Source organism: Balaenoptera ricei, chromosome X (genome assembly GCF_028023285.1).
Source record: "Balaenoptera ricei isolate mBalRic1 chromosome X, mBalRic1.hap2, whole genome shotgun sequence".
NCBI lineage: Eukaryota > Metazoa > Chordata > Mammalia > Artiodactyla > Balaenopteridae > Balaenoptera > Balaenoptera ricei.
In genome coordinates, this window is record NC_082660.1 from 45,284,486 (window position 1) to 45,572,843 (window position 288,358).

Consider the following 288,358-nt stretch of genomic DNA (forward strand, 5'->3'; position numbering starts at 1 on the left):
TCTCTCACATCCCAACCCTCAGGCAATCATGCAGTGGCAGCAACAGTGGCAGCAGTGAGAGCCTTCAGGAACCAATACTCTTGGAGAGGGGAACCCTTAGTCTCTGATGGAGCTCTGGCCACAAGAGAGCTGAGCCACACACTGTTGCTTTTTTATCTCTCTTTTCCCACTGCTCGTTTCCAGATGTGGCACTGCTGCAGAAGTGAACAATTTCCAACTGGAGGACTGAAAGGGAAGTCCCAGGAATTGAGTAGCACTGGGGAGACTGTGGAGAGGTAGGAGTTCAGGAAAGTGACCCCATAATGTTTTTTTGTTAATGAGCTCCTAGATACCCACCACTAACCTGTGCCTATGTTGATCAGATCCCAATGAGCATACCAAAGAACTGAGATAACAGGCATCCATCTAGATTCCAGACTGACCACTTAGTCACACACACACCAGACAGATCTGAATAACACTGCAAAAGCTTTGAAAACTGAACTGACATTGAACCATCAGCCCATGGAAGGCTGGTGGGAACGTGTGGCCTGAACCTAATCAGATTGACTGCTAAAGCAAAAACATAAATGTTTTCCATACAATTTAAGCAAGACTTAGAATTTTATAATGTCATATTCAAAATGTCCAGGATATACTCCAGTTTTACCAGGCATACAAAGAACCACGATCATCTCAAGTTGCATGGCAAAAGGCAATCAACAGATATTAACAAGAGGATGCAGATGTTGCACTTATCTGACAAAGACTTTAAATCAGCTACTATTAAAAACTCAAATGAACAGCACAAACACTCTTGGAACAAATGTTAAAATACAGATTCTAATTAGATAAATAGAAGATATAAACAAGTAGAAACCAAGTGGAAACTCAGAATTGAAAAATACAATAACTGAAATAAAAAAAAATACTCACTGGATGGGCTTAATAGCAGAAGTGAGATGTCAGGAAAGAGTCAATAAACTTGAAAGTAGATGAATAGAAATTATGTAATGTGAACAACAGAGAAAAAAAGATTAGAAAAAAAATAAACAGCACCTTAGGGACACATGAGGCAATGATAAAAGGTCTATCAGTCATGCCATTGGAGATCCAGAAGGAAAGGAGAAAGAAGCAGTGCTGAAAAAAAAAAAAACTTTGAAGAAACAATGGCTTGAAAAATTCCCAATTTTGGTGAAAGACACCAACCTACAGATTCAAGAAAGTGAGTAAATCCCTACCAGGATAAGCCAAAAGAAACCCATAGATAGATACATCATAAGAAAACCACTGAAAACTAAAGACAAAAAAATCTTGTAAGCATTCAGAGAGAAATGATGCATTATGTATAGGGGAACAATGATTTGAATGACTGCAGATTTCTCATCAGAAACTCTAGATCAGAAAGAAGCAACAAACAATTTTTCAGATGTTGAAAGATTTATCAATCCAGAGAATCCAGCAAAAAATACCCTTCAGGAATGAAGGTAAAATTTAAAACACAATTTTAGAAAAAGGAAAACTAAGAAAATTCATAGCAAGCAGACCTGCTGAAAAAGAATTGCTAAAGAAATTTCTTCATACAGAAGTGAAATGATACCAGAAGGGAGAGTGGAACATTACAAATGATGGAAGAACAGAGAAATGGTAAAAATCTGCGTAAATATAATAGAGTATTTTTCTTCTCCTGAGTTTTGATTGAAAGCGAATTACAGCATTTTCTGATGGGATTTTCAGTGTATGTAGATGTAATACATAAGGCAATGATAGCATAAAGTGGAGAGGGTAAAGGGCCCAAAATGCTGGAAAGGGTTTTACATTGCAATTAAAGTGGTAAAATATTGATTCTAAATAGACTGTGAAAAGTATGTGTTTTGTAATCCCTAGAGCAACTACTAAAAAAATTAGACAAAGAGATGTCAAAGTCACAATAAATAAATTAAAATTGGATACTAAAAAATGTTTAAATAATTCAAAAGAAGGCAGGAGAAGGGAAACAGGAATAATAATTCAGAGGAACCAAACAGAATATAAATAGTAAAATGGCAAACCTAAATCCAGTCATATCAATAATTTTATTAAATGGTCTAAACGCCAATGAAAAGACAAAAATTAAAATGGATTAAAAACACAACCCAACTGTATGTCACCTACAGAAACTCACTTCAAATATAATAGGTTGAGAGCAAAAGGACAAAAATAGATACCATTCAAAAATGAATGAGGAGGAGCTTCAAGATGGCGGAAGAGTAAGACGCGGAGATCACCTTCCTCCCCACAAATACATCAGAAATACATCTACATGTGGAACAACTACTACAGAACACCTACCTGAATGCTGGCAGAAGACCTCACACATGAAAAAGGCAAGAAACTCCTCACGTACCTGGGTAGGGCAACAGAAAAAAGAAAAAACAGACAAAAGAATAGGGACGGGACCTGCACCAGCGGGAGGGAGCTGTGAAGGAGGAAAGGTTTCCACACACTAGGAAGCCCCTTTGTGGGCGGAGACTGTGGGTGGCGGAGGGGGGAAGCCTCGGAGCCATGGAGGAGACCGCAGCAACAGGGGTGCGGAGGGCAAAGCAGAGAGATTCCCACAGAGAGGACCAGTGCCGACCAGCACTCACCAGCCCGAGAGGCTTGTCTGCTCACCCGCCGGGGTGGGCGGAGACTGGGAGCTGAGCCTCGGGCTTCGGATCGCAGGGAGAGGACTGGTGTTGGTGGCGTGAACACAGCCTGAAGGGGGATAGTGTGCCACAGCTAGCCAGGAGGGAGTCCGCGAAAAAGTCTGGACCTGTAGAAGAGACAAGAGACTTTTTCTTGCCTCTTTTCTTCCTGGTGCGTGAGGAGAGGGGATTCAGAGCGCCACTTAAAGGAGCTCCAGAGACTGGCGTGAGCCGCGGCTATCAGCACGGACCACAGAGATGGGCATGAGATGCTAAGGCTGCTGCTGCAGCCACCAAGAAGCCTGTGTGCAAGCACAGGTCACTATCCACACCTCCCCTCCCGGAGCCTGTGCAGCCCACCACTGCCAGGGTCCCGTGATCCAGGGACAACTTCCCCGGGAGAACGCATGGCACGCCTCAGGCTGGTGCAACATCATGGCGGCCTCTGACGCCACAGGCTCGCCCCGCATCCGTACCCCTTCCTCCCCCCGCCTGAGTGAGCCAGAGTCCCCGAATCAGCTGCTCACTTAACCCCATCCTGTCTGAGCAAAGAACAGATGCCCTCAGGCGACCTACATGCAGAGGTGGGTCCAAATCCAAAGCTGAACCCCGGGAGCTGTGCGAACAAAGAAGAGAAAGGGAAATCTCTCCCAGCAGCCTCAGGAGCAGCGGATTAAATCTCCACCATGAACTTGATGTACCCTGCCTCTGTGGAATACCTGAATACACAATGAATCATCCCAAATTGAGGAGGTGGACTTTGGGAGCAAAGATATATATATATATTTTCCCTTTTTCTCTTTTTGTGAGTGTGTATGTGTATGCTTCTGTGTGTGATTTTGTCTGTATAGCTTTGCTGTTACCATTTGTCCATTTTTTTTTTACTTAAAAATTTTTTTCTTAATAATTACTTTTTATTTCAATAACTTTATTTTATTTTATTTTACTTTATTTTATTTTAGCTTCTTCTTTCTTTTCCTCTCCCTTTTATTCTGAGCCATGTTGAGGGCAGGCTCTTGGTGCTCAAGCCAGGCGTCAGGGCTGTGCCACTGAGGTGGGAGAGCCAAGTTCAGGACACTGGTCCACAAGAGACCTCCCAGCTCCATGTAAAATCAAACGGTGAAAATCTCCCAGAGATCTCCATCTCAACACCAAGACCCAGCTCCACTCAACGACCAGCAAGCTACAGTGTTGGACACCCTATGCCAAACAACTAGCAAGACAGGATCACAACCCCATCCATTAGCAGAGATGCTGCCTAAAATCATAATAAGGTCAAAGACACTCCAAAACACACCAGCAAATGTGGACCTGCCCACCAGAAAGACAAGATCCAGCCTCATACACCAGAACACAGGCACTAGTCCCCTCCACCAGGAAGCCTACACAAGCCACTGAACCAACCTTAGCCACTGGGGACAGACACCAAAAACAACGGGTACTACAAACCTGCAGCCTGCGAAAAGGAGACCCCAAACACAGTAAGTTAAGTAAAATGAGAAGACAGAGAAACACACAGCAGATGAAGGAGCAAGGCAAAAACCCACCAGACCTAAAAAATGAAGAGGAAATAGGCAGTCAACCTGAAAAAGAATTCAGAATAATTATAGTAAAGATGATCCAAAATCTTGGAAATAGAATGGAGAAAATACAAGAAACGTTTAACAAGGACCTAGAGGAACTAAAGAGCAAACAAACAGTGATGAACAACAGAATAAATGAAATTAAAAATTCTCTAGAAGGGAACAAGAGCAGAATAACTGAGGCAGAAGAACGGATAAGTGACCTGGAAGATAAATTATTGGAAATAACTACTGTGGAGCAGGATAAAGAAAAAAGAATGAAAAGAATTGAGGACAGTCTCAGAGACCTCTGGGACAACATTAAATGCACCAACACTCGAATTATAGGGGTCCCAGAAGAAGAAGAGAAGAAGAAAGGGACTGAGAAAATGTTTGAAGAGATTATAGTTGAAAACTTCCCTAATATGGGAAAGGAAATAGTTTATCAAGTCCAGGAAGCACAGAGTCCCATACAGGATAAATCCAAGGAGAAACATGCCACGACACATATTAATCAAAATATCAAAAATTAAATACAAAGAAAATATTAAAAGCAGCAAGGGAAAAACAACAAGTAACACATAAGGGAATCCCCATAAGGTTAACAGCTGATCTCTCAGCAGAAACTCTGCAAGCCAGAAGGGAGTGGCAGGACATATTTAAAGTGATGAAGGAGAAAAACCTACATCCAAGATTACTCTACCCAGTAAGGATCTCATTCAGATTTGACGGAGAAATTAAAAGCTTTACAGACAAGCAAAAGCTAAGAGAATTCAGCACCACCAAATCAGCCTTACAACAAATGCTAAAGGAACTTCTCTAGGCAGTAAACACAAGAGAAGGAAAAGACCTACAATAATAAACCCAAAACAATTAAGAAAATGGTAATAGGAACATACATATTGATAATTACCTTAAATGTAAATGGATTAAATGCTCCAACCAAAAGACATAGACTGGCTGAATGGATACAAAAAGAAGATCCGTATATATGTTGTCTACAGGAGACCCACTTCAGACCTAGCGTCACATACAGACTGAAAGTTAGGGGATGGAAAAAGATAGTCCATGCAAATGGAAATCAAAAGAAAGCTGGAGTAGCAATTCTCATATCAGACAAAATAGACTTTAAAACAAAGACTATTACAAGAGATGAAGAAGGACACTACATTATGATCAAGGGATCAATCCAAGAAAAAGATATAAAAATTGTAAATATTTATGCACCCAACATAGGAGCACCTCAATACATAAGGCAAATACTAACAGCCATAAAAGGGGAAATTGATGGTAACACAATCATAGTAGGGGAATTTAACACCCCACTTTCACCAATGGAGAGATCACCCAAAATGAAAATAAAGAAGGAAACACAAGCTTTAAGTGATACATTAAACAAGATGGAATTAACTGATATTTATAGGACATTCCATCCAAAAACAACAGAATACACATTCTTCTCAAGTGCTCAGGGAACATTCTCCAGGATAGATCATATCTTGGGTCACAAATCAAGCCTTGGTAAATTTAAGAAAATTGAAATCGTATCAACTATCTTTTCTGACCACAATGCTATGAGACTAGATATCAATTAGAGGAAAAAATCTGTAAGAAATACAAACACATGGAGGCTAAACAATGCACTACTTAATAACCAAGAGATCACTGAAGAAATCAAAGAGGAGATCAAAAAATACCTAGAAACAAATGCCAATGAAAACACAATGAACCAAAACCTATGGGATGCAGCAAAAGCAGTTCTAAGAGGGAAGTTTATAGCAATACAATCCAACCTTAAGAAACAAGAAACATCTCAAATAAACAACCTAACCTTACACCTAAAGCAATTCAAGAAAGAAGAACAAAAAAATCCCAGTTAGCAGAAGGAAAGAAATCATAAATATCAGATCAGAAATATATGAAAAAGAAATGAAGGAAACGATAGCAAAGATCAATAAAAGTAAAAACTGGTTCTTTGAGAAGATAAACAAAATTGATAAACCATTAGCCAAACTCATCAAGAAAAAAAGGGAAGAGACTCAAATGAATAGAATTAGAAATGAAAAAGGGGAAGTAACAACTGACACTGCAGAAATACAAAGGATCATGAGAGATTACTACAAGCAACTCTATGCCAATAAAATGGACAACCTGGAAGAAATGGACAAATTCTTAGAAATGCACAACCTTCCGAGACCTAACCATGAAGAAATAGAAAATATGAACAGACCAATCACAAGCACTGAAATTGAAACTGTGATTAAAAATCTTCCAACAAACAAAAGCCCAGGACCAGATGGCTTCACAGGTGACTTCTATCATACATTTAGAGAAGAGCTAACACCTATCCTCCTCAAACTCTTCCAAAATATAGCAGAGGGAGGAACACTGCCAAACTCATTCTATGAGGCCACCATCATTCTGATACCAAAAACAGACAAAGAAGTCACAAAGAAAGAAAACTACAGGCCAATATCACTGATGAACATAGATGCAAAAATCCTCAACAAAATACTAGCAAACAGAATCCAACAGCACATTAAAAGGATCATACTCTATGATCAAGTGGAGTTTATCCCAGGAATGCAAAGATTCTTCAATATAGGCAAAATAATCAACGTGATGCACCGTATTAACAAACTGAAGGAGAAAAACCATATGATCATCTCAATAGATGCAGAGAAAGCTTTCAACAAAATTCAACACCCATTTATGATAAAAACCCCGCAGAAAGTAGGCATAGAGGGAACTTTCCTCAACATAATAAAGGCCATATATGACAAACCCACAGCCAACCTCGTCCTCAATGGTGAAAAACTGAAACCATTTCCACTAAGATCAGCAACAAGACAATGTTGCCCACTCTCACCACTATTATTCAACATAGTTTGGGAAGTTTTAGCCACAGCAATCAGAGAAGAAAAAGAAATAAAAGGAATCGAAACTGGAAAAGAAGAAGTAAAGCTGTCACTGTTTGCAGATGACATGACACTATACAGAGAGAATCCTAAAAATGCTACCAGAAAACTAGTAGAGCTAATCAATGAATTTGGTAAAGCAGCAGGATACAAAATTAATGCACAGCAATCTCTTGTATTCCTATACACTAATGATGAAAAATCTGAAAGTGAAATTAAGAAAACACTCCCATTTACCATTGCAACAAAAAGAATAAAATAATTAGGAATAAAACCTTCCTAAGGAGACAAAAGACGTTTATGCCGAAAATTATAAGACTCTGATGAAAGAAATTTAAGGTGTTACTAATAGATGGATATACCATGTTCTTGGATTGGAAGAATCAACATTGTGAAAATGACTCTACTACCCAAAGCAATCTACAGATTCAATGCAATCCCTATCAAACTACCACTGGCATTTTTCACAGAACTAGAACCAAAAATTTCACAATTTGTATGGAAACACAGAAGACCCCGAATAGCCAAAGCAATCTTGAGAAAGAAAAGCGGAGCTGGAGGAATCAGGCTCCCTGACTTCAGACTCTACTACAAAGCTACAGTAATCAAGACAGTATGGTACTGGCACAAAAACAGAAATATAGATCAATGGAACAGGATAGAAAGCCCAGAGATAAACCCACGCACATATGGACACCTTATCTTTGACAGAGGTGGCAAGAATATACAATGGAGAAAAGACAGCCTCCTCAATAAGTGGTGCTGGGAAAACTGGACAGCTACATGTAAAAGACTGAAATTAGAACACTCCCTAACACCATACACAATAATAAACTCAAATGGATTAAAGACCTAAATGTAAGGCCAGACACCATCAAACTCTTAGAGGAAAACATAGCAGAACACTCTATGACATAAATCACAGCAAGATTCTGTTTGACCCATCTCCTAGAGAAATGGAAACAAAAACAAAAATAAACAAATGGGACCTAATGAATCTTAAAAGCTTTGCACAGCAAAGGAAACCATAAACAAGATGAAAAGACAACTCTCAGAATGGGAGAAAATATTTTCAAATGAAGCAACTGACAAAGGATTAATCTCCAAAATTTACAAGCAGCTCATGCAGCTTAATATCAAATAAACAAACAACTCAATCCAAAAATGGGCAGAAGACCTAAATAAACATTTCTCCAAAGAAGATATACAGATCGCCAACAGACACATGAAAGGATACTCAACACCACTAATCATTAGAGAAATGCAAATCAAAACTACAATGAGTTATCACCTCACACTGTTTAGAATGGCCATCATCAAAAAATCTACAAACAATAAATGCTGGAGAGGGTGTGGCAAAAAGGGAACCCTCTTGCACTGTTGGTGGGAATGTAAATTGATACAGCCACTATGGAGAACAGTATGGAGGTTCCTTAGAAAACTTAAAATAGAACTACCATATGACCCAGCAATCCCACTAACTGGGCATATTCCCAGAGAAAACCATAATTCAAAAAGAGATGTACCACAATGTTCATTGCAGCTCTATTTACAATAGCCAGGATATGGAAGCAACCTAAGTGTCCATCAACAGATGAATGGATAAAGAAGATGTGGCACATATATACAATGGGATATTACTCAGCCATAAAAAGAGACGAAATTGAGTTATTTGTAGTGAGGTGGATGGACCTAGGGTCTGTCATACAGAGTGAAGTACGTCAGAAAGAGAAAAACAAATACCGTATGCTAACCCATATATATGGAATCTAAGAAGAAGAAAAAAAAATTGGCCATGAAGACCCAGGGGCAAGATGGGAATAAAAACGCAGACCTACTAGAGAATGGACTTGAGCATACGGGGAGGGGGAATGGCAAGCTGGGACAAAGTGAGAGAGTGGCATGGACATATATACACTACCTAACGTAAAATAGGTAGCTAGTGGGAAGCAGCCGCATAGCACAGGGAGATCAGCTCGGTGCTTTGTGACCACCTAGAAGGGTGGGATAGGGAGGGTGGGAGGGAGGGAGATGCAATAGGGAAGAGAGATGGGGACATATGTATATGTATAACTGATTCACTTTGTTAAAAAGCAGAAACTAACACACCATTGTAAAGCAATTATACTACAATAAAGATATTAAAAAGAAAAAAAAATGAATGAAAAGCCTTAAAAAAGAATGAAATGTTGCCATTTGCAACAACATGTATAGACCTGGAGGGTATTATGCTTAATGAAATAAGTCAGACAGAGAAAGACAAATACTGGATGTTATCACTTATATGTTGGAATCTAAAAAAATTAATGAATATAACAAAACAGAAACAGACTCACAGATATAGAGAAGAAACTAGTGTTTACCAGTGGGGAGATGGAAGAGGGGAGGGCAACATAAAGGTAAGGGGTTAAGAGGTACAAACTACTTTGTATAAAATAAGTAAGCTCCAAGGATATATTGTACAGCACAGGGAATATAGGTAATATTTTATAATAACTTTATTGAAGTATAACCTATAAAAATATTGCATCACTATGTTGTACACCTGAAACTAATATAATATTGTAAATCAACTATACTTCAATTAAAAAAAAACCAGAAAAAAACTAATGTAAAAAAATTGAAATGGCTATATTAACATCAGACAAAATGGACTTCAGAGGAAAGAAATTGCCAGGGGTAAAGAGCAACATTATATATTGATAAAAGGGTCAATTCACCAAGAAGACCTAATAATTCTAAATGTATTTGCTCCTAATAACAGAAGTTCAAAATTCAAGAAGCAAACCTTGACAGAGCAGAGAGAAGTGGAAAAAATCTATAATTATAGTTTTAGTAATTGATGGAAATAAGCAGACAGAATAAGAAAGTATATTGAAGAAATGAACAACAACATCAATCAACTGAATCCAACTGATATTTTACTCCACCCAACGACAGCAGGAATACACATTCTCTTAAGTGCATGTGGAACATTCACCAAGATAGACCATATCCTAGGTCATAAAGCAAGCCTTAACCAATTAAGAATAATTGAACTCATACAGAATGTGTTCTCTAGTCACAATGGAATTAAACTAGAAATCAGTAACAGAAAAATAATAGTAAAATTTCCAGACACTTGGAAATTAAATAATATACTTCTAAATAATCTATGTGTCAAAGAAATGTCCGAAGAGTGATTAGAAATATTTTGAACAGAATGAAAATGAATCAAAATTAGTTGAATACAGCAAAAGCAGTGATTTGAGGGCACTGTATAGCATTAAAAGCTCATATTAGAAAACAAGAAAGATCTGAAATCAATAACTTAAGCTTCCACCTTAAACTAGAAAAAGAACTAAATAAATCAAGCAGAAGGAAAGAAACAGCAACAATCAATGAAATAGGAAACAAGAAAAAATAGAGAAAAACCAATGAAACCCAAAACCGCTTCTTTGCAAAGATCAGTAAAATTTGTAAATTTCTAGCCAGGCTAAACAAAGAAAAATGAGAGAAGATTCAAATCATCAATATCAGGAATGAAAGAGGGGAAATCACTACAGACTTCATATTCATTAAAAGGCTATTAAGGGAATACTAAGAAAAACTCTATGCACATAAATTTGCCAACTTAGATGAAATGGACCAATTCCCTGAGAACTACAAACTCCCAAATGTCATCCAGATAAAATAGATAACCTGAGTAGTCCTATAACTAATATAGAAATTGAATTCATAGTTGAAAACCTCCCCCCAGAGAAGTCTCCATTATCAGGTGGTTTCACTGGTGAATTCTACCAAACATTTAAAGAAGAATTAACACCAATTCTACACTACCTCTCCAGAAAACAGAAAAGGGAACACTTCAACCCATTTTTCAAGGCTAGCTTTATCCATATAACCAAAACCAGACAAAGACAGTATAAAAAAAGAAAATTACAGATCGGTATCTCTCATAAACAGAGACTCAAGATCCTTAACAAATCCAATCCAGAAATAGTATGACTCAAACAAATGAAGTTCATCCTGGGAATGCAAACCTGGTTCAATATTTGAAAATCAGTCAATGTAATCAATCATATTAGCAGTTTAAAGAAGAAAAATCACATATCAATTGATATGAAAAAAGCATTTGACAAAATTCAGCATTCATCCATGATAAAAATTATCAACAAACTAAGAATAGATAGAAACTTTCTCAACCTGATAAAGGTTGTTTCCAAAGATCTACATGTAACATCATGTTTAATGGTGAAAGACTGAATACTTTCCCCTTGCCTTAGAAACAAGGCAAGGATGTCTAATCTCACCAGTCCTATTCAATATTATACTAGAAGTTTTATCCAGTTCAATGAGACAAGAAAAAGAAGTAAAAAGAATACAGATTTGAAAAGAATAAGTAAAATTGACTTCCTTTGGGCAAATGACATAACCATATGTGTAGAAAATATCAAGGGATCTACAATAAAAAAGAGAGAGAAAAACTCCTAGAACTAACATGTTTGCTTAACAAAGTAACAGAACACAAAATCAACACATAAAAATCAATCCCATTTCTGTATCCTGACAATGTACAAGGAAATTAAAACTTTAAATACCGTTTATAGTAGGTCCCCAAAGTGAAATGCTTAGGTATAAATCTGATAAAACATCTACAAAATCTATGTGGCGGAAACTACAAAATGCTGATAAAAGAAATCATGCAAATTGAGAAACAAGGTATTCATGGAATGGAAGTGTCAACTGAGTAAAGATGTCACTTCTGAATTGGTCTGTAGATTGAACTCAATACCAGTCAAAATCCCAGCAGGATTTTTTTTTGTAGATACAGACAAACTGATTCTCAAATTTTATGGGCAAATGAACTAGAATAGCTAAGACAATTTTGAAAAAGAATAAAGTTGAAAGAATCACACCATCCAATTTGAAAATTTGTTATAAAGCTTACAAAGTAATGAATATGGTGTGGTTATTGGGGAAGAGAGAGACAGAACAATGTAACAGAGTAGAGAGTTCAGAATTAGACCCACACAATTATGGCTGTTTGATTTTTGAGAAAGGTGCAAAAAATTCAGTGATAAAAGCAGTCTTTTTGCTATAATACATGATGTTGGAACAGTTGGATATCCATATGCTAAAGAATGAACCTTCACCTAAATCTTATTCATTATACAAAAATTAACTCAAAATGAGTCATAGATCTAAAATTAAAACATAAAACTATAAAACCTTTAGAAATCAATGTAAAAGAAAATCTTTGTGACATAGGGTTAAATCGGGGTCTCTGAGCAACAGCACCATTGACATTTTGGGCCTGATAATTCTTTGTCATGGAAACTTTGCTGTGCATTGTAGGATATATAGTAGTATCCCCAGCCTTTACCCATGAGAGACCAGTAACACCATGCCCTGCAAGTCATGACAACCAAAAATGTATCCAGACATTGCCCAATGTTCCTGGGGACAGAGTCCCCCCTGGTTAAGAACCACTGAGTTGGAGAAAGAATTTTTAGATATAATGCATAAAAGCACAGTCCATAGAAGAAAAAAAATGATGGATTGTTCTTTTTATAAAAATGTAAAACTAGGGACTTCCCTGGCAGTCCAGTGGTTAAGACTCCACACTCCCAGTACAGGGGGCATGGGTTCGATCCCTGGTTGGGGAACTAAGATCCTGCATGCTGCATGGTGTGGCCTAAAAAATAAATAAATAAAATGGAAAACTTTTCCTCTGAAAGATATTGTTGAGAGAATGAAAAGACAAACTATGGACTGGCAGAAGATATTTGTAAATCATATATCTGACAAAGAACTTGGATCCAGGATATTTAAAGAATTCTGAAAACTCAACAATAAGTAAATGAAAAACACAATTACAAAAGAGAGAAAAGAATTTGCAACCATTTTACCAAAGAGGATTTAAGTATGACAAATAAGCACATATAAAGGTGTTCAACATCACTAGCTATTAGGGAAAAACTATGATGAGGTATCACTAAACACCTATTAGAATGGCTAAAATGAAAATTACTGAATTCCAAGAGCTGGTGAAGATGTGGAGCAAATGGAACTTTCAAGCATTGCTGGTTTGGATGCAAAGTGGTACAGCCACTATGGAAAATAATTTGGAAGTTTCTTATCAAGTTAAACATGATTCTACCATATAATCCAGCAATAACACTCTTGGGTATTTATCCTAGAGAAGTGGATACAATAACCTGGATATGAATGTTTATAACAGCTTTATTCATAACTGCCAAAAACTGGAAACAACTTAAAGGTCCTTCAATGGCTAAATGGACAAACAAACTGGTAGATCAATACAATGGAATGCTATTCAGCAATAAAACGGAACAAACTGTTGATCACCAAACAAAAGAAGAATCTGAAAGGCATTATGCTGAGTTAAAGAAGCTTGCCTCAAAAGGTTACATATTGTATGACATTCATTCCTTAAACTATAAGGATGGAAAAATAGATCAGTGATTAGAGATAGGGTTAAGGTGTAGCTATATAGGAATGATATAAAGGAGATTAATGGGGTAGTGGAAACTTCTGTATCCTGGTAGTGGTGGTGGTTACATGAATATCTACATGTGTTAAAATTCATTGAATTACACACCAAAAGGAAAAAAAAGCAATTTTATCGTATGGTAATTTAAAAAACAGACAAATTCAATTCTGATGGTACTTTACTAGCTTTATAGGATGTAGTCTAAACTTCTTAGCAGGAATTACAGGGCCCACCCTGGTGATAGCTCCTCAGCAATAGGGCTGTTTCTCTCATAAAGCATAAGAATGTTGTTTTTATGGAGGTAGACTGTGGTCCTGAAGGTCACAACTGTTTTGTCTCTAAGTAAGAGACAGTTTTTCGTATTGGAAAGTCAAGGATTTAGAGTATCTGAGTTCTCACACTGGTGTAGCATTTTGGGGAATCCTGGTCTAGTACAGCCTCAGTTGCCTCCCTATTAAATGTGACAAATAACTGGTTCCCCCAAGGTCACTGTTAGTAGGGCAGAAATTGAACCACTTTCGATCCCAGGCCTAGCCAATTTTGCATCTGAACAGAACACTCCTTCCCACTTCAACCTTTATGGAGGGGAGAGGAGTATGTGATGTATGGTTTAGGGGAGCAGATTGTATTGTCGAAAGTTTTTCGAGGTACTTTTTGCATTTATGCATCTAGTTAGCAATCTGGGCTGTACTCTACCTCAGTTCACCTCCCCTGTAACTAGTTCATTTCATTGGAATCTGGATCCTGCAGAGAGTTGGCTTCTAAAACAAATACAGTGGCAGGTATTCCCCCATAGGATTGTCCTGAGTTGTTTTAGGTTTTAGAACTTTTTGTGGCAGCCCTTTTAGTGTTATGATCACCCTGATGGAGAGTCTTGGTTTGTGCTGCTGCTGTTCCCCACCCCTCGCCACCTGCCATCCCTACATGCATGTGGCTTGTTTAGAGCTTGGATGACAACCCAAGCCCACTCCCCATTTCCACCACCATTCAACTCCTCCCATGCTGAGGTAAATGATGAGACACTGGTGTTGATTATATTTATCCATTTATTAAAATACTTTAAGAAGCAAAACTTTATTAACTTTGAAGACTGGTGTTCCATTTTGTGGGGAGGAGGAATAGGCACACTTTGTGGACCTTTTCTTTCTGCTTTTTTCTGTTACCCCATAACTACCCCAGTTTCCTCCCCCAATCAGCCCCTGGCCCTGCTGCTTACTTGCAGGGGCCTCTGAGGAAACAAAACAAATAAACAAAAAAACATAGATTAAAGATTAGCAGACAGGTAGACAAATGCAATTCCACAAACCATAAAGCCGATCAAGGTCCTTTACAGGATGGAATGGTGCTAATGGGTTTGGTTGCTTTGGTATTAGTTTCTACTTCTTATGAAACTAAAATTCTTCTACTTGTGTCCTGAGGGAAGATGACATTAACCCCAACTGTTTCTTCTGATCAACTTTAACCTAATTTATTAAATTGAAGATGTCTTCCTTATTCTTCCCTTGCCCCTTTGGACACAACACAGGCCCTTTTCCGGTGAGGTGACTGATAGCTGCTGACGTCCTGTAGTATTGACACCAAAAGCAGTTGATGGCAGTCCAACTCCACTGGCATTCTCCTTCCCCACTGTTCTTCTTGCTAGGAATTGCCCATTCAATCAGTCCCTCAGAAAGTGCTCCAAAGATGCAACCAAACTCCAGAACTTTGGCTCTTGATGTCAACTTTGAACATAATCGAGATGGATATTTGGTGTCTGGTCCCACCACCTGAACAATTATATTACTGCAAGTAGTTAACCATGAAGTCCTGAAAGGAGCTTATGCTTCCAGAGGATGGGCCATCTCCCTTGAGAAAGAGATCACCACTTCTTGCTTTGTTTTCAAGCTAGTATGTGCAAGAACAGGTGCTCAGCAAAGCTGTCTTCCTTGTTTTGGGAAACAACTGGTAACTAAGCAGTTTAGGAGGTAACCAAGGGATTTAGCAAGCCACACCTGCTCCTGGGCCTCATCCCCTATCAATTCTGCTCCAGGAGTTGACTCCAGCCTCCAATCTTAGTGGTTTCATTCAATATCATTCTGATTCAGGGTGGGAGGATAGGGTGGGTGAAAGGGAATCCAGATGGTACAACAGAGCAACAGTAGCATTACAACATACAAAGACGGATAGTAAGTCAGCAAAGTAAACACAAGAGATGGAGTACTATTACAGTTTACTGTCATTGGTGATAAAAATAATTACAAGACACAGCCCTGCTTAGGCACTGCCAAGTAAAAGCTACCCTCTCCCAGGACTTCCCTTTGTTTCCTTAAATTTGCTCATTTGGAAATTTTTCATTTTGAAAAAGGCTCTTCTGAAAAAAATGCAACTTGGTTCCCAACTCTGTGAGTGAGCGTGTGTGCAGCTGTTAATGTGTGCAGCCACGGAGGAGCCAAGTTGGGCTGCAACGGTGACCTTATTGATTTGATCTAATACCTCCTCCTGGGAAGAAAGAGTAATGCGGAGAAAGCCAAAGACACAGCAACAGCACATTCCCCACTTAAATACACACAGTAAGTTAACATATTCTGATGCTTAAATAAGTTTTAAATGTTTTCCCATTAACTTTCTTCCCTAGTTGTAGAGCTAGGACTTTTTTGTTTGTTTGGCACAGCAATCAGACGTCTGGGGACTATCCCCTTGTTAGTATTTTTCTCCTCACCCCTGCAGAGGTGGAACACAGGTGGCTGGTTTAAGTGGGCTAGGCTGGTGGAGTTCCAGAGTTGAGAACCAGTGCTTAGAGTTGGATTGTGCACCTCGATAAACCAGCGATTGGACTGAGTCAGGTAATTGAGCACGCTAAGTTTGTCTGAGAAGTGGGGAGAGGCCAGTTTCCCGGCTTTCTCTTGATAAGTGGGAAGGGACACTTACTCAAAGGTATGAGTTGAGGGTGGGTGGGGATACAAGGCGGACATGAGAGAACCACTGGAGAAATACTGGAGTTTGATTAGATTTGCCTGACTGGGCGCAGGCATTCAAAAAAATGCTAATTGGGATCTGGAGCAATTTTGGCCTGGTTTGTTTTCATGAGAAATTTGGAAGAAGAACCATGGGAGAAGCAGAAGCTTTTAGCCTCCATTTTCCCAGGCCCATGTATTTTCTGGTCACTTTGAATGTCCCTCTGTACTCAAGGGAAAGGAGCAAGAAGGGAGATTCAAAAGTGATTTGGGGACTTAACCAACAGCCTGCCCAGAAGATGCAGGCCAAGGTGGAGCTTGTGGGGAAGGGCCTAGGCTGTGACTTGATTGTCAGGCAGTCCCTAGCTCAGACATCTGAGTCACAGAGCTCAAGGCCTGGTTGCTCCATATAGTGTTTATTGGGGAAGGGGACAGCACAGGTTGGGGCAGTTGCTGATGTAGAGTCCAGGACAGATAGAGCGAAAAAGGCAGCATGCCAGCTTAGCCCCCTTCTCTAGGGCATTGGTGTTTTTGTTCCCCTTTCTGTGGCCTGGCTCAGAATTTTAAGGGGGCGTCAGAATCAGCTGGGCCATAGGTAGATCCCAGCCACTTCTAAGACACTGAAAATGCACCAAAAGATTAGAAGCTCCACCAAGAACTAGGGCAGTTGGTAGAGGCATATGTGTGTGTAGGGTAATGGGGGTGGAGGATGGGATCAGGGTGGGGAGGGATTCCTGGGTTAGCACAATAAATTATAGGGTCATTTAGAGGTCGAGTTGTATTTTCAGTTCTTAAAAATATATATATATATATTTATATATATACATCTTTATATGTCTCTATACATAACTATACTGCAGCACAGCAGCAAAACATTTAGTTAAAAAATCCAGCAAGAATGCAGGCAAACACTCCATGGAGGCATGCAGGCTAGGATCAAGGCAGTAGGAGGGGAGCCTGTATGGTTGCCATAGGGGTGAGTTCCAACCAATGGGCCCACCCAGCCACCAGAGCACCACCTGGACATGTGCAAAGACATACATGCGCACATGGAAAAACAGAAAGGGTTTGCAGAGAGAGCAGTCACCACAAGAAAAGATTTCACATGGTCACTGTAAGAGGCAAGTGGACAAGCCCCCAGGACCTAGTTCTCATCTTAATAAGCCTACTAGGAGAGACCGCCTGAAGTCACAAGTTGCAATTGGCAGGGATTGGGGGAGAAACACCACCAAGCCTGGCTGTCCTGACCCCTCTCCTCATCTCCCTGAGAGTATTGCTTTCATTCATTCCCTAGCATCAACAGTTTCTCTGCCAGTCAGAGAAAAACATTCCCCAACTCCCTGAAAAGGTGAACTCCCTTGAATCCTTTGTAGATCCCAGGCCATTCACAAAAAGCTTAGTTCAATTAAATACTGTAGTTGCTCAAGATGCACGAAGAGAAGGAGAACTGAACAAGACAACTCGGAACAAGAATCTTTGGCCAATGAGAAAATGTAAACCTCTAAGGAGACCTGATTGAGTCCAGGAAAAAAATGTATTAGTGTAAAGAATTGGAGGATCTTTCTTGGTGGTGCTCATGTTTGTTCTGAAATAATTTAGTCTAGCCTGTATTGAGGTTTCAAGAGTTTTTAGTAGAATCCTAAATGTTGTGAGTTCTCCTTCCAGCTTTCAAGGGTTATAGTTGAGATCCTGATGGTGTTGGAGGATCATCATTGTTTGCTTCATCTTCACGATGTCTGCGGTGCCACAAATTTCCTTTATAGAAAAAAAAGCAAGTATAGAAATAATGAGGTTAGCACATTGCCAGATGCCTAAATGTATGGACGCTAAAGAGAGCAAACAAAGAGTCCTTTAGGAGACAGACTGGTTTGTTCCTATTGTAGCAACCATTTTTAAACCATCTTAGAAAACCAGCTGATGCCATGCAAGCCAAACACAAATGGGATGAGTTCTCAGAACCTGATAATCCATGAAGCTGCTATTGACCCTTTCAGAGTCTTCAGAAAGACTCTCAAACACCGTGGGTCTCCCAACTGGCAGATTCTTAGGGACTCAAACCAGTTGGACCAAACACAACTTGGTCCAGGAGATTCTCTCTTGGCATCTGTATGAAGTCTCAGTTCCTCAAAAAAACAAAACAAACCGTCACCCTCCATCCCTTCCCCCCCCCCCATGTCCACTATGGTCATCTCTCTCAAGCTTCCAGGTCATCTAGGCTCAGAATTTAGGAGAGACAAATGACATCAGAATTGGCATAACCGACAATTCTAAGGGAACCTTCTTTTGAGCCCCACTGACATATCAAGAACATTTAAGTCCAATTCTGAAGAAGGGGTGGAACCAAAATTCAAATAATGAAACAAATTTTGCATTTCCAGGGATTTACTATAACAAAGAATAAGAGTGTTTAGATAGGTCGTGGAACCTGTTCCTGACCCTGTAGGTGCCCAGCACTGACACCCCCAACCCATCTCAAATAATACTGCACATATATACAATGGAATATTACTCAGCCATAAAAAGAAACGAAATGGAGTTATTTGTAGTGAGGTGGATGGAGTTAGAGTCTGTCATACAGAGTGAAGTAAGTCAGAAAGAGAAAAACAAATACAGTATGCTAATACATGTATACGGAATCTAAGGAAAAAAAAAAAAAGGTCATGTAGAACCTAGTGGCAAGATGGGAATAAAGACACAGATCTACTAGAGAATGGACTTGAGGATATGGGGAGGGGGAAGGGTAAGATGTGACAAAGTGAGAGAGTGGCATGGACATATATACACTACCAAACGTAAAATAGATAGCTAGTGGGAAGCAACCGCATAGCACAGGGAGATCAGCTCTGTGCTCTGTGACCACCTAGAGGGGTGGGATAGGGAGGGTGGGAGGTAGGGAGATGCAAGAGGGAAGAGATATGGGAACATATGTATATGTATAACTGATTCACTTTGTTATAAAGCAGAAACTAACACACCATTGTAAAGCAATTATACTCCAATAAAGATGTTAAAAAAAATAATAATGCAAAAAAAAATACTGCTTTCTGGAGCAGGACCAAAAGCTTGTAGTTGTGTTTGACTGGGAAAGAGATCGAAATATGACTGTTTTGCCATACTTTATCCACCGAGGAAAGGAATGGGTCAAGCAGAAAGGTAACTGGCTGTTCTCATTTTTCTCTTCAGCTGTTTATAACACAGAGATCACAAAGCAAGGTTGCCTCTCAGGTTCTCTCCCTGTCAGTGTCCATATCACTTTCTTTTTTTTTTAAGGAGCTTTTTTTTTTTTTTTTTTTTTTTTTTGGCTGTACCGCACGGCATGCGGGATCTTAGTTCCCCAACCAGTGATCGAACCCGTGACCCCTGCAGTGGAAGCGTGGAGTCCTAACCACTGGACAGCCAGGGAATTCCCTCCATATCACTTTCTAACTCACACCTTGTCCAAGAGACTGCTTGGCATCCCCTAAGGTTGGCTCCCAACTGGCCACCTCCTCCATCACCACCGTACCCATGTACATTTCTAAGGTGAGCTTCAGGTCTTTGGGAAGTACCCAGGCTGCTGGGGAATTCTTTATGACCTCGATGCCTGTGGGAGAAACTTACCAATAAAACCCTGGATGCCTTGGCCTGATTTAGGTTTGTCTTCCTCTTCTGGCTTCTTCTTCCCCAATTTGGGGAACTTAACTTTCAATCTGAGGCTTCTACTGTCAGTGTCTGAAGACTTTTCCTGGCAAACCACAACAAGAGCAAGGTCAAAATGTTAGTTGCCTAATAGTCAGAAACAATTCCTAGAGGCCTGGCAAGGTGGTGAACAAGGATGGCTGCAAGAAGCAGGCAGATCTGCTGTCTGTCCAGGTATGGGAGATACCCCTACTCACTAGTCCTGTGCCCTAGAAGGCATCTGATCTTTACCAAGATCCTACTCTGTGCCAGGTACTTTGCTAAATGCTTTAATAAATGATCTCATATTAATAAATGCTCTTCTGAATTGCCTTTCAGAAGAAACCTAAAGGAAGGGCACAGGACCTTCCCTCGGAACCAAAGCTTTGGAAAGTCCAATGAATAATTGACTCTCCTTCTGCTTTTCCCCACCAAAGTGGATCTGCGTCTTCTGTGGCCTTAAGGTGAGCAAGTTTGGTATCAAGTGAATGAGCAACATCTTCCTGTCTTTCTTTCAATCTACTCTGCCCTTCTTTAGAGCCTCACTTCTTCATCTTTATGGAAATGCTGAAGTCCAGAAAAGAGATTATGCCCAGGCCAGGCAGACTCCCATATTGAGACCTCAGAGCATGGACTGTTTGTTTCATTTCTCTCAATATCCAGTCTGTTTGCCTAGGTCAGGAGCTTGGTGCAAGATAGCTGAACTGAGTAGGAAGGGGGTGCTACAAGAGTTTGCTTCCTTTTCTGCATAACAGCATGTTTTTCTTCCCCAGGGGGCTACTGGTTAAGAGCAGCAAAGGCATATGAGAAAGTTATTAAATCCTTTAAGACCTGAATTTGCCTATGGCTTTTTCTCTTAAATGGTAGGCCAATTGCTGCACTAGTCCAAACATGCTTGTATGGCTTGCTCACATGCATATAACTGGTGTATGAAGCCAGAAAACAGGTATAATGAATAGGAGAACCAAGGATTCCTACAGGTTGAAATGAGCAGTTCCATGGTGGAGAAATTTAAAGCAAAACCCTGTCAGACCATAAAAAGTGTAATTTACCTGGTGATAGGTGGACAGCTTTGAGTCATTTGATTTATGAAATGGGACTATTTTTCAATCTCAGGAGAGCACTCAGAATTGTCAAAAAATGATGACATCCCCACAGCTATATTATAGTCACAGCTGCCACGCTTGATTTTCTTTTAAGCCACACACCTGCTAGGGGAAAGCATTGAGATAGCCTACTTTCCTCCCAGAGTGGGAGGGACAGAAAGCAGCAAGGAGAGGTGATATTTGGTAGATTTAACCACAAGTATGGCCTGGGCACCAACCATTTAGAACAGATGTTGGCTGTAAACACGTGGTATTGGCCATAATGGTATGTACCAGACGAAATTCAGTCCCAGCAGCAGGTACTGAGCAGGGGAGGGGAATTGCAGCCAGGAGAACAGCACAGAAAAAGACCATTCTTGCTTATTCTTTCCCAATCTTCTGCTACAGAGTGATTCTTCTTTCTGGTTATGTTCTCATGGTCATCTAGTTTTTCAGTGTGCCTTCTGCCTTGTCCTGTATACTTATGGTGAGGAGATGGGAGGAGGAGTCTCCATTAAACTCAAGCTGAAAGCCACTACTGGCCTCCCTATGCTACATCAGTCACTGTGTCCTGGCCCACACTGGAAGGCAAAGCACCAAGGAAGAATTCCTCTTCCCCTTTATTTCCCAATCCACAGGTCACATACCTCTGGAGAAAGGATTGAATTCATCCAGTCAATCTCAGATAGCTTTTCAAACTCCTTATTCATGGCATCCAGGGAAGTTTGCAGTGTGGCCTCATACTCAGCATTTCTCAGCTGGTGAAGACAGGAAAAAGAGTGAGTATCCAATGCCTAGCACCCTACCTTCATAGACTCTTGCCTTCTCCCCAACTCCCAGTCCCTGCTAGTGGCCATGAGACCACAGGGTGCCAACTTATATCTCCTTTGGCCCATGGTGTCGGTGGAAAGTATAGCCAGCTCTTTACTTTCCCAATAGGGAGATCCAGGAGACAACCAGACAGTGATGCTTTCCTTAGGGCTTGGCATGATCACAGTTTGGCAAGCAGAGAGGCCCTTTGACCAGTATCAATTAACACTGAGTTGTACCCCTACAGCTTAGGGTCCAGGATAAGGGTCCTACCCTTGACCCTCAAGCCCCTGGAGACACCTAAGTGTCCCCCTAATAATAGCTACCAATTTTTGAGCAAATACTATATGCCAGGCACTGTGCATACAGTTTCATTCCATCTTCCCAATAGCTTGATAATACCTTACAAAGTACTACTGTTCTTATTTTATAGGTGGGAAAACAGACTCAAAGAAGTTTAGTGCTCAAGATCACATGACTAGACAGAAACCCAGATCTATTCAACTCTGTAGCCTACCCTCTATACCACACCATCCCAGAAAGGGTATGTGGGGTGGCCAGATGCTGGGGTGGGGGGAATCTTTATTACACAGTTACCATAATTTAAAGGCTGCTTTGTGAAGCAAGGGGAGGGCTAGTGAGAGATTGGCTCAAATTTTCCCTTCCTGGCAAAGAGGGTCTGCCTCCCCAGGCTGTGCTTTTAGCCTCTAGCTATTCACTCTTAGTGAATGATGGCTTGTCCCATGGGTTTAGGAAACAAAGCTCAAGCATTCCCTAGTAACCCCCAGCACCCACAGGATGAACTCTGTATGCTCCATGGGAGAGTTAAAATAGATTATTCTGGGACCATTTCCAACTCAGAAGAACCAAGTTCTAAACCAATAACATAAGTGAGATAGTTCATGTTCCATTAAATAGTGAGCTGGGAGAACAGATGCATGCTGATATCATCAGCTCTGACATGCTTTCCAGCCCACCTAATTTGGCTTCATCTCTCCTCTCTGGCATGTGCTTTACTTTCAATCTGGCACTTATGTGGCTTCTTGCTGTGCATGGGCCAGCCTTAAGTGGAACCCTGCCGACTGTCACAAATGGGTGGCAGGTGAATGAGCGAGGGATGGGATTGGAGGTTATGACCAATCAGGATGGGATATGAGAGGGGAACAAATCATGTTGACAAATAATCTCTTGCTTTTGCTTTACAACGAATGATTTAGGACAGTACGGAGTAGCCCAGATGCACAGGACACGTGTGTGCACATGGTGGTGGGATGGGGAACAGTGGTGTCAAGAAGAAATGGCCATCACTTCAAGGTAAGGGGGAAAGGGGCAGGGATTCTTAGGGGCATACTTACCAGCAGTGCTCAAAAGGGATTTGATAGTCAAACCCAAAGCCACAGAGAAGAAAGAGGAATTGGGGTCTTAGAAAATGATTCCTAATCATAATAGGAGAGGAATAAAATGGCTTCCTAATGACTTCCTATTTGGCACCTAGAGACTCGGGCTCTGAAAAATAGCATACGGTTGGGCCTGAATCTTATGCTCTGTTCTCTTGTCCTTCTGGCTTCAATAGAGACCTTGTTCAGGACTCTTCTCTGAGATAAATGTGCAAACTGACTCAGGGGACTTCGTTGATCACTTCCTGGTTTCTGTTCTAACATATCACTAAGCCAGTTTGCCACATAAGGGAAGTGGGAGTTACTCGGTGGGATTTTCTTCATCAAAAGGCTACATCCCTCTCCCAACACTGACTGTTCTCCTCCTTCAAGGGGAGGAATAACAACATTCAAATGAAATAAGCCTGGACTTCCCCGGTGGCGCAGTGGTTAAGAATCCGCCTGCCAATGCAGGGGACACGGGTTTGAGCCCTGGTCCGGGAAGATCCCACAAGCCGCGGAGCAACTAAGCCTGTGTGCCACAACTACTGAGGCTGCATGCTGCAACTACTGAAGCCTGCATGCCTAGAGCCCGTGCTCCACAAGAAGAGAAGCCACCGCAATGAGAAGCCTGTGCACCGTAATGAAGAGTAGCCCCCACTCACCACAACTAGAGAAAGCCCGCATGCAGCAATGAAGACCCAATGCAGCCAAAATAAATAAATAAAATAAAAATAAATTTTAAAAAATGAAATAAGCCTTACATCCATGCCACCTCTATGATATGGCCTTTCTGGAGATACATGGTCATTCTTAGCGGCCGTTTGCACCCAGGTCTCATTTGGATGTGTGTATGTGTGGGGGTGTCCTTACCAGGTTCTATATTAAGTGTGATATGTGCTCAATTTGGGTTGTTGGCTGGCACAAACCAATTTTCATGAGCCCATGAGCCTCAAGAAAGCCTGAGTGGCAATAAGAGGCCAAGCTCCCATATTTCCTGCTGCCAAAATTGGCAATTCCATTGAGCTCTGCCTATATATAGAAGGTACTTCTGGTGCTGTCGCTGAAGGCTGAAAGACTCTAGCCTGGGGCTCAGATGCTGGGACAGCCTGGCCTGACTGCCTTAACCACTCTTCCACCTGTGCAGTGTGCCAATTAGATGTGCAAATGGAAAAGGGGAAGTGGCTGCACTTCTTGCAAAAATCAACTCAGAGGCCCCTCTTCAAATAAATCTTAATTAGATGAGAGGCAAGAACAGTACCTTCCTAGGGGCCTTAGCAGCAGACCTCAAAGTGGAGTGGTCATGATCAGTTGACTCATTAAAGCACACTCACCAGGTGTGCCTATGGGCTTTGCATTATGAGAAACAGCAACTCTTCCTGTAGCTCAAAAACTGAGCCTCAGTCCATTTTCCCTAACACTAATAAAATCTACCATCTGTCAAGCTGCTAGGAAGAGCTAGGCACATAATATACAGTAGTTTGTTTAATCCTCACAACAACCTGGACAGGTAGAGATTTTAATTCCTATTTTGTAGGTAGGGAAACTGAGACCCAGAGAGGTGAAGTTACCTCACATACCTACTGTTATGGATTCATTTGTGTCCCCTCCAAAAAGATATCTTGAAATCCTAATCCTCAGTACCTCAATTATTTGGAAATAGGGTCATTGCACATGTAATTATTAAGATGAGATCATTGGTCTGGTCTGGACTCTGGAGTAGGGTGGGCCCTGATCCGGTAAGACTGGTATCCTTTAAGGAGATGGCCATGGGAAGACAGAGAGACACAGGGAGAGCACCATGTGAATATGGAGGATTGGAGTAATGCATCTACAAGCCAAGGAACACAGCAAAGATTGCCAGCAAGTCACCGGAAGCTAGGAAGAGGCAAGGAAGGATTTCCCAACAGGTTTCAGAAGGAACATGGCCCTGCTGACACCTTGATTTCAGGCTTCTAGCCTACAGAACTGTGAGACAATAAAGTTCTGTTGTCCTAAGTCACCCAGGTTTTAGTACTTTGTTACAGCAGCCTTAGAAAACTAATATAGCTAGTAATTGGCAGATTTGGGATTTGAACTCAGAGACCCCCAACTTTTCCCACTATTCCTTACTGTCTTTCCACATGGTGAGAGACGTATGTGGAAACTTGGGAGATGCAGAGCAGCTCAAAAGAGCTCACCCTTTTCTACTGAAACTATATTAGGTATGATGAGAAAACGTTGCTTTTGTTTGGCCTGGTCTGGACCCAGGAGACATTTGCCAAAGGAGACAGGCTTTTCTTCAAGGATATTGTAGTCCCTATGGATTCGCATAACTTATAAAGTGACACGATCAATGACAACTCTGGGTGAAGATGACACAGCAGGGACTGCCAGGTAAGCACCTGGCCAAAATGCTCCTACATGTCTTCCAATGCCCTAGAACCAAGCACAGGCTGTGACCAAATTCAGATGGGGTACTTTGCCCTCCCTGTTCCAACCCCATCCACTCACCAAGTTTTCATCCAGGAAAGCTTTGGTGTCATCGTAGAGCCCTTTAAGACTAAATGTAACATCTACTGCGTCATTTCTGGTTAGAGTCTGAGAGGAGAAGAAAGGAAAAGAAAGGAAGGGAAAGGACAAAGACAGAGGAGTTGTTGGTTAGTAAGCATGCAGCTGGCTTCTCTGTGGGAAGGTAGGAGCAGGCTAGTAGGATGTGGCTATAAGTGAAAAAGTAATATTCACAATATAGCACAACTAGTAGTTCAGCATGGGCACCAACCAGTCAAAACTGATGCCAGCTATCAACTACCAGTACAGCTGTATTGGTGTGTTGTATGCTGTGGCACAGCACAACTTGGCATTTGGCATCACTGATTGAGTGCTATGGGTATAGGGAAACAGGGAATATGCAAACCAGATAGTAAGTTTGAGGCCACTTGTTGCCATTAGGCTGAAGCCACCTTTCCCATGGTACACGAAGTTAGGCCTAACCATCTGTCTTCTTGAAACGCCAGGCCTGGAGCTCCAGGCCTCTCCCAACTAAGATCCGGCCCCGAATAAACAGGTAACCTACATTTTAGGAGGCCCTGACCCTGTATGTGGCCCTTTTGTATTGTTTGCCTAGCACTAAAGTTACTTTTTAAAAGCATCACTTAAAAATCTTCTGCCAGTGGGTAAAGTCACAGGATGGCACATTTAACATCAAGAATCTAGACCTTCCCTTCAAGAGGAAAACCAAGGCAGCCTGGAGCACAAGTTTCAATGACAAATGTCACCTTAACAGGTCATATAGGGATCCAGTTGGAATGAGGAAGGGCCTAAGCCAAGTTCCTCTCCATTCTCAGGCTATTTCTCCTTGAGGCCAGTGTGGTAGATAGCTATCAGGCTGATGAAATCTGCTATGGGATTCTCCCAGTAACCACTCTGGACCTGTAACAAGTCAAGCAATATCTGCCTCCCTCACTACTCTATCCATCAGTTTCCTGCCATGTCATTTGCCCAGTTTCTCTACCCAGCCTCCAGGTCCCCTTCCTTCCCTTTCTTATTTGGTTTGACTCCTTTCCTTCATCTGCCCCTTCCCCACTTACCTCAATGGGAATGCAGGAAGCTGCACCTGCATCATTGCTACCGTCTTTGTTGTAAAATATATCATTCAGGATGTTAGCACTGGCATTCACAGAATCCATGAGGACAGACACATGCTGGTGGACCTTGCTCAGGCCAGTAAGTCTGTAATAAGGCAAGGACAGATAAATGAGTCTAGAGTTCTGAAGGATGTCTGGCCTGAGGAGCTGGTGAGGGTTGGGATTAAGGGTAAATTGTATTCTTTACTCTCTCCTGTTATTTCTTCTCATTTCTAGGGAGCCACCTATGCCAGAAAATGTTTCTACTCTTCTCTAGGTATTCACTTTTGTCCATCCTTGTCTCGCCAGAATTAGATACTGGGTGCTTTGGGAGAGTGGGAGGCTAGAATAGAGGAAGGAGCTGACTCCAGAAACTCTAAGGCCCTCCTGATATTTAAGGGCAAGGATAAACGTTTTTAGTCCTGTTGGGTCTGGGGCAGCAAGAGGAGATCAAAACTTATCTCTGGGCCTAATGAGAGAGGTCCAAGCTGGCTTACTGCTGACCACAAAGGCTATTTCCTACGTAGAATGTCAGGGTCCCTGTCAATCTTCAGAGCTCTGAGCAAGACTCCTTTCTGAGGCCAGGCTCTCCAGTAGCCAATAGATACAAGTTGGCTTCTTCTCCCTATCTCTTCTTGGGATTCCCAGCCCTGTATCTGGGCCAGTCCACTTACCTGCTGATGAGGTTTTCTGCAAGCTGAGCTAAGTGCTGCATCTGGGCATACTCCTCATCAGAGAGGCTATCTTGAGATTCCTGGGAGTCCAGCTGGGGTTGAGAGGCAGCCTGGATTTCAGAATGCTTGCACTCCCACATTTTCATTGAGTTCTCAAAGTCCTGGCGATAAAGACAGTGGCAGAGCCTAAAGATTGCTGTAGCTAAGACGGCATGTGACAGATCTGTCTGTGAGTCTGATATTTGTGGGTACTGTGGGGAAAGGGGAAAGAGGGCCTCATCCATTCCCCCATACACCCAATCTCCACACCCATACATCTGTCCAACATTCTATTCAATGTCTCTTTCATACTAAGCAGTTTTAGTTTTTGTTGTTTTTGTTGTTGTCGTTGTTGCTGTTACCATGCCAAGTCTTGGAACAACATACTTGAATCAGACAGATGTCTGCCTTCCAGAAGCTCCTATAGGTAGGTATCATGATCAATAAGAAAGTGGAGCCCTTTTCAGCTCCCTTCTTTGCCAAATCTAGGCAATATATTCTGATGGATCTTAGAGCTAGACATATCTCGTTTAATTTTGAATTGTGCTTCTGTCATTGACTAGTTGTGTCAGTTTAGCAAAGTATTTAACCTCTATGGTCCTCATTTTCCTCACCTATAAAATGGGAATAAGTGTATCTACCTCACAGGATTGTTGAGAGGACCTACTTGAGAGAATATATGTAAAGTGCCCAACACAAAGTAGGTAGTTTATAAACTAGACATCCCATCCCTTCTCTATTGCTGTGTCTATGGACTGTCCACAGGCCAGAGTGGAAGAAAGCCTCTAAGCATTGAGCATCTGATTAATAATGGCTCCTTTCTAGCTTTAGGTGGTGTAGCTGAGGTGAGTGATATTTGTGAATGCAGTATTTTAAGACGCCTTAGAGGAACCTAAAGACCATATTCAATGAAGAATCTCTTGTTGAGGGAGCAGATTTCTCCGTAACCACCTGAGGCCTTTAACTCTGTGCAGTGGAGGGAGGAGTACAACTTTTTTGAAAACTACAGAAGGGAGCTTCTTGTCTCACTCTCTTGGACAGTGCTTTGCAAGTGTCTATGTATATCAGAGTGTCTCAGGGAGCTTGTCTGCAAATGCAAGTTCCCAGGAAATACCCGTCTCCATTCTGATGCAGTGGGCCTGTGTGGGGCCCAGGAATGTGCATTTCTAACAAGCACCCAAGGTGACTCTGAGATAAGTATCATGCAGACCTCCCTTTAAGGAATTCTGCCTGACTGGAAGTATTCAGTACTCAAGTGATAGCTGTAGATGAGACAACATAGGAGCCCCAGATGAGCCTTTCCCTTCTTACCCGATCTCTTGTCAGCATCTGGGCAGTGTTCTTGTATCTAATCTTGATAAGGCCTGGCCTCTGAACCCAGGCCTCCCCATCCACCTGCACTGGGATACCTTCTTCACCATCGATGGTTATCATCACCTCACGGCACTGCCAGAGAAGAGGAGGAGGGAGAATGGGGGAGAAAAATGAGGTAACGACTGTAGACCAATCTGATAATCTCACAGTCATAGCCTAAATGTGTATCTGAACAGGACTGGCAAAAATGTGAATCCGATTGTCCCAGGGAGGAAACACATGTTTGCTATGGGCTTTTTGCTCCTTTGGTCCCTACCACCTCTGTTTCCAACTTCAGCCAGCACCTTGCTTCCCACCAGATAACCTGCTCTCTCCACCCTGTCATTCTTATACCTGGTTAATTCCTGAGACTACCTCACATCCTGGATTGAAGCCACAGAGCTCAAACCCTTTCTGGTGCCCACCAGGCCCGTGCCTACCTGGGCGATGCGATGATGATGCAGGTTGATGATACGGGACATTGCCATCTGTACAGAACCAAAGATTGCCACTACCTCTAGCTTCCCATCATCTATCGCAGGAGCCTCATATTCCTGAGGAGGAAGAACTGTGTCACACATCTCACCCTTGAGAAACCACACCTTGCCTATCACAAGCAGGTATGCTTTGAAAGCTCCTGGTGAGAATTTTTCTAGCTCATGAAGAGTGGAGAAACTACTACATTATTAAAAGGAGAAGAATGAGGTCAGGAAGCCAACTTGGGAAAAGGGCACTGAGATAAAAACTCAGTCCCTTTTGAGATCACAACTCTTAACTGGTTCTCTCCCTGTCCAATCTAGCATCATAAATCCCCAAGGCCAGTCCCACTGGTCTCATGGCCTTCTTGGGTGAGCTCAGATGAAAGGATTCATGGCCAATTTCTCAGGAGATTTTATTGACAGACCTCCTTAGAGAAAAGGGCATGGCCTAGGTAACCTTTCAAGGATCTTTCAAATGTGAGGAATGGAAAATTCAAAGTCCAAGCAACACCGAAGAATTTATCTGATCCTGAGGTTTTTGGTTGATTCTTGTGCTCTGGGGTGGTAATTGCCTTAAAAAAAAAAAAAAAAACAAAAAAACCTCATCATACAGCTGCTGCCAATAAAGGTCCCCAGCCCATCTCCTCTTCCCCTACACTCCAGTCAATTCAACTCTCCTTTCTGATAGACTTTAGAGGGGTCAAGCCTTTCTTCCTCCCTGTTCCTTGTTCCATACTCACTGTGGTAGCTGTGCTGCTTCCCCAAAAGTTGACGCCTCCAGCATAGCTGGTAATGTTGAGCACTACAATGCCTTGCAGGTTTGGCAAGGAGATGGCTTCTCCGTCACACTGAAAGAAAAGAGTAGCCCTTATTGGCTGGCTCTTCAGATACCAATGTGAAGGGCCATTTACAGAGATGGGGGAAGGGCTCTGTCTTCTCTTCATGCTATTATTTTCTTATCCATAAAATGGAAATCTATCTTCATGCTTTCCTCCCATGAGCAATGAGTGAGGATCAGAGTTAAAGCTTGGGAAGAACTAAGGATATAGTGGAAAGTTGATTCCCAAGGTCATGATATTTCCTTTCTTCATGCCCAGGAAGGATCACCCTCTTTTCCACTAACCTCCAGGTGCACTCGTTCTTCCAGTTTCCTGTAAGAGCGCTGAAAAAGTTCCTTGCTTCCCAGAAGGCCATACCACATCTTGTTCTTAAGGCGGCTACTACAGGGAGATAAGGGTAGAGAAAGGTAGTCAGAGGGTGAATAATATAAAGATAAGTGGATGAAGAAAAGTAAGAGGAGACACCATCTTATTCGTCAAGTGCCTTCTTATAGAGAGGAGTCATGTTTAATGGTAACTGGACACAAGAGGGAATGCTAGGATAGTGTAACTGGTATCCTTATGTGAACACCAGCTGAAATGGGTTCCTGGGTCTCCTTGAGGCATCAGCATCCCATTGATTTGTCACTTTTACTTGCTTCTGATATTGGTTCAGGCTTGGAAGAGACAGGCTATATTTAGAAAGTAAGGCTCATAAAAAGCTGTGAGCATAACTGGCTAGTACACATCAGCTACCCTGGCAAGTGCCACTCTGGGAGCTCAAGGTTTCAGCCACTTGGAATCAATTTCATTTGAAACATGTGACTCTTAGATTGCAGTTTCTTTGAAGCATAACTTTTCTGGCAAAGTGGAGAGATTTCCAAGACCTGTATATCAAACACTTAACTCAGTGCTACAGAATAGAAATAAGCTTACTAGGAAGACTGTAGAGTAGGAACCAGTGGAGAGAATATGGGACGGGCAAGGATATCCGGAGACTTGTGGTGGAGGTGGGAAGGACAAGGTCCTGTTGACTGTAGAGTCTCTGATAAAAACAGGCAGGATACTTAACAATCACTAGAAAGACTGGATAGAGTTTACTGTGAGCTTTTAAAGTAGAGCCACAGGGCTTCCCTGGTGGCGCAGTGGTTGAGAATCTGCCTGCCAATGCAGGGGACACGGGTTCGAGCCCTGGTCTGGGAGGATCCCGCATGCTGCGGAGCGACTAGGCCCGTGAGCCACAGCTACTGAGCCTGCGCGTCTGGAGCCTGTGCTCAGCAACAAGAGAGGCCGCGATGGTGAGAGGCCCGCGCACTGCGATGAAGAGTGGCCCCCACTTGCCGCAGCTAGGGAGAGCCCTCGCACGGAAACGAAGACCCAACACAGCCATTAAAAAAAAAAAAAAAAAAAAAGTAGAGCCACAGAAATGAGCCACCACAGGGCATGGGTTTTGAAATGTAAGAAGGCTAGCACATAGCACAAAATTATTTGCACTCTGTTTTAAACCATAAGTTCTCTGGGCACTTCAGTTTCCTTATCTATTAAAAATTGGAGTTTGGTTATATGGAAATGCAAAATACCTAGAACAACCAAAACAATTCTGAAAAAAGAACAAAGTTGGAGGACTTTCATCTCCCAATTTCAAAACTTACTATAAAGCTACAGTTATCAAGACAGCGCGGTGCTTGCACAGGATAGACACATAGATCAATGGAATGTAGGTGAGAGTCTAGGAAAAAAACCCTTACATTTAGGGTCAATTGATTTTCAACAAAGGTGCCAACACAATTCATTGGGGGAAAGGATAGTTTTAAAAAGTGGTGCTGTGGTAAATGGATATCCATGTGCAAAAAGATGAACTCAGATTCTTACCTAATACCATACATAAAAAGTAACTCAAAACAGATCATAGACTTAAATGTAAGAGCAAAACCAAAAATTTTGGAAGAAAACAGCAAATTTTTAAGATCTTGGGTTAGGCAAAGATTTCTCAAACATGGCATCAAAAGCATGGTCCGTAAAAAAAAAAAAAACAAAAAAGAAACAAAAAAAAAACTTGATCAATTGGAACTCATCAAAATTCAAAATTTTGTATTTCAAAAGGGACCATTACAAATGAAAAGACAAGCAATAATAACAAAAAAGACAAGCAACTGGGAAGCAATATTTTCAAGACACATCTGATAAAGTACTTGTTCCTCAGCCCAGGCCTGCTCTGAGAAAGAAGTTCTGGTGGCAGGTGGGCAGGGATGGTGATGATGGGTGGAGGGTGTGCTTCTTTTTACTCATAATTTCAATTTACCACAAGAACTCTGAGGCTGCCTTAGGGTATGTCTGTAGTACAAAAGTACCAGAAGGTGCCAAGCAGACCAACCAAGATGGGGTAAAATCAGTAGGTCCTGGGGAACCCGGTTAGGAACACTAAGAACCAGTAGGGCGATCTTTGATACTTTGCAGCCTTGCCAAGCAAGAACAGACCTAAAACCACTACTAGGACCTCATCAAGTTCTTGGAGACAGAACAAAGATAGGCAATTGGCTGAATTGAATCAATGTAATCTGTTTTCAGTAACAGTAACACAGTTAGCTGTCCACAGGTCAAGACTATGAAAGCAGCTCCAAGTTCAGGATGCCAGTGCAGCGTCATCACAGATCTGGTCAATATTTGGGGCAAGCTATCCCACTAGTCTAACCTTGGGACTAATGTGTTTTACTTACAAAGGACAGACTCTTTCTGTTTCTTGTCTGTGAGGTAGGGGATGTGGGAATACATGTGTATATTGTGATTGTGTGTTTGTATGTAGGGAGGGGAGTTTCTTTTCCTTACTTGTATTGTCCTGGGTGTTCATCTCTTCTGGTGTTGAATTCCAGAGAAATTTTAGCATCTAGTCCAATTCCAAAATAGTTGTTCATGACACACCTTTCTTTGAAGCGTCTGAAATTAGCCAAAGGGAAGAAGAAAATAGACACTGGTGCAGGAAAGAAGTGCTGTTATCATTGGGCTGCAGACTTTATCTGCGTGATCAACAGCCACTGAGGGAAGGCCCCCTCTACACTGGGCACAAGGCTTAATGTTCTTGAGAGGCACATGTAGATGTCCTATTGTGTTAACAACTAACTTGTTAGCTGTAAGAGAGGACACCCAGCCAGTTGGGTGGATTCAGTGGAACTGGGATTCATAATAAAGAAGCCATCTTTGGAGGCTGTCAGATATGAGTGGTCATTATTTTCTCCACATAAAATAAAGGGAAATAAGAGTCATTGACTTATTCCCATAAAGAAAGAACATTTAAGTATCTCAGATAAAAATATATGATGAAAGTAAAGTCTGTATTACTGTTTCCAGAGATGTCTGAACTCCTTTGTAGCACTTTCACATCAAAGGGCAAAGTGACCACATATTTGAAGGAAAAAAACTGATAAAAGAGGGTAGATATATATACACAACAACAACAACAAAACCAAGTAGTTTGTTTTATTCTTCTGCATCCATCCATTAAAACCAGTGGTGTGCTGGAGCCAATTCATACCAGTTTAGGTAAGCTGATTATGCCTATAATTCCCAACTCTGCATTCAATGACATTATATCAGTAGCTTGAAATAGGCCATGATGAAAGGGTTTACACCAGGAATAAATCAGGGCTTTCATCCCCCCAGAGAGCTGGTTGTTAAACATTTTCCAGCACACCATTGATCAAAACTCATTAGGTAGGTCCATTGAGGCCTCATATATGAGCTTAAGCCAATGGTAAAGCGGAGGGGAATGGGAGTTGAATATAGGAATAAATGGGAAGCTGCAGAAAACTTAAATAATTGCTAGCTGCGTCTTTCTTTTGAGAAACTGAAAATAGTTACAATTTAGCTACTTAATCACAGATTTTTTTTATTCATTACTAAACTGACCCTACATCTCTCACATGAGATTTGTCTTCCTTGACCACAGTCCAGAAATTGGGGATTCTCTAACTGATGTAACTGATTTTCTTAATGGAACTCAAAATGAGTGAATGTGATGGAACTTGGCTACTGGGAATATTCTAAAGAGGTAGGGCTATTGAGACAGATGTCTTTAGATTTGCTAGCTAGCCCTCTAAATGTCCACTTACTTCTTAGCAACTCCAATCATTTACTGTTAAAGGCAACAGTGAAAAACAGGTCCTTTGAAATGAAATGAAGTTGTTTTAATAAAAAAAAAAAATAATAACAACTGTAACACATATAGCACCTAACTATGGGTGCCAAACACTGCCCAATGCAAGTACTTTGGATATATAAACTCAATAAATACAGCAAACCTATCTGGCAAGTTCTACAATTATCTCCATTTTATACATGAGGAAACTGAGGTTTGGTTGAATTACTTAAGTTCACACAACTAGTAAGTAGAGTCAGCATTTGACTCTGGGTATCCTTAGACTATTCTCTTAACCAGAGAAAGGGAGAAGCCATAGGAAGGTGATAGGCTTAAATACTTACATAGTTTCAGGTGTAAAATATAAGTGCTCCAAATTGAGGTTATCTAGGTCTTCACTTTTGAGAGAAGATATAGAAGACAGAGTACCAAGACGAGAACCTAGACACAAAAGACGTCACCTTGGTGTCAGATACAAACAAGAAAGCCCTTCCCCCCACTTGTATTTCACCCCACTTTCTCTGTTGGAGCAGAGTCAAGCTCAATGACTTTCTCCTTGATAATATTCAGGGTTCTCATTCCAAAGAGGGATCATCTTGGATGGACAGGGACTTCCACTGACAGAATAGTAAGGTTGGGCTGCTTGCTTGCTGGCAGTGAAACAGCTTCAAATCTTGGGTTTCATCAGGCCAGCCTTTTCAAAGTATCTAATGGGGTCATTACTTCTGGACATAGGCATGGGGTCTTATAGTGTGAGGTTTCTCGAGAAGAGGGAGGGATATGTACTGCAGAGTAGGATTATGGCTAAAGGAAGATGCATGAAAATACATCTTTATTCTCTGGGAACTAGAAGACAGAGATGAAGCTTAGAGTAAAGGAAGGAGAAGAGAAAGATCATTACGGTGTCTTGGGCTCATCTGGTTAATATCTTCTGAGTCATCTTCCAGGAAGAAAGTTGAACTAAAGTTCTTGACTGATATTGTCTGTCGGCTTTGCTCATCAAGAACTACAGAGAAAAAGTGGAAGGAAGGAGGGAAGGAAGGAAGGAGAGGAAGGAAAGGAAGGAAGAAAAGGAGGAAAGGAGGGAGGGAGGATTGGTCACATTTCTTGAGCATCTCTTTTGTTTAGTTAATACCAGTCAGTGTGTGGGGAGACAATGGAGACTCCCATTTGATCATCACATCTCCTCCATGATGCTGTTTGTGGTTTCAGCTTTCTTACAGTATTGCCATGTCTCTTCACATCCGTGCCTGAGCTTTCTCTGTTTTACTTGTTACTCTTTTCCTATCGTCCAGTAAATGTGGTTGTGAGTAGAAGCTTGGGGCCAGAGGTAGGGGGAGCAGGGTGGGAAACTCTGTTCTTCTACCGCCATTCTCGCCTCTTTGTTAATTCATTTACTCACATGACCTTTGTTCTAAACTTAAGCCTCTAGGACCATGCCGTTCTTTCAACCAAATGTCTCACCAATACCCAGAATATTTGAGAAGTCTCCTTTCTTTTACCAGCCTATATACTGTATAGCTCAGGTGCTCAGCCTATGCCAAAGCTCATAGGTTCAATCCCTGTGCTGCCAGGGGAGCCTTTCTCTGTCCCATGGCCACAAGTTGCACTTCTAAATCTGACTTATGTATTGATGGAGCAGGCTGAGGATTAGTTGTGACAGGGTTATGGCTACATCAGATTGATCTGATCCCTGCTACTTGGAAACTACCTACAGAAATAGAGGCAAACTGGCTGTTTAATGATTTCATAGTGCAGAAGGGTTATTTCCTTTCTTTCTTAGAAACTTGGCTGAGGTTGTACCTAAAGGTACCCAGGCAGGAGAAGGTACTGTAGCTAAAGGTCAAAGGCCAGCCAAAAGGACTTCCTTGCTACATGGACTTCTGTTCAATTCCAATAGCTCAGGTAGAACACACTTGGTGTTATATTTTCTGATCTGTTTTTCAAAGAAGCATTGTGGAGAAGAAGTGGGAACCAAAATGTTAAATTAAGAAGTTGGAGGAGTTGAAAGAGTTTTCATACTGAGTTGGAAGCTTGCAGATTGTCATGAGTTATGGGAAATGGCAATCAATGCTAGAGCTGCCAGGACCACTCTCAGAGCCCTTGTTCCTGATTAATACTGTGTAAGACATGCAGAGATGAACACTATTTTCTTTCTAAAATCGTCATAGGCTCAGTGGTTGGAAGGGGACAGGAGCAGGTGGAAAAAGATTCCATGGCTGGAGGTTGAAGCTGACAGACCTTTGAGCCAAGCCACTTAGCAGCTGTAATTGTTTAGGATGATTGTTAGTTCCAAAAATAAATAAGTAGAAAGAGTTGAGTGCCTGGGAGGTAGGAGGAGCAAAAGGGGCAGCTTATCAGGACTGAGGCTTTTCAAATCAGTGGAGACTAGGACAGACTTTGGATGCTTTATGAATGCAGAATCTAGTCAAGTTTTGGTAGTGATGTCAAATAGTAGACCCAGAGCGAGGGAGACCAGTAAACTACCCACAGGAACCTTCTCTTTCCCCTACCTCAATCACCACAACCCTGGGGCCTTTACCTTGTTCAACTTGGAATATGATGAGTTTCAAGGACTTTTGGAGATTCTGGGCCTTTGTGGCCAGCTCCAACTTGCACTTGGCTATGTGGTCTATTTGAGGGATGAAGGGCTTTCCATCTGCCTTGGCACTGTCTGCATGTGCTGTGGTACTCTTCTCAACTGCTGCATCCTCAGCAAGGATATCAATCAGGACACTGAGCTTGTCATACATTAAGTCGCTCTATATGGGGAAGGAGACAGGGCATTGTTATGAGGGATTTGTGCCTGAAAGCACAGACTGAGGAGTCAGATGGTATGGGGAGAGGTAGGGAGGGGTACTAGTTGGCCAGGAACACTGAGCATAGAAAGCTACATGTGCGGAGATGAAAGTTTAGGGAAAGAACTGCTTGGGTAGATGTGATAAGATAACCAAAAGGTGTTAGGGGGTCAAAGAGACACTGTTTGTTTCAGAGCAGCTGCAGGCATCAATATATGTTGCCTAGTCTTTCTCATGTCAGAGTGGCCTGTAAAATGATGTGTAATATGGCAAAACTGAGGAAAGATAAACATTTCTGGATTGGTGTTTTCATGGGCATGCTCCTATGAATGTGGATGTGGCTCTGCATGGTTGCCTGGTGTCTGCCTTTGTCTGTGTGTATGTTTGGGGGTGTACTACATGATTATAGCTTGATTCCCAGCTCCATCACTTAATAGTTTGTAAACTTAGGTAAGTCACTTAATCTATTTGTGTTTTTATATTCTAGGGCAGTTGTGAAGATTAAATAAGTTAATACATTATAAGTGCTTAGAACAGTTCCTGGCACACAGTAAGTGCTATATAAGTGTTAGCTGTTATTGTTACTGTGGTTGTTATAGAGGTGAATGTGGGTGTATTTCTAGCATGTATTTGTATGTATTTTCAAGAATGTTCTGGTATACAACCATGTGCATACATGTTGGTGTACGCTTGTGTCTAGGTGTGGACAGATGCTTGGCATATGCTTAGGGACATGGTACATGGATAAGCATGTATAGTGCCACTCTTCATTTGGTGAAAGGTGGAAGTTTGATGAGGATTTTCCCCATCAGGGAGGCTTACCAGCTGCTCCACCTTGCTCTTTTACAATTCCCAGTGAGAGGCACATTTGCTTTTATTAAAAAAGGATGGAAACTTACTTTCAAAATCACAGACTCTATTGCTGTATTGTTCTGTTTTATCCGGCTCCAGGCCTTTACAATATCAACTACAAAATCTTCCACTGCTGAGCACAGGAATCTGGAAATATAAGATAGATGACACAATGTGACATGGACCATGAGGTCCAGAGACCTTCTCTCTTATAATATTAGTTTCCATCTTCCTCCTCTTCCTTCTCCCTCTCTCTTTCCTGATCTCTCCTCCCTCCCTCTCCTTGTCCCTCTCCCCCAACTCCCTCTCCCCTCTTTGTTTATTCTGATTCTTCATGTGCATATGGTGAAATATGCCAGTACCTAAGAGAGTTTAACTAGCACTTCTTAGCCCAAATTCCAAATTTCCAGGAAACAGAATTCAGTCAGTCCAACTTGGGTCAGGATTTCACCCTGGGTCAAATCAGCTATGGTTCAAGGGCCTGGCTAATTTAGTACAAACATAATGACTTTGGGACGACGGTCCCTGTAGGGACTGTTTCTCAAAAGAGAATGTGGTAGACTTGGAAGGAACCCACCAGAGTCCCGAGAGGAATGAATGACCCACGTATTTAGAAGGGGAGAATGTGTTGCTCAGCTATGCGAAAGCAGCTGTAGCAGGTACCACAGAGAGTTTTCCAGGTATTAAATGGAAAACAAGGTCTCCCTACTGTAGGGAGCTATGCTATGCTCTTGAATGGTATGGAATGTTGTGTTTCCCTTCTGTAACCCTTCTTCCAAATCTGTGGCTTACAATTTTGTCTTTTTGGAGTAACAAGAGCCCTCACCCCAATCTCATCTTTTTTTTTTCCCCCCCGTAAACTTTCTATTCAGGAGGTTTGAGTTGGAAGAAATTTGATTTGGGAAGGTAAACATAAGCTTTCCTTGGCCTCAACCCCCCAAGCTATTAAAATGAGCCCCATCTCTGACTGAGGAACAGCCCATGAGGGGCAAAAACATCCCAAAGTTTGAGAGCCAAAGGAAGACTGACCTGGTTGCAATGATCATCTCTGTCGGGTACTTGGCCTTCAGGATTTTGTTCAACTCAGTGGTTGCAGATTCTAAGTGTTGGATGGCAGCAGCCTAGGGGCAAAAGGAGTGTTGAGCCCTGGAATCTTAGCACTGTGACATAGTGTGCTACCCATCCTCACCCATCTCATTACTTCCTACTGATGCTTTACCAGCATCCCAACTCTCTCTCTGAAAATAATCACAATTAGAGAATTCTTGTGGAAGATCTCCACAGATAATCTTAGATCTGTGGTCATTCTAAAAATAAGAGATGTATATTGTTTCCTCTCATTTAAATTAATACTCAAAAACTCATATGAAGGAGTTACTGTTTGTTCCATGTTTCAAATGAAAAAAGAATCTCATATTACATAGCTAGTAAATAATAGATCTGGGATTTGAACCCACATCTTTCCAACCAGAGTGTCACCTCTTATATATAATATTAAATATAATAATAGCATCCACTTATATAGAATTTACTATGTGCTAGGTTCTGTTCTAAGATACATCTATATTTTTTTCAGGTAACCCTTATAACAATCTTATGAAATAAGGATTATTATCCCCATTTCACAAAACAGAAAACTGAGGCATAGGGAAGGGACAGCTGATAGGTGGCACAGACAGGATTCGATTCCAGGTAGTCTGGCTCTTGAGTCTGTACTCCTAACTACAACTTATACTCATCCCTCTCCATCAACCCCACATTCAAACATCTATCAAGTCCTGATGATTCTATCTCTTCAATATGTTTTAACTACGTCCACTTCTTCTTATTCCTATTACCACTTCACCAGTCCAAATCACCATCATCTTTTGCCTAGACAATTACAGCGCTGCCTATCTTTTTTCCTTGCCTCTAGTCTTTATTCCTTCAATTTTTTCTCCACATAACATGTAAATATTCTGTTTTAAACCTTTCTATTAGATAGCAGAATAGATAGATGGATAGATATGTGATAAAGAAAGTATAGTGAAATATTAATGGTAGAAACTACCATTTAAAATTTCCTATATATTTGAAAATTTCATAATAAGAAAAATCTTTATATAATTCTTATTGCTTTTAGATAGAAGTTCAAACTTCCTGGGGGAAGATATCAAGATGGCAGATTAGGAGGACATGGAACTCAATTCCCCCCATGAACACATCAAAAATACATCTAAATGTGGAGAAATTATCACTGAAAACTAACTGGAGACTGGCAGAAAGACTCCTGTACAACCAAGGCTGTAATAAAGATCCACACAAAATTGGATAAGAAGGGAAGAGAAGTGATCAGGTTGTGACCTGTGCCTCTGGGAGAGGACACAGAAGAGGGAGAGAATTACAAAGACAGAGAGCCTCCCTGGGGAGTGAGCAGTTCGAGCCACATATTGGGCACCACAGCCCTGGAATCTGACACCAGGAACACAAGTCCCCTTAGCTGGTTAGAAAACCAGTGGGACTAACAGGAGGGCTGTAAGAAACTTAGACTCGGAGGGACTCAAGATGGCGGAATAGGAGGAAGTGGAACTCACCTTCCCCCATGAATACATCAAAAATACATCTACATGTGGAACAATTCTCACTGAAAACTAACAGGAGACTGGCAGAAAGACTCCTATATACCCAAGGCTGTAAGAAAGATCCACATAGAATCAGACAGTAAGGGAAGAGAAGTGATCAGGTTGGGACCTGTGCCCCTAGGAGGGGACTCAGAAGAGAAAGGGGATTACACAGGTAGAGATCCTCCCTGGAGAGTGGTGGTTTGAGCCACAGATTGGGTGCCTTAGCCCTTGGGTCCAACAAAGGGAAGATGAGCCCCCTTGGCTGGTTGAAGGGCCAGTGGGACTAATAGGACGGCTGTGGGATGCCTGGACTCTGCTTGGGAGGAGGCCGTGAAAACTTGCTAGCTCCCAAAACAGGGCAGAAATGGTGGATTGAAACCACCCAGCTGGCTGACTGGTTTCCTGTGACCACTATGGCATGCATCCTAGCCTGAGCCAAGCAAATGCTCCAGCACAGTTTGCCTCATATGGCAGCTCCACATGGGACTAAGGGCTGCCACAATAAGGAAAAAGCTTGGCTGTAAGATACTATGGTGTACCAACTTATAATGGAAAAGAATCTGAAAAAGAACATATATATATATGCGTGTGTGTGTGTGTGTGTGTGTGTGTATATATATATATATATATATATATATATATATATATATATTACACCTGAAACATTGTAAATCAACTATACGTCAATAAAAAAAAGATGCTATGGTGGCTCAAACCCTAAGTGGCATCTGAGCAAGCAGGGGGCAGCTGTTACTGGCAGTTGCACAGGTGGAGCATCAGGGGCAGACGAGATCTCTGATGGCAGTCAGACCACCACAGCCCATGCCCCCACCACTGTTGAATACCCACACCAGCCCCTCTTTCTCCAGCATTGCTCCACTCGGGTGAGGGTGCCAGTGCTGGGAGGGAAAAGAGCACACATTTAAAGGGAACTGAGCCAGCTCGGACCCAACCCTCAGGGCTTTTGCTCCAGCACCTTGGGACCTGACCCTGCTCTCAGTAAGGCGGTGATGACCACTGAACAGAGGGGAAGCCCTGACTCACACATTGCTCTGGCCCTAGCACCTCCATCTCTAGCCCCACCTCCTACCAAGGTGACAGCTACCAGCACACCCTGAGGAAGGGTGTGACTTGTGCTCACATCAAATCCAGTTCTGCCACCAAAGCCACTGGGGCCTTGTAGACTGTATAGGGATACTCCCACATAAGGACATCCCTCTAAGACCACCATAGGTAATTGTTTCACCTAATTTCATAGAGACAGAGAAAGATAAGCAAAATGAGAAGACAGAATAATTTGTCTCAATTGAAAGAGAAAGAGAAAGCCCTGAAAAAACAACTAATGGAACATAAATAACTTACTAGATAAAAAATTCAAAGCATTAGTAATAAGAAAGCTAACTGAATTAGGGAGAAGAATAGGTGAACACAGTGAGAATTTTAACAAGGAATTAGAAAATATAAGAAAAGAACTAGTCAGAACTGAAGAATACAATAACTGAAATGAAAGACACACTGGAAGGAATTAACAGCAGACTAGGTGATACAGAAAAACACATAAGGGATCTGGAAGATAGAAAATGGAAATCACAATCAGAACAGCAAAAAGCATATATATGTGTGTGTGGGGGGGAATTTTTCACATTATAGGGGTCCCAAAATGAGAAGAGAGAGAGAAGATGGTTGAAAATTATGGTTGAAAACTTCCCAAGCCTGAAGAAAGAAACAGATATCCAGGTATAAGAAGCACAGAGGGTCTCAAATAAGACGAACCCAAACAGAACCACACCACACCGAGACACCTAATTAAAATGTCAAAAGTGAAAGAGGATTCTAAAGGCAGCAAGAGAAAAATAGTCAGTTACCAGGGACCCCCTCATAAGGCTATCAGCTGATTTCTTCACAGAAACATTGCTGGCCAGAAGGTAATGACAAAATATATTCAAAGTCCTGAAAGGGAAAAACCTGCAACCTATAGGACACTCTACCCAGCAAGGTTATAATTTAGACTAGAAGGAGAGATAAAGAACTTCTCACACAAGCAAAAACTAAACGAAAAATGAGCAATAGCCTACTCTAAAAGAAATGTTGAAGGGTCTTCTCTAAATAAAAAAGAAGTAAGAATCTATAGGAAAGGGAAATCCCCAAATAAGAAAGGCAAATATATAGTAAGGATTTAAGATCAATTAAATAAGCAAGCATGTAGATTAAAAGAAGAAAAAATGTAAAATCAAGTATAAAGACAATTAACAGTAAAGGGATAAGCATGAAGATGTAAAATATGATTAAAAAAACACAAAATGTTGGGGAGGGGAGTAAAAAATGTAGATCTTTTAGAATGTGTTTAAACTTAAATGACTATCAGTTTAAGTCACATAGATATAATTATGGGTCAGTATACTTGAACCCCATGGTAACCACAAATCATGGTAACCATGGTAAAGACACACAAAAACCAAAAAGAAAGGAACCCAAGCATAGTACTAAAGAAAATGATTAGATCACAATGGGAGAAACAAAAAGAAGAAGTGAACAGAGAAGAACTACAAAAACAACTGGAAAACAAGTAATAAAATGGCAATAAGTACATACCTATCAATAATTACTTTCAATGTCAAGAGACTAAGTGTTCCAATCAAAAGACATAGGGTGGCTGATTGGATTAAAAAACAAGACCCTTCAATATGCTGCCTATAAGGGAATCTCTTCAGGCCAAATACACACAGAACAAAAGAGAGGGGATGGAAAACGATATTTCATGAAATCATTAATGACAAGAAAGTGGTGATATCAATATTCATATAGGACAAAAAGACTTTAAAATGAAGACTATAACAAAAGAAAAGGGCATTGTATAATGATAAAGGGATCAATACAAGAAGATATTACACTTGTTAACATATATGCACCTACACAGGAGCACCTAAACATATAAAGCAAATACTAGCAGACGTAAAGGGAGAATTTGACAACAATATAATAATAGTAGAGGACTTTAACATTCCACTGACATCAATGGACATATCCAGACAGATAATAAGACAACAGTGGATTTAAATGACACAATAGACTAGTTGGACTTAATAGATATCTACAGGACATTCCATCCAAAAACAGCAGATTACATATTCTTTTCAAATGCACATGGAATGTTCTCCAGGACAGATCACATGCTAGGCCACAAAAGAAGTCTCAATAAATTTAAGATAGAAATTATATCAAGTATTTCTTATGACCAAAACAGTATGAAACTAGAAATCAAATACAGAAAGAAAAATGGGAAAAGAACAAACACATGGAGACTACACAACATGCTACTAAAAAACCAATGAGACATGATGAAATCAAAGAGGAAATCAGAAAATACCTCAAGACAAATGAAAACGGAAACACAACTTTCTAAGATCTATGAGATGCAGCAAAAGCAGTTCTAAGGGGGAAGTTAGAACCAATACAGGCCTTCCTCAAGAAACAAGAAAAATCTTGAGCAAACATCTTACCACCTAAAAGCATTAGAAAAAGAAGAACAAACAAAGCCCAAAGTCAGCAGAAATAAGGAAATAATAATAATAATATATAAATAATAATAATAATAAAAATAATAATCAGAGGGGAAATAAATAAAATAGAGATCCAAAAAACAATAGAAAAGATCAATAAAACCAAGAGCTGGTTCCTTAAAAAGATAAATAAAATTCATAAACCTTTAGCCAGGGTCACCAAGAAGAAAAGAGAGAGGATCCAAATAAACAAAATAAGAAATGAAAGAGGAGACATAACAACCAATACCACAGAAATGTAAAAAATCATAAGAGAATACTATGAACAGTTATATGCCAACAAATTGGGCAACCTAGAAGAAATGAACAAATTTCTAGAAAAATACAGCCTGCCAAGACTGCTTCAAGAAGAAACAGACAATTTGAACAGACTAATCACTACAAGTAAAATTGAATCTGTAATAAAAAAAAACTTCCAGCAAACAACAGTCCAGGACCAGATGGCCTCAGAGGGGAATTCTAACAAACATATAGAGAAGAGCTAATACTTATCCCTCTCAAACTATTCCAAAAACTTGAAGAGGAAGGAACACTCACAGATTTATTCTACAAGGCCACCATTACTCTGATACCAAAACCAGACAAGGAAACTACACACACAAAAAAAGAAATTATAGGCCAATATCTTTGATGAATATAGATGCAAAAATCCTCAACGAAATATTAGCAAACTGAATACAACAATATATAAAAGGGATCAAACACCATGATCAAGTTGGATTTATTCCAGGGTCAAGAGGGTGAATCAACATTCACAAATCAATCAATGTGATGCACATTAACAAAAGGAAGGATAAAAATCACAAGATCACCTCAATAGATGCAGGAAAAGCATTTGAAAAATTTCAACATCCACTCATGATAAAAATTCTTATCAAAGTGGGTATAGAGGGAACATATCTCAGCATAATTAAGGCCATTATGATAAACCCATAGCCAACATCATACTCAATGGTGAAAAGCTGAAAGACTTCCCACTAAGTTTTGGAACAAGACAAGGATGCCCACTCTTACCACTTCTGTTTAACATAGTAATGGAAGCTCTAGCCACAGCAATCAGAGAAGTAAAAGAAAGAAAAGGCATCCAAATTGGAAGGGAAGAAGTAAAACTGTCACTATTTGCAGATGACATAATACTTTATATTGGGAACTCTAAAGTCTCCACCCCCAAATATTAGGACTAATAAATGAATTCAGCAAGGTTGAAGGATACAAGATTACCATATACAGAAATCTGTTGCATTTATATACACTAATAATGAAATTTCAGAAACAGAAAGTAAAAAATCATCCTGTTTAAAATCATACCAAAAAGAAGAAAATACCAAGAATAAACTTAACCAAGGAGGTGAAAGACCTATAATCTGAAAACTATAAAACATTGATGAAAGGAACTGAAGATAATTCAAAGAAATGGAAAGATATCCTGTGCCCTTGGATTGGAAGAATTAATATTGTTAAAATAGCCATAATACACAAAGGAATCTACAGATTTAATGAAATCCCTATAAAAATATCCATGACATTTTTCACAGAACGAGAACAAATAAAAATCCATAGGGAACCACAAAAAACTCCAAATTGTCAAAGTCATCTTGAGAAAAAAAGAACAAAGCTGGAGGTATAACCCTCCCAGACTTCAGAATATACTACAAAGCTACAGAAATCAAAACAGCATGGTACCGGCACAGAAACAGACACATAGATCAAAGGAGCAGAATAGAGAACCAGGAGTGAACCCACGCACCTATTGTCAATTACTTTATGACAAAAGAGGCAAGAATATACAATGGAGAAAAGACAGTCTCTTCAGCAAGTGGTACTGGGAAAACTGAACAGCCACATGTAAAACAATGAGATTAGAACATTTCCTCAGACCATGTATACAAATAAGCTCAAAGTGGTTCAAAGACCTAAATGTAAGACATGACACCATGAAACTCCTAGAAGAGAACATAGGCAGAACACTCTTTGACAAAAATCGTAACAATATTTTTTTGGGTCCGTCTCCTAAGCCAAAGGAAATAAAGCAAAAATAAAGTAATAGGGCCTAATTAAACTTAAAAAGCTTTTGCACAGCAAAGGAAACTATCAATAACATGAAAATACAACCTATGAAAAGGGAGAAAATATTTGCAAATGGTGTGGCTGACAAGGGGTTAATATCCAAAATAACAAACAGCTCATACAACTCAATATCAAAAAAATAAACAACCCAATCAACAAATGGGCAGAAGACCTGAATAGAAATTTTTCTAAAGAAGACATACATATGGCTAACAGGCACATGAAAAGATGCTCAACATTGCTAATTATTAGAGAAATGCAAAACAAAAATGTGATATCACCTCACCTGTCAGAATGGCTATCATCAAAATGTCTGCAAATAAGAAATTTGGAGAGGATGTGGAGAAATGGGAACCCTAGTACACTATTGGTGGGGTTGTACATTGTTTCCAGCCACTATAGAAAACAGTATGGAGTTTCTTTAAAAAACTAAAAATAGAACTATGATATGATCCAGGAATTTCAGTGCTGGGTATGTATTTGTAGAAAATGAAAACACTAATTTGAAAAGATGCATGTACCTCAATGTTCATAGCAGCACTATCTACAATAGTCAAGATATGGAAGCAACCTAAGTGCCCATCAACAGATGAATGGATACAGATGTGGTTTATATATACAATGGAATACTACTCAGCCCCCCCCAGAAGAATGGAATTCTGCCATTTGCAACAATGTGATGGACCTTGAGGGTATTATGCTTAGTGAAATATGTCAGTGAGGAAAAACAAATACTCTGTTTTATCACTTACATGTGGAATGTGAAAAACAAAACAAATGTATATTCAAAAGACAGAAACAGACTGATAGACGTAGAGAACAAACTAGTGGTTACCAGTGTAGAGGGAATAGGGAGGAGTGAGATAAGGGTATCAGATTAAGAGATACAAAGCACTATGTATAAAATAAATAAGCAACTTTGATATATTATACAGCAAACAAACAAACAAAAGAAACCTACACTCTGCTAGTGAAGAGCACACCCACACTTGCTTATTCCTGAAACAAGGCAGAAAAAAACAGGTTGAAACTGAATGGGACTCTGGCCAGTTTCCCACAACCACTCTGGCACACAGCCAGCCTGAGCCAAGCACCTGTTCTACCCCACTTGCTTCACCATAACAGCTCTATGCTAGGGTGAGGGTGGCTGAGGGGAGTGCTCAGATTTGAGGGACTATGCCAGCCCAGACCCCAAATGGCATCTGAATGGGGCAGGGGCAGCAACCTGGCATTTATGGAGGCACCACATCAGAAGTATTCCAGGATTCCAAGTGGAACTGGGGACATCACAGCCTGAACCCAGGCCCACACCCATGCCAAATGCCTGCTCCAGCCCCTCTTGCTCCAGCACTGTTCCCCTCTGGGGCAATTGTGCTGGTGCTAGGATGGGGGAAAGAACACACTGAGAGGGAATGGAGCCATCTTGGACCTGACCCTCAGTGCTTCTGCTCCAGCAATTTGGGACCTGCCCCCAGCCCCAAGAGGGTGGTGTTGGCCACTGAAAAAGGGAGAAGCCCTGGCTCACACTGGACTCTAGCTCTCGCTGCTCCATCTGCAGCACCACCTCCTACTGAGGTGATAGCTGCCAGCACACTCTAGGGAAAGACATGACTTGTGCTCAAGTCAGATCTAGCTCTCCCACCAAAGTCACTGGGCACATGCAGACTGTATGGGGATGCTCATACCCAAGGACACCCCTTCAAGACTGGAAAAGGTAACTGTTTCATCTAATTTCATAGAATAGAGACAGCAAAAGTTAAGAACAATGAGAAGACAGAGGGATTTGTTTCATTGAAAAAACAGGAGAAAACCCCTGAAAAAAAAAACAACTAATAAAACAGAAATACACAATTTACTAGATAAAGAATTCAAAGCATTAGTAATAGATAGGCTAACTGAATTAGGGAAAAGAATAGATGAACACAGAATTTTAACAAGGAAATAAAAAATTTTAAAAGGTGAAATGAAAAACACACTAGAAGGAATTAACGGCAGACTAGGTGATACAGAAGAATGAATAAGTGATCTGGAAGATAGAATAATGGAAATCATCCAATTGGAATAGTAAAAAGAAAATTTTTAAAAATGAGAACAGTTTAAGGGACATTTGGGACAACACAAAGCATACCAACATCAGCATTATAGGGGTCCCAGAAGAAGAGAGAGGGAGAGGGGGCTTAAAAGTATATTTGATGAAGTTATGGTTGAAAATTTCTTGAAACTGAAGAAGGAAACCAATATCCAGGTACAAGAAGCATAGAGGGTCCCAAACAAGATGAACCCAAACAGATGCATACCAAGACATAATAATTAAAATGGCAAAAGTTTAAGATAAAGAATTCTAAAGGCAGCAAGAGAAAATCAAAGAGTCATATATAAGGGAATCCACATAAGGCTATCAACTGATTTCTCTTCAGAAAACTTGCAGGCCAGAAGGTAGGACATGATATATATATAAAGTGCTAAAAGGGAAAAACCTGCAAGCTAGGATGCTCTCCCAGCAAGATTATCATTTAGAATTGAAGGAGAGATAAAGAACTTCTCAGACAAGCAAAAACTAAAAGAATTGAGCAATACTTAACCTACCCTAAAAGAAATGTTAAAGGGTTTTCTCTAATTGAAAAGGCTATAACAAAAAGTAAATTTCTATGGGAAAGGAACAAATTCCACTAGTAAAGGCAAATATATAATAAAGGCTGAGGATCAACCAATTAAGTAAGCTAGTACAAAGATTTAAAGAAAAAAATGTAAAATCAAGTATAACTACAATAAACTGTGAAGGGATAAACATGGAGATGTAAAATATGACATTAAAAACACAAAATGTGGGGGGAGGGGAGTAAAAAAAGTAGATATTTTAGAATGTGTTTGAACTGAAATGACTAACAGTTTTTAAAAAGTAGATACAGTCGTAGGTCAACATATAGGAACCCCTTGGTAACCACAAATTAAAAACCTACAATAGATATATAAAACTAGAGAGAAAGGAACACAAGCAAACCAAGAAAGAAAACCATCAAACCACAAAGGAAGAAACTAAAAGAAGAAGAAAAGAACAGAGAAGTACAAACACAACCAGAATACAAATAACAAAATGGCAATAAGTACATACCTATCAATAATCACTTTAAAGGTCATTGGACTAAATACTCCAATTGAAAGACATAGGGTGGCTGATTGGATGAAAAAAGAAGACCCATCTATATGCTGCTTACAAGAGACTCACTTCGAGTTAGACACACACAGACTGAAAGTCAGAGGATGGAAAAAGATATTTCATGTAAATTGAAACGACAAGAAAACAGGGGTAATAATATTCATATAGGACAAAATAACCTTTAAAACAAAGTCTATAACAAAAGATTAAGGGTATTATATAATGATAAAATGATCAATACAATAAGAGGATATAACACTCTTTATCATATACACACCTAATACAGGAACACCTAAATATATAAAGGAAATATTAACAAACATGAGGGGAGAAATTGACAATAATACAAAAATGGTAGGGGACTTTAACACTTCACTTATTTTAATGGACAGATCATCCAGAGAGAAAATCAATAAGGAAATGGTGTCTTAAATGACACAATAGAACAGTTGGACTTATCTACAGGACATTCTATCCAAAAGCAGCAGAATACATATTCTTTTCAAGTGCACCTGGGATGTTCTCCAGGATAGATCACATGCTAGGCCATAAAACAAGTCTCAACAAATTTAAGAAGATAGAAATTATATCAAGCATTTTTTCTGACCACAACAGTATGAAACTAGAAATCAATTACAGGAAGTAAAATGGAAAAACACAAACAGGAGACTAAACAACATGCTACTAAATAAACCAATGGGACATAATTCAAAAAGAGTCATGTACCACAATGTTCATTGCAGCTCTATTTACAATAGCCAGGACACGGAAGCAACCTAAGTGTCCATCAACAGACGAATGGATAAAGAAGATGTGGCACATATATACAATGGAATATTACTCAGCCATAAAAAGAAATGAAATTGAGTTATTTGTAGTGAGGTGGATGGACCTAGAGTCTGTCATACAGAGTGAAGTAAGTCAGAAAGAGAAAAACAAATACCATATGCTAACACATATATATGGAATCTAAAAAAAAAATAAAAAAAGGTTCTGAAGAACCTAGAGGCAGGACAGGAATAAAGACACAGACATAGAGAATGGACTTGAGCACACAGGGAGTGGGAAGGGTAAGCTGGGACGAAGTGAGAGAGTGGCATGGACATATATATATACACTACTACCAAGTGTAAAATAGATAGCTAGTGGGAAACAGCCACATAGCACAGGGAGATCAGCTCAGTGCTTTGTGATCACCTAGAGGGGTGGGATAGGGAGTGTGGGAGGGAGACACAAGAGGGAGGAGATATGGGGATATATATATATATGTATAGCTGATTCACTTTGTTATAAAGCAGAAACTAACACACCATTGTAAACAATTATACTCCAATAAAGATGTTAAAAAAAAAGATGGGACAATGATGAAATCAAAGAGGAAATCAGAAAGTACCTTGATACAAATGAAAATGGAGACACAACATTCCAAAATCTGTGGGATGCAGCAAAGCAGTTCTAAGAGGGAAGTTTACAGTGATACAGGCCTACCTCAAGAAACAAGAAAAATCTCAAACAACTTATATTACCAACTAAAAGAATTAGAAAAAGAGCAAACAAAGCTCCAAGTCATCAGAAGGCAGGAAATAATAAAGATCAGAAGGAAATAAATAAAACAGAGACCAAAAAAACAATAGAAAAGATTAATGAAACCAAGATCTGGTCCTTTGAAAAGATAAAATTGATAAACCTTTAGTGAGGCTCACCAAGAAGAAAAGAGAGAGGACCCAAATAAAATAAGAAATTAAAGCGGAGACATAACAACCAATACCACAGATATTCAAAAAATCATAAAAGAATACTATGAACAGTTATATGTCAACAAATTGAACAACCTAGAAGAAATAGACACATTTCTAGAAACATACAATCTTTAAAGACTGAATCAGGAAGAAATAGACAATCTGAACAGACTGATCACTAATAGTGAAACTGAATTTGTAATTTAAAAAACTCCCAGCTAACCAAAATCCATGACTGGATGGCTTCACAGGGGAGTTCTACCAAACATACAAAGAAGAGTTAATACATATTATTCTCAAACTATTCCAAAAATTGAAGAGGAAGGAACACACTGTAGTTAATCCATACTTTCCATAAATATTTTGAGTGAATGCATAAGTAAATAGCTGACTGAATTATATCCCCAACACCTAACACAGTTTTTGGTAAATAACTGCTAATTGAAATGTCCCCAATCCTGAATGATCTCATCCTTATCAAGCCCATGGACTATACAAAAGCTTCTCTCTGGGTTTAGCCTATTATTTCAATGTGTAATAAAGATGTTGGCCTGAATTATAGCTAGGCAGTTGTTACCTCAAATCGGGGTACATCCATTTCAACTTGTCCTCTTAGCAGTGGGGTTTGTCTGGGAGTCTCCCGGATCATCACACTCCATCTGAAATGAAGTTTAAAGACAGATATTTAGGGCTCTGTTTCATCACAGGTTGGCACCAATGCTTCACATGTCACGAAAGGGGTCAAAATATTTATGTGATGGGTAGGAATGAGTTGTAGGGGATGCCCAAGTTATCTCAGGTCACGTGATCTCAAGGTATACCCCAAGAGAGACCTCTGCTTCATGACTTCTCAAGGCCAGTGTGATGGAAGGAATTCCACCACAGAGTTCTCAGAGAGCAGTGCTTCTCAAGCAGTGGTAACTACCAAGGTCACCTGAGGTGCTTTTGTAAAATACACGTACCAGGGCTCTACCCAAGACCTACTGAATAAGAATATTTGTGGGGGCTTCCCTGGAGGCGCAGTGGTTGAGAATCTGCCTGCCAATGCAGGGGACACTGGTTCGAGCCCTGGTCTGGGAAGATCCCACATGCCGCGGAGCAACTAGGCCTGTGAGCCACAACTACTGAGCCTGCGCGTCTGGAGCCTGTGCTCCACAACAAGAGAGGCCGCGATAGTGAGAGGCCCGCGCACCGCGATGAAGAGTGGCTCCCACTTGCTGCAACTAGAGAAAGCCCTCGCACAGAAATGAAGACCCAGCACAGCCATAAATAAATTAATTAATTAATTAATTAATTTAAAAAAAAAAAAGAATATTTGTGGTAGGGCCCAGCTTGGTACCTTGAAAAAGCTCCCCAGGTTATCCTTATGAGCAGTCATAAATCAAATACTATGCCCCCACATAGAAAGTCTTTCTTCTCAGAAGATTGGAGGGGGAATACTGTCTCTTCTCTAGGACACAGATAATCCAGGCCAATTGTTTATGAGCCCTCTTTTTTTGAGTTTCTTTGAGTACCTGATAAAGCTATAGAATAGTTTCTATACTATCCTAGAATAGAACAGAAAGATGGAAACTTTCCCAAGGAAAAAATATGCTTACATGGATAATTAGCTATGCAATTTGAAGGAGGTTTATAGAACCCTTGAAATTTACCAATGGGGGCTCCTGCTCTAGGATCTTTTAAGTTTGAGGAGGGGCTTCAGTGATGTTTAAAGGATACACAGTAGACCCTGGCTTCTTAATAGGCAAGGTCCCCCAAATTTCCTTGCACCGAAGCCAGAAAGGCAATGAAGCTCTGTGAGGGAGTTTAGAACATTCCTGATTGAGATGATGTAACTGGGAGTAACTGGCAAGGGAATGAAAGAGCCACAACGACCTGATCTTTCAGCTACTCACCTGTCTAGAATCCTCACACCAGCTTGCTCCACTCTGTTGAGGATGTTCAGAGGCGATTTGTTTTTGTTCCAGAATGCACCCCAGCCAAGGACACGGGCCAGATCATTACCGGTTCCAAGAGGGATGACTGCCAGCTGACACTGCAAGAACAAAACCAGGCACCCTTTTCAGACAATCCTACCAAGATCCACCCATAAAAGAACCCAGAGGGTGCTTTTTGGGAAAAAAAAATATGGTTTCAAAACTAGTGGCAATAAGGGACCTATGATTTTAGGAAGTGTAATAGGAAGATGTTTGAAGTTGAGTGAAATTTTCCCTAAGGAGTTGGATCCCACTCTTGGCAATACAGAACCTACTCAGTAAGGGGAAAAGTTGCTGGAAAGTGACAATATTTGTAGCCATGCTTATAAAAGAGAAATATAGCCACAAATTTCTATCTAGGCTGGGCCAAAGAGGTAAGGTGCCTTAAGGAGATAAAGCTACTGCAGTCAGAAGAGCAGGGGGCTGCTTAGGGAGAGGGGGGAGAGGTAGAGGAGCACTTCTGCTACTCTAGAGACTCAGGGAAGAAAGTGGCCTCAGGAGGGGTAGGGAATTGGGGGCTGAATGCTGCCTGATGCCACTTCTTTTTTTCTTGCTTTCCTCCCCTTCAAATCTTCATTTTGGGGCTTGGGAATTAGAGCACTGCTCATTTTTTTCTGCTAACTTCCTCTTTCTTCCTTCCTACTGTTAGATAACCAGAAAATGGTATAGGTGAGCAGGCTTAGATTGGGAATCTACCAGTCAGGTTGACTGTGAAACCAGTAGGAAACGTGTATTTTATAGACAAGGAGAGTAAAGACCAGGGACTTCTTGGGATAAGCAGTTCCACACCGCCAGTCTCTTTAGCAATGGTTAAATTAAGTCAGCTAGGGACTCACCCGTTCCTGTAATCCAAAGGCATCAATCAGAGATAAGACCCAGCTCACGCTGCCGTCTCCACCACAAACCACAATGCGAAAGCGAGCAAAGTTCTTGAACATGCAGAGTCTGGAAGGAAGAGGGGAAAGGGGAGTCATTTCATGAGCTGATGAGTTTTACAACTCTTTCTTACAATGTGCCAGGAGCTAAGGACTGCTGCTTCTGCACCCTGCTATCAGGCTACCTGTTTCCTTTCCCTTAACCCCTATCTCTCTGTGTACCTAAGATCATAGGGAATGCTCCCACAGGCAATCCTGGAGATCGGGCCTTGCCTCAACCTACACTCTTCTTTGCCCAACCTTGTTCTGGAAGTTACTAGTTGCCTAGCCTAATCTACTTGCTGAGACCCAGGAAGAATGTCTTGCACAGTTGCCAGTGGGTTCACAGAAACCAGGGCTGAACAGCCAGATGGTCTCTAAATAAAACAGGCCTGTAGTAGAGATGTACCTACTTGCCCCCAAGAAAAAGAGTGAGTGACAGGAAAGGTGGAAAATAATATCCATTTGCCTCCTCCTCTGAAGTCAGGAGACATAGTTACCTTTTCCAACTGGAAAAGGTGAAGCAAATCTGAGAGCAGGACATAGGCTTGAAAGGATTTCTGGGAGAGGGCTAAAAGTCCTCCAGCCAGCCAACTCAAGATGCTGTGGAGTTGTGTTTGTGTCCTGACTTGAGAAAATAGACCTTTCCTGCCCAGGTACTAGAACTAATTATTTCAGGAAGCCTATCCTACTCTAGAATGTGTAGAGGGGGGAGTCCCTTCTATACCCGTAACTACATCCCTTACCCCATGCTTACCCGGTTTCAGGTCCACCCTTCGAAAGGTCAAACACTTGAGACGGGTTAAGGTATTGCTTGAATTTCCGGAGGAAGACGATCCCTTGGTGATCGCCGCTTTTGGAGTTGATGAAGATGAGAAGGGGGCATGAACAGGCTGAAGACCAATCAAGATTCCAGAAATCTGGACATACTTCTAATTGGCCTAATAATGCATACAACAGAAAGAAAAGGGAAAAAAAGAAAAGGGCCATTTAGATGGAAGCAAGGCATGACTTAACATCAAATTTTACAAAGACTTTTTAAAAACAGCTTTATTGAGGTATAATTGATATACAAAGAACTGCATATATTTAACGTGTACAATTTAATGAGTTCAGACATATGCAAACACCCATGATACCATCACCACAATCAAGATAATAGACATCCAACACCTCCCACAGCTTCCCTGTGCCTCTGAGACTGAGGAACAGAGGGGAAGTTAGACTCAACCCAAAGGGGCTTTTATTTAAGAAAACAACAACAGCTGGTCTTTGCCCAGCTGTTGCCAGGTAACCAACATTTGCTGAGCAACTACTACATGCCAATCATCATGCTACATACTGCTAGGGGTCTAGCTCTTGCCCTCAAGCTGGGGAGACAGATTCATACACAGCAGTGTATTGGAACACAAGGAATAAAAAAAAAAACTGGTGCCACAACCAAAGATCAATGAAATGTCAAGGGAAAACTGAAGAAGGAGAAGGTTGAGAACCCAGGAGGAGGATCAGCACACCCAACTTGTCCTCTCTCTGCCTGGGATAGCTCAGTTCTTACACTGAGAAGATACAAGGTCAGGAGAGATGGGGAGAAAAGGCTACCTTTCAGCCAGGAGCTAATGACAGAACATATCAATGTGGAGTGAAGAAGGGAGCTTTAATCACTCCTCTAAAGTTCTGGCAGAGCAATCTAAGTTATCATACCAATTATCAGGGAAACAAGACTATAGGGAAATTGTCTGGACAAGAGAGAGGCTTTAAATAATCCCCAACACTGAAGTTCCCCATAGAGAAGTGGAGTTATAGCAGTCTAAATTGCCAAAGCCTGCCAGCTCATACTGAGTCGTAGAGCCTGTTGGCAGGGAGACAGGCTGTGAGCAATGGCCTCATAGGAGATGCTAGACAAATTGTGAGCCTCCAAACCTCTGAGCTCGTGGCTTGCCAGGGATGCCCCAGCAAAAATAAATGCAAAGGGAAAAAAGCATGTGGCTTGCTCCTGAATGGTGTGTGCCATGGGGAGAGAGGCAAGTTGAAGTGTCCCATTTGTTGTAGCCTGGGTAAAAGGGAGCCTGAAGAAGAAGACTACTGACTTGAGCAGATTTCATGGCTGTTTTGCCTGGAAAAATCTAAAGCAAACTTCTTCTATGGGCCAATTTCTACTCACTGGCCAGTGGAGCTTGAAGACCTCCTGAGCCAGCTAGCCTGTCATGCACCAAACCTTCAGGGCTTGCCAGGGCTCATAGCTACAAGGGGAGTCTGCTATGTCCCTTCAGTAGCATAGCTTGGAAGTAGTTACCCTCCCTGAACATGTTATCCCTTTTCAACATTTTTTTACAAAAAATATGTTAACACAATGGTAGTTAAGACATTCATTCATTCATTCAACATATATGTATTGAGGGCATTCTTTGTGCCTGTCTTTGTTATGTTCTGATATACAGTGATGGACAAGATAGAAATGATCTTTGCTCTTGTGGAATTTATATTCTAATGGAAGGATGCAGACCATAAATAAACACACAAATAAATATAGAAAATAATGCCATATGAAGAAAAATAAAGCAGGGAAAGGGGAATGGAGACTGAAGGGGGTGTTGCTTTAGACAGGTGGTCAGGGATGGCTTCTCTGGTGAGATGACATTTGAATGAAGTGAGGTAATGAGCAATGCAGATATCTGGGGGAAGAGTTTTTTGGGGGTCAAGAGGAAGAATAAGAACCCACCCAGAGAAGGGAGACTGCCTGGGATGTTTGTGGACAGTGAAGAGAATAGCATGGCTGCTGTGGAGTAAGTGAGGGAGAGAGGTGACAGGGCCCACATAAAATGACAACAAGATGTTAGACGAATCCTGTGAACAAGGTGACAAAAATGGATGGTATTGTGGCCTGGAATATAGTGATATTAGGCAGATTCATAACCAGATAAATGATCATGTCCACAAGGTTGCTTTTGAATAGGCTGATGTTAATTGTAAGGGAATGGCCAGTACTATTCAACAATTTTAACCAATTCAAATAAAAACATGGAAGGCTAGCTTGTCAACTTTGAAGCACCCAGAGCTGGAGGGAGAGCCACTGGATGACAGAATCAAGATTGAAAAATGACCTTAACAGGCAGTAGGGTCAAAGTCAACAAGCTGAAAAGGGGATAAATGTGAAGCTTGGCCTTTAGGCTCAAGGACATAAGTTGCAGCAGAACAAGACAATAGGAACTTGGCTTGGCAGCATCAAGCGTGAAAAGGGCTTAGGGGATTTACTTGACTTTAAGCTCCAGATGAGTCAACAGTCTGAAAGAGCTTAAAAAAAAAAAAAAAGATGGTGCTTCTTTGAGCTACGTTAATACAATCACAGTGCCCAAAACCAAGGAGCCAACAGTCCCTCTCAAATTTGTTCAGTTCGTACCACAGAAGGATGCTAAATTAGCATAAGGTTGGCTTCCTGTTCCCCTTCCTGTATTTTAAAATTCTCTTTTACAGATACCAACTCATTTAACCCTCATAACGCACTTGAGTACAACTTTTATTCCCTATTGGCAGAAAACAAATGATACATGAGGCACAGAGAGGTTAAGTAACTTGCCCAAGGTCACACAGTTAGTAAATGATGGAGTATGCTCCCGGGAGTAGTAGTATCAGCATCATTTCTTGTAAGAAATGGAAATTCTTGTGCCCTACCCAGATCTACTGAATCAAAAGCTCTGGGGCAGGGGCATAGGGCCTAGAAATCTGTGTTTTAAAAAGCCTTCTGGGTGATTCTGAGGCATTCTTGCATTTGACAAACACTGCATTATACTGTTTTGTCCCCATATGAATCAGGGATCCTGTCTTAGTCATATCTTATTCTCTACATTGTTCATCACTGAGCCTTACATATATGCAGTATTCAGTAAATGTATTAATGAATTCATGTAACAAATCTTGACTGTGAATATACCATGTATCCGGGTTTGAGTTAAGTGCTAGTGATACAAGAGCTCACAGTCTGGAGTGGGAGATATACATGTGACGAACTATAATATAGTGTGTTAAGTGCTCTGAGGTATGTGTTCTGGGTTTATAGCAAAGGAAGTAATTTATTTGTCTGGAGAAATGGGGAGGGGTAATTACAGAAGCTTTTAAACAGGAGACAATGTTTGACATTGTTCTCACCCTCTAGGATGAGAGAAGAAATTTACCAAGCAGATAGGGTAGGAAAAAGGGAAATTAGAAGACATCAGAAATTAGAGTTTGTTGACTGAATAAATAATGAATGAATGCTAATCAGCAATGGCATGTGCTTCCTCAGAAAGTCATCAAGTGGATGCCTCCACCTTGGATGCTGGAGAAGGGATTCCCTAGCCTGGCCAGAGGGTTGGACCAGATCATCTTTAATGACCTCATCATCTCTAAGATGGGTGGGACTTCCCAACAGGGAACATTAAAGAGTGTGTTTGCCTAGGCCAAGAAGCCAGAAAGAGTCAAGAAATATGGAGGTTTCAAAAGATACTCCTAAGAAACCACAGGCCAAGTAACGCATGATAGAAAGAAGGGCTCTCAAGAGTGACATTCAATTGGATCAAGATTGCAGATGACTAGGATGAAAGGCTAAAAGCTAACTCATGGGGCATTGTATGAGACATTACGCAAAAAGAATGGATTAGCACAGGTGCTTCTAAGCAATAATATGTCATTGGTGGAAAGCAAAAGAAAGTAGTAATGCGATTAGTTGACCATCTATAACAAGAACAAGAAATGATATAAGATGGGAAAAAACAAACTAAAAAACCCAACTTCCACAAGAACACAGAACCTGTTGGGCCAATTACAAAGGAGAGGTGGCAGCCCCTTAACACCTATTTGGGGGTGATTATAAGATGCTGAGGCAGCCATCCTTCAGTCTGTCCAAAGACATCTTCCCCAGGTCCCTGTGGGGTGAGCAAAGTCTCAGATTCAAGACTTCATTGACTTTCATTAGCAGCCTGAGTAGACTTGGCTGACTAGTTTGATACTTTTCCATCTTGCCCCTAGGCCCTTCTTTCTCCTAGCCAGTCAAGTATCTCTTATTTACCAAGTCATCAATCTCATCATCTCTCTAGTCAGCTATCTGGTAAGTGACTCTATGTGGATAAATATTTGAGTAGCTCTGAGAATAATATATGCATGCATCCCTGAGTAAGGGATGTGTGTCTGTGCATGTCATTATGGGGACATATGAGTATGCTTGCCCACAGAAAACTGTGAGTGGCTCATTCCATGTACCAATGTCTGTCTGTATCTGTGTTGGGGTTGGGAAATGAACTGGAAGAGACTAGAGTGGCTCAGAGTGTATGTACATGTATGTGCACACGTGTACACATGTGCTGTGTCTAGTTCTAAAACTGTTGTAATGGTTACAGGAATCCTTGCCCCCTTCTGTTCTCTAAGGAAACTGTATAGTCTTCTTTATTTTCCTTTCTTTGCTCCCAGCTAATGCTGGCTTTTCCTTGGCAATGAAGTAGGCAGCAAGCAAACAAAATTATTTCATGGATTATCTACTGTCTGGAAATCATGAAAAAGCTGAAATCAATTCTGATCATTTGGAAACAATTTTGACAGAGGCTACAAAGAACATGCCCACATACATGTACACCATAAACAGTATTCACCATCCCAAAGGTCTAAAGAAAAACATGAGCTGTCTATACACATATGCACACTCGTACTCCCAGAAATGTTTGATTGGTTGACCAGATTAATTTAATTGCAGTCTTTTTCTCTAGGCTTTGCATCTTCCCTCCCTCCCCAATGTATTAAAGTTTAGCTACTCACCATCACCCTTGGGGTCGCTGAGGGCAGTGGGAGGAATGACTGATGATCGATGACTTCCAAACCAGCATTCCTTGGAAAACCGTCTCCTGCAGTCATCATGCACCTGGAACAACAGGAGAAGAAAGAAAAAAATTGAGTGGGGTGAGAAAAGGATAACATAGATCAGCATTTTGTCCCAATACCAAAATTTAAGTGCTCAGTATTCAAAACTCCCTTTCTGAGATTTGGTGCCACACACATACACCTGACTCAACCTCTCTTTCCACCCTGAGCCTGCACCATCCCTGAGTGTGACCTCTGAACTCTGTTCCTTTCAAAGGTGGCTTTCAGAAGATACCTATCACAGGCACTGCATAGATGCCAGTCCTAGGGCACAATTTTAGTGGCCTACAGAATGGGGACTTTACTTGCAGTGTAAGAGTGCAAATCCTGATAACATGTTGATATGCTTCATTCCTTACAACAACTGTGTGCTGTAGGGAAGACATATTAAGTTTGTTTTAGAAATGAAGAAACCAAAGCTCAGAGAGGTAAAGGATCTTGCTCAAGGTCAAACAACTGGGAAGTGAAAAGACTGAGACTCTGCTGCCTTCCCCACTAATGGCATATTTCCCAGATTTCTGATGTCTTCAAGCATCACTTCCTGGAAAACTACACAGTTCCTAGAAGACATGAATCTGGCCTAATTATGCAAAACAATTAAAAGAGATCCAGAGGACAATCAGAGTCATCTTCTTTTTTATTACAATATAATTGAGATAAGCATTACACTAATTTCAGGTGTACGGCATAATGATTTGATATTTGTATATACTGTGAAATGGTCACCACAATAAGTCTAGTTAACATCCATCACTATACATGGTTACATTTTTTTTCCTTGTGATGAGAACTTTTAAGATTTACTTTCTTTTTAAAAATTTTTTTAAATTTTATATTAGAGTATAATTGATTAACAATGTTGTGTTAATTTCAGGTTATACAGCAAAGTGATTCAGTTATACATATACATGTATCTATTCTTTTTCACATTATTTTCCCATTTAGGTTATTACAGAATATTGAACAGAGTTCCCTGTGCTATACTGTAGGTCCTTGTTGGTTATAAGATTTACTTTCTTAAGGAACCCTAACATCATACTAAAGGAATCCATCAAAACACAAGGAAAGAAACTGGGAGGAGAAGACAAGAAGAGAGAAGAACTACAAAAACAACCAGCAAACAATGAACAAAATAGCTATAAGTAAATACCTATCAATAATCACTTTAAATTTAAATGAACTAATGTTCCAATCAGAAGACATAGAGTGGCTGAATGGATACAAAAACAAGGCCGATATATATGCTGCCTGCAAGAAACTCACTTCAGATCTAAAGACACGCACAGACTGAAAGTTATAGGATAGAAAAGGGTATTCAATGCAAACGGAAATTAAAAGAAAGCCACGGTAGCAGTACTTATATCAGAAAAAATAGACTTTAAAGCAAAGACTGTAATAAAACAAGGAAGGACATTAAATTATGATAAAGGGGTCAATCTAACAAGATGATATAACATTTGTAAACACTTATGCACTCAACAGAGGAGCACCTAAATATATAAAGCAAATATTAACAGAAATAACTGAAGAAATAGACAGAAATACAATAATACTCCAGTTACATCAATGGATATATCATCTGACAGAAAATCAATAAAGAAACACTGGCTTTAACACATTAGATGAGATTACCTTAATATATACACATATAGAACATTCCATCAAAAAGCAGCAGAACACACATTCTTTTCAAGTACACATGGAAAATTCTCCAGATACATCACATGTTAGGCCACAAAACAAGTCACATTAAATAAAAGAAGATTCAAATCATATTAATCATCTTTTCTGACAACAACACTATGAAACTAGAAATCAACTACAAGAAGAAAACTGGAAAAAACACAAACACGTGGAGACTAAACAACATGATGCTAAACAACCAATGGTCAGTGAAGAAATCAAAGAAGAAATAAAAATATACCTTGAGACAAATGAAAATGGAAACACAACTGTCCAAAATCTATGGGACATAAAGTTAACAGCTGATCTTTCAGCAGAAACTCTGCAAGCCAGAAGGGAGTGGCAGAACATATTTAAAGTGATGAAGGAGAAAAACCTACAACCAAGATTACTCTACCCAGCAAGGATCTCATTCAGATTTGATGGAGAAATTAAAACCTTTACAGACAAGCAAAAGCTGAGAGAGTTCAGCACCACCAAACCAGCTTTACAACAAATGCTAAAGGAACTTCTCTAGGCAGGAAACACAAAAGAAGGAAAAGACCTACAATAACTAACCCAAAACAATTAAGAAAATGGGAATAGGAACATACATATTGATAACTACCTTAAAGGTAAATGGATGAAATGCTCCCACCAAAAGACAAAGACTCGCTGAATGGATACAAAAACAAGACCCGTATATATGCTGTCTACAAGAGACCCACTTCAGACCCAGGGACACATACAGACTGAAAGTGAGGGGGTGGAAAAAGATATTCCATGCAAATGGAAATTAAAAGAAAGCTGGAGTAGCAATTCTCATATCAGACAAAATAGACTTTAAAATAAAGACTATTACAAGAGACAAAGAAGGACACTACATAATGATCAAGGGATCGATCCAAGAAGAAGATATAACAATTGTAAATATTAATGCACCCAACATAGGAGCACCTCAATACATAAGGCAAATACTAACAGCCATAAAAGGGGAAATTGACAGTAACACAGTCATAGTAGGGGACTTTAACACCCCACTTTCACCAATGGACAGATCATCCAAAATGAAAATAAAGAAGGAAACACAAGCTTTAAATGATACATTAAACAAGATGGACTTAATTGATATTTATAGGACATTCCAACCAAAAACAACAGAATACACATTCTTCTCAAGTGCTCATGGAACATCCTCCAGGATAGATCATATCTTGGGTCACAAATCAAGCCTTGGTAAATTTAAGAAAATTGAAATCGTATCAACTATCTTTTCTGACCACAATGCTATGAGACTAGATATCAATTACAGGAAAAGAGCTGTTAAAAATACAAACACATGGAGGCTAAACAATACACTACTTAATAACAAAGTGATCACTGAAGAAATCAAAGAGGAGATCAAAAAATACCTAGAAACAAATGACAATGGAGACGCGACGACCCAAAACCTATGGGATGCAGCAAAAGCAGTTCTAAGAGGGAAGTTTATAGCAATACAATCCTACCTTAAGAAACAGGAAACATCTCAAATAAACAACCTAACCTTGCACCTAAAGCAATTAGAGAAAGAACAAAAAAAACCCAAATTTAGCAGAAGCAAAATCTATGGGACAAAGCAAAAGTAGTCCTAAGAGGGAAGCTCATACTGATACAGGCCTACCTCAAGAAACAAAAATCTCAAATAAAGAATCTAAATATACATTTAAAGGAACTACAAAAAGAAGAATAAGCAAAGACCAAAGTTAGAAGAAGGAAAAAAATAATAGATCATAGAGGAAATAAATGAAATAGAGACAAAAAATACAAGAGATCAATGAAAGTAAGAGTTGGTCTTTTGAAAAGATGAACAAAATCAAGAAACTTACTTAGCCAGGCTCATCAAGAAAAAAAGAGATTACCTAAATAAGTAGAATCAGAAATTAAAGAGGAAAAATTACAACTTGACACCACAGAAATACAAAGGATCATAAGAGAATACTATGAACAATTATATGTCAACAAATTAAACAACCTAGAAGAAATGGAAAAATTTCTAGATCATATAATCTTCCAATACTGAATCATGAAGAAATAGAAAATCTGAATAGGCTGATTATTAGTAATGAAATTGAATCAGTAATCAAAAAAAATCCCCCAAAACAAAAGTCAAGGTCCAGATGGCTTCACAGGTGAATTCTACCAAATATCTAAAAAGACTTAATATCTATCACTTTCAAATTATTGCAAAAAATGAAGACAAAGGAATACTTCCAAACTCATTCTACAAGGCCACCATTACCCTGATACCAAAACCAGACAAAAACACTGCAAGAAAGAAAATTACAGGCCAATATCTTTGATAAATATAGATACAAAAATCCTCAACAAAATATTAGCAAACCAAACTTAACAATACATTAAAAGACTTATACACCATGATCAAGTGGGATTCATTCCAGAGATGTGAGGATGTTTTAACATCCATAAATCAATAAATGTGATATGCCAAACTAACAAAAGGAAGGATAAAAATCACATGATCATCTCAATAGATGCAGAAAAACATTTGATAAAATTCAATATCAGTTTATGATCAAAAATTCTTAACAAAGTGGGTATAGAGGGAACATACCTCAACATAATAAAAGGCCATATATGACAAACCTGCTGTTAACATTATATTCAATGTGAAAAGTGGAAAGCTTTTTTTTTAAGATTAGGAATGAGACAAGGATGCCCACTCTTGCCACTTTCATTCAACGTAGTATCGGAAGTCCTAGCCACAGCAATGAGGCAAGAAAAAGAAATAAAAAGCATCTAAACCAGAAAGTCAGAAGTAAAACAATCACTATTTTCAGATGACAGAATACTATATAGAGAAAACACCAGACACTCCACCAAAAATCTATTAAAGCTAATGAATGAATTCAGAAACTTGCAGATACAAAATTAATATACAGGACTTCCCTGGTGGCACAGTGGTTAAGAATCCGCCTGCCAATGCAGGGGACAGGGGTTCTAGCCCTGGTCCAGGAAGATCCCACATGCCACGGAGCAACTAAGCCCGCGAGCCACAACTACTGAGCCCTTGTGCCACAACTACTGAAGCCTGCATACCTAAAGCCCATATTCCACAACAAGAAAAGCCACCACAATGAGAAGCTTGAGCACCTCAACGAAGAATAGCCCCCACTCACTGCAACTAGAGAAAGCCTGGGTGCAGCAACGAAGACCCAATGCAGCCAAAAATAAATAAATTTATTAAAAAAATTAATATACAGAAACCTGTTGCATTTCTATACAATAATGATGAACCATCAGAAAGAGAAATGAAGGAAACAATCCCGTTTATAATTGTATCAAAAATAATAAAATACCTAGGAATAAATTTAATCAAGGAGGTAAAAGACCTGTAGCCTCAAAACAATGACAATGATTAAAGAAATTGAAGATAACACACCAAAAAATTGGAAAATATGCCACGCTCATGGATTGGATGATTCAATATCATTAAAATGTCCATACTACCAAAAGAAATCAACAGATTCAATGCAATCCCTATCAAAGTACCAGTGGCATTTTTCACAGAACTAGAAAAAATAAATATAATTTTTAATGAAAACACAAAAGACTCCTAATAGCCAAAGTAATCTTGAGAGAGAAGAACAAAACTACAGGTGTCACACTCCCATCCTTGAAAGTATACCACATAGCTATAGAATTCAAAACAGTATGGTACTGGCACAAAAACAAGATGCATAGATTAATGGAACAGAACAGAGAGTCCAGAAATAAATCCACACTCATACAATCAATTAATCTATAACAAAGAAAGAAAGACTACAATGGAGGAAAGACAGTCTCTTCAATAAATGGTGCTGGGAAAACTGGACAGCTACATGTAAAAAAATGAAATTACAACATTCTTTAACACCATACACAAAAATAAACTCAAAATGGATTAAAGACCTAAATGTAAGACTGGACACTATAAAAGTTTTAGAGGATCAATGGTGAAAAACTGAAACCATTTTCACTAATATCAGGAACAAGATAAGGTTGCCCACTCTCACCATTATTATTCAACATAGTTTTGGAAGTTTTATCCACAGCAATCGGAGAAGAAAAAGAAATAAAAGGAATCTAAATCGGAAAAGAAGAAGTAAAACTGTCACTGTTTGCAGATGACATGATACTACACAGAGAGAATCCTAAAGATGCTACCAGAAAACTACTAGAGCTAATCAATGAATTTGGTAAAGTAGAAGGATACAAAATTAATGCACAGAAATCTCTTGCATTCCTATACACTAATGATGAAAAATCTGAAAGAGAAATTAAGGAAACACTCCCATTTACCATTGCAACAAAAAGAATAAAATACCTCGGAATAAACTTACCTAAGGAGACAAAAGACCTGTATGCAGAAATCTATAAGACACTGATGAAAGAAATTAAAGATGATACAAACAGATGGAGAGATATACCATGTTCTTGGATTGGAAGAATCAACATTGTGAAAATGACTATACACCCCAAAGCAATCTACAGATTCAATGCAATCCCTATCAAACTACCAATGGCATTTGTCACAGAACTAGAACAAAAAATTTCACAATTTGTATGGAAACACAAAAGACCCCGAATAGACAAAGCAATCTTGAGAAAGAAAAATGGAGCTGGAGGAATCAGGCTCCCTGACTTCAGACTCTACTACAAAGCTACAGTAATCAAGACAGTATGGTACTGGCACAAAAACAGAAATATAGATCAATGGAACAGGATAGAAAGCCCAGAGATAAACCCATGCACATATGGTCACCTTATCTTTGATAAAGGAGGCGAGAATGTACAATGGAGAAAAGACAGCCTCTTCAACAAGTGGTGCTGGGAAAACTGGACAGCTACATGTAAAAGAGAATGAAATTAGAACACTCCTTAACACCATACACAAAAATAAACTCCAAATGGATTAAAGTCCTAAAGGTAAGGGCAGACACTATAAAACTCTTAGAGGAAAACATAGGCAGAACACTCTATGACATACATCATAGCAAGATTATTTTTGACCCACCTCCTAGAGAAGTGGAAATAAAAACAAAAATAAAAAATGGGACCTAATGAAACTTAAAAGCTTTTGTACAGCAAAGGAAACCATAAACAAGATGAAAAGACAACCCTCAGAATGGGAGAAAATATTTGCAATCGAAGCAACTGACAAAGGGTTAATTTCCAAAATTTACAAGCGTCTCATGCAGCTCAATATAAAAAAACCAACCCAATCCAAAAATGGGCAGAAGACCTAAATAGACATTTCTCCAAGGAAGATATACAGATTGCCAACAAACACATGAACGATGTTCAACATCACTAATCATTAGAGAAATGCAAATCAAAACTACAATGAGGTATCACCTCACACCAGTCAGAATGGTCATCATCAAAAAATGTACAAACAATAAATGCTGGAGAGGGTGTGGAGAAAAGGGAACCCTCTTGCACTGTTGGTGGGAATGTAAATTGATACAGCCACTATGCAGAACAGTATGGAGGTTCCTTAAAAAACTAAAAATAGAACTACCATCTGACCCAGCAATCCCACTACTGGGCATATACCCTGAGAAAACCATCATTCAAAAAGAGTCATGCACCACAATGTTCATTGCAGCTCTATTTACAATAGCCAGGACATGGAAGCAACCTAAGTGTCCATCGACAGATGAGTGGATAAAGAAGATGTGGCACATATATACAATGGAATATTACTCAGCCATAAAAAGAAACGAAATTGAGTTATTTTTAGTGAGGTGGATGGATCTAGAATCTGTCATACAGAGTGAAGTAAATCAGAAACAGAAAAACAAATACTGTATGCTAACACATATATATGGAATCAGAAAAAAAAAAAGGTTCTGAAGAACCTAGGGGCAGGACAGGAATAAAGACGCAGACATAGAGAATGGACTTGAGGACACGGGGTGGGGGGTAACCTGGGATGAAGTGAGAGGGTGGCATTGACATATATACACTACCAAATGTAAAATAGATAGCTAGTGGGAAGCAGCCACATAGCACAGAGAAATCAGCTTGGTGCTTTGTGACTACCTAGAGAGGTGGGATAGGGACGGTGGGAGGGAGACTCAAGAGGGAGGTGATATGGAGATATATGTATACGTATAGCTGATTCACTTTGTTATACAGCAGAAACTAACACAACATTGTAAAGTAATTATACTCCAATAAAGATGTTAAAAAAATAAAAATACAACTAAAGAACAACCAAAACTCTTAGAGGAAAACATAGGCAGAACACTCTTTGACATAAGTTGCAGCAATATCTTTTTCTAGCTGTCTCCCAGAGTAATGGAAATAAAATCAAAAATAAAGAAATGGGCCCTAATTAAACTCAAAAGCTTTTGCACAGCAAAAGAAACCATAGGCAAAATGAAATGAAAACCCACAGAATGGGAGAAAATACTTGCAAACAATGCAACTGACAAGGGATTACTCTCCAAAATTTACAAACAGCTCATGAGGCTCAATATCTAAAAAACAAACAACCCAATTGAAAAATGGGCAGAAGACCTAAATAGACATTTCCCCAAAGAATACATACAGGGGGCCAAGAGGCATATGAAAAGATGCTCAACATTGATAATTATTAGGGAAATGTAAATCAAAACTACAATGAGATATCACCTCACACCAGTCAGATTGGGCATTATCAAAAAATCTACAAACAATAAATGTTGGAGAGGGTGTGGAGAAACGGGAACCCTCTTACACTTTTTGTGGGAATGTAAATTGGTACACCCACTACGGAGAACAGTATGGGGGTTTCTTAGAAAACTAAAAATAGAGCTGCCCTATGACCCAGCAATTCCACTCCTGGGCAAATACCCAGAGAAAACCATAATTCAAAAAGATACATGCACCCCAATGTTCATTGCAGCACTGTTTACAATAGCCAAGACATGGAAGCGACCTAAATGTATATTGATTTTGAATCCTACAACTTTACTGATTTTTTTTTATTAGGCTAACAGTTTTTTGGTGGCGTCTTTATGGTTTTCTATATATAATATTGTGTCATCAACAGTCGGGAGTGGTCAAGATGGCAGAGAAGGAACACCCTGAGCTCGCCTCCTCGAATAGGCACACCAGAAATTACAACTATTTACAGAGCAATTATTGATGAGAAAGACCAGAAGATTAGCATGAAAGTGTTACAATTAAAGAGATAAAGAAGGAACCACAATGAGATGGGTAGGGGAGTGGAGACGCAGTACAGTTGAGAGCCATATCCCTGTGTGGGCAACCCACAAATGGGAGGATAATTACAATTGTAGAGGTTCTCCCCAAAGAGCAAAGGGCCTCAGCCCCTCACTGGGCTCCCAAGCCCAGGGGTCATGCAGCAGGAAGACAAGCCCCCAGACAGTTTGGCTTTGAAGGCCAGCAGCAATTATTTTGGGGAGAGCCAGAGGAATGTGGGGAAAGAGACTCCACTCTTAAAGGGTGCACATAAAATCTCACATGCTCTGGGAACGAAGGCAGAAGTGGTAGTTTGAAAGCATCCTGGGTCGGATCCACCTGCTGATCTTAGAGAGCCTCCCAGAGAGGGTCAACTGGAACTCACGCTGGGGACATAGACACTGGCAGCACCCATTATTGGGAGTGTGTTATACCACATGGACACTGGTGCTGGCAAGGACAATTTTGGCATCTTCCCTCCAGCTTATTAGCACAGAGACCTAGCTCCAACTGTCAGCCTCTTGGCACCAGTACTGAGATGCCTCAGAAGAAGTAGCTAGTCAGGCATGGACACAGCCCCACCCAAAAGCAGGGGGGCTGCGTTAAGACCTCCTGAGCCCACAGCCACCCTGTGATCCAACCCTTACATCAGAGGGCCCAGGACCCGGCCCCACACACCAGTGCACTGGACCTAGCCAGTGGACCCCATAGGGGCCCTCACAGCTAGCCACAGGGACCCAGTCTCACCACCAGTGGACCAGCACCAACTCCAGGAAAATCAGGGCCCTGCATCCAGAGACCCCAGAACTGGCCCTTCAAATCAGTGGGCCAGCACTAGCACTGGGAGCAGCCTCACCAACCAGTGGGAACACACCAGCCCCAGGACACCCTGGGCCCCAACTCTGCCCAACAAGGAGGTCGACACACCAAATCCAGGACCCCCAAGGCCCTGCAGCCAGAGACCCTGGGACATGGATATACCAAACAGTGAACTGGCACGAGCCCCAGAATGCCTTGAGCCTCAGCCCTGCCCACCAGCAGACCAACACCAGCTCTGAGACACCTTGGACCCCTCAGACAATCACCCTGGGATACAGCCACACTCAGCACACTGACACCAGCTTTGGGACACCCCAGATGCTGCAGTCAGCTGTGTCAGGAAGCATCCCTGCCTACTAGCAAGCCAACACTAGACCAAGGACCACTGGTCCTGCAACCTACCACCACAGAACCCAGCTTTGCTGACCAGCAGGTCAGCACTAGCCCTGCCCCCCCAAAATGGTTTGATAGCCAGCTGCTCATGACCTGGTCCCACCCACCTGCAACTGGCAGTCTGCACACAAGGTGAGGCCTGGCAACCAACCAGACCAGGTGCCAACCAGCCTACCAGACCACCCACAGCAGTCAGCCCACCACAACAGAAAGACCCATGAAGCCCACATAGGGGACAACACTAAAGCATATAGTTCTGGTGACCAGAGCAGAGTGCACTGCTGGGACACATAAGATGTCTCCTACAAAAGGTCACTTCTCCAAGGCCGGGAAATATAGCCAACCTATGAATACATAGAAATAAAAACAGCAAATTAGGCAAAATAAGGTGACAGAGGAACATGTTCCAAATGAAGGAACAAGATAAAATCCAGGAAAAAGAACTAAATGAGGTGGAGGTAAGCAACCTACCCAATAAAGAGTTCAAGGTAATGACATAAAGATGTTCAACGAACTCAGGAAAAGATTGGATGAACAGAGTGAGAAGTTAGAAGTATTCAACAAAGAGTTACACAACATAGAGAAGAACCAAACAGAGATGAAGAAGAAAACAATAACTGAAATAAAAAATACACTAGAAGGAATCAGCAGTAGCTAAAGTGATACAGAGGAACATATCAGCAATTTGGAAGACAGAGGAGTGGAAATCACTGAAGCTGAACAGAATAAAGAAAAACAAATAAAAAGAAATGAGGACAGTTTAAGAAACCTCTGAAACAACATCAAGTGTAGTAACATTCACATTATAGGGGTCTCAGCGGGAAAAGAGAGAGAGAAAGAGGCAAAGAACTTATCCAAAGACATAATAGCTGAAAACTTCCCTAACCTGGGAAAGGAAACAAATATCCAAGCTGAGGATTCACAGAGAATCCCAAACAAGCTTGACCCCAAGAGGACCACACCAAGACACATTGTAATTAAAATGGAAAAATTAAAGATAAGAGGGAATATTAAAAGCAGCAAGAGAAAAGCAACAAGTTATGTACAAGGGAACTCCCATAAGGCTATCAGCTGACTTTTCAGCAGAAACTGCAGGCCAGAAGGGAGTAGCACAATATGTTTAAAGTGATGAAAGGAGGAAACCTACAAGCAAGAATATTCTACCTGGCCAGGATTTTATTTGGATTTGATGGAGAGATCAAAAGGGTTACAGATAAGCAAAAGCTAAGAGTTCAGCATCACAAAACCACCTTTACAAGAAACATTGAAGGGACTTCCGCAAGCAGACAAGGCCACAACTAGAGATACGAAAATCACAAAAAGAAAAATCTCATTGGTAAAGGCAAATATATAGTAAAGGTAGTATTAATGATGTATAAGGGTAGTAGGAAGGTTAAAAGACAAAAGTAGGGAAACCATATATATCCACAATAAGCAGTTAAGGGATAAACAAAACAAAACTGTAAAATCTGATGTCAAAAAGAGCAAACTTGGAGGGGGGAATGCAGGGTTGTTAAAATGCATTTGAGCTTAAGAGATCAAAACCAAAATAATTATATATATATATATATATATATATATATATATATATATATATATATAATACACACACACACACACACACACACACACACACACACACACACAGAGCTATATCTAAACCTCATGGTACCCTCAAACCAAAAATCTATAATAGATACATACAAAAAAGAGAAAGGAATCCAAACATAACACTAAAGGTAGTCTTCAAATCACAAGGGAAGGGAGCAAAAGAAGAAGAAAGGAACAAAAAGAACTACAAAAAACAACCCTAAAACAATTAACAAAATAGCAATAAGTACATACCTATCAATAATCACTTTATATTTAAATGGACTAAATGCTCCAAACAGAATATACAGAGTGGCTGAAGGGATAAAAAAACAAGGCCCATATATATGCACCTACAAGAAACTCACTTCAGATCTAAAGACACACACAGACTGAAAGTGAGAGGATGGAAAAGACTATCCAATGCAAATGAAAATTAAAAGAAAGCCAGGGTATCAATACTTATATCAGACAAAATAGAGTTTACAACAAAGACTGTAACAAGAGACAAAGAAGGACATTATGTAATGATATAGGGATCAATCCAAGAAGAAGATACAATACTTGAAAATATATATACACTCAACATAAGAGCAAATAAATACATGAAGCAAATATTAGCAGGCATGAAGGGAGAAATTTACAGTAACATAATGATAGGAGGGGTTTTTAACAACCCACTTACATCAATGAAGAGATCATCCAGATAGAAAATAGAAAACCAATTAGGAAATGCTGTCCTTAACACATCAGACAAAATGGAGATATATATATATATATATATATATAAATTCCATTCAAAAGCAGCAGAAAATAAATTATTTTTCAACTGCACATGGAAAATTCTCCAGAATAGATCACATGTTAGACTGAAAAAGAAATCTCAGTAAATTTAAGAAAATTGAAATTATATCAAACATCTTTTCCGACCACAATACTATGAGACTAGAAATCAACTATGAGAAAAAACTGCAAAATACATAAACATGTGGAAGCTAAATATTATACTATTAAACGACCAATGGATCACTGAAGAAATCAGAGAGGAAATTAAAAAATACCTGGAGACAAATGAAAATGAAAACACAATGAACCAAAATCTATGGGATGCAGCACAAGCAGTTCTAAGGGTGAAGTTTATAGTGATACAAGGCTACCCCAGGAAACAGGAAAAATCTCATATAAACAATCTAACTTTACACCTAAAGGAACTAGAAAAATAAAAACAAACATAACCCAAAGTTAGTAGAAGGACATAAATGAGAAAGATCAGAGAAGAAATAAATGAAATAGAGACTAAAAAATGGAAAAGATCAATGAAACTAAGAGCTGGTTCTTTTAAAAGATAAAATTGATAAACCTTTATCCAGACTCATAAAGAAAAGGAGAGGGTCCAAGTAGATAAAATCAGAAATGAAAAAGGAGAATTTACAACTGACAGCACAGAAATACAAAGGATCATAAGAGACTCCTATGAACAATTATATGACAATGTAGAAGAAATGGACAAATTCCTAGAAACGTACAATCTCCCAAGACTGAACCAGGAAGAAATAGAAAATATGAATAGACCACTTACTAGTAATGAAACTGAATCAGTAATAAAACATTACTCTTAACAACAAAAAAAGTTCAGGACCAGATGGCTTCACAAGTGAATTCTACCAAACATTTAGAGAAGAGTTAACACCTATATTCTCAAACTATTCCAAAATATTGAAGAAGGAACACTCCCAAATTCATTCTATAAGGCCACCATTACCCTGATACCAAAACCAGACAAAACACTACAAAAAAGAAAATCATGGGCCAATATCTTTGATGAACGTAGGTGCAAAAAGCCTCAACCAAATATTAGAAAACCAAATCTTACAATACATAAAAAGGATCATACATGACAATAAATTTGTATTCATTCCAGGGTCACAAGGGTGGTTCAACATATGCAAATCAATCAATGTGATACAGCACATTAACAAAAAGAAAGACAAATACCACATGATCATCTCAATAGATGCATAAAAAGCATTTGACAAAATTCAACATAACAATTCTCATCAAAGTGGGTATAGAGGGAACATATCTCAATATAATAAAGGCTGTTTACAACAAACTCACAGCAAACATAATACTCAATGGAGAAAAGCTGAAAGCCTTCCTGCCAAATTCAGGAATAAGACAAGTATGGCCACTCTCATCACTTCTATTTATCATAGTATTAGAAGTTCTGGCCACAGCAATGAGACAAGAAAAAGAAATAAAAGGTATCCAGATTGGAAGGGAAGGGGTAAAACTGTCATTATTTGCAGATGACATTATACTCTATATAGAGAACACTAACGTCTCCACACAAAAACTATTAAACTAATAATTGATTTCAGCAAAGTACTAGGATATGAGATTAATACACAGAAATCTGTTGCATTTCTATACACTAATAATGAAATAGTAGAAAGAGAAAGCAAAAAAAAAATCTTGTTTAAAATAGTATCAAAAAATACCTAGGAATAGAGTTAACCAAGGAGGTGAAAGACCTATAGCATGAAAACTATAAAATTTTGACAAAGGAAGTTAAAGATGATTCAAAGAAATGGAAAGATATCACTTGCTCTTGGAATGGAAGAACTAATATTGCTAAACTGGCCATACTACCCAAAGCAATCTACAGATTTAATGCAATCCCTATCAAAATACCCATGACATTTTTCACAGAACTAGAACAAATAATCCTAAAATTTATATGGAACTACAAAAGACCCAGAATTACCAAAGCAATCTTGAGAAAGAACTAGAAAGCTGGAGGAATCACAATCCCTAACTTCAGATCTTACTACAAAGCAACAGCAATCAAAAGAGTATAGTACTGTCACTAAAACAGACACATAGATCAATGGAACAAAATAGAGAGCCCAGAAATAAATCCATGCACATATGGTCAATTAATCTATGACAAAGGAGGCAAGAATATACAATGGAGAAAAGAGAGTCTCTTCAACAAGTGGTGTTGGGAAAACTGGACAGCTACATGTAAAACAATGAAATTAGAACATTCCCTCAAACTATATAGAAAAATAAACTCAAAATGGTTTAAAGACCTAAATGTTAGGACACGACACCATAAAACTCCTAGAAGAGAACATAGGCAAAACATTCTTTGACATAAATCATAGCAATATTTTCTTAGATCAGTCTCCCAGGGCAAAAGAAATAATAGGAAAAATAAACAAATGGGACCTAATCAAACTTAAAAGCTTTCGCACAACAATGAAAACCACCAACAAAACTAAAAGATAACCTATGGAATGGGAGAAAATATTTGCAAATGATGTGGCTGAGAAGTGGTTAATATGCAATATATACAAATAGCCCATACAACTCAATATTGAAAAACCAAACAACCCAATCAAAAAATGGGCAGAAAATCCAAATAGACATTTTCCAAAGAAGAAATACAGATGGCTAAGAGGCACAAGAAAAGATGATCAACGTCACTAATTATTAGAGAAATGCAAATCAAAACTACAATGAGGTATCTCTTCACACTGGTCAGAATGGTTGTCATCAAAAGGTCTACAAATAATAGACACTGGAGAGGATTAAGAGAAAAGGGAACCCTTTACACTGTCAGTGGGAATGTAAATTGGTACAATCACTATGGAAAACAGTATGGAGGTTCCTTAAAAAACTAAAACTAGAACTACCATATGATCCAGCATTTCTTCTCCTGGGTATATATCTGGAAAAAATGAAAACTCTAATTTGATAAGATACATGCACCCCAACGTCCATAGCAGCAGTATTTACATTAGCCAAGACATGGAAGCAACCCAAGTGCCCATCAAAAGATGATTGGCTTAAGAAGGTGTGATATATATACACGATGGAATATTAGCCATAAAAAAGAATGAAATCTTGCCATTTGCAGCAAAGTGAATGGACCTAGAGAATATTATACTCAGTGAAATAAGTCAGAGAAAGACATATACTATATGATATCGCTCTTATGTGGAATCTAAAAAAGAATACAAGTGAATCTATATACAAAACAGAAGCAGACTCACAGACATAGAAAACAAATGGGTTATCAAAGGGGAGAGGAAGAAGGGGAGGGACAAATTAAGAGTATGGGAATAACAGATACAAAGTACTATACATAAAAGAGATAAGAAACAAGGATTTACTGTATGGCACAGGGAATTATATCCAATGTCTTGTAAAAACCTATAATGGAATATAATCTGCAAAAAAATTGAATCATTATACTATACACCTGAAACTAATACAATATTGAAAATCAACTATACTTTGATTAAAAAATGAAACAAAAGACTACAAAATGTGTAGATGAGGATGAGAAGAAATTGAAAACCTTAGAATGAAATATTATTCAGCCATAAAAAGGAATGAAGCATTACATTCATTCTTATAACATGGATGAATCTTGAAAACATTAAGCTAAATGAAAGCAGCAGTCAAAAAAGGCCCCTATTGTATGATTTCATTTACATGAAATGTCCAGAATAGGCAAATCCTGAGACAAAATGTAGATTAGTGGTTTCCAGAGCCTGCAAGGAAGGGTCCTGGGGAGTGACTGCCAATGGGTACGTGGTTTCTTTTGGGGGTGATGAACATGTTCTAAAATTGATTGCAGTGATGATTGCACAACACTGTGATATACTAAAAACAACTGAATGTACACTTTAAATGGGTGAATTGTGTGGCATGTGAATTATGTCTCAATAAAGATGTTAAAGAATTTTAAAAAATCCTCAACAAAATATTGCATTATTAAAAGGACCATACACCAAGATCAAGTGGTATTTATTCCAGGGGTGTAAAGATGATTCAACATCTGCAAAAAAATCAATGTGATACACCGTATTAAACTGAAGAATAAAAATCATATGATAATCTCAATAGATGCTTTAAAAAGCTTTTGACAAAATTCAACATTAATTTATGATAAAACTCTCCAGAAAGTGGGAATAGAGGGAACATACCTCAACCTAATAAAGGTCATATATGACAAACCCACAGCTAACATCATACTCAATGTGAAAAGCTGAAAGCATTTTCTCTGAGACCAGGAACAAGACAAGGAATCCCACTCTCGCTGCTTTTGTTCAACATGATATTGGAAGTCCTATCCACAGCAAACAGAGAAAAAAAGTAATAAAAGGGATCCAAATTGGAAAGGAAGATGTAAAACTGTCACTGTTTGCAGATGACATGGTACTATACATAGAAAACCCTAAAGTTGCCATGAAAACACCACTAGAACTCATCAATGAGTTTGGCAAAGTTACAGGATGTGAAATTAAGATACAGAAATCTGTTGCATTTCTATACACTCACAACGAACTATGAGAAAGAGAAATTAAGAAAACAATCCTATTTACAGTAGCATCAAAAGAATAAAATACTTAGGAATAAATCTAACTAAGGATATAAAAGACCTTTACTCAGAAAACTTTAAGACACTAATGAAAGAAATTGAAGATGACACAAACAGATGGAAAGATATACCGTGTTCATTGATTGGAAAAATTAATATTGTTAAAATGACCATATAACCCAAGGCAATCTACAGATTCAATGCAATCTTTATCAAAATACCAATGTCATTTTTCACAGAACTAGAACAAATCATTCTAAAATTTGTGTGGAAACACAAAAGACCTCAAATAGCCACAATAATCGTGAACAAAAAAAGAACGGAGCTGGAGGTATCACCATCCATGTTTCCAAACTGTATTACAAAGTTACAGTAATCAAAACACATTGGTACTGATTCAAAAACACATAGATCAATGAAACAGAATAGAGTGCCCAGAAATGAATGCACACTTTTTTTTTTTTTTGGCAATTAATCTATGACAAAGGAAGCAAGAATATACAGTGGGGAAAAGACAGCCTCTTCAATAAATGGTGTTAGGTAAAGTTAACCTTGGCAGCTACATGCAAAAGAATCAAACTGGATTACTCTCTCATACTATGCATAAAAATAAATTCAAAATGGATTAAAGCCTTAGATGTAAGACCTGAAACCACAAAACTTCTAGAAGTAAACATAGGCTGTAAGCTCTTTGACGTTGGTCTTAGTTATTTTGTTTTTTTGCATATGTCTGCTCAGGCAAGGGAAACAAAAGCAACAGTAAACAAATGGAGCCTAATCAAACTACAAAGCTTTTGCACTGCAAGGGATACTATCAACAAAATGAAAAGACCACCTACTGAATTGTAGAAAATATTTGCAAATGATATATCTAATAAGGGTATAATACCTGAAATATACAAAGAACTCATATAACTCAACATCATAAAAACAAAAAACCTAATTAGAAAATGAGCAGAGGACCTGAATAGACATTTCTCCAAAGAAGATGGCCAACAGGCAAATGAAAAGATGCTCAACATCACTAATCATCATGGAAATGTAAGTAAAAACCACAATGAGATATCACCTCACACCTGTCATTATGGTCTTTATCAAAAAGACAACAAATAACAAGCGTTTGTGAGGATGTTGGGAAAAGGAAACCCTAGTGTAGGTGGGACTATACATTGGTGCAGCTACTATGGAAAACAGTATGGAGATCCCAAAAAATATATTAAAAATAGACTCCCATATGATCCAGCAATTCCACTCTTGGGTATTTATCTGAAGAAAACAAAAACACTAATCAGAAAAGGTATATGCACCTCTATGTTCATTGCAGCATTATTTCCAATATCCAAGATATGAAAGCAACTTAAGTTGCCCATCCAAAGATGAATCGATAAAGATGTGATATAGATATACAGTAGATTATTACTCAGCCATTAAAAAGAATGAAATCTTCCCATTTGTGATATCATGGATGGACCTAGGGGGTATTACGCTAAGTGAAGTAAGTTGGACAGCAAAAGACAAATATTGTATGATTGCACTTATATGGGGAATCTTAAAAAAGAAAACAAATGAACAAACATAACAAAGCAGAAACAGAGTTATAGATACAGGGAACAAAACAGGTGGATGCCAGAAAGGAGGGGTGGTTAGTGAAGGAAAGAAATAGGTGAGGGAGATTAAGAGATACAAACTTCCAGTTGCAAAATAAATGAGTCATGGGTATGAAGTGTACAGTGTGGGGAATATAGTCAATAACTATGTCATACCTTTGTATAGTGACATTCTAACTATACATATTGTGGTGATCATTTTGAAATATATAGAAATATTGAATCACTATGTTGTGTAATAGGAAATAACATAGTGTTACAGGTCATTATACTTCAAAAACAAACAACAAAGAAACAAACAATAGAAAGAGATCAGACTTGTAGTTACCAGAGGTGGGGGGTTAGGGAGGGGAAATTGGACGAGGCAGTCAAAAGGTACAAACTTCCAGTTATAAGATAAATAAGTACTAGGGATGTAATGCACACATGATAAATATAATTAACACTGCTGTATGTTATATATGAAAGTTGTTAAGAGGGTAAATCCTAAGTGCTCTCATTATGAGGAAAACAATGCTTTCTATTTCTTTAATTTTATATCTATATGAGATGATGGATGCTCACTAAACTTATTTTGACACTCATTTCATGATGTATGTAAGTCTAATCACTATGCTGTACAGCTTAATCTTATATAGTGCTGTATGTCAATTATATCTCAATAAAACTGGAAAAAATACATCATGTCATCTCCAAAAAGTGACAGTTTTACTTCTTCCTTTATGATTTTGATGCCTTTTCTTTTTCTTGCCCAATTGCTGTGGCTAGGACTTCCAATACTATGTTGGATAAAAGTGGTGAGATTGGGCATCCTTGTCTTTTTCCTGATCTGAGAGGAAAAGTTTTCAGCTTTTTACCATTTTTTTGGCTGTGCCACATGGCTTGAGGGATCTTAGCCCCCCAACCAGGGATCAAACCAGGGGCCTGGCAGTGAGAATGCCAAGACCTAACCACTGGACTGCGAGGGAATTCCCAGGTTTTCATCACTGAGTGTGATGATAGCTGTGAGCTTGTAATATATTGCCTTTACCATGTTGAGGTATGTTTCCTCTATACTCACTTTGTTTAGGGTTTTTATCATAAATGAATGTTGAATTTTGTCAAATGTTTTTTCTACACCTATTGAGATGATCATATGATTTTTATCTTTCATTGTATTAATGTATCACATTGTTTTATGTGCAGATGTTGAACCATCCTTGCATCCTTGGAATAAAGCTCAGTTGAACATGGTGTATGATCCTTTTAATATATTACTGAATTCAGTTTGCTAATATTCTGTTGAGGACGTTTGCATCCTTATCCATCTGGGGTATTGTTCCGTAATTTTCTTTTCTTGTAGCATCCTTGTCTGGTTTTGGTGTCTGGGTAGTTCTGACCATGTAAAATGGGTTTGGAAGTGTTCCTTCCTCTTTTATTTTTTGGAAGAGTTTGAGAAGGATTGATATTAATTCTTCTTTTAATGTTTGGTAGAATTCAACAGTCAAGCCATCTGTCCCTGGACTTTTGTTTGTTGGGAATTTTTTTTTTTTATTACTGATTCATTCTCCTTACTTGTAATCGGTCTGTTCAGATTTTCTATTTCTTTATGATTCAGTCTTGGTAGGTTGTATGTTTTTAGGAATTTGTCCATATCTTAGGTTTCCAATTGGTTGAGAAGTAGTTCATAGTAATCTTTTATGATCCTTTATTTCTTTGGTATCAGTTGCAACGTCTCCTCTTTCAGTTCTGATTTTATTTATTTGAATCCTCTTTCTTATTTTCTTGGTATGTCTAGCTAACAATTTGTTAATTCTGTTTGTTTTAGTTTCACTGATCTTTTCTGTTTTCTCTTTAGTCTCTATTGCATTTATTTCAACTCTGATCTTTGTTATTTCCTTCCATCTACCAACTTTAGGCTCCGTATTTTATTTTTTCTAGTTCCTTGACGTACAAAGTTAAGTCGTTTATGTGAAAAATTTCTTCTTTCTTGAAGTAGGTATTTATCACTATGAACTTTCCTCTTACAAATGCTTTTGTTGCATGCCATATGTTTTAGTATGTTGTTTTTCCATTTTCATTTGTTTCAAGGTTGTTTTTATCTTTCTGATTTATTCATTGACCCATTGGTTGTTCAGTAGCATGTTGTTTAATCTCCACATATTTGTGAATTTTCCAGTTTTCTTCCTGTAATTAATTTGCAGTTTCATACTATTGTGGTCAGAAAAAATGATATGATTTCAATCTTTTAAAATGTATCAGGACTTGTTTGTGGCCTAACATATAACCTATCCTGGAAAATGTTCAATGTGTGCTTGAGAAGAATGTGTATTCTTCTGCTTCTGGATGAAATGTTCTATATATAGCTTTAAGTCTATCTGATACAACATATCAGTTAAAGCCAAAGTTTCCTTACTGAGTTTCTTTCTGGATGGTTTATCCATTAATGAAAATGGGATATTAAAGTCCCCTATTCTTAATATATTGTTGTCTATTTCTCCCTTTAAGTCTGTTAATATTTACTTTAAAATTTAGGTGCTCCTATGTTGGGTGCATAAATATTTACAAATACTATATCCTTTTGTTGGATTGTCCCCTTTATCGTTATATGATGACCATTTTTGTCTCGTATTACAGTCATTGTTTTAAAGTCTATTTTGTCTGATATAAGTATAGCGGCCCTTGTTTTCTTTTGGACTAAATTTGCACAAAGTATCTCCTTTCATCCCTTCCCTTAGTCCCTGTGTTACCTTATATCCAAAGTGAGTCTCTTGTGGGAAGGATATAGATGGGTCTTGTTTTTCTATCCATTCAGCTACTCTATGTCTCTTGATTGGAGAACTTAGGCCACTTACATTTAAAGTAATTGCTGATAGGTGTGTGCTTATTTCTATTTTGTTAATTGTTTGCTGGCTGTTTTGTATTTCCTCTGTTCCATTCTTCTTCCCTTGCTCTCTTCCTTTGTGATTTGATAATTTTCTCTAGTGGTATGCTTAGATTCCTTTCTTTTTATCTTTTGTGTATCTACTATAGGTTTTTGCTTTGTGGTTACCATGAGGTTTACACATAAGAATTTATATTTATAAGTCTATTTTGTGTCGATAACCACTTAAGTTTGAATGCCTTCTAAAGCTCCACATTTTTACTCTCCCCCTACAACTTTTTATGTTTTTGATTCCACAATTTACCTCTTTTTATTTGTAGTTATGGTTATTTTTACTGCTTTTGCCTTTTAACTTTCATACTAGTTTTATGTGATTAATGCACTACCTTTACAACATTAGATTATTCTGAGTTTTACTATATATTTACCTTTACCAATGTTTTATACTTTCTTATGTTTTCATGTTAGTGCCCTTTCATTTCAACTTAAAGATGTCCCTTTAATATTTCTTGTAATGCCAGTCTAGTGGTGATGAACTCCTTTGATTTTTGCTTGTCTGGAAAACTTTATCTCTTTTTCAATTCCGAAGGACAGCTTTGTCTGGTAGAGATGGAAATTTTTTTTCTTTTGGCACTTTGAATATATTGTGCTATTCCCTTCTGGCCTTCAAACTTTGTGCTGAAATATCTGCTGATAGTCTTATGGGTGTTCCCTTGTACGTAACAAATTGATTTTCTCTTGCTGCTTTTATGATTCTCTCTTTGTCTTTAACTTTTGACATTTTAATTACAATGTATCTTGGTGTGGGTCTCTTTGGGTTCCTCTTATTTGGAACTCTCTGGGTTAACTGGATCTAGATGTCTGTTTCCTTCCCCAGGTTAGGGAAGTTTTCAGCTATCATTTCTGCAAATAATTTTTCTGTCACTTTCTCTCTCTGTTTTCTTTCTGTGACCCCTATAATGTGAATGTTTGTCCACCTGATGTTGTCCCATAAATCCTTTGAATTATCTTCACTTTTTGTCAGTCTTTTTTTCTTTTTGCTGCTCTGATTTGGATGAGTTCCATTTCCCTGTCTTTGAGTTCTCTGATCTTTTCTATTGCTTCATCTAGTTTGTTGTTGAAACCCTCTAGCGTATTTTTCACTTTAGTTATTATATTCTTCAGCTTTGTGACTTACATTTGGTACTTTCTTATAATTTCTGTCTGTTGAAGTTCTCACTGTGTTCATCCATTCTTTTCCTCAGCATGGTGAGCATCTTTATGACCATTATTTTGAACTCTTTATTAGGTAAATCGCTTATCTCTGTTTCATTAAGGAATTTTTCTGAGGTTTTATATTGTTATTTCATTTAGAACATATTCCTCTGTTTCTTCATTTTCCTTGACTTTCTGTGTTGGTTTTTAGCATTAGATAAAACAGCTACCTCTCCCATTCTTGAGGGAGTGGCCTCATAGGGGATGAATCTTATCGTTCAACCCTGCCCTAGCTCTTGGTTGTTTCTCAAGCTTTTGTGATTTTCCAAGCAGCCTATTTTATTTTTAGTGGCTCCCAGTAGTTAGGGGTGTCCTAACCTCAGTGTCCCAAAGGGGAGGATCTCAATCAGTACCTAGATTCAGGTTAATTGGCAGCTGGACCCTCAGGCCACAGCTTTTAGAGTATGCCAATATATATAGTTCTGTGGGATTGAATACATAAGTTCCACTGATCACCAGAGTTGGGTGACATAGAGGTGTCACTTGTGTGGCAGTTGCAAAAACTGGGGTTCCAGATGAGTGTACATGCTCCTTTCCAGTAGATGTTCATGACCTGTTGTAGGTCAGAGGGAGAGCACAATTATGGCATCCACCATCCTCAGATATGTGTGAAACCAGAGGCCTGCCCTTCAGGCCAAAGCTCCAGGACAAGTAAACAGGCCTCTTTCGCAGAAGGATGGGTTGTGTTTCAGCCTACTGCCAGTGCTGTGCCCTTGGGGTGGTGGTTGGCCAAGAACTCTCTCTCCCTCTCTGTTATAGTCCCATGGGACACAAAAATGCAAGCTCTACTGGCCACCAGAGCCAGGGGATCAAGGGGTATGCCCTAAGCAGCAGCCACAAAACACCAGGGCACAAGAATTGTGTAATAGCTCCCCTCCAGGAGATACTAGCATTCTGAATCATGGCAGAAAGAATAGCACCTGCCTCCTGAGGTCTCTGGAAAGGATTAGAGTTGGCCCTTAGATGTTGTTTAATTAAAAGCCTGCTCCTCAGGCTACAACGATGAAGATAAGATAATAGGCCTCTTTTGTAAAAAGATTGGGCTCCTCAGACTGTTGCCTCTTGTTGTGCCTTGGGGGTGGTAGCTGTAAGAACTCTTTCTTCATTTGCTACAATTCTTTGAGACCCGTGAGCATAAGTCCTGCTGGCCATCAGATCCAGGTGATCTAGAGGTGTCCCCTGGGGGCAGGTGTAAAAATCAGGGTACCTGATGAGGGTTCAAGCTTCTTTCCAGGAGATAATGGTGAGCTAGGGAAAATCAGAAGGAGAGCACAAAGATGATGCCCACTGGCTGAAGCAAGGCAGAGGGAACCAGAATCTTTTAAGAAGCAGCTATTACTTTTGTTTCTTCTTGTCTAGAATGATCAGTTTTAACGAAGCATCTAAAAGGCTAGAAAGTCTGGATCAGGGTTTCTCAACATTGTCACTATTGATATTTTGGGCCAAATAAGTTTTTGTGCTGTTCTGTGTATTGTAGGAAGTTTAGCAAAATCCCATGCTTCTACTCACCAGAACTATGCAGCACACCCATTTCCCCTGAGCTGTAACAATAAAAAATGTCTCTAGACAGGGAGATAAGTCAAGATGGCAGAGTAGAAAGACCCTGAGCTCACCTCCTCTCACTGGCACACCCAAATTACAACTATTTACAGAACAACCATCCATGAAAAAGACTGGAACTTACCAGAAAAGATCTTCTACAACTAAAGCTATAAAGAAGAAACCACAACAAGATGGGTAGGAAGGGTGGAGTTGTGGTATAGTCAAGTCCCATAACCCTGGGTGGGCAACCCACAAACAGGAATTACAATTGTAGAGGTTCGCCCCAAGAAGAGAGGGGTCTGAGCCCCATATCAGGCTCCCCAACCTGGGGGTCCTACCCTGGGAAGGTGAGCCCCCAGAATGTTTGTCTTTGAAGGTCAGCAGGGCTTACTTTCAGGAGTCCCAGAGGGCTGTGGGAAATAGAGACTCCACTCTTAAAGGGCACACACAAAATCTCACATACTCCAGGACCCAGGGCAGAAGCAGTAATTTGAAAGGAGTCTGGGTCAGACCTAAATGCTGATCTTGGAGAGTCTCCTGGAGAGGCAGGCAGCCACTGGAGCTCATCCTGGAGACATAGACAATGGTGGCAGCCATTTTGGGGACCTTGCTCTACCATGTGGACACTGGAGCTAGCAAGAGCCATTTTGGGATAATCCCTCCATCTTACTAACCTCAGGACCCAGCCCCACCCCCACCTAACAGCCTGTAAGCATCAGTACCAGAATGCCTCAGGCCAAACCCTACCCAACAGTAGACGTACTGCCTTAAGATCCTCTAAGCCCACAGCCACCCCTGGACATGACCCTGCCCACCAGAAGGCCCAGGACCTGTCCCCACACACAAGTGTGAAGGTACTAGACCAGGGACCCCCAGAGCCCTGCAGCCAGAGACCTGGGATCTAGCCCTACCCACTAGTTGGCAGGCACCAGCTCCAGAATGCTTGGCCCCACCCACCAGCAAGCCTGCTCTAGCCTCAGGACCACTTTCACCCATCAGTGGGCAGATACCATGATGACATGACAACTGTAGCTCCACAGCCTGCAGGCTCAGCCTACCCAACAGTAGGCCAGCACCAGCCACAGGACCAGTGGGACCATGGTCCTGCTCACCAGCAGGCCAACACAAGCTCTGGGACCCCAGGACCCTGTAGCCAGACCTCAGGACTAGGCTCTTCCTGCCAGTGGGCTGCCACTAGCCAGAGGACCTGGCTTCAACCACCAGAGGGCTAGCACCAGCCCCAGGATCTCTTGGACCCTGACTCTGACCACCAGTGAGCCAGCACTAGTCCCAGGGCCCCCTGGTGTTCCACAGACAGCCGCCTAGTGACTTGGCCCTGCCAACCCACAGTTGGCAGCATCCACACAAGGCAAGACGTGGAAACCAACTGGACTGAGGGTCAGCCATGCCTACCAGACCACCCACAGTAGTCAGCCCACCACAACAGAAGGATCCATGCAGCCCAGATAGGGGGCATCCTGAGAGCATTTAGCTCTGGTGACAAGAGGGCATTGTGCTCCTGGGAGGCATAGGATGTCTCTTACAAAACGCTACTTCTCCAAGGTCAGAAAACTTAACCAACCTACCAAATATATAAAAATACAAACAGCAACTTAGGCAAAATGAGGTGACAGAGGAACATGTTCCAAATGAAGGAACAAGATAAAACCCCAGAAGAAAAACTAAAGGAAATGGAGACAGGCAATCTACCTGAGAACGAGTTCAGGGTAGTGATCATAAAGATGATCAAAGAACTTGGGAGAAGAATGGATGCACAGAGTGAGAAATTAGAAGTTTTTAACAAAGAGTTGGAAAATATAAAGAACAACGAAAAAGAGATGAAGAATACAATAACTGAAATAAAAATACACTAGAAGGAATCAACTGTAGACTAAAGGATGCAGAGGAATGGATCAGCAAGCTGGAAGACAGAGTAGTGGAAATCACTGATGCTGAACAGAAAAAGAAAAAAAGAATGAAAAGAAATGAGGACAGTTTAAGAGACCTCTGGGAAAACATCAAGAGCACTAATGTTCACATTATAGGGGACCCAGAAGGAGAAGAGAGAGAGGAAGGCACTGAGAACATAATTGAAGACATAATAGCTGAAAACTTTCCTAACTTGGGGAAGGAAACAGACATCCAAGTCCAGGAAGTGCACAGAGTCCCATACAGGATTAAACCAAAGAGGAACACACCAAGACACATTGTAATTAAAATGGCAAAAATTAAAGATAGAGAATATTAAAAGCAGTAAGGGAAAATCAACACGTTACATACAAAGGAACTCCCATATGTCTATCAGCTGACTTTTCAGCAGAAACTTTGCAAGTTAGAAGGGAGTGGCATGATATATTTAAAGTGATGAAAGGGAAAAACCTACAACTAAGAATACTCTACCTGGCAAGACTCTCATTCAAATATGATGGAGAGATCAAAAGCTACACAGATAAGCAAAAGCTAGAGTTCAGCACCACCAAACATGTCTTACAAGAATCGTCAAAGGGATTTCTCTAAGTGGAAAAGAGAAGGCCACAACTAGAAACATGTAAATTACAAAAGGAAAAAGCTCATTGGTAAAGACAAATATATAGTAAAGGTAGAAAATCAACCACACAGAAAGTTAGTAGGAAGGTTAAAAGACAAGAGGAGTAAAATCATCTATATCTACAATAAACAGTTAAGGGTTACACAAAACAATTAGACATAAAATATGATGTCAAAAACAGTAAATCATTAGGGGAAGAGGGTACAAATGCAGGGTTGTTAAAATGCTTTTGAAATTAAGAGATCAGTAACTTAAAATAATCATATATATATATATATATATATATATATATATATATATATATAGCTATATAGAAACCTCATGGTAACCACAAACCAAAAATCTGTAATAGATACACATACACAAAAGACAGAAGAATCCAAACATAACACTAAAGATAGTCATCAAATCACAAGGGAAGAGATCAAGGGAAGAAATAACAAAAAAGTGCTACAAAAATGACCAGAGACAATGAACAAAATGGCAATAAGTACATGCTTATCAATATTTACTTTCAGTGTAAAAGGACTCAATGCTCCAATCAAAAGACATCAAGTGGCTAAATGGATACAAAAAAAGACCCATATATATACTGCCTAAAAGAGACTCACTTCAGATATAAAGACACACATACTGAAAGTTAGGAGATAGAAAACGTTATTACATGCAAATGGAAATGAAAAAAAGGGTGGGGGTAGCAATAGTTATATCAGACAAAAGACTTTAAAGCAAAAACTATTATAAGAGACAAAGAAGGATATTACATGATGAGAAAGGGATCAATCCAAGAAGATATAACAATGTAAATATATATGCACCCAACATAGGAGCACCTAAATGCATAAAGCAAATATTAACAGACATAGAGGGAGAAACTGACAGTAACACAATAATAGGAGGGGACTTTAACACCCCACTGCATCAATAGATAGATCATCCAGAAAGAAAATCAATAAGCAAACACTAACCTTAAATAACACATTAGAGAAAATGGACTATATATATTACTTCTAACAGCAGCAGAGTACACATATTTTCAAGTGTACATGGAACTTTCGCCAGGATAGATCACATGCAAGGCCACAAAATAAGCCTTGGTAAATTTAAGAAAACTGAAATCATATAAAGCATCTTTTCTGACCACAACGTTATGAAACTAGAAATTAACTACAAGAAAACTACAAGAAAAAAAACTGTGAAAAACAGAAACACGTGGAGGCTAAACAATATGCTACTAAACAACCAATAGATCACTGAAGAAATCAAAGAGGAAATTTAAAAATACCTGGAGACAAATGAAAATGAAAACGCAACAATCCATAATATATGAGACACAGCAAAAGCAGTTTTAAGAGGGAATTTTATAGTGATATAAGCTTACCTTATGAAACAAGAAAAATCTCAGATAAAGAACCTAACCTTACACCTAAAGGAAGTAGAAAAATAAGATCAAACAAACCCCAAAGTTAGTAGAGGAAAATTCATAAAGATCAGGGCAGAAATAAATGAAATGGAGACTAAAATGCAATAGAAAAGATTAATAAAACTAAGGGTTAGTTCTTGGAAAGATAAACCAAATCAATAAACCCTTAGCCAGACTCATCAAGAAAAAGAGAGAGGGCCCAAATGGATAAAATCTTAAATGAAAAAGGAGAAGTTACAATTGATACCACAGAAATGCATAGGATCATAAGAGATTTCTTCAAACAATTATATGCCAATAAAATGGACAATGTAGAAGAAATGGACAAATTCCTAGAAATGTACCATCTCTCAAGACTGAGCCAGGAAGAAATAGAAAATATGAACAGATCAATTACCAGTAATGTAATTGAATCAGTAATAAAACAACTCCCAACAAACAAAATTCCAGGACCAGATAGCTTCACAGGTGAATCCTACCTAACATTAAAGAAGAGTTAACACCTATCTCAAACTCTTCCAAAAACTGCAGAGGAAGGAACACTTCTGAACTCATTCTATGAGGCCAGTATCACCCTGATACCAAAGCCAGACAAAGATATCACACCAAAAAAGACAATTACAGGCCAATAATGGGCATAGATCCAAAAATCTTCAACAAAATATTAGAATCCAACAATACATTAAAAAGATCATATACCATGATCAAGTGGTATTTATCCCAGGGATGCAAGGATGGTTCAAAATCCACAAATCAAGGTGATATATCACAGTAACAAACTGAAGACTAAAAAACATATGATCATCTTAATAGATGCAGAAAAATATTTTGACAAAATTCTACAGTCATTTGTGATAAAAAAACTCTCCAGAAAGTGTGTATGGAGGGAACATACCTTAACATAATAAAGGACTTATATGATAATCCCACAGCTAACATCATACTCAACAGTAGTGAAAAGCTGAAAGCATTTTCCCTAACATTAGGAAAAAGGCAACAAAGCCCACTCTCACCACTTTTATTCAACATAGTATTGGAAGTCCTAACTATAGCAATCAGATAAAAAGAAAGAAAGAATTTGAAGGAATCCACATTGGAAAGGAAGAAATAAAACTGTCACTATTTGCAGATGACATGATACTGTACATAGAAAACCCTAAAGACACCAACAAAACACTACTAGAGCTATTCAATGAATTCAGTAAAGTTGCAGGATACAAAACTAATATACGAAAATCAGTTGCGTTTCTATTCACTAACAATGAAGTATCAGATAGAAAATTAAAGAGACAATCACATTTACAATCACATCAAAAAGAATCAAATAACTAAGAATAAACTTACCTGAAGTAAAAGACCTGTACACATATACTGATGAAAAACAACACAAACAGATGGAAAGATATAAATTTTTCATGGATTAGAAGAATTAATATTGTTAAAATGACCATACTACCCAAGGAAATCTACAGATCCAATGCAATTCCTATCAAAATACCAATGGCAGTTTTCCAGAACTAGAACAAATAATTCTAAAATTTGTATGGAACCACAAAAGACCCTGAATAGCCAAAACAGTCTTGAGAAAGAAGTAGAAAGCTGGAAGAATCACACTCCCTAACTTCAGATCTTACTACAAAGCAACAGTAATCAAAACAGTATAGTACTGGAACTAAAATAGACACATAGATCAATGGAACAAAATAAAGAGCCCAAAAATATACCCACACACTTATGGTCAATTAATCTAGAAAAAAGGAAGCAAGAATAAACCATGGAGAAAAGACAGTCTCTTCAATAAGTGGTGCTGAGTTAACTGGACAGCTACATGTAAAAGAATGAAATTGGAACATTTTCTCACACCATATACAAAAATAAACTCAAAATGGATTATAGACCTAAATATAAAACCTGAAGCCATAAAACTCCTAGAAGAGAATATAGGCAGAACACACTTTGACATAAATCATAGCAATATATTTTTTTTGATTCTGGTTCCTAAGGCAAAGGAATAAAAGCAAAAATAAAAAATGGGATCGAATTAAACTTAAATGCTTTTGCACAGCAAAGGAAACATCAACAAAATGAAAAGACACCCTACAGAATGAGAGAAAATATTCGCAAATGATATGACCGATAAGGAGTTAATATCCAAAATATATAAACAGCTCATACAACTCAATATCAAAAAAAAAAACAACCCAATTAAAAAATGGGCAGAGGGGGACCTTCAAGATGGCGGAGGAGTAAGACGTGGAGATAACCTTCCTCCCCACACATACCTCAAAAATACATCTACATGTGGAACAACTCCTACAGAACACCTACTGAATGCTGGCAGAAGACCTCAGACTTCCGAAAAGGCAAGAAACTCCCCCACGTACCTGGGTAGGGCAAAAGAAAAAAGAAAAAACAGAGACAAAAGAATAGGGACGAGACCTGCACCTCTGGGAGGGAGCTGTGAAGGAGGAAAAGTTTCCACACACTAGGAAGCCCCTTCACTGGCAGAGACGGGGTGGGGAAGCTTTGGAGCCACAGAGGAGAGTGCAGCAACAGGGGTGCAGAGGGCAAAGCAGAGAGATCCCCTCACAGAGGATCGGTGCCGCCGACCAGCACTCAGCAGCCTGAGAGGCTTGTCTGCTCACCCGCTGGGGCGGGTGGGGGCTGGGAGCTGAGGATCGGGCTTTGGAGGTCAGATCCCAGTGGGGAATCCCAGATCCCAGTGGGGTTGGACAGTCTGAAGGGGGCTAGTGTGCCACAGCTAGCCAGGAGGGAGTCCAGGAAAAAGTCTGGAACTGCCTAAGAGGCAAGAGACCATTGTTTCAGTTTGTGTGAGGAGAGGGTATTCAAATCACCACCTAAACGAGCTTCAGAGAAGGGTGCAAGCCTCGGCTATCAACTCGGACCCCAGAGACGGGCATGAAATGCTAATGCTGCTGCTGCAGCCACCAAGAAACCTGTGTACAAGCACAGATCACTATCCACACTCCCGCCCAGGAGACTGTGCAGCACGCCACTGCCAGGGTCCCATGATCCAGGGACAACATCTCCGGGAGAACACATGGTGCACCTCAGGCTGTTGCAACATCAAGCTGGCCTCTGCAACCACAGGCTCGCCCCACATTCCAATTATAACCTACTGTACCCCTTCCTCCCCATGGCCTGAGTGAGCCAGGGCTCCCTAATTAGCCGCTGCTTTAACCCTGTCCTGTCTGGATGGGAACAGATGCCTGAGGGCTACCTACATGCAGAGATGGGGCCAAAACCAAAGCTGCACCCCAGGAGCTGTGCGAACAAAGAAGAGAAGGGGAAATTTCTCCGTGCAGCCTCAGGAGCAGTGGATTAAATCCCCACAATAAACTTGATGTACCCTACATCTGTGGAATACGTGAACAGACAATGAAGCATCCCAAAACTGAGGTGGTGGACTCTGGGAGCAACTGTAGACTTGGGGTTTGCGGTCTGTGACTGATTTGTTTCTAATTTTTATGTTTATCTTAGTTTAGTGTTTAGCACTTGTTATCAATCACTGGTGGATTTGTTTATTGGTTGAATTGCTCTCTCCATTATTATTATTATTATTATTTTATTTTAATAATTCTTTAATTTTAAAATTTATTATTATTATTTTTTCTTTCTTTCTTTTTTTCCCTCCCTGTTCATCTGAGCCATGTGGCTGACAGGGTCTTGGTGCTCCAGCCTGGTGTCAGGCCTGAGCCTCTGAGGTGGGAGAGCTGAGTTCAGGACATTGGACCACCAGAGACCTCCCAGCCTCACATAATATCAACTGGCAAGAGCTCTCCCAGAGATCCCTGTCTCAACACTAAGACCCAGCTCCACCGAATGGCCAGCAAGCTCCAGTGCTGGACACGCCATGCCAAACAACAAGCAAGACAGGATAAACAAGATGTGGCACATATATACAATGGAATATTGATCAGCCATAAAAAGAAACGAAATTGAGTTATTTGTAGTGAGGTGGATGGACCTAGAGTCTGTCATACAGAATTAAGTAAGTCAGAAAGAGAAAAACAAACACTGTATGCTAACACATATATATGGAATCTAAAAAACAAACACAAAAAAGGTCATGAAGAACCTAGGGGCAGGACGGGAATAAAGACGCAGACCTACTAGAGAATGGACTTGAGGACATGGGGAGGGGGAAGAGTAAGCTGGGACAAAGTGAGAGAGTGGCATGGACATATATACACTACCAAATGTAAAACCGATAGCTAGTGGGAAGCAGCCGCACAGCACAAGGAGATCAGCTTGGTGGTTTGTGACCACCTAGAGGGGTGGGATGGGGTGGGTGGGAGGGAGGGAGATGCAAGAGGGAAGACATATGGGGATATATGTATATGTACAGCTGATTCACTTTGTTATAAAGCAGAAACTAACATAGCATTGTAAAACAATTGTAGTCCAATAAGATGTTAAAAAAATAAAATAAAATAAAATGTAAAAAAACAAACCAGAAAAACCTAGCAAGACAGGAACACAACCCCAGCTGCTAGCAGAGAGGCTGCCTAAAATCATACTAAGTTCACAGACACCCCAAAACACACCACCAGATGCAGTCCTGCCCACCAGGAAGACAAGATCCAGCCTCATCCACCAGAACACAGGCACCAGTCCCCTCAACCAGGAAGCCTACACAAACCACTGACCAACCTCAACCACTGGGGGCAGACACCAAAAACAATGGGAACTACGAATGTACAGCCTGCGAAAAGGAGACTCCAAACAAAGTAAGGTAAACAAAATGAGAAGACAGAGAAATACACAGCAGATGAAGGAGCAAGGTAAAAGCCCATCAGACCAAACAAATGAGGAGGAAATAGGCAGTCTACCTGATAAAAAATTCAGAGTAATGATAGTAAAGATGATCCAAAATCTTGGAAATAGAATGGAGAAACTACAAGAAACGTTTAACAAGGACCTAGAAGAACTAAAGAGCAAACAAACAATGATGAACAACACAATAAATGAAGTTAAAAATTCTTTAGAAGTAATCAATAGCAGAATAACTGAGGCAGAAGAACGGAGAAGTGGCCTGGAAGATAAAATAGTGGAAATAATTGCCACAGAGCAGTATAAAGAAAAAAGAACGAAAAGAATTGAGGACAGTATCAGAGACCTCTGGGACAACATTAAACACAAAACCTTTGAATTATAGGGGTCCCAGAAGAAGAAGAGAACAAGAAAGGGTCTGAGAAAATATGTGAAGAGATTATAGTTGAAAACTTCCTTAACATGGGAAAGGAAATAGTCAAGCAAGTCCAGGAAGAGCAGAGAGTCCCATACAAGATAAATCCAAGGAGAAACACGCCAAGACACATATTAATCAAACTAGCAAAAATTAAATTCAAAGAAAAAATATTAAAAACAGCAAGGGAAAAGCAATAAATAACATACAAGGAATCACCATAAGTTTAACAGCTGATCTTTCTGCAGAAACTCTGCAAGCCAGAAGGGAGTGGCAGGACATATTTAAAGTGATGAAAGGGAAAAACCTACAGCCAAGATTACTCTACCCAGCAAGGATCTCATTCAGATTCGACGGAGAAATTAAAATTTTACAGGCTAGCAAAAGCTAAGAGAATTCAGCACCACCAAGCCAGCTTTCCAACAAATGCTAAAGGAACTTCTCTAGGCAGGAAACACAAGAGAAGGAAAAGACCTACAAAAACAAACCCAAAACAATTAAGAAAATGGTAATAGAAACATACATATCGATAACTACCTTAAATGTAAATGGATTAAATGCTCCAACCAAAAGACACAGACTGGATGAATGGATACAAAAACAAGACCCGTATATAGGCTGTCTACAAGAGACCCACTTCAGACCTAGGGATAGATACAGACTGAAAGTGAGGGGATGGAAAAAGACATTCCATGCAAATGGAAATCAAAAGAAAGCTGGGGTAGCAATTCTCATATCAGAGAAGATAGACTTTGAAATAAAGACTATTACAAGAGACAAAGAAGGACACTACATAATGATCAAGGGATCAATCTAAGAAGAAGATATAACAATTGTATATATTTATGCACCCAACATAGGAGCACCTCAATATATAAGGCAATTGCTAACAGCCATAAAAGGGGAAATCGACAGTAACACAATAATTGTAGGAGACTTTAACACCCCACTTTCACCAATGGACAGATCATCCAAAATGAAAATAAATAAGGAAACACAAGCTTTAAATGACACATTAAACAAGATGGACTTAATTGATATTTATAGGACATTCCATCCAAAAACAACAGAATACAATTTCTTCTCAAGTGCTCATGGAATATTCTCCAGGATAGATCATATCTTGGGTCACAAACCAAGCCTTGTTAAATTTAAGAAAATTGAAATCGTATCAAGAGTCTTTACCCACCACCAGGTTATGAGACTAGATATCAATTACAGGGAAAAAAAACTGTTAAAAATACAAACACATGGAGGCTAAATAATACACTACTAAATAACCAAGAGATCACTGAAGAAATCAAAGAGGAAATCAAAAAATACCTAGAAACAAATGACAATGAAAACACGATAACCCAAACCCATGGGATGCAGCAAAAGCAGTTCTAAGGGGGAAGTGTATAGCAATACAAGCCTACCTCAAGAAACAAGAAACATCTCGAATAAACAACCTAATCTTACACCTAAAGCAATTATAGAAAGAAGAACAAAAAACCCCCAAAGTCAGCAGAAGGAAAGAAATCATAAAGATCAGATCAGAAATACATGAAAAAGAAATGAAGGAAACAGTAGCAAAGATCATTAAAACTAAAAGCTGTTTTTTTTGAGAAGATAAACAAAATTGATAAACCATTAGCCAGACTCATCAAGAGAAAAAGGGAAGAGACTCAAATGAATAGAATTAGAAATGAAAAGGGGGAAGTAACAACTGACACTGCAGAAATGCAAAGGATCATGAGAGATTACTACAAGCAACTCTATGCCAATAAAATGGACAACCTGGAAGAAATGGACAAATTCTTAGAAAAGCAGAACCTTCTGAGACTGAACCAGAAAGAAATAGAAAACATAATCAGACCAATCACAAGCACTGAAATTGAAATGGTGATTAAATTCTTCCAACAAACAAAAGGCCTAGATGGCTTCATAGGTTAATCCTATCAAACATTTAGAGAAGAGCTCACACCTTTCCTTCTCAAACTCTTCCAAAATATAGCAGAGGGAGGAACAATTCCAAACTCATTCTATGAGGCCACCATCACCCTAATACCAAAACCAAAGACGTCACAAAAATAAAACTACAGGCCAATATCAGTGATGAATATAGATGCAAAAATCCTCAACCAAATACTAGCAAACAGAATCGAACAGCACATTAAAAGGATCATACACCATGATCAAGTGGGGTTTATCCCAGTAATGCAAGGATTCTTGAATATATGCAAATCAACCCATGTGATACACCATATTAACAAATTGAAGGAGAAAAACCATATGATCATCTCAGTAGATGCAGAAAAAGCTTTTGACAAAATTCAACACCCATTTATGATAAAAACTCTCCAGATAATAGGCATAGAGGGAACTTACCTCAACATAATAAAGGCCATATATGAGAAACCCACAGCCAACATCATTCTCAATGGGGAAAAACTGAAACCATTTCCACTAATATCAGGAACAAGACAAGGTTGCCCACTGTCACCACTATTATTCAACATAGTTTTGGACATTCTAGCCATGGCAATCAGAGAAGAAAAAGAAATAAAAGGAATCCAAATCGGAAAAGAAGAAGTAAAACAGTCACTGTTTGCAGATGACATGATACTCCTCATAGAGAATCCTAAAGATGCTACTGGAAAACTACTAGAGCTAATCAATGAATTTGGTAGAGTAGCAGGATAGAAAATTAATGCACAGAAATCTCTTGTATTCCTATACACTAATGGTGAAAAATCTGAAAGAGAAATTAAGGAAACCCTCTCATTTACCATTGCAACAAAAAGAATAAAACACCTAGGAATAAAACTACCTAAGGAGACCAAAGGCCTGTATGCAGAAAACTATAAGACACTGATGAAAGAAATTAAAGATGAAAAACAGGTGGAGAGATATACCATGTTCTTGGATAGGAAGAATCAACATGTGAAAATGACTATACTCCCCAAAGCAATCTACAGATTCAATGCAATCCCTATCAAACAACCACTGGCATTTTTCACAGAAGTAGAACAAAAAATTTTACAATTGGTATGGAAACACATAAGACCCCGAATAGCCAAAGCAATCTTGAGAAAGAAAAACGGAGCTGTAGGAATCAGGCTCCCTGACTTCAGATTATACTACAAAGCTACAGTTATCAAGACAGTATGGTACTGGCACAAAAACAGAAATATAGATAAATGGAACAGGATAGAAAGCCCAGAGATAAACCCATGCACATTTGGTCACCTTATCTTTGCCAAAGGAGGCAAGAATATACAATGGAGGAAAGACAGCCTCTTCAATAAGTGGTGCTGGGAAAACTGGACAGCTACTTGTAAAAGAATGAAATTAGAACACTCCCTAACACCATACACAAAAATAAACTCAAAATGGATTAAAGACCTAAATGTAAGGCCAGACACTATAAAACTCTTAGAGGAAAACATAGGCAGAACACTCTATGACATACATCACAGCAAGATCCTTTTTGACCCACCTCCTAGAGAAATGGAAATAAAAACAAAATTAAACAAATGGGATGTAATGAAACTTAAAAGCTATTGCACAGCAATGGAAACCATAAACAAGATGAAAGGACAACCCTCAGAATGGGAGAAAATATTTGCAAACGAAGCAACTGACAGAGGATTAATTTCCAAAATTTACAAGCATCTCATGCAGCTCAATATCAAAAAAACAAACAACTCAATTCAAAAATGGGCAGAAAACTTAAATAGACATTTTTCCAAAGAAGATATACAGATTGCCAACAAATACATGGAAGGATGCTCAACATCACTAATCATTAGAGAAATGCAAATCAAAACTCCAATGAGATATCACCTCACACCAGTCAGAATGGCTATCATTAAAATCTCTACAATCAATAAATGCTGGAGAGGGTGTGGAGAAAAGGGAGCCCTCTTGCACTGTTGGTGGGAATGTAAATTGATACAGCCACTCTGGAGAACAGTATGGATGTGCCTTAAAAAACTAAAAATAGAGCAACCCTATGATCCTGCAATCCCGCTCCTGGCATATATCTGTAGAGAAACATGGTTCAAAAGGATACATGCACCCCAATGTTCATTGCAGTGCTGTTTACAATAACCAAGACATGGAAGCAACCTAAATGTCCATCAACAGATGAATGGATAAGGAAGATGTGGTACATATATACAGTGGAATATTACTCAGCCATTAAAAAGAATGAAATAATGCCATTTGTGGCAACATGGATGGACCTGGAGATTATCATACTAAGTGAAGTAACTCAGACAGAGAAAGACATATATCATATGATATCTCTTATATGCAGAATCTAAAAAAATGATACAAATGAATTTGTTTACAAAACAGAAACAGATTCATAGACTTACAGAATAAACTTATGATTACCAGTGGGGAAGGGTCGGGGGGAGAGATAGACTGGGAGTTTGGGATTGACATGTACACACTGCTATATTTGAAATAGATAACCAAAAAAGACCTACTGTATAGCACAGGGAATGCTGCTCAATATTCTGTAATAACCTAAATGGGAAAAGAATTTGAAAAAGAATAGATACATCTATATGAATAACTGAACCACTTTGCTGTACCCCTGAAACTAACACAACACTGTTAATCAATTATGCTCCAATATAAAATAAAAAAACTTTTTTTAATGGTCAGAAGGCCTAAATAGACATCTTTTTTCTGAAGAAGACATACAGAATGCCAACAGGCACATGAAAAGATACTCAACATTGCTAATCATCAGGGAAATGCACATGAAAACTGCAATGAGGTATCACCTCACACCAGTCAGAATGGCCATCACCAAAATATCTACAAATAATAAATGCTGGAAAGGATGTAGAGAAAAGTGAACCCTCCTACACTGTTTTTGGGAATGTAAATTAGTGCAGCCACTATGAAGAACAGTATGGACGTTCCTCAGAAAACTAAAAATAGAGCTACCATATGATCCAGCAATTCTGCTTCCGGGTACACATCTGAAGAAAATGAAAACACTAATTCAAAAAGATACATGCATCCCAATGTTCATAGCAGCATTCTTTGTAATAGTGAAGATATGGAAGCAACCTTAGTGTCTATCAACAGATGAATGGATAAAGAACAAGTGTCATATATACACACACACACACACACACAGTGGAATACTACTCAGCCATAAATAAGAGTGAAAATTTGCCATCTGCAACAACATGGATGGACCTGGAGGGTATTATCCTAAGAGAAATAAGTCAGACAGAGAAAGACAAATACTGTATGTTATCACTTATATATGGAATCTAAAAAATAAAGAAAACTAGTTAATATAACAAAAAATATATACTCACAGGTATAGAGAACAAACTAGTGTTTACTAGTTTGGGGGAGGTATAAGATAGGGGTAGGGGATTAAGAGGTACAAATTATTATGCATAAAATAAATAAGCTACAAGGATATACAGTACAGCACAGGGAATATAGCCAATATTTTATAATATACATAAAGTATAATCTTTAAAAATTGTGAATCACTATGTTGTACACCTGAAACTTACATAATATTGTAAATCAACTATAACTTGATAAATAAAAAAATTCCATCAGAATATCATTAGATAAAAAAATATCTCCAGACATTGTCAAATGTGTCCTGCAGGTGGGGGAATATACCCCCAGCTGAGAACCGCTGGTTTAAAGGCATGGTAATGTTGTAGTTAAGAGCACAGTTTTTACACAATTATGTATGAATCAAGACTCTTTTTCTTACTGGCTTCATGACCTTGAGCAAATCACTTCACTTTTCTGAACCTCATTTTCCTCTCTTCTGTAAATGGGAACAACGAGGCCTGATTTAGGGTTGTTGTAAGGATTTAATGAGATCATGTATATAAAACACTCAATACATAGTGGTAGTAATAATGTGCTAATATTATTAACCATTATTACTTAACAAAGATTGCAATTTCCTAGGAAATGGTGAATGAGGAAAGGAGGCGGTTTCTTAAAGGTATACTCAGAACTAACTTTTTAATTGCCCATACTGTCGTAAGAGAATTCAGCTCTTCCCATTTGCTAGTAGGCCTCACCATCAAAGATAAGAGGGAGTATTAAATCTTTCTCTCAAAGATTCCATAGCTAATTCTGGAAAGGCAGGATACTGAGCTCTATACTATGCAATCTGTATAATCTATTTTGGGGTAAGGGTCTCTGAGATTTCTATCTATGTGTAGGCACAATCAAACTCCAGCCCACCCCTTCTCTAGAAGTAAGCTCTCTAAATATCAAAGATATGAGAAGAGTCTTACCGTAGAATTACACCAGAGACACCGGAAATCTTGAAGTCTCTGATAACTGCCACAGTTCTCATGACATACTGCGCACTGAGAACTGACAGATATGTTTCCTTCTACCCACTGATGAGGCATAGTTTTCTGAAGGATAAAAAGAGACAAGAGGTAGAAGTTAGAGATATAAGGAGAGGAAGGGCCAGCTGGAATAACTATACTACCCCATGGAGGACACTAGATAAGCCCAAGGAAGTTCTCCATCATCCTGCCCTCCCCACTCCCATGCTAGTGACCAATGACAGGTGGGAGTTGGGGGGGAGGCTTTCATTCTCCTAGATTTGTTGGATCATGAGCCTGGGAAAGAAGCCTACTTGGGTTGTCTGGAAACAGGAAGAAGTCTTCCTTCCGCTGTGTGTCGTGACTGAAGGGGAGATGGAAAAGGGTGATTATGAGAAAGCATGGCTGATACTCACTACTTCATCTGCAGGCATGAGGAGGTCATCAGTAATGGATAATGTATTCCACTTGCAATCTTTGCTTGCTCTTAAAGCACATAATCTGTGAGACTTTACTTTGCACACTGTGAAAGAGGAAGAAAAAAAGATGGATGTGAATCTGGTGACAATGAAGATTCTAACTTCCTTCCCTAAGCTGCTCTAAAAGTTAGAACCTAGATGCATCTAAGTAGCTGTGACTTAACTCCAAAGGCTTATTTTCCATATATTTCAGTTTCTTTGTATTCTTCCTGGCCAAATTTTCTATTACCTGACTTGAATTGAAATTGATGGTAAGAATGAGGTGATTTCTATTTTTCCAAACCGGTGACTGTACTGTCCAATCCTCCCAGACCCAACCCTCCCTTTTGATTAATGAGAATTCCCCCTCATGCCAGTTTCCTCCCATCTCCTTTCCCCTGTCTGTTAAGTGTCAGGGTTAACCTTACACTAGAATCAGTGACCTAGTGTGAGTCAATGATACTAAAGCCGCATGAGCTCCTTCACACCCATCTCCACCCACTGAGCTCCACTTCCTAAAGGAATCAGAAATGTACCTTCGCAGATGATAACATTTCGAGATAAGGCAGGAATGGTCCCTCGACAAACATTGCAGTGCTGGGTCCGGGGACTGTGGCTTGAGTACCAATAGTGCATTCCAACAAGAAAAGGGTTGTTTTCTGCTGCAGGTATCTAAAATAAATCAAAGAGAAGAAAGAATAGAGAGTTAATCACAGAGACGGATTAGGGAAGGCCAGAAAATCTGAATGCTAAGGCTGAAATGGCCAGCTACATAAGGTGTCAGAGCATGTGAAGAGGAAGAATCAAAGTTGAGCCAATACTTAACAAATCTCCCATCTCTGTTTTTTCCCAGTGGTTTTGGAAAGGGAAAAGGAATGAGGGGGTGGTAGATCCTGGAACAGGGACTGAAGGCAGGAGTGATGATCTTTATACTCCTTGGCTAAACCATTTCATTGGTTTAGCCTAAGCAAAATCAGTTCTGTTAGCCTTGGCCTTGTCTCTCTTTGAGTAGTCAGCAAAGGGAGGTGGTGAGTGGGAAATTCAGTGATATCCAAGTCCTCTTGCCAGGCAAGAAAGGGAGGAGGCAGGGCTCTGACTCTGGGCTAAGGAATGCTTGTCAGGCTTTAGCTACCTCCTGGAGATATACATTACCCTTCCTGGACCTACTGCTGCCAAGTGAGGAGAGCATTGCATTGCTGGGACAACAGTTTCATTTCAGAGGCTTCTGGTCCCAGTATTCTTTTCTGAATACCATGCTCTGACTGCCTATAGCAATTTCCTGGTTAATCAATTGAATTCATTCAAAATTCATTAAATTTTTACTGAGTAACTGCTATGTGTTTGGCACTTTTCAAGGCACTGATGAACAAGATAAAGTCTCTGCCCTCATGGAATGGCATTCTGTTTGGTGTCCTCTTTCATGGTATTCAATTTGACATTTACTATTGACCTCCCTATAAATGCTACATTTGTTTATCACAGCCTGACTCTCATGACTGTGGGGCCAGCACAGGGCATACCAGCAACTAGTTTTGGGGTTAAAAGGGGAAGGGGAGGAGTGGGCACCAAAAACTTCCAAATCTGTTCTGGGTGTGCATTCCACAGGACACTTCCACCTTTTCTATAATTCCTGTGAATGTCTGATCTCTTCCTTCTCTGCCTTCCTCTGGAATGTAGACATAAGCGTATGCATTCAGCTTTTTATTCTTGATGTTATAATCGGTTGGGTGTGTAAAGGCATAAGACTTTAAAATGAACTATATATTCTTCCTGATGCTAGCTGATAGTGGTCCACTAGAGAGAGAGACAGAGAGAGACAGAGAGGGAGAGAGAGAAAGCGCTATTGAGGGATCTGCCATATTTAGTGTTCAACCTTGATCAACTTACAGGAATTCGTCATCTAAAACATAGCCTGTACATGGTATTCTCTGATCCCTCCTTCCCCCTCTGGCATGCCGTTTATGTGCTAAGCTGCTGTTGGAACGACCAGGAAGCTTCTGGAAGGAAAAGCTACTTTGATGCGCTAAAGGCTCACCTCGTATGGAGTCACTTTGTGATTGTATTATTTTTTGCATACTGAAACCCTGGCAAAGTTCCGAGAAGATCAAAGTAGAGAGTGGAGAGTCCTGAGGAAGTGACATAGTCTTGGCTTTGACATGCTGAGCAACTAGCACCTTTCTAATTCCCATGCCACTAGATTATAACTTTACAAGTACCTTCCTTCCTTCCAACCTCCTTCTTTCCTCCAATAATTACTAAGAGCTACTTTGTGTCATCTATAAAGCTAGGCACTAGAGACCCAGAGATGAATGATCCATAGTTCTTGCCTTCACGGAGCTCATAGTCCACTGTAGGAGACAACTTCCCAAACAGATCACTCCAGTGTAGAGTGAAAAGTGAGCTCTCCTATAATGTTCAAGATTCTACAGGACAAATGGAAAAAATGATGAACTCTGCCTGGGTAGAATATTGAATTTCATGCTCCAATTAGCTACAGAATATAAAAATATATACAATGGACATTGTTTTGGTTCAGCAGTGGAGGAGGTGGGATTTATATTCCTTAAGGGCATCCTATTGTATAAGAAAACTTTGATGCATACCACCCTGGATGAGTACCTGTTGTATGTTGAATTGTGTACCCTGCCAAAATATGTTCAAGTACCTGGTACCTGTGAATGTGACCTTATTTGAAAATAGAATCTTTATAAATATAATCAATTTAAGATGTTGTCATAATGGATTAGTGACTGGTGTCCTTTCCCTCTTTTAAAAATTTTTTTTTTTTATTTTTTAACATCTTTATTGGAGTATAATTGCTTTACAATGGTGTGTTAGTTTCTGCTTTATAACAAAGTGAATCAGTTATACATATACATATATCCCCATATCTCTTCCTTCTTGCGTCTCCCTCCCTCCCACCCTCCCTATCCCACCCCTCTAGGTGGTCACAAAGCGCCGAGCTGATCTCCCTGTGCTATGCGGTTGCTTCCCACTAGCTATCTATTTTACGTTTGGTTGTGTATATATGTCCATGCCACTCTCTCACTTTGTCCCAGCTTACCCTTCCCCCTCCCCGTGTCCTCAAGTCCATTCTCTAGTAGGTCTGCGTCTTTATTCCCGTCTTGTCCCTAGGTTCTTCATGATCATTTTTGTTTGTTTGTTTTTTAGATTCCATATATATGTGTTCGCATACGGTATTTGTTTTTCTCTTTCTGACTTACTTCACTCTGTATGACAGACTCTAGGTCCATCCACCTCACTACAAATAACTCCATTTCGTTTCTTTTTATGGCTGATCAATATTCCATTGTATATATGTGCCACATCTTCTTTAACCATTCATCTGTCAATGGACACTTAGGTTGCTTCCATGTCCAGGCTATTGTAAATAGAGCTGCAATGAACATTGTGGTACATGACTCTTTTTGAATTATGGTTTTCTCTGAGTATATGCCCAGTAGTGGGATTGCTGGGTCGTATGGTAGTTCTATTTTTAGTTTTTTAAGGAACCTCCATACTGTTCTCCATAGTGGCTGTATCAATTTACATTCCCACCAACAATGCAAGAGGGTTCCCTTTTCTCCACACCCTCTCCAGCATTTATTGTTTGTAGATTTTTTGATGATGGCCATTCTGACCGGTGTGAGATGGTATCTCATTGTAGAAGAGGGAAATTTGGACAGACACAGGAGAGACATCATGTGATGATAGAGGCAGAGATTGGAATGATGCGTCTACAAGCCAAGGAATGCCTGCAATCACCAGAAGCTAAGAAGAGGCAAAGAATGTTTCTCTTCTAGAGCCTTCAGAAAGAGCACAGCCCTGCCAACACATTGATTTTGTACTTCTAGACTCCAGAACTGTGAGAGAAGTATCTTAATTCACCCAGTTTGTGGATTTGATATGGCAGTCCTGAGAAACTAACACAGTATGTCCTTACAGGCCTTTCTAGTAATTGACACAGACTAAAAATTGACTTTGAAGACAGATGAAGAACTGTGGCATGTATACAAACCACTGATCTCTGAATGTTAAGGCTTTTAATGTGTGGTTGTTGGGTTTTGTGTTTGATCTGTGTTGTTACAACTGGCAAGATTTCCTTCTTTTTTCGGGCTGAAAAACATTCCATTGTATTTGTGTATGTATATATCTATATCTATATATATATCACTTTTTAAAATCCATTTTATCCATTGAGGGACAGTTAGGTTGTGTCTGTATCTTGGCTGTTGTGAATAATGCTGAAAGAAACATGGGAGTTCTGATATCTCTTCAAGACGCTGATTTCATTTCCTTTGGATATATACCCAGAAGTGAGATTGCTGGGTCATAAGGTAGTTATATTTTTAATACTTTGAGAAACCTCAGTACTACTTTCCATAATGGCTGTACCAATTTATAGTCCCACCAAAAGTGCACAAGTTTTCTCTTTTCTCCACATTCTTGCCAGCACTTGTTGTCTCTTGTCTTTTTTTTTTTTTGGCCACATCACACGGCATGCGGGATCTTAGTTCCCCAACCAGGGATTGAACCTGCACCCCCTACAGTGTACGCGCAGAGTCTTAACCACTGGACTGCCAGGGAAGTCCCTCTTTTTTGCTTTTCTTTTGTTTTTCTTTTTTTTAAATTTGAAGTATAGTTGATTTACAATATTGTGTTAGTTTCAGGTGTACAGCAAAGTGATTTAGTTATACATACATATATATCTATTTTTTTCAGATCTTTTAAAAATAATTATATATTTTTTACTTTAGCAAAGATTCAGAATATATCTCTTTAAGAAAAAAGAGTTACATCATACAATCTTTTGAAAATATACATTCATATATTGGTTTTGTCCCATGATTAATTTGATTACTAAAAGTTGTAAAGTGCAGCTAAATTTGAGAGCCAAGTTATTAGTAGTTAAAGACTGATTTGCTTTTTTTAAATTGAAGTATAGTTGATTTACAATATTGTGTTAGTTTCAGGTGTACAGCAAAGTGATTCACTTATATAGATATATATTCTTTCAGATTATTTTCCATTATAGGTTATTATAAGATATTGAATATGGTTCCCTGTGCAATACAGTAAATCCTTTTTGCTTATCTATTTTATGTATAGTAGTTTGTATCTATTAATCCCATACTTCTTTTTTTTAAGTTTATTGTGAAGTTATTTTACATTATTTTATCTTTATGTGGCATTAGGAGATTTTCAAAAATTTTATTTATTTATTTTTATTGAAGTATAGTTGATTTACAATGTTGTGTTAGTTTCAGATGTACAGCAAAATGATTCAGTTATACATACATATATATCTATTTTTTCAGATCTTTTAGAAATATATTATTTTTATTTTAGCAAAGAGTCAGAATATATCTCTTTAAGAAAAAAGAGTTACATCATACAATCTTTTGAAAATATACATTCATGTATTGGTTTTGTCCTACAACTAATTTGATTACTGAAAGTTGTAAAGTGCAGCTAAATTTGGGAGTCAAGTTATTAATAGTTAAAGACCGATTTGCTTTTTTAAATTGAAGTATAGTTGATTTACAATGTTGTATTAGTTTCAGGTATACAGCAAAGTGATTCGATTATATATTATATATATGTTACATATAATATATATATATTCATTCTTTTTCAGATTCTTTTCCCATATAGGTTATTACAGAATATTGAGTATAGTTCCCTGTGCTATACAGTAGGTCCTTGTTGGTTATCTATTTTATATAGTAGTGTATGTATGTTAATCCCATACTTCTAATTTATCCCTCCCCACTCCCTTTCCCTTTTGATAACCATAAGTTTGTTTTCTATGTCTGTGAGTCTGTTTCTGTTGTATACACAGATTCATTAGTATTGATTTTTAGATTCCACATATAAGTGATATAATATTTGTCTTTGTCTGACTTACTCCACTAAGTATAATATTCTCTAGGGCCATTCATGTTGCTGCAAATGACAATCTTTCATTCTTTTTTATGGCTGAGTAATATACCAATGTATATATATCTCACATCTTCTTAAGCCAATAGTTTGTTGATGGACACTTGGGTTGTTTCCATGTCTTGGCTATTGTAAATAGTGCTGCTATGAACATTGGAGTGCATGTATCTTTTCGAATTAGAGTTTTCATCTACCCAGGAATGGGACTGCTGTGTCATATGGTAGTTCTATTTTTAGTTTTTAAAGGAACCTCTGTGCTGTTTTCCATAGTGGTTGCACCAATTTGCATTCCTTTCGACAGTGTAGGAAGGTTTCTTATTCTCCAACCCTCTCCAGCATTTATTATTTGTAGACTTTTTGATGACAGCTATTCTGATGATAAGAGCCATTTTAACAAGGGTGAGATGATATCTCATTGTGGTTTTGATTTGCATTTCCCTAATGATTAATGGTGTTGAGCACTTAACTTTTTATCCATTTTATGTCTTCTTTGGAAAAATATCTATACAGGTCCCTCGTCCATTTTAAAAACAGATTATTTGTGGGTTTTAAAACTATTGAGTTGTAGGTGTTCCTTATATATTTTAGATATTAACCTCATATCAGATATATAGCTTGTAAATATTTTCTCCCATTTCTAGGTTGCCTGTTCACTCAGTTGATTTAGCTTGATGTAATCTCACTTGTTTATTTTAGCTTTTGTTCCTTGTGCTTTTGGTGTCATATCCAAGAAATCATTGTCCCAGTCAATGTCAAGAAGGTTTTTCTCTGTTTTCTTCTAGCAGTTTTATAGTTTTAGGTCTTACACTTAAGTCTTTATTCAGCCTGAGTTGATTTTTTGTACATGGTGTGAGGTAACGGTCCAATTTCATTCTCCTGCATGTTGATATCTAATTTTCCCAACACCATTTATTGAAGACTACCCGTCCCCAATTTTGTGTTCTTGGCACCCTTCTGGAAATCAGTTGACTGTAAAAGCATGGATTTATTTCTGTGCTCTCTATTTTGTTCCATTGGTCTGTATGTCTGTTTTTATGCCAGTACAATACTGTTTTGATTACTATAGCTTTGTAATGTATGTTGATATCAGGAAGTGTGATGCCTCCAGCTTTGCTCTTCTTGCTCAAAATTGCTTTGGCTATTTGGGGTTGTTTTTGGCTCCATATGAATTTTAGGATTGCTCTTTCTATTTATGTAGGGAATACCATTGGATTTTGATTGGGATTGTATTAAATCTGTAGATTACTTTGTGTAGTATGGACATTTTAACAATATTAATTCTTACAATCCATGAACATGGGATGTCTATCCATTTATCTATGTATTCTTTACTTTCCTTCATCAATGTTCTATAATTTTCAATGTATGTTTTTCACCTCTTTGTTTAAGTTTATTCCTAAGTATTTTATTCTTTTTGTTGCTATTGTGAATGGGCTTATTTTCTTAAATTTCCTTTCAAATAGTTCATTGTTTGTGTATAGAAAACTGAGTGGTTTTTTTGTATGTTGATTTTGTACCCTATGAATTTACTGAATTTGTTTGTTAGTTATAACAATTATTTTGTTCAGTCTTTAGGTTTTTCTACATATATGATCATGTTGTCTGCAAACAGAGACAATTTTACTTCTTCCTTTCCAGTTTGGGTGCCTTTTAATTATTTTTCTTGCCCAATTGCTCTGGCTTGGATTTCCAGTACTATGTTGAAAAGAAGTTGTGAGAGTATGCAGCCTTGCCTTGTACCAGATCTTAGAGGGCAAGCTTTCAGTTTTTTTCCCATTAATTATAATGTTGTCTATGGGCTTTTCATATATGGCCTTTATTGTGTTGAGGTGAGATCCCTCTATACTTACTTTGTTGAAAGGTTTAATGATGAATTGGTGTTGAACTTTGTCAAATGCTTTTTCTGAATCTATTGAGATGATAATGTGCTTTTTATTCTTTCATTTTGTTAATGTATTGTAACATATTGTTTGATTTATGTATATTGAAATATTGTTGCATCCATGGGATAAATCCCTCTTGGTTACAGTGTATAATCCTTTTAATGTGCTATTGAATTCGGTTTGCTAGTATTTCATTAAGAATTTTTGCATCTGTGCCTCTGAAGTGGGAGAGCCAACTTCAGGACATTGGCCCACCAGAGACCTCCTGGCTCCACATAATATCAAATGGCAAAAGCTATCCCAGAAATCTCCATATCAATGCTAACACCCAGCTCCACTCAACAACCAGCAAGCTACAGTGTTGGACACCCTATGCCAAACAACTAGCAAGATAGGAACACAACCCCACCCATTAGCAGAGAGGCTGCCTAAAATCATATTAAGGTCACAGACACCCCAAAACACACCACCAGATGCGGTGCTGACTACCAGAAAGACAAGATTCAGCCTCATCCACCAGAACACAGGCACTAGTCCCCTCCACCAGGGAGCCTACACAACACACTGAACTAACTTTAGCCACTGGGGGCAGACAGTAAAAACAACGGGAACTATGAACATGCAGCCTGTGAAAAGGAGACCCCAAACACAGTAAGTTAAGCAAAATGAGAAGACAGAAAAACACACAGCAGATGAAGGAGCAAGGTAAAAACCCACCAGACCAAACAAATGAAGAGGAAATAGGCAGTCTACCTGAAAAAGAATTCAGAGTAATGATAGTAAAGATGATCCAAAATCTTGGAAATAGAATGGAGAAAATACAAGAAACATTTAACAAGGACTTAGAAGAACTAAACAGCAAACAAACAATGATGAACAACACAATAAATGAAATTAAAAATTCTCTAGAAGGAAGCAAAAGCAGAATAACTGAGGCAGAAGAACGGATAAGTGACCTGGAAGATAAAATAGTGGAAATAACTACTGCAGAGCAGAATAAAGAAAAAAGAATGAAAAGAATTGAGGACAGTCTCAGAGACCTCTGGGACAACATTAAATGCACCAACATTCGAATTATAGGGATCCCAGAAGAAGAAGAGAAAAAGAAATGGACTGAGGAAATATTTGAAGAGAGTATAGTTGAAAACTTCCCTAATATGGGAAAGGAAATAGTCAGTCAAGCCCAGGAAGCACAGAGAGTCCCATACAGGATAAATCCAAGGAGAATCATGCCAAGACACATATTAATCAAACTATCAAAAACTAAATACAAATAAAAAATATTAAAAGCAGCAAGGGAAAAACAACAAATAACATACAAGGGGATTGCACAGGAGGAGCTTCAAGAAGGCGGAAGAGTAAGACATGGAGATCACCTTCCTCCCCACAAATAACATTGGAAATACAACTACATGTGGAACAACTCCTACAGAACACCAACTGAACGCTGGCAGAAGACCTAAGACCTCCCAAAAGGCAAAAACTCCCCACGTACCTGGGTAGGGCAAAAGAAAAAAGAAAAAACAGAGACAAAAGAATAGGGACAGGACCTGCCCCAGTGGGAGGGAGCTGTGAAGGAGGAAAGGTTTCCACACACTAGGAAGCCCCTTTGCGGGCTGAGACTGCGGGTGGCGGAGGGGGGAAGCTTCGGAATCACGGAGGAGAGCGCAGCAACAGGGGTGCAGAGGGCAAAGCAGAGAGATTCCCGCACAGAGGATCGGTGCCCACCAGCACTCACCAGCCCGAGACACTTGTCTGCTCACCCGCCAAGATGGGAGGGGCCTGGGAGCTGAGGCTCGGGCTTCGGTGGGATCCCAGGGAGAGGACTGGGGTTGGATGCGTGAACACAGCCTGAAGGGGGTTAGTGTGCCACAACTAGCTGGGAGGGAGTCCGGGAAAAAGTCTGGAGCTGCTGAAGAGACAAGAGACTTTTTCTTGCCTCTTTGTTTCCTGAGCGTGAGGAGAGGGGATTCAGAGCGCCACCTAAACGAGCTCCAGAGATGGGCGTGAGCCGCCGCTACCAGCACGGACCTCAGACACGAGCATGAGACGCGAAGGCTGGTGCTGCAGCCACCAAGAAGCCTGTGTGGAAGTGCAGGTCACTATCCACACCTCCCCTCCCGGAGCCAGTGCAGCCCGCCACTGCCAGGGTCCCGTGATCCAGGGACAACTTCCACAGGAGAATGCACGGTGTGCCTCAGGCTGGTGCAACGTCACGCCGGCCTCTGCCACCTCAGGCTCGCCCCGCACCCGTACCCCTCCCTACCCCCGGCCTGAGTGAGCCAGAGCCCCCGAATCAGCTGCTCCTTTAACCCCCTCCTGTCTGAGCGAAGAACAGACGCCCTCAGGTGACCTAAACACAGAGGCAGATCCAAATCCAAAGCTGAACCCCAGGAGCTGTGTGAACAAAGAAGAGAAAGGGAAATCTCTCCCAGCAGCCTCAGGAGCAGCGGATTAAATCTCCACAATCAACTTGATGTACCCTGCATCTGTGGAATGCCTGAATAGACAACAAATCATCCCAAATTGAGCAGGTGGACTTTGGGAGCAAAGATACATATATGTATTTCCCTTTTTCTCTTTTTGTGAGTGTGTATGTGTATGCTTCTGTGTGTGATTTTGTCTGTATAGCTTTGCTTTTACCATTTGTCCTAGGGTTCTGTCCGTCCGGTTTTTTTAATACTTAAAAAATTTTTTTCTTAATAATTATTTTTTATTTTTTATTTTAATAAATTTATTTTATTTTATTTTATTTTATTTTCTTCTTTCTTTCTTTCTTTTTTTCCTCCCTTTTATTCTGAGACGTGTGGAGGACAGGCTCTTGGTGCTCCAGCTGGGCGGCAGGGCTATGCCACTGAGGTGGGAGAGCCAAGTTCAGGACATTGGTCCACAAGAGACCTCGCAGCTCCACGTAATATCAAACGGCAAAAATCTCCCAGAGATCTCCATTTCAATGCCAAGACCCAGCTCCACTCAATGACCAGCAAGCTACAGTGCTGGACACCCTATGCCAAACAACTAGCAAGACAGGAACACAACCCCACCCATTAGCAGAGAGGCTGCCTAAAATCATAATAAGGTCACAGACACCCCAAAACACACCACCAGATGTGGACCTGCCCACCAGAAAGACAGGATCCAGCCTCATCCACCAGAACACAGGCACTAGTCCCCTCCACCAGGAAGCCTACACAACCCACTGAACCAACCTTAGCCACTGGGAACAGACACCAAGAACAATAGGAACTACGAACCTGCAGCCTGCAAAAAAGAGACCCCAAACACAGTAAGTTAAGCAAAATGAGAAGACAGAGAAACACACAGCAGATGAAGGAGCAAGGTAAAAACCCACGAGACCTAACAAATGAAGAGGAAACAGGCAGTCTACCTGATAAAGAATTCAGAATAATGATAGTAAAGATGATCCAAAATCTTGGAAATAGAATGGAGAAAATACAAGAAACGTTTAACAAGGACCTAGAAGAAATAAAGAGCAAACAAACAGTGATGAACAACACAATAAATGAAATTAAAAATTCTCTAGAAGGGATTAATAGCAGAATAACTGAGGCAGAAGAACGGATAAGTGACCTGGAAGATAAAATAGTGGAAATAACTACTGCAGAGCAGAAAGAATTAAAAAGAATGAAAAGAATTGAGGACAGCCTCACAGACCTCTGGGACAACATTAAATGCAACAACATTCGAATTATAGGGGTCCCAGAAGAAGAAGAGAAAAAGAAGGGACTGAGAAAATATTTGAAGAGATTATAGTTGAAAACTTCCCTAATATGGGAAAGGAAATAGTCAATCAAGTCCAGGAAGTGCAGAGAGTCCCATACAGGATAAATCCAAGGAGAAACATGCCAAGACACATATTAATCAAACTATCAAAAATTAAATACAAAGAAAAAATATTAAAAGCAGCAAGGGAAAAACAACAAATTGCACATAAGGGAATCCCCATAAGGTTAACAGCTGAACTTTCAGCAGAAACTCTGCAAGCCAGAAGGGAGTGGCAGGATATATTTAAAGTGATGAAGGAGAAAAACCTACAACCGAGATTACTCTACCCAGAAAGGATCTCATTCAGATTTGATGGAGAAATTAAAACGTTAACAGACAAGCAAAAGCTAAGAGAATTCAGCACCACCAAACCAGCTTTACAACCAATGCTAAAGGAACTTCTCTAGTCAGGAAACACAAGAGAAGGAAAAGACGTAGAAAAACAAACCCAAAACAATTAAGAAAATGGTAAAAGGAACATACATATTGGTATTTAACTTATATTTAAATGGATTAAATGCTCCATTCAAGAGACATAGACTGGCTGAATGGATCCAAGAACAAGAGCCGAAGTCAGAGAGTGACATGGACTTACATATACTACCAAATGTAAAATAGGTAACTAGTGGGAAGCGGCCACATAGCACAGGGAGATCAGCACTGTGTTTTGTGACCACCTAGAAGGGTGGGATAGGGAGGGTGGGAGAGAGATGCAAGAGGGGGGAGATATGGGGATATATGTATATGTATAGCTGATTCACTTTGCTATAAAGCAGAAACTACCACACCACTGTAAAGCAGTTATACTCCAATAAATATGTTAAAAACATTTTTTTAAACATGCTAAATTTCAATCAAAGTCAGATGACCAAAGAAATTATAGTTGATCTAACTAATAAAAAACCAGAAATTCATTAAAAATCATAATCTCGTAAGCTTTATAATATTGGAAAACATCAAATGAAACAAAAATATAGTGTAAAGTTGATTATACAGTGTCATAGCAATTTATTTGTGCATATTTATATGCATATAAATTGAACTAGAAAATTAAAAAAATTAAAAAAATTAACAGCATTTAAACTTTCTTTTGTTATGTTTCTATAGTTTTCAACATTTTCTAACTTTTTATTTATAAATCATATATCAAAAAGAACCATTATGATAATGTTTATTTTGTGTATAGTTCCCCTAAGACCTTTTTCATCCCATTGGGTACTATTATGTCAGACTTTTGTTGTAATAGAGAATAGAACATGCTGATATCTATGAAACAGAAGTATAAGTGATTGGTGTAATGTCTGTACAAGGCTTAGTAGATGGGCCCCCACTGTGAAGAAATGAAAGAGGTATCATTAAAAAGAAAAAAAAAATTGCATCTATGTACATCAGGGATACTGGCATGTAGCTTTCTTTTCTTTAGTATCTTTGTCTAGTTTTGGTAGCAGGTGATGCTGGCCTCATAAAATGAGTTTGGAAGTATTCCCTTTTCTATTTCTTGGAAGAGTTTAAGAAGGATTAGTATTAATTCTTTGAATGTTTGGTAGAATTCACACATGAAGCCATCAGATCCTGGGCTTTTCTTTGTTGGGAGGTTTTTGATTACTGATTCAATCTCCCTATTTGTTATTGGTATGTTCAGGCTTTCCATTTCTTTCTGATTTAATTTTTAGTAGTTTGCATGTTTCTAGGAATTTATCTATTTCTAGGTTATCTAGTTTGTTTATAATAGGTCCTTATGATCCTTTTTATTTCTGAAGAATCTTTTGTAATGTCTTCTCTTTCATTTCTGATTTTATTTGAATCTTCTCTCCTTTGTTTCTTCATCTAAGAGTTTGTCAATTTTGTTTATCTTTTAAATAATTACCTCTAGTTTTGTTGACTTGTTATAATTTTTTTCCCTATTTGATTTAGTTCTGCTCTGATCTTTATTATTTCCTTCGTTCTGCTAACTCTGGGCTTATTTTGTTGTTTTTGCTGTTCATCGATGTGTAAAGTTATGTTGTTTATTTAAGATCCTTCTTTTTTTAATGGAGGTGTTTACTGCTATAAACTTCCATCTTATAACTGCTTTTGCTACATCCCTATTTTTATTATGTTGTGTTTTCATTTTTGTTTTTCTCAAGATACTTTTAAAATTCCCTTTGGATTTCCTCTTTGATCCAATGGTTGTTCAAGAGTGTATTATTTAGTTTCCATGTATTTGTGAATTTTTCTATTTTCCTGCTGTTATTGATTTCTATTTCATTTTCTGTCATGGTCAGAGGAGATACTTAGAATTATTTCCATTATCTTAAATTTGTTATAACTTGTTTTGTGACCTAAAATGTTATCTTTCTGGAGGATGTCCTATGTGCCCTTGAGAAGAATGTGTCTTCTGCTGCTGTTGGGCAGAAATTTCTGTCTATGTCAGTTAGGTCAATATTGTTATTCAAGTCAGCTGTTTCTTTATTGATTTTCTGTCTGCATGGCCTACACATTATAAGTGGAGTATTGAAGCCCCCTACTATTATTGTATTGCTGTCAATTCCTGCCTTCAAATCTGTCATTGTTTGCTTTATATATTTAGGTACTCTGATCTTGGGTGCATATATGTTTATAATTGTTAATTTTCCAGTTGAATTGACCCTTCTATCATTATATAATGTCCTTCTTTGTTCCTAGAGGCAGTTTTAGATTTAAAGTCTATTTTGCCTGATATAAGTATAGTCACGCCTGTTTCTTTCGGTTACCATTTGCATGCAGTATCTTTTTCCATCCCTTCACTTTCAGGCTATGGTGTCTTTAATTCTAAAGTGAGTCTTTTGTAGACAGAGTATTTCTGATCTTGTTTTTTAAAATCAATTCAGCCACTCTGTGCTCTTTGAATGATGAGTTTAATTCATTTAAGATAATTATTGATAAGTGAGGGTTTACTATGACCGTTTTGATAATTGATTTCTGTATGTCTTGCAGTTCTTTTGACCCTCTTTTCCTCTCTTGCTGTCTTCCTTTGTTATTTGATGATTTTTTTAATAGTGATCTGTTTTGGTTTTCTTCTCTATGTCTTTTGTTTATCTATTATAGGTGTTATTTTGTGTGTGTATGTGTGTGTGTGGTTAGCTCGAGGTTTGCATAAAATATCTTGTAGTTATATCCTTCTATTTTAAGTTGTTAAAAACTTAAATTTAATAGCATACCAAAATACTTTTACTCCCCCCGGCACTTATACTTTATGTTCTTTTGGTCAGAGTTTGATCTTTTTATATTGTGTATCTGCTAACAAATTTTTATCTACTAACTTTTATATTAGGGTTAAAAGTAATTCATGCACCATTATCATTAATGAAACACTTCAGACTGATGAAAGGTTTGAGCCTGGGAGACTTAAAGAAAGAATAAAAAGGAGAAAATTGGAAATAATGAGCTGCTTAGAAGACTAGATTAAAAGGTTAGCTCCTTCTGATGAATTCTAATGGAACCATTGACTATGAGAACAGGAATGAACCTTAAAGTCATCTAGGGACTTCCCTGGTGGTCAAGTGGTTAGGATTCCATGCTTTCACTGCCGAGGGCCTGGGTTTGATCCCTGGTTGGGGAACTAAGATTCCACAAGCCACACAGCTCAGCTAAAAAAATGTTATCTAGACTCCAGATTCTAGATTCTAAAGCATCTTTAGATCAAGTCATGTAGCCTTTATTTGGATGCTTCCAAAGGTGGAGGACTAAGTTTCTTGCAAAAAAGTCCATTCAATGTTCCTAAAGCTCTAAATTTTAGAAAGTTTTTTTCCAAATCTTTGGCCTACTAGAAGAACTTTCTAACATTCAGTGTGAGCTTCGAGAATGTCATCAGCTGTCTCTTGAGGTAGAAAGCTCCTTGTCATTGGAAATATTTAAAGCAAACTATGTACATAATTGCTTCTGAGCATGTTGTATAGAAAATTAATTTTTCATAGTGACATCAGCAAGATGATGGACTAGAAGTTCCCAATGCTCTTCCCCTCCCCCACAAAAACAACAAATAAACAACTACATGCCATCTAGAATATTCTGGAGTTGAAAGAGCTCCAGAATACAACAAAAAAAGTTGCAGAAACTCATGGAGCACAGAGACAGAATCGTCACATAGAAAAGTGTAGTAAGCAGTTCATTGCCCCATCCCCCAGTCTGGCAGAGCTTGGGGCCAAGAGGACTCCCCTTGGCCTGACCTCTCCCAACAAGGGGAAAGAAGAGCAGGAGGACTCCAGTAGCCTACATCATTGCTGTGGACGAAAGCATCTTTCATCATGGTGGTGCCCTGAATTCTTCATTGCCGTTGAATCCAGGTGATGTAGCTGCCTGGAGCCCAAACTGCTGTGACCACTCCCCAGAAAGAGCTACTGCAGCATCCCTTCCCAGAGAAGTTTCCACAACTGCACCCCCACTGGGAAAGTGCTGATGCATCCCTCCAATCAAAGCTGACACCACTGCATCCTGCTCCCCCTGCCAGAGCCACAATCCTCCCTTCTGAAAGCATGTACACACCCTGGACCCCAGTTCCATGGCTGCTCAGCACATACCCATGCCTCACATACTAAGGCTACCATCATGGTGAATACACCTGCCCACCAGCCCCAGGTACCAAAGTTGTTCTAGATGCTTCTGAGCTCCAACCCTGGTACCATGGCCACTCTGCAGGTGCCCACTCTCCAGACACCAACACTATTGCCACCACAAATGTGTCTGTGCCCCTGATCCTGGCACCATTGCTACCACATGTGTAACTGTGTGCTGGACCCAGCAACAAGAGGGATACCCTTGGCAATGACTTCCTCCTGTGGAGGAAAAGGAGAACAGGAGGACCAAGCAGTCTTCACCAGCAAGGAACACAATAGCCCTTACCATCATTATGGAAACTCACAGCCTTGGTTGCTGAGGTCCTCTGCAGTTTTTGCTGACACTGACCTCAGCTGATGGAGCTCTACAAGGACTATGCCTCTGTGCCCTCCCTGAAGCCAGAACCACTGTTGCACACCCTGGAGCTGGAGCCACCATTTCCAAACCAGTTGACACTCTCACACCCACCTATAGGTAAAAGTCTTTACCCCTGAAGACAGTTCATAAAGTCCTGAAAAGGCAATTGCTCCCTCAAGTGTGCAGACATCAACACAAGGCTACCAGAAACACACAAAAAAAGCAAGGAAACATGACATCACCAAAGAATTACAATAATTTTCCAATAACTGATCTAAAAGAAATAGAGATCTATGAATTTCCTGGAAATGAATTCAAAATAATTGTTTTAAGGAAGTTCAGTGAGCTATAAGAGAACACAGATGGACAACTCAATGAAACCAGGAAAGCAATACATGAAAAAATGAGAGGTTCAACAATAAGACAGAAATCATAAAAAAGAACCAAACAGAAATTCTGGAGCTGCAGAATACAGTGAATGAAATGAAAAAATGCAAAAGGGAGCTTCAACAGCAGACTTGATCAAGCAGAAGAAAGAATCTGAAAACAGGTCATTTGAAATTATCTAGTTAGAAAAGAAAAAGAAGAATGAAAAAGGGTGAAAGAAAGCAAACCTATATACACATTATGGGAGACCCAGAGGAGAAGAGAGAGAGAGAGAAAGGGGCAGAAAGCTATTTAAAGAAATAATGGTTAAAAGCTTTCCAAATCTTGAGAGGGAAATGGACATCCAGATTCATGAAGCTCAAAAATTTCCAAACAATATCAACCCAAAGAAGACTACACTGAGACACATTATAATCAGATTGTCAAAAGTCAAGGACAAAGAGAGAATTCTGAAAGCATCAAGAGAAAATTAGCTCATCACATGTAAGGGAACCCCCATAAGACTATAAGCAGTTTTCTCAACAGAAACCTTGCAGGTCAGGAAAGAGTGAGATGATGTAATCCAAGTATTGAAAGAAAAAAAACTTACATCTGAGAATACTATACCTGGCAAAATTATCCTTTAAAATGAAGGACAGATAAAGTCTTTCCCAGACAAACAAAAACTGAGGGAATTTGTCACCACTAGACCTACCTTACAAGAAATGCTTAAGGGAGTTCTTCAAATTGAAATAAAAAATCATGCTAAACAGCAACATGAAAGTATAAATCTCACAGGTAAAGGTAAATATATAGACATATACAGATTAATGAAGTTCTTCCCCACTCTTTATTCTGGCATTGATAATCCTCCACAATCAGGCCCAACCTACCTCTTCAGACATATTTAAACTTTCCCAAACTCTTCTGGTCAAATGGAGTCCCCGTTTTACTCTATTCCAAAAAGGTTCTGTTTTGTTACTTAGCTTTTCCTTATACCAAGTCCCCTGCTCAGGACTTCCTCCTGCCCCTAATCCCCTGCCACCAATAAAATCCTATTCATCTTTCAAGGTCAGTCTCAAATCTCTCCTCTATTAACTCTTCCTAGGGGACTCCAGACCATATTAATCTCTTCCTCCCCTGAACTCCCATACCACTATACTGTGTTTCATTCATCTGGCAATCAAGCATCTGCCTTGTAACATCTCTGAAAACTTATTTGTCTCGAATATTTTCACTTAACTGTTTCTTTGGTGTGTCTTATGTCCCCAACTATCTAAAAAGCTCATTGAGATCAGGATCCAAGGCTACACCTTCTTTTCAACTCTCTATGGAACAGAACTGGGCACCTAGTAGGGGCTCACTTCTTAATGTGTACTGACTGGTTTTAGATAGTTTACCCCATTACTTTGTAGTGACTTTAATAGATCACTAAGTCCATGATTAACCTTTTTTCACCCCATGTCAGGCATTGACAGCTGATAAGGTGCATATGAGAGAAAGCATATTTGACTCTTCAAGCCTCAAGCAGGACAAATTGCTAAGATGCAGGTAGTGAGATATTTTACTATTGGCTAAAAGTGTTCCTTAATAGATCTAGGTCTCTGGAGCAGCTCCACAGAGGTTGTGATTATAACCTGAAATTCACAACTCTTTCAAGAGAGTTAACAGGCAGATTTTTTTTCCTTTCTAGTTTGTGCTGGGTAGTCAACAAGAAGGTGTTTAATTCAGTTGAGTCAGGAATGGCACATCAATGCTCTGATGGCTTTCTCTAGAAGTTCTTGTATTCCTGGACGGATAATTAAAATTCAAGATATTCTATGTGACCTTTTATGACAAATTGAAATTGAGAAGTCCTCCAGTGTGGGTAGAGATAAGCCAAGGAAATGAAAGGGATTGGTCCACAGGGGTGAGAACAGGAGAGGAGTGTGGAAATCATAACTTTTTGTGGCTACCTTTAATGCTGAGCCATAGTGACCATATTGGGGGTGGGCAGGAGGGACAGGATGTGCTTCTCCATTAGGAAAAGAAGAAGAAAATAACAAAGGAGTGAAATGCTGAGTGCTAAGCCATGTAAAGACCATCATCAGATTCTAAGCAAAGAAGCTCTCAATTAAGCATTTACAATGTGGGATCGGGAGAGGTCTCAATGATATGTGGAGACGTACCTAGTCCCTAGTTCAGTCAACTTGTCATATACTCATAGCCATGAGTAGTAGAATGAATAGTTATGAAAGTAAGTGGTCAAAAGCCTGAGAAGTCCTAGGGGAGTGAGGACAGATGGTTTTTCTCCAAGGCATTGTTTTTATATCTAAAACCCATTATTACCCATTATTTTACACTGCTCCACCCCAAATGTTTATAAAAATCCTCTACCCTTTGCTAGTTACTTAGGACATCAAGTTCTTTTTAAGGGTGGATTCATCTTCCCCTTTATCTCTAAGACCTTCACAGCAGAACTTTGCTTTAGGATGAACCATGTATCATTCTCTTTCTAAATCCTGGCTCCAAGATTACCCTCAGATTCATTTATTCATTCAAAACAATACTTATTGAGCCTCTACTATGTGGCAGACACTGTGCTAAGTAAATAAATGACAAAATCCCTCCCCTCTTGAAACTTACATAACTTCTAAGTGTGGTATGTCTGTAGAAGAGTGAGCTGAGGGCATGGCCCAGGGTTTGAATGGTGGCACCACTTGTTGCAGGGAGCAGTAGCCAGGGGCTTGGTATTGCTAAGGAGAAAAGGAATCCTGCCATTCTTTGGGGAGGACTGCTCCTTGCTCTTCCCTCTACATTTCCTTTGTTGTAGACGGTAAACAGAGAGGCAGAATGGCATAATGGTTAAGGACATAGGCTTTGGAGTCACACAGCCTGGGTCCAAATCTTGGCTTTGCTACTGAGTAATTATTTCATCTTGGTCTGGTTCCTTCTCCTTTGTGAGCCTCAATTTCCTTAGCTGTTACTGTAGTCACTCAGCAGCCCCAAGTGAAGACTGCTGATTGCAGCTAAGCTAACAGAAGAACATCTAAGTTAGCTGCTCACATACATCTTGAGTGCCTCATACATTGAGCATACAGTGACATCTACATATCAAGTGGATGTGTACAGAGGTATCTAAACCACATACTTACCAAGGTTTGAGTCTAAGTGAATTACTCCTATTTATAAACAGGTTTCCTAATGATATCCATCCACAATTCCTGACCAGATGGTATCTGCTTCCATCTTATTAGTTCCCTGTTGGAAAGGTGGCTTAGCTAATGCAATCAATTAAGTGTTTACCCGTGAGAGTTGTGTAGATTCTCTATTATTTCCCTTACCTTACGAATTTCTCCCTGTTGCACGGTTTTTATGACGTTAATCCATTCTTCCATATCTTTCCGGTTGGGTGCAGCCAGTGTAACTTTTCGTTGTGGTGTGATCACCTACACAAAATCTCACATTATTAGCTGGTTCCCACTCCAAAACTTTGCCCCCAAGCAAAGCCTTTGAACTCTCCAAGAAACTAGACAGGTCTACTAAGCACAACCCAAGCCACTTCTTAAATATAAGTCAGAAGCTCCCAGAGCCACTCACAGTTCCTTAGATAACCACCCCAACTAATAATAATGGTAATAGGAATAAACAACACCTTAATGGCACTATGTGCTGGGCACTGTTCTATTGTACTTTATGTATATTTTTTATTTCAATCTTCCTTACAACCCCTTGATCTGGGCATTATTATTTTTCCCACTTAATAGGATATTTTTCCATGGCAAAGGGAGTTAAATGACTTGCTCAGGGCCACCTAGCAGGTAAAAAGCTAAGCCAGAATTTGAACCCAGATTCTTTGGCTCCAGCACACATGCTCTTAAACACTAAGCCGTGCACCCATCTATTATTCAAATGAGGTTGCCTGAAAATCCTACTTGCTTACTGCTGCTCTATCTACTTGAAAATGGTGAAAGGGTATATTTTTCATCAGGGTGTGCCTCTTTCTGTTTGAGGGGAGAGTGAGAATGGAGTGGGGAAACTACAAATCCAGTTTCTTTCTTTCTTATGGTCAGGGACAACCTGAAGAGGATTTTACTATCATCTCTCTTAATCCTGCATGGTGCAAAAACCTTGCAGGAACAATGAGAAAGCCATGCTGAGGGTCTAGCAGAGGTAGACCATGATCAGGGCTTCATCTTCTCTCAGAGGGCAGGAGGGAGCATGGATAGCTGTAGCATCAGTCATTGCTTCAATGGCCCTACTTGCCTTCACTACCAGCGGCCCCCACCCCAAGCCCAAATCTTGGAGCTAGAGCTTACCACACCAACAAGCAATTTCTTTCTCCTTGTGCATGTGTCTGATAAATGGCAATAGGAACTAGTGGGAATTGTGACAATAGCTGCTCCTTTGGTCCAAACCCATTCTTGTGTGGGGCTGATGAATAGTGCCTCTGTGTTTTAATTAGGCTAAGGGGCAACCTAGCCCTTGGAATTTCTTTGTAGAATGGAGACCAAAAACATTATCTTGCATGCTCATCACCTAAAGGTTAAGATTTTTGGGACTGGGTCAACAGAACCCTCAGCTTTATCCTGGGTCAGTATGATGTAATGAGAGAGAAATGAGAGTAGGATCTTCCTCTTATATCCAACTGCTCTCTTTTCAAAGGAGAATAGACTGTGGACCAGTCATGGAATCAGGGTATTGGGCCCATAGCTCTTTAGTCTGCTAAGTACCACTCTCCACCTGCCTGAAGAGGAAACCTGGTCTCCATAACCCACCACTGAGGCTGAGAAAAAGCATTTCTGGGAGGAGGTGGGTAGGAGAATTCCTGGGCCAATGGACTTGCTATTTTTCAGTGAGCTTTCTATTCTGGATTTATGTGAATGACCAAAGCCTTATGACATTTCAGCAGTGACAAGCCCTTGAATACTTCCCTAGAAAATCCTCTGCTTTCTTTGAAGTACTCTCATCAGTAATCCCAGCATAGGATAGCTTTCAGTTTGGATTTAGGTTCTTATCTATTTCAGCAAAGGAGAGAATGTCATGTAGTTTGATTATCCTGATATATTCTACAACATATTGGCAGTCTCTTGAAAGCCTCCCAATGATACTCATTTAAATTATCTTCACCAGGAGGATTGATTTTTGTAATAGTCACTCCTCCCGCCCCAAAATCAGCTCAGCTTTATATCAGGCTGGTAATAGGGAACAGTGCTATCACTTTTTTTCCCATCAGTGGGCTGGTAGAAAATATTCACATGAATAATCTTTAGCATTCATTTGCAATGCTACTTTAAGTGGATTTCCATACGCACTTTGGGATCAAAGGAAACTTGGGAAATCTGAACTCTAAAGAGGCAACAGGTGGTTATGGCAACCCCTCCTCCCAGCTAGCTCCCACCCCTGCCCATTCAGTCATTCCTAATCTTACTTACGCAAAAACTGTGGCAAAGGTTTCTACAGCTGCTTTCTGCCAAGGCAACTTGAGACAGATCAATTGTTTCAAAGCGTGCAAACTGGAAAGGTATAAGAGGAAGAGGGAAAAGGAACTGTCTGGTTAATAAGGCAAAGAGACACTAAAAGGTAAACACACACACACACACACACACACACACACACACACACACACAGGCACACTATTAGGCATTTTTGGCAGTCATGATCCCATTATTTCTTTGGCTTGAGCTGGGATTTATTTAGCATCATGGTTTTTATTGATATATCATGGGACAAACAAAAAACAAACCAAACTAAACCAAAAACACAACTCTTCCCAAAACTTTTATGTGGATTTATAGGAAGGCTTAGGTAGTTCAGAATTTTTCAAAACTAAAGGTTTACGCTGGAGAAGATAATGGGATATGGTCTATCTAGGGGCCTAGTGGAGCGGGTAAGGGTTAGCCACCTTAATGCTTGCCAACATGTTGGCCCATCTCCCCACAAAACATTTCCTGGTACCCACCCATTAACCCAACTGACAAGAATATATATATATATTCTCTTACCGCAGGATGGTGTGCAAAGCAGAGCCTTTGTCCTCGAACCAGAAAATATCTGAGTTTCCACCTCTTGAAGGAGTTACAGTTCTTCAGCAGAGGTCCTTCCTTCAATATTTTCTGAAAGATAGCAGCATAGTGTTGAGTAATTAGATCTATTTGCAAGACCATATCACTTGTCCTCTCAGTTGAGAAGATCAGATATCTGGAAAGCTCTATCTCTGTCACATATCTGAGGAATAGCCCAAGGACCAGGCAAGAACACAAGGAAGTTAGTTCAATCAGAAATGGTATTGATTACCCTTGGATAACACATTCAGGATGATATAGGCTCTAAGTTTCTAAGGATACATGGCCCAAGAACCATGGAGGACATCTCCATTGGTGGTGGGAGGTGGGGAGGAGGGACGGAACACATAAATATAAGAACTACATTCCTAGGGAAGAACAAGTGGTCAGGAAAGAGGCTGAATTCAGTAAAGGCAGATTTTCTGGAAGTCTCCAGGTTGTAGGCCTGGACAGGGCCTTCCTCTCTGCTCTTTTAGAGTGTTCCTTTTAGAATATTAAGTTGGATCACATTCCTTCCCTGCTCACAAGCCTCCAATGGCTTCCCAACACTTTTAGAACCAAATCCCAAGTCTTTACCATGGCCTTCAAGGGATTCATGATCTGGTGAGAGCAAAAAGGGCACCAAAAAGGAACTACCATTTGATTACTTTCTTTACATATCTCATAGTCTGACCAACTGATTTTTCAGTTACTTGTCAGATAGACTGACTCTAACCAAGCATAGAGTCTACTTACCATTGTTACCATTGGGGAGGTTCTCAGATACATTTATAGAATACAAATCAATATGCAAGAGTACCATTTGGGAGAAGTACTCACACCCACCAAGCTGGAACCAAGCCCATGCTGAATGGACGAAGAGACAGACGTTAAGTCATTGGATCAAAGCTCTACCATGAATTCCATCCAACATCTAAATTAGAATTCACCATTTGGTGGTTGTGGAAGTGTTTTATTTGGCCCATCTGATGTTTTTCAGTTTTTAATTAGTTCATAATATTTAAAAGGCAGAAAATTTCAAATAAAAATCCAAGTTTCCGTTTTTTTAAAAAAAATCAGAAGAGCTGGTAACAGTGGACCTATCTTCTCACATGGCAACAATCTGCTGGAACAGAGTAGCAGCTGCTCCCTTCAGATGGGGCACCCGACTCCAGCAGGTATTTAAGTTTGGGACCCTGTCTGAACAATCTTTTGCTACTCCCATTCTCCCAAATATACACACATCTATTACACTATCTGTTCAATTCTTTAACCAGTAAGTTAGTACTAATGGACGGAACCTCTGTATGTCAATTGAAACGTCAGTTCATAGCATTCAAAGTTTACGTGAATTGTCTTGATAACTTATGGGAGTTTCAAGGTTATTGTACCACCCTCGATATGTTTACAAAAGAACGGTGCCAAGGAGTCAAGACAAGAAATCAATAAGATCTTGTGGGAAGGTTGAAGGTGGCATGGAGAGTGAGAAATTACATTTAAATTGTTGAAATTGAGTCATCAATGAGAAAACAACTCTTGTGTAAACACTGTGATTACATCACTCTTTCCTTTCTCTGGTCAGATAGCCTATGGAATACACTCTCAATGATGGTGTTTGGTTTTCTCTATCCAACCTTCTCACCTTTATGCCATATATTCTTCTACACTAACTCTTCATGAGACCTAGGCAGTCATATTTACCCCTTTCTGCTAAAGACTTAAGTTCAAAATTTTAAGTGCTCCAACTTTGTACAACTGAAGCCACACCCATTCTGTCCCCTTCCCAAGTTATTCTACTTTGTCAATTACTAAATGCTTCTATTGTTCTTATTTTATCATGTATAGTATCCCTTGTAATAGCCCATTTACAGTTTTTGGCTGAATATTTTACCCTTCCTTCCATTTTCAGTTTAAAACCTCCCTTAACTTCAACTATTTTTTCTTACCCCTGCTGCCATGCCTAGCTCTCTTCTCCTCCTGTTGCTTTCAGGGGTAGGATGATGGGGTGAGGTGGCAATGATGAAACAAGGAGGGGGATTTGTTTCTCCAGAAGATTCCCACAACCCTGGGCCTTCTGGTTCCTTCAGAAAATTCCCATACCCTGTTGATTTGACATACTAAAGTAAGTAGAATTCAGCCTCTTCTCCCCAGCTACTTCCTTCCATCAACCCGTAGTAATGAGCACTATTTAATTCCCCTTCCTAGTACTTAAGAAATGTTCCCTTTTCTTCCCTTACTTGTGCCCTGCTAATAAATAACATCCTGCTATCCATCTAAGGACACAGCAAACCAATTAATTAATTAGTTAATTAATCCATTAATCTGAGGACACAGCAAGTCATCAAAACCTTCAGTTCTCATTCCATGAACTCAGCATTTGTCACAGTCAAGAAAACAAAGACTTCATGGTGCATCTATAATTGGATAGAGTGCTTCATTTGTATTTTCTGAGCTTCTACTATTGACTCTACCTTTTACTAGGCCCTTCAGGGCAGCTAAAGAAGTTACAGGCATATTCCCTGTCACAAAGATATGGAGATATGGACAGTGGGAGGGAGAGGGAGGGACTGATAATCCATGTAGACAAACACGAAGTTATGTGAGCTCAGAGAACCATTTGAAAAAGCCCTGGGAGCTTCATGTTCATTGTGCTAAATGTTTACCTTCTGGTTCAAATGAGAATTTCCACTAAGATAGTGGCTATCCACTCACACATCCTGCCATTGGGTACACCAGCCAAATCACAATTATCTCCTCTCCGTTCCATGATATTAAACTGGTTGCTTTGAATGCACTAGCTTTAAGTGCAGGGCTGTCTACTCAATGCCCATAGAAGGCTAGCTGGTAACAGAAGAGTCAACAACCTAGCAGGGGAACTGGGGAGCCCAAGCCCAGCTGCTGCTAAGTTCTAGGTGATAGTGATTGAATGCTGACTGGTATTACCAGTTCATCCCATTTTTCAAGACAAGCTGGCAATCCAGGTGAAAATTTGTGTGAAGTTTTGGAATATGGAAATACTAGCTACTAATTAAATTAAAACAACAAAAAACTTGTGAGGGCCAAACAAAACATGGATGAGACCAAAATCTGCCCATAGGCAACCAATTTGCAATTTCTGAACTATAACTACTGTGAATTTCTCAAGATGACAAAGTGAGTGAGTGGTAGGTATTCCTGGCGATAGAAGAGGTTGCAGTATATGAGTTCAGAGTTTGTTTGCGAGGAGCCTGTATATGTGAGATATATATTACCAAGTTGGTAGCAGATAACTGTTTATTTATGTATTGGAGGGAGAAAGGTTAGAAGACCATATAAGAGTTTCTTAAGTTCTAAACACAGGCTCTATATTGTCAACTCTGAACTTCTACAAATATCCAAACCTGGGTTGGGAGAAGGTAAAGTTCCTGTAGTTTCTTTGCCTTTAAACTCTGTCCCCCTTTGGGAGATGTTTCTAAATAAACCATGGTTTACTTAAAAACCCAACAAGCATCCCCTGGAAGCCAGTTTAAACAAGCAGAAGCTAAAAATCACTCGATCAATATATTACCTCAAGTCAAGAAAATATGCATGCAAATGAACCTTTACCTGCCTAGGGTCACTAAGCTTAACAAGGACATGAGACAAAAATTGGAAGAGACAAACAAACAAACAAATACATCCTGTAAAGTGAGGCATTAGTAGAAGAGCCCTTGCCTATCCTGTAACAGGATTTTCACAGTGCTTTCCAGTTCCTGGTTTCTTGCAGATAACATTTCATTGACCCCTTGCCACAACCATGTGGAGTGTTACTTCCAATTTCTAGATCAGTAGTTCTCCTGTTTCTTTAAAGTGACTGTCCAAGAATAACTAGAAGAGTAAGGAGAATTCACATGTATACAGCACTTTGGAATGGATAAAGTGCTTTTACTTTTGTTATTGAATCTTCCCAGCACCCCTCTGAAGTAGGTAGTGAAAGGCATCTAACTCAGTTCTGTCCTATGAAAGACACCCTGAACTCCGGTTTCTTTAAGTGGTATATATATATATATATATATATATATATATATATATATATATATATATATATATATTTTTTTTTTTTTTTTCTGGCTGCTTTGGGTCTTCGTTGCTGCATGTGGGCTTTCTCTAGTTGCGGCGAGCGGGGGCTACTCTTCGTTGCGGGCTTCTCAGAGCGGTGGCTTCTCTTGTTGCGGAGCACGGGCTCTAGGCGCGTGGGCTTCAGTAGTTGCGGCGCACGGGCTCAGCAGTTGTGGCTCACGGGCTCTAGAGCTCAGGCTCAGTAGTTGTGGTGCACGGGCTTAGTTACTCCACGGCATGTGGAATCTTCCCAGACCAGGGCTCGAACCCGTGTCCCCTGCATTGGCAGGCGGATTCTTAACAACTGCACGACCAGGGAAGTCCCAGTGGCTTATATTTTTATTTCTAAGACATTATCAAGACATTTGACATTTTCCCTCTCAAGTAAGATTGTCAATGTTTGACATTTTTGAGATTTTGCAGCATCTTGGGGCTACAATATTTGTCAGAAGAATGCATCTCCAGTGTTATTATGGAAGGCAATGAAGAACAGGATTCTATACGGGATTTGTTTTTTGGTGGCCAAGTTTACAGGCACACAGCTAGTTCATAAAATGAGACACACCTGTAACCCTCTTGGTCCAAGCTGTCACATTCCTGTAGCAATATTTGTGATGCTGCAGATAGGAAGAAGTTAGGAAGGGTCATTGGATCCTTGTACATACTGAAATGCCATGTGACCCACTTAATGCTTCTTAAACCAGAACATATTGCAGGCAGTTCTATCTGATATTAAAATCCAAATAGCACTGACGTCTCTACTCTTAAACTCTCAAGGCTGGTTGTTTAGTAGTGGGAGTGAGTGTGGTGCTGAATTCAATCACCACAGACATCAATTGACTTCATTCAAATCCAAGAGCACGGGATTTATCGAGGCATAGTTAATTCAGGTCTTGAGTACAGCGTTCACACAAAATGTCTTTGCCTAACCTGTGGCAGCCCTTGCAGAGAAAGCAGTTTCTTTTTGCATCCTCTTTAATAAGCCAATCCCCCAATTCATCATTCCCAGAAACTCCTGCACTCTGGTACCAGTGATCTCTCTCCCCGATGCTCTGCAACTCAGCATGTACAAATTAATTGCCAACAGTGATGGTAAGCATTTCCCTTGCTCCATATTTATAAAATATATTCTATAAAATATCTCAACAGGGTCTATAAAGCAGTCCAATTGCCTATATATAATTAACACCTGCCTGCTGCTTAATTGGGAAAGGGCAAGTACAGCTGCTTCTATGACCTTTTCCTGTGCTCCTCTGAAATCCCCCAAAGCTTCTACTATCTGCTAGATCTGTTTTTCTGTGGCTCGGTGGGTTTTTGATGTATGAGGCTTTGGAGGATTCTCTTACCCTTTCCTAGCAAAAGAAGCCCCTATTACATAGCCAAATTGAATTCCACCCCCACCCAATCAAAAAGTAAGCAAGCATCATAACATACACCACTACCTGTTATTAGCTGGCTGCTCTGCTGTTTTACTTTCTCATGCGGCTCTTGGGAGGGAGGCTGGATCAAGTTGGGATGAGTAGGTTACCATTCCTCCAGTGAAAACCAGACTTCCACTATGAGCACAGCTAGAGAAGCCAGCTTTCTGTCTATGGCTCCAAACCCTGGAGTCCAAAACCTGGAACATGTATTCTCTTTGCTTTGGGGGCTGGGGTGATGGGAAGAAAGCCATTTCCTAACACAGGACTGCCAAAGTTGATTCAGAGAAACAATGTTTGATTTGGTTAAAATGCAACTACGGGTGCTTTAGGCTTTAAGAAAGTCCAGGCCCGCTGCTTTCCTGAAAGCTTTACATTCCCCAGGGTCCTGCTGACGTAGCTGGAGTCAGACAGACTGGCTCCAGGACTTACTAGCTGTGTGACCTTGGGCAAATCACTTAACCTCTCTGAGCCTCAATTTCCTTGTCTGTTAGATGAGAATACCTTGCAGAGCATGTGCCTGCTAGCCATTCTATAAGTGTGAGTCCCTTGTGGATTGTGGAGGCAAGCACTCCATTCATCCCACTACTGGGAGCTCCCCTCTCTGGCACTAGCAAGCCGGGCTGGCTAAAGGCTGAAGCAGAAGAATGAGGAATAGGGTGACCAACTGTCCCAGTTTTCCCAGGACTTTCAGTGCTAAAACCAGAAGAGTCATGGGCAAACTGAGACCTTTTGTCACCCTAGCACTCAGGTGCTAGGTCTTCCTGCTGCTCATGTCTGCAAGGACTATAGCTGCAAATCCCTCCCACTGCTTCCTGTGCTAAGGAAGAACTATAGAGCCTCAACCACATCCCTGCTCTCTATGAGTGAAATAAAAGACAGTTGAAAATGATGTTACATTTTTCTCTGAATATGTAAAAACTTTAACCAGTTCTTCCATATCATTCCAAAGATATTTTATACACATATATACACATATATTCTTTCTTCACGTAAATCATAACATTCTACGCATGATGTTTTGTCTCTTGCTTTCTACACTTAATATATCATGGAACCCTTTCAATATCTGTACATACTGAGCTACCTCATTTCTTTTTACAGTTGCATAGCATTCCGCTGTATGGATATAATATGATTTATTTAAACAGTTCCCTATTGATGGACAATGGTTTAAAATCTTATTCTATTACAAACAATACTGCAATGACTCTCTGTAAATACATGTCATTTTGCATTGGTGTGAGTACATTGATAAGATAAATATCAAGGGCTGGTAACTTTAAAACTAGTCCACTGGGACCATAAAGCCTAAAAACATATGTCTTCTCAAATCTCTCTCTTGTTTTTCTTTTTCTGTTATTGGAGTTTCCTAGGAATGGTAAGGACCGTTAATTGCTTGCGGATTGGGAAGGAGATGAGCAATTTGGACCCAGGCTGACAAAGTGCAGAAAGCAGTGACCTGGCTCTTGGTAATTGCCCTGGGACTAGCACCAGCCACAAAGTGGGAAGAGCTTGGCTGAGTCCTTCCAGACCTACACACAGGTTTGAACTGTGCAGCCTTGAACAAGCCATTTCACTGCTAGGAGAGGCTATAAGTAACTTGGCTCTGGGTGGGGATACAAGCTTTGGTCTATGTAGTTCAAAGTCTGTGCTCTTGCCACAAAACAGCCTTTTAACTTTCAGAGCTAACCTGACCTTAGCAATGAGTAATCTCCCTCCCCACCCTGTTAAAGATGATGAAAATAGGGCCCCAGAGGGGCTACACTTCAAGTCAAACAGCAAACTTGTGACAGAACCAGGACTGGGCTTCTGGCCACTCTGTTTCAGTGGTGTGGGGAATCTTCTCTGACCTCCTGCATGTGAGTGGAGGGGCCCTATAACCACAGCCATTGAGTTTGCTCTATATTGGCAGCACCTCCTGGAACAGGTGTATAGTTTTGAGGGGCTTCAGAGGAAGAGCATGGAAAGGGGTGCGAGGATACCAGCAGGAACATGGCTTGACTCCAAGACTGGGATCAAGAGGACAGACTGGGTCAGAGCTTTGGAAGTTTGAGAAGAGTGGCTTATGGGAAGCCTTCCTGCAAAAGATTGGTTTTGCTCTGCAAATGCAGGGAAGATGAAAGGTGTTGACTAGGGGGAGGAGGATTGTTTTTGAGCCTTGGGAGAACCAAAATCTCAGAAGCAGGAAATCCAGTTAAAGGAGTGGTATAAGTAGAAGCTTAGCAGAAGACCCCTGTTGCTACAGCTGCAGTTGCTGCTGCCTAGAAAAGGAAGTTCTGTGGTCACACAAAGTCCCTGAAGGAAAGATATCAGGGAATTTTGGACACTGGTCTTCAACTTAACCAAGGTCACAGAGGCCAGGACAGCAACTATCATATCTAGTGCCACTGAATTACAAGGAATGACAAAACATGCCTGCTTCCAACTGCTTTCTTCCCCATCCTTTCACCTGACCATCAGCAGCCAGAGATGGATAGGTTCTTTTAACATCCTGTGGATGTTTCTTCTCTCAGAGACACTCCCCCCATTGCTTTTAGCCCTTGGGTCCCACCACCAAGCCACATGCCTTCTTTATCCTAACCACCTTCTGTGAGACCAGTGGCTCCTGTTCAGACTCTGGCGATGTCCTCATAGAAGCAGCCAAGGCAGCATCTTCTCTAAGCTTCTCTTCAATTATCCCACTCCAGAGGAAGAGAGTCGTTCCTGGTTGACAAATGTCTGCTATTTGCTCTTGCTTTACATGCATTATCTCATTTAATGCCCACAGAAACAGTCCTGTTGGGGAGGTGGAGAAGTTGAGGGTTAGAGAGACTAAGTGATTAGTTCTAAGTCACAGTGAGTGGCAGAGCTGGGGTTTAAAGCCAGGTCTGTTTGAATCTACTACCTCTCCCCTCCAAATCCTAAGCATCTACAGGATGATGGTCATAATGATCTGGCTTGAGTGTCAGGTCCAACCTAAGGATCACTTCAGTCCACTTATTTCTTCCCCTAGGGGCCACTATTTCACCTAGGAGGAAAAGCCATGGCCAGTAATGTCTGCAGATTTCCCACTTGTTTAGCTGAGGGAGACCATGTACTACAAATGATTTCACAAAGGGGAGGAAAAAAACTCAGTTTTTTGGAGAGATGCCTGAAATGTCATAATCCCATATTTTGCGTATTTTGATACTTTGTGACAATATGCTGGACCATGTCTAGGAGCTCCTAAACGTGGGAACTTCAGCCTTTAGAGGTATTTTTAAATGTTTGCAACCTAAGGCCAAAATGAACCTTGCAAGTATGCAAATATGTAGTTCATTTGGCTACAACTCACTCAAAGAGCAAAGCAATGAAGACTCAATTGGTGCTTCCTGTGCTTTGGTCTTTAGAAATACCTCTTTCCAATCATGGCTTCAAGTGCCTCTAATAAAGTAGGCGTGGTGAGCCCATATCACATAACCACATGTTCTTAGGGAGTTGGGGACATTGCCTTATTGCCAAACTTGCCCCATGCAGATAGCCATCTGAAGATGCACACAGGATCTAAAACTACATTCGCTAACAGGTCCTCTGGAGATGAAGTGGTTAGATAATAAAGAGGGGATGTGTGACTTTTCATTTTAATTTTTTTCTCAGCCTTATGAACTGGTGTTGACAAGAATCATGAAGTTGGAAGACAGAAACTGATTCTAGAACCAGTTGGTTTGCTTGCTTATTGCTTGCTTCTTGCAGCAATAGTAGTCTAGGGAAGATGAAATTCAGTAATTCACTAGTGGTTGTGTGTTGGGGGGAATGGGCGACCTGTGTGCATGCAGTGTGTGTGTGTGCTTGCCCACTTTGCCCCATCAGTGGTAGGTGAGAGCAGGAGCAAGGTCTCAGGTAAGGACACCTCAGGGGTAGGAAGGGATTGGGGGCAGGGTGAGGGACAGACCCATGGGAGACTCCACCCAATGCCTAAAGCTGTGGATAGCCTCGTGGCCTCTGAGCAGAGGACTGTCCCTGGCTGAACAAAATTGCCTCATGTGGAGGCAAGAGGGTATGAGGTATGGTAATTTGACAGCCCACAAAACCTGGAGGGAAAATGGAGGAAAAAGCTGTGATTGCAGGAGACACTAATCTGTCAAGGAAGAAACTATGTTGTGGGCCTTGGTTATAGAGAAATTACTGTCCAGGTAACAAAGTTGAAAAGCTGTGCCAGTTGGTAAAAGGAGACCACCAGGGATAAGCTTTCTGGAGTAGTAGTAGCAGTAGTAATAGTAGTAGTAATATGAATTACTAACAGTTGGTGAGTCTTCACTATGTGGGAAGCACTGTGTTAAACCATGTTACATGGGGTATCTCATTTGAGCCCAATAACAATTTGAAAAAGTAGGTGCCATAACAACCTTGACTTTATAGATTGAGAAACTGAGGCTTAGAGAGATTAGGTAACTTCCCTTAATAGGTTAATAAATGGCAGAGCTAAAATCTCTCTTGGATTTTACAGGACATGGAAGACCAGTTATTCCTTCACTGAAAGAAAAAAAGTAAGGTTTAAACCACTGGTCTTATTGCAAGATATACCCTATCCTATGTCAATTGACGGAAGGAGGCAGAATGGCGGGGGAGACTGGTGGTGTGAATCGCAGGTATTTGGTTCAGTTCTTTTTTTTTTAAACAACTTTATTGAAGTATAATTGCTTAACATTGTTGTGTTAGTTGCTGCTATATAACAAAGTGAGGCTAAACCCTTTCCCTTCCCCAGGGGTTGCTGCTAAGCCCTGGTTGGGCTTGCTCACTCATCCACACCAAAGGATCTAATTTCGCTGGGCCCTGGGGTTTCACAGGAACAATTGCCTTCAACAATAGCCAGAAAACAAGTTCCACCAGTCTGGGCATTTGCAAGTGAATACAGCTGTCTGGTGGGGGGCACAGGGCCCAGGAAATGAGCTCTGTTGTGATTCTGGAGCAGAACTAGAAAAGTGAGCAGCTATGTGGCTGACAGGATCTTGGTGCTCCAGCCGGGTGTCAGGCCTGTGCCACTGAGGTGGGAGAGCCAAGTTGAGGACATTGGTCCACAAGAGACCTCCCAGATCCATGTAATATCAAATGGCAAAAGCTCTCCCAGAGATCTCTATCACAGCGCTAAGACTCAGCTCCACTCAGCAACCAGCATGCTACAGTGCTGGACACCCTATGCCAAACAACTAGCAAGACAGGAACACAACCGCACCCATTAGCAGAGAGGCTGCCTAAAATCATAATAAGGTCACAGACACCCCAAAACACACCACCAGACGCAGTTCTGCCCACCAGAAAGACAAGATCTAGCCTAATCCACCAGATGAACACAGGCACTAGTCCCCTCCACCAGGAAGCCTACACGACCCACTGAACCAACCTTAGCCACTGGGGGAAGACGCCAAAAACAACTGGAACTACAAACCTGCAGCCTGCGAAAAGGAGACCCCAAACACAGTAAGTTAAGCAAAATGAGAAGACAGAGAAACACACAGCAGATTAAGGAGTAAGGTAAAAACCCACCAGACCAAACAAATGAAGAGGAAATAGGCAGTCTACCTGAAAAAGAATTCAGAGTAATGATAATAAAGATGATCCAAAATCTTGGAAATAGAATGGAGAAAATACAAGAAACATTTAACAAGGACCTAGAATAACTAAATAGCAAAGAAACAATGATGAACAACACAATAAATGAAATTAAAAATTGTCTAGAAGGAATGAATGGCAGAATAACTGAGGCAGAAGAACGGATAAGTGACCTGAAAGATAAAATAGTGGAAATAACTAATGCAGAGCAGAATAAAGAAAAAAGAATGAAAAGACTTGAGGACAGTCTTAGACACCTCTGGGACAACATTAAATGCACCAACATTCGAATTATAAGGGTCCCAGAAAAAGAAGAGAAAAAGAAAGGGACTGAGAAAATATTTGCAGAGATTATAGTAGAAAACTTCCCTAATATGGGAAAGGAAACAGTCAATCAAGTCCAGGAAGCACAGAGAGTCCCATACAGGATAAATCCAAGGAGAAACACATCAAGACACATATTAATCAAACTAGCAAAAATTAACTACAAAGAAAAAAATATTAAAAGCAGCAAGGGAAAAGCAACAAATAGCATACAAGGGAATCCCCATAAGGTTAACAGCTGATCTTTCAGCAGAAACTCTGCAAACCAGAAGGGAATGGCAAGACGTATTTAAAGTGATGAAAGGGAAAAACCTACAACCAAGATTACTCTACCCAGCAAGGATCTCATTCAGATTCGATGGAGAAATTAAAAGCTTTACAGACAAGCAAAAGCTGAGAGAGTTGAGCACCACCAAACCAGCTTTACAACAAATGCTAAAGGAGCTCCTCTAGGCAGGAAACACAAGAGAAGGAAAAGACCTACAATAACTAACCCAAAACAATTAAGAAAATGGTAATAGGAACATACATATTGATAACTACCTTAAATGTAAATGGATTAAATGCTCCCACCAAAAGACATAGACTGGATTAATGGATACAAAAACAAGACCCATATATATGCTGTCTACAAGAGACCCACTTCAGACCTAGGGATAGATACAGACTGAAAGTGAGGGGATGGAAAAAGATATTCCATGCAAATGGAAATTAAAAGAAAGCTGGAGTAGCAATTCTCACATCAGACTGGATAGACTTTGAAATAAAGACTATTACAAGAGACAAAGAAGGACACTACATAATGATCAAGGGATCAATCTAAGAAGAAGATATAACAATTGTAAATATTTATGCACCCAAATAGGAGCACCTCAATACATAAGGCAAATGCTCACAGCCATAAAAGGGGAAACTGACAGTAACAGAATCATAGTAGGGGCATTTAACACCCCACTTTCACCAATGGACAGATCATCCAAAATGAAAATAAATAAGGAAACACAAGCTTTAAATGATACATTAAACAAGATGGACCTAATTGATATTTATAGGACATTCCATGCAAAAACAACAGAATACACTTTCTTCTCAAGTGCTCAGGGAACATTCTCCAGCATAGATCATATCTTGGGTCACAAATCAAGTCTTGGTAAATTTAACAAAATTGAAATCATACCAAGTATCTTTTCCGACCACAATGCTATGAGATTAGATATCAATTACAGGGAAAAATCTGTAAAAAATACAAACACATGGAGGCTAAACAATACACTACTTAATAACCAAGAGATCACTGAAGAAATCAAAGAGGAAATAAAAAAACACCCAGAAAGAAATGACAATGAAAACACAACGACCCAAAACCTATGGGATGCAGCAAAAGCAGTTCTAAGAGGGAAGGTTATAGCAATACAATCCTACCTCAAGAAACAAAAAACATCTCAAATAAACAACCTAACCTTACACCTAAAGCAATTAGAGAAAGAAGAACAAAATACCCCCAAAGTTAGCAGAAGGAAAGAAATCATAAAGATCAGATCAGAAATAAATGAGAAAGAAATGAAGGAAACGATAGCAAAGATCAATGAAAGTAAAAGCTGGTTCTTTGAGAAGATAAACAAAATTGATAAACCATTAGCCAGACTCATCAAGAAAAAAAGGGAGAAGACTCAAATCAATAGAATTAGAAATGAAAAAGGAGAAGTAACAACTGACACTGCAGAAATACAAAGGATCATGAGAGATTACTAGAAGCAAGTCTATGCCAATAAAATGGACAATCTGGAAGAAATGGACAAATTCTTCGAAAAGCAGAACCTTCCGAGACTGAACCAGGAAGAAATAGAAAATATAAACAGACCAATCACAAGCACAGAAATTGAAACTGTGATTAAAATCTTCCAACAAACAGAAGCCCATGACCAGACGGCTTCACAGGCGAATTCTATCAAACATTTAGAGAAGACCGAACACCTATCCTTCTCAAACTCTTCCAAAATAAAGCAGAGGGAGGAACACTCCCAAACTCATTCTACGAGGCCACCATTACCCCGATACCAAAACCAGAAAAAGATGTCACAAAAAAGAAAACTACAGGCCAGTATCGCTGATGAATATAGATGCAAAAATCCTCAACCAAATACTAGCAAACAGAATCAAACAGCACATTAATAGGATCATACACCATGATCAAGTGGGGCTTATCCCAGGAATGCAAGGATTCTTCAATACACACAAATCAATCAATGTGATATACCATATTAACAAATTGAAGGAGAAAAACCATATGATCATCTCAATAGATGCAGAAGAAGCTTTCGACATAATTCAACACCCATTTATGATAAAAACCCTCCAAAAATAGGCATAGAGGGAACTTAGCTCAACATGATAAAGGCCATATATGACAAACCCACAGCCAACATCGTTTTCAATGGTGAAAAATTGAAAGCATTTCCTCTAAGATCAGGAAAAAGAAAAGGTTGTCCACTCTCACCACTATTATTCAACATAGTTTTGGAAGTTTTAGCCACAGCAATCAGAAAAGAAAAAGAAATAAAAGGAATCCAAATTGGAAAAGAAGAAGTAAAGCTGTCACTGTTTGCAGATGACATGATACTATACATAGAGAATCCTAAAGATGCTACCAGAAAACTACTAGAGCTAATCAATGAATTTGGTAAAGTAGCAGGATACAAAATTAATGCCCAGAAATCTCTTGCATTCCTATACACTAAATATGAAAAATCTGAAAGAGAAATTAAGGGAACACTTCCATTTACCATTGCAACAAAAAGAATAAAATACCTAGGAATAAACCTACCTAAGGAGACAAAAGACCTGTATGCAGAAAATTATAGGACACTGATGAAATAAATTAAAGATGATACAAATAGATGGAGAGATATACCATGTTCTTGGATTGGAAGAATCAACATTGTGAAAATGACTATACTCCCCAAAGCAACCTACAGATTCAGTGCAATCCCTATCAAAGTACCAATGGCATTTTTCACAGAACTAGAACAAAAAATTTCACAATTTGTATGGAAACACAAAAGACCCTGACAAGCCAATGCCATCTTGAGAAAGAAAAACTTAGCTGGAGGAATCAGGTTCCCTGACCTCAGACTATAGTACCAAATGACAGTAATCAAGATAGTATGGTACTGGCACAGAAACAGAAATATAGATTAGTGGAACAGGATAGAAAGCCCAGGGATAAACCCAGGCACACATGGTCATCTTATTTTTGATAAAGCAGGCAAGAATAGACAATGGAGAAAAGACAGCCTCTTCAATAAGTGGTGCTGGGAAAGCTGGACAGCTACATGGAAAAGAATGAAATGAGAACACTCTCCAACACCATACACAAAAATAAACACCATAGTCAAAATGGATTAAAGACCTAAATGTAAGGCCAGACACTATAAAACTCGTAGAGGAAAACATAGGCAGAGCACTGTATGACATACATCACAGCAAGATCCTTTTTGACTCACCTCCTAGAGAAATGGAAATAAAAACAAAAATAAACACATGGGACCTAATGAAACTTAAAAACTTTTGCACAGCAAAGGAAAACATAAACAAGATGAAAAGACAACCCTCAGAATGGGAGAAAATATTTGCAAATGAAGCAACTGACAAAGGATTAATCTCCAAAATTTACAAGCAGCTTATGCAGCTCAATATAAAAAAAACAAACAACCCAATCCAAAAATGGGCAGAAGACCTAAATAGACATTTCTCCAAAGAAGATAACAGATTGCCAACAAACACATGAAAGGATGCTCAACATCACTTATCATTAGAGAAATGCAAATCAAAACTACAATGAGGTATCACCTCACACCGTTTAGAATGGTCACCATCAAAAAATGTACAAACAATAAATGCTGGAGAGGATGTGGAGAAAAATCCTCTTGCACTGTTGGTGGGAATGTAAATTGATACAGCCACTATGGAGAACAGTATGGAGGTTCCTTTAAAAACTAAAAATAGAACTACCATACGATCCAGCAATCCCACTACTGGGCATATACCCTGAGAAAACCATAATTCAAAAAGAGTCATGTACCACAATGTTCATTGCAGCTCTATTTACAGTAGCCGGGACATGGAAGCAACCTAACTGTCCATTGACAGATGAGTGGATAAAGAAGATGTGGCACATGTATACAATGGAATATTACTTAGCCATAAAAAGAAATGAAATTGAGTTATTTGTAATGAGGTGGATGGACCTAGAGACTGTCATACAGAGTGAAGTATGTCAGAAAGAGAAAAATAAATACCGTTTGTGAACACATATATATGGAATCTAAAAAAAGAAATTGTTCTGAAGAACCTAGGGGCAGGACAGAAATAAATTCGCAGAGGTAGAGAATGGACTTGAGGACACAGGGAGGGGGAAGGGCAAGCTGGGACGAAGTGAGAGAGTGGCATGGACATATATACACTACCAAATATAAAATAGATAGCTAGTGGCAAGCAGCCACATAGCACAGGGAGATCAGCTTGGTGCTTTGTGACCACCTAGAGGGGTGGGATAGGGAGGGTGGAAGGGAGATGCAAGAGGGAGGAGATATGGGGATATATGTATATGTATGGCTCATTCACTTTGTTATAAAGCAGAAACTAAGACACCACTGTAAAGCAATTATACTCCAATAAAGATGTTTAAAAAAAAAGTAATTTGTGAACCCAGAGGTGTTTTTATCTTGTCAGATTAACAATATGTTAAATAAAATAAGATTAAAAAAAAAAGTGAATCAGCTATACGACTCTTTTCCAGATAAGAACACTGTGACTCAGGGAAGTGGAGTGACTTGCCCAAGGTCACCATGTTGTAAACTGGCTCTGGCACAAGGCTCTTTTCACTGTATCTCTATATTTTATGTTTTCTGTGTTGTTTGATATCATTTTAATTAGTAGTCTGTATTTTCAAAGCCGAATTTTGCCTTCTCATCCCTTTTCTGCCATCCAGCATTATAAATATCTGCCTTAACTGTTGGTAAAGAAGTATAGGCATAGTCAAGTGTGCCATTTTTAGGCATACTCATGGTATGGGCCCTAAGGGAAGCTCTTCTCTGACCTGGATGATTCTTAGTAGCAATAATGAAAAATTAACTTGGCCATGCATCTACTGCAGAAAAGCATTCTACTAGGATCTTACTAGGAAAGACTGAGAACACTGCTGTTACTGTTCCCCTCCCTTCCCAGGGGCCATTTCCCATGGCTTGTTCAGATGCTTTACCCTAAGACCTACTGCTACGCTTTTCATAGTTTTAGACCTTCATTTATTTCCCTGTTGAAACACCATTCAGACCTGCATCCTTCTCTAAATTCTCCCTGCAGGCAAACACCTGGTAGAACAACACCACCCTCTCTAGCCAGGCTATGTTTAGGGGATTAAGACTGTTCAACTCCTAAATGGCTACTAACTACAGCAATCAAATTCTAACACCCACTGGCCAAGGCTTACAGCAAAGCTGACTGTTATCATCTGGATTTTGTGCTGCTCAACTCTTGATAGCTTACCCAGAAGGGGCCACCAAAAAGTACAAATGCACTAAGGGAGAGGGAAAGAGAGAGAGGAAGAAAGAGATCAGCAGTATTCTAAGTCAAGCTGACAGGCCTGGAAAGGGGGAAGAGAGGAGGAGTAGAAAAGAAATAAGACTAGGATGAGCATGGAGGGGTGGCTGGGGGTGGCTGAAAACACTCACAGACTTACAAGAGGTTCATTTCCCCACCAGTGATGCATAGGACTCTCACTCATCCTGGAACCATCTCTCAACCACCACTTCATTGGCTCTGAGACTGTGCCCTAACCAATGTGTGCAACTCCCTATTTTAAGTTTGCTGGGGAGAAGGCAGTGCTGACTAAAACGGGAAGAGAAGGATTATCAACTGAGATCCGGGGAACAGCTAGACCTGTAGGCAAAATTGTCCTCTTGTAGGGGGAGGGGACTGTCCTTTCATTGGAAACAGGGCCTAAAAACTAGGATTGCTTAAGAAAGGGAAAGAGTAGATGAGATGGCAGGGGAGAGTCAGTGTTAAACAGTCTCACTAATAGCAATATACATACACCAAAATTGATGCAGAGAAATATGGAGACACAGCTGACCCCTTTTGCCCCTCATAATATGATTAACAAGTAATGTACTCACAGACATAAGTCTGAAACCCACACCTTTTCTGAAATGTCCACTATGGTTAGGTATCCTGCTAAGCAAGTTGTATCCATTAGTGCTAATACTCACAATACTGCAAGGTAAGTATTATTAGCCTCATATTACAGATGAAGCACTGCAGCTCAGAATGGTCAACCAAGTTTTCCAAGGTCACACACAGTTACAAAGGAGGATGACTTTGAACCCAGGTCTGTCTGATTCTAAAGCCTACACGCATTTCTATTCATTATATTGTACACCTAGCCTCTCTCTCTTGGAAAGTGAGGATTGATTTGGGGTGAGAGAGATGGTGGATAGTTGGCAAAACCACAGGAGATCTGAATGATCCAACTTGTGAGTTTTCACAGAAATATTTGTACGTGGGTGCAGTATAGGCAGCGATATGGCACCAGGAGAAGACAGTGTATTAATGGACTATGAATTGCATACAGTTTGGGCAGCTCCAGTAAACTGCTATGTAAGCAAGTCATGCCCCTTCCCCAAGCTGCCATCTCCTAACTAAGAGCTGCGGATAAATATGCTAAAATTTGGCACTTGCTTCATCAAGGGAAGACAAAGACATAACAGAACAAAACTGCGAATGTCGCTCAGGTCTATTGCCATAAAGGAACCTCCTACCAAATTAAACATGGCAGCAAAGGATAGGGCCTGGGCCCAGGAATATAAATTATTTCAAAACTGAGGAGGGGGGGATGGGGCAAGATGGCGGAAGAGTAAGACGCGGAGATCACCTTCCTTCCCACAGATACAGTAGAAATACATCTACACGTGGAACTGCTCCTACAGAACACCCACTGAATGCTGGCAGAAGACGTCAGACCTCCCAAAAGGCAAGAAAATCCCCACGTACTTGGGTAGGGCAAAAGAAAAAAGAAATAACAGAGACAAAAGAATAGGGATGGGACCTGCACCAGTGGGAGGGAGCTGTGAAGGAGGAAAGGTTTCCACACACTAGGAAGCCCCTTCGTGGGCGGAGACTGCGGGTGGCAGAGGGGGGAGCTTCGGATCCACGGAGGAGAGCACAGCCACAGGGGTGCGGAGGGCAAAGCGGAGAGATTCCCGCACGGAGGATCGGTGCTGACCAGCACTCACCAGCCGGAGAGGCTTGTCTGCTCACCCGCCGGGGCGGGCGGGGGCTGGGAGCTGAGGCTCAGGCTTCAGTACTAGCCGGGAGGGAGTCCGGGAAAAAGTCTGCAGCTGCCGAAGAGGCAAGAGACTTTTTCTAGCCTCTTTGTTTCATGGCACGCAAGGAGAGGGGATTCAGAGCGCCGCCTAAACGAACTCCAGAGACGGGCGCGAGCCGCGGCTATCAGCGCGGACCCCAGAGACAAGCGCGAGCCGCGGTTATCAGCGCGGACCCCAGAGACGGGCATGAGACGCTAAGGCTGCTGCTGCCGCCACCAAGAAGCCTCTGTGCGAGTACAGGTCACTCTCCACACCGCACCTCCCGGGAGCCTGTGCAGCCCGCCACAGCCAGGCTCCCGTGATCCAGGGACAACTTCTCTGGGAGAACACACAGCGCGCATCAGCCTGCTGCAAAGTCACGCTGGCCGCTGCTGCCGCAGGCTCGCCCCGCATCCGTACCCCTCCCTCCCCCCGGCCTGAGTGAGCCAGAGCCCCCAAAGCAGCTGCTCCTTTAACCCCGTTCTGTCTGGGCGGGGAACAGACGCCCTCAGGCGACCTACATGCAGAGGCGGGTCCAAATCCAAAGCTGAACCCCGGGAAATGTACAAACAAAGAAGAGAAAGGGAAATCTCTCCCAGCAGCCTCAGAAGCAGCGGATTAAAGCTCCACAAACAACTTGATGTGCCCTGCATCTGTGGAATAACTGAATAGAAAACGAATCATCCCAAATTCAGGAGGTGGACTATGGGACCAGGATATATTAATTTTTCCCCTTTTCCTTTTTTCGTGAGTGTACATGTGTATGCTTCTGGGTGAGATTTTGTCTGTATAGGTTTGCTTTCACCATTAGTCCTAGGTTTAGGTCCGTCTGGTTTTTTTGTTTTGTTTTTTGTTTTGTTTTGTTTTTTTTTACTTAAAAAAATTTTTTTCCTAATAAATGTTTTCTTAATAATTTTTTCCTTATTTTCTATTTTTAAAAATTTAAAAAAAATTTTTAATAAGTTTTTTTGTATTTTTTATTTTAAAAAATTAAAAAATTTTTTTCTTAATAATTTTTTTCTTATTTTTTATTATAAAAAATTAATAAATCTATTTTTAAAAATAAAAAAAATTTTCTTAATAAATTTATTCTTAATAATTTTTCTCTTATTTTTTATTATAATAGCTTTATTTTACTTTATTTTATCTTCTTTCTTTCTATTTTTTCTCCCTTTTATTCTGAGCCGTGTGGACGAAAGGCTCTTGGTGCTCCAGCCAGGCATCAGGGGGGTGCCTCTGAGGTGGGAGAGCCAACTTCAGGACAGTGGTCCACAAGAGACCTCCCAGCTCCACGTAATACCAAACGGCGAAAATCTCTCAGAGATCTCCATCTCAACATCAAGACCCAGCTTCACTCAACGACCAGCAAGCTACAGTGCTGGACACCCTATGCCAAACAACTAGCAAGACAGGAACACAGCCCCATCCATTAGCAGAGAGGCTGCCTAAAACCATAATAAGGCCACAGACACCCCAAAACACACCACCAGACGTGGACGTGCCCACCAGAAAGACAAGATCCAGCCTCATCCACCAGAACACAGGCACTATTCCCCTCCACCAGGAAGCCTACACAACCCACTGAACCAACCTTAGCCACTGGGGACAGATACCAAAAACAATGGGAACTACGAACCTGCAGCCTGTGAAAAGGAGACCCCAAACACAGTAAGATAAGCAAAATGAGAAGACAAAAAAACACACAGCACGTGAAGGAGCAGGGTCAAAACACACCACACCTAACAAATGAAGAGGAAATAGGCAGTCTACCTGAAAAAGAATTCAGAATAATGATAGTAAAGATGATCCAAAATCTTGGAAATAGAATAGACAAAATGCAAGAAACATTTAACAAGGATGTAGAAGAACTAAAGAGGAACCAAGCAACGATGAAAAACACAATAAATGAAATTAAAAATACTCTAGACGGGATCAATAGCAGAATAACTGAGGCAGAAGAACGGATAAGTGACCTGGAAGATAAAATAGTGGAAATAACTACTGCAGAGCAGAATAAAGAAAAATGAATGAAAAGAACTGAGGACAGTCTCAGAGACCTCTGGGACAACAATAAACGCACCAACATTCGAATTATAGGGGTCCCAGAAGAAGAAGAGAAAAAGAAAGGGACTGATAAAATATTTGAAGAGGTTATAGTTGAAAACTTCCCTAATATGGGAAAGGAAATAGTTAATCAAGTCCTGGAAGCACAGAGTGCCATACAGGATAAATCCAAGGAGAAACACGCCAAGACACATATTAATCAAACTATCAAAAATTAAACATAAAGAAAACATATTAAAAGCAGCAAGGGAAAAACAACAAATAACACACAAGGGAATCCCCATAAGGTTAACAGCTGATCTTTCAGCAGAAACTCTGCAAGCCAGAAGGGAGTGGCATGATATACTTAAAGTGACGAAGGAGAAAAACCTACAACCAAGGTTACTCTACCCAGCAAGGATCTCATTCAGATTTGATCGAGAAATTAAAACCTTTACAGACAAGCAAAAGCTGAGAGACTTCAGCACCACCAAACCAGCTTTACAACAAATGCTAAAGGAACTTCTCTAGGCAAGAAACACAAGAGAAGGAAAACACCTACAATAACAAAACCAAAATATTTAAGAAAATGGGAATACGAACATACATATCAATAATTACCTTAAATGTAAATGGATTAAATGCTCCCACCAAAAGACACAGACTGGCTGAATGGATACAAAAACAAGGCCCATATATATGCTGTCTACAAGAGGCCCACTTCAGACCTAGAGACACATACAGACTGAAAGTGAGGGGACGGAAAAAGATATTCCATGCAAATGGAAATCAAAAGAAAGCTGACGTAGTAATTCTCATATCAGACAAAATAGACTTTAAAATAAAGACTATTACAAGAGACAAAGAAGGAAACTATATAATGATCAAGGGATCGATCCAAGAAGAAGGTATAACAATTGTAAATATTTATGCACCCAACATAGGAGCACCTCAATACATAAGGCAAATACTAACAGCCATAAAAGGGGAAATCGACAGTAACACAGTCATAGTAGGGGACTTTAACACCCCACTTTCACCAATGGACAGATCATCCAAACTGAAAATAAATAAGGAAACACAAGCTTTAAATGATACATTAAACAAGATGGACTTAATTGATATTTATAGGACATTCCACCCAAAAACAACAGAATACACATTTTTCTCAAGTGCTCATGGAACATTCTCCAGGATAGATCATATCTTGGGTCACAAATCAAGCCTTGGTAAATTTAAGAAAATTGAAATCGTATCAAGTATCTTTTCCGACCACAACGCTATGAGACTAGATATCAATTACAGGAAAAGATCTGTTAAAAATACAAACACATGGAGGCTACACAATACACTACTTAATAACGAAGTGATCACTGAAGAAATCAAAGGGGAAATCAAAAAATACCTAGAAACAAATGATAATGGAGACATGACGAACCAAAACCTATGGGATGCAACAAAAGCAGTTCTAAGAGGGAAGTTTATAGCAATACAAGCCTACCTCAAGAAACAGGAAACATCTCGAATAAACAACCTAAACTTGCACCTAAAGCAATTAGAGAAAGAAGAACAAAAAAACCCCAAAGCTAGCAGACGGAAAGAAATCATAAAGACCAGATCAGAAATAAATGAAAAAGAAACGAAGGAGACAATAGCGAAGATCAATGAAAGTAAAAGCTGGTTCTTTGAGAAGATAAACAAAATTGATAAACCATTAGCCAGACACATCAAGAGAAAAAGGGAGAAGACTCAAATCAATAGAATTAGAAATGAAAAAGGAGAAGTAACCACTGACACTGCAGAAATACAAACGATCATGAGAGATTACTACAAGCAACTCTATGCCAATAAAATGGACAACCTGGAAGAAATGGACAGTTTCTTAGAAATGCACAACCTGCCGAGACTGAACCAGGAAGAAATAGAAAATATGAACAGACCAATCACAAGCACTGAAATTGAAACTGTGATTAAAAATCTTCCAACAAACAAAAGCCCAGGACCAGATGGCTTCACAGGCAAATTCTATCAAACATTTAGAGAAGAGATAACACCTATCCTTCGAAAACTCTTCCAAAATATAGCAGAAGGAAGAACACTCCCAAACTCACTCTATGAGGCTACAATCACCCTGATACCAAAACCAGACAAAGATGTCACAAAGAAAGAAAACTACAGGCCAATATCACGGATGAACACAGATGCAAAAATCCTCAACAAAATACTAGCAAACAGAATCCAACAGCACATTAAAAGGATCATACACCATGATCAAGTGGGGTTTATTCAAGGAATGCAAGGATTCTTCAATATACGCAAATCAATCAACGTGATACATCATATTAACAAATTGAAGGAGAAAAACCATATGATCATCTCAATAGATGCAGGAAAAGCTTTCGACAAAATTCAACACCCACTTATGATAAAAGCCCTGCAGAAAGTAGGCATAAAGGGAACTTTCCTCAACATAATAAACCCCATATATGACAAACCCACAGCCAACATCGTCCTCAATGGTGAAAAACAGAAACCATTTCCACTAAGATCAGGAACAAGACAAGGTTGCCCACTCTCACCACTATTATTCAACATAGTTTTGGAAGTGTTAGCCACAGCAGTCAGAAAAGAAATAGAAATAAAAGGAATCCAAATTGGAAAAGAAGAAGTAAAGCTGTCACTGTTTGCAGATGACATGATACTATACATAGAGAATCCTAAAGATGCTACCAGAAAACTGCTAGAGCTAATCAATGAATTTGGTAAAGTAGCAGGCTACAAATTTAATGCACAGAAATCTCTTGCATGCATTCCTATATACTAATGATGAAAAATCTGAAAGTGAAATTAAGAAAACACTCCCGTTTACTACTGCAACAAAAAGAATAAAATATGTAGGAATAAACCTACCTAAGGAGACAAAAGACCTGTATGCAGAAAATTATAGGACACTGATGAAATAAATTAAAGATGATACAAATAGATGGAGAGATATACCATGTTCTTGGATTGGAAGAATCAACATTGTGAAAATGACTCTACTACCTAAAGCAATCTACAGATTCAATGTAATCCCTATCAAACTACCAGTGGCCTTTTTCACAGAACTATAACAAAATATTTCACAATTTGTATGGAAACACAAAAGACCCCGAATAGCCAAAGCAACCTTGAGAACGAAAAATGGAGCTAGAGGAATCAGGCTCCCTGACTTCAGACTATATTACAAAGCTACAGTAATCAAGACAGTTTGGTACTGGCACAAAAACAGAAATATAGATCCATGGAACAGGATAGAAAGCCCAGAGATAAACCCACGCACATATGGTCACCTTATCTCTGATAAAGGAGGCAAGCATATACAGTGGAGAAAAGACAGCGTCTTCAATAAGTGGTACTGGGAAAATTGGACAAGTACATGTAAAAGTGTGAAATTAGAACACTCCCTGACACCATACACAAAAATAAACTCAAAACGGATTAAAGACCTAAGTGTAAGGCCAGACACTATCAAACTCTTAGAGGAAAACATAGGCAGAACACTCTATGACATAAATCACAGCAAGATCCTTTTTGACCCAGCTCCTAGAGAAATGGAAATAAAAACACAAATAAACAAATGGGACCTAATGAAACTTAAAAGCTTTTGTACAGCAAAGGAAACCATAAACAAGATGAAAAGGCAACCCTCAGAATGGGAGAAAATATTTGCAAATGAAGCAACTGACAGAGGATTAATCTCCAAATTTTACAAGTAGCTTATGCAGCTTGATATCAAAAAAACAAAAAACCCAATGCAAAAATGGGCAGAAGACCTAAATAGACATTTCTCCAAAGAAGATATACAGATTGCCAACAGACACATGAAAGAATGCTCAACATCATTAATCATTAGAGAACTGCAAATCAAAACTACAATGAGGTATCATCTCACACCATTTAGAATGGCCATCATCAAAAAATCTAGAAACAATAAATGCTGGAGAGGGTGTGGAGGAAAGGGAACCCTCTTGCACTGTTGGTGGGAATGTAAATGGATACAGCCACTATGGAGAACAGTATGGAGATTCCTTAAAAAACTAAAAATAGAACTACCTTACGACCCAGCAATCCCATTTCTGGGCATATACCCTGAGAAAACCATAATTCAAAAAGAGTCATGTACCAAAATGTCATTGCAGCTCTATTTACAATAGCCAGGCCATGGAAGCAACCTAAGTGTCCATCATCAGATGAATGGATAAAGAAGATGTGGCACATATATTCAATGGAATATTACTCAGCCATAAAAAAGAAATGAAATGGAGGTATTTGTAATGAGGTGGATGGAGTTAGAGTCTGTCATACAGAGTGAAGTAAGTCAGAAAGAGAAAAACAAATACAGTATGCTAACACATATATATGGAATCTAAGGAAAAAAAAAAAAAGACCATGAAGAACCTAGTGGCAAGATGGAAGTAAAGACACAGACCTACTAGAGAATGGACTTGAGGATATGGGAAGGGGGAGGGGTGAGATGTGACAGGGTGAGAGAGTGTCATGGACATATATACACTACCAAATGTAAAATAGATAGCTAGTGGCAAGCAGCCGCATAGCACAGGGAGATCAGCTCAGTGCTTTGTGACCACCTAGAGGGGTGGGATAGGGAGGGTGGGAGGGAGGGAGATGCAAGAGGGAAGAGGTATGGGAACATATGTATATGTATAACTGATTCACTTTGTTATAAAGCAGAAACTAACACACCATTGTAAAGCAATTATACTTCAATAAAGATGTTTAAAAAACGAACAAACAAACAAACAAAAAAACCGAGGAGGTCAGGAAGGCAAACCTCAGTATAAAGGTTTCTTGGTAAATCACAAAATATGTCATAGCCGAGTTATGTCCAATAGGCAAAGTGCCCAGAGTGCCACAATCTATGCATAGTAGGTACTTGATAAATGTTTATAAAATGAAATTGAGTGAAGTAAAACACACCTGGGGAGGACAATGAAAAAACGTGTTCTCAAATGTTCAGGGATCCATGTCCTATCACTTGGCTCCTAAAAGCCAGTTGCTGTTGTAGGAAACACATGAAGATCCTTATATTTCTAAGCACAATTGGCAAAACCCAATTTGGTGCAGTGAAAAGGAGTGTTGATTTTGGAATCAGATAAACCTGGATTTGAAACTCAGCTCCATCTCTTATTATGTGTGTGTCTTTGGACAAGTAATTTAACTTACAAACCTCAGCATTTTTACCTACAAAACTACATGCAGTGACACTCAACTCTTAATAAAGATCAAGGGAATATATGAAAGTTCTTAGTGCCAAGTAGAAATTCAATACATATTTCTTCTTTCCTTCTGTGGATATGGTGGCAATATTTTTGACCCCTAAATTGGACCACAAGACTTATCAAGTGTAAGTATATATGTGGTTGCAATGGGGGTATTGGGAGATTGATTTGAAATCAGTATTTGAGCCAAAATTGGGAGCATAATTTACATACTAATAATCTAAGCCCAGTGGGTCTTTAATACCAGCTATTAGTGTGCTTTTGATTTTTGTGGATTATTCCATGCAAGCACAGACTCTCTCCTTCCCATGAGTAACAGAACAGGGATGGCTGAGAAAGGAAACAAAGACTATAAATCGAAAATCAAATTTAAGTCTGGAGAAGAATCTGTGCCTGCTGTCCCCATAAAGATACTCATAATGCTGGGACTTTTGAACTCCCCTCTCCCCAAAAAAAAGAATCTTAGAACATCAGAAGGGCTTCTGATGGTAGGTCTGAATATTTAAGGAAAGTTAAGAGGAATGTTCTATTCAAGCCTGGAAGAGAAACCAGTGTGAGAACAAGTGGTGATTAGAACAGTTAGGATTAGTGAACCCAAGTGTTTGTATCTCTTTAAATTTAGCACATAGACATTTCAAATCTAATCCTCTCTAGTGTTTACGTTAAAACAGTGAGGCAATTTTTGAAGGACAAAAAGGATAACTGAGTTGAAAACATCCTCTTCTGTTGTATTCCATTAACCACAACTATGGGAAATACAGTTTCAAGAGCAGCTATAATCTGCCATGTCTAAAGCACCACCATTTACCTGGTGGCATTTTATTCTACTGATAGTATTCTTAATTCAGGACCAATTACCTAGGAAGAAATCATTTGCTTTTAGAGGTATAAACTTGCAAATTTTGAACTAGTTAAATGAAATAAAGGTAAATATCACACGGCCATTTTCCCACATAAATAACTAAAATCAGGGTTTTATCATACCAACTGACTAGATCTTTTACAATGGACAGAACGTAGAAATCTGCAACTACCCACATAACAGCTTCTGCATGTACTTATCCTAAAGCAAAAATTCCAATCCCTTCTTATTCTACTTTGCCATTCATGTGCCTTGGGCTTTCAAGGGAAGTCTAAATGCACAGCTATGCAACAAACACTGGCAAATGGATCTTTGCATTTTATCTTAAGCTTTCAAAAGCTTAAGATGGTTGGATTGGACTTCACAGTCAACAAATCCATCTCCTTGCCCATGGCTATGTGAGATGACTATTTACCTAAGCTATCCCCTCCAAATGGCTGTTCTTACTTTTCTTAAAAGTTCCTTCTCCTCCTTTTACCCTTGATGCAGAAAAAGGAGATGCTCATTCTTCTTAGCTCTCCATGTCTGCCTACAATCCCTGGGGTTTTCCTGATGGGCAGAAATTCCACATTGGTATTCCCAACTGATGGGCTTTTTGATTTCTCCAGATCCTCCTCACTTGGAGAGATGGTAAGACTCTTTTCCAGGCTCATGATTCACTGAACCATTTTTAGCCAGGAGAAGCAAATTACATGATGAAAAATAACAAGGGAAATGCAAACTGAAAACCTCATGAACCTTGAGTAAGTGTGAAAGGAGACAATATTTCTGTCCCCAAAATTTGTACTTTACAAAATGTGTAAAGTACATATACATGTCATCTCCTCATTCAAGGACTCAGGGGTGCCTTGGGATGCCCTTTGGTCTATCTCAATTTCCTAATTGAGACCCACATATACATGTCCTCCAAATAGCATATTCAGAGGTAAGAGAAGATGTGGATTGATGGCTTCAAACTAGGGTGGGTATATGGACATTTGGATGAAAGAAGGTAGTTCTTGAGTGAGTGGATATGCAAATCAAAGAGAAAAATCTTAATTAGAGGAAAAGGTGTCAGTGAAGTGATTTTAGGAAGGCAGAATTCAGTGTGTAAGCCAACATCGTTCTCAATGGTGAAAAACTGAAAACATTTCCTCTAAGATCAGGAACAAGACAAAGTTGTCCACTCTCGCCACTATTATTCAACATAGTTTTGGAAGTTTTAGCCACAGCAATCACAGAAGAAAAAGAAATAAAAGGAATCCAAATTGGAAAAGAAGAAGTAAAGCTGTCACTGATTGCAGATGACATGATACTATACATAGAGAATCCTGAAGATGCTACCAGAAAACTATTACAGCTAATCAATGAATTTGGTAAAGTAGCAGGATACAAAATTAATGCACAGAAATCTCTTGTATTCCTATACACTAATGATGACAAATCTGAAAGAGAAATTAAGGAAACACTCCCATTTACCACTGCAACAAAAAGAATAAAATATCTAGGAATAAACTTACCTAGGAATAAACTTACCTAAGGAGACAAAAGACCTGTATGCAGAAAGCTATAAGACACTGATGAAAGAAATTAAAGATGACACAAACAGATGGAGACATATATCATGTTCTTGGATTGGAAGAATCAACATTGTGATTGCCATAAAGTAAAGCTATCCTAGTAAATAGGATAGGTAGGATAGTAAATGACTATCCTACCCAAAGCAATCTACAGATTCAATGCAATCCCTATCAAACTACCAGTGACATTTTTCACAGAACTAGAACAAAAAATTTCACAATTTGTATGGAAACACAAAAGACCCCGACAAGCCAATGCCATCCTGAGAAAGAAAAACGTAGCTGGAGGAATCAGGTTCCCTGACCTCAGACTATAGTACCAAGCGACAGTAATCAAGACAGTATGGTACTGGCACAAAAACAGAAATATAGATTAGTGGAACAGGATAGAAAGCCCAGAGATAAACCCACACACATATGGTCATCTTATCTTTGATAAATGAGGCAAGAATATACAATGGAGAATAGACAGCCTCTTCAATAAGTGGTACTGGGAAAACTGGACAGCTACATGTAAAAGATTGAAATTAGAACACTCCCTAACACCATACACAAAAATAAACTCAAAATGGATTAAAGACCTAAGTGTAAGGCCAGACACTATAAAACTCTTAGAGGAAAACATAGGCAGAACACTCTATGACATACATCACAGCAAGATCCTTTTTGACCCACCTCCTAGAGAAATGGAAATAAAAACAAAAATAAACACATGGGACCTAATGAAACTTAAAAGCTTTTGTACAGCAAAGGAAACCATAAACAAGATGAAAAGACAACCCTCAGAATGGGAGAAAATATTTGCAAATGAAGCAACTGACAAAGGATTAATCTCCAAATTTTACAAGCAGCTTATGCAGCTTAATATCAAAAAAACAAACAACCCAATCCAAAAATGGGCAGAAGACCTAAATAGACATTTCTCCAAAGAAGATATACAGATTGCCAACAAACACATGAAAGGATGCTCAACACCACTAATCATTAGAGAAATGCAAATCAAAACTACAATGAGGTATCATCTCACACCGTTTAGAATGGCCATCATCAAAAAATGTACAAACAATAAATGCTGGAGAGGGTGTGGAGAAAAGGGAACCCTGTTGCACTGTTGGTGGGAATGTAAATTGATACAGCCACTATGAAGAACAGTATGGAGGTTCCTTAGAAAAGTAGAAATAGAACTACCATACGACCCAGCAATTCCACTACTGGGCAAATACCCTGAGAAAACCATAATTCAAAAAGAGTCATGTACCACAATGTTCATTGCAGCTCTATTTACAATAGCCAGGACATGGAAGCGGCCTAAATGTCCATTGACAGATGAATGGATAAAGAAGATGTGGCACATATATACAATGGAATCTTACTCAGCCATAAAAAGAAAGGAAATTGAGTTATTTGTAGTGTGGTGGATGGACCTAGAGTCTGTCATACAGAGTGAAGTAAGTCAGAAAGAGAAAAACCAATACCGTATGCTAACACATATGTATGGAATCTAAAAAAAAAAAAGGTCATGCAGAACTTAGGGGCAGGACGGGAATAAAGACGCAGACCTACTAGAGAATGGACTTGAGGACACAGGGAAGGGGAAGGGTAAGCTGGGACAAAGTGAGAGAGTGGCATGGACATATACACACTACCAAATGTAAAACCGATAGCTAGTGGGAAGCAGCTGCATAGCACAGGGAGATCAGCTCGGTGCTTTGTGACCACCTAGAGGGGTGGGATAGGGAGTGTGGGAGGGAGGGAGATGCAAGAGGGAAGAGATATGGGGATATATGTATATGTATAGCTGATTCACTTTCTTATAAAGCAGAAACTAACACACCACTGTAAAGCAATTATACTCCAATAAAGATGTTAAAAAATTTAAAAAATAAAAAGAAACAAAATTTATTTATTTATAGTGAGATGGATGGACCTAGAGTCTGTCATACAGTGTGAAGTAGTTCAGAAAGAGTAAAACAAATACCGTATGCTAACACGTATATATGGAATCTAAAAAGAAAAAATGGTTCTGAAGAACCTAGGGGCAGGACAGGAATAAAGACACAGACAAAGAGAATGGACTTGAGGACACGGGGAGGGGGAAGGGTAAGCTGGGACGAAGTGAGAGAGTGGCATGGCATGGACATATATATACTACCAAATGTAAAACAGATAGCTAGTGGGAAGCAGCCACATAGCACAGGGACATCAGCTCGGTGCTTTGTGACCACCTAGAGGGGTGGGATAGGGAGGGTGGGAGGGAGACGCAAGAGGGAGGATATATGGGGATATATGTATATGTATGGCTGATTCACTTTGTTTTAAAGCAGAAACCAACACACCATTGTACAGCAATTATACTCCAATAAAGATGTTTAAAAAAAGAAAGAATTCAGTGTGTAAAATCTTTTATTGTATGGAAAAATGTTTCAAGCGTACATTTTACATGAAGCTTAAAATATTTTATACACTCTGCCTGATTTATCCTTACAATATCACACAAAGGCATTGAGGAAGTAGGTTATCATCTTTGTAACTCATTGCCTCAATAGGTACACTTAGTGCTTTTCCTTCTCCAAGTTTAATGTGAGTAAAATGTCATATTTTCTCAATAGCATCTATTTCTAAGAAGTGTCAAAGTGTGTTATAGACCACGGTAATTTTGTAGTATCACCACTTATACGCTTTTTTCAAAATATGTGTGTAGATATATATTAGTCAAAGGTATAAACCTTTTAGTAAATTGATATAAATAAATAAAAATGATCTCATTCTCCTAGGCGCAAATGCTTTCCGGAGCTCATTGATAGAATTCAACAAAGAATCTTGAGAAAGTTTACTGATAACATTCCCTATTCTCTTCTTGAATTCTAATGCAACCAAAAGAGGCTTCTTGAATCAAAATGTTTGATTAATTTCCTCATGGTAAATGTCACAAAGCCACTTCTCCACATCATAAACAACCAAGAGCAACTAAGAGCTAAGAAATATGGGAAATATACATTTTTCAAGTCTCAAGAAGGTATTCTGTACTTTGCATGAATCTAAGATGTAATCTATTGCCATCTATTTTCTGAATGGAATATGAAGTCACTCAGGCTTATATAAGCATATTTAAGTGAAAGCATAAAACCAGTGCTAAAAGTCAAATATAAATGTATTTTAATTAGCTATAACACAACTGAGGACTGATTATTACAAAATCCTAAACAAAACATCCTATTAAATTTGTCAATTACAGTTTAACAATGGGCTGTAAAACTCTGAGTTTGGCTGTGTTAGATATCTCCCATTTCCACCATCACATCCCTACAGCAGAGAATTAACATATTTTTACATTAGAAGCTATATTTAAAAAAATATATTATGCTATATTTTGGCACAAAAAGACAAAATTAATTTTAATACACAGGATTTATTTGTAATGCACAAAATAAATTAATTGTGCCTTACATATGAAGCAAAATATACAGCATCCAAAAAAATATTACCCTTGTTTTTTTAAAAAACATTAAAAATTTTTTGAAATAATTACAGATTCACAGAAAGGTGCAAAGAAATGTACAGGGAGGTCCTGTGTACTCTTCACCCATCCTCCCCCAGTGTTAACATCTTTTATAACTACAGTACAATATCAAAAGCAGGAGATTGACATTGGTACAATCCATAGAGCTTATCTGGATTTCACCAATTATACATGAACCCATTTTGTATGTGTGTGTGTATGTGTGTGTGTGTACCTCTATGCAATTTTATCACATTTGTAGCTTTGAGTAAAGATCATGCCAGTCAAGGTATTGAACTGTGCCATCACCACTATTGTGGTACCATCACCACTCCCTTGTGCTACTCCTTTATAGCCACACCTACTTCCTCTGCACCCTGTCTCCCATCCTTGACTCATGGCATCCACAAATCTGTTCTCCATCTCTCTAATTTGTTATTTCACAATTGTTACATAAATGGAATCATTCAGTATATATGCTTTTAAGATTGGCTTTTTACACATAGGATAGTTTCCTTGAGGTTCATCAAAGTTGTATTGTTGAATAGTATTCTATGGTATGCGTGTACCACAATTTGTTTAGCCATTCAATCTAATGAAAGACATCTGCGTAGATTCCAGTATTTGGCTATTATGAATAAAGCTGCTATGAACATATGTGTACACATTTCTGCACGAAAGTAAGTTTTCATTTCTCTGGAATATAGGCCCAAGTGTGCAATTGCTGGGCCGTATGGTAAATCTATTTTTAGTTTGAAAAGAAACTGTCAAACTATTTTTCAGAGTGCCTGTACCATTTTACATTCCTACCAGCGATGTATGAATGATCTAGTTTTTCTATATCCTCTCTAGCATTTGGTGGTGTCACTACTATTTTATTTTATAGGTGTGTAGTGACATCTTACTGTGGTCTTAATTTGTATTTCCCTAATGACTAATGATATTGAACATCTTTTCATACACTTATTTACCATCTGTATATTCTCTTGGATGAAATGTCTGTGTATGTCTTTTGCCCATTTTCTAATTGGATTTTTTTGGTTTTAAAATGTTGAGTTTTTAGAGTTCTTTATATTTCTAAAAACAAGTCCTTTGTTAGATATGTGATTTGAAAATATTTTCTCCCAGTCTGTAATTAGCCTTTTCATCTTCTTAACAAGTTTCACAGAGTAAAAGTTTTACAATTTGATGAGGTCCAGTATATCAATTTTTATTTTTATGGATCATGCTTTTGGTATCATATTGTTGTATGCCTATTATATAACACCTTTGGAGAAACATTCACCATGACTTTCTACTATCTTTAATGCCTTTGGAGGATTTTCTGTGTGTGTGTGCGTGCACGTGCATGCACGCTGACTGGCCTGACTAGAAGATTTTGAGCTTATTGCTTGTGCATAATTACTAACGCATTTGTACTACTATGCAGCTCCTGGAGCTGAGTATATTACTACAAAATACACATAGTGAATTTTGAGAGTTTATTTACCATGCCTGATGTGAGCAGGGGAGAAATAGCTCATAAAGTTACAATTCCCCTTTGAATTATACTGTCTTCCATTTAGAAAAAATAGAGAAGCATGACTAGTATATATACAGTTATATAATAAATCTGTGCAATTTCTACCTTGAAAATTATGTAGTCAGACATAGGCAAAAAATACAAAATCTAAAATTCTTTAGCTTCTAGGAGAAGCAGTGTATACTTTTGCAGAAATCGGGACTTGAGGGCTACTGTACAACAAATGCTTGGAACACCTACTTTAGTAAGTAGATAACAAGAATCAAAATTGAGTAAAAAGAGACACAGCAGGATACTGGTTTTAGGTGTTCCATATGAGGACGGTCAGATTCCATGAGTTTATATCGCCAAGTGCTGACTAGTTGTCATTATCAGCCATTGAAACTCAACTTAGTGTAAGGTAGGGCTAGATCTCTGATATGTTGCCTTAGTTTTTACCACTATTTGACCAATTCCAGTTATTTGCGCAATAACTCTTTGAGATCAGGGCAAACAGAGAGTCCAAGTGACTTACTCGGATTCCCAGTGGGAAATCCTTTCAGAGTCAGGAATGAGGGGGCAGTAACCCAGATTTTCTGTATTCTTTTCAGAAATCCTTCAGGACATAAATGCTGCTTTCTTCCAAAGGAGTGACTTAAAGGTGATCTAAAAATAACTTAAGTACTGGATAAACCGCCTCTACCTCGGTCCACTCCCAGATAAACATGGTGGAAAGTTTATTCGGAACCCTTAAGCAAAAACATCAGCAAAGACCCTTTGACCCTTGGTTAAATGCAAAATAAATAGATCTCCAGCCACCTGGACAACTCAAATGCAAGAGCTATCTGTGTGGTATTTCCAAACATTGAAAGAGAAATTAGGCATCTGGCAGGGGCTATGTCCTTTTTTGTTGTTGTTCTTTTTAACCTTTTACCAAACCTCCTTTCTCTCTTCCTCTTTCTCCATCCCATCCTCAGTACCTCCATTTTGTAGGCTCTAGTCCCAATATCTTTCCCTAGACCACAAATGGCTGATCTGATATTGGGCTATTTGATCTTCTGGGAACTCCTCAAAGAGTTCTGATTTGAACTGGTCCTTTTTGTAATCAGCTTGGTCTGCTTAGGGACATCTGGAGGTGGGAAGTTCTTTTTAAACAAATTGCTCTATTAATTCTCCTGAGAATGCCCCTCACAGGACTTGACTTAAAAATATAATGCTGGACTCCTACACAAAAACACTAACTCACACTAGTAGGAAGAGAAGCACACATACATCAGCAGGGGCAAATCCATATGAATGTGCATAAGTATACAGCAAGCCACAAACGGACTCAATAATGCATAGAGGGGGTGCAGTAGGGGGTGGTGAGATTCAAAATAGATTCTCCTGTACTTCTTAGGGTCTGTAAAGTCTGCACAGCTATCAGGGGCTCATAATGAGCACTGGATGACCATGCTCCCTTGATAGCGGTGAGTCAGAAGATCAGGCGCCTACTATGAGTCACTGTGGAAGGTGCCCCAACAGTAAACCAAGCTGCATTCCATAAAAGTTAACTAAGGGCTCCATCCTGCCCCCTGACCTGCAACTCCTCCTGCAGGATTCGCTACAAATAATGATCTTCACTGCCCCAGAGGAACTGCAGGGACATGTGAAGTTGGGAGAGATGGGGAGGTGCCTCTGTATCCACCCTGACAAAATAATTGTCAGGATATTAGAATGAACTGAGTGCTATCTTTACCTATAATGATTTGTTGGGCTCTTTTTCTTAGAGCAGGGGCAGGTTAAGGCGGAGGTCATTGTCATCAGCCCATAGCATCAGCAGCCTGCCCACACTAGTTTTGTTTCTCACAAAGAATATCAACTTCCTTCTTTGTTGAGGTCAGCACTACACTGCTGCTGCTAGGCAGGAAGTCCAAGCTCTGGAGTGTGAGTAACATGCTAAACCACATGGTGACACTAAAACCCAGGAACCATGTGCGCCTTAGGATGGCAGCCCAGGGAGTGGTCAGAAGGGGGAAATAGCAGAATCTGAGATATTACCCACTTGGAGCCTCCTCTCCTCCCTTACTCCTCCCACATTACCCCTCCTCAAGCGGAAACTGGGAAAGGCCTGCCTGACGGTGATTACGTACCCAAATGCCCCACCAACAGCCATCCCACAAAGGAAATGTCTGCTGTGGTGGAAGCCTTGATTAAAACAGCTAAGACAAAGTTCAACACCAATAGGACTAGAAGACACTGAGGAAAGAGAAGGCCAACTACTACTTTAATTGTTTGCTTTTCCTCTCTCCACCCCAGACTTAGAAAGAAGCTACATGCCAGAGAACAGATATCCTATGCTGCCACTGAGCAAAGAATGCAATGGGTCATGCATATACCCCGGTTACCAGGCTCCCTAGAAAGAAAAACCAATAATAAAGCACTCTGGTCATGAGCTAGGCTGGCTCACAACCACCTAGTGCTACTGTTTACACTGTTGGTATGATGCCCACCCTTGCTCAGACACACTTAGAGTGTAGAGTGATTAAACAGCTCCTAGAGCGAGTTGAAGCATTCATGCCTGACTTCTCCAGCTACACTACTTTAACTTCTTCCACAGAACTCCCCCTGGCAACCAAGAGTCAGTTCCTAGGATTGACTTCAGCCTAGAAAGGATGACTAGGTTTGTGTGGTGTTTTTTTCTTTTCTTTTTCTCTTCCTCTCCTCTTCCCCCAAATCATAGAAAATGTGTATATCAGCCTTCTGAAATGTGGACTTGAAAAACAAGGCACACATAGTTGTCCTTCATGCTGGAAGGTGGCACAGGTGAGAGTAATGACTAGTCATGTATACACATGGCTGTAAATATTTAGTGTGGGGGCAATCTCTTCCATGTTCTACACATGAACCCTATCCTTGAGGCTGGCCTTATCCACTACTCATGCCAGGTGTTTTTCATAACTTTGCTACTAAGATTTGTATTTGTAGTAGAAAATATCAATATGTAAAAAGATATGCTACTTCTGAGAATTCCTGACTAGAATGGCCTGTACATACACTCTCATTTGCTAGAAGTCCAAGGTCTAGTCATGCTATGTTTCAGTGTGTCTTGGAAGCTTCTCTTTATCCTGTAGGCTTCTGATCACCTCACCTCATCACATACCGGTTGTTGAATTTCCAGCTTCCATTTATAATCCACAGAGTGCCAACTCAGAGGAGTTGAGATGTGATGGGAACTCAGATGTTGCTGCCCTGACTTTTTGATACTGCCCTCCTTGTTCCACTGGTGGGTTTTAAGTGGTAGCTTTCCACTGAGTGTCATCTGTGGACAGAACTTGATCCTGTTGCAGGATGACACATAAGCTGGATTTGTTCATGCTTCCCAGAAGTGCAGTGCTGCATCTGTACTGTTATTTATAATCATTTGCCTGTCTTCTGAGGTGTGTGCTTAGCAAATACGACCACTTAACCACAGCAGTATCTAAATGACTATCTTTGGAATTCTAATGTTATTTTTGAACTACAGAGTCCAAGAATTTCTCAGAAGACAGGAGACGTGCTCAGACATGAGCCTCCTCCATAAAATCTCAAGGCTACTTGGCATCTTGGATTAAATACCTAAATCTGTCTTCATTTCACCTAGAGATGGAGAGTTGGTTATACATGATATTGTTCACTATGAGGAGCCTTAGGATCTGAGAGACCTTGTCAACGCAGCCAAACTTGATATCAGAGCTCAGGTCTCTTAATAGCAAATATCGTAGTAATATCAGTGCATAAACATCCTTGTTCCCTCCACTTCTTCTCGTAGATATAAATCCATGCGTCAGAGTTTGTGTCTGCCATGTTTGCTATGCTGCAACCTCAAATTACAAAGCAGTACTAGGAAAATCCTATCTGCTTGAAAAATCTCTCTAGGAGAGTCTCCAAATGAAAAGTCTCTTTCAGGACTTAGGTTTCTGCGGCAACGTCTTCAAAAGTTGGCATAAAGTTAACACTAGACTTTGTAAATTCTCATTCCTTTATCATGAAAGTTCATCATCATCTTTGATGTCTGAAGGAAGATCACTCAAGTGTTACCGACATTCTTGCTGGAGGCCAGCCCAAATTAAATTGGTGCCAATTCTGTGTACCCTGGAGATTATCTATCTATCTATCTATCCATCCATCCATTCTATCTAATCTATCTTCTACCTCTATCTATCGATCTATCATCTATCTATCTATCATCTATCTCTATATCTATGTATCTATCTATCTATCATCTATCTCTATATCTATGTATCTATCTGTATCTATCATCTAGATCTATGTATCTATCTATTATCTATATGTCACCTATCTATCATCTCTCTCTCTCTATCATTTCTATGTATCTATGTATCATCTATCATCTATTTATCTATTTATGTATCTATCATCTATAGCTATCTATGTATCTATCTGTCTCTATATCTATATCTATCTATCCTATCTAATCTATCTTCTATCTATACCTATCATCTATATCTATCTATCTATCTATCTATCTATCTATCTATCTATCTATTATCTCTCTCTCTCTCTCTCTCTCTTTCTCTCTGTCTCTGCAGGTCTGCAGAGATAGGGTGCTGCAGCTGAATGATTTTTGCCCTGCGGCTCTTCAGGGGTTCCTTTTTCCTCTCTTTCACTCATACATAAAATTGCTTTCAAATTAAAATTGCTGCTTTTCTGGGGGAAAAAAAATCTTGAGAGGTATCAGTGACTCAAATGTCAGGAAGGATTGAAACAATTAACTAGAAACTTAGAATTCTATAATTAATTAATATGAATGAAATACCTGTCCATTACCAATAAATTATAGAAAGAAGAGAGAACTTATTATGAAAGAAGTCAGAGATGCGATTACTAAGTGCTCAAAAATACTTGTTGAATTGAATTGCAAGTCTCTCTCTTGACATGCCCCTTTAACCAGAAGAAAACAGCAGTAAGTAAAGGGGGTCCATGACTGTGATATTAAGATGCAGTGTTAAAAAGCAATGATAGCCACTCTTGTTGTTCCCATGTTTTCCGTATTTTGCGTGGAACATTCACCCCTTTTGAACAGGAAGGGGAGCAGAGACAGTGAGCAAGTATAGTACTTGCTTGAAATGAAACCAGTGTCTTTCATATCATAGCAGCTACCACTTTTTTTAAAAAGAACTAACCAGGTACCAGGCACTGAACTAAACACTTTCTATGCCATGGATCCTTAGAGCAACCACACAAAGTGGGATTATTAATCTCATATGATAATTGAGGAAAATAAGACTCAGAGAGGTGAGTGAAGGTCTTTGCCCAAGGTCACAGAGCTAGGAAATGACAGAGCTGGAATTTCAACCCAAATGTGTCTGACTCTGAAGCTCACTATGTTACACTGCAACTCCCACGGTTAGGCTCACATATTGCCTCTGCAGGTAGAAGCAGATCTTAGTAAGTCCATTTTATAGACAGAGACATTAAGGCATAGGACAGAGAAGTATTATTACAAAAAGTCTAAAACATTTTCCCTTCCACACAATCCAGCCTTCAAAGGGGAGAAATGAAATAGAGAATTAACCTCCTCCACTAGGCTTCTACCTTAGAAAAATCTCTACCTAGGGATACTAGTTGTAGTGACATATGACCCTGCAGGAGATGGCATGCAAGATGAGCCAACTTGCTGTGGCAACACCACATTGTGACAGATATGAAAGGGGAACACAGACCTCAGCTGTGCCTATTAAAAACAGTAGTAGGTAGGCAGAAATCTGTGCTTTAACCCTGTCTCCATATACTCGTTTTTAATGAACTAATTCCACCGTGTATTGATGTCACAGTCATTTTGAAGCTGTGCAAAGTGCTTTACAGAATTTTTAAGGCTTTAACGTACCTTTGAGCTTAGAATTTTAAAGCGCTTCCCAGTTATTATATGGTGGGAATTATGCTTATTTACCAATGGATAAATAAGTGAGAGGTTAAAGGATTTACCTCAAATCACAAAGGCACAGCTAGGAATAGAATCAGCCTCTTAAATCTCAATTCTGGGCCCAAACCTCTAGACTGGTGTGTTTTTAATCTCTTAAGAATTATAGAACCTTCTGAGAATTCTGATCTTAGGAAGTCCCAAACTATTTACACGATGAATCATCATTATAAGCATCCAAAAGAGTTTTTTTTATGAAACAACCATTACAACCACCTTAAAACTGTGTCTCATCTTAAGCCTGTGGATTTGGTTAGCTTTAAGGAAGGTAATTAGTCCTGAGATAAAGGCAGATGGCCCCCATTATCCTACTTTGTTTAGAGGAACCTAGATCATTTCTGGGCTCAAGAGGACTGCTTTGAAAACCTGGTACTAACTAGCCTGACATGGATTAGGGATTGGTTTTGGAGTCAGGAGCCTTGGGCTTGAATCTTGACTCTGATTATCCTTTAGCCTCATTTTTCTCATCTGCACAATAGGGATGAAACCAATACCACATACAGAGTTGTGGTGAGAATTCAAGGATATAGGACATGGGAAATATGGAAGCATTTTAGAAGGCTGTAGAGTATGATACAAATATCAAGTAGTAGTCTAGAAAGACCACTACATTTTATGGCTATAACGTAACTGATTGAGAAGTGTCTCTGAAGGCTCAGTTTGAAATGTACTGAGAAACAAATTAGGAACAGTGCTCCTTACACGCATGACAAGGCATTCCAAAGGTATGTCAAAGAGGTATACACAGGCAGCAAAACCGAGACTGAGAGATGTCCTTGAACACCAAAGATTGAATATAGATACTACTTAGTGTCAAAACTAGCCTTGTATGAGATGCATGCGGGAATCAGTACCTTTCTCAGACTAGGGCACCTCTATCAGTCAGGACCTTATGCTCCCACGTCAGAGAAGATGGTGCATAGAAGTGGGCAGGCCAGGAATGAAACAAAAACATCCCAGACCCTTGGAAAGAATCCAGACAGAGTTTGAGCAAAGTGTGAGTTGCAAAGCAGAAAGAACATTAGAAGTTATTAATGTCCTATGCTATCTTCCCTGACCATTTCCCCTCCTCCTTACCCGTCCACCTCCATTCACTTGTCCTACCCCCACCTTCTCCTAGCTCTTCATTTCTGTCTGCATCCCCAAGCTTCACATCCTCTTGTCTCCAAAAAATACCCAGTGTTTTCTCACCTTGGTTCCTTTGCTCACACTGTTTTGTTTGCCTAGAATTCCCTTCTTATCACTCTTCCCAGCATCTTTTCTCAAATAAGAAAACTTTTAGAATGTCCTTTTACTCATCTCCGAACCCAAGTCTACCCCATCCTGCTAGGCTCCAATCAGTTCTTATCTCCTTTGAACTCAGAGTTTCTCTCATGGCCATTGCCATTTTCTACTTGGGGTTGTAGTTATTTGTATACTTTGTCTTATTTTCTTTACTTAGCTATAATTTCCTTCAGTTAATTTACAGTTATTGGCACAGTGCCTGACACAGAGTAGGTGTTCAAGAAATGATTTTAAGTGAATGAAAGAATGATCATCATTGCTTTCAATAAGCAGGCCACCATCATCTCTCACCTGGATTTTTGCAACAGCCTAGGTAATCTCCCTGCCTCCTGTCTTATCCCCCTCCAATCTATCTTTCTCACTATCACAATATATATCAGATAAAATTACTTTTATTATGTTACTCTCCTACTCAAGAACATTAAATAATACCCTGCTGTACAGAATAAAGTCCAAATCCTTCTGCCTTTTTCTCAAAACTCTTTGATATCAGTTGAATAGAGTCCTTGCTGCATCCAAGTCTTTGTGTATGTTGCTCTCAGATCTAGGTTCGATTGATCTCACCTCCAACAGGAAGCCTTCCTTAACTACTCCATCCCTTATTGTTCCCCTCCTTTATAATCATACAGCATTACTCTCTGACCTACACTTGCTGTAACCTAATCGTATATTTTCTTGTATTGTTATGTACCTGTCTCTGGTGTACATGTTTTGTTTTCCAAGTGAGATTGCAGACTTCACATCTACCCTTGTTCTTTGCACACCAACTAGCAAAGGGCTGGGGGCCTACCAAGCTTTCAGTTCACACTTTCAAACATTTGTCAGTTTATTCCCCGATTATTCCATCTGGCTTGCCCTTTGTTTCCTCCACTGTCTGCCGCTATTTTAAGGGGCTTATTATTCAGTTCATACCTAAAAGACAAAGTTTACCTGGTAAGAATAGTTTTCGTTAAGAAAGTCCCCACCTCCCCTCAACATTTTCAGAGCTAATCTAACAATACCCTAAGTATATCTTAGCTTGCTGTCTCTGGAGGTATCTTAATATCTATGTATCTATATCTATATCTATCTATCTATCTATGACTGTTTTGTTATTTATTATAAATTCAACAGTTATTAAGTGCCTACTATATATGAAGAGCTTTAAAATAGAATCTTTGTTATAGAGAATATATTCTTCTTTAATACAAGAGAAATGTTCTCATGCTCCTCCTATTAATAACTAGATAACTGTTAACCTTACTGGTTTCCAAAAACACACTATATTCCTAGGCTTACAAATAAAGACTTGGGTAATAAGAGAAAAGCTACTTGCGTTCTATCCGAGGACAACACATGAACAATATCCCCTCTCCTTTCAAGACCATTCAGAGGATTTTTCTCAACAAAGAGAAAACAGCCAAAGGAGAGGATAGAAAAGTTATTGAAAAAAATTACTCAGGATTGACACTTTCAAAGAAAATGTTCCTGTAAAAAAATTACACATTCTCTTCTTTCTTCCTTCTTGCTCAATACTTCAACTTCGAAATCAATAACTTTTTCTCTGCCTATTTCCCCAAACATTATTTGTCCATGTTCATCTCTCTTCCATTATCTGATTCTATTGATTTTGTTCACTGCTTTCAATTAGTGTGTATGTGGTGGGGGGGAGCAACAAACTTTTCCCACCCTGCTTACTTTTCATGGTAAAACATACATACTTTGGTCCTTTAACCTTTAAGTTCTCATCCTTCTCTAATCACTGTCTTGAGGATAACCAACACTTCAAACTCAAAATTTCCAAAACTGTACTCATGATCTTCCTCTGGAAACTACCTAAGCCTGCTCTTGCTCCTGTCTTTTTTATAATTTTAACAACTCCAGGCTGGAAAGTTTAGAGTCACCTTCCATTCTTCTCTTTCCCCACCATCCACTCTTAATCAATTACAAGCCAAATCCCAACAGCATCTCTTCTATCCACTTTTTCCCATACTGATTGCATTAGGTCCTCAATATATCTTGCCTAGATTGATGCCCCTTTCTCTAGAGTCTTCCTGGCTAACCCATCCTATATATTGACAGTTTTCTTAAATCTAAACCTAGTCATGTTACTCTCCATCAAAAACCTTCCATGATTCTCCACTGCTTATGGAATAAAACACGTGTTCCTTCACCTGGCATTCAAGGCCCTCTGCAATTTACCTCCCAACTAAGTTTTCTAGCCTTTCTTCCTGATGCACTAAATGTTCCAAATGTCTTTGTGGGATTCTCAGAGCATCGCCCTTTCTACTTCTTCCATGTCTATCCTTAAGATAGTCCCTCTGCCTCCTGTCTCTTTTCCCGTGTTTACTTACCAAAGTCCTAATTAAACTTCAGACACAGTTCAGATCTCACCTCCCTCAAATAACCTTCCAAGACTGAGTGGGTTCCTATATCTACTTAGCACAGTTCTTTGTCACTAGTACGCCCTAAAAGTGGTTTGTTGAATTGAACTCACATGAGAGCATGTAAACTTTAGGGAACTCATTGCCTTGTGGGAGTGAAACAGGCTGAAAATAGGTTAAATAGGAGAGCTGGGCAAGAGCTTGGCGCCACAGTGAGCAGCCAGAGCCTCCTCCTTCATATGCTTCAATGTCCAACTAAATCTCTATTTATCTCTGTGTGTGTGTGTGTGTGTGTGTGTGCACGTGTGCACTTGCACCTACCTATCAGGCTGTTCAGCTATTGGAGTATGTATACTTGGGTATGTTCCTGGGAGCGGATGTACCACTGTGTACCTGTGGATGCATGTCTGCCCATGACTGTGCCCCTATAAATTCCTGGTTCAAATCCTTGTCACAGTTTTCTGTTTTAAAATGATGGTCACACCTAGCAGAGTGGCACAGTGGAAGCATGCTGGGCCCATAAAATGATGCCCAAGGTAAATGTGATATGAAATAAAATAGGATATTTTGGAAATCAGTTCTGAGCATATGGTTTATAGGCTTCTAGGGAGTTACAAAGGGAGCCATTGTATTTAAATGTAAGGAATTAGTATCAGGATCAGCCCATAAGGCACATCAGGAAAAGGCACCATTTGCTAAAGATATTTTAGTTCCATTTGTCAGAAAATTGTCATAATACAGTTGACTCTTGAACAACATGGGTTTGACTGTGCGGGTCCACTTACATGTGGAATTTTTTCAATAGTAAATACTACAGTACTACACGATTTGTGGTTGGTTGAATCCACAGAAGTGGAACCTTGGATATGGAGGAAGTGCATATAAGGAGGAAGCCCGGATATGGAGGGCCAACTATAAATTATATGAGGATTTTCGACTGCGTGGAAGGTTGGTGCCCTTAACCTCAGAGTTGTTCAGGAGTCAACTGATTTTGTTAGCATGAGGCACTTGACTGCCATCTGCAGGAAAACTGTTAGAATAAATATCTATCTATATCTATATCTATCTATATGATGTCTACTTTGTGAAAGGTGTTCCCCTTAGTCATGGCAGCCTCACATAGTGTACAACCTGCACAACTTTATGTGTTGATCCTGCCCAGTAGCTATTCTAGAAAGGGTAGAAGTTTTCTACCTCCTTTAATGGAAAAGTTCCTTCTGATTGGAAACAAGATGCCCATTAGGGTTTCCTGCTGTCTAAGTAGAGACTCTGTATTCACTTTCTTGATCAGACCATTTTCAAGCTCAGGGTGCTCAGGCATTGGTGAAACAAATTAAGGCTTTTCCTGTAACTAGTAGAAAGCTATTTTGGATAACACTTGGACTGCCAAGGGGACATCAAAGCTTAGTTGTTGCTTTTTATTCCTCACAAGAAAGGGAGAACCTCAGAATAGTCATATTGACACCTAGCTCCAAATTCAAGTGTCAGATACAGGAGAAATTTAACACCAAGGCAATGAGTCAGGAGCTTTTCAATTACGGTTAAAAGAATACCATAAATAGATTAAATTCTAATTAACAGTTAAGATTAGTGAAAAGACTACCAAGTGGTACCTAGTTATGTGTTTAACCCTGCTCTCTATATACTATAATTAAGTGTAATATTCTTTAGTGTTGCTATACTTGAGTGTTTTAATAAATTTGCATTTTGTTTTTTTAAAAGAACTGACTAGATAACTCATCATTCTCATTTTTGTCAAGATTAACTATGCATACAACCAAAGACTAGTAATTCAAGTCCACATGATCAATACACAGCTGCTACTAATGTGTAGGGTCCCTCCGTTTGAGTTAGAAAAAACTACAGCCCTCTGGGAGGATATGAGGCAGCCCTGCCTACTGGTAATGCACCTGACTTGTTAAGTCCATTTTTTGAGGGGTGAATATATTAAAACTTACCTACGTATCTAAAGATAGAAAGTGATGATAGCAAATATCATGGCGTATATACAAACGATACTAAAATAAGCTAGCATTTGCATATTTCCTATTTTTGAAATATATGTTTAAAATCTAATTTCTCATTCAGCCTTTATGGCATTTTCATAAAGTAGTTCAGACACCATGTATTGAGTGGCAGGCAGTATGTTAGGCCCTAAGAGCTTTATCCTTATAGCCCTAATGGGATATTCAAGTTGATAATCTCAGTTTTTGAGGAGCAAATGAGAAGCAGTAGTTTGTACAGGGTGGTACGGGAGCCCAGAAGAAGGGCACCCAGCCCAGAAGGGATACCAGTGAAGACTTGCTGGAGGAGACTGCGGAGCTGAGCTGAGTCAGCTGCACATTACTGGCTTAATTTAAGAGACACAAAAGCTAAGCCACGGAAAGACTAAGCAATTTACCCCACATTACACAGCTATGTAAAGTGGAATCAGGACTAGAATCAATGTGAAGTAACTCCCAATCCAAGAAAGAGTCCAAACTATTGAATGTCTGGCTACAAGGTACCATTTGGACTTATTTCAGAAATAAATTTTATTTGAAATAGAATTTGATTTGAGAAGGTTCCATACTCATATGCCTCACAGTTGCATACATGCATTAGAATATTAGAAAAATTCAGGCACACCAAAACAACCCAAACCTATGTGAATTAGGACAGCTAATTAACACCTATACCACAGTCCTGGCAACCTTTAGTTCTTCATTCTGTGGTTGCTGCAGCTTGCTACAGGAAGATGTATTGCATAAAAATGAGGCATTAGCTCAGACTTCCTCAGATACCAACTTTAAGAGGCCTGAGTCATTCAAATCATTCCCCAAAGTTTTTCTACCACCAAAAGCAGCAAACAAAAGTACTGCTAATTAAATGTGTAATTAGGGTTTATTACAACTAGCATATATTAAAGTCTCATTCACCACTGCTTTGAATTGGTTTTGTTCTGTTTTTATTTGTGCTTAATTGTCCTATTTTATATGTGTTTAATTTTGTAGGATACTTTATATCCTTTTTGGATGCGGGCAGAGTGCAAATTCTAAGTAAATAATAACAATAGATTAAACTTATGTAGAATTGGCTCATTTATCCTGCATGTACATTTTATAGTACACTGGGGCCCCTTACAAAATCAGTGCGTATGGTACATTTATGCCCATTTTATAGGTGTTGGAACAATTTTGCTGTTTTGAATTATTACAGAAGCTTACAGTTATATATTAGCTTTTACTACATATTTTTAGTTATATCTACAATTTACTTGGTGTGGTGTCCTTGGTCAGGAACACAATCCCCAATAATAAAAATGTTCCTACAAGCAAAGACAGTGTACATTATGACAACCCACTTTATAAGATAGTTGTAATACATTCCTAGGGTGGGTGAGGAGGGAGGAACTCTCTAAAATGACATGTTTCCAGGACAGTATTATCTACTTTCTGGAATATTTTAGGCCAAATGTTAAACTCTGACTTGTTTCTTTTTACTATACAGTGTATTCCTACCTCACCAGCATCCTTGCTAAGAAGCCAGTAATAAACAGGGAGTACAAACTCACTTTCCTATTAGCTTAAAATAAAGAGCTGGGAAGGCATGTCAGTTACAAACCCAAACTAGCATAGAGGAGGACTAATGAAATACTTCTTGTAGGCTTTCATTTGATTTCATTGAGAAAAACATAAAAAGATTCTACTGCTAAAAAGGTTTTTAAAACACTGGACTAGCTGATCTCCAAAGGTCCCTTTCAGGACAGTCTGGAATTTGGTATACAAGGAAATTGAAAGTTTTGTAGTGTTTAATTATATGCCCCATCAGCCAACCCTCTGCTTCAGTCATTATTTTACTAATCAACAGCCCTCCAATGGTTATACCTCATCAATCAGATGATATACACAATTTTGCAGGTTGCCTTCAAAGTTTCAATAGGACTTTCCCCAATCTACTTTATTTCCCACAAGATTTCAATCTGTACTCTACAATTTTATCAAAGTCGCCTTTTTTCTAAGTCCATATACCTCACTCTCCTGTCTGTAGGCCCTGGCCTAACCTGCCCAAATCAAGCATAGCTGCACCTCTATCTGATGCTTTTCACTGTCACTGCTTAATTTAATTTAATTCCACTTTTCTCTGGGTTTGAGGAAGATATATTGTTCCCACTTACCTCAGACAACTTCATTCTTTCCCCTAAATTTCTTATGTCAACGTGAATTTGCTATCGGGTAATCCCTCATATCTGAATCTAGTCCATCCCCGAAAACGTTGGATAGTGAATTTCAGATAGTGGGCAACTTTATTCCATTCTTCTCAATTGAAAAAGTAATAATGCCTTCCCATTGCATCTTCCAAACCCCCAACCAGTTTCCTCAAATACCAGTAAAACACTCTAAAGTACTTATGTAACAGTCCTCCAAATATGTATCATATTGTAAAGCATTTAAAACACCAATGCTTAATTATTAACATTTAATGAACTCATTAGCAGATATGTGTAGTTCACAATGATGCTTATACTATACTGGATACAAACCAAAAAAAAAAAAAAAAAGCAGGCTTTCAAGCTGCCTGGGAATGTCTATCTTTGTTTTGCACCATTAGAAGGAAAGACTTTTTCTTCTTTTTAAAAAACTTTTAAAAGTTTAGTTCTGATGAGGGATGATGGAAAGACAAAATAAGGCTTTTCCAAGAACTTCTAGACAGAGGACTCACTAGTGAGAAGCAATATAATAGGAAAACCATGAAGAGAGCCACTGAGGGGGTGCTTTGATTCCATGTGAAACCACAGTGAAGCCAAAAACAAACAAAAATGCCCCGGAGGTCTTGTCACCAAGTTGAGTACATTAAAGCAAAGGAGACCACAGCAAACGCCAAAATTATCATTTTAATTAGTCTTAACAGTCAAGCCGATTAAAGTGAGGGAGAAAGTGACAACAATATCCAAATTATGGGTAAGAGAAAAGTTATGTTCTACTCAAGCCTGGCAGGAGGGAAATTGTCACAGTAAGCATTAATTGAGGTTAGTGAGAAGGGCACCAACTTGTTAATTTTCTGAAATCAGTAATCTTGTTTTGTAGCCTCATTTACTTTCCTCTCCGCTGTTTATGCTTAGCTGTTTTAGTAAAGCTACATCACATTTTCCTTTTATACTGCAAGGGAGATGTACAGTGATGTAAGTAAACCATGAAATAATATGTTAAAGGTAGATAATAGATGCAAATGACACTTATTAAGGGAAAGTTAACAATCAAGGTAATTCTAAAATGGGATGCAGAGATTACTGTTAGAGTTGGGGTCTGGAGGATGGTGTTGTCCTGCTGGAGCCACTTCAGGAGAATGGGGACTCAATTGACAAAGCCTGGGCTTAATGAAAATTTTCCTGGTTTCAAGTATCTGTACTCACAGCCAAGGAGATTAACAAATTTTACTCAGCAGGTACCTTTCATTTCCTGCCTCAAGCTGCAAAATCCCAGAAGGGATATTAGCTGCAGGAGAAAGCAAATGAATGAATATTCAGGATTCTGGATGGTCTTACTTGAGCCCTGCAAGCAGTGCTTCCAGCCCCTCTCCTACTCCTGTAGTCAGGGCCCAGGCTCAGTCCCCATGCCCATCACCTCTCCTTTCAGAAGAACTCACAAAGCTCTGGGTGGGAGCATCATGCCTATCTCTCAGAATCCCACAGTATCACATGCCTCGCCCTGTGCTGCTCGGAGGGAAACAAGGCAACGGGAATCCCTGCTCTCAGGGGCCAATATCTCTTGTATAGGCTCTTTAAAAGCAAAAGGCTTAAACAGCAAATGCCTGTAATGTTTTGGAAGATGAAAATCTCTAAGTGTTGCAGACAAGGCTGAAGATTCTGATCTTAAAAGTGCATTACACTCGCCTTTTAAATTACTGATTCAACCCTGGTTGGATTGTATACAGTTTATTAACTCTCTCAATTTTCTACCACATTTGGTTAATGAAAGCTGGATGAACTGAATAGTCTATCTCCTAATAATTGTTGTTAATGTCCTCACACATACGTATTTCCCTTCTGGGTAGGAGGCACCCAGAAGAGCATGATGCTGTGACTTTGTGTTAAAGAGACAAAACCATCAGTACATCTTTGCATATGGCTAAAAGTGACCCAATAGAGTCTCAGAAATTTAGATCTTCCTTTGGGGAATTTAACAGTAGGAAGAAGGTGGATTTTGTTCCAGGTCTCCTTCTCCAAACACAAGTCACAAAAGCTAGCTGGACAAATGAAATCTAGATGACCAAGAAAGTGCTGTTAGTAAACGTGAGCTCAGTCAGCTATTTATATATGGGACATTTGTTTGTGTAGATACAACAATTGTGTCTACATAAAATGTATACTCTCATTGCTCTACACTGCAAATGCATCCCTGAACAGTTATGTTTCAAGCACATGTTTATCAAGCAGATCATACAGGTAGATACACTTTAAGCTAAAATTAATCAGTGTTTCCTAAATATAATGTAGAACAATGTACGTAATCTAATCATTAAGTGGGAGAGGTGACTGCGACAGGGGGAAGCCTGAGACATAACTGCACATTCCCTAAAGTCTTACTATTGTAGACTATAAGCATATATTCAGAGAAAATAAATGGAAAAAATATTAACAGTAATTATCCCTTGAATGGTGGGTGCTACATAATTTTTATTTACTTTTTGGAAGCATTCATGATTTTCCACATTCTCTGAAATTAGCATATATTCCATTATTTTATTACATTACATTTTTGTTTAAGAAGAGGTATGCTGAGAGAATTGACTGAGTGAATACCTTGGTAAAGCACATCTGGTAAAACAAATAATCACTCCCTGTACATCTGTTTTGGTAATTGGGTCCCTCATTTACCATTGCTGCTTAAAGGAAATCTCATCTATGTGATTTTGCCCACCGTGGATTCCTCAGTGCTAAGCATGTAGGACATAGAGCAGGTACTCAATTTAATTTTTAAAATATTTTAACCATTTTAAAAATTGAAGTATAGTTAGTTTACAATGTTGTGTTAGTTTCAGGTGTACAGCAAAGTGATTCAGTTATATATTATATATATATATATATATATATATACACATATCTATTCTTTTCAGATTATTTTTCGTTATAGGTTATTACAAGATATTGAATATAGTTCCCTGTGCTATACAGTAGGTCCTTCAATTTAATTTTTAAATAAGTAAATGAATTTAAAAATTTGGAAAACATTGAGTCTTATTCTCTGCTTATAAATCTGACTTGCAAATTGTATGTATTTGTGAGTCAAGCCCTTTATCACTCTATGAGAACAGACATTTAAGTGAGCACATGATTAAACCACTGTCAGAACCCCATTATTGAATTGGCTAAGCTCCTTCTGTGCTAGGTAGGGGTGTGTGTCTAATTTGAAAATTAATAGTAAGTGTGTCATTGCTTTAAAGTTTATCATCAACTCTTGAGTTTCTACAGTATTAGAGCAGAATGATGATGCAGCTAATTCCCAAATCATTTCTGTTTGGTTTGGAAAAGAGGTATATGATTTGTCCTCAGAAGCTTTGCCTTCTTAATTCTGTTTTCCATGGACAGGGTTTTCCTTTCCTGAGTGTACAGCCTGAATGACGGATTGGAAAGGTAACCAGAAATGGGCTGGGGGCAGAGGGAAGCCAGCCTGGGATTAAACATTGACTACCCTTCAGCCTCACGTGCTGAATTTAAGGTTCACTGGTACTGTTCTCAAATGATATTACCTTTTCTTTGTATAATACTTTCTAGTCTTTGGAGTGGGGTGGGTGGAGAGGGTACTTTTTCTTAAAAGACAGGCCTTTTCTGTTAACCTCCTAATGACTTTTCATGTTAGAAGTTGCCTTAGGGATCTTTAATTTTTTTTTTTTAATTTTTAATTTTAATTTAAAATATTAATTATTTTCTTATTTTGGGGGCCATTACCCCAAAGCCTTACTTTCTATCACCTCCAGTAAGTGCATAGTATTTTATGGGAAAGCTATCTTTTGTTAGATATCTTTTTCATCTACCCTGAAAATTAGACTTTTCCTGTCTCCTTTCCTCTCAAAAATCCAACTCATTTATTTAAAACTAGTGGCAATAGATAGGAATTTTTCATAATTGTTAATCTGGGCTAGTGGGTCATACTAAGAAACCAAGGGCTTTAGCAATTGAGTTGTTGGTCTAGTTAGAGCCTGACTAGAATTGTTAACATAAATAAAACAAAAGCACTGAAGAGAGCTTTTTCTATAATAAAGGTATATTGTTTTTAGTGGAAAAAAAAAAAAAAAAGGACAGGCCTTTTTTTTTTCTCTTTTTGGCTCTTTCTTTAAAAAAAATTTTTAGGGGAAGAAAGTTCAATGGTGTTGGTGAGATTATGGCCAACTTGCCTTAGGAGGGTTTCTCTCCTTTTCCTGTTAAATTTCTCTTTTTCTTTTTTTCCTTTTGGGTGTGGAGAGGAATAAGGTCTATTGATTTTAGTGAAGTTGAAGGTATCTCTTATGATGGAAGGATTTTTCTTTAAAAAACGTCTCTGGGGAAAAGGTTCATTGTTTTTGGTAGGGTTGAGGGAGCACCTGTCTTCAGGTTTGGAGGATTTTCATTTTTTAAAAACTAGGTTTTGTGGAGAGGAGCTATAAGGGCCACTGGCTTTAATGAGGTTGGGGAGCCCTTCTTAGGAGGATTTTTCTTTCCTTTTCTTAAAATAAATTATTTGGAAGAAATAAGATTGGGAACATCTCTCTTTGAAAGGATTTCTTTTCCTTTCCTTTTATTAAAAAAATAAATATTTGAAGGCTGGAAGACAGATAAGTCACCCGGGTTTGGGTGAGATTGGGTGCATCTCCCTTTGAAGAAGCTTTAGGAGATTTTGTGTTTTTTTCTCCTTTTTATGGGGGGTGGAATGCATTGATTATCAGGAATAACATTCATTATTTTCAATAACATTCATTATTTTCATTGGTTCATCTTCCCTGAGAATTTCTTCTTTTTAAAAATTATCCCTTAATTAATTTTCTTCTTCCTCCTCTTCCATCCCTCCCTCCCTTTCTACCCCCTTTTTTTCCTCCCTTCCTTTCTCTCCATTTCCTCCTCCTCTTCTCTCACCTCCCTCTTTCTTTCTCTATCTCTCTTTTTTTTCTTGGAGAAAAAATGTTCAGGGACTTGGTGAGTTTGGGGGCTTCTTCATTCCCTAAAAAGGAGGTTTCTCTTTTAAAATATCATATTCATTTTCTTCCTTCTTTCCCCTCTAATTCTACATGTATTTACTTGTTTTGAGAAAAGGGAGCTTTGTGGAGACTGGGGGCATCTTTCCTTACGAGGGCTTTCCTGGTTTTGTTTCTGTTTCTCTCCTACCTTTCCCTTCCAAGTTAAAATTTTGCTATATTAAAAATAAAGCTTTTGGGTTTGGATGAATTCAGGTCACCTCTCATTAGAGGGATTTCCTTTTATTTTTTTCTTCTTTTCTGCATTCGTCTTCGTTGTGTTTGAACAGAAAAGTTCATGTGTCTTTGCGAGGTTGGAGCACTTCTTTTTAAGAGGATTTTGTTTTCGTTTCATTGGTATTATCCCCTCTACCAATATACACATCTTTCCATCATTAATTTTCTTTTAAATCTTAAAGAAATTGTAAAATATTTCAATAAAGAAATTGAAATAATATTCATGTGCTTTGGTGAGGATGGGGCATCTCTCCTTGGGGGGATTTATTTCTTTTGTTCTTTTTTTTTTCCTTTTATGGGAATTAAAAATTCAGGAGATTTGGTAAGATCAGGGACCCTATCCTTTAATATATCATTCTTTTTGTTAAGTTAAAATGTTTGTGTGTATCTGGGTGGAGGGATTAGTAAGTTTCATCGATTTTGATGATTTTGAAAGTATCTGCTCTTGAAGAGATTTCCTTTTTTGTTCGTTTTTCTCAAAAGAAAAAAAATTGGGGGTGAATAAAAATTATTTTTCTTGGTGAGGTTGGAGGCCCTTAAGAGGATCCCCTCTTTTAAAATTTCTTTTTTTCCTTATTTATTCAGTTGTTTTGTTTGCTTATTTGTGGGAAGGTAGTAGGTTCATTATCATATAGTTGGATGAACGATCTTTACTTATTTTTTTAATTGAGATATAATTTGCATAACATAAACTTCACCATTTTACAGCGTACAAGTCAGTGGCTTTTAGTGTATTCACAAGTTGTGCAAACATCACCACTGTCTAATTTCAGAACATTTTTATCATCCCCCAAAGAAACCCTGTACCCTTTAGCTATCACCCACACTTCCCCTCCCCCCTTCCTTCACCTCCTGGCAACCACTAATCTACTTTCTGTCTCTAAGGATTTGCCTATTTTGGACATTCTGTATAATTGGAAGAAATAACTGTAGGGAGCTTTGGTGAGATTGGTGAACATTTGGAAGACTTATTTTTGCCCTCATAATTTTTGTGAGAGATTGGGCATGGGCCATGAGGTGCAAATAAAGTTTATAAATTTCAAGAAAATTTTAGGGTTAAAAATACTGTTTACCTTGAGATGATTTCTCATCCTTTTCATTAAAAATTTTTCTCTTGGGGATATGTTTCATGGGCTTTGGAAAGGGCAAGGAGCTCCTCCCTTTAGAATTTCTTTTTTTTTTTTTCTTAAAATAATTTTCAGGGGAGGTATAAGTTTCATTATCTGGGGTCACTGTCCCTTTCTTTTTTTAAAAATTTGTAAATTTGTTTTTCTATTTTGAGAATAAGGTTTATTTGCTTTGGTGAGGGTGGGGGCGTCTCCCTTTAGGAATGGTTGCTTTCTTTTTAAAATGCTTTAAGTTTTTATTTTTCCACTGAGAGAATTACAGTCGGCGGGCTTTGGAAAGGTTGGGAACTGTATCCCTAGCAGAATTTCTATTTATTTTCTTTCCAGAAAAAAAAAAGGCCTTCTTTGGGAGTAATAGGTTCAGGGTCTTGTGCCTCTTCTTCTTCCTTCTCAGGCTCCTGTTCTATGATGGCCCCCTCTGGGAGTATCAGACAGGGAACAGCAATCACTGCTTTGGAAAAAAATCAAGGCTGATGGAATGTCAGCTTAAAGATTGTTCTTAGACAAATGAGGATCCTATGTGGCACAGAAAGCCATATGTTGGATATTTTTTAAAATCCATAATAGATAAATTAATAGTTATATCCTATTAGGTGTCAAGTTCTATTTTTGCTCTCTCCCACCCTGCTGCCTTCTTCAGGGGAATAAAAGAGTTAATAATGCAGAGGAAAGCATTCTGCAAACTGTAAAGTGCCATACTAGCAGTAGGAATTATATAATCCTTATTATAATGCCCCTGAATGCTTTCCTGGCCTCTATGGATTTTTCCCCTTTTCTTTGAAGCACTTTGGGTAACTGATGGCTCAGCCTTGCCTTTTGGGCTGCAGATCTGCAGAAGCCCCAGTTGGAGATTTTAGTAAACATAAAATGACTGTATTCTCAGAAAAGAAAGACCACTGGCCAAATATCTCATTATCGTTTCTAAAACATCCTACAGCAAATGCTCAGGAGCTCTCAGAATATACCAAATAAATCAGATGGTATCATCAAAACCTGGCAAGGAGGGGAGAAAGAACCTATGAGGAAAGAAAGTAATTTCATCCTGACCTTCAACAGGTTAAACATTAGAACTACAATCCTGAAGTTGTTTACAGTCACTGCAGATATTCTGTTCACTTAGGAAAAAAATTTATTACCCCTGAAACCAACAACATCATCATTAGTCTGCTGCTGCCGGGACTGCAGGTGATAAGGACACTTTCCAAATCATTTTTTTTTAATTGTTAGTAATTTGCTTCTTAATTATGGTTCTAACATCCATTCTGAAAAGGGAGAGATTGACTGCATTTCCGAAGGGCTATATATTCCAGGCTATTTAAATAAGCATTTACTTCTCACTCTGAAATGAGTGAGAATGCGTTTTTTAATTCATTCACAGCAGCAGTCTCTACGTCATTGTTGAAAATGGAATTGATAGGTTTCAAGCTTCAGCAAGTGTATTGAGCAAAAATAGGGAGGGCTGAATTGTATTAGGCACTGGGAAGGAGACACAGTATCTACCGTTGAGAAGCTCAGATGTAGGTAAGATATGAAGCATTCAGGCAAGTATTACCAGATGTCACATATGCAAATGCTTGCTACTTTGCAAGAAACTGTGTGCAAAAAATACCAGGAAACTGTTCTGTTATGGTTTCGGATGTAATAGTAATTGCTGTGTAGTCATTAGGAGTGAGGGATACACAGACCCCTCTCTAACCCAGAAATAAAAGCCATGTAACTGTATTTCATTAATCACCTGAATGGTGTGATTATAATTTCATAGCTGGTCAAAACCCAATGAATAAAAATATAAACTGTCTTTCTTCAACCACAGCTGAGTGAAGGGAAGCAAATATGGTCTACATGTAAGCCCCCCACCCCCAAAGAGAGTTATAGCATTGTTAAAGAACCAATTCACACGTCTTTACTTACACTTGTTGCCACCAGGTGGGAGACCGCGGCTCATTTCCTGGAAACTAAACCATTTCAGAAAGGAAGGAAATAGACAGGTTTGGTTCACAGACTGTTATCCAAGTAGGTATTCACAAAGAAAACATGAGCCCCCTTTTCTCAGTCCCTATCCTCATGCTTGTCATAGATTTGCAACCAGCAGGTTCTGAAACCCTCAAAGAGAGCAGACCACACACTGGAAGATGTTGGGTTTTTTACTGCAGTATTGGTCGGCAAAGTTATCTGGGAGAAATCTGTAGTCACATTCAAACCCTTTGTTTTCCTCATTTTATCCTTTGACTTATCAGGCTAGTTTCATGCCACTGGTATTGACTGTGTCTTACCACGTAGGATTTCGTTGTACGATGAGAGCTATATTTAGTTTTGAGCTCTAAGATTCTGTGCGTGTGTGTACACACGCACACACACACACACACACACACACACACACGTATGTCATTCCCCAAGCTTGCCTCAAGGAGGCAGTGTCTGAGAATAATGCAACCCTAGCTAAGATGGCAACCAGTTTGCCTTGAATGTTAAGATGCAAGTCAGCTGGCTATGGGTGCTATTTGCCTGAGGAGAATGCAGCAGAGAATGGTCCTATCACTGAAGATCAGATGTTCTCATCTGCATCAGAGAGCAATTGCATAGCAACACCTAAAGTGTTGGAGAAGGGTTCGCTCCCAGGAATTTTAGCATTTACCCAGATCTTTGCATCTTTCAAAACCCTCTAGGGTTCGTTTATATGGCCCTTTTGAAGCCCATTCTGCAAGATAAGTGACTGAACAAAAGACCAGCTCTACTTGGCAAAATGAAACTGGGGGGAGGTGGTCCTCGTCCCCTGCCAGGGTTGCCAAGTGCCCGTGGGTCAGCTGGCCAGCACGCCTGAATGGATACTACGTAGAGGAAGCTAACCTGCTTCCCCTTACCTTGATCCTCCTTATCTGTCTGGCAATAGAAATTTTCTTGTCAAGCTGGTGGGAGATGCTTTCCCACTGTCACAGGACTCATCCCTGGAGCTCCGGACCTCCAGTCAGTCTTCCAGAGGCCAAAGAGGCCATACATTTGCTGACTATCCTGGTAATTAAGCCCTCAGGTGTCAGTTTCTCAGTCACATTCGCGGAATGTCACTTAAGAAGGCCACAAGTCAGGTGGTCCTTATTGGTCTCCCTCTCACCAGCTTTATGCAAACTCTTCCAAAAAGACAAGAGCAAGCACCTGGTTAGGGTGACCTCCCAGGTCTAGCTGCCCCGCCTTTTCCCTTCTTGAGATCACTGGAGGGAAGGGCTGCTCTGCTGCAGGAAGGGTGTGTGTGTGTGTGTGTGTGTGTGTGTGTAGATCCACCCTCTGGTGAGAGCGGGGTTGTTGGATTAAAAAATATATATATATTAGTCTCCTACAGTTCTATTTTATTTCTTTTGAAACCTCTGCACTTTTTTTTCCCTGTGAAACTTTTCCCTTCAGCGTTCCTCTTTCTCAGTCGTTTATCATTTCAGTTATTTTGCAAATTCAAGCCTCCCTAGTCATAACTCAGGAAGCAACCAGCCCTTCCATTTCCATTTCGAGATGCCAACCTCTGCCCCCTTCCCCTACATTCTACAAGTGTACAGTCCAGAGCAGAAGGATTCCGAGCCGTGTCCCTATGCCCTGCTAAGCAGCAGGATGGACGGGCATCGTTGGGGTGATGTGTTGTTTCTGTGTTTTGTTTTGTTTTTCTCTGGGGGGAAGCTAAATGAAGGTGTATGTATGCATTATTATGATTTTCACAATCTTGTGGAACAAAGTTTAGGAAAAACGAAGAGTAGGGGGGGAGCACAGAGAAAGCAAGAAAGACTCCTTCTGAAGAGCAGACTGGGTTTCGAGGTTTCAGGGTCCAAGGCAAGGACCGAAAACCTTCTTCCTCCCCCCTCCCCCGTCGGCGGGTGCCCGAGGATTCTCCACTGGTCTTCTTCCGGCTAAGTGCAACGTTTAAGAAGGCGTCTCTGAAGACTGGAAGAGATGAGGGTTCCCATTCATGTGCTCTCAAATACCAACTCATTTTCGTGTATCTAAACTGGGACTCCTGTACCATTCCAACTGGCACCAGTGCGGGATGCCAGTTGACCATTTGTGACGCGGCCCATCACTGTATCACCGTGTTTGCACCTACCTGCCGGGAAATCCTGCAGACAGATGGAATGGTGGCTTCGACACACGCATGCTCTCCCCCTCCTCCCCTGCGAACCCTGCCCTTCCCCTGCAGTGCGCGTGGGCGCCGCCCAACCCCTCATCTCCACGCGGAGTACCAGCGCCCAGCAGCCAACAGAGGCTCCGGGCCCCTCCCTGGAGCGTTGCCAGTTGCGCCCCAGCTGAGGAACCCCCTCCCCAGTGGCAGGGAGGGGGCCAAGCAGACGGCTGCTGTTCCGCAGCTTGGGCCTCTGCGGCAGTGACCGTGGCTAAGAGGTGTACCCCCCCGCCCCCCCACCCCCCCCCCCCAATCCCGTCCCTGTGTACCTTGGGCCAGCCCCTAACACCTCTCTAGGTCTCTTGCGCTCCCTGGGCCGTCTTCCTCTTCTTTTTCAAGATATAGGCGCTCACCGCACTGTCACTTCTCCTCATGAGGACAACTGCTCCGACTCCCAACCGGTGCTATCACCCCCGTTTCTAGCCCCAAACAGCCCACTCTCACTTCCACATGTTGCTTCCCGCCTCCCAACCGCTTCCCACTCCCCTGGGCTCCCCCATCCCCGCATCATCTTTCCCAGCATCTTTGCTAGTCAGTGGCAACCAAATGGGGTGCTAAGGGTGCCCAGAGTCCCGCAAGCTGGAGAGCCATCCGGCCTCGCCTGGCTTCTTTCCCTCCCGCCCCAGGGGATCTTTTTCTTACCTTTATATTGGACAACGGTACTGGCACTAGCGTTCGCGGCGATGGCGAGGTCCTTAGACCCTTCTCTGGAGCGACCACCGGACACTGCAATAGATGTGGTGCTGGGCTCGGCTCCGGACGGGACACTTGAGCCGGCTCAGGGCAGGACTCTGTGGCTGGTTCTGTGGCTGGTTCTGGGGCCGGCTCGGGGGCCGGTTCTACGGCTGGTACTGGGATCGGCTCAGGGGCCGGATCTGGGGCTGGTTCTGGGGCCGGCTCTGGGGCCGGTTCTGGGGCTGGTTCTGGGGCCGGCTCGGGGGCTGGTTCCGTGGCTGGTTCTGAGATCGGTTCTGTGTCTAGTTCTGTGGCTGGTTCTGGGGTGGGCTCTGGGACCGGTTCTATATCTGGTTCTGGGATCGGTTCTATGTCTAGTTCTGAGGCTGGTTCTGGGGTCGCCTCCGGACCGGGTTCTGGAGCAGGCTCTGGACAGAACTGCGGTGCCGGTTCCGGCGAAGGCTCGTGGAGCAGCTGAGGAGCTCGCGCCGGCGGCGACGGCGGCGGCGGCGGCGGCTTCGGCGGTGGCCACGGCGGCGGCGGCTCCGGAGACTCCGCGGGCTGCTCGCCAACCTGAGGCGGGGCAGTGCCCTGGGCCGCGGCAGCTCCGCGGTCCATGGCCGCACACCGCCTCAGGTCCGGGCAGCGGGCGACCCTGAATTCGGAGGGCTAAAGTACCCTCGGGCGCCCCGCCCACCCCAGTTTGACAACCCCTTCCAGGGTGCCAAACTTTCCCCCGCCCCGCTCCATGGCTGGCTCCGCTCTGAGGTCTAACCCGGGGGCGCTCGGCGTCTCCCAGGGCTGGAACACGCCCCTCGGTGAGCGCACACCTCTTCGTAAGCAGCCACGGGCCCGATGGGCGGGAAGCAGAGGGGCTTGCGAACGCGGACTGGACAGAGCGCTTGATGACCTCCTAGCGACGCGCGGGGGTTGGGGGGGGACAAAAAGGGGAGGGGGAGTGGGGAGGCGTTGGGGGGGGGGTGTTTGGAGCCCGGCCGCGTTTAACCCTTTAGTGACGCGAATGCAAAAAAAAAAAAAAAAAAGCTAGAGGCGAACTTGAGGGTCTTTGCAATCCCCCTAACCACTCAGCTGTGAGCTGCTGCTCAGAACAGCTTCCATCCTGTGTCTGCTCTCTCACCTCAGCAGCAGGTGAACCTAGCCTCGGACCAACCTCTTGCCCCTCATCTCCAAGCCTCTGTGGGCAAGTAATCCTTTTTTCTAACCCGGGAAAAGAAATTAAGCGGCACGGGGTTGGGGGTGTTGCATCTCTGTGTGTCTCTGTGTGTGTGTATTCAATCCTTTGGGTTGAAGTAAAATTCGTGTGTGTGTGTGTGTGTGTGTGTGTGCTCAATCCTTTGGATTGAAGTAAAATTTGTTCCCCGCCGCAGTTTTTGCATTTCTGAGCTTTGCCAGATCCGAGAGGTTTGCCGTTGGGTCCAGGGTTTGGGGGTGCTTCGGGAAAGGTGTATGGTGAGGGTGGGCGGCAGCCCTGGCTTTCCGCAGCCTGCTGATGTAGCCCCGAGAGCCAGGCAAGAGTGCCCGGATAGGAGCGGCTGGGTTGCGCGCTCCGGAGCTGAGGCTGCCCGGGTCTCCGCAGCGATCCGGGCGTCTGTCTGGCTCGCCTTTGCCATGGGAGACTGCCTTTTGCCTTTAGCTGGACTTCCCAGGCATCAGGAAGACTTTTTACTGAACTCCTTAATGTGTGTGTGTGTGTGTGTGTGTGTGTGTGTGTGTGTGTGTTGGGCTGGGGAAATTCACTGCAACACCCACACCTTTTTCACCTCCTGATACCTCGGAAGCACTCTGACATTAGGGATGGAAGATTCTCTTGCGAAGAGAACGGCCGGTCCCTGCCGCAGCACCCTTCCCACCACATGGGGAGACTTCAGCAGCTCTCTCGATTGTTAGTCACGTACACGTTCACATACATACAAATCATCACTTCAGTCGGACCTAGACTTTAGACGCCAATATACTGCAAAATTTCAATTAAAAATCGAGAAGACCACCCGTTGAGCCACTGCTGTGTGGCGGTGGGGGACGGAGCACCTATAAACCTAATTTGAAATATGACAAGTGAATTTATCTCCGACACACATAATGCTGCAGTTGTGGATGGCAGCCTTCCTTCTGCAGCCCCTCCTTTCACCCTCTCCTCTCAGACCATATCCTACTCTAATCCCTCTTCTTTTGCCAAATGACAGTGACCCACCCGGAATTTTCTAGAACCTGCAGCATTTTTCTGTTCCCTACACCACGTCCCAGCAGTAGATAACACCGCTGAAGACAGTCTCACCTAGCCCCCTCCAAAGACTAGAATCTCTGATGAGATCTGCATTTCCCAGATCCTCACTGAAGCATCCCAGCTTAAGCCCACTCTTCTGGAGAAGGGTTACACTTGTTGGCAGCTACTAAGCTAGTGCGGGGACCATCTTTAACCTCTGGGGCTGGGGAAGTCCAGGGGAGGTGAACCCTGTCTATCAAGTTCCTCACTGATGGCAGGCCACCTTCCAGTAAACCCACACAAAGGGCTCATCCTCTTCATCCTCCTTGGTGTCTTTCTCCTCTCTTCTATCCCACACTCCTCTTCCATCCCACACTCAAGCAGCCAAGCTGCTTTTAACCCTAAGGGTTCAGGACTGAAACATACAGATGCCAGGTCTGACCAGCCAGTAAACCTATGCTTGGAGCTCACTTCTCAGGCTTTCAGACTTTGGTGAAATCTCTGTCCTTAGAAGGGGCCATTATCTCACATTTAAATCTTACTTTCACTAAACCCTGGCATATTAGTTAGAAGGGCTGAAGGCAGAGGAGTCACTGAGTAGAATGGCCTCTTGGGTTAGAGAGTGATGGAGTGGGGTTTGGCATAGACCGGGTGTCATCAAGCAGGACACCACCAGGGGACAACTTAGAGCTGTTGCTTTATATATGTTCATTGATACTCTTGTCTATAATTCTATACTTCATCACAAGGAGTCCAAAATGTATGATGTAAACTCTTGCTGCAAGATCAGTTTGAGAGTGATTGTTAAAATAGTTTTTTGTGTCTGGCTTTTGCTCCATTAGGGTGGGTTACTAGAGATATACTGGCTAGATTGTATTATGATTAATTTAATTAAAAAATTCTCAGCACATCACAAGCTGCCTTATTGCCTTATGTTACAGCTACATTTTGTTTTGCTTTTTATTCTCTCCTCAGACCAGTGTTGAACATAATGCTTTGCATGGACCATGGTGTGGCGGGGTGGGGGAGGAAGGGGAGGATGGTTAGAATGCATTGATTAGTGTCTGACTTAGGGAGACGCTTTTGCCATATCTTATCTATACTTTCCTCTCCCCCATAGTCTACTGTTCTCTTAACAGAGGAAGCTTTACTTGGATGCTTGTGTATTTTCTTCAAAACCTAACCCGGGGCTGAGGCCATAGTAGGGATTCAAGAAATGTCTGATAGACATAAAGAATGGACTTGAGGACATGAGGAGGGGGAAGGGTAAGCTGGGACAAAGTGAGAGAGTAGCATTGACATATATACACTACCAAATGTAAAATAGGTAGCTAGTGGGAAGCAGCCACATAGCACAGGGAGATCAGCTCGGTGCTTTGTGACCACCTAGAGGGGTGGGATGGGGAGGGTGGGAGGGAGGGAGACGCAAGAAGGAAGAGATATGTATATGCATAGCTGATTCACTTTGTTATAAAGCAGAAACTAACACACCATTGTAAAGCAATTATACGCCAATAAAGATGTTAAAAAAAAAGAAATGTCTGCTAAATGGATGATTCATTACAGGTTACTGGTTAGGGTGTCTTTTTTTTTTTTTTTTTTTTACTGCATTGCTTTTAAACAGTATTTGATATTTTAGATGATTGATGATCTCCTAAGAGGCTCTTTTGTAGTTGAACAATACTGACATAAGGGCCAAGAGCTACATAAGAGTAAGAATGATGACCATCTCCACAGAGGCTTAGGTGGACATGGTTCTGGATGTCCCGGGGCAGACATTGCCCCTAATCTGGGACTTTTGGTCATGTTATATATGTTGCCCAATTGCGCTGGATGAAGGATAGATCAGTACTGTGGGCTCATATCTTTGAGTATGCAATGTGCTATCTCACACCCACCCCCAGCATTTATTTATCCTGATTCCACTCAAAATAAAGTCCATCCAAGTCAGAACAGAGATCCTTGATTTCAGGCGTGTTAGGAGTTCTGGAGAGGCAAAGGAGAGAAAACCCGAGAAATGTGGTAAAATTAAAGCTCTTATCCCTCCTTTATAAAAATTTCTTTTCACTATTGAATGAGAGTGTGACACTGCAGAGCTAGAGTGCAAGCCCTTTTTTCCTTGACCAATAGCTTCCATTTTCCTAAACCCTCCCTTTAGGGAAGAAATAAGTGCCTCTCCTGAGTCTTAGCAGCTGCCAACCTCCCCCACTTCTGCCACCTTGGCAATGTGCAAAGCCAAAATAGCAACATCTATAATACTCTACTAAATAAAATAAAGAGATGGGGTGAAGAACAGCATTTACTAAGGAAGGTAGAGGATTCAGACAATTAATTTCAATGGGATTAACATGCAAACCCATCATCCTTCACTTGCTCTAGTCTCCTAGGATTTAATTGATCCAGGATTGGGAGTTTAAAGTTAATACCTTGTATTCATATAATGCTTTTGCTTTTTAAAGTACGTTCACATATATTATCTCACTTGAGTCTCACAACAAATGTGTGAGGCAAAGCAAGTCTGGACTTCCATCCCACAACCCCACCCCCTAACCTTTTACAGACGAAAAAACACAAGTCCCTTGAGATTAAGTGATATGTCTTAGGTCACAGAGATAATTAGTGGTGGAACAGACATTTAGAACTTGTGTCACTCAACTCCCAGAGCATAGTGCTGAGTTGGGGGTTGTGAGACAGAGGCTGCATAAATCCTCTCCATGGCAAAGTGGGAAGCCTACCTTAATGCCCTTCTATTTCTCAAGTCTGTTAGAGGAGAAGTGATTCTCACATTTTTACCCTGAGGTTTCTCAGCTCTCACTCTTTCTCTAGATGGTAGTTAATGATCTGTAACCAAGCTCACTATAGGAGGTCCCTGTTTAGAGGAACCTTTTTGAATATGTATATTATATAATAATCCACCCAGAGCATACTTCTTTTATTGGTTCTGTTTTTATATTTTCTTGAAGTGAAGCACTCCACAGTTAAGACGCATTTACTGCCAGTCTGAGGTGTATACAGCCCTCTTAGGTGCCATGGGGAAGGAGAAGATGGGGCAGAAATATTAGACACTATCCCCTCCCTCAAGAATTTTTAGAACTTGATGGTTGAGATAAGACAAATACAGGTGAAAAACAATCCAAACACAGATATCAGTTTATGATTATGACACCACACTTTGTATTGTGTGTGTGGGGTATGACAGTGGGAACAAAGTGTGACAGTGTGGAAAGGAAATTGCAAAGGGACTCAGGAACTCTGGCTTCAGATTAAGTTTCTACCACTAAACTCACAGCATGACCTTATACGTATCATTTAATATCTTTGGGCCTCAAGTTTTCTCATCTGAAAAATGGGGGGGGGGGAGGATAAAGTTGAACTTGATCAGCTAGCTTTAAAGTCTTTTCTAGCACAAAATATCAGTGACACTGTGAGTGAATCAAGGAAAGCTTCTTGGAAGGGTGCATACTTGAAGTGGGTCTTGAACGATGCAGTTTAATATGGATCAGTAAGAAGGAAGTGGAAAGGAGAGGAGCAAGAACTGAAACCTGGTGGTGAGAATATGCCAGGCTGGTTGAGGTAGGGGACCAGACCAAGGATTGTTGAGAGATGAGGTTAGAGCAGAGTAAGTGGTAGAAAGAAGGGAAGATGTAAAATGCACTGAATGCCAGACTGAAGGGTTTGAAGATTTGATTTTAAAGGTAATTGGGAGCCAATGAATATTGAGTATAGGGGTGACATGGTAAAATGGTAAATCTAGCTAGTGAGAAAAACTATCCTTGACAGTGTACTTAGTTTTGGAAGCATGTACAAATCTGCTTTGTTCCCCTTGAGCTGGCATCCAGTTAATTTGGGGTCATTTGTGAAATTATGATTCTTTCTTGGTTTTTGTTGCAAACTCTAGTTTCGGGTCTGCGTTGCCAAGGCTGCTGGCCTGACCTGCTTAACCACCTGCCTATACATTTGGATTCAGTGCATAATGTGTCATTTGGCTTCAATGGACTCAACATGCTAATGGAAGTCCTAATTTGAAATTCTAACTGATGATGAATGACCAGCAGAATGGAGGAGATGAGAGAAAAGTCTTCTTAGGCAGGCAGGAGTGGGATGGTTGTGGACCTGAAAACATATTAAGTGATCGAGGACAATTTGAAGAAGGATAAGAAAAATGGATCTTTGTAGAAGCTTTGACTTACTATGGTTTAGATATGGGGGAAAGCTGATGAGAAACAGCCATCCAGTCAAGAACTGCCAAGGACCTAAACTGAGCTTGGAGTAATAAGAGAAAACAGATTGCTCTAATGCCATAGAGAAAGTAGTGGTACAATTTGGTGTGACAGGTCACGGGTGTGTGGGAGGATAGGATGCGGGTGAGGGAGAGCATAGAGCTGATAGTATTCCTGAGGTGATGGTGTTTAGAAAGACTGGAAAAGATTCTTAGAACCCTCATGGTGTGTATGTCTTTATCCAAAAATGAAAAAAGATTCTTTTAGTAAGGATTGTCCCCACACAAAATTCCTTTATTACCCCACCACTGTCCACAAACACTTCTTTCTGGCACCAACCTGGTGGGGAGGGATGATGGAGGAGGGAGAAACAGGTAGGGAAAGGAAATTAAGAAAAAGAGAGGCTGGGGAGTTCCCTGGCTGTCCAGTGGTTAGGGTGCAGAGCTTTCACTGCCATGGGCCCGGGTTCAATCCCTGGTCAGGGAACTGAGATCCTGCAAAAAAAAAAAAAAAAAAGGAGACATTGATAAGCAGAACTGCTGTGATGAAAAGACTTGGGAAGTAAGGGAGCTTTCCTTTCCTCCAAAGAATTACCTACTGTGTTCTTAGGTGTCTCGTTCTCTCTTCCCCTGCAGTTCTCTTCTATTCCTGAGTGTTAGCTCGAAATGCACAATTCATTGGCTCTGTGGGAAGAGGGAATTTCAGGCAAGAGTCTTTACACAACTGAAGTGACTTGCAAGGACAAGGTGTCACATAACTCAGTTGTCTTGGATGCAGATTAAAGCATTAAAAAGTCATTTCCAGGACCTCCCCATCATATTCACCTTTTAGTTTTAAGTCCCTATCCTCTAGTTGTAACCTTTGGGGTCACTGCCACTTCGAGTAGGTTTTATTCCCTTTAACCACATTCCAAATGCCAGAACGAGGCTGAGTTCCCTCTCCTTTTACTCTCTCAACTTCACAGGTCTCTGCAATAACAAGACCCTTTCCCAACTGGGCCTCAGAGCCTTAACTTAGCCCTAGGGGCAAAATTGCAGCTGCCTGACCATTGTTTCTACCCAAGGGTTTTGGGGATTGCTTCATTCATTCATTCATTCTACAAGTAATTATCGAACATCTATTATGTGCTAAATAGGCACTTGTTTGAATGCTGGGGATTCGCAAGTAAATTAGACAGACACCATCTCTGCTCAAATAACATTTATGGGATAGGGGCTGACATTAAACAGACAAGCAAATACAAAAACAAAATAAATGTTTTAGAGATGATAAGTGTGATGAAGAAAACAAAACAGGATGGTGTGGTAGAAAGTGCCTAGAGGGCTACTTTGGTCAATATTTTTACTCATTTGCCTAATCCTATAACATATGCAAAATATCAATAGTTTGGAATTAGCTCACCAATACTACTATCAACAAACCTGCTAAATAAAGTTCGAGATTTTTTCCACCAACTTTTGATTTGGCAAGTTTTCAATTCTACAGAAAAGTTGCATGAATAAAACAGTGAACACATATATTCTTCATTAATATTCACCAGTTGTCAACATTTTGTCACATTTACTTGATATCTATAAACTATCAACTTTCTCTCTGTCTCTCTCGCTCTCTCTGTCTCTGCTTTGAATCATTTGAAAATTAGTTGCAGACAAGATGACACTCCACCCAAAAGCGTTTCAGCATATATCTCATAAGAACAAAAACATTTTTGTACATACACAATATAATTACCATATTCAGGAAGTTTAACAATGACACATTAATATTATCTAATATACAATATATATTAAAATTTCTCCAATCATCCCAATAATGCTCTGTATAGCTTTTTAAAAATAGAAATAGTCGAATCATAAATTGCATGTAATTGTTCTTGTCTCCTTAGTCTCCTTTAATGTAGACTAGTCCCAGCTTTTATTTCTCTTTCATGACATTGACATTTTTGAAGAGTCCAGGTCAGCTGACTTTTAGACTGTCCCTCAGTTTGGGTTTGTTTGATTGTGGAAGGCATCTCTAAAGGGGCAGCTTTCAGCTGAGTCCTGAATGAAAAGAAGGATCCAGCCATGCAAAGATCTGGGGAGAGTGATTCCTGGCAGAGGGAACAGCAAGCACAAAGGCTCTGAGATGGAGACAAGTTTGTTGTGTTTGAGGAAGAGAAAGTAGACCACAGGGGCTAGAGTCTAGATATTAGTGGAGCAGGGGAGTGGTATGAGATGAAGTAAGATAGTTAGGCATGATTCAGATCATGATGAGCCATATATGTCATGGGGGAAGAGTTAGGATTTTATTCTAATTGCAATGGTAAACTACTAGGAGTTTTAAGCAATTTGGTGACATAATCTGATTTGAATTTTCTTTTAAAAGTAGTTTTTATTTTCTAAAATTTTTACTTCATATGCAGTTTAAAGAAACAAATAGTTATTTGTCACAGCTGTCAGTGCCCCCTCCCCTCATTATCTACTCCTCAAAGGCAACTACTTTGAACTCCTTTAGCCAAATAACATACTTATAAAGCTAATACATAATTTTCAGATTAAAGCATTCTATGGAAAAGGAGAGTTTAGCTCATCATCACCATCAGCTCCCATGCACACACAAACACAAACTTCCCACTTCACCACTCTCCTGGTATAGTTTATGTCATAATTTGATTATGTCCATATTCAATGTTTACATTATTATTACTATGGAAATTCTATTCACAGTAGAGTTATGTAGCATGCTATGATTACCTTTCCTTTCTTGCACATCTGTTTGTTTTTAATGGAGCTGATAATTGTCTTGTTTATTCAATTTCTTAATTTTCTATATACTTAACATTACTTCATGTATAACCTGTTCTCCAACTGACTAAATCTTCTCCTAATATGTGAAGATTGAAAACATTGAGAACATTGGCTCTTCTATCAATTTCATCTTCTGGGAGACATCCTTTTGAATTTCTCCAATATGACTTATTTGCTCTCTAGATCTGTGGCACTGCGCTCATCCTGCAATATCCCTAATAATTTTGAAAGCATTGCTTCGTTGCCTTCTAGTTCCTAACTTTTGAGAAACCTGAAGCCATTCTTATATCTGATCTCTTATAAGTGACCTTTAATTTTTTTCTTCTCTGGAAGTTGTTAGGTTCTTTGTTTTGCCTTTAGTGTACAATGTCACACTGATATACCTTAGTGCTTGTCTTCCATTGTGCTGGGCATTTTTGTGGGCCCTTTAAATTTTAAAACTGTCTTTTAATTCTGATACATTTTCTTGAATTATTTATTTCATATTTTTCTCTCCAATTTTTCTGACTTCTTTTTCTGGAAGTCATATTATTTTTATGTTGGACTGATCCTGTAATTTGCTTATATTTTATTTTCTGTTTCTCTTTGTCTGTTTGCTCTACTGCTAGGAGATTTCCTCAATTTTATCTTCCAACCCTTCTGCAATACTACAATGCAATTCTGACACTAACTACCCAGAGTTAGCACAGACTTCAGTGGTTAGGTGCATATTTCCCAACAAAATTGCCCTCTTTTCATATACCAGCCACAAATTCAGGGGTCCCCAGGTTACTCACATTTCTGACCAACTGACTACAAACTTAGGGGTTCCCAGTACCCCCTCAGATTTGGTAATTCCCTAGAAGAACTCACAGAACTCAGGAAAGTGCTATATTTACAATTACATTTTTATTATAAAGGATGCAAATCAGGACTAGTCAAATGAGGAGACCCATAGGTTGAGGTCTGGGAGGGTCCCAAAAGTGGAGCTTCCATACCCTCCCTCCCCTGACTCCGTGGGATCAGGATGCATCATTTTCCTGGCATATCAATGTATTCACCAACCAGGAAGCTCACCTGAACTTTGGTGTCCAGAGTTTTATTGTGGTTTCATTATATAGACATGTTTGATTGAATTATTGAACTCATTCTCCAGCTCCCCCTTCCCTCCCTAGATGTCAAGTTGGGCTTATATAATCTGGCTCAAAGCCTACCTCTCTAATCATGTGGTTGGTCATTCGAGCATGACCAGCTCCCATCCTGAAACTATCTCGGGGCCCACCATCAGTCACCTCATTAGCATAAATTCAGGCACAGTCCCAGAGGTCTACCATGAATAACAAAACACTCTTATCACTCAAGAAATTCTAAGGGTTTAGAAGCTCCATCCCAGGAACCTGGGGTAGAGACCAGACAAATTCCTTATTATACAACACTTTCTAATAAGAAATTCAAGATCAGGAATTTTTAAGAGTAAGTTTTTGTTCTCTGAGTATCCTTTTCTTCCCTTTATATATCATCCTGTTCTTGGTTGGTGGATGCAATAGCTTCTAGAATCTCTCTGAGGATAATAATGGTTATTTTTTCTCTCTCTATTTCTTTTAAATTTTTTGTTTATTTGTTGGTTTAGATCTCTATCCTTGATATCAGAGGCTTTCCTCAGATACCTCATCATCCTTGGCTTTCTGCTCATGAGTAGGTTCCTAAAAAATGTGATTAGAAGATCGGGGTGCTTAGTTGAGACTTGTAGACTATGAGTGTGCTAGTTTTCAATTGCTGTGTAACAAATTACCACAAACTTTGTGGCTTAAAATAAGACACATTGATTATCTCACAGTTTCTATGCATCAGGAGCCTGGCACTGCTGGGTCTTCTGTTCAGGGTCTCACAGACTTAATCAAAGTGTTGGTCAGGATGCATTCTCGTCTAAAAATTTGACTGGGGAAGAATTTGCTTTCAGGCTCATTCAGGTTTTTGGCAGAATTTATTTCCTTGTGACTGTATAACTGAGGGCCCTGGCTTATTGCTAGCTGTTGGCTGAAGGTCACCCTTAGGTCCTAGAGGCCACCCACAGTTCCTTAAGGCTACTGGCAGTTCCTTGCCATGTGGGCTTACCCAGCATGACCTCTTATTTCATCTAGCCCAGAAGAAGAGACCCTGGAGCAGCAGAACCTTATATAGCATAACTTAATGATGGGAATATATCTCATCACCTTTGCCATATTCTTTTGGTTAGAAGCAAGTCACAGGTCCAACAACATTCAAGAAAAGAGAATTACACAAAGGCATGAATATCAGGAGGTGGGACTCATTGAAGATTACCTTAGGGTCTATTTACCACAACGGGCTTCACTGCAATATGATCTGGCTGAGTCATTTCATTGGACAACCCCTTATGCAAGCATCTTGAAGCCTTTTCTTGGACTTCTCATATTGCCAAAGAATAATATTCCAATACCCTGCCTGGCGGTTGTAAATCTGACTGCCAGCATTCTGAGAACCAAGTGGGATAAAGGGCTAGAAGTCTCAACAATCAAAACGTAAAATTTTTAATTTTTCTGTTTCCCGTATAGTAACTCTGCCTCAACTGTGCTCAATGTTTCCCCAGTCCAGAGAACCTCTGTTTTACTCTTCTCCAGAGAATAAACCTCACATCTTCTGGGGGGGAGGAGGGCAGAGAAGTTGTAGAGGGGATCTTGGGATCTAACTGCTTACTAAATATTTCAAGCAATATTCTCCTTTTCAGCCTCATGTCCACCTTCACTTACAGAAGTACCTCTACAACCAATTGCTGAGCCTTTGGAGGTTCTTTGTTTTGAATTGTGTAGCTTATCAACTTTCCCCACTTTGGATTCAATTTCCTCAGGTCTGCTAAGGCAGTTTTACTTGTATTTCTATTTTCTAGCTTCAAAAATTATATTGTTATCATCATCTCTCCCCAAATTACTGTCATTTTAGTGAGTTTGCCAAAGGAGTGGAGGTAAATGCATGTGTTCGAATTTTTATGGTCAATGGGATGTCATAACTTACTTGCTAAGCAGATTACACTGACCTTTTTTGTGAAGAATGGACTATGAGGGAGGAATAAGAGAAGTTGGGAGAACAGTTATGTATCTAGCCAAGAGATATTTAAGAGGAGAAATAAATAGAGCTTGGTGGTAGATTGAGTGTGTGTGTGTGCGTGTGTGTGTGTGTGTGTGTGTGTGTGTGTGAGAGAGAGAGAGAGAGAGAGAGAGAGAGAGAGATGTCACTGATGACTCTTAAGCTCGTGTAGCAGGATGGATGGTACATTTCATCTATTTCTTGCTTCTCCGTTTCTCAGGTTATTTTCCAGGACTGCTATCAACTCACTTGTATCCCCTCACTACCAAAACTGATGTCACCACAAAACTGACTCAGAGCAAACCTAACATTGCCAGGAACACAGTTACCATGGCAAGGAAACCTTAATTTAAACAACACCACCACCAGCAACAACAACTACAACAACAGCTCCAATTTATGGAGTGATTACTATAAGCCATGCTAAACCCTTTCCGTATATTATTTCATTTAATTTCCCCAACAGCCCTGTGAGGTAAATACCAACTGTGATTCATTACCATTGGATCCTTCAAGTGGATACTTTCTAAATCAATCAAGTTCTGGGGAGAATAGTTTTTACTACAAACTGTGTCTGGGTCTCTAGAAGTGATAGAAGGGCATTACATTAGCCACCGCCATTCCTACTCATTTGCTGTACACTCCAAACCTGCGGTCGAAGACATCTACTCTTTATCAATACTGCCTCCCCCTGCCATTAACCACTTCCTCCCATTCTTGCCTTGCCATTCTTTCCTTTTAAAATCCTCTCTTACGCTTTATTCCAACTGCAGCACAGAACTGCAGCCTTATTCTTCTCCACAACTTCTTCATAGAAGAAATAGAGGCTTGGAGTGGAGGAGAACTTTGCCCAATCTGCAAACTTCTGTACAATTTTAGGAATAAAAGGCATAAGAATGGACATGCTTTAAATTGTTCATAGCCTAGAGGAGGACAAACAAGGGGATCAAGGAGAAGTGATTTTAATGCATTTTGAAACTTTTCCTGAGCTTCTTGAGAAATGGAAGAGTTGGGGGAACTGGGAGCACACAGTATACACTAAATTAACCCACCGCTAATTACTTGGGGTTGCGACCTGTGGGAAAGCCTAGGAGGATGTCTTAGTCAGCTTGGGTTGCCATAACAAAATGCCATAGACTGTGTGGCTTAAACAATATAAGTTTACTTCTCACAGTTCTGTAGGCTGGAAGTCTGAGAAGATCAAGATGGTTGGGTTCTGGTGAGAGCTTTCTTCCTGGCTTGCAGATGGCTGCCTTCTCACTATGTCCTCATATGGTGAAGAGAGAGCAAGCTCTCTGGTGTCTCTTCTTTGAAGGGCATTAATCCCTCCACCCTCATGACCTCATCTAAACCTAATTACCTTCCAGAGGCCCCACCTCCAGACACCATCACGTTAAGGGTTAGGGCTTCAACATATCCATGACCCATGGCAAAGGATCACAATCTGCTTTTCTGGGTCCTCATTGAAACTTCCTCCTCGTATTAATCAATACAGAGAGAACATAGGGCACTGACAACAAAGTCAGTCAGCAAACATAGGTGAGATTTGCATGGATGTCCATGTTTTCCTAGGTGCCACTAGCTATGGCAGTGTTTGTAGGGATGACTCACTCTTTGCCTTTAACCATTTTCTTTCTGCTGAGTTCTGGTTAGAGTTTTACTCTTTCTCTGTAAATCTGTTTCTTCTGTGCTATATTAAGCTTCATCAAGACATACTTCTGGTATGATGATAAAAGAGGTGACTAGATTGATTGACTACATACTGAAATATCATAGATTTTCGTCCCCTGATAAAGGTTCTTTTTTGTGTGACTAGTGAAGGTTGGTGAGTGTAAGTCAGAGGATAGAGTTCTTAAAAGAGGTTTGACTTCTTTGGAGACAAGAATGACGAGGAAAGATTTTGTAGTCTTGACGACATCACACGTGTGCTCTCTCTCTCCTCCATGGAAACCAAAAAGTGTGAATGAGACTGAAGGAGTCAGCTAATCCTCACTCCCCCCTCCACTCCCACTTCCACCACTAGACTTAAGGGTTAGTGTTTTTCTTCTTCAGTGCCGCCGAGCATGAATGTACTAAAGAATAAAAAGGAATATCACAGTGCCATAAGTAACTAAGTAACTTAGTTTCTTAGTTATTGTAGTTCTGGTTGCTGCTATAGAATCCTCCATTATTGCCCTAGGCACCTTTAGAATACAGTTCATGTAGCCATTGACTGTGACCCCAGATGTTTGAGTACCAACTAATTCATGGGTCTCAATGCATACATGCAACTCTGGGTAGGGGGTTGTTTTATTATGTTTTTTTTTTTTTTTTTTGGTTTAGTGCCTTTCTAGGCAGCTAACCACATTCATCCGTTCACCAAAAGTCTATTGAGCATCTACTCTGTGCCAGGCACTCTAATAGGTATTGAAGGTATAAAGACACATACCATACAATTTACTGCCTTTGATGCAACTACAGCTCTATAGACAGATCTCTCTTTAAGACAAGGCCACACACAAATCACTGAAATACAGAGTAATAAGTGTGATGATTAGTTGCCTAGACAAAATGCTAACTCAGAAGAGGAATAATCTATCTTTGCTGCAGGGGAGCCAGAGAAGTGTTCACAAAGGAGGTGACATTTGAGCTATGTTTCAAAGAAAGAGAAAAAGGGAAAAGTCATTCCAGGCATAAGAAACAGTATTTGTAAAGAAACAGAAATGTAAAGGGTCATAGAGTGTTCAAGGATCTGCAAGAAGTTCAGTTTGACTGAAGCAATGTCAGGTGATCTTGCTAGAAAGGAAAATTAGGGTGATTATGAAGGACCTCCTTAAAGAGCTTGGATTTAGCATTGAATATTTGTGGACAGAAGAGTGACGTAATATTATTGACAACTGACAAAATTCACTCCAGCAAATACATGGAGGACAGTTTGGAAAGAGGCAAGAATGAAGGCAGGGAGACCAATTAGAAGCCTGTCAAAAATCCAAGTGAGAGGTGATAAGTGTCGGAACAAAGGCAGTGACAGTGGAAATAATGAGGAAGGAATATGATTAAGAGGCAATTATAAAGAAGATTATAATAGTAACTTGTGGCCAGTTGAATGTGGTTACCGGGGAGAAGAGAAAGTTTTGTGTGACTCCCAGATTTCCAGTTTAGGTGACTTGATAGATGACAGGGCCATTAATAGAGATCAGTCGAAGAGATCCAGTAGATAGTTGAACACATGGGTCTAGAGTAGAGGAGAGATGTGTAGGTTGGAGATTAAAATGTATGTATCATTAATGTAGTAGTTGTGGCCACGGGAGTGGAAAAGATTTCCCTGGGAAAGTTTGCAGACATATGAAAAGGGCATTATGAATAGGACCTCTAGAAACAGCAACATTTAAGGGATAGGCACAGGAAGAGAAGTTGTTGAAGGAGGAGAATGAATAATGAGAGAGATAGAAGGAAAACCTGGAGAGATGAAAGGTCTTGTTCACAGTGTCAAATACTGCATAGAGGTCAAGAAAGATGATGATAGGAGCAGGGCCCACTTGATTCAGTACTTGGGGTTTTGGTGACCTTACAGAGAGCATATTCAGTAGAACTGTGCCAGAAGCAGCCCAGGCCAAGGGGGCTGAGACACAAATGGGAGGGAAGGAAGTGGAGACTGAGATTGCCCTTTTGTCTTTACTTTGAAACATGGATTTATAAACATTCTAATAACAATGAACCTTGCCCTGAGGGTCTGTTGCACAGTGAGGTACAATGATTAGTAACAGATGCTTTTAATCTGTATCTCATATTTAGTATTTATTTTTGTATATTGTACTGTGGTTTATATAACATACACATAAATGAAGATACATATATGAGGGTGCCTTTTGTTTCTGATAGGGTAAAGCAATCAATTACAATTTAGGAGTTCCCATCTGGAGAGTAAGGTCCACAGACTTACTGACTCCTTTGGTTTTGGAAAAGCTCCTACTTTCCTAAAAGCAGCCCCCACCTCAGCATAGAGGGAATGTTATCCTGTAGGGTATGAATCCTTCCTGGGAGCATCTGAATTTATGCATGCTGGGAATTGCCCTCTTTCTGTGTGACTTTACTGGGCATAAAGATTTCTCTGCAAATCAAAACTAGGGAGCACTCCTGAGTCCAGGGATCCTCAAGGCAGTTATGAAAACTAAACTCTGAAATCCATGGAGGCATCATCTCAGACAGTGGTGCTTAATCCTTTTCTCACTCTAGCACACCTGGGGGAGGTAGTCTGACTTGCACTATCTGTAATAGTAATTCAGTGATAGCCAGGAAGAGAGATAATAATGATGGACTACTTTCATTAAATAGCCAGACATTGTCCTCAACATTTTACATCAATTATGTAAACTACTGTGTCCCCAGGATACAGGTGTGGAAACTAAGTCAGAGAGGTCGAAAGACTTGTCCTGACAGACTACTCTTTTAAGAAGTGTGGTGGTGAAGGAAGAGAGAAAGTGAAAGGAACAGTTATGGAGAACATAGTTTTATTTTTCCAGTTAGCTGAATTCTTATTTGAACCCTGTCCTCTTCTTTGGAGAAGATGTAAGCAGTGTGCCTGGCCTAGTGTTGAGGAAACACTGGGGAGGGATAAGAGATGAAAATGGCAAGTTCCCTAACTTTGAGGTCCAAATGGACTATTTGATGAGGGAAGAAACAAACATATAGAAAAGTAAAGACTAGGTGGTGTCTTTAAAGGTGGGTTGTAAGGCGGTTGCTTAGAACTTAGAGTGCATTTTATATCAGGAACTTGCTAAAGATGGGCACTTTTATAGGTGCATCCTTAAATCCAATTTGTCCTGTGACATAGCTGAAATGCTGTACATTTGATATAAAAATTAGTATGAGAAATAATGTACTAATAATTAAATAAAATGAACTATAAAGTTGAATAAGACGTGGGTTTTAATGCTGGTACTTGAAGAGAAGCTGGTTTAATTAGGAGTGGGATAAAATAAGATGAAGGCTTCAGTAGAGCTTCTGAATAGGACTTCTGGCACTTTCAAGGACTTTAGAAGATGATGCACATTTTTTTTTATCATGTTTAATTTCACTTTAAAGCACATGGCTGTCAATTTGTTAATTTGGTTGCATCAGCACTGCTTTTACACTCATCAACCATAATTAGAGCTTTTGGTTGAATCACGAATATAACAAAGAAGAAAATGTTAAGGCCATCATAGATTCTTGGATACCTAGGAGTGGTAACCTTTTCACCTCCTAAACACTTGGTCCTTAGTTTCCATCCAGCCTATTTTCTCAATACAAGAACCTAGTTGCATAGCTACTCCAATTTCTGCCTTGGTTTTCCCTTCCCCAGACTGCTTCATCCATTTCTTTCATCTGGAACTCCTGGGGTGACTTCTACCCATTTTTATACCTAGCCTCTGCCCTCTTTTATGAAATTCCCAAGAACTGCTCACACATGACCACAAAATCTTTGCTGCTCTCACATTCCTTGAAGTAGCAACAGTTATAATCTTCCACTCTTACCCATTTGACCCTAATTTGGACAAGAGAAGATGAGAGAGTCAGTGGAAAAGAGCCAGAAGAGAAAGAGCAGCTGTGCTTGAAGATATGAGAATATTTATGAAAAAAATACCAAAAGGAGAAGTATAAGCGGTGGAAGAGAGACAAAAAGGAGGTAACACAGGACTCCTAAGTGGGAAGAAAATAGATATATGGTAGAAAATCTCAGAACAGATGATGTCGTGAGGCAGAAAAGCTATATTATTCTACAGAAAGGTCTTGATGTGGGTGGTGATATGAAACATTGTTTGAAAGGTTAAAAACCAGAGAGTGTCCATGAGCCAAATGAGGAAATAAAGGTGCTGAAGGAATTTGTGGACTTGGAGATTCCAGTGAGGTAAACTGGTCAGAAATAGTTTCACAGAAGAGAGAGGGTATGATATTGGTCCTAAAAGATAGTAGGACTCAGATAAATAAAGAAGGGGACAAAAAAAGCAGCATTGTAAATATAGGCAGCAAATTCAGATTTAAGGGAAGGTATTTCTGATTGAAATGGAGTTTCTTTGGGGAAGTAGCTAATGTCAAAGTTGGAAGGTAGAAAGGGACTAGATTGTGACCTTAAGTATCAGGTCAAGGAGTTTATATTTTATCTTATATGGAATGAGGAGCTAATGATCATTTCTTGATCAAAGTGGAGGTTTATGAAACTTAGATCATCTATGGTTGTGAGGATCGATTAGAGTGGATAGAGGACTGAGGCAGTGAGACCAGATAGGAGGCTGAGGCCTTGACCTGGGTTGATATTAGAGGGGGTGGGAGAAGGAGAAATGTAAGAGACATTGCCAAGTAAAAATGACCAAAACTTTGTAACTAATTGGATGGGGAGGAGGGCAAAAATTGGGAATAGTTAACAATGACCATGAGGTTTGAGCCAGAGCAGAGGATAAACTGTAGAAAGGAATTTATCACAGGAAAACTGGACATGTGCAAAAGTTGTTCATTGTGGCATTGTTTGAAGTAGCAAAAATTCAAAAACAACCTAAAGGTATATATTGGTCAGGATAATAAATAATAGATATTGTAATGAGCATCCCTAAAATCTCAGTGACTGAACGCCGTAAAGATATATTGTTCATTCATATGGCAATGATATATTGTTTGCTCAGGTGGTCCAATGCAGTCAGTGAGGGATCATCTGCTCCTCACAGTCATTCAGAGATCCAGGTTCACACATCTTGTAATACCACCATCTTCCACATATGGCCCCCATGGTCACAATAGAAGGGAAAGAGAGAGAGCCGAGGAACTTGTTGTATTTTAGCACCAAGGCACCAAGAATGTATCGCTTCCATCCACATTCCATTGACCAGAACTAGTCATATTGTCCACCTGTAACTTTTTATGTGCCCAGGAGGAAAATAGAGTGGGTCTATTTTCACTGCTATGAAGACATAACAGTGCCTGTGACACAAGGTCCATCAATAGGAAATGGCTAAATAAGCTGTGGATGTCTTTTCCATAGAATAGTTTTCAGCACTTAAAAAAAGAGAATGAGACATATCTATGTAGATTGACATGGAAAGATCTACAGAATATTTTGTTGATTGAAAAGAACGATTTGAGAATGATACATTGCAATATAACACTGAGATTAAAAAACCCAAATGCCATTTTCTATAAGTACATATTCTGTATATATATATATATATATATATATATACATATATACATATATGCATATATGTGTGTGTATATATATATATATATATATATATATATATATATATAAATGTGTAGAAAAAGATCTAGAAGTATACCAAAATCCAAACTGTCAACAAGGGTTATTTCTGAGGAGGAGAGGAGTGGACCTTGACTGTTGATGGTATGCAAAATGAGCCTTATCTGTAACTTCAAAAATTTTTATAAGGGAAATGAATTTACATATTATGCATATGATTAAAATTTATATTAAAAGACATACCTGGAGATGTGTAGTTTTATTTATTTGTTTCAAAAAAGGATTTCAGGTATGAGTTTCATTTTTGACTTGTTGAGTTTAAAGAGCTAATGTAATATCCAGGTTGTTGGTGGTGGTTGGGATCTAACAGGCAGCTAGAGATGCAGGTTTGGAGCTCTGGGGAGAAGCTGGGGTTAGAGATGTTGAATAGAGGCAGTACTGAAGCCATAACAATGTCAAGGACCTCAAAGGCAATAGTACTCATGGCACCAGACCGTGACAAGAGGAGACACTTTTGGCAGACTGTAAATCAATGCACTGCTTACTTCACTGAGAAAGCTTTGTTACCAAAAAATACCAGCTGAACTAATCTATGTGCTTAGTGATGTGACTGATTCTGGACAAGACTCTTATGTCATTGTGGACTGCTAACTAACAGTTTGAGGATCGGCACTGGTACATGGACTATGGTTTGAGTAGCAGTGCTCTATGGGAGAGACAATGTAGAAAGATAAGGGATTTCCATTGTGAACCTTGGGCTGTGACTATATTTGGAGGGGATAGGAGGAAAAGAGAAAAAACCTCAGAGATGGAAGGAGAGTGGTCAACAGTGTCAAATGCCACAAAGAGGTAAAGAATGAAAGAGGGAAAGTCATTGGAGTTGACCCTGTGTGTTTGTGTGTTTGTGTGTTTGTGTGTGTGTGTGTGTGTGTGTGTATATGCACATGCATGGGTGCACACATATGTTTGCTTATGTTTGAGAAAACCTACAATGTCATCAAGCATGTATTCTGTGTCATGAACTGTGCTATATGCTCTACAACTATCATTTCATTTCATGGGTTTACTGATGAAAGTAGAAGAGTATAGGAGAGTGGTGGGACTAAGAAGCCGGAGGGCTGGAGGTTAAGGAAAGGGCAAGTATATGGACATAAGCAGTTGTTGCAGAGAAGGTAGGTGATAAAAAAAAGGAACAGAATGTTGCGTAGAAATGTAGGGAGAAGGGAATTCTATGGCGCTCACTTAGAATGACTTCGTTTTCAGTAAGGTGGGAGGCAAGATTGAGTAGAGGGGGCTTGACTGAGCAGAGAAGGTATGTGAAAGATACTCTAGGGAACGCAGTGGAGGAGCCAAAATCTATGTATAAAATGACTTCAGTATAATTATACGACCTCTGCTATAAAAACACAGAAGGGCAGAAATCACAAATGCACACAGTAGGGGTTACTTGTGTATTGGCAGAAGGTTAAGGTGGTTGAGTAATTGATGCTACAAGCCCCCTAGCCATTTTTTCTTAATCTTGAATTTATAATAGCCTGATTTCTTTCAGGATCCTATTTCAAACAGACAATTGTGACAGCTAAAAAATCCCTCCTCTCGATTGGGATGTCATTGATGTGTTGATAGAAAAAGCTTTGGAGCCTTTCAGTTCCCTCCTTTCCCCAAATAAATCTGAAAAGAAAACTAACTCATGTAAGTAGGTCCATGGGGACATTGTCTCTGCCCATCCATAAGCGGCTTTAACACAGAAAGGATAGATGGGAGCCTGTCTGACCCACAAAGAGACAGAAAATTGGGTAGGATTCAGTGTGGGGTGAAAGTGTCACATAACACGGCCTGGGGATTAGGACAGTTGAAGAGATTATACTGGGGGATGGAAGACCAAGCTAAGGTGACTAATAGCAATACAAACATGACAGCGACTGAGCTCATGGATCGTATAGCTCCCAGTAGTGTTTGCAGTGTGACTCTCAAATAGTTTCTGTGCGGATTCTGTCCAGTTAGTAAGTATTGGAAATTTCAGACCTTCCCAGGTTCTTATTCCCATCTAAGCCCTTGAATCGTTTGAAATCCACTGTGCTTTCATTTTCCTTCTCCCCGTTTTTCCTTTATTCCTTCTCTTCGTGTCCTTTCTTTTATAGTTTTTGTTCGGTACACTTAAGTTTGTAAACCAACAAGAGACAGAGCAGTTCTGGACAAAGTTGTGAGTCAAGGCAATGAATTGGCTATTTCAAGATTGGACTGAGGAGTCAGTTCTGCCACCAACTGGCTGTGTAACCTTGTACAAGTGCCTTCCCTCCCTGGATTTCAGGTTTTACATTTTTAAAATGAAGAGCTTGAATTAGATCAACAAAGTGTGTACATTAGAAGCAACAGGAGGTATGTTTTTTGCAGATCTGGTTGCCCAGGTCCCCTTGTTGGAGCCTCAATAGATATGGAATAAGGCTTAGGTGTCTGTGGTTTTAAAAAGTGACCTAGATGATTTTTTTTTTTAGAAATTCATAATCTAAGATGTTTTTTAAATTAATTAATTAATTTATTTATTTATTTTATGTCTGTGTTGGGTCTTCGTTTCTGTGCGAGGGCTCTCTCTAGTTGCGGCAAGTGGGGGGCACTTTTCATCGCGGTGCGCGGACCTCTCACTATCGCGGCCTCTCTTGGTGCGGAGCACAGGCTCCAGACGCGCAGGCTCAGTAGTTGTGGCTCATGGGCCCAGTTGCCCCGCGGCATGTGGGATCTTCCCAGACCAGGGCTTGAACCCGTGTCCCCTGCACTGGCAGGCAGACTCTCAACCACTGCGCCACCAGGGAAGCCCAACCTAGATGATTTTAATACTTGCCTCCAATTGAGAAACACTGGCAATAGATGATCGTTAAGGAATTTCCAGTTGTAACATTACATGAGGAGATGTGTGTATGTGTGTGGGGGGGGGGTGTGCGTGTGTGTGTGTGTGTGTGTGTGTGTGTGTGTGTGTGTGTGTGAGAGAGAGAGAGAGAGAGTGAGCCAGAGAGGACTTTCACTCTCTGGAAAGCCAGCTACCTATTGTTTATAAAATTCAAAACTGGGGACCTGGGACAGTAATGTAAAATTTCTACATTTTCAATGTACAGTGTGTGTGCTAATGCATGCACACACTCAACTGCCTTTCCCAAAGAAATAACAAAATATGAAAAGAAACAGGGCAAAATAAAAACAGGACCTTCCCGGGAGTATGAATATTGAGATATGTCAGTCATAGGCCCAGCTCTCCAGAAGCTTGCGTTGTATGCCCCATCTTTTCCTAGCTTGCTGGCACTTGGAAAGGACTCCCAGAATCACTGACATTAAGGTATTAAGACTTATTGTGTTTTGGAGTGTTAGTCTGCCGGGGATACTTGCATTTTGAGGCGCCTATGCCCAAGAACTACATTTTGAACAAGGGTTTCTGAGAAAATTTGGGAAATATTGTCTATCAGTAGATCGAAATCTGGTTTCTGGTTGCCTATGATGGTGTTGTTATAAGGGGGAACTAAATAATTGAGGGTCTACAATGGAAGTGGATAGCTGCTATGGGTATTAAGCATAGGACAGAGGGCCTTGAGAAGCAGTGGGGAGAGGGGCTTTGCATAAGCCCTATGTGATACATTATTAACTCCAATGGTAGCTGGACTAGAGATAGGAGTTTAGGAAAGGTGATATGAATGTTCCAGGGTTCAGAATTCCTAAGCATGGACTTTAGTTAGTGGGAGAACTGAGAAGACCTATGTATCGAAGTTCTATCCTTTTTGAAATGAATTGTTGGTGAGGCAGTATTTTGTAGCTGTTGCACTGAAAGGAAAAGCCCATCCTAGCCAAAAGGATTCACTGTTAAAACAGACCTATAGGCTCCATATTTTCCATTAGCCCCCAAATCCCCAAGGTGTGAGCTCGGGCTTGAACCAGTGCCAACAATGTGGTTTGGACATGGCTAGAAAAGCCCCAAACACCTCCCCTCCAGGGTTGGCTGTTTGTCACTGTGGCTCTGATGAGCAGTCAAGAGAAGATTCTCCCCTAGGGCCTTCTTACGTTGCACACGATAGCTGCATAGTCTCTGGATGAAGAGCGGGCTTACAGCTTTCTGTGACTGGAGGGGCAAGTTCCTGGCTCTAAAAAAGCAACCCTACTTTGTGCTTCTCTGTAGGCAGAGCCGCAGTTTCTCAGCTTCCATAATCCCCTATTTAAAATGCAGTTGCTCTGGAAGCATTCACACCTTATTAGCATCTAAAATCTCTTGAGCCGCTTTTAGATGTTCTTTGAGAGCAAAGCTCCAACTTAGGGGTTTTGTGCAGTGGTCCTTAGCATGGTCCCCAGACCAGCAGCAGCAGCAGCAGCTGGGAACTTGTTAGAAATGTAAATTCTCAGGCTCCACCCCGACCTAAAACTTTAGGGGTGAAGCCTAGTAACCTGCTCTTTAACCAAGTGCTCTAAGTCATTCTGATGCATGCTAAGGTTTGAAAAACCCGGGTATAATAGAAGGAATTTGGGCTTTGGGGCCTGACAGACCTGGGTTTGAATCTGGGCTCTACACTACTTAGGTAGCCTTGGAAATGACAACAGCTAATATTTATTGAGCAATGATCTACTATTTACTAGATAATGTGCTAAGCAGTTTCAAGGGATTTGTGCGCGTGTATGTATGTGTGTGTGTGTGTGTGTGTGTGTGTGTGTGTGTGTGTGTAATCCCTGTGGAGTTATGTATTATTTTTACCCTGACTTTAGAGATGAGGAAGCTGAGGCTCTGAAGGGTTAAGCGATGGAGCTCAGCTCAGGTAGTCTGGTTTCAGAGTCTGAGCTTTTAAACTTTACTTGAGTCTCAGTTCTCTCCTTTGTAAAATGGGGCCAGTATTATCCTACTTTGGAGAGTTTGGAGAAATAGAAGTAATATATGTTGGGGCCAATTCTTCATAGGTAGTCCAGCTCAGCCCTGCTCAACTGGTTCTTTTAGAAAGAACCTTTCTGTAAAATCTACAGTATAGATGGTGCTTTTCCAAAAGATGTCACCAATAGTGTAACTAGGGCAGCAGGGGAGAGATACAGCTATAGGAAGAGCCCCAGAGGTGGCACAGAACCTGTCTCCTGCTTCCCAAGTTGCAACTTTAATCTAGGCTAGGCCCCTTCCCCCTTGCCATCCCTACCTTTCACCTAGGCCTAATGGAGCTAAGGGAAGCAGTCCTCTCCATGGAAACTCTTCCTCCGCAGTGATTCAGGTAGGCCTCAAGGGATCCCCTTACTAGAAAACTGGCTCTGTGCTGTACTCCTCCATCAGTGAGCTCTGGTGGGAACACGATTGATGGAAAGGCCCCTCCCCAAACCGACCCCGCAAGCAGTTTGAAGATCCACACCCTGTTAGCGGAAAAGAGAGGTGACGTGGAGCCTTGGAAAAAATTCTTCTCCTTTTTTCATCTTTCTTATAGCTCCTATTTGGCCTGGGGAAAAGGTATAAGATAGATTCCTTCCTATGCTTTCTATTGAAAGGTTGCCATGGAGACCAGGCCCAGCCTCTGCCTTTGGCCAGTTGGCAGTCAACAAATAGCTCCTGGGCTGATTTCCTCGTTATTGTGGCCCTCTTCCCCAGTGACTACCCCTATCTCAATGTTGCACACAGTAGGTACACAGTTCATTCCTTCATTTAACCATTGTTAGTTGAGCATCTACAATGTGCCAGGCCCTTTTCCCAGGCTCTGGAGATTCAGAGGTGAATTACACAAATAAATGCTTGCTGAACTAAATTAAATCGAATCAGATTGAATTTCTCAGCCTTTGGCAAGACACTGAACTAGCTCAGTTACTGAAAAGGATCCCAACTGATTTTCACAATAATTTATTTCATGAATATTTATTAAGCACTTACTCTGTACGAGGCACTATTCTAGCTGCAGAGGATACAGCAGTGTATAAGGCCTCTGCTTTAATAGAACTTACTTTCTTAAAGAAGAAGACACACAATAAGCAAGTATATAAATAAGATGATGATATTAGATGGTGACAAATGTTATGAAGGTAATGACTTTAGAAAGTGACCAACGTTGGGATGGAGCGTTTCCCTAAATAGAGTGGTCAGGGAATGGTATTTGACCGGGGACCCGGAAGATGGAAAGGAACTAGCCCTGGGAAGATCTAAGGGAAGAGAATTCCAGACAAGGGAACAGTATTTGCAAAGTCTTTAAACTGAGAATAGTTTGGCTTGTTCAAGTAACTGAACAAAAATCAGAGCGAGGTGGAAAATAGTTAAGAGAGGTAGGTAGGGGTTGTGTCAGCTGAGGTCTGCTAGGCTGAGATAGGGAGTTTGGATTTTTGTTCTCACGTTATGTGAACCCACTGGAGAGTTCCAAGCAGTATACATATATGATACGATTTGTGTTTTCATTAGAACACTCTGGCAAGCTGTATGGAAAATGGACTGGGTAAGGGAAAGTTTCTACTGGGAGACCAGTGGAGTAGAGATGGCAATGTTCCATTTAATTTTTTGAAGTTGTGACCAGACAAGTATGCAAGATAAGCAACAAATTAAAAAGACTGAATATGCATGACTTGACTTTAAATTAGTGCCTTGCAAAAGTGTCAGGCTATGTTCATTATGCTGCCTCTCATCTCAGTTAACTGGGACCCTCTCAGGTTAGAGCTGAGACTAAAAAGTTCTCTCTAATTTATAGCCCTTTTCCCATATGTGTGTGTGTGTGCATATGACATCTCAGTGTCTTTTCATTTAGTTCTCTAAAATTAATTATGTCCCTCCCTAATATATATATGTTAATTCTGGCCCTTGCAAGGGAGGGACAGAATTAATTCCAAGAAGCCAAAACAGTAAAATAGTAAAATTGCGAAATTTAAAGTAATCACAGGAGTATGTTTCTGCTTGCAAGAAGAAAAACATGTTTATGAAATCTTGGATTTACAAACCAGATAAACTAAGAGATAATTATTCACAATACACAACATTCATTTTTTTCTTTTTCTTTTTTTTTCTTTTTTTTCTATCCCAAAACACTCGCTAACTGGTTCTTTTAAGTAGCAATTTCTCTAGGGCAGTTAAATTTTTGTTTACAGATCATGAACCAATCATTACTAATCATTAACTGTGTGACAGTGGGGCTAGAGAGCAGAGAAATCCAATTCAATTCAACAAACATTTATTGAGGTCTACTTTGTACAAATAAGGAGGTCCTGGGGAAAATACAAAGAAAAATAAGGCTAATTCCTTGCCACCTGGAAGCATGAAACATTGTGAGGGAAGACATCTAGTACACAACTAGTTATAACATGAGACAGTGTAGAATAGAGGTCTGTAAAAAAGTGCTATGAAACATGGAAAGAGCAATTTGCTCTGACTGGGAGAGGTGGGGAAGGCTTCATAGAAATGAATTCTCTTTCACTTATTCATTCAACAGCCTTCATTGAACACCCACTAAGTGCCAGAAACTGTGATGGATGCTGGGACTACCACGGTGAACCAGACCACAAGCAAGCCATTACAATCTACTGTGATCAGGGCTGTGAGAGGGGTAGTACAGGGTGCTATGGGAGTACAGAGGAATGGCATCAAGTCTAGCCTTGGGTAACCTTGAATAGGCTTTTTGGAGGTGCCATTTAAGCTGAGATAGAAGATGAGTATAGGTTAGCCAAGTAAGAGCTGGCGTGGGAATGGGGGACAGTGTTCTAGGCAGAGGAAGCAGCATGTGGTAAGGATTAGAGGTGTATACAGGGAGGGGAAGACAGAGACAGAGAGGATATGATGACTGAAGATAATAATTGCCTGATATTTTATCGTGTTGCCATAGTTTGAATCTGCAGCAGGAGATTTTGTACAGCTGCTCCTTCGCAATCACGTTCTTTTCCACTAGCCACTCTTAATGAATTGCCTTCGGTTAAGACAAAGAAATATCTAATAACAAATAGTGCAGTAGGCTACCACTATTCTTATATTCCCAACTAGTCCTGAGTAGGTTGGGAAAGAGAGGTGATATGACCATTCTTGGATGTTTGTTTTTTCCATGGCAGCATTGTATCGAATTAGTCATTTGGCTCCAGATAATGTCAACAGGATCCTAGAGGACAGCAACACCCACACATACACAATTTTTTTCAGAGGTTTGTACCCCAAACCAATCCTTGTGGATCTGCTAGAGGTGATTGCCTTTATTTAATAGGGGCAAAGTAGGTCCTTTTATGGGCTTTCAGAGTTAATGGAGGTCTTATCATTTGTGACATGTTGTTCCAGAGATAATAAAGACAACCGATTACTTTTATATATTTCAGAAGCACTGTGTTATAATCATTTACTACATTTTAATACTTCAAACAATCTCCACAAGTACATACTTCACTTTGTCAAGTGGAAACAACAGAACTTTAAAAAAAATTTTTCTGTGTGAAATATAGCATACATACAGAAAAATGCATGAAACATAAATAAACAGCTTAACATTATTTTAATGTAAACAACTGGCTAACCCCCACCCAGTCAACCGTTGGAAATATGGATTTGGAATATGTGCGCACGTGTGTGTGTACATGCATGTGTGCACATGTATGAGCATGTGTTTCTGTGTGTATGTGTCATATTTTCTTAAATGAAACATGGCTGATCACATAGTCTGACAACAATTGTTTTCATTGCTGTCAGTGCTGTGCTGGAAGGTTGACGAGCATTGTCACACTTTATCCTCATAACTGCCCCATGGAGGTGAGATGAGGCTCATAGTGGTTAAGTGACTTGTTCATGTTCATCCAGCCAGACCTTACACAGACAACTCACCTGCATCGAAGAGAAAGACTGGGCCCTCTAAAAGAAGGCTAGTGGGTGAGGGGGATAAGCCAGTCTGTGGCTTAAACTTCTTATGGAGGAATAGAAGAGTTCCTGAAGGAAAGAGCTTTAAATCATAGTTATCAGAAGGACATGACAAGCTGCTCTTGAAGGTGGGACTGGGCAGCAAAAGTTTCTAGGTAGAGCTGATCCTTGCAATATATGCAGCTTCAGATCCTACATCTACCATTTACCGCAAGTCACTTCAATTCTCCAAAACCTCAGTTTTTTGAAGTATAGCTGATTTACAGGGTTGTGTTAATTTCTTTTGTACAGCAAAGTGACTCAGTTATACATACATACACACATATATATATTCTTTTTCATATTCTTTTCCATTGTGGTTCAGTTTTTTAAAAAATCTGTAAAATGGTAGTGTAAACTGTACCTCACATTTGCTGTGAGAATTAAATGTGACAATTGACATGAGGAACCTTTGCAAACTAGATTGTGTTACACAAATGTTAGGTGTCATTATCATCTCCTAGTCCTATTTCTGTTAAGGCATTTCTAAGGACCCTTTTGATTGTGTGCAAGATGAGATTCATCCCTGCAAACTGCATAGGAACTCTTGAACATAATACACAGAGATATATTTGTTTTCTTGAAAAAATAAGAATGCCATAAATTTGGCCTTTGTCCTAAAATATGAGGTCACACTTTGCATGTAGAAGAGCTGTCATCATGCAGTAGGAATATATTAAGGGGTACTTCTAGGAAGGCAGGTTGACTAAGAACAGAGTATTGTGGTTCCCCATATGACTTTTGGGATCAGGATGCTCTGGGAGGAGAAGGTAGAGGGAGCGAGAAAGCAGCCCCATCTGCCATGTTCTCTGAAGCAATAAGCAGCCTTCAGCCACCATTGCTGGGAAGTTGCCATTCCTTTTTACCTTAAGACAGTTTCCTGTTGAATAAGATCAATCTGCTATTTATCTTAAAAATACTGGGATTTTCCACTTATTTAATTCACTCTATACTTTTTTTTGAGCACCTACTATGTGTCTAGCTCTGTTCCAGGAAGTGCTGTGGACGACTGCTCTCTACGCTCAATGACTGCACAGAGAAGGCAACAATCCATATAATCAGACTCTCAGCGCACTATGGGTACCATTAACAGGGCAGCTGGGGTCCCAAGAAGGGGAGCATGATTGAGGCTTGATGTGATCTGGAGGACCAAGTATTCATGCAGATAGATGTAGGAATAAGCTCTGCTAGGTTTGTCATATCTCTGAAGAGAATTTTATTTTTTAGCTCACACCTAACTTTCTACAGGAGTATGCATGTGTACGTGCATGCCCATGCGCACACATACCTATCCCGAATTGTACAAAATCCTTGTGAACACTCACAATGTGCCAGGCACTGAACTAGGCATTGAGGGCACAATGATGACTAAGGCTGTGTCTCATTTGGCTCTCCACATCAGGCACCTCTTAAAATAGCTGGACCTCAAGTACTTCTTAGCTTGAATCTTCGCCACATGCTTCTCTTTGTCCTGGTCCCAGCCTCTTTAGGGTGGCGTTTTCTCATTTTCTTTTTCCTCATCACTTCTTTTTGCCATTTTTTCCCCCATCTCTTGCTTGTCTTTTTTTATTTTAAGCCTGTTGAAAAACGAATGCAAATACCTATAGCTCATCCCTGTAGATGGCCCTGAGCTGCCCCTTGCTAACTACAGTCACCCCAGAGTGTGTACTACCCTGGAGTTCCCTTCATTACCCTAGTCTGCAGCAGAAGTCTCCATCTTCATCATTGCTACCATCTAACATCCCCAGGGTGTCTACAAGTATTTCTCCCATCCCTTTTTCTTCTTCCCCTCCTTTCCTCTACCTTATTTGTTAGTTCTTCATCTCCCCACCCCCAACTCTTTAGCATCTATAAATCTTTTATTTTTCAGTGGCAGTGAGCTTTCAGACCATTCCAATCTTTTTCTCTGGGGTTTTATCTAGTCCTCTGATTTCTAGTCTATTCTCAGCCAGATATCAAACGTGATCTACCTCTGGACAGCTACAATATATACAGTGCCTATTTTCGCTGCATGAATTTCATCAGATTACATGTTAGTATGTACCTCAGCGTGCCTTCAGAGAATCAAGCCCACTCTTAATTATGTGCACTACTCGAGGTTATCATTGGTACTGATATGCTCCGAATTCTCTTCTTTTGGCTTAGAGGTGGATTTAAGAATTTCTTTTATAACCACCTCTGTTCCTAATTCTATTTTTCTTGGGCCAGTATTAGAATGAGTTTGCATTTCTTGAGCACACATGAATTGTTGGCAAAGGGAGGGGGGTGGCCTTGTGGTTGGAAGTGGAGGCGCCTGGATGCAGCCTCTGCAATTGGGAGGAGGAGCAAACAAGGGCTCTAAATGACCGCAGATAATTCACAAAATAAATGATCCACAGGCTGATAATCAAGCGGCGAATGTCCTTTAAACACTGCGGCAGGCTTCAAGCCATGATGAAGTGTTTTTTGGAGCAGCTCTTGTCGCAGCTGTGAGGCTGCTTTTCATAGAGGAGCAGAGCAGTACTGTGGACACTAACTGGGCTGCAGAGGCCAGACTTTGAGGGATCATCAGTGGGTCTAATGCATTGTGTCCAAAGGATAGGGCACGCTTCAGGCCACCAGAAAAAGCTGGTCGAGAGTCAGAAACCCGAAGGATATAGGGGTCCTCAATGTCAGTATTAACTGTAAATTGCATTTGGGGACTGGAAGGTTCAGAGATCTGGGTTCAATCTCATCCACATAGACTTTGGGTTTGGAGTAGGTCCTTAGCACCAGAGGAATAGAATCTTAAGAAAGAAATGGGGAGGACAGACACCCTGTTGTAGTGCCTGGACTAATATCGAAAAGTGGGAACAAGTGGGAAAAGGGAAATAAATTTTAAGAAAGTGCTGTAACAAAAGCTTTGTGTTTAGCCTTAGCATTGCCAATAGATTGCTAGTGAGGCTCCCTTAGGTCCCATCAAGTGGTGGGGCCAAGGCTGCAAATACTCATGTTTTAACTGTAAGATGCATGCTTTTCTTTTCTTTGAAGAGAGAATGGGTCTTAAAGTCAATGGCATCTTACAATGGCCCTTAGCAATTTTTCATTTTGATGTTTTTGAAATTTGGATGTATCTTCCACTTGATGCCATCTTAGAGTTGCAATGTACTACCATGCCTTGCCTAAGTCAGGAAGGCTCATGATGAGGACAGAGCTGAGTTGCAGTGATTCTAGCCATGAGGGGTTGAGCTAATGAGCATTGCCATTCCTTTATGTTTTTGGACAGCTACATCCTACAGTTGGCTGGAATGCGGGTCACTGTCAAACCACACATCTACATGGTTCTTATACAGGCTAGTGTGTGAAGACACGCTGCCCGTCCTACATTGTATAGCTGGTTCTTGGGAGTCAAGGGCAGTTCCTTACATTCATTCCTATTAAATTTCATTTTGTTTCATTCAGCTCATTAACCCATTTCCCACTCAGAAAACATTTAATGGGCTGGGTCCTGTGCTGGGGCTGGGATACAAAAACAGCCTCATAACTTCCATGTATTGTGGGAGGAATAGACAATAAAAAGACTGATAGATAAATGCTAAGTTAAAAGTGTGTTTATATATTTTTTAAACAATAAGTGCTGGAGAGGGTGTGGAGAAAAGGGAACCCTCCTGCACTGTTGGTGGGAATGTAAATTGATATAGCCACTATGGAGAACAATATGGAGGTTCCTTAAAAAACTAAAAATAGAACTACCATGTGACCCAGCAATCCCACTACTGAGCATATACCCAGGGAAAACCATAAGTCAAAAAGACATATGCACCCCAATGTTCATTGCAGCACTATTTACAGTAGCCAGCTCATGGGAAGCAACCTAAATGCCCTTTGACAGATGAATGGATAAAGAAGATGTGGTACATATATACAATGGAATATTACTCAGCCATAAAAAGAAAAGGAATTGAGTCATTTGTAGAGACATAGATGGACCTAGAGATTGTCATACAGAGTGAAGTAAGTCAGAAAGAGAAAAACAAATATCGTATATTAACGCATATGTGTTGAATCTGAAAAAATTGGTATAGACGATCTCATTTACAAAGCAGAAACAGAGACACAAACATAGAGAACAAATGTATGGATACGAAGGGGGAAAGGGGGGGTGCGATGAATCAGGAAATTGGGATTGACATATATACACCACTATGTATAAAATAGATAACTAATGAGAGCCTACTGTATAGCACAGGGAACTCTACTCAGTGCTCTGTGGTGACCTAAATGGGAAGGAAATCCAAAAAAGGGGATATATGTATACATATAGCTGATTCACTTTGCTGTATGGTATAAACTAACACAACATTGTAAAGCAACTATACTCCAATAAAAATTTTTAATAAGTATGTTGAGAGTTATGTAGAAGCACATAACAGTGGTGCCAATTCTAAGCTTCGGTTTGGGAAGGATGAGCCTAGAGTGGTATATTCAGTTATCCTCTTATTAGTTGTGTGATCCTTCAGTGCCTCATTCTCTTTATCAATAAAATAAGGATAATTATATCACCCATCCATGGAACGGTAAGAATAAAATGAGTTAATGCATGTGGAGCTTTTAGAATACTTCCTCGGGCATGGTAAGCGTTATGTAAGCGTTAAATAAATCAAGGAAGGCTCTTCAGAAGTTGGAGTTTGAGTGTCTGTGTAGTTTCTTAAAAGATGGGAAGAGTTATTTTAAAAGGGCAGGACAAAACCTTTCAGGCAGTAGGGATAGGAAGAACATGGTACATTCTGAAAACTGCAAATTTATTAGAGCAGAGTATAGACTGTATTAGCAATGACAGAGGAGGAAGTGACAGGGAGGGTGTCAAAACATGGGACTGAACCTTGTTTGCTGTGGTAATGGATTTGAATTGGATCCTGAAGGAGGGAAAAGCTTTTGAAAATTTTTAAGTCATAATGATCCATCCTTCAACCTATGAGATAATTGCTACCCCACGTTTCAGATGATGAAGCTGATGTACTGAAAAATTAAATAACTTGCCCATAGCTATGTAGCTAGTAATAAACTGAACTTTGGAATCTAGGCTACAGAGTGTGTATGATTAACCACTATATCCTTAACCACCTCTCCAAGAATATGGGCAAAAAATCAGGTTTCAGGTGAAAAATGATGAGCTTAATTTTTTTTAACGTTTTTATTGGAGTATAATTGCTTTACAATGGTGTGTTAGTTTCTGCTTTATAACAAAGTGAATCAGTTATACATATACATATATCCCCAGAGGGTGGGAGGGAGGGAGGCCCAAGAGGGATGAGCTTAATTTTTGATATGTTAAGTTTCCAAAACCTGTGAGATGTTCAAGTGTTTATGTCCTGTAGGCAACTGGATATACGGATGGGGAGTTTGACCAAAGAAACTGAGCTTGATAGTTAGATCTGGAAGTCAGTCTTGATAGGGCATAGAGTGAAAAATTAGAAATCAGATGTGTAACCTGGGAAACCCCCAAATCTATCAGATGAGTGGGGAAAAGGAGCCCATAATGTTAACGAAGAATGAGCAGGAAGATGATTCGGAAGAAAAGCAGACGGTAGGATAACAATCAAAGTATGAGAATTTCAAGAAGGAAGGTGCAGTTGACAGAGTTAAATGCTACAGGGAGGTCAAATAAGTCAAAGATATAAGATAATCATTTGGGATTATGGGACTCGTACTTCAAGCAAGATTGAGTAGACATAGTTTCCCCTATTCTGCCCACTAAATGTAGCAAAAAACCCTGGAAATTTTCTATAGAACAAAAATAAGACTACAAGGTAAAAAGAAGAAGGCAGGCCAGACATAGAGGTGAATCCTCTGGGTTTACTTCGTGCTTCATATATCCCAGATCGGGTGCTGGAGAGGCCAATAACAATAGGCACAGAAAATAAAAAGGCCTAGAAAAGCTTGTTGTCTCCAGACAAAGGACCAGGAAAGGGGGAAAGTAGCAAGACAGAAAACTCCACTCAAATACCATAGAAAAATCTGTGGACCACCTCCCCACCATTGTCAACAAAGACAAAATGGGGAGTCCAGACTTCCACCCTATGCCAGGCTATAACAAGGCACCCAACCCCACGCCACCCCCTGCCAGGGAAGTGTCAGAGAATGTGAATGGGAAGCTGGGATTTTCATCCTCACCAAGAGGTGACAGGACCACCCTTCCATGGTGTCAGTGAAAAATCACAAGGAGAGCTTGGACTTTCATCTCCACCTGGTGGTAATGAGGAAGCTCACCCTCTACTTGCTGGAGTGATGTCAGAGGAAGCCTTGTGGAGAGTTGAGACTTTCAACAATGCACCCCCTGAATATCAATGGAGGCCTAATGGAGAACCTGGACTTTAATTCCGGCGTGGAAGTAATGAGGCAGCACCCACCCGTCCCACACCAGAGTGGTATCAGAGAGGGCCTGTAAAACAAAACATTTAAGTAAGATCCTGAGTCCCATAATAAAATACCCCAAATGTCTAGGCTTCACTAAGAAAAAAGACTCATCATACTAAGGACCAGGGTGATCTCCACTTGAATGACAAAAGACTATCAACAGACACCAACAACACGATGGCACAGATGTTAGAATTATCAAAAAAATTAAAAATAGACCTTTCCGACGGTGACGACCTCCCCACGAGAACATGCCTCTCGCAAAGGATCTCCTTCATCCCTCTCCAGAAGAGGAGAAGAGGAAACACAAGAAGAAGCGCCTGGTGCAGAGCCCCAATTCCTATTTCATGGATGTGAAATGCCCAGGATGCTATAAAATCACCACCGTCTTTAGCCATGCACAAACAGTAGTTTTGTGTGTTGGCTGCTCTACCGTCCTCTGTCAGCCTACAGGAGGAAAAGCAAGGCTTACAGAAGGGTGCTCCTTCAGACGGAAGCAGCACTAAAAGCCCCTGGAATCAAGATGAATGGGAAACCATCCCAATAAACACATTTTGGATAAAAAATAAATAATTAAAATAAAATAAAATAAATAGATATTGTTAAAGAGCTTCAATGAGCAATTACAAATATGCTTGAAACAAATAAAAAAAGAGAAAGTTTCAGCAAAGAAATAGAAATTCTCAGCAAAGAAATGGAAGATATAAAGAAAAAGCAAATGGAGATTTTAGAACTTGAAAAGTACAATAACCAAATTCAAAAACTCAGTGGATGGGCTCAATATCAGAACAGAGAAGGCAGAGAAAAGACTCTGTGGACTTGAAAATAGAGCAATAGAAAATAGCCAATGTGAATAATAGGCTGAAAAAAAAAAAAGCCTCACTAACTTCCATGTCATTGGCGTTCCAGAAGAAGAGGGGAAAAAAGGGTGGGACTAAGAAAGTATTTGGAGAAAAATACAGCTGAAATTTCCTCTAATTTGGCAAAAGACACAAACCTACAGATTCAAGATGCTAAATGAACTCAAAACATCCATGCCAAGACACATCATAGTCAAACTTTTGAAAACTAAAGACAAATAAAAACAGTCTTGAAAGCAGCATTAGAAAAATGATGTTTCCTATAGGAGAAAAACAATCAGAATGATAGTGAATTTCTCATTAAGGTTGGGAGGAAATGGCACAAGATTTCTTTAAGAGCTGAAAGAAAATAACTTCTGAATCGGAACTCTATACCTAGTAAAATATCCTTTAGATATGATGGAGAAATAAAGACATTCTCAGAGGAAGGAAACTAAGAGAATACATGGCTGGCAGACCTATTTACCTTAAAAGAATGGCAAGGGAAGTTCTCAAAACAGAAAGGAAATTATAAAATAAGGAATCTTGAAACATCAGGAAGGAAGAAAGAACAGCCAAAAGAGCAAAAATATGGGTAAATACAATGAGCTTTCTGTTATGGACTGAGTTGTGTCTCCCCAGAATTCATATGCTGATGTCTTAACCCACAGGACCTCAGAAAGTGACTGTATTGGAGATGGAACCTTTAAAGAGGTGATTAACGTAAAATAAGGCCATATGGGTGGACACCGATCCAATGTGACTGGTGATCTTATAAGAAGAGGAGATTAGGACACATAAATGCACACAAAGGAAAGACCATGTGAGTACACAGCAAGGCGATGGTCATCTGCAAGCTAAGCAGAGAGGCCTCAGAGGAAACCAAACCTGAAAAATGCCTTGATTTTGGACTTTTAGCCTCCATAACTGTAAGAAAATAAATTTCTGTTGTTTAAACCACCCAGTTTCTGGTATTTTGTTATGGCAACCCTAGTAAACTCATACACTTTCCTTCTCACAAGTTTATAAATTATATTTGATGGTTGAAGAAAAATGATAACACTGATGCTGTGCTCAATGTATAGAGAGGAGATATTTAAGACAATTATGTTATAAATGGAGGAGAGCAAAGGAACATAAAGGGAAGTAATGTCTCTATATTTAACTGTAACTAGAAAAAATATTGACACCAGTAGAATGTGATGTTATACATGCATAGCAGAGGACTAAGATTAATCACTAAAATGCTATACAAAGAGATAAATTAAAAACTAAACTAAAAATGTTCAAATAACTTACAGAGAGGTAAGAAAAAAAACAGAGAACTGAGAAACCAAATAACAGAAAACCAGATTTGTTAAAAATAAAATTGTAGGCTTAAGTCCTAACATCAATAATTACATTAAATGCAAATAGTCTAAACACATCAATTCAATGACAGAGATTGACAGAGTGAATTGAAAAAAAAACAACATGTTCTAACTAAATGCTGTCTACAAGAAACTCACTTCAAATATAATGATATACATAGGGTGAAAGTAAAAGTATGGAAAAAGATATACCATGAGAACATTAATAAAAAGAAAGCAGGAGTGGCTAAATTAATTTTATATAAAAGTAGACTTCAGAGCAAAGAAAATAACCGGGAACAAAGAGGAATATTTCATAAAGATAAAAGGGTCAATCCACCAAGAAGACATAAGAATACTAAATGTATATAAACAAACCTACAAAGTACATAATATGTGAAGCAAAAATTGGTAGAGCTGAAAGAAGAAATAGACAAATCCCTCATAGTTGGAGACTTCAACACTCCTCTGTTAGCAATCAATAGAACAACTTTTCAGAACATTAACAAGGATATAGAAGAACTCAACAGGATCTAATTGATGCTTATAAAGCACTTTACCCAAAAACATCAGCATACACATTCTTTTCAAGTGTTCAAATAACATATACCAAAGAGAACCCATGCCCTGGGTAATAAAGCAAACCTCAGCAAATTTAAAAGAAGTGAAATCATACAGAGTTTGTTCTACGACTGCAATAGAATCAAACTAGAAATCACTAACAGAAAGACAAGTGGTGTTTATTTCAGGGATTCAAGACTGCTTCAATATTTGAAAATCAATCAATGTCATCCACCACATTGAGGTTAAAGAATAAAAATCACATGATCATATCTATTGATGGAGAAATACAGTTCACTAAATTCAACATTCTTTTACAACAAGAACTCTTAGCAAACTAAGAATAGAGGGAGACATCCTAAGGTTGATAAAGAACATATACAAAAGACCCACAGGTAATATCTTACTTAATGGTTAAAGACTGAATGTTCTCCTAAGATCTAAAACAAGGCAAGGATTTCTGTTCTCATCATTGCTATTCAACACAGCACTGGAAGTTCTAATCAGTTCAATAAGGAAATAAAAGGCATACAGATAGGAAAGGAAGAAATAAAACTGTCTGTATTTGCAGAGGACATGATTGTCTATGTATCAAATCCCAAGGAAGCTACAATAAAACTCCTAGAACTAATGAGTAAGTTCAGCAAAGTCACAGGATATGAGATCAACTACAAAAGTCAATTTTATTCCTATATACTAGCAATGAACATGTAGAAACCAAAATTCAAAATACAAAACCATTTATAATATCATTCAAAAAATAAAAATTAAACACTTAGGTGTAAATCTAACAAAACTTGTATAAGATATGTATGTTGAAATTACAAAATGCTGATGAAAGACTTAAAAAAAACAAGATTTAAATGGAGATATATACCGTGTTCATGGATTGGAAGATTCAACATAGTAAGGATGACAGTTCTCCCCAGAGTGTTATATAGGTTTAATGCAACCCTATCAAAATCCCAACAAGATTGTTTGTAGACATTAGACAAATTTGTTATAAAATTTACATGGAAATGAACAGGCTCTAGAATAGTTTCAAAAACTTTGTTTTTAATATCCCCAGACTGGAAACAACCACAACGTCCTACACAGTTGAATGGGTAAGCTATAGTAATATTAATATCATGGAATACCATTCAGCAATGAAAATGAATGATCTACTGATACATTCAACAACTTGGATGGATCTCAAAGGAATTATGTTGAGTGAAAAAAGCGAATCTCAAAAAGTCACATACTGTATGATTCCATTTATTTGACATTCTCAAATTACAAAATTATAGAGATGGAAAACAGTTCAATGGTTAACTGAGTTAAGGATAACAGGGGTAAGGGGGTGCTTGGAGTATAAAGGAGTAGCATGATGAACACCCTATGGTGATGGTATTGTTCTATATCTTGATTGCAGTGATTATTGCAGGAATACACACATATGATAAAATGACATTAAACTATCCACACACATTGTACCAATGTCAATTTCCTATTTTGATATTATACTATAATTAAGATATAATCATTGGGAGAAACTGGGTGAAGGGTACATGGGACCACTCTGTACTATCTTTGCAATTTCCTGTGAATCTGTAATTATTTCAAAATAAGTTAAACAAATTTTGAAGAAAATGACTGTGTCTAAGTTGAAGACATTGAAAATGACCACTTCAGTAGTAAGGGAGATGTTGAAGGTAGAGAAGAGAGAAAAGATAATGGAGCAAGGTTCTTGAGGAAACAGAATGTGAGATAAAGAGCACAGATGAAGAAATAAACCTTGGTTAGAAGGAGACACCTCTTTTTCTCTGAGGCATGAGGGATGAGGTTAGGGTAGTTGCAGGTGAAGATAAGTTTCTAGGTAGAGGAATAAAGCTGAGAGTTTCTGTCCTGATGATGTCTGCTTTCTTAGTGAAATAGGAGGCAGGTTCATCTACTGAATGTATTGGGAGATATGGTGGGTAGGGGACTTGAAGTGCTTGGTGAAAGTTTCAAATAGCCACTGAGGGTATTGAAAAGGGAATCGGATTAGGGTCACATAGGAAGATTTTCTGATCATTTGAAGATCAGGCAAAGGTTGGAGATCAAGATTTTATAGTGGTAGTAATCCACACGCTTGTGTGATTTTTCTCCAGTCATACTCAGCCTAAGATAGGTGAAAAAAGGGCAGGTGCATTGTTAGGGTACAGTGGAGGGACAAGATGGAAAGGGAATAGCAGAGAGAGGACAGTAAAGAGGCGAAGCTATTGCTCAGGGGTTCTATGCTGGTTGAAGAATGTAACTTAAAGTCTCAATGAGACTGAAGAATTGATATCCTAGGAGTAAGGGAGTGAGAGAGTTAGAAGCATAGGAAAGCATGGTCGGATAATAGGATATTCAAGTTCAAGTTTTAGAAATGGAGCGGTTCCAAGTGCCAACAAAGTCTAAGGTAGGGTTGCAACTGAAGCAGAAAAGAGAAGGTCACCAGAATTAAAGAGAGAAAGAAGAACTGTGAGACCACATGGACGAATGGGTTAGTGACCACTGAAGTCCCCTGAGAATGGCAGTGAACCTTGTGTGAGGGAGGGAGAGATTAAGGGTAGGTTTCAAAGTCTTCAATAAATGTGGAAGAATGACCAGGAGGTTTTTACATGGTATTGATCACCTACTGAAAATACGAACCTCAAAAAAGGATATTTACATGAGGAGTAATTCTTTGGAAGCAGCAGTGGAGAATTAGAAAGATACTTGATACTGTCTCCTGACTGTGGCACACTTAAAAGGACTTAAGGAGAAGTGGTGTTCTTAGATGAGATTCATTCATGCATTTGTTCATTCATTCATTTGATAAATTACTACAGATCAGGGACCGTATACCCCGGTCTGCCTGGGGGCAGTCCAGGTTTATGCATATTTCACTGACATAATTGTTAAAAATGACCCCTGTCACTCTCAAAATGTTCCAGTTTGGATGATAAACTATATGGTCATTCTAGTTACAGAGTACCTATGGCCTGGTTAAGAAGAAAGATTTTTGTGCCTCTTTATTCTGTTTTCCTTCACATCTGATATCCTATCACTTGCATGTTTGGGGATGCTCATTCACCCTGTTGGGAATCATGAAATTCTACTATCATCCAGCCTCATTTCTCCAACTGTTGAAAAAAAAATATCAGGAGAGACTGTCTGGCACACAGATATGCCCTGCTTGTAGCATTTCCCTGAGTTAATAATCCCATAAATAGGGAAAATGAAGTTAGCCTGCCATGGGTAACACTTGGTGAGGTCTGCTTTGTTTTTTTTTTTTTTAAATATGTTTTTAAACTAGTCCATTAACGATACATTTAGAAATATGGATCTGAATTAACACGAAACACTCTGGTCAATAGTTTGCAGAATCCTTCTTTTTCCATTTTTTGAAAGTCAAAATTATATTTCTCCCAGACTTCATTCCTACTCACCGCCCCCTCCCCTGCAAAAACCCCTTTAGTTTCCCCTCTTTCTGACTTTGTGATATATTTAATGTTTGTAACCCACGATTTGACACTTAGTTGATCTTAAATAATTTCCATATTTTGCTTTCTTGCCTTGGGGACTTTGCACATGCTATTTCCTTTGCCAGGAATATCCTTCCATCCCCTTCACTCTCTTTTGCCTTGTTAATTTCTGCTTGTCCTTCAGTCTTTACCTTAGCCATCACCACCTCTTAGAAATATTTTCAGCCTCCAGGAAGCATAAAAGTGTCCCCTCCTCTATGTTCCTGTAGCACTGTTTCACTCCATGATAACCCATATCCCATGACTGTAACTGTGTGTTTACTTGTCTGTGTCTCTCACCAGATTACAAGCTCCATGAAGCCAGAGACTTTGTCTTGCTCATCACTGTATCCCTAGCACCTTGTACAGTGCTTGTCACACAGCAGACACCCAATAAATATATGTTGAATGACTGAAAAGCCAAACTTTCTAAACCAAGTCATTTAAGATGCTGTTTTGCAGCTATGAATATACAACGGGGATCATGGAGCAGAATATTTTAAATGAGGACTGATCTGGAAAACCCAGGCCTTTGGTAGCCAGATTCACTTGCTAGAGCTGTTTTCCCCACCCACATGGAGATCTCCTTTGAGAGAGCAAATTAAGTATTATGTCTCACCTACATCTCTCACAGCCTTGCACAGTATGGAACACATACAAGCATCTTAAAAAATACTTTTCAATTTATAGATGATGCTAGAGTGTCATTTTGACTGCATATTATTTGATGCTGTTTCCATTTAATTAATTCAGAAAATGAGATGAAAAGCCCATTTCTCTCTCACTATGATGGCCCAACCTTTCTCACAGGCATTTTTCTCTTTTGTTTACACCTATTTCAGGATCTATCCACTTCCTGATTCCTGGAGATGAGTTTGGTGGTGGGAGATTGCATTTGGTTCTAGTGTCTCTTTGTCCCAATTCTCCTCAATCCTAGACCCACACAGATGGCACCAGTGACCAATTGTATGTGGATGAGCACTGGTTCCTGGCTTAAAAGCCCAGATCTCACAGTAATTCACAAGGCAAATGCCTTTCCCTTCTGAAACACAGTGTCTTTATCTGTCAAGGGGAGGATTCAATTAGTTGATTTCTTAGTTCTAAAATTTATCTGATTCTCTCCTATGTAGCTTTATTTCTAACCCCACAATAGGCAGCCATCCCTGGGGCCTCCAACTTACATCAAATTCTGTCATGCCTCAGATTTGAATCATAGCAAATAGATCCCTGGGAAGCAACCCAATGTATGAATTATTAATGTTACCACCACACAGTCTCTGTGTGAATATTTACTTATATCACTGGGTATCTAATCCTGACAACAGATCATCATTTGAATGGTTTACTGATGTTTTCTCTTCCCCTCAGTGATTTGGCACGTGTCTTTCTTTCACCTTGAGGATTGTATAATTCTTTCTTCCCCTGCGAGACTCTGACATTGAACAGCAAAGAAAATGTCAACATCTGGATCCCACCTTTAATGTTTGTTTTCTATTCTTTTACAGATTGTCGCATCTTTCCCTCTATTCTCTATCTTCCTCTACCCCCGACCCCGTCAAGTCATTCCCACATCCAGGAGATTGTCTTTTGCCTTCCCGGAAGGAAGCTCCAAGCGGCTGTAGCCACAGTTCTGCTCAATGAGGTTCTTAATATGCTCACTGATCTGGTTATTTCCCAGAGGGAAAAAAAAAAAACTTCCAGATATATTGGCTCTGTGCTATGGGGCTTGATCAGCAGCTGTTGCATCCTTCACCTTCTCTCTGGTCTTAGCTATCCAGTATTCCACTTACTCTCACCCTTCTCCATGAGCCTCTTATCTCCCTTCCCCCTCCCCCTTCCTCTCCCCCTTTCCTTTCACACAACACTTGCTGCAGGCTTGGTTTCAGCCAACACTTTTTTCTGCCTACAGGTTGGAGAAGCACTTTATTTCCTCAGAAATCCTCGGAGCTAACCTCCATTCATCACCTCTACTGGGGGTGGGTGCCACAACATTGGTTTAATTCAAGATGTAATAAAGTCAAGCTGCAGAAAACACTCAGAATGGTAATTCTCTGGCTTGTTACAAACCACTCTCTGTACTGCCTTGCAGAATGGAAACTTGGGGGGCAGTGATCAAGTATATGGGCCATTTCTTATTCATGGTAGGATTGGGGAGTGCCCGCTTCAATTAGTGTATGCCTTTCTGTAAGCCGGGGTATCCTAGTCAGCTTAGTCAGGATCTGGCATGATGAACTCAATTCCGAATGTGTGGGGGAACCTGAGTTGAATGTCATTGACTGGCATGCAGCGTGTGATTGGTGTATCAGATGGAAGTGCCTTTAGGAGGCACAGTCGGGACCAGCCCCTCCTGTCTGCTCTACTTGGCTATCTATTAAAACCAACTAACAAACATTACTGAAACTCATTTACTAAAGTGACCTGACAAATGTTTATGACATACAGTCAGCTACTTTGTCAAAAACCAAGGCAACAGAAGTGAAAGGTAAGTTGGATAGTGAGGGGGTCAGGGAAGACATTAATTTTGACAACCTATATGAGGGCAAATCAACAGGCTCGTTGCTGGAAGGACAGTGAGTTCTCACGGGGCTTGCTTTGGTCTAGAACTTTCTTTCACTCCTTACCTTGGGTCCCTGCAGTTCAGAACTAGAAAATGTCATGCTTCCCCTCAAACTTCCTTAAAGGGGACACCCCCATCGTGAGTTAACTCTGACATTTCTCTTTGGCATGGTACATCCTGGGCAGAAAATAGGGCAAACTGAGGAGAAATTTAAGGATCCAGCACCAATCATTGTGCATTTCTCTAGGATGAGGTTGAGGGGGTTCATCATGCAGTATCTCTAGAAAGATTGACTATACCCTTGTTAGACTCAGCGACAAGGGTGAGGGAGAGGTTTGTGGCCCCTGTGCCCCTTGGCTGCCACCCACCACCTCTCTGACCTTGGAGTAAAGCAGGGGAAGAAAAGAGGTAGTAAGAAATGCTGATTTCCCCTGCTGACTCCAGATCTCTTTTCCTATTCTCTATCATACCTACCCCAGTCACTCACCATTACTGGAAGAATTTGCACTAATGGTCTGGTAGAATTGGGAAGGCAAATTACTCCTCCTAGCTAATAAGGCCTAACATAGTGGAAGCAGCCTAGTATATATGGTTTGAGAGACAGATGACTTGTGTTTGATTTCTGGCTCTATCATTTTTTGCTATATGATCTAGAGCAAATTGCTTAATTTCCTTGTGTTTCAATTTCATTCTCATGTAAAATAACATGGTAATATTAGTACCTACCTCATTGGGGTGTTGAGAGGATTAAATAGCTCAATAAATGTAACACCCTAAGAAACATGTTTTGTAATTAATAAGGTCTATATGAGAGTTTGCTCCCAGTATTCACGGAAGAATCACTGAAACTGAAGTTAAACTGATCTTCACCATTTATAAATCACTTCACTTTCCTGTCCCCAGTGTTATTACTATAAAATGGTAGGAAAAACTCATCTCTTCTGATTCTTTTGGGTACTAAATGAAATAATATACATCAAATATATGGCACGTAAGAGGCACCTGGGGATTCTTTTTTTATTCCCTCATCTTTTATTTCTTATAAAGAACCAATGCTTTAAGCCCTGGCAAATCCCATACCCTTAAGCCTCAAGATCCTTTCCCTAACTTGCTTTCACTAAGAATTCTAAAATCAAGTGATGTCTGCCAACTCTCTTCCATTTCCATTATTTATTTAGGTAATGGTATTATTACTGCCATTTATTACGCATTCACTTATTGAAATGGCACTGCAGTGGCTGCTGAATGAGGCTATGCCACCGTCTATGAGAAATGTTTTCTAACACCCTCCCCTTGCCCACCCCACCCTCCAGTGAGTTCTTTTCTCTGTGCTCCCACAGTACCCTATGCATGATTTTACCTCTATTACAGTTTGTTGAATGAGTGAGCGAAGAAAGACAAAAAGAAGCTTATCTCAGGTTCCAGAATATGCAGACATCACCCTGCCACTAATGACTAATGGAAGTGATGATCAAGCCACACTCCCTTGCCTAATTTCATCCATAAACATGATTCATGTTTGTTTCTGTTTGATTTTCAAGGTGAAATTGTGGATTAAGTTGGAAGCCGATTCTTATTAAATAGACATTTATGATACCCATTCCTTGCCAAGCACTATGCTATTAGGCACACTGGAACTATAAAGATAAATAAGACATGGTTGTTCCCTTCAATCAGCTCAGAATCAAGCTAGGGAGCTGAGAGAAACATGTGAAGAGAAGCCTAAGGACACCAGCCAGTGGAATAGTATGGGGAAAAGTGTGGTCTTAGGGATCACATAGCCTAGATGGGAACACTGTCTCCTCCACTTATTAGCCATGAACAAATAACTTAGCCTTCCTGAGCCTCAGTTTCCTCATTTATAAAATGAGGCTGTTAATCAAAGTACTTAGCTCTGGGCTTCTTGGGAGGATTAAATGAGATCATGAATTTAACTGCTTAGCATGATACCTGAGCACACACTAGGCACTCAGTAAGTGTTAGCCACTAGTAGTAATGTCAGAAGTTTGATGAAGACACTGAGAATTCCAGAGTCGAGAGACAAAGAGATCAGTGTGGGCTGGAGACCAAGTCACTGAGGCTCCATTTTGCAAGGTAGAATTTCATTTAGACTCTGATTAAGAGAGGTGTTAAGAAAGGGGAAAGGACATTTCAAACAAGGGATACAGTGTGTGCAAAGGTGTCCTGGGGAAAGGTACATTTGAGGACCAGTGGATATACTACTCCGAAGAAGGCAGTTCATGCAAGGGAGAATTGGGCAATAAGGGAAGGGAAAAAAGACTCTAGGAAAAAAGTACATTCAGACTATGCTCAAATCCTGGATTCACCACTTCTAGCTGTAAGATTTTAGACTAGTTACTTAATCTCTTTGTATTCCAGTTTCCTCATCTTTAAAATTCACTTTCCCGGGCTTTCTTCGATCTTTCCCCTGTCCCACTCAGTCTTCCTAGAAGGCATTGCTTTAAGGATTTTATGTGAAATAGCCCACTTAATCTTCACCATGACCTTATCATGAAGGTGCTCTTATTATATATTTTTTGTAAGCAAAGAAACGGAGACAGAGAGCTTAAGTAACTTAATGAATATCACACAGATAGTAAGTGGTATGGATGCAAGTTGAATTCAAGTCTTTTTAAAAAAATTTGAAAGCTAAGGGGAAAGAAAGCAGCATGCCAGTATATTGAAAGAAATAAGTTGACAAATCATGGCTGTCTGATCTTAAGTTTAGGCATACTTTGTCTTGGCTGATACAACTAACTAATTACCCTACCCCTTAGGTAAATAATAATAATAGCTACCCTTTATTGAACATCAAAGTCCTGTAAGTTAGGCACTGCATTAAGTCCTTTATAAACACATTTTCTTGTCACAGAAACCCTAGGAAGTAGGTACTGTTAGTCTCCCCACTTTACAGAGGAGGAAACGGGCACACAGAGGTTAACTCATTTGCCCAAGGCTCACATGGCAGAACTGAAATTTGAATTGAAGCAGCCTGGTTCCAGATACTGCTAACTGAGTCATAAGGCAGGATAGTTAATAACAGAGGAGTTGGGTTTTGGGGATACCTTTGAAAAAACAAAACAAAAACAATTACGAAAGATGATGAAGTTGGTTTCTTATTCTATATGATTGTTCTGGTTTCCTAGTCCTTTTCCCTTTCCTGATTACACATCGGACATTCCCTTGTCCATATATTTGGGAGCATTTTAATATGTGTCTCATGTGTCAGAACAGGCTTATAGGTGACTAGCATGTGGATGGGGGTTAGCTCTACAGGAGATTAGAAGCTACTAAGAATCAATTCACAGTACCAATGCAGGCCCCTGCCTGGCACTTTTTTCATACCCACACATTAGGACCATTGTAAATGGGCCTGGTAGGTTGAAGGCTTTGAATGGCATATATTGTGGTGTTTCATTCTTTCCCTAGTGTAACTGCCTGTCAGCTCTGTAAAGACAGCCTGGCAATGCTCAGTTGATGTCTTATCTTTACACGAATGAAGGAAAAGACATCCACTGCCTTTCCTCTTGTTGTTGAAATAATTAGGAAGAATAGTTAGGGGTAGTTTGAGGTCATATTCACCCAAGAACCTCAAAGTGTGGCTATTTGCATTCCGTAGTTATTATTCTGTTATATTCTGTTTAAGAAGCTTGAAAGGACACACAACTCATGGAAGAGAAAATAAACAAAGAAAATCTTAGGTCTGTTAAGAAGTAACCTCAGGAAAAATGAAAACTTTCTTTTAGCACATTTTGTATTTTGTCTTTGATGTTTGAACTATACTCAGGGCCCCATGATACTGATTAGATGAATCCTACAGTCCCTTCTCTCAATGATATGAATTATGAACCTTGCTATAGAGTTGTGAATTGGTTCCATCATTTGTTTCCAGCAATGATTTTAGTTATGAAGTCCAATATCCTTTGTATCCATTGAGAAGAAGTTATAGCTCTCTTAACTATATTAAGAAATACATCTCTAGTTTATTTCTGTAATATACTAATTTGACCATATGTGGAAAAAAAAACAGTATTCTTATTCAACTGAGAACACTCAGAGATTATTTCTGTAGTAATAATTACAGCTCCATTCCTCTCTCCCCACGACTTCCAGTATTTCTGGAAAAAGGGGAGAAAAAGGACAAGGGAGCACTGGTCCCAGCAGAAGCAAAGAGGATGCTTCAGAAGCATCTCCCTAAATGGGGCTCACTCCATGTGTTTTGGCAACTACTGAGTCTCTCCTAGAGACAAGAGGGAAATATAGTCACTTGCCTCAAGGAATTTACACTGTATAGTAGTTAGGAAGATCAGACTAATCCCTATGAGAACAACTTTTAAGTCAGTGTTAGTTAATTCTGGGAGGAAGACAATATAAGCTGAGAAATTCTTCATACCCAAACTTGACTCTCTGAGAGACCTCAAGATATTTCCCTCATTAATAGAATCTAAGTTCAAGAGAATCTCCAAGAACTGGTAAATCTTCAGACATTTCCTCCTCACACAAATTGTTTCAGATGGCTTCCCACTAATTTTCCAGTGATCTTCATTTTTCAATGGTCTTTCAGATTGTGTTATTGTATAGTATAGACAGGTTTGGTTAGGTGCCTGGAATAACCCAATGTTTTCAACAAATATTTGTTGAGTACCAACTATATATCAGGTGCTGTTTTAGGAGTTGGGGATATAGCAGTGAAAGAAAAAAAACAGATCAAAATCTCTGCTCTCATGAAACTCATATTTCACTGGGACTGTGTTAATAATCCTCACCATCACCTATAGCAACACTTTATGCAAGGGTTCACACCACAGATATTTGCTCAAAGAGGAGACATTTGAGCATAGACCTGAATAATGCAAGAGAGTGAGTTGGGGGAAGAGTTTTACAGGTATGAGAACAGCAAGTGACAAAGCTCCCGCATGGGAGTGTTCAAGGAACAGGTTCGTAGAACAGAAAGGGGGCTAATATGGCTGGAATGCAAGGGATCAAGGATATTGGATTCAAATTTCTCTTGAGCACCCACTGTTATGTTTCTCACTGTGCTAAACATCAGTGATACAATGGAAAGTAAAACAAATACAATCCCTGCCCCCCCACCCCCGGAGCTTACAGTCTAATGGGGAAGACAGACATCAATTAAATAATCACTCAGGCAAATCTAAAGGTCCAACTTTGAAAGTGCTGGGAAGGAAAACTTCCACGTGCTGTGAGAGAATAATTATGAGGGCCTAATTGAGACTGGGGAATTGCTATGTAGTAGAGATCTGAAGAATGAATAAAAGCTAAGTAGGTGAAGAATGAAGAAAAAGAAGAACACTTTAGGCTGAAGGAACAATGTGTTCAAAGACCCCATGGCAGTTGAGGCATTGAAAGGAGAAAAGTCTGAAAGAAAGCTAGTGTGACTGAGTGTAGAGAGTAGGGGGTGTATGCTTTGAGGTGTGGTTGGAGACATAGCAGGGGACAAACCATGGAAGGCCATGTTAAGAAGTTTAGTTTTCTAAAAGTAGTGGGGAAACACTGAGTAGTTTAAAACATGTGTATCACGATCAGATTGGCTTTCTGTAAAGGTCACTCTGACTGCAGTGTGGAGTGGATTGGTTGAAGGTGGCAAGTATGAACGTGGGAGGATACTGAGGTAGTCAGATGAGAGATGTTGGTGGCTTGGACTATGGAGGCAGCAGTGGAGGTTTGTATGGCAGGAGAGAAGTGGGTGAATATGTTCAGAATATGTTTGTGGGGTTGAGCTTACAGGATAGGCCGAATGAAGTGGGAATGAAGAAGTAGGATGTATCAAGGAAAATTTCCTAGGTTTTTCACCTGGTACAGATAGATGGGTGGTGGTATTATTTATTGAGTTTAGGAGTACAGGAAAAAGATAGGCCATAATGTGGAGGGGAATGTAATGATTTCCATACACATATATGCAGAATTGTGTATTGCCCCATGCTCAATTTGGTTGAGAGTACTAACAGGGGAGATCATATAAATTCTGTATACTACTTCTATTACTTGCTGTAATAAGGTCTGAGGATCTAATGTATAACATGGTGACTATATTTGATATATATTTGACTACTGTATAACTGAAACTTGCTAAAAGAGTAGAACTTAAATGTTCTCATTTAAAAAAGGTAAATATGTAAGGTGATGAAGGGAATCCTTTTACAATGTAAATGTACATAAAATCATCATGTTGTACACTTTAAATATCTTACAATTTTGTTAATTATTCCTAAATAAATCTGGGGGAAAAGCCTAAAGTACTGAAATTCAAAACCCATTATCAGAGAAAATAGTCTAAAATATTTCTTGAATTATATAGTAATAAATATGTCTGTGTAAAAAAAGAAGGAAAATCTTTTATAATTGATTTAGTTATGGAAACTTTTGTGATGCAAAAGAAAAGAAAGTTATACTCTTAAATGAGTAAATGAGAAAACAATAAAATTGAATATGAAATTATTTTACATATTTGGAATGTTAGTGCTTGAAGAAAATCAGGTTTAATTAGAGGAGGATGAAGAGGTAGGTTGAGAGTTTTGTGGAAGTTCTAAGAGAATTTCTGAAAAGTTTCAAGTGCATTAGAGCCTGATGATGCTAGTTATACATTATGTTTAATTTCACTTCAAAACTTATTCAAAAGTTATCCTGGTGCAGGTGTATTTTAACACTATACTTATGTGTATCGATTATGATTAAGGTTTCTTTATTTTTCAGTTTGAAATTCTCCTTTGGTCACAAAGGCAGCAAATGCATACAGTTTTTTATTCAGGAGGTTATAAAATTTCTTTCGTCTAGAAAGTACAATTATTTGTATCTTATCTCAGATTCTTTCTATCTGCTTATGGTCCTTCTCTGTGTTTATCTCTTTCTGACTACTTTTGGGCAGTATCATGTACTCTTGGTTTTACAGTCCCACAGCAAAGTGTCTCTTAGACGTAATTAACCAACCAGACTCAGAATTCAGATCCATCCCCCACCTTCTGTCCTGCCTTCACACTTACTAGCTTCTCTCATCTAGTACGACCTTCAGCCAACAGACTGGGACACTTAGGACCTTCCTTTGAGGCTAGAACAAGCTGAGGGACCTATTCCATAACGTGGTGTTAACATTCTTTCTTAATGCATCCTGATCCCCCTAAAAGTCAGCCTCAGGGAGTTAAAGGATGGGAAGTCACGAGCAAAAGCAGAAAGGGAAGAATCTTGGGGGTGGAGGTGGCTCCCTGATGTTGATATAGAGATGCCCATAAGGGAATTTAGATCAGTTCAGGAGTCAGACACAGTTTGTACAAGTGAAATTACAGACATCACTCACAAATGGATCCTGCTCTTACAACCATTTAAAAATTTTGTACACTGCCATTTTCAATTTAGTTGCTAAAATTTAGGTTCTGTGAGAGCAGAGACTTTGTTTTGTTCACTGCTATCTCCCCAGAACTTAAAACAAGGCATGGTATGGTGTAGTAACCCAATAAGTATATTTTAAGTAAGTCAATGAATGAATTCCACTTCTTATTTAAAACCAGAGCTTTCTCTTACAGCTTTCCTGATGACTCAAAAAATGAGGCCCTTTCTGTACAATTCTTAATATTGTAGTTTCCTCAGGTGCTGTCTACAGAATCAACTAGAGCAAAGCCCCTTCCCTATATACCCGTCCCTGAAGTAACTGGTCCTGTTTTAAAGCTTTCATCATTAATTTCAAAACCCACATTTTCTCCAACAGCTCTCATCTCTCAGTGTCCTCCTTACCAGTCTTTCTAGGTGTCACTGAGGCAAGGTTTCTTACTTCTACAGACCTTGGTTTTCACACACAGTATTTGCCTGAACCAGAACACATTTACATATTAATTTCATTTTGTAATTCTAGTATAAGATAAAAAGGAGACTATTTTCAAACCACAGTTGATTGAATAAGAAGTAGGGCACTTTTTGCTGTCGAGTCCATTTTCTTGCACCATCAACTCATGCACAGTCCACCACCCACACTACCAAGGTATGAGAAGGGAACTTACTAATCACATCCCTTTGTGCATTTCTTTGGCTGTTTCTTTCAACAAGTAGGATTTAGCAAAGCTTTTTTCAAAGCCACAAATTTGGGGCTGATGATTTGTCTTGAAATTGTTAAAGCATTTCTTCTCTCATTCTGCTGTTTCATAATAACCTCGGTCTTATTTTGAATGTTGAACTTGGCTTTGATTTAGTTTATTTCTAATTTGGAGGTGAGCAATAAATAGCATTTGTGTGTTGTTGAAGCAGAAATATTTATAATCAAGCTGTGAATATCTGTTTATGTTACATTTATACACACTGAAGAGAAGACTGTCACCAAAGTTGCTGGTTGACTGAATCTGAATAAGTTGATGCACATTTAATCAACAGATTGGATGGAAATGGATTGTCACCTGCTAATTGAATGGAATAACAGAGGAGGAAAGATTTAAAACTTACCTTTACTTTGCCAAAGGCGTAAATCTGAAGAAAGCTTTTTAAAAAATGTATTTTTTTAAAAAGCTGAAATAGCAATTTTCAACTCATTGCTTTTGTGGCAAGTGACATGAAAATGCATTTTTTTGTCCAATTCCTCTACATTGTTTTGCTGCTGTAAAGCTTCTGGGTGCCAACTGGGATGTCTTCTTGCCAAGGGAAGGAAGGGTTCTTGTCTGATAGAGAATATCAGTTGGCCAACTATCATTTTGATCTGCTTATTTGGAAAGTTGAAGTTTACCTGCATTATCTGCATATCTCTTGCCAAACAAAGAAATTCAGCAAAAGGATGGTGAGGATTGAGAGGGACAAGTGTTCTGTTAAGATACTTAAAGGTCTGCTTGAGACTTTTCTCCCAATAGCAGGGTTTCAACTATTTCTAGAAAAGTCCAGCCATTCTCTACTCAAGACCCCAAACCTTCCAGCCTCTTTTAGCTACATGATGTGTTTTTTTCCTATATTATTGAATTTATTCCTTGCTTTACTCCATTCTATTCCAAATCTCCAAATAGTTGGGAGTGCCTTTTATTCAACCTCTAACATTGGACTGGACTCATGAGTCAGGAAGATACTTTACCAATACTGCACTGACTAGGTAAAAAACATGCATTTCTCACTTGTGCAGTCAACAGAGAGTCAGCAAAGGGATTGTGTGGGCAGTCATCTATCAAGTTGAGCACTCAAGCCTCTGGCCAACGCTACGCCCAAATCATCCCAGTATGCTCCTACTTTAAAATTCTTAAAATGTTTATTTTTTCTAATTACAAAGGCAATTACTGATCTTTATAAGAGAAAAAACGGTTGGAAAATACAAAATAAACAAAAACCAAAAATCACAAAGGAGATATGCAACTTTGGCTTAGCATATTATCTTACTTTTGGTTTTTCATGGATGTTAGGACTTATTTCAGTTACTGCTGAAAAACTTAGTGGCTTACAACAACAATGGTTTATTACATTTCATTATTCTGTGTGTTGACTTGGCAGTTCTGTTTCATGTGCTGGGATGACTAGAAGGTCCAAAATGGTCTCATTCACATTACTAACTGTTGGCTGGGAACTCAACTGGACTGTCGGCTGAGGGCTTGGTTTTCCTTCACTCAGGCCTCTTTACAAGACTGCTTGGGCTTCCTCACAGCCAGACAGCTGGGTTCAAGAAGGAGAGTACTAAGTGGTGAAAACAGAAACTTCAGATCCCTTAAGACCCGACTTCAGAAGTTACAAAGCATTATTTCTGCTGCTTACTATTGATGAAAATGAGTCATAGGGCCAGCCCAGAATCAATGTGGGATGGGGACTATACAAGGGTGTGAACACTTGGAAATATGGTTCATTGGGGATCATTTTTGGAAACTAGCCACCACAAAGCACGTCCTATCCCCTGATTCCAATAGTCTTTGCTTCTCTTCAGCTACAACTGGGCAGATTTGTGGGAATGGGGATGATGGTGGTGGTGGTATGTATGGGAGTGAGGTTGAGAGGATCAGTTGGATGTGCAACTGAGCTCCCCGACATTAAATGATTCCTAATTTATGGTTTTGCCCTATTTCTAAGTAGCTGACCATTTAGAAAGTTGATGAAAATTAAGGTCTCAGCTTAAATATCACTTCTTCAAAGAATTCCTGGGGAATTCCCCCAGTTATTCTCTACTTTTATGTCATCATAGTTTTCATAATTTCTAATTTATATTTCTTTTATATAAATCCACGTGATTATTTGTTTTATGGTGTTTTGTTCACAATCTCATGTATCACATGAAGGCAGGCACTTAATCTGTCTTGTTCAGACCAGCACCTGGCACAGATTCTGGTAGAAAGTAGGTGTTTGCTGAATATTTGTTGAATAAATGGGTGACTGAAAGGGAACCTTGATGTCTGTCCTCATCACTCATTCACTCACACACATGCAACAACAGTAATCTGGTCCTGGTTTATAAATAGGAAGGTCTTAATAACTATCTTCTCCAAATCTGTGGGAGATAAGAAAGTGATACTGGGAAATTTCAATCAAACTAAATCCTGTTATGACATCTGTTTTCTATGAGAGAGGGCTATTTCCAGGTTATTGGAAACCTCAACTTTATTCCCAAGATTTGTCCCTCTATTTCCAATGGCTCTGAATTGCTACCTGGATGTGCCATGTTTACATTTAATACAACAAGTCCTATTTCAGCATTTTTTGCTTCAAGTCTATTAGCCTTCCATTCTCTGCCATTGATACCAGCATTTCCAAATATCTTTGCTGCTTTGTTCGTCTTCTCTTTTCCATACCCAGTCAAAGCCTATTGTCTCTTCTAGTTTATATTCCTATGGCTGCTATCATAGGCTGGGTCTCTGTTATTTTATATATATGGACATTCATTATATATATATGGACATTCACTATATATATATGTATATAATTCATATATATATATATATATATATATATATATATATATAATTCATTCTTTAAATTCAACATTCATTGAGCATCTACTATGTACCAGACACTGAAGATAAAACAATGTTTATGACTCAGTTTGTCTTTGAGGAATTACCAGTCTCATTAGGGCATATAATGATCGTTATTGGAATCTGTTAGTGCCATTAGAGGTACTGTTTTGAAATACAGGGAAAAGCAACAAACTGTGTCTGGCAGATTGGGACATGCGGAAAAGGCAGGAGTGGAGAGGTGGCAGGAGTGGAGAGGTTGCAGGAAGGGGAATCAGATAGAAGAAAGGAAACTACATTTGAACTGAGTCTTGAAGGAAGAGAAGTTCAACCAGTGACCAGGGAGAAGAAATGTGTGAAAAAAGAGGGTGCAAAGCACATGTAAAGGCATGAGGGTATGAAGAATCAAGACATTAAATATGGCTGGAACACAGAGTGTGCAGGAAGGAGAGGAGAAAGATGAAGCTGAAAGTCAAAGAAGGGCCATAATTCTATAAGAGCCATGTATAATGAACTATGTAGTTTTGTATTTGAATTGAAGGATTTTAAGCAGGGCAATAATATGGTAAGATTTACATTTTAGGAAGTTCACTCTTATGGCCTGTGTGGAGAATGGATTAGAGATGGTAAGAGTGGAGAAAGATTTATCCAGACAAGCAATGATGAGGATCTGAAGGATCGGAAGTAAAGTAGTGGTATGGAAGTTGAGAAAAGAGGACACAGTGGAAGAGGGACAAGGAGGAAAAGACTGGAACAGAGAGACTAGGTAATATGAGGACTGAACTAAGATTTGTCAGTTTGGTGGATTTAGCAAAAGTGATATCATGCAGTGGTAGAGACTGAAACCAGATTCCAGTGTGGGAAGTGAAGAAGTAGAGACAGGGTAGACAAACATTTATAGGCACATGGAATAAAGAGTATGAACTAGGATTACAGGGAAAAGTGGGTGAAATTGGCTCTTTTTTTGGCTTGATATTGTTTTTTAGTACATGAAACTTTAGGGTATGTATTCACTGAGAGGAAAAAGTCCACAGAAATAGAGAGGTTGACTTTACTGGAGAAAGACAAAGGATAAGTTGTTGGAAAAGGACCCCAAGGAGGTGGAAGGAAATGGGTAGAATGGAGCCCAAGAGGAGAGTGGTATGGATATGTTTCACTCCCAGGCTGTAGTAGTAATAAGGTGATCCTGGAATCAGACAGCCCTAGGTTCAAATCCCAAATGCCACTTGCTATCTGGGAGAACTTGCTATCTGGGAGAACTGAACCACTCCAGGCCTCATTTTCTCGGTTACTAATTGAGGATAACTAAACCTTTCTCACAGTGTAGTTGTAAGGATTACGTGAGACAGTAAGTGCTCAATATGGTAGCTACTATTGCTAAGGAAGATAGGATAGGGACAAGCTAGAGATAAATTTGGCAGTAGAGAGTCAAGAATGGAAGGCATTCCTACCTAAGTCCTTTAACTTCCTCTCAATAAAGGTCAGTTGCTGAAAGTACAAGGAATGGGGGCAGTTAAGGGGCTGAATAAAAGTGTTAAAAAGCTTGGAACATGATGAGAAGAAAGAGAGAGGGAAGTGTTGAGGAACAAGATTGCTGAACAGCATCAAGGGCCCTGACTTATTTCCTGTCCTTCAGTCTCTTGGCCTCAAATCCATCTTGCACAGGCACTTGATTAATATTCTCAAAAGGACACATTCATCATGTCACTCCTATATATGTCTGCTAAATAAAGTCCACGCTTTTCTGTTTGGCATTTGAGGCCATCTGCATTCAGATCTCTTCCTACTATGCCAGCTTCTGCAAATCTATAAACCAGCTGAACTCTTTACTGTTCCCCATATATGTATTTTATCTTCTCAGTTCTGCACCTTTGTTTATGCTACTCACTATACCCCCAAGCTGAGGTTCATTCCAGAAGTTTATAAAGAGTAGGCTTCAGAGTCCTGAAGAATTGAGCTCCAATTCAGACACTGCCACTGATCAGCCATATGATCTTAGGCAAGGGGCTTTGCTTCTCTGTGCCTCAGTTTCCTTACGTATAAAAGAGAGATAATAATAATACAAATTGTGCAGGGTTATTGACAGGGTTGTACTAACAGATATAAAAAAAGCAATGGTAGAGCACCCTGCACATAATGGAAACTCAGTAAGTGGTAGCTATCACTCATGTATCTATGAAACATTTACAGAACACCTGTTATATACTAGGCACTGTTCTAGGACTCATGGATACAGAGATGAACACTACACTCGGAAACCCACAGGTCTAGTGAAGGAGAAAATGCCTAATTTAGTACAGGAGTGTCAAGGATAGCCTCACGGAGGAGCTGGTATTGGAATGAATCTTGAAGAATTTGTAGATATTGTCAGGCAGTCAAGATATGTAAGTGGGGTACTCTAACTTTTTGAAGAGCTTCTGAGAAGATGAGGAAGCAATCAAAAGCCTGGTTCATTTGCTGAGTAACACAAAGAGATCATGAATTGATTGGAATTGTTATCCTAAGGAACAGAGACATAACCTAAAGGAGAAAACATGTTTGTTAAAAAGGGGATATGTGATGGGAAGGGATGGAGGAAGGAAGAAATTGGTAAGAAATGAAACCATATAAGTGGTCAGGGTCAGGGTCATGAAGGGCTTTATAGAACATAAGAAATTTGAATATTATCTTACTGGTGATGAGGAGCTGTCATAGGGTTTTTACAAAGGTAATGACAACATCATTTGTATATTATAGATACATCATTATGGCTGCTGTGTGAAGGATGGGGAGGTGTTGGGGTTAGACTAGAACATGGAGACCATTAGGTCAAGGTTAGTTGTAATGGTTGTTGAATTAAGGCAGGGGCAGTAAGACTAGAGACAAAAGAATAAATTTGACTGTTATTTGGGGGATAAAATCAATAGGACTTGGTGACTTGATTGGATTGGTGGGGGAATAAGGGAGAGCAATTAAGGATGATTTATTGGTTTCTGTCCTGAGGGGCTAGGTGGATATTGGTGCAATTTATTGAAACTGAAAATACAGAAGAAGGAAGAGGTTGAAGGGAAGTAGATGATAAGGCCTGTTTTGTAGATGTTGAATTTGAAGAGCCCAGGAAATGTCTGTGTGAAGATTTTTAGCAGGCTTTTGGATACACAAGTATCAAGTTCCAGGCAAGGTAATATAGATGCAGATTTGGGAGGCACTTTAATATCAGTAGTACTTGAAACCAAGAGGGTGAATTTGACTACCTAGGGAGAGTTTATAGAGGAAGAAGCAACAGGGAGGGAAGTCTGGGAAAACCCATCATTTAAGAGGAAGGTAAGTAAAGAAGCGTCTAAAAGATAGAATATCAAAGCATAGTTTGAAAAATAGGGCTTCCGTGGTGGGGCAGTGGTTGAGAATCCACCTGCCAGTGCAGGAGACACGGGTTTGAGCCCTGGTCTGGGAAGATCCCACATGCCGCAGAGCAGCTGGGCCCATGAGCCACAACTGCTGAGCCCGCGTGCCACAACTACTGAAGCCTGTGTGCCTGGAGCCCATGCTCTGCAACAAGAGAAGCCACAGCAATAAGCCTGCGCACTACAGCGAAGAGTAGCCCCCACTTGCCGCAACTAGAGAAAAGCCCGCGTGCAGCAACAGAGACCCAATGCAGCCAAAAATAAAATTAAATTTAAAAAAAGAAAAAGAAAGAGAAGTGGGAGACTCAGGAGAGGATGGCATCACAAAAACCAAGATGGGAGAGACTTCAAAAGTCAAATTCTGCTAAGAGTTGTAGGTGAAATTAGAACTGAAAAGTGTCCACTGATTTGACAGATAGGAGTTCACCAGGAACCTTACCACATGGGAATAGTAGGGGCAGGAGCCAGACTTCAGTAGGTTGAGGAGGGAATGAAAGGAGGAAGTGGAGAGACTAAGTGTAAACAACTTATTCTACAAGAGTGGCTATAAAAGGAAAAAGGAGGATTTTCCAACTTCCAGAATGGCTAAGTAAGGAGCTCAAGGAAATCTCTCCCCCAGAAAAACACTTAGTAAGCTGGTCAAAATTATCAAAGTCTTTGGAGATTGAGCAAAGGGCTTACAAAAAGTTAAGAAACATTCTTTTTAAAAAAATATAGAAACTCAATAAGAACAGTGGGAGGCCATAGCATTTGAGCTAGAGACTGCAGCCATCCCTGACAGCTCTGCCATGCAGAAGAACTATTTCAGCAGTCTCCGCTGCCAAGTGGCAATTCTCTCTCCCCAGACCCCTGGGGTGGAAAAGCTATTCTGTGTGCTTTCAGAAGTTGTTAAACATCGTCAGATCCCATTTTCCACAGCTCTGTTACATGGAAGATCTATATAGAATGGGTGGCAGTAGCCAGGAGGCACTTGTTCTCCACCCCAACTCCCACAATATAGGGAGAATCCAGGCAGGGCAGCTGATGAAGAAAATAGTCCCTCTTTCCTGCAGAGCTCTGTCTTATGAGAGAGCTGTTCCAATGCACTTGGCGGTCGAGTGGTAGCTCCCATCATGCCAAAATTTCGAGGGTAGAAGACCTATTCCAGGTAGAATCAGTGGCCAGTGAACACTACAGATCCCATCCTCCCCAGCTCTGAACTGCAAATAATCCATACTACATTGTGTCAGCAGCTGGGGGTGACACCAGTGCCTCCTGCATGTACCAGTGCCTCCTGCATGCTCATGCACACACACACACACACACACACACACACACATCACCTGCATCAGAGGGAGGATCTAGGTGGGACATCTAGTGAATAATGAGTTTCCCAATTCTGATTCCCATCCCACCCCTCAGCTCCTGATCTATAATGCAGAATATCTTCCCAGAGGCAGGTCTGAGTGAGCCTAAAAGACTGGCAACACTGTATCTTTGCCAAGGAACCCAACTACAATTAGATCAGACTGTGGAGCAATTTATGCTGCAGAGCATTGTTGAAAACAATAGAGCAATCAGCTAGCAATTAATAGAGGCAAACAGCTGGGTATAATACTAATAGGAGCGGACCAGCCAGGAGCTTAACAAGAACATCAGGGAAAGAGATAGTCAGAGACAGACTAAGATCCCAGTCATTCCTGGTGGGCAGGAAAACTGTGTGCATGCCTCAGGCTGTACCCTTTGAGGAGCAACAGAAACTCTGTATCAAGGGAGAAACAGACCACACTGAAATAGTCCAGCTAAGTCACAAAACAAACAAATAAGCAGTCAAGCAATAAAAACCAAGACAGGAGAGAGGGAATCTATATCCAGATTATCTAAAATTTCCATTGTAACAAAAAATTGAGACATGCAAAGAAACATCAAAGTATGACCCATGTACAGGAGAAAAGCATACGAAGGAAACTGCCTTTGAGGGGACCCAGATATTAACTTAGTGGGCAAAGACTCATTATAAAGATGTTCAAATAGCTAATGGAAACCTTGCTTAAAGAATTAAAAGAAGGTATGATGACAATATCTCATAAAGGAGAAATTATAGATAGAAATTATGAAAAAAAAGAATCAAAGTGAATTTCTGGATTTGAAAAGTACAATAAACAACTGAAAAAAAGTCACTAAAAGAGCTCAAAAATAGGGACTTCCCTGGTGGCACAGTGGTTAAGAATCCGCCTGCCAATGGAAGGGACACGGGTTCAAGTCCTAGTCCGGGAAGATCCCACAAGCCGCAGAGTAACTAAGCCCGTGCACTGTAACTACTGAGCCTGCACTCTAGAGCCTGCGTGCCACAACTACTGAAGCCTGCGTGCCTAGAGCCTGTGCTCGGTAACAAGAGAAGCCACCAAAATGAGAAGCCCACACACTGCAATGAAGAGTAGCCCCTGCTTGCTGCAACTAGAGAAAGCCCACACACAGCAACAAAGACCCAATGCAGCCAAAAATAAATAAATAAATAAATAAATTTATTTTTTTAAAAAGGGCTCAACAATAGATTAGAGTTGGCAAAAGAAAAAAAAATCAGTGAACTAGAAGATAGATTAAAAATATTAGGCAATCTGGCTGATTGGTTCAAGATGGTGGAGTAGAAGGCTGTGCGCTCACTCCCTCTTGGGAGAGCACCAGAATCACAACTAACTGCTGAACAATCATCGACTGGAAGACACTGGAACTCACTAGAAAAGATACCCCACATCCAAAGACAAAGGAGAAGCCACAGTGAGACAGTAGGAGGGGCATAATCACAATAAAATCCATTCTCATAACTGCTGGGTGGGTGACTCACAAACTGGAGAACACTTATACCACAGAAGTCCACCCACTGGAGTGAAGGTTCTGAGCCCCACGTCAGGCTTCCCAACCTGGGGGTCCGGCAACAGGAGGAGGAATTCCTAGAGAATCAGACTTTGAAGGCTAGCGGGATTTGATTGCAGGACTTCAACAGGACTGGGGGAAACAGAGACTCCACTCTTGGAGGGCGCACACAAAGTAGTGTGTGCATCGGGACCCAGGGGAAGGACCAGTGAGACATAGGAGACTGAAACAGACCTACCTGCTAGTGTTGGAGGGTCTCCTGCAGAGGCAGGGGGTGGCTGTGACTCACTGTGAGGACAAGGACACTGGCAGCAGAAGTTCTGGGAAATACTCCTTGGCGTGAGCCCTCCCAGAGTCTGCCATTAGCACCATCAAAGAGCTGGGTAAGCTCCAGTGTTGCATCACCTCAGGCCAAACAATCAACCCAGGCACACCCATCAGCAGACAAGCAGATTAAAGTTTTACTGAGCTCTGCCCACAAGAGCAACACCCAGTTCTACCCACCACCAGTCCCTACCATCAGGAAACTTGCACAAGCCTCTTAGAAAGCCTCATCCAACAGAGGGCAGACAGCAGAAGCAAGAAGAAGTACAATCCTGCAGCCTGTGGAACAAAAACCACATTCACAGAAAGATAGACAATATGAAAAGGCAGAGAGCTATGTACCAGATGAAGGAACAAGATAAAACCCCAGAAAAACAACTAAATGAAGTGGAGATAGGCAACCTTCCAGAAAAAGAATTCAGAATAATGATAGTGAAGATAATCCAGGACCTCAGAAAAAGAATGGAGGCAAAGATCGGGAAGATGCAAGAAATGTTTAACAAAGACCTAGAAGAATTAAAGAAAAAACACCTAGAAGAATTAAAGAACAAACAAACAGAGGTGAACAATACAATAAATGAAATGAAAACTACACTAGAAGGAATCACTAGCAGAATAACTGAGGCAGAAGAACGGATAAGTGACCTGGAAGACAGAATGGTGGAATTCACTGCCATGGAACAGAATAAAGAAAAAAGAATGAACAGAAATGAAGACAGCCTAAGGGACCTCTGGGACAACATTAAATGCCACAACATTCACATTATAGGGGTCCAAGAAGGAGCAGAGAGAGAGAAAGGACCCGAGAAAATATTTGAAGAGATTATTGTCAAAAACTTCCCTACATGGGAAAGGAAGTAGCCACCCAAGTCCAGGAAGTGCAGAGAGTCCCAGGCAGGATAAACCCAAGGAGAAACACACAGAGACGCGTAGTAATCAAATTGACAAAAATTAAAGAGAAAGAAAAATTATTGAAAGCAACAAGGGAAAAATGACAAATAACATACAAGGGAACTCCCAAAAGGTTAAGAGCTGATTTCTCAGAAGAAACTCTACAAGCCAGAAGGGAGTGGCATGATATATTTCAAGTGATGAAAGGGAAGAACCTACAACCAAGATTACACTACCCAGCAAGGATCTCATTCAGATTCAATGGAGAAATCAAGAGCTTTACAGACAAGCAAAAGCTAAGAGATTTCAGCACCACCAAACCAGCTCTACAACAAATGCTAAAGGAAATTCTCTAAGTGGGAAACACAAGAGAAGAAAAGGATCTACAAAAACAAACCCATAACAATTAAGAAAATGGTAATAGGAACATACATATCGATAATTACCTTAAATGTGAATGGATTAAATGCTCCCACCAAAAGACACAGACTCACTGAATGGATACAAAAACAAGACCCATATATATGCTGTCTACAAGAGACGCACTTCAGACCTAGGGACACATACAGACTGAAAGTGAGGGGATGGAAAAAGATATTCCATCCAAATGGAAATCAAAAGAAAGCTGGAGTAGCAATACTCATATGAGATAAAATAGAGTTTAAAATAAAGAATGTTACAAGAGACAAGGAAGAGCACTACATAATGATCAAGGGATCAATCCAAGAAGAAGATATACCAAATATAAATATTTATGCACCAAACATAGGAGCACCTCAGTACATAAGGCAACTGCTAGCAGCTATAAAAGAGGAAATCGACAGTAACACAGTGTTAGTGGGGGACTTTAACACCTCACTTATGCCAACGGACAGATCATCCAAATAGAAAATTAATAAGGAAACACAAGCTTTAAATGACACATAGACCAGACAGATTTAATTGATATTTATAGGACATTCCATCCAAAAACAGCAGATTACACTTTCTTCTCAAGTGCACACAGAACATTCTCCAGGATAGATCACATTTTGGGTCACAAATCAAGCCTCAGTAAATTTAAGAAAATTGAAATCATATCAAGCATCTTTTCTGACCATGACGCTATGAGATTAGAAATCAGTTACACGGGAAAAAATGTAAAAAACACAACACATGGAGGCTAAACAATACGTTACTAAATAACCAAGAGATCACTGAATAAATCAAAGAGGAAATCAAAAAATACCTAGAGAAATATTACAATGAAAACACCAAAATCCAAAACCTATGGGATGCAGCAAAAGCAGTTATAAGAGGGAAGTTTATAGCAATACAAGCCTTCCTCAAGAAACAAGAAAAATCTCAAATAAACAATCTAAACTTGCACCTAAAGGAACCAGAGAAAGAAGAACAAACAAGACCCAAAGTTAGTAGAAGGACAGAAATCATAAAGATCAGAGCAGAAATAAATGAAGTAGAAGCAAAGAAAACAATAGCAAAGATCAATAAAACTAAAAGCTGGTTCCTTGAGAAAATAAACAAAATTGATAAACCATTAGCCAGACTCATCAAGAAAAAGAGGGAGAGGACTCAAATCAATAAAATTAGAAATGAAAAAAGAGAAGTTACAACAGACACTGCAGAAATACAAAGCATCCTAAGAGACTACTACAAGCAACTCAATGCCAATAAAATGGACAACCTGGAAGAAATGGACAAATTCTTAGAAAGGTATAACCTTCCAAGACTGAACCAGGAAGAAACAGAAAATATGAACACACCAATCACAAGTAATGAAATTGAAACTGTGATTTAAAATCTTCCAACATGGCTTCCCTGGTGGTGCAGTGGTTAAGAATCTGCCTGCCAATGCAGGGGACATGGGTTCAAGCCCTGGTCTGGGAAGATCCCACATGCCGCAGAGCAACTAAGCCTGAGAGCCACACCTACTGAGCCTGCGCGTCTGGAGCCTGTGCTCTGCAACAGGAGAGGCCGCAACAGTGAGAGGCCCACGCACCGCGATGAAGAGTGGCCCCCGCTCGCCACAACTGGAGAAAGCCCTCATACAGAAACGAAGACCCAACACAGCCAAAAATAAATAAATAAATAAATAAATAAAAATTTTAAAAAAAGAGTGTTAGGTTTCCATTCAGTATTCTCAGATTAAAAAAAAAAAATCTTCCAACAAACAAAAGTCTAGGGCCAGATGGCTTCACAGGTAAATTCTATCAAATATTTAGAGAAAAGCTAACACCCATCCTTCTCGAACTCTTCCAAAAAATTGCAGAGGAAGGAACACTCCCAAACTCATTCTATGAGGCCACCATCATCCTGATACCAAAACCAGAAAAAGATACTACAAAAAACGAAAATTACAGAGCAATATCACTGATGAATATACATGCAAAAATTCTCAACAAAATACTAGCAAACAGAATCTAATACATTAAAAGGATCATACACCATGATCAAGTGGGATTTATCCCAGGGATGCAAGGATTCTTCAATATACGCAAATCAATCAATGTGATACACCATATTAACAAACTGAAGAATAAAAAGCATATGATCATCTCAATAGATGCAGAAAAAGCTTTTGACAAAATTCAACACCCATTTATGATGAAAACTCTCCAGAAAGTGGGCATGGAGGGAACCTACCTCAACATAAAAAAGGCCATATACGACAAACCCACAGCAAACATTATTCTCAATGGTGATAACTGAAAGCATTTCCTCTACGATCAGGAATAAGACTAGGATATCCACTGTCACCACTATTATTCAACATAGTTTTGGAAGTCATAGCCATGGCAATCAGAGAAGAAAAAGAAATAAAAGGAATACAAATTGGAAAAGAAGAAGTAAAACTGTCACTGTTTGCATATGACATGATACTATACATAGAGAATCCTAAAAATGCCACCAGAAAACTACTAGAGCTAATCAATGAATTTGGTAAAGTTGCAGGATACAAAATTAATGCACAGAAATCGCTTGCATTCCTATATACTAATGATGAAAAGTCTGAAAGAGAAATTAAGGAAACACTCCCATTTACTATTGCAACAAAAAGAATAAAATACTTAAGAATAAACCTACCTAAGGAGACAAAAGACCTCTATGCAGAAAACTATAGGACACTGATGAAAGAAATTAAAGACGATACAAACAGATGGAGAAATATAACATGTTCTGAGTTTGGAAGAATCAGTATTGTGAAAATGACTATACTACCCAAGCAATCTACAGATTCAATGCAATCCCTATCAAATTACCAATGACATTTTTTTACAGTACTAGAACAAAAAGTCTGAAAATTTGTATGGAGACACAAAAGACCCCGAATAGCCAAAGCAGTCTTGAGGGAAAAAAACGGAGCTGGAGGAATCAGACTCCCTGACTTCAGACTATACTACATAGCTACAGTATTCAAGACAATGTGGTACTGGTACAAAAGCAGACATATAGATCAATGGAACAGGATAGAAAGCCCAGAGATTAACCCACGCACCTATGGTCAACTAATCTATGACAAAGGAGGCAAGGATATAAAATGGAGAAAAGACAGTCTGTTCAGTAAGTGATGCTGGGAAAACTGGACAGCTACATGTAAAAGAATGAAATGAGAACACTCCCTAACACCATACACAAAAATAAACTCAAAATGGATTAGAGACCTAAATGTAAGACTGGACACTGTAAAACTCTTAGGGGAATATATAGGAAGAGCACTCCCTGACATAAATCACAGGAAGATCTTTTTTAATGGAAAGTAAAACAAAAATAAACAAATGGGACCTAATGAAACTTAAAAGCTTTTGCAAAGCAAAGGAAACTACAAACAAGACGAAAAGATAACCCTGAGAATTGGAGAAAATATTTGCAAACGAATCAATGGAGAAACGATTAATCTCCAAAATATATACACAGCTCATGCACCTCAATATTAAAAAAACAAGCAACCCAATCAAAAATAGGCAGAAGACCTAAATAGACATTTCTCCAAAGAAGACATACAGATGGCCAAGAAGAACATGAAAAGCTGCTCAATATCACTAATTATTAGAGAAATGCAAATCAAAACTACAATGAGGTATCACCTCACACCATTTAGAGTGGGCATCATCAGAAAATCTACAAACAACAAAGGCTGCAGAGGGTGTGGAGAAAAGGGAACCCTCTTGCACTGTTGGAGGGAATGTAAATTGATACAGCCACGATCAATAACAGTATGGATGTTCCTTAAAAAACTAAAAATAGAATTACCATATGACCCAGCAATCCCACTACTAGGAATATACCCAGAGAAAACCATAATTCACAAAGACACATGCACCCCAGTGTTCATTGCAGCACTATTTACAATAGCCAGGTCATGGAAGCAACCTAAATGCCCATTGACAGACGAATGGGTAAAGAAGATGTGGCACATATATACAATGGAATATTACTCAGCCATAAAAGGGAACAAAATTGGGTTATTTGTAGAGACGTGCCTGGATTTACAGACTGTCATACAGAGTGAAGTAAGTCAGAAAGAGAAAAACAAATATCATATATTAATGCATATATGTGGAACCTAGAAAAATAGTACAGATGAACTGGCTTGCAGGGCAGAGATAGAGACACAGATATAAAGAACAAACGTATGACACCAAGGGGGGAAATTGGCGGCGGGGCGTGGTGGTGTGATGAATTGGGAAGTTGGGATTGACATATATACACTAATATGTATAAAATGGATAACTAATAAGAACCTGCTGTATAAAATAAATAAATAAAAGTCTAAAATTCAAACAAAATTAGGCAATCTGAACAGAGAGGAAAAAGAGTGAAAAACAATTGAAGAGGGATTCAGATAAATATGGGACCTCATTAACTATACCAATATATGCATAGTGGGAATACCAGAAGGAAAGGAGAGAGGTAAATGAACAGGAAAGTATTTACAGAAATATTGTCTGAAATTTCCCCAGAATGATGAAAAATATTAATCTACACATGCAAGAAGATCAATAAACTCCAAGAAGAATAAATTCAAGGAGAGCCACATACAGACATATCATAGTTAAAATGTTGAAAGGCAAAGAGAGAATCTTAAAATCAGTGAGAGAAAAATGGCTCATTATATCCAAGGACGACACTATAAGATGAATGGCTTCTCATCAGAAACAATGGAGGCCTGGAAGCAGTGACATGACATCTTAAAACAGGTTTAAAAAAAAAAACCTGCCAAGCAATAATCTTATACAGTTGACCTTTCAACAGAATGATTTTGAACTGCACTGGTGCAACTATATGTAATTGTTTTCAGTAGTCAATACTGTAGTACTACACAATCCATGGTTCGTTGAACCCAAGGATCCAAATATGTGGTTCCTCTGTATCCAAGGTTCCTCTGTATCCACAGATACAGAAGAATCACATATACAGAAGGCTGAATTTACTTTATATGCAGATTTTTGACTGCAGTGAGGGTTGGTGCCCCTAACTCCTGCATTGTTCAAGGATCAACTGTACTCAGTAAAACTATCTTTCAGAAAGGAAGGGGAAATAAAGACGTTCTAAGATCAGCAAAACCTGAGAGAATTTGTTGTTAGCAGATGTGATTTGCAAGAATACTAAAGAAAATTCTTCAGGCTGAAAGAAAGTGACAGCAGATAGTAATTAAAATCCACAAGAAAAACAATTAACACTGATAAAGGTAATTATGTAAGAAATTATAACAGTATAGCTGATTTAAAAAGCAATTTTTCCAACAGATATGCAAAGTCTTAAACATCACCTTGCAACCACATATCCCACCCCAGAGCTCTGGCAAGATCATACACAAATCTAGTGGCAAATCAAGGACTAAATAAATTACAAGGAAGAGGCCTAAAGTGACCTAAAGCCCTCTCAATGACTTGAGAAACATACAGACTGCATTCAAATCAGCTGTGGGACACTGCACATATGAAAGTGTCATGGGCCCATGAGATTTGCAGGTAGTACTCCAGTGATTTTCTTACACCATTAGAAGATACTTGAATGTCAAGGACTCTCCTTCCATCCTAAGCTCCTTTTCAGCAGGAGTCAAGACTGCCAGACCAAGGTAAGGCACTGTTCCAATACTTCTGTTCTACCTGGGGAACTGATGTTACCTAAAGCAAGTTCAAAGGGAGAACTTCCTGGCAGCAATGAAGCCTGGTGCTGACAACTCTTCCTGACCCTTCTACAGTCAGTAAGGTGTGCTGGAGTGTCCTTGAGGTGCATGCTCCTCACTGTAAGTCAGTCCCACATGTGCAGGAGAGACCTGAGGGCAGCAAGTCACAACCCCATCAAAAGTACCTCACAAACAAGGGAATTTAATTCCTCTACAAACACAGGCGCCACTTATGATGATAAAAATAAGCAGATATTCTCCATCTTTACCTTAGAGAAGATAGTAGTAACCCTATGGCATCCATGGCAGGTTGAATGTAGGGTGTTTTTTTTAATGAATTCTGGAAGAATTATATGGAGGAGGAGGCCAAATAACCTCAGAACCAAGAAACAGCTGAGCTCACACTCACTGTAGGATGCTTGAGACTATTACTTTGCTTAACTTTGTACTTTGCTCACCACAAAGACCTTTCTTTTTGAACAGTCTTTTGTAGTGAAGTGAACAGTGTCTTTTGTTCCTTGTGGATATTGTTCCTCATTAATCTCCACTGCCATCTAATATTTATGTACACATAGCCTGAGAATCTTCCCTGAAATCCCTCTCATTGTAGATCTGCTGCTTTTTGGGTGTAAGACATAAGACATATGATCTTACAGGAATTTTTCTTATCCCCGCATTTTCTAGTACACAGGAATTGTCCAATAAAGCTTATGTGCTGGTTAGTTGATATTAAAACAAGCAATCATATAATCATATTTTGGGCCTATGACATATAGAATGTGATCCATTTGATAATAAAAGGACAAAGGATGCAGGTAGGAAAAAAGGTGATTCAGAGTGAGAAAATGACACCAGATGGTAACTTGAATACACAGGAAGAAACAAAGAGAAAAAAATGGTTAATGAAGAAGGCTACTATAATAAACTGTATAAAATATACTTGCTGTTCTTTCTTCCCTCAGCTTCTTTCAAATATATAAATTTATATAGTGCAATAATTAAAACAATCTATATTGGTTTTTATCATATATATATAACATATATAACAATAATAGCACAAAACAGGGGAAGATACAGTTTTATAGGAATAGAGTTTCTACATCATACTGGAATTATACTAATTCTAATATAGATTCTGATAAGTTAAGATGTATATGGAAATCCCTAGAGAAACCAGTAAGAATATAACTAAGAACATATAGTGAAAAAATAATTAATGGTACTAAAATGTTTCACTAAGGATATTCACTTAATGCAAAAAAAGCATTAAAGTAGGAACAGAGAACACACGAGGCATACAGAAAACCAAAAGTAAAATGACAGACACAAATCCAATCTCTCAATAATAATATTCAATGTTAATGGATTTAAAAATTCAATCAAAAAAGAGAGATTATCAAATTGTATAAAAACACAAGCCCACTAAAAGGATGACATCGAATCGTGGGATTATGGAATATTTTCCTTCCCCTCACACCTAACCACAACATCAACAGTGTTCCTTTATAATAACAGTGGAATACAGCTGAAAGAACAGTGGACTCTATCTAGGAAGGAGCTTCTAGGCAAACTCAAAGACAACAGGGGAGACAAAAATGAGGACACTACAGGAAATTGAAGTTTTCTGCAGAAAACATTAAAGGCAGCCTAACTCCTAGCCAGATAAACATAAAATCTCACACTAAAGGCATATTTACCTCAGTTCCTATTACCTGATACATCATGTCTAGTTTCCAACAAAAATTTACAAGGAGTGGTAAAAGACAAAACAAAACCAAACTAAAACAATATGAGGAGACAAAGCAAGCATCAGAACGAGACTCAGATATGGCAGAAGGTGTCTCAATAGAAACTTCCAAAACTGAAATGCAAAGAGAAAAAAGAATGAACAAGACATAATAGAATATCTAAAAGCTAGGGACAATTAGAAAATGTGTAACATTTGTGTAATGGGAATACCAGAAGGAAAAGAGAAAAAGGAGCAGAAGAAATATTTACAGTAATAATGGCTGAGAATTTTCCAAAATTAATGACAGACACCAAACCACAGATCCCAGAAGCTCAGAGAACACCATGATGGATAAATATCAAACAGTCTGCACCTAGGCATTTCATATTCAAACTGCAGAAAATCAAAGACAGAGAGGAAATTTTGAAAGAAGCCAGATAAAAATAAAACAATCAATCTTCTCTTCAGAAATAATGCTAGCACAAAGAGAGTAGAGAGAAATATTTAAAGTTTAGAAAGAGAAAACCTTCCTACCCACCTAGAGTTCTTTGTCCTTCAAAAGTGAAGTAGATAGGTTCCCTCTATATCCACATTCTGGAGAGTTTTTATCATAAATGGGTGTTGAATTTTGTCAAAAGCTTTTTCTACATCTACTGAGGAGATCATATGGTTTTTATTCTTTAATTTGTTAATATGGTGTATCACATTGATTTATTTGCATATATTGAAGAATCCTTGCATCCCTGGGATAAATCCCACTTGATCATGGTGTATGATCTTTTTAATGTGTTGTTGGATTCTGTTTGCTAGTATTTTGTTGAGGAGTTTTACATCTATATTCATCAGTGATATTGGTCTGTAATTTTCTTTTTTTGTGATATCTTTGTCTGGTTTTGGTATCAGGGTGATAATGGCCTCGTAGAACATGTTTGGGAGTGTTCCTTCCTCTGAAATTTTTTGGAAGAGTTAGAGAAGGATAGGTGTCAACTCTTCTCTAAATGTTTGATAGAATTCAGCTGTGAAGCCATCTGGTCCTGGACTTTTGTTTGTTGGAAGATTTTTAATCGCAGTTTCAATTTCATTACTTGTGATTGGTCTGTTTATACTTTCTAATTCTTCCTGGTTCATTCTTGGAAAGTTGTACCTTTCCAAGAATTTGGCCATTTCTTCCAGGTTGTCTATTTTACTGGCATATAATTGCTTGTAGGAGACTTTTATGATCCTTTGTATTTCTTCGGTGCCAGTTGTAATTTCTTTTTTCATTTCTAAATTTATTGATTTGAGTGCTCTCCCTTTTTTTCTTGATGAGTCTGGCTAAAGGTTTATTGATTTTGTTTATCTTCTTAAAGAAGAAATTTTTAGTTTTACTGATCTTTGCTATTGTTTTATTTGTTTCAATTTCATTTATTTCTACTCTGATATTTATGATTTCTTTCCTTCTACTAACTTGGGGTTTTCTTTGTTCTTCTTTTTCTAGTTTCCTTAGGTGTAAGATTAGATTTTTTTATTTTATATTTTTCTTGTTTCTTGAGGTGAGCTTGAATTGCTATAAACTACCCTCTTGGAACTGCTTTTGCTGTGTCCCATAGGTTTTAGATTGTCGTGTTTTCATTGTCATTTGTTTCTAGGCGTTTTTCACTTCTTCTTTGCTTTCTTCAGTGATCTCTTGGTTATTTAGCAGTGCACTGTTTAGCCCCCATGTGTTTGTGTTTTTTTACAGTTTTTCTTTCCTGTAATTGATTTCTAATCTCATAGCATTGTGGTCAGAAAAGATGCTTGATACAATTTCAGTTTTCTTAAATTTTCCAAGACTTGATTTGTGACCCAAGATGTGATCTATCCTGGAGAACTTTCTGTGTTCACTTGAGAATAAAGTGTAATCTTCTGCTTTTGGGTGGAATGTCCTATAAATACCAATTAAGTCAATCTGCTCCATTGTGTCATTTAAAGCTTTTGTTTCCTTATTTTTTATCTGTCTGGATGATTCATCCATTAGTGTAAGTGGGGATGTTAAAGTCTCCCACTATTATTGTGTTACTGCTGATTTCCCCTTTTATGGCTGTTAGCATTTGTCTTACATATTGATGTGCTCCTATGTTGGGTGCATAAATACCTATAATTGTTATGTTTTCTTCTTGGTGAAAACTGAAAGCATTTCCTCTAAGATCAGGAACAAGACAAGGATGTCCACACTTGCCACTATTGTTCAACAGAGTATTAGAAGTCCTAGTCATGGCAATCAGATAAGAAAAAGAAATAAAAGGAATACAAATTGGAAAAGAACAAGTAAAACTGTCACTGTTTGCAGGTGACATGATACTATACACAGAAAATCCTAAAGATGTCACCAGAAAACTACTAGAACTAATCAATGAATTTGGTAGGGTTGCAGGGTACAAAATTAATGCACAGAAATCTCTTGCATTCCTAGGCAGTAACAACGAAAGATCAGAAAGAGAAATTAAAGAAACAATCTCATTCACCATTACAACAAAAAAAATAAAAAACCTAGGAATAAACCTACCTGAGGAAGCAAAAGACCTGTACTCAGAAAACTATAAAACACTGATGAAAGAAATCAAATATAACACAAACAGATGAAGAGATATACCATGCTCCTGGATTGGAAGAATCAGTATTGTGAAAATGACTATACTACCCAAAGCAATCTACAGGTTCAGTGCAATCCCTATCAAATTACCAATGGCATTTTGCACAGAATTAGAACAAAAAAATGTTACAATTTGTATGGAAACACAAAAGACCCCAAATAGCCAAAGCAATCTTGGGAAAGAAAAATGGAGCTGGAGGAATCAGACTACCCGACTTCAGACTATACTACAAAGCTACAGTAATCAAGACAGTATGGTACTGGCACAAAAACAGAAATATAGATCAATGGAACAGGATAGAAACCCAGCAATAAACCCACACACGTATGGTCAACTAATCTATGACAAAGGAGGCAAGGATATACAATGGAAAAAAGACACCCTCTTCAATAAATGGTGCTGGAAAAACTGGACAACTGCATGTAAAAGAATGAAATTAGAACACTCCCTAACACCAAACAAAAAAATAAACTCAAAATGAATTAAAGACCTAAATGTAAGAGCAGACACTATAAAACTCTTAGAGGAAAACATAGGAAAAACACCCTTTAACATAAATCACAGCAAGACCTTTTATGACCCACCCCCTAGAGTAATGAAAATAAAAACAGAAATAAGCAAATGTGACCTAATTAAACTTAAAAAGCTTTTGCACAGCAAAAGAAACCATAAAAAATACAAAAATACAACACAGAATGGGAGAAAATATTTGCAAATGAATCAAAAGACAAAGGATTATCTCTAAAATATACAAACACCTCATGCAGCTAGATATCAAAAAAAAAAACCCAATCAAAAAATGGGTGGAAGTCCTAAATAGACATTTCACCGAAGAAGACATACAGATGGTGCAGAGGCACATGAAAAGATTCTCAACATCACTAATTATTAGAGAAATGCAAATCAAAACCACAATGAGGTATCCCCTCACTCCAGTCAGAATGGCCATCATCAAAAAATCTACAAACTATAAATGCTGGAGATGGTGTGGAGAAAAGAGAACCCTCTTGCATTGTTGGTGGAAATGTAAAGTGATACAGCCACTGTGCAGAACAGTATAGAGGTTCCTTAAAAAACTAAAAATAGAACTACCATATGACCCAACAATCCCACGACTGGGCATATACCCTGAGAAAACCATATTTCAAAAACTATATGTACCCCAATGTTCATTGCAACACTATTTACAACATCCAGGACATGGAAACAACCTAAATGGCCATCGACACATGAATGGATAAAGAAGATGTGGTGTATATATATATATATATATATATATATATATATATAATGGAATATTACTCAGCCATAAAAATAAATGAAAATTGGTCATTTGTAGAGATGTGGATGGACCTAGAGTCTGTCATACAGAGTGAAGTAAGTCAGAAAGAGAAAAACAAATATGATACATGAATGCATATATGTGGATTCTTGAAAAATGGTACAGATGACCCTATTTGCAGGGCAGGAATAGAAATGCAGATGTAGAAAACAGACTTGTGGACACAGCAAGGGATGGGGAGGGTGGGATGAATTGGGAGATTATGTTTGACATAAATACACTACCAAGTGTAAAATAGATAGCTAGTGGGAACCTGCTGTATAGCACAGGGAGCTCAGCTCGGTGCTCTGTGATGACCTAGATGGGTGGGATGAGGGGGGAGGGAGGTCCAAGTGAGAGGGGATATGTGTATACATATAACTGATTCACTTCACTGTACAGCAGAGACTAACACAACATTGTAAAGCAGTTATACTCCAGTAAAAACAAAAGAAAACAAACAAACAAAAGTGAAGGAGAGGTAAAAGTTGTTCCTCAGACCAACTGAAAGTGTAGCAATTTGTCACTAGTAAACTTTCCTTGCGAGAAAGGTTAAAAGAAGTTCTTAAGAGAGAAGGAAAATGATATAGGTCAGAAACTCAGATTTAGATAATGGAAGAATGTTAGAAAAGCAATATATGAAAGTAAAATAAAATATTGAATTTTTCTTATTCCTAGTTGATCTAACAGGTAACAGTTTATTCAAAATAGTAATAGTAACAATGTATTTAGTGATTGTAGCTTGTGGATAAGTGAAATGAATGATTGCAATGTTATGAGGAATTGAGAGGGAGGAATTGGGAATACTTTGTTATAAAGTGTCCATACTTCTTGTGAATCAATAGTATTCTATTTTACAATATTTTAAAGGGACTTATATTAATTGTAAATGTATATTGTAAACTCTAGGGAAACTACTAAAATATAAAAGAAGTATTATTGATATGCTAAGAAAGTAAAGAAAATGAAATCATACAAAATACTCAATTAAAATCAAAGAAAGCAGAAAAATAAAAGATAAAATAAGAAACAAAAAACAAGTTCAATAAATGCCAAAGAGTTAGAGACATGGTAAATATGAATCTAACTATATCAATAATCACTTTAAGTGTGTATAATATAACTACATCAATTAAAAGACAAGCACTGTCAGAGGAGATAAAAAATAAGACCCAACTATATGTTGTCTAAAAGTAATATAAATATAAAGAAACAAATATATTAAAAGTAAAGAATGGAGAAAGATATATCAAGATTCTAATCAAAAGAAAGCTGGAGTAGCTATATTAATTTCAGACAAAACAGGCTTCAGAGCAAGGAAATTTATCAGGGATAAAGAAGGGCATTACATAATGATAAAGGGGTCAATCGTCTAAGAAGATATAACAATCCTGAAAAAGTATGCACTTACAGACAGTGCATCAATATATGTGAGGCAAAAAGTGATAGACCTACAAGGAGAAATACAGAAATTCATTATTAAGTTGGAGACTTCAACACCCTTCTATTGACAGATCCAGCTGGCAGAAAATCAGTAAGGATATATGTGAACTCAACAGCAACATCTATCAACTAGATCTAATTGACATTTATAGAGTATTTCATCCAGCAACAGCAGAATACATATTATTCTCAATCTCACATGGACCAACACCAAGATAGACCACATTATGGGCCATAAATACATTTTAAAAATTTAAAAGAATATAAATCATACAAAATATGCTTTCAGACTAAATTGGAATCAAACTAGAAGTCAATAATAGAAAGATAGCTGGAAAATTCCAAAATATTTAGAGATTGAGTAACACACTTCTAAATAACAAATGGGTCAAAGAAGAAATACTACAAGAAATCTTAAAATATTTTGAACTAAATGAAGATGAAAATACAACTTATCAAAATGTGTGAGATGCAGCAAAATCAGTGTTTAGAGGGAACTTTATAGCACTGAATTAATATTTTAGAAAAGAAGATAAATATAAAACCAATAATCTTAGTTTCCACTTTAGGAAACTAGAAAAAGAAAAGCAATATAAGCCAAAAGCAAGCAGAAAAAAAGAAATAATAAAAACTAAATTAGGACCTTGTTGTTCGCCTATGTTCTATATAGTAGTATGTATCTGTTCATCCCAAGCTCCTAATTTATCCCTCCCCCCTTTCCATTTTGGTTACCATATAGCACAGGGAACTGTATTCAATATCTTGTGATAACATATAATGGAAAAGAATCTGAAAAAGAAAAAAAGCATATATATATATCTGAATCACTTTGCTATACACCAGAAACTAACACATTATAAATCAACTGTACTTCAATTTTAAAAAAGAACGAAATTAGAAGTCAGTGAAAATGAAAACAAAATCCACAGAAAAAATTAACAAAATTAAAAGTTGATTATTTGAAAAATTGACAAAATTAATGAACTAGTAACCAGGCTAACCATGAAAAAAAGAGAGAAGACATGAATTACTAATATCAGAAATGAAAGAGAGGTTATCACTGCTGATCTCATGGGCATTAAAAGGGTAATAAAGGAATATGAACAACTCTATGTCTACAAATTTGATAACCTAGATAAAAGGGACCAATCCTTGAAAGACAGAAACTACAAAAACTCACACAATATGAGAAACAGATAATCTGAATAGGCATATATCCATTACATAAATTGAGTCAATGATTAACAACTTTCCAAAACAGAAAGCACTAGGCCCAGATGGTTTCACTGGAGAATCTACCAAACATTAGAGAAAGAAATGATATCAATTCCCATAATCTCTTCTAGAAAACAGAAGCAGAAGTGACCATTTCCTAACTGATTCTATGAAGACAGCATTAGCCTAATACCAAAACCATATAAAGACATTAACATAAAGGAAAACTTCAGACCAATATCTCTTATGAACATATATGCAAAAAATCTTCAACAAGATGTTGACAAATCAAATTCAACACTATATAAAGAGAATTACATGCCATGACAAAATGGAATTTATTCAAAGTATGCAAGATTGCTTCAATGTTCAAAAATCAACTAATGTAACTATTGCATGGGCAAGCTAAAAAATAAAAAGCATATGATTATATCGATAGGTGAAAAAAGAGCATTTGACAAAATCTGATACCAATTCATGATAAAAACTCTCAGCAAACTAGAAATAGAGAGGAACTCCCTCATCTTGAATTTTAAAAATCTACAAAAACCTTCAGCTAACATCATACTTAAAGATGAGAAACTGTATCCTTTCCTTCTAAGATTGGTAGAAAGACAAGTATGCCCCTCTCATCACTCCTAATCAGCATTGTACTGGAAGTCCTAGTTAATGCATTAAGAAAAGAAAAACATGTACAAGGTATACAAATTGGGAAAAATGAAATAAAACTGTCTTTGTGTGCAGATAGACATAGTTGTCTACATGAATAATCCCAAAGAATAGCCAAAAAATTCTAGGAACTAATACATAATTATAGCAAAGCCACAGGATATAAAGTTAACATACAAAAGTCAATTGCTTGCCTATATAACAGCAATGAACAATTGAATCTGAAATTGAAAAAAAATAGTCCCGTTTACATTAGTACCAAAAAAAAGAAACCTTAGGCATAAATCCAACAAAATATACGCAGGATATATAGGAGGAAAACTATAAAATTCTGATGCAAGAAATCAAAGAAGAGGAGGAGCTTCAAGATGGCGGAAGAGTAAGACGTGGAGATCACCGCCCTCCCCACAAATACATCAGAAATACATCTACATGTGGAACAACTCCCACAGAACACCTACTAAACACTGGCAGAAGACCTCAGGCTTCCCAAAAGGCAAGAAACTCCCCACGTACCTGGGTAGGGCAAAAGAAAAAAGAAAAAACAAAGACAAAAGAATAGGGACGGGACCTGCACCAGTGGGAGGGAGCTGTGAAGGAGGAAAGGTTTCCACACATTAGGAAGCCCCTTCGCGGGTGGAGACTGCGGGTGGCGGCGGGGGGAGGCTTCGGAGCCACAGAGGAGAGCGCAGCAACCGGGGTGAGGAGAGCAAAGCGGAGAGATTCCCGCACAGAGGAGTGGTGCCAACCAGCACTCACCAGCCTGAGAGGCTTGTCTGCTCACCCACCGGGGCGGGCATGGGCTGGGAGCTGGGGCTCGGGCTTCCCTCGGATCCCAGGGAGAGGACTGGGGTTGGCGGCGTGAACACAGCCTGAAGGGGCTAGTGCACCACAGCTAGCCAGGAGGGAGTCCGGGAAAAAGTCTGGAGCTGCCGAAGAGGCAAGAGAATTTTTCTTGCCTCTTTGTTTCCTGGTGCGCGAGGAGAGGGGATTCAGAGCACCACTTAAAGGAGCTCCAGAGACGGGCGCAAGATGCAGCTATCAGCACGGACGTCAGAGACGGGCATGGGACGCTAAGGCTGCTGCTGCAGCCACCAAGAAACCTCTGAGCAAGCACAGGTCACTATCAACACCTCCCCTCCCGGGAGCCTGTGCAGCCCGCCACTGCCAGGGTCCCGTGATCCAGGGACAACTTCCTGGGGAGAACGCACGTCGTGCCTCAAGCTGGTGCAATGTCACATTGGCCTCTGCCACCGCGGGCTCGCCCCGCACTCCATACCCCTCCCTCCCCCGGCCTGAGTGAGCCAGAGCCCCCAAAGCAGCTGCTCCTTTAACCCCGTCCTGTCTGAGCAAAGAACAGACGCCCTCAGGTGACCTACACGCAGAGGCAGGTCCAAATCCAAAGCTGAACCCCGGGAGCTGTGCGAAAAAAGAAGAGAAAGGGAAATTTCTCCCAGCAGCCTCAGGAGCAGCGGATTAAATCTCCACAATCAACTTGATGTACCCTGCATCTGTGGAATACCTGAATAGACAACGAATCATCCCAAATTAAGGAGGTGGACTTTGGGAGCAATGATATATATTTTTTTCCCCTTTTTCTCTTTCTGCGAGTGTGTATGTGTATGCTTCTGTGTGTGATTTTGTCTGTATAGCTTTGCTTTTACCATTTGTCCTAGGGTTCTGTCCGTTTTTTTTTTTTTATTACTTAAAAATTTTTTTTTCTTAATAATTATTTTTTATTTTTTACTTTAATAACTTTATTTTATTTTATCTTCCTCTTTCTTTTTTTTTTCCTTCTTTCTTTATTTTCTCTGTTTTATTCTGAGCTGTGTGGAGGACAGACTCTTGGTGCTCCAGCCAGGTGTCGGGGCTGTGCCACTGAGGTGGGAGAGCCAAGTTCAGGACACTGGTCCACAAGAGACCTCCCAGTTCCACGTAATATCAAGCTGCAAAAATCACCCAGAGATCTCCATCTCAACGCCAAGACCCAACTTCACTCAACGACCAGCAAGCTACAGTTCAGGACACCCTATGCCAAATAACTAGCAAGACAGGATCACAACCCCATCCATTACCGCAGAGGCTGCCTAAATCATAATAAGGCCACAGACACCCAAAAACACACCACCAGACGTGAACCTGCCCACCAGAAAGACAAAATCCAGCCTCATCCACCAGAACACAGGCACTAGTACCCTCCACCAGGAAGCCTACACAAGCCACTGAACAAACCTTAGCCACTGGGGTCAGACACAAAAAAACAACAGGAACTACGAAGCTGCAGCCTGCGAAAAGGAGACCCCAAACACAGTAAGTTAAGCAAAATGAGAAGACAGAGAAACACACAGCAGATGAAGGAGCAAGGCAAAAACCCACCAGACCTAACAAATGAAGAGGAAATAGGCAGTCTACCTGAAAAAGAATTCAGAATAAAGATAGTAAAGATGATCCAAAATCTTGGAAATAGAATGGAGAAAATACAAGAAACGTTTAACAAGGACCTAGAAGAACTGAAGAGCAAACAAAGAGTGATGAACAACCAATAAATGAAATTAAAAATTCTCTAGAAGGGATCAATAGCAGAATAACAGAGGCAGAAGAACGGATAAGTGACCTGGAAGATAAAATAGTGGAAATAACTACTGCAGAGCAGAATAAAGAGAAAAGAAAGAAAAGAATTGAGGACAGTCTCAGAGACCTCTGGGAAAATATTAAATACACCAACATTCGAATTATAGGGGTCCTAGAAGAAGAAGACAAAAAGAAAGAGACTGAGAAAATATTTGAAGAGATTATAGTGGAAAACTTTCCTAATATGGGAAAGGAAATAGTCAGTCAAGTCCTGGAAGCACAGAGAGTCCCATACAGGATAAATCCAAGGAGAAACACGCCAAGACACATATTAATCAAACCATCAAAAATTAAATACAAAGAACAAATATTAAAAGCAGCAAGGGAAAAACAACAAATAACACATAAGGGAATCCCCATAGGTTAACAGCTGATCTTTCAGCAGAAACTCTGCAAGCCAGAAGGGAGTAGCAGGACATATTGAAAGTGATGAAGGAGAAAAACCTACAACCGAGATTACTCTACCCAGCAAGGATCTCATTCAGATTTGACAGAGAAATTAATAGCTTTACAGACAAGCAAAGCTAAGAGAATTCAGCACCACCAAACCAGCTTTACAACAAATGCTAAAGGAACTTCTCTAGGTAGGAAACACAAGAGAAGGAAAAGCCCTACAATAATAAACCAAAAACAATTTTAAAAATGGTAATAGGAACACACATATCGATAATTACTTTAAATGTAAATGGAATAAATGCTCCAACCAAAAGAAATAGACTGGCTGAATGGATACAAAAACAAGAGTTGTACATATGCTGTCTACAAGAGACCCACTTCAGACCTAGGGACACATACAGACTGAAAGTGAGGGGATGGAAAAAGATATTCCATGCAACTGGAAATCAAAAGAAACCTGGAGTAGCAATTCTCATATCAGACAAAATAGACTTTAAAATAAGGACTGTTACAAGAGACAAAGAAGGACGCTACATAATGATCAAGGGATCGATCCAAGAAGAAGATATAGCAATTGTAAATATTTATGTACCCAACATAGGAGCACCTCAATACATAAGGCAAATACTAACAGCCATAAAAGGGGAAATCGACAGTAACACAATCATAGTAGGGGACTTTAAGACCCCACTTTCACCAATGGACAGATCATCCAAAGGAAAATAAATAAGGAAACACAAGCTTTAAATGATACATTAAACAAGATGGAGTTAATTGATATTTATAGGGCATTCCATCCAAAAACAACAGAATACACATTCTTCTCAAGTGCTCATGGAACATTCTCCAGGATAGATCATATCTTGGGTCACAAATCAAGCCTTGGTAAATTTCAGAAAATTGAAATCGTATCAACTATCTTTTCCGACCACAATGCTATGAGACTAGATATCAATTACAGGAAAAAATCTGTAAGAAATACAAACACATGGAGGCTAAACAACACACTACTTAATAGCCAAGAGATCACTGAAGAAATCAAAGAGGAAATCAAAAAAAATACCTAGAAACAAATGACAAAGAACACACGATGACCCAAAACCTATGGGATGCAGCAAAAGCAGTTCTAAGAGGGAAGTTTATAGCTATACAAGCCTACCTCAAGAAACAAGAAACATCTCAAATAAAAAACCTAACCTTTCACCTAAAGCAATTAGAGAAAGAAGAACAAAAAAGCCCCAAAGTTAGCAGAAGGAAATAAATCATAAAGATCAGATCAGAAATAAATGAAAAAGAAATGAAGGAAACAGGGCTTCCCTGGTGGCGCAGTGGTTGAGAATCTGCCTGCCAATGCAGGGGACACGGGTTCGAGCCCTGGTCTGGGAAGATCCCACATGCCGCGGAGCAACTAGGCCCGTGAGCGACAATTACTGAGCCTGCGCATCTGGAGCCTGTGCTCCGCAACAAGAGAGGCCGCAATAGTAAGAGGCCCGCGCACCACGATGAAGAGTGGCCCCCGCTTGCCACAACTAGAGAAAGCCCTCGCACAGAAACGAAGACCCAACACAGACATAAATTAATTAATTAATTAATTAAAAAAATAAAAAATATATCTTAAAAACAAACAAACAAACAAAAAATAAATGAAGGAAACAATAGCAAAGATCAATAAAACTAAAAGCTGGGTCTTTGAGAACATAAACAAAATTGATAAACCATTAGCCAGACTCATCAAGAAAAAAAGGGAGAAGACTCATATCAATAGAATTAGAAATGAAAAAGGAGAAGTAACAACTGACACTGCAGAAATACAAAGGATCATGAGAGATTACTAGAAGCAAGTCTATGCCAATAATATGGACAACCTGGAAAAAAGGGACAAATTCTTAGAAATGCACAACCTTCCGAGACTGAACCAGGAAGAAATAGAAAATATGAACAGACCAATCACAAGCACTGAAGTTGAAACTGTGATTAAAAATCTTCCAACAAACAGAAGCCCAGGACCAGATGACTTCACAGGTGAATTCTATCAAACATTTAGAGAAGAGCTAACACCTATCTTTCTCAAACTCTTCCAAAATATAGCAAAGGGAAGAACACTCCCAAACTCATTCTACAAGGCCACCATCACTCTGATACCAAAACCAGACAATGATGTCACAAAGGAAGAAAACTACAGGCCAATATCCCTGATGAACATAGATGCAAAAATCCTCAACAAAATACTAGGAAACAGAATCCAACAGCACATTAAAAGGGTCATACATTATGATCAAGTGGGGTTTACCCCAGGAATGCAAGGATTCTTCAACATACGCAAATCAATCAACGTGTTACACCATATACACGTGTTACACCATATACACGTGTTACACCATAACAATTTGAAGGAGAAAAACCATATGATCATCTCAATAGAGGCAGAGAAAGCTTTCGACAAAATTCAACACCCATTTATGATAAAAATCCTGCAGAAAGTAGGCATAGAGGGAACTTTCCTCAACATAATAAAGGCCATATATGACAAACCCACAGCCAACATCATCCTCAATGGTGAAAAACTGAAAACATTTCCACTAAGATCAGAAACAAGACAAGGTTGCCCACTCTCACCACTATTATTTAACATAGTTTTGGAAGTTTTAGCCAGAGCAATCAGAGAAGAAAAATAAATAAAAGCAATCCAAATTGGAAAAGAAGAAGTAAAGCTGTCACTGTTTGCAGATGACATGATAATATGCATAGAGAATCCTAAAGATGCTACCAGAAAACTACTAGAGCTAATCATTGAATTTGGTAAAGTAGCAGGATACAAAATTAATGCACAGAAATCTCTTGCATTCCTATACACTAATGATGAAAAATCTGAAAGTGAAATTAAGAAACCACTCCTATTTACCATTGCAACAAAAAGAATAAAATATCTAGGAATAAACCTACCTAAGGAGACAAAAGACCTGTATGCAGAAAATTATAAGACACTGATGAAAGAAATTAAAGATGATACAAATAGATGGAGAGATATACCATGTTCTTGGATTGGAAGACTCAACATTGTGAAAATGACTCTAGTACCCAAAGCAATCTACAGATTCAGTGCAATCCCTATCAAACAACCAATGGCATTTTTCACAGAACTAGAACAAAAAATTTCACAATTTGTATGGAAACACAAAAGACCCTGAATAGCCAAAGCTATTTTGAGAAAGAAAAATGGAGCTGGAGGAGTCAGGCTCCCTGACTTCGGACTATACTACAAAGCTACAGTAATCAAGACAGTATGGTAGTGACACAAAAACAGAAATATAGATCAATGGAACAGGATAGAAAGCCCAGAGATAAACCCATGCACATATGGTCACCTTATCTTTGATAAAGGAGGAAGAATATACAGTGGAGAAAAGCAGCCTCTTCAATAAGTGGTGCTGGGAAAACTGGACAGTTACATGTAAAAGAATGAAATTAGAACACTCCTTAACACCATACAGAAAAATAAACTCAAAATGGTTTAAAGAGCTAAATGTAAGGCCAGACACCATCAAACTCTTAGAGGAAAACATAGGAAGAACACTCTATGGCATAAATCACAGCAAGATCCTTTTTGACCCACCTCCTAGAGGAATGGAAATAAAAACAAAAATAAACAAATGGGACCTAATGAAACTTAAAAGCTTTTGCACAGCAAAGGAAACCATAAAGAAGACGAAAAGGCAACCCTCAGAATGGGAGAAAATATTTGCAAATGAAGGCACTCACAAAGGATTAATCTCCAAAACATACAAGCAACTCATGCAGCTCAATATCAAAAACACAAACAAGCCAATCCAAAAATGGGCAGAAGACCTAAACAGACATTTCTCCAAAGAAGATATAAAGATTGCCAACGAACACATGAAAGAATTCTCAGCATCATTAATCAGTAGAGAAATGGAAATCAAAACCACAATGAGTTATCATCTCACATCAGTCAGAACGGCCATCATCATAAAATCTACAAACAATTCATGCTGGAGAGGGTGTGGAGAAAAGGGAACCCTCTTGCACTGTTGGTGGGAATGTAAGTTGATACAGCCACTATGGAGAACAGTATGGAGGTTCCTTAAAAAACTAAAAATAGAACTACCATACAATCCAGCAATCCCACTAATGGGCATATACCCTGAGAAAACCATAATTCAAAAAGAGTCATGTACCACAATGTTCATTGCAGCTCTATTTACAATAGCCAGGACATGCAAGCAACCTAAGTGTCCATCAACAGATGAATGGGTAAAGAAGTTGTGGCACATATATACGGTGGAATATTACTCAGCCATAAAAAGGAATGAAACTGAGTTATTTGTAGTGAGGTGGATGGACATAGGGACTGTCATACAGAGTGAAGTAAGTCAGAAAAAGAAAAACAAATACAGTATGCTAACACTAGTATATGGAATCTTAAAAAAAAAGAAAAGAAAAAAAGAACAGAAAATGGTCAGAAGAACCTAGGGGCAAGACGGGAATAAAGATGCAGACCTACTAGAGAATGGACTTGTGGATATGGGGAGGGCGAAGTGTATGCTGGGACAAAGTGAGAGAGTGGCATGGACATATATACACTACTAAACGTAAGATAGATAGCTACTGTGAAGCAGCCACATAGCACAGGGAGATCAGCTCGGTGGTTTGTGACCACCTAGAGGGGTGGGATAGGGAGGGTGGGAGGGAGGGAGATGCAAGAGGGAAGAGATATGGGGACATATGTATTTGTATAAGTGATTCACTTTCTTATAAAGCAGAAACTAACACACCATTATAAAGCAGTTATACTCCAACAAAGATGTTAAAAAGAAAAAAGAAATCAAAGAAGTTATAAATTCATGGAGAGACATTCCATTTTCATGGATAGGAAGCCTCAATATTATTATGATGTCAATTCTTCCCAACTTGATCTATAGATTCAATGCAATTTCAATAAGAAGCTACAAGTTATTTTGTGGTTATCAACAAACTGATTCTAACCTTTATATGGAACAGCAAAAGACCCAGAAGAGACAATACAATATTGAAAAAGAAGCACAAAGACATAGGACTGACACCACCTGACTTAAAGTCTTACTATAAAGATGCCATAATCAAGATAGCATGGTATTGGAAAATGAATAGATAAATTGATCAATGGAACAGAATAGAGATAATTATTGTAATGCCATAGTAATCAAGACAGTGTGGAAGTGTCAAAGTGATAGACAGATAGGAATAGAATAGGGAGTCCAGAAATACATACATAGAAATATGGCCATTCGACTTTTGATAAAGGTGCAAGAGCAATTCAATCAAGAAAGGATAGTCTTTTCAACAGTGTTGGAATTGGACATCCATAAACAAATAAATGGACCTCTTTCTAAAACTTACATAAAAATTACCTCAAAGTAGATCATAGATCCACCATAAAACTTTCAGAAAGATTCATAGGTGAAAATATTAGTGACTTGAAACTAGGTGGAAAGTTCCTCAACATGGTACCAAAAGTGAGATCTGTGAAAGAAAATGTAGACAAATTGGAATGCATCAGAATAAGAAACTTTTGATGTATAGAAGACACTACTAAGAGTATGAAAAAGCAAGCTACAGACTGAGAAAATATATTTTCAAATCATTTATCCAACAAAGGACATATCCAGAATATATAAAAAAACTCTCAAACTTAACAATAAATCAAACAACCTAACTTTAAAAAAAGACAGCTGGTTCAATAAGTGGTGCTGGGAAAACTGGACAGCTACATGTAAAAGAATGAAATTAGAACACTTCCTAACACCATACACAAAAATAAACTCAAAATGGATTAAAGAGCTAAATGTAAGGCCAGACACTATCAAACTCTTAGAGGAAAACCTAGGCAGAACACTCTATGACATAAATCACAGCAAGATCCTTTTTGACCCACCTCCTAGAGGAATGGAAATAAAAACAAAAATAAACATGTGGGACCTAATGAAACTTAAAAGCTTTTGCACAGCAAAGGAAACCATAAACAAGATGAAAAGACAGCCATCAGAATGGGAGAAAATATTTACAAATGAAGCAGCTGACAAAGGATTAATCTCCAAAATATACAAGCAGCTCATGCAGCTCAAGATCAAAAAAACAAACAACCCAATCCAAAAATTGTCTGAAGACCTAAGTAGACATTATTCCAAAGAAGATATACAGATTGCCAACAAACACATGAAAGAATGCTCAACATCACTAATCATTAGAGAAATGCAAATCAAAACTACAATGAGGTATCACCTCACAGGATTCAGAATGGCCATCATCAAAAAATCTACAAACAATAAATGCTGGAGAGGTTGTGGAGAAAAGCGGACCCTCTTGCACTGTTGGTGGGAATGTAAATTGATGCAGCCACTATGGAGAACAGTATGGAGGTTCCTTAAAAAACTAAAAATAGAACTACCATATCACCCAGCAATCCTGCTACTGGGCATATACCCTGAGAAAACCATAACTCAAAAAGAGACATGTACCACAATGTTCATTGCAGCACTATTTACAATAGCCAGGACATGGAAGCAACTTTAGTGTCCATCGACAGATGAATGGATAAAGAAGATGTGGCACATGTATACAATGGAATATTACTCAGCCATAAAAAGAAACGAAATTGAGTTATTTGTAGTGAAGTGGATGGACCTAGAGACTGTCATACAGAGTGAAGCAAGTCAGAAAGAGACAAACAAATACTGTATGCTAACACATATATATGGAATCTAAAAAAAAAATGTTCTGAAGAACCTAGGAGGAGGACAGGAATAAAGATGCAGCCATAGAGAATGGACTTGAGGACACGGGGAGGGGGAAGGGTAAGCTGGGGCGAAGTGAGAGAGTGGCATTGACATATAAACACTACGAAATGTAAAATAGATAGCTAGTGGGAAGCAGCTGCATAGCACAGGGAGATCAACTCAGTGCTCTGTGACCACATAGAGGCGTGGGATAGGGAAGGTGGGAGGGAGGTGCAAGAAGGAGGGTATATGGAGATACATACATACATATTATTGATTCACTTTATTATACAGCAGAAACTAACACAACATTGTAAAGCAATTATACTCCAATAGAAATGTTAAAAAAAAGTGGTTACTTCCCTGGTGGCACAGTGGTTAAGAATCCGCCTGCAAATGCAGGGGACACGGGTTCAAGCCCTGGTCCGGGAAGATCCCACATGCAGCGGAGCAACTAAGCCCGTGTGTCACAACCACTGAGCCTGCGCTCTAGAACTTGCGAGCCACAACTACTGAGCCCAAGTGCCAAAACTACTGAAGCCTATGCATCTAGAGCTCATGCTTTGCAACAAGAGAAGCCACCGCAATGAGAAGCCCGCACACTGCAGTGAAGAGTAATCCCCGCTCGCCGCAAACTAGAGAAAGCCCACGTGCAGCAATGAAGACCCAACACAGCCAAAAATAAATAAATAAATAAGTTAATTAATTAATTAATTAAAAAGTGGGGGGAAACTTGAAAACATACTTCACCAAAGTGTATATGAGGATGTCAAATAAGCACATAAAAAGATATTCAATATCTTTAGCTATTAGGAAAATGAGAGTTAAAAACCATAATGACATACCACTGCACACCTACTAGAGTGGCTGAAATAAAAATTACCAACAATGCCAATTGTTAGTGAAAGTAGCAATCAACTGAAGCTCTCATACAATTCTTATGGGAATGCAAAATGATATAGCCACCATGGAAAAAGGTATGGCAGTTTTCCATAAAATTAAACATAGATTTACCACATGACTTTGCAATCCCATTCCTGGAGAAATGAAAAAACAACAACTATGTTCACATATAAATCTATACATGAGTGTTTATAGCAGCTCTATTCATAATATCCAAAAAAAGGGAAGCAATTCAGATAGCCTTCCACATGTGAATAGATAAACTCTTGTACATCCAAACAATAGAATATTACTCAGCAATCAAATGGAATTAACTATTTTTTTAATTTCTTTTTTTTTTAATTGGAGTATAGTTGTTTTACAATGTTGTGTTAGTTTCTACCGTACAGTGAGGTGAAGTAGAGTTCCCTGTGCTATACAGCAGGTTCTCATTAGTTATCTATTTTATACATATTAGTGTATATATGTCAATGCCAATCTCCCAATTCATCCCTCACCTCCCTTCTCCCTTTGGTGTCCTTGTTCTCTATGTCTGTGTCTCTATTTCTGCCTTGCAAACTGGTTCATATGTACCATTTTTCTAAATGCCACATATATGCGTTCATATAGATTTGTTTTTCTCTTTCTGACTTACTTCACTCTGTATGACAGTCTCTAGGCCCATCCACGTCTCTACAAATGACCCAATTTTGGTTTTTTATGGCTAAGTAATATTCCATTGTATATGGCTAAGTAATATCCCATTGTATATATGTAACACATCTTCTTTATCCATTCATCTGTTGATGGGCATTTAGGTTGCTTTCATGACCTGGCTATTTTAAATAGTGCTGCAATGTACATATGTCTTTTTGAATTATGGTTTTCTCAGGGTATATGCCAAGTAGTGGGATTGCTGGGTGATATGGTAATTCGATTTTAGGTTTTAAGGAACCTCCATACTATTCTCCACAGTGGCTGTATCAATTTACATTCCCACCAACAGTGCAAGAGGGTTCCCTTTTCTCCACACCCTCTCCAGCATTTATTGTTTGTACATTTTTTGATGATGGCCATTCTGACTGGAGTGAGGGGATAGATACCTCATTGTGGTTTTGATTTGCATTTCTCTAATAATTAGTTATGTTGAGAATCTTTTCATGTGCCTCTTGGCCATCTGTTTGTCTTCTTTGGTGAAATGTCTGTTTAGGTCTTCCATCCATTTTTTGATTGGGTTGTTTATTTTTTTGATATTCAGCTGCATGGGCTGTTTATATATTTTGGAGATTAATCCTTTGTCCATTGATTCGTTTGCAAATATTTTCTCCCATTCTGAGGGTTGTCTTTTCATCTTGTTTATGGTTTCCTTTGCTGTTCAAAAGCTTTTAAGTTTCATTAGGTCCCATTTGTTTATTTTTGTTTTTATTTCCATTATGCTACGAGGTGGGTCAAAAAAGATCTTGCTGTGATTTATGTCAAAGAGTGTTTTTCCTATGTTTTCCTCTAAGAGTTTGATAGTATCTTGCCTTACATTTAGGTCTTTAATCCATTTTGAGTTTATTTTTGTGTATGGTGTTAGGGGGTGTTCTAATTTCATTCTTTTACATGTAGTTCTCCAGTTTTCACAGAGCCATTTACTGAAGAGACTGTCTTTTCTCCATTATATATCCTTGCCTCCTTTGTCATAGATTAGGTGACCATAGGTGCATTGGTTTATCTCTGGGCTTTCTATCCTGTTGCATTGATCTATATTTCTGTTTTTGTGCCAGTACCATATTGTCTTGAATACTGTAGCTTTGCAGTATAGTCTGAAGTCAGGGCTCCGTTTTTTTTTTTTTTTTTTTTTTCTCTCAAGATTGCTTTGACTATTGGGGGTCTTTTGTGTCTCCATACAAATTTTAAGGTTTTTTAATCTAATTCTGTGAAAAATGCCATTGGTGATTTGATAGGGATTGCACTGAACCTGTAGATTGCTTTGGGTAGTATAGTCATTTTCACAATATTGATTCTTCCAGTCCAGGAACATGGTATATCTCTCCATCTGTTTGTGTCATCTTTGATTTCTTTCATCTGTGTCTTATAGTTTTCTGAGTAAAGGTCTTACCTCCTTAGGTAGGTTTATTCGTAGGTATTTTATCTTTTTGTTGCAGTGGTGAATGGGATTGTTTCCTTAATTTCTCTTTCTGATATTTTGGTGTTAGTGTATAGGAATGCAAGAGATTTCTATGCATTAATTTTGTATCCTGCAACCCTACAAAATTCATTGATTAGTTCTAATAGTTTTCTGGTGGCATTTTCAGGATTTTCTATGTATAGTATCATGTCATCTGCAAACAGTGACAGTTTTACTTCTTCTTTTCCAATTTGTATTCCTTGTATTCCTTTTTCTTCTCTGACTGCCATGGCCAGGACTTCCAAAACTATGTTGAATACTAGTGGTGAGAGTGGGCAACCTTGTCTTGTTCCTGATCTTAGAGGAAATGCTTTCAATTATTCACCATTGAGAATGAAGTTTGCTGTGGGTTTGTCATATACGGCCTTTATTATGTTGAGGTAGTTTCCCTCTATGCCCATTTTCTGGAGAGTTTTTATCATAAATGGGTGTTGTGTTTTGTCCAAAGCTTTTTCTGCATTATTGATATATGCAACAACTTGGATAAATCTCAAAGACATTGTGCTGAGTGAAGGAAGCCAAGTCTCAAAAGGTTACATATTGTATGATTCCATTTACATGACATTCTTGAAAAGATAAAACTATAGTAATAGATAATAGATCAATGGTTTCCAGGGGAGTGTGTGTTTGTGTGTGTGTGTACATAAAGGCAGAGCTTGAATTTAATTTTTGGTGGTAATGGAACCATTTAATATCCTGATTGTGGTGGTGGTAGGTGGAGAACTTTTCAAAAAGTAAAAGAACAAAGATGGTAATTGATTTTTTAAAAAATTAAATGAAAATCCCTCAAAAACGAAAAACAAGATTCCTCTGCCTGCTGTTTAAAGTTTTGTTTGTAGGAGTCAAGTATAGAAGCAGGGAGAGCAGCTGGGAAGCTTCTAAAATAGTCTAGTCTAAAAATGTTAAGTTTTACTAAGGTAGTAGCAGTGGAGGACTAAGTTAAATTTGATTGGATTTGAGATATATTTTGGAGGTGGAGCCATTAGGACAGGATGATAGATTGGATGGTGTGATGAGGGGAAAAAAAGTACATTTCCTTTTATTACCCTCCTGGGAACTGCATTACAGAGATTGATTGACTTCATTATTTTATTCAGCATTTATTCATTGGGCAAACTTTCTTTATCAAGCTCTGTCCAGGGGGTTGAAGGCCCAGAAATTACCAATATAGAGATCATTCAGACAAAGTTCTTGTCTTCAAGGATCTCACAATTTAGTGGGAGACAGACATACAAAGGGAGATTTATAGTTTAGTGTGGAAAGATTTGTATGATGGAGTTAAACCCTCGGGGCTGTGGAAGCACTGAGCAGGAGCACTCATTCCATGCCTGAATCATTTGGGGCCTCTAAAAGAAGGCTTCCGGTTTACTTGGCAGGAGAAGATAATAGCATCAGCTGTACCGTATTTTTTATTTAATAAACTTTACTATAGCCATACATTCATTCATTTTACAAACATTTCAGTATCATCTACGACACTTACATGTTAGGCAATGCAAAACATCCGAATGTGAATAAGACATGATTCCTTTATTCAAGAAGTTTGAAACCTAGTAGAGATAATTATATAAATGCACAAATAACTGTAATGTAAGGCAGAAAGTGAAGAACACTATAAAAGAGACAAGTGGAAATCCCAGCTTCCTCACTTCTTATTTGTTTGATTTTGGATCAGTCACTTAATTTCATAGAACCATAGTTCCTCAACTTTAAAATGGGGATAACTTACCATGCAGGATCTTTGGGATGATTGAATGTGACCATACCTATCATAATGCCTGCCATAATGCTAAGATTGGCACTCAGCAAATGCCATGGAGAAAAGTTTTGTGGATAGGATGACATAAAGGTTGTGACATTGGAGCTAGTCATTGACAAATGGAATATTGGGAGGCAGAAACAGAGGCTGCCTCCCTTCACATCTACTCTAGAATAAACTAAACTGCATCATTTATGCCTCTGGCTACTGAACAGCTTCCTTGCTTCTTTTGATTTTTGTTTTGTTTTCCACTTTTTATAGAGATATCATTTACATACCATAAAAATCATGCTTCGAAAGTCTACAATACAATGTTTAGTATATGCAGAGTTATGAAATTTTCACCACCCCAAAAAGAAATGCCTCGTATGTATACTTCAGGAAAGATAGACATATGTTTCCATATTCCTCCAACTAAGTACAGATAAAATCATGGACATTATATGTAAAATAAAAATTAGATGTATTGAAAAGGTGGAATAAAGAAGGTAGAACAGTTACGGGCCCTTGGGACCCAAGGAATGACATTGTGCCACTGAACTCTCACCTCCACCCAGAAGTAACAAGTAGTCCCTTCCTACCAGGTGTCAACAGAAACCAAGTGGGGAACCTGGACTTCCACACCCACCTGTCAGTAATTAGGTGGCACAAAAACAGTGGTGTCAGAGGAGGCTTTCTAAAACATAAGATTTAAATAAGATCCCGACTTTCATAACAGAATATCCCAAATGTCCATGTTTCAATTGAAAATCATCAACATAACAAGAACCAAGAAGATTTCAACTTGAATGACAAAAACCAATCAACAGATGCTAACAAGATGACACAGATGTTAGAATTATTTAACAAATATTTTAAAACAACTGTCATAAAAATGCTTCAATGAGCAATCATGAACATACTCGAAAAATATGCAAACAAAAGAAAATTAACTTCATCCTTGGGTATTTATTCCAGAGAAATGAAAACATATCCACACAAAAACCTGTACACAATTGCTCATAGTAGATTTATTTGTAATAACCAAAAAAAAAAAAAGGAAATAAATGCCCAAATGGGCAAATGGTTAAACAAACTGTGGTACATCAATAGTATGGAATACTATGTGGTAATAAAAAGTAATGAACTACTAATGTATGTAACAACTTGGATGGATCTCATGGGTATTTCACTGAGTAAAAAAATAGATAGTTTCAAAAGATAATATACTGCATTATTCCAGTCATGCAACAGTCTATAGAGATGGAAAACAGACTAGTGGTTACCAGAGAATAAAGATTTAGGGGATAGAGTTGGTGGATGTAATCATAAAGGGGTAATATGAGGGAGATAGTTGTAGTGATGGAATAGCTTTTTTATCTTGATTGTGGTGGTGTTTACAGGGATCTACACATGTGATAAAATGACAGAACTACAGTTGATCCTTGAACAACATGAGTTTGAACTGTGCAGGTACACATATATGTGGATTTTTTTTTCAGTAGTAAATACTGCAGTACTATATGATCTGCACTTGGTTGAGTCCAAGGATGCAGAACCATGGATATTAAGGAAACATGGATGCAGTGGGACAGCATATATTGAGGGTCAACTATAAGTTATTAATGGATTTTTGACTGCATGGAGGGTCAGCTCTCCTAACCTCCATGTTGTTCAAGGGTCAAGTGTATAAACACACTTTGTAACAATGTTAACTTCCTGGTTTTGATATTGCACTATAATTATGTAAGTTATAAACATCACAGAAAACTGGGTGAAGAGTAAATGGAATATCTTTGTACTATCTTTGCAACTTCCTGTGAATCTTTACTTTTTTCAAGTTTCATATGTAAAAAATAATCTCCACTACACATTAGCAGTCACTCCCCCTCTGCCAATCCTCCCTCCCTCCAGCCCTATCCTACCACATATTTCTGTTTGTGTGGATTTGGCTATTTGGGACACTTCATATGAATGGAATCCTAAAATATGTGGTCTTCTGTGACTATCTTCTTTCAATATATGAAAGAAAATGTGCATAATGTTTTTAAGGCTCATCCACATTGTACCATATACCAATAGTTCATTTCCTTTTATTGCCAACTATTCTGTCATAGAAGCACACCATTTTTTTTTTCATTCACCAGTTGATCGAAGTTTGGGTATTATGAATAATGCTGCTATGAACATTCATGTACAAGTCTTTGAGTGGACTTTTTTCAATTCTCTTAGGTAAATATCTAGGAGTGGGTTTGCTGGATCATATGGTAACTCTATGTTTAACATTTTGAGGAACTGTCAAATGTTTTTCAAAGTGTCTGAACCATTTTACATCCCCACTAGTAATGTAATTGGAGGTTTCTGATTTCTCCATATCCTCTCCAATACTTATTATTTTTTGTCTTTTTGATTATAAGTGACTGGTGCGTGTGAAGTGTTATCTCATTGTGGTTTTGATTTGCATTTACCTAATAACTAATAATGCTGAACATCTTTTTATATGCTTATTGGCCATTTGTATATATTCTTCGGAGAAATGCCTATTCAAATACTTTGCCCATTTTATTTTATTTTTAAAGTAACAAGGCCACCATTTATTACATTACAGCAAGGGAAAATACATTCCAATGTTCAAATAATTGATTTACACATTACTATTTAGAATACAACTCACTCATAAGTAGGAGGCTTCTATTTAAATGAACTATTTTGGAACAAAAACTGCAGTTACTTTCTTTTCCTAAACACAAATATTTTGACTTTCACTCTGAGTCAATTCAAATGAAAATAACTTAATGCCCCAAATACCTTCTCATATATTTTCTCACTGAGTCAATATTTTGACATTTGCATGTCAATATGTTCAAAGAGATGTATCTAAAATTTTCTCTTGAAATTAAGATTCAGTAATATTGTGCCAGTCTTTGTAAACAATATTTTAAAATAATATTTTCAATTTTTAACTTATTTTTAATAAGATTGAGTTACTGAGATGGTAATAACGAAAACATGACATACTAACTTAAAATATTACCCCTAACATTATTATCCATTGTCCTTTCCTTGTGCTAATATTAAATTTTCTTATTTCTAGCATATATTTGATTGTAACTTCACTTTATTAATTTATTTTTTTACTCCAAATTTTTGCTTTTTATTAAGATTCACTGTCTATTATTTTCTTTCTCTCTCATCAACAGAGAGGATTGGTCACATCTATTCCCCAACTAATAGCATCAAAGGAAGTTTAAAGTTCCACCTTAGAGCTTCTGTTGTTTGGTTCCTCTTCATATTGCTTGCTAATTTCTTCTTCATTTTTTGATTTTGCTTTTTATATAGGTTTTTCTTTATTAATAATTGCTTTAGTATTTTTTTGAGTTTACAAATATACTCTGTACTTATGCTTAAGCTAGTTGTGATTCCAGCTATTTTTTTTCCTTTTTTATTTTAACATCTTTATTGGGGTATAATTGCTTTACAACGGTGTGTTAGTTTCTGCTTTATAACAAAGTGAATCAGCTATACATATACATATATCCCCATATCTCCTCCCTCTTGCATCTTCCTCCCACCCTCCCTATCCCACCCCTCTAGGTGGTCACAAAGCACTGAGCTGATCTCCCTGTGCTATGTGGTTGCTTCCCACTAGCTATCTATTTTACACTTGGTAGTGTATATATGTCCATGCCACTCTCTCACTTTGTCCCAGCTTACCCTTCCCACTCCCCGTGTCCTCAAGCCCATTCTCTACGTCTGTGTCTTTATTCCTGTCCTGTCCCTAGGTTCTTCAGAACCTTTTAAAAAATTTTTTAGATTCCATATATATGTGTTAGCATACGGTATTTGTTTTTGTCTTTCTGACTTACTTCACTCTGTATGACAGACTCTAGGTCCATCCACCTTACTACAAAGGACTCAATTTCATTTCTTTTTATGGCTGGGTAATATTCCATTGTATATATGTACCACCTCTTCTTTATCCATTCATCCATCGATGGACACTTAGGTTGCTTCCATGTCCTGGCTATTGTAAATAGAGCTGCAATGAACATTGTGGTACATGACTCTTTTTGAATTATGGTTTTCTCAGGGTATATGCCCAGTAGTGGGATTGCTGGGTCGTATGGTAGTTCAATTTTTAGTTTTTTAAGGAACCTCCATACTGTTCTCCATAGTGGCTGTATCAATTTACATTCCCACCAACAGTGCAAGAGGGTTCCCTTTTCTCCACACCGTCTCCAGCATTTATTGTTTGTAGATTTTTTGATGATGGCCATTCTGACTGGTGTGAGGTGATACCTCATTGTAGTTTTGATTTGCATTTCTCTAATGATTAGTGATGTTGAGCATTCTTTCATGTGTTTGTTGGCAATCTGTATATCTTCTTTGGAGAAATGCCTATTCAAATTCTTTGCCCATTTTAAAATTAGGTTATTTGTCTTCTTAGTGTTGAGTTCTAAAAATTTATTTTGTAATCTCCATACAAGTCTTTTCTCAGGTATATAATTTGCAAATGCTTTCTCCCATTCCATGGATTGTCTTTTCACTTTATTGATGGTGTCCTTTCGTGTAGGTAAACTATTCACATTTAAAGTGATTATTGACATAGTTAGATTAATATCTACCATATTTGTAACTCTTTTGTATTCGTTGCACTTGTTCTTTGTTTCTTTTTTTCAGTCGAGTTGTTCTTTATTGTCATTGAGTAATGGAAATAAAAACAAAAATAAACAATTGGGACCTAATGAAACTTAAAAGCTTTTGCACAGCAAAGGAAACTATAAACAAGACGAAAAGACAACCCTCAGAATGGGAAAAAATATTTGCAAATGAAGCAACTGGCAAAGGATTCATCTCCAAAATTTACAAGCAGCTCATGCAGCTCAATATCAAAAAAACAACCCATTACAAAAATGGGCAGAAGACCTAAATAGACATTTCTACAGAGAAGACATACAGATGGCAAAGAGGCACATGAAAAGCTGCCCAACATCATTAATTATTAGAGAAATGCAAATCAGAACTACAGTGGGTATCACCTCACACCATTTAGAATGGGCATCATCAGAAAATCTACAAACAACAAATGCTGGAGAGGGTGTGGAGAAAAGGGAACCCTCTTGCACTGTTGGTGGGAATGTAAATTGATACAGCCACTATGGAGAACAGTATGGAGGTTCTTTAAAGAACTAAAAATAGAACTACCATACAACCCAGCAATCCCACCCCTAGGCATATACTCAGAGAAAACCATAATTCAAAATGACACATGCACCCCAATATTCATTGCAGCACTATTTACAATAGCCAGGTCATGGAAGCAATGTAAATGCCCATTGACAGACGAATGGATAAAGAAGATGTGGTACATATTTAAAATGGAATATTACTCAGCCATTTAAAGGAATGAAATTGGGTCATTTGTAGAGATGTGGATGGACCTAGAGACTGTCATACAGAGTGAAGTAAGTCAGAAAAAGAAAAACAAATATCGTATACTAATGCATATATGTGGAATCTAGAAAAATTGTACAGATGAACTGGTTTGCAAAGCAGAAATAGAGACACAGATGGAGAGAACAAACATGTGGACACCAAAGGGGGAAAGTGGTGGGGGGTGGTGGTGGGATGAATTGGGAGATTGGGATTGACATATATACACTAATTTGTATAAAATAGATAACTAACAAGAACCTGCCATAAAAATAAAGAATCCCTGGCCCAATGCCCAAGGCTCTTGATCTTCTGACCTCATTACTAACTTTTGCAAAGTTTTCATTTAAAATAAAGTGGCATATTTCACCAGCCTCTTATTATGAATTCAATTTTTCTGCCCTCATGCCATCTTTCATGCTCCCTCTACAGCCCCCCTTTCACTGCAACATACACAATATACCATGCCTCATTTTTCCATTTATTTAAATAATAACTAACCCTGAAGGCATTGCCCAGCATATACCTAATGTATATTTATTTATACTAGATCTCAATAATAGCAGCTATCATGTATTAAGAGTTTATTACATGCTAGACTCTATGCTTAATACTTTGCAAGCATTATATAATATTTAGCCTGTGCTCTTAAACATTAACTCTACTGTTGCATTTCATAAATAGTCTCTGAGTGCTTAAAATGTTATGGTTAAATAAGTCAAGGCATCCACAAGTCAAAGTGGGAATGAGAGAAAAAAGAAATGTCAGGGTGAGTGCTAGCACATAAATTATCAATAAATATTTGTTGAATGAATGAGGCTCTCACAAGTGTTATCTCCTCCATGAGGCTTTCTAAGGCCACTCCAGGTCACAGGGCTCTATTTCTTGTGAAACTTTTCATAGAATTATGTCTGAGCTCACTTGTTCAGCAGATAGCTAGCTATTTCTCCTTGGGAAAGCTCTTATCTCATTTCTGTGACTTTAGTTTTACTATATTTGTTTCTCCCTTCCTCCTTCTACTTGAAATCAGACGGTGTATCATATGAACAGCAAGAATTCCTCTTTTTGTTGATTGGGGTTGATATTGATATACATAAAATGAAATTTCTGTTTGTTTCTACATTGCATCTTGGGAAACCAGCTGGATATATTGTCACTACATTTTATAAGTATGTGTTTCAAATTTATTGTAAGTGTGATGGATTGAGAGTAGGGGAATGACATAATCTGATTCATGCTTCAAAATTTTTCCTCAAGGAATTCTGATTCCAGGTAGGATTGAGGAAATATATGCCAGCCTTTCTCTCCAATTGAATATAACTATAAAACCTGGAAAGAATTCATATGCAGTTATTTGAGAACTATGAAAAGTAAATATCAGCAGAGGAAGACTGCCAGAAATCAAAGTAACACTGAACTAGTTGCAAATTTACCATTTTTCCTCCTCTGGAATCCTCTGGCCTTAAGTCAATGCAACTTAAAACCTAAAAGTGAGCACTGTAGTACAGACAGAGAGAGACATAGGAAAAAACACTCTACTCCTGGATCAACGAAAGAAAATGGGAGCTTTTAGAACTCAGAGAGAAGAAGAAATCCCCTGGTTCTTTTTTTCTTTCCTTTTTCTCCATTTCATCATGCCCCAGCTCACAAGTGGCTCCTCAGTGGTGGAGAAGGTAGCAGTGAATGCGAATGGCAACAGGAAACCATAGGATCCAAATCTATGAGAAAACAAAAGTCTGTGCTCTGTTCAGTGGAGCTGTGATGCCAAGAAATCCAGGGCAAATTCCATTGATTATCCTACATGCTCTCAATTCTCCTGTTGGTTGGACCTGGGTGCATCACAATCACAGAATTGGGCAGTTTGAGGATGGGAGACAGAAAAGGGGAGGCCCAGGGAACCAGAAAGCACTAGGGAGATAGCAGATAAGAAGTATGTGAAAATGATCCCATAAAAAGGTTTTTGAACTCCTGGGCTCAATCCTGACTTGCCCATGCATGTGTTTTATTTGCATTAGCATAATACAGATTTTGAGAACTGAGATAATGAACAGACCACAGTCCAGGTTCTAGACTGACCACTGGGTGGTGCACACATAGGACACATACAAATAGCACTGCAAAGCCTTTGAAAACTAAACTGACATTGCAACCGCAGCCTACAGAAAGTGGGTTGGAAATTGCGGCTTGAACTAAACAAGGTCAAGTGTCTGCTTAAATAAAATGTCAATCTTTTCCATAGGATTTAAACAAGATCCAGAGTCCCACAACAGAGTATTTAAAATGTCCAGATTGTAATCCCAAATTACTAATATACAAAGAACAATGAAAATCTCAACTCACATGGGAAAAGAAGCAAACAAGATGGCACAGACATTGGATTATGTAACAAAGCTTATATTATAAAAATGCTTGAACAGAGGACTTCTGGTTTCAGTTCCAACATGTAAAGAGCTTAGAAATGGTCACTCCCACCCTCACAATAAGAGTTGAACAAACTGAAAATCAATGACTTTTCTTAGATCTATCAGAGAGTTGAGGTGACAGGACAAATTGCTATCCCCAAACCTGGAGAGATAGGGACCTATCACAGCTTACCAGGAGCAGATCACAGCTTACCAGGAGCAGAAGCTGCTTGAGCAAGGAAATGGGAGAAATACTTAAATGGTAATTTCAATGAATTGCTAGAGGTTCAGTGTGGACTATCCTGAGAGTTAAAAAATCCTGAGAAATACACAAAACATACAAAGAACTCTTAAAACTCACCAATAAGAAAATAAACAACTGGACTAAAATATGGGGTTAAGACCTTAACAGACACCTCTCCAAACAATAAAAACATATGTTAAATAAGCATATAAAATGATACTTCACATCATATGTCACCAGAAAAATACATATTAAAACAACAATGAGAAACCACTATACACGTATTATAATGGCCAAAATCCAGAACACTGACAACACCAAATGCTGGAGAAGTGTAGCATTAGGAATTCTCATTCATTGCTGATGGGAATGCAAAATAGTACAGCCAGTTTGGAAGATAACTTGGTGGTTCTCACAAAACTAAATATACTCTTAACATATGATCCATCAATCTTCCCCCTTGGTATTTATTCAAAGGAGTTGAAAATTTATGTCACCACCAAAACCTGCATCTGGATGTTTATAGCAGCTTTATTCATAACCTCCAAAACTTGGAAACAACCAAGATGTCTTTCAGTAGGTGAATGAATAAATAAACTGTAGTGCATCCAGACAATGGAATATACTCAAGGTAGATATCATTACTCCCAATTTACAGATGAGAAAACTGAGGATTGATGAAATGACATGTCCAAGGTTACACAATTATCTGGAAGAGTTGGTATTCTAACTCAGGTCTGTCAGATGCCAAAAGCCTGTGCTCATTCTATTGTACCTAGCTCAGAAAAGGAGTGGTACAATCAGATTCATTTAAAGATTTATTGACTCCAGAATTTTATAATTTTCTAAACATTTTTATTAAATTATAATGTGTATACAGAAAAGCACATGGGTAATAAGGTAATAAATAATCACATACTGAACCTACCCATGTAACCAAAACTCATCAAGAAGCAGAACATTATATTCCCCCTATTCCCCAGCCCCAAAAGGCCTCCTGTGCTCTTTCCAGCCACTGTTACTGACCAACAAAAACCACTATCCTATTTTGATCACCATATATTAATTTTGCCCATTACTGAACTTTATAGAAGTAGAATTATCAATATATAACATATTATTCTATGTCTTGTAGCTTTTGATCAACATTTTTTGCGGTCCATCCATTTATTGCTTGCAGGTATAGGTCGTTCATTTTCATAAGCAGTGCATTATTACATTGTATGGCTATAGAACAATATATGTGTCGATTCTACTATTGATATACGGAGTTTGGAGCTATTACAAATGCACTGCTATAAACATTCTTGTGCATGTCATATGGAAATGTGATTACATTTTTGTTTCAGTAATCTTCATTGGGTAGTTGGAACTGGTGACAGGACAGAGAGGGATGGAGGTAGAGAGAACTGTTGCAAAAGATCAAGCATAAGCTATTCAAGCTAAAGAAAAATATGATAATGGTGGGACTGGAGAGAAAGAAGTAGAACAGAAAGAGATAAAAATGCTTAGATATAGAGATCAATTGGTGCTAGGGAATAAAAGTGACAGAAAAGTTTGAATCCATTTAAAGAGGAAAGAAAGTTGGGTGGGAATATTCATCAGCACAGGGAGTCTACATTTGTTTCAGTATGACTGAGATATAATTAGCATATAACACTGTATAAGTTTAAGGTGTATAGCAGAATAATTTGATTTACATATATAGTAGTCCCCCTCATCTGCAGATTTGCTTTCCATGGTTTCAGTTACCTGTGGTCAACTGTGGTCAGAAAATATTAAATAGAAAATTCCAGAAATAAATAACTCACAAGTTTTAAATTTCATGCCATTCTGAGTAGTGTGATGAAATTTTTTAAATTCAAGTATAGCTGATTTACAATACTATATTAGTTTCAGGTGTACAGCACTGATTCAGTATTTTTACAGATTATACTCCATTAAAAGTTATTATAAAATAATGGCTACAATTCCCTGTGTTATACAATATACTATATATATTGTTGCTTATCTATTTTATACATAGTAGTTTGATCTCTTAATCTCTTAACCCGTCTTGTCCCTCCACCCTTCCCTCTCCCCAGTGGTAACCACTAGCTTGTCTTCTATATCTCTGAGTCTGTTTCTGTTTTGCTATATACATTTGTTTGTTTTATTTTTTAGATTCCACAATAGGTGATAATATATAGTATTTGTCTTTCTCTGACTTATTTCACTAAGTTTAGTATACTCTAGGTCCGTCCTCATTGTTGCAAATGGCAGAATTTCATTTTTTATGGCTGAGTAACATTCCTTATATACCATATCTTCTTTATCCATTTGTCTGATGCACCATCCAGCTTCCTCCTGCCTGGGATGTGACTCATCATCCCTTTGTCCAGTGTGTTCTGTCTGTTGGTCACTTAATAGCCATCTCAGTTATCAGATCAACTGTTGAGGTAATCACAGTGCTTGCATTCAAGTAACCTTTATTTTATTTAGTAATGGCCTCAAAGGACAAGAATAGTGATGCTAGCAATTTGGATATGCCAAAGAGAAGCCATAAAGTGCTTCCTTTAAGTGAAAAGGTGAAAGTTTTTGACTTAATAAGGAAAAAAGAATCATATGCTGAGGTTGCTAAGATCTACTGTAAGAACAAATCTTCTATCCATGAAATTGTGAAGAAGAAAAAAGAAATTCATGCTAGTTTTGCTGTCGTACATCAAACTGCAAAATGTATGCTGATAGTGCATGATAAGTGCATAGTTAAGATGGAAAAGACATTACATTTTATACAACAAGATATTTTCAGAGAGAAAAAAAGAGAGTGAGACCAGCCACATAACTTTTATTACATTATGCTGTTATAATTGTTCTATTTTATAATTAGTTATTTTTGCTAATCTCTTACTGGGCCTAATTTGTAAATTAAGCTTTACCATATGTATGTATAGCAAAAAACACAGTATACATAGGTTTCAGTACGATCCATGGTTTTAGGCATCAACTGGGGATCTTGGAACAGTATCCCCCAGAGATAAGGAGGGACTACTGTATTGTGAAATAACTGTCACAATAAGTTTAGTTAACATCCATCATCACATATAGATTTTTAAAAAACAACAATGAAACAAAACGAAAAAAAATTTTTTTCCCTGTGATGAGAACTTTCAGAATTTACACTCTAAATAACTTTCATATATACCATACAGCAGTGTTATACATTGTACACAATGTTGTACATTACATCCAAGTACTTATTTCTCTTATAACTGGAAGTTTGTACCTTTTGACTACCTTCCTCCAATTCCACATCCCTGTCCCCTGCCTGTGGTAACTACAAATCTGATCTCTTTTTCTATGAGGTTTTTTTTTTCTTTTGGTTCTGCATATAAGTAAGATCATACAGTATTTGTCCTTCTCTGTCTGACTTAGCATAATGCTCTCAAAGTCCATCCATGTTGTCACAAATGGCAGGATTTCCTCCTTTCTGTGGATGAATAATCCATTGTGTGTGCATGTGTGTGTGTGTGTGTGTGCATAACAACTTCTTTATCCATTCATCTGTCGATGGACACTTAGGATGTTTCCATGTCTTGGCTATTGTAAATAATGCTGCTATAAACACAAGAGTGCATATATTTGGATACAGTGTTTTCATTTTCTTTGGATATACATCCAGAAGTGGAATTACTGGACCATGTGGTGTTCTATCTTTAATTTTTTGAGAAACCTCTATATTGTTTCCCAAAGTGGCTGTAACACTTTACAATCCCATCAACAGTGTACTAGGGTTTCCTTTTCTCCACATCCTCACCATATTTGATAACTCTATTTTTTCTTTGATGCTAGCCATTCTAACAGGCATGTAGTGATATCTCACTGTAGTTTTGATTAGCACATCCCAGTGATTAGTGATGTTGAGCATCTTTACATGTACTTGTTGGCCATTTGTATGTCTTTGGGAAAATGTGTATTCAGGTCCTTTGCCTATTTTTAATTGGATTATTCGGTTTTTTTTTGCTGTTGAGTTGTATGAGTTCTTTATATATTTTGGATATTAACCCCATATCAAATATATGGTCTACAAATAAGTTTTTCCCATTCTGTAGGTTGTCTTTTCATTTTGTTTATCATTTCTTTTGCTGTGCATAAGTGCTAGTTAGTTAGTAAGTGTTAGCATGGTATATTTTTCTCCATCCATTTATTTTTAATCTTCATGTATCTTTATGTTTAAAGTGGGTCTCTTGTAGACAACATATAGCTGAGTTGTGTTCTTTAATCTACTCTGATAATCTGTCTTTTAACTGGTGAATTTAGATCATTGATATTCAAAGTGATTATTGAGAGTTGTGGCCAAACTTTTGGAGTAAGAAGATACTGAGCTTACCTCCTTACAACGGGCATACTATAACTATTTACAGAGCAACTATCTATGAGAACAAACTGAAGACTGGTAGCAAAGATCTTCCACACTTAAAGATATAAAGAAGGAACCACAACAAGATGGGAGGAAGGGATAGAGATGCACTATAGTCAACACCCACACCCCTGGGTAGGTGTCCCACAAAAAGGGAGGATAATCACAACTGCAGAAATTCTACCCAAGGAGCGAGGGGGTTCAAGCCCCACATCGGGCTCCCCAGCCTGGGGGTACTGCACCAGGAAGACAAGCCCCCAGAATGTCTGGCTTTGAAGGCCGGCAGGGTTTGTGTACAGGAGAGCTGGAGGGCTGTAGGAAACAGAGACTCTGTTCCTAAAGGGCACATGTAAACTCTCACATATTCCAAGTCCCAGTGCAGCAGCAGTAATTTGAAAGGAATCTGAGTTACACCCACTTGCTGATTTTGGTGAGCCTCCTGAAGGGCTGGAGGCAAATGGGACTCACCCTGGGGACACAGACATTGTGGAAGCCATTTTGGGGAGCTCATCCTACCACAAGGACACTGGTGTTGACAAACATAGTTTTGGAGTCTGTCCTCTAGACTGTTAATGCTGGGGGCTTACCTGCCACCAGCAAACTGGCACCAGTCCTGGGCCCCCTTGGCCCTGTAGCCACCTACCTCCAGATCTACTTGGCTGCACAACCAGATGCACCAGGACCTGACCCTGCCCACCAATGGGCAGGCAGCCCAGCATGAGGCAGGGCCTGAAAGCCAACTGGGCCAGGGGCCAGCCACACTCATCTGTGCACTCACAGTAGATGGCCCCACTAAAATATAAGGGCCCATATAGCCCACATAGGGGGCACCCTTAGAGCATACAGCTCTGGTGACCAGAGAGGAGTGTGCTGCTGAGTGCAGTAGAACATATCCTACATAAGTCCACTTCTCTAAGATCAGCAAATGTAACCAACCTACGTAACACATAGAAATAAACACAGGAACTTAGGCAAACTGAGATAACAGAAAAATAGGTTCAAAACAAAGGAACAAGACAAAATCCCATAAGAACTAAGCAAAGTGGGGATAAGCAATCAACTCAATAAAGAGTTCAAAGTAATGATCATAAAGATGATTAATGAATTCAGGAGAAGAATGGATGAACACAGTGAGAAATTTAACACAGAGTTAAAAATATAAAGAAGAACCAAAGAGAGCTGAAGACTACAATAACTGAAATTAAAAATACTCTAGAAGGAATCAAAAGTAGATTAGATGACACACATAGAGGAACAGATCAGTGAACTGGAAGACAGAATAGTGGAAACACCCAGCTGAACAGAAAAAACAAAAAGAATTGAAAAAAAATGAAGATAGTTTAAGAGACCTCTGGGACAACATGAAGCTTACTAACATTTGCATTATAGGCATAGCAGAAGGAAAAGAGACAGAGAAAGGGGCAGATAACTTACTTAAAGAAATAATAGATGAAAATTTCCCTAACCTGTGGAAGAAAACAGACATCCAGGTTGAGGAAGCACAAAGAGTCCCAAACAGGATGAACCCAAAAAGGTCCACACCAAGACACATAATTAAAATGGCAAAAATTAAAGATAAAGACAGAATCTTAAAAGTAGTAAGAGAAAAGCAACTAGTTATGTAGAAGGGAACTCCTATTAGACAACAGCTGACTTTTCAGTGGAAATTTTGCAGGCCAGGAGGGAGTGGCATGATATATTTAAAGTGATGAAAGGGAAAAACCTACAACCAAGAATACTCTACCTGGCAAGGCTATCATTCAGATATGAAGGAAAAATCAAGAGTTTTACAGACAAGCAAAAGCTAAAAGTGTTCATCACAACAAAACCAGCTTTACCATAAATGTTAAAACCACTCCTCTAAGCAGAAAAAGAAAAGAACACAACTAGAAATATGGAAATTATGAAAGGAAAAAATCACATTGGTAAAGGCAAACATACAGCAAAGATAGTAAATCAACCACTCATAAAGCTAGTAGGAAGGTTAAAAGACAAAAGTAGTAAAATCATCTATGTCTACAATAAGTAGTTACAGGACACACACATGCAAAAAGATGTAAAGTATGATATCAAATACATTAAATATGGATGGGGGAGTAAAACTGCAGGGTTGCTAGAATGCGTTCAAACATAAGAGGTCATCAACTTAAAATAATCATGTATATATAAATATAGGTTGTTATGTATGAACCTCATGGTACCCACAAACCGGAAACCAGCAATAGATACATACACAAAGGAGAAAGGGATCCGAACATATACTAAAGGTAGTTATCAAGTCATAAGGGAAGAGAGTAACAAAAAAGAACTACAAAACCATCCAGAAAACAGTTAACAAAATGACAATAAGAACATACCTATCAAGAATTACTTTA

The 288,358-nt window shown here is 39.3% G+C and overlaps 2 protein-coding genes across 2 annotated transcripts; one reads left to right on the forward strand and one right to left on the reverse strand.

The window, feature by feature from the left end:
* Window positions 1–18,229: 18,229 nt before the first annotated feature.
* Window positions 18,230–182,488, reverse strand: DGKK (diacylglycerol kinase kappa). The gene is given in 29 exon segments (XM_059911228.1): window positions 18,230–18,309; window positions 20,155–20,278; window positions 21,944–22,054; window positions 25,976–26,062; window positions 27,052–27,193; window positions 27,762–27,922; window positions 29,112–29,246; window positions 29,594–29,707; window positions 30,373–30,480; window positions 30,756–30,852; window positions 33,277–33,384; window positions 34,927–35,023; window positions 35,484–35,588; window positions 37,125–37,344; window positions 38,280–38,379; window positions 39,262–39,353; window positions 51,936–52,017; window positions 53,254–53,393; window positions 54,171–54,279; window positions 55,006–55,189; window positions 60,030–60,132; window positions 99,957–100,082; window positions 100,415–100,518; window positions 100,990–101,125; window positions 120,684–120,788; window positions 122,775–122,855; window positions 123,345–123,455; window positions 178,947–178,979; window positions 181,859–182,488. Coding segments are annotated over 29 exon segments (3,825 nt in total).
* Window positions 182,489–216,835: 34,347 nt separating this feature from the next.
* On the forward strand, window positions 216,836–217,184 carry LOC132357236 (small ribosomal subunit protein eS27). Its single transcript, XM_059910509.1, has one exon. The coding sequence runs from the start codon at window positions 216,863–216,865 to the stop codon at window positions 217,115–217,117; it is 255 nt and encodes an 84-aa protein (XP_059766492.1). The 5' UTR covers window positions 216,836–216,862; the 3' UTR covers window positions 217,118–217,184.
* Window positions 217,185–288,358: the final 71,174 nt, after the last annotated feature.

Bases quoted from the DNA above. Each gene is read 5' to 3' on its own strand.
- LOC132357236 (XM_059910509.1), top strand. From the start codon at position 216,863: ATGCCTCTCGCAAAGGATCTCCTTCATCCCTCTCCAGAAGAGGAGAAG.